At 44.4% G+C, this 279,869-nt stretch overlaps 2 protein-coding genes across 18 annotated transcripts in view; one reads left to right on the top strand and one right to left on the bottom strand.

The window, feature by feature from the left end:
- SPIN1 (spindlin 1) overlaps positions 1 to 7,147 on the top strand; it is a 103,108-nt gene extending 95,961 nt beyond the window's left edge. For all 17 annotated transcript variants that reach the window (XM_075599636.1, XM_075599644.1, XM_075599654.1 and 14 more), the window contains 2 exons: positions 194 to 427; positions 1,636 to 7,147. In XM_075599636.1, the coding sequence (XP_075455751.1) occupies positions 194 to 427; positions 1,636 to 1,835 (434 nt within the window). In that variant the 3' untranslated portion in view covers positions 1,836 to 7,147. The remainder of the gene's footprint in view (positions 1 to 193; positions 428 to 1,635) is intronic.
- A 114,405-nt stretch (positions 7,148 to 121,552) lies between these two features.
- LOC142469995 (kelch domain-containing protein 3-like) lies at positions 121,553 to 244,649 on the bottom strand. The gene is made up of 19 exons (XM_075576832.1): positions 244,513 to 244,649; positions 244,058 to 244,128; positions 236,251 to 236,323; positions 231,595 to 231,637; positions 226,590 to 226,668; positions 219,282 to 219,370; positions 207,064 to 207,210; positions 198,726 to 198,777; positions 194,647 to 194,747; positions 192,843 to 192,928; positions 176,354 to 176,435; positions 160,251 to 160,336; positions 151,985 to 152,072; positions 146,323 to 146,371; positions 140,876 to 140,960; positions 134,007 to 134,107; positions 127,860 to 127,944; positions 124,203 to 124,307; positions 121,553 to 122,255 (listed from the first exon to the last, which is right to left on the bottom strand). The coding sequence occupies exons 2-19, from the start codon at positions 244,117 to 244,119 to the stop codon at positions 122,151 to 122,153; spliced, it is 1,518 nt and encodes a 505-aa protein (XP_075432947.1). The 5' UTR covers positions 244,120 to 244,128; positions 244,513 to 244,649; the 3' UTR covers positions 121,553 to 122,150.
- Positions 244,650 to 279,869: the final 35,220 nt, after the last annotated feature.

Genomic DNA, 279,869 nt, shown 5'->3' with positions numbered 1-279,869 from the left:
TCACATGTCTTAGACAGGTCTGCAAGCCTGCCTTTATATATAGAGATATATTGTGTGTATATGTTGGGTTACAAATAAAATCTCCTACGACTTTTATGGTTCTTCCAGACCAAAAAGCATTGTATTGAGAACCGTGACAGTTTACAACGTAATGGGGCACAAATTTTATAATTGTAACTTCTTTTTTTTTCAGCTTCTTCTCGAATCAGCGATGCCCACCTGGCGGACACTATGATTGGTAAAGCAGTGGAACACATGTTTGAAACGGAGGACGGTTCCAAAGATGAGTGGCGAGGGATGGTTTTAGCACGAGCTCCCATCATGAACACGTGGTTTTATATAACCTATGAGAAGGACCCTGTCTTATACATGTACCAGCTTTTAGATGACTACAAAGAAGGGGATCTCCGTATCATGCCAGACTCGAGTAAGTAATTATATCTAATTCTAATATTGGATTAGATCAGGTGCTTAATGTAGGGAGTCCCAAACTGTTGCTTATCACATAGCACTCCAATTGTAATACTATTCTGAAATATCGGCATACAAACTGAGCTCTGTTCATTAAAATATTAGTATTCTAAAATGAATAAATGAAAAATGACTGGTATGCATCTAGAAGACAGGAGGACACTCAAAGGATTTGCTTAAAGGAAGCCCCATGCTGCCGCAAAGTAAACACCCCGTAAGTACATTTTAGAGGTATGCGCTACCACTGTAGTTTAGGGGTCCATAGTGGTTCAACTTCAGCCGTCCACAGTAGAGATGGGCGAACCAGACCAAATCCGTCTGCGTATTTGGGCACTAAAAAAATCTGTGTGCATCAATCCAAATCTGCCATCAGATACAATCCAAAATGGATTTTTAAGGATCCGCAAATGGATTAATCCGTGGAGAGAGAGATTCTCCCCCCCCCCCCCCCCCCCCCCCCAGTGATTAATCTGTGCAGGTTTTTAACAATCCGGCCACGGATTTCGGATTGCTCCTCTAAAATAAAATTTTTACAAATCTGAAACTTTGGATTTGCCGTTTTGAGACTGATCCGCGGACCAAAGGAACTGGCGGATTTAAATCTTCAAAATAGAATCACCGATCTCTAGTTCACTGATTGATTGAACTGGATTCTAGCAAATTTTTTGACAATAATTCTTACAGCATGCGGCAGGCTTGTTAGCAGTGGAAGCTTTTAAATGGAATTTGATAAGGGGCTGAATCCTTAGTCCACTCATACATTTACAAAATGTTTGTGTGCTAAAGCGTAATAGGCCATTTAGATTTGCTAATGGTAGAGTGTTATCACATATCGGAATAGCAATAAAGTGAAACTGCTGCCATATTTAATTGTTGTTTTAAAATTCAAGTCCCGTTTACTGCTTTTTAAACCGGAGCCTAAAAGCGTAAGCCCAAACAGTTTGCAAAGTCTAAATGTGACTTTAGTGAGATGAGCGGATCTAAATTAGATATAATTGGTGAAATATATTCTAACTATCCACAAACAGAAGGTAATTTACATTGAGTGAAAGATTATTTTTCGAGCGGTTTCAGATATTTAATATGACATTCCTAGTAAATCTATTAGATTTGTACCTTTGCTGCTTGCTTAAAGTATTTTCTGTGTTTTTGCTTTTTAAACAGATGATTCCCCTCCTGCAGAAAGGGAGCCAGGAGAAGTTGTAGACAGTCTGGTAGGGAAGCAAGTGGAATATGCCAAAGAAGATGGCTCAAAAAGGACTGGCATGGTTATTCATCAAGTGGAAGCCAAACCCTCTGTTTATTTCATAAAGTTTGATGACGATTTCCATATTTATGTCTACGATTTGGTGAAGACATCCTAAATGGGATCCTGGACATTTTGCCAAACTTATGGATCTATTAAATGTAAAAATTTGTAGACAAAAAGAGACTTCACTGCTTTCCGATTATATGAAAGCTTAAATGTCCCTGCGAACCCACAATCCCTTCCAGAAAAGAAAAAAAAATAATGTTTTGCTGTGAACAACCTACTCCAAGTTCTTTCTGTTCCACACAAAAGAAAACTAACCACTTTATTTGAATATGACATATTTTGCATAAATGGACCCTATCCTTAAGAAGAAAATCGGAATCTGAAAAGCAGGAGGTGAATCAAAGCAGATGGAAGAGACAAAGTGACCGGCTCGACTAACTTTGTACATTGTCTAAATGAAAAAAGAACTGTAAGAAATGTAATTGTTGTAGTTCCTCAGCACTCGCTCATTTCTCACTCATGCAAGTACGGTTTGGTACATCTATCTTCCCTAACATAGCTATCAGTTCATTATTTTAGTTTTGCGACATCCTTCTTGGAGGCGCCTAGTGATGGGCGAAGCCCTTAATGCTAAAAGGGACAGCAAGACATTGCACTGTGATGTTATTGCATTTGCCCCCCCCAGTACTGAAGGGTTTTCCAGCCTTGGAGTAATGTCAAGCACAATAAAATAGAACCTATAGAGTATGCTCATTGGTTTTATGTTGTTATTAATCTTAAATTATAAGACATGTCAACATCTGTGTCGCCGGAATGAAAAAAAAAAAATAATATTTTAATAATGCCGTTAAAGATTTATGGTATTTGCCTTTGCATATCCTGACCTAAAACCGGGCATATGATACCTTGGTCAAGAGATGACTATACACCCAATTAGGCTGTTTTGAAAGTATTTTTTTCCCAGTGTTCCGTCTTATAACATGTGGGGTGCTACAGTGAGCTGCCCAATTATGTAGGTTAAGTTGTTTCCCGCCCCCCCCATGTTACAACTACCTTACTCATAACTTCTGTTACTCTGGGTGCCTGTAATCAGCTGTCAATTGTAGCACTTTAACGCAAATTCATTTATCATACACCTACATTTTTAAACTCCAATATATATATATAAAAATGTATGTTAAACAAATAGGTGAGTGGTTGAGTGTGGCCAAATATTTGTGGTCATCCGGGGGTCTCCCATCTAGATTGTTTTGAAATCTTTTCTTCATCACCCATACTATGATTCTAGATCTAAATTATTTGCATAATAAAAGAAATTAAGAGGTCGCTGTCTAAACAAAGTGTGAAGAAAGGTCCATTCTATTTACTGTTTTTTTTATCATTTCCTTTAAAAACAAAATACTAATTTGGCTTAAAACACTGTCCTTTAAGTATATATTTTAAATCTTTTAAGACTATTATGGTATAAAAGTACACTCAAACTATGTGATCCATGTGGATTTGTTACATGCACGAAATTCTGCATACTCCTGTATTATCTGTTTAAAAGTTGTCCAGAATCTGTGATTAATTAACCCCCTTAGATTGCGGTTGTGAATTATGCCATAACACATCGGCAGACAATGTTTGGTGTTTCTATTTCACCGATTAAATTCAATCCTGTATACTTCACTAACCACTTTTCAAAGTGTCCAAGACCTGAGCAAATGGCCACTCGTGTTTCAAAAAAAACAAAAAAAAAACTTATGTAATATTGCGAAGGCAGAACAGTGCAAAAACTGCTGTACATACATAGACGATTTGCACGGTACATGAGAAATATTGATACCGAACCATTGCTTAAATATGACGATATACTAACTGCAGAGGTTTGAGAGGCTTAAGTGACCTCCATCATGGTGTTAATTCCGAAGACTTGGTGGCATAAGTCCCTTTGTTCCCTTTCTTTGCCAGATTTAATGTTTTAGCCTTAAGGCTTGTGCCTCGTTTTGCTGTTGAATGGTTTACTAGTGCTCACAACATAAATACATTATCTTTGCTGTTTGTCCATTGCTACTACTGCAGTATGTCCAGTTCATGGGCAACCAAAGTCGGGCTATTGTCCTTCAGTAAATAGCTTCTCAATGCAGTCTTTTACGCACTAAGTACTTGAGTCATAAATGTTTCTTGTGTTTTGAACAAAGTGAGCAGATTTGCAACAGTGTTTCCATCCTGCAGATCCAAGTGTTTTTTTTTTTTTTTTCTATTGACTCTTAAGAGTCCTGCATGTAAATCTCAAAGCAGAGCCTGGCTCCGTGAGCCCAAACCATAGTTTGTGACACACAAATGAATGTGTGTATCATGTATACACCCAATATGTGCATAACCTAATGCAACTGGGCTACAATATGCTAAGTGTTTTGGGTTATTTCGTTTTTTTTAATTCGTTTTCCTTGTAGCTGTTGTAAACACGCTACATATTTTAGTATCCACTTATGCATTAATATCAGTAACTTCTAGCAGTTAGATGGTATTATCTTTGTTTATTTGTATATCTTTTCTTTAATATTTTTGGTCTCATTTTGAATTTTGTTTACCAGTACATTTTATTTTATTTTTTTTTAACAACCTGAATGCACCTTTTTGGGTGTCTGGAGGCAGTCTTTTCTCCCCATCTCCTTTGGGCTTTTTTTAAGGCTCATGTTTCAGATCTGCATGCAGTGTTTGCGTTACCCTGGTAACTTACATGTTGGTTCCTGGTTCTAGGGGGTTCCACATTACTGTCCACAAATTTCACAGGGCTTGTGACAATGCAAGCTATGTCTCTGTGTATACAACTTTATTGGCCTTTCATTTACCTGCTGTAGAATTGTTGTATTCTGTGTGTGTGTGTGATGTCAGGCTGCCATGTAATACCTTTTGAATAAAGGAAAAACATAAAATGAAAAAAAAAATAACAAAACCTTTTAACGCAGACCATTTTTTTTTTTTGCATGCTTACGTAGTACAACGTTAAATGTAACAAAATAAAGTTGCATGTTACAATGTTTTTGTTTTTTTTATTTTTTATTTCCATTTATTTGCTTCCTTTGCATTCTGTAAATTTGCTTACAGTGATGTTTTGATGGCTGTATGTAGGGTTAAATGCACTGGTGAAGCAAATATGGTGCCAACGGACGGTAAAGTTCCACTTGTATGTATGTGACGGCATTTAAAGGAACCACACATTCTGAAGAAGAAATAAAACTCGAACTACGTAGCTGATTCTGATTTTATTTTTTTTCTGTTCGCTTTCTTATTAAATTATCAGTTCTGAGTGCCAAAACCTTCAATGATTGAGCTGTGAAATGTTTCTTTTTCCGAGCACTGAATTTCAGGGCAATCTTTTTGTTTTTTATATCATAGATGTTGGAAATTTGGATAATTTTGTTTTGTGAAAGTTACAGCACTCCCTCCACTTGGGTTCTTTTTTTGTTCTATGTCAGAGAAACAATAGTAGGCAACCAAATACTGTACTTGGTAAAAGTTGGAGGAAGAAAAAATTCCCCCATTTCCACCAAAGGGGGAAAAAAGGGTACAAGAAACAGCCCAATTACCATTACAGCCACTTTCTAGTTATCGTTAGGTGAAGGGCAGATTTATTATCTACAGCCAATTTTTATGCTGAGACTAATTTGTTAGGCAAGATCTCTGATCACTTGCAAAACAGTTGTCCGATTTACCAAAGTTGATATGGCCAAATACAGCACTGTTCATTCAATCATATCATTTGTGAAACGGCTTGGTTTCATCTTCCCCACCCCCCCCCCCCACTCTAGCCAGGAGACTGGTCCAATTGTTGCAGAACCCTGTGGTTCTCAAGACCACGCAATGGGTCATGTTTTAAGGATATCCCAAGCTTCAGCACAGCTGGCTCAGTTGAAGACTGAGGCACTGATTGAGCCACCTGTGCTGAAGCTGGGCTATCCTTAAAACTTGACCCGCTGCTGGGTTTTGAGGACTGGAGTTGAGCTCCCCTACTATAGTGGTTAGTAGGAATTTCCATATCCGAGGGGTCAGGATTAGCATGGGTGAATGCAGGGTCCCATGCATCCTGACAATCGGAAGATAAATATAAAATATCGAGGGTCCGGTTAGACAATTCAGTTTTGGAAAGTTTAACATACTGTGTTTAAGTAGAAAAATGAATGCTGTGCAGCAGATAGTGGACTGAAGAGAACAACATGCATATGAATGAACAAAATAAAAAGTATATTGCATCGTAAAGAACTGTGTAGGAGAAACTCAACGGTTTGGTTCCCAAGGAAATAATCGGCATAAAGATAGACTACCACCACCAATATAACAAAAAACAGACATGGAGGTACTACTCAACAACAAGAAGAAAAAAGGGCCCCCGAAGTCTGCCTCTGGGTTGGTCATAGTTTTGTGCATCTTTGGGAATGCGTATAAAATAGTTGCCACTGGATGTGGTTGTAAAGAAAGCACATTCTCTGTGCCTATTCATTTTTTCAACCATTTGTAAGACCCATGCCATGGTGATATAAATTGGGTCTGCCGCTGCCATTCTCCTATTATGTTGTGTATTATATTACATAGTATTATTTCCTGGGCTTCTGTGTCCTCTGCAACGGTTTTTGCTTCTTTTTTTTTTTTTTTTTTTAAAGCAGTTGAAAATGTAATTTGTGAGCACATTCACATGTCTGCAACTCTGCTTTTCACCATGATCGCCTGCAGTGCTTCCACTGCAGCAAGGGATTCTGGGAAATGATATACAAATGCTTTTTTTTTTTTTTTAAACTATATTAATAAAAAGAAAAGTTCAATATGATTTGGGAAAATGTGTACTTTTAACACTGCAAAATAGTTAAATAATAAAATTAAAATAAAGTACATCAGGGGTGTGGTCAACCTTAGTAATCCAATATTGCACCTTGAACCTCCCAGTTACCAGATAGTTAAAATTTAAAAAAAAAAAAACTTTCTTACTCCATTAACTTTATTATTATTACTTAAGTGATCTTCAATAAAATTCTTGCAGTCTAAACTGAGGTAACAAATAATTACCAAGTGGCAATAGATGCTTCTGTAGATGCTGCTTTGATTTAGGGGAGAAACGTTACAATTGTTTTAAGTAAAAGAACTATGAATTTACCAATTTGTGGTTCCTTTTCAATGCTGTACATTTTTTAGTATTTTGCATCATTAGTGCAATTTGGGTGGTTCTTGGTATGTGTATAGTTCAAAAAAGTTTGCGTACGCTACTACAAATTGGGTAAACAACTTCATCCTTGGAGCTTATTTTTCTTTTTTAAGCAATGTAAACAGTTCTCTGCATTTAGAAGTATAACCCTTTCAATCTGTTACTTAATTATGTAAGTAATTTTTATAATTATGATGTAACTATCCTTTAAAACATTTAAAATAAACCCTCTATGTGTATCTGGAGTCTGTAACGTTTTATTTTTCTCACAGTCAACTCTGACACAAACACCCCACCATTCAATGAAACTTCTATTTAGGTGTGGTCTTACAATATTAGACCTTCTGTATTAAACGTGAAAGATTACAGGAATGTTAAGCTCACAGGACCAAGCACCAGTGGGACTCAGGTGTTATCTTTCCTCAAAATTGGCGCTTAAATGGTAAATGTCATCATGCAAACTTAATTGAAGCCTAGAGATCATTGGCTCAAACCTCTGATAAATCAGGGGTCATAATGTGACGTTCGCAAAACTTGAACAGACGTTGCGTTACCAGAGTTCACATACTATCCTCAAAGCTAATTTATATGCGAAAACTACATCTGCAAGTTTTAGATAGAACTTGAATAATGTAATGTTAAGTTCTTGCATTACCATAACGGGCTTTAGTGGTTGTGATCTTATGATAATGCCTCATTTGTATCGCATTGCCACAGACGTCCATTCTAGTTAACGCTGTGATCTTTACAACAGGAAACATGGCTTAACGTTATGATGTTGTCCTTTGATGATATCATTACTGTTAATGTGACATATTTGCGTTGAGCATCTGGGCCCACGAGCGTTCTAATGCTACAGATCAATGAGACTGATTCCAAATTAGTGAGACCTTCTGAAAACCAGTCGGAGTTCACATGTTATTTTACATTACACTGAGGGTTGTTGAAATCATCTTTTTCAAGTCCAAGGCTCTCTAGCTTTCCTCCCATAATTGACATAAAAGGACACTTTTTCTGATTTCTACATGCCCTGGTTTTTGTCTTTTGGTACCAACTCTCAACCAGTATACAGGCATACTCCGCATTAACGTACGCAATGGGACCAGAGCATGTATGTAAAGTGAAAATGTACTTAAAGTGAAGCACTACCTTTTTCCCACTTATCGAAGCATGCACTGTACTGCAATCGTCATATACGTGCATAACTGATGTAAATAACACATGTGTAACAGACTCTATATTCTCCCCGCTTGCGCACAGCTTCGGTACAGGTAGGGAGCCGGTATTGCTGTTCAGGACGTGCTGACAGGCGCATGCGTGAGCTGCCGTTTGCCTATTGAGCGATATGTACTTACTCGTGAGTGTACTTAAAGGGAGTGTCCTTAAACCGGGGTATGCCTGTATACTGCAATTCTTACAAAGCTAAGGAAAAAATGCTCCAGCAATTCCACTGTTGCAATAAGGCCTGTTTGATGAAACATACAAAATATTTAAAATTGTTGCCATTTTAAAGAGCCCTCATAAGGAAAATAGAGATGCAGTATTTGCAGTCTTGTATACCCATTACCGATATTAAAAACAAATGTTATAATCTTATTCTTAAGATTTGTTGATTTATATAATTACAGCTTCTGAAGTATATTTTGGTCTCTTGCTGCATTAATAGGGAATAAAGACTCCTTCAGTTTGAGGTAAACTGAGATGTTTTCTTTTATAGCCAGGGTAAATTCTTTTGTGAAGTCCATTTCTTGCTTTACTCACCATGGAAAGAGAAATTCTTCAATTAAGTGACAACAGTGCAGATCAGTTCTAACTGAGAAGGGAAAAGCCAAGACATTGGGACTGTGCCGACCCCATCTGAGCAGGTTAGCAGTAGTCGTTATTGCTGATCAACTACAATGACGATTCTTACAAGCTAATTAAGCAGAACCATGTGTCTAGTCTGTCCAGAGGAATGGTCTTTGTAGAAGATAATATTTCCACCCGGTTGTAAAGCAGAGTGTCTCACTAGTGGTGATATATTGAGTGCAATATAGCGCTCGTGTGACAAAATAAATCAAATTAATACATGTGACAATTAAAAACCTGTGATACAAAAGTCCAAAAGATTGTCCTGGAGCTGCCCAAAGGTTGTTCTGGTCTCTCCCAACCAGAAGTGGATATATGGATGGAAAGAACCTCCTGTGGCGCTGAGGTAAGGATATGGATGTGGTCGTGGATAAAGTTATTTTCTTAGACAGTTACCTCAAGAAAAAAGACAAAACATACAAAGTAAACACTGCAATAGTGCATTACCCAGGGACAAAATAGATAAATATAATGGAGCAAATTTAATAAAACAATTAACACATAAAACAATTAAACAAAAAATATAATAATATGACAAACATAATGGATGCCATTGTAAAGTTTCTGTGCATCTGCACTATGAGGAATGAACTTGCTCCACCTTGATAAAATTGAAATCCTACTCACCAAAGGTGACTAGGACGTGCACATTTGTTTTAAGGTCTTTCTCGCCAGGTAAACCGCTCGCCGTGGGGTGAAATAAGCCAGACGCTGAGGGAAAATCGCCTTCAATACTCGGAGTCAGCTGCTGCCAGAGTCTGGTCGATCGGCTCCTCCGCTGACGTCACCTGTATCTCACTGCTACGGTGTCCCTGCGATGCCAAAAAACCTCCAGCGCGTTTCGAAACTCCTGTGGCTCCCGATCGTGATCACCGATCCCCAGCACAATGAAGCAGCCCAGCAGATCCCAGCCTCCTGCATCGGCAGCCCCACGGAAGCAGAAGCCACAGGAGTTTCGAAACGCGTTGGAGGTTTTTTGGCATCGCAGGGACACCGTAGCAGTGAGATATAGAAGGTGACGTCAGCGGAGGAGCCGATCGACCAGACTGGCAGCAGCTGACTCCGAGTATTGAAGGCGATTTTCCCTCAGCGTCCGAGTGTCTCACTAGGTTTGAATTGCGGTAAAGAACAATTCATAGGTTGCACACATTTTGTTCGATTCTTGCAGATTAGGGCAGAACAGATATGCCTTGAAAGTTTCTACGGAATTCAAAGCCTACATACCTGCGGATTTCTGCTAATTCCTCAAGTAGAGTAGTTAAGGAAGATATAGGGTGCAACTAATACCAATTCTACTTTCCTGGCTATATAGAACCTGATTTGCACAGCTGGTGATTTTAGCAGTAGATGCTTCTAGTCTTCAAAAATATCTCTCACCCTGTTTGTGTGTATACTCCAAGTGTGCTATACTGCCATCGAGGAAGAAAAAGGAAGCTGGAAAAGTTTTAATTTCCCTATGGATTTATAGCACACTTAGATTCTTTCCCTTAAGCCTTGACTGGAAAACAGAACATTCCCAGGAAATGTATAGCAATCTGCTTCTCACTGTATCTGTTGTCTCCTGGTTTCCTTCCCCTCCGCTATGATGAATTATACCATAGCCAACAACCTAATGTGTAGGCATTATGGCCTTTAAATGACTAAATATAGATTTAACAAATTGGCTGTGTTGAACACCAATTTTGTTTATTGACATTCACTAATGCCATATATAGTCAGTGGTAAGATGGTGAGAAGGGGATTTTTACCGTAGTGACACATTAGCAATATATTTAATGTGGCATGTGCAAATGAGCAATCGGCTCCAAATTACTTCTTCAGGTGCGATCCATAAAACACTGATATTGGTGATAACATGCTACCATCAAAAAATATTGCTCGTTTAATTCACCTATCCCAAGCTGCCTATCTTTAACTAAGTATATCATGGCCAACTATATACATAGCTAATGACTCGACCACCTAGAATAGATAAATATATAAAAATACATATTACATTGGGTTACACAATTAATATGGTCTACAAAGTGGCCATCGAATCATGGTCCACCCATGACTTTGCATGCCAATTGGACTACCAATTGGTTAATGGTTGCACACATGGATATTTTTTTTGTATATTATTTGTAGGGTGTTTGAGTTGTATGTTGACCCCTCTGGTGCCTGAAGATGCCTTTGCAATGCATTAGTACCCTCCGGTACCAATGGGGTTAAATATTTTTCTTCCATAGGGTTTTATAATAAATCGTATTACATAAACCTAAACTACAATTGCATTGTTAGCACTGATACATTTTGATTCATATGAATTATTGTTTGTGTATCACCAGCGCTGTTTAACTTGGTGAAAACAATGGTAATTCTAAAGAAAATCCAATCCCATTTCTTATCCACGATGCAACAATTGGGTATCAGTGGCCCACTCTGGTCAAACAAGTAAATAAAATAGTGACAATAAACTGAGCAAAATGTGACAAAAACAAACATATTACTGGTCTCCTGCAGCAGTTCTCATGTCCTTACAGCTTGGAATCGCTTGTTCTTGAGTGTAATGTAACCTCATGCATAAAGAAACACATGTAGAAAAGCAAATAGCATACTATCTTTTTACACCGGTATAATGTTACAGTTTACTAGCACGCTAATAACTATAATAATAGTTACTCACAACTAATGGATCCTCACCATGTAATAACCCAACACAGTGTTCACCACCCCCGGCAGGGTTCCCCCCAAAGTACTGAGGGTGCCTGGGCACCTAACCACCTTAGTGTCCACAGAGACAGAGTTTTAGCACTCCCCCTGTATAGAGCTATTGGTGCACGTGGGTACCTTCTTGGTCTCAGGGTAGATGGGAGGTGGTGGATCTGCAGGACCGTACTGTTATCCCACCACGCGCAGTCTACCGAATCCGTCCTCTCCTTACCGGAGGCGTCTGCCTCTTGAGGGAGCTCCAGCTGGAGTGTCTTCCTAAAAGTCTCTAGGTGGCTGGGGGCTGGTCCCAGAGCGCAGGCCGCAGCTCACCGCGTGGGCATCTGTTCACCTTGATACTACAACACTCACTATGCAACACCAATGCAGTGGCTATGGGGAAGCGTCCCTATCTGGGGCCTTCCCTACAGCAACCACAACCTGGCAGGAGCTGAGGGGCCTATCTGGGGCCTACGGGGGAGATCTGACCTAGTCCGGGAGCCACTGGCACCCGGAGACTACCTTCTCCCTTACTGTCCATGCTCCAATTGGTGCGCGGCTTTCTCGTGACAAACTGCTTCTTCTCTGCAAGCCCCTAAGGCTCCTGGAACATGTTATCACCTGCGGAGCCATGTGCATGATGGCCACCGCAACTTTAATACTGCGCGTTTGCAAGGACTCCAGTGCGCATGCGCGAGAATCCAAACATGGCGGCGCCCGCAACCCGGCGCCGCCGTAGAGCTCCAGAACTCCAGCTGCTCTGCAGCCTTTCCCCACCCACCACATAGGTCAAAGGGGACCCGGCTATATCTTGCCCCTGGTGGAGACTCCAACGTTTCCGCTAGGGAACAGCATGTTACACAGAGTTATATAATCAAAATGCAGTGCATACCATACAACTTAACTGATACAATACTTTAAACAATGTTAAACATCTCTGTGAGCATGGTTATAACAGAGGCTATCAGAAGAAGCAATGCAGGGATAAACTCAAAAGACACCAAAGTCAAAGACAAAGTCCCTTGTGGGATGAAACGCATCAGAGGTCATCTAGTATCGTGATATTTGTCCATTTTTTTCAATAAATAACCGTTTTTGTTAGAGCTGCGTGTTGGTCATATCTACTCACCTCAGTGCACCGCTCCTTTTGTTTGATATAACAGAGGCTAACCAGGTCTGAGACAGCTGCTGAGACTCATAGTGAGGTGCCCTAACGAATCATACCCCAGTCTCGTTGGTGGGCATCTCACTCTTTGACTCCTGTCAGTCTCTTCTCCAGTATCTTCAGTGGAGAGGATACCATCGGCTTACGGCCCTGGCCCTCTCATAAGGGGTTAATCAGTCTTTGAACAGTCTCTTAGAGGAACAAAGTCTTGGGTTAAGTGGACGGCTTGTTGAAGCCACTGGGGGGGGGTACTTGGGGCACTGGACCATTACCCGTTGTTTCTTCAGGTAGTTCCCACCAGTCTCCATTCGAGTTGGCGGAGGTTCCTTCCAAAGGGTCTTGACTTGGTTCGGCTATCGAATCAGGATTCTCTTCGGACCCTTCTGGCTCACTGGCCTTTGCTATTGACTCGGGTTCAGAGTCACTTTCCCACACTTGAGGAATTGGCTGCAAGTGATTGCAAGGCCGGACCTTTACCCTCCCATAATCATCTCGTATTCAGTAAACAGGGAAGCCCGGCACCTGGGACTGTACCTCGAAAGGAGCTTCTCGCCTGCGGTCCGCTAGCTTATGTTTGCCGTGGACTCCTAGATTTTGCAGGAGAACAGCATCTCTAGGCCGAAGTTCCCAATGGCAGACCTTGTGGTCGTACTTCCGCTTGTTGCTCTCATTCAGTTTGGCAGTGGCTTTCTCCACCAACTGATGTGAAGGTTTTCTTGGAGCTGCCTCACATACTTATAGTGGGTCATGTTGGATACCCCATCGGTAGATACCCGGAGACGGATGTCCACAGGCAGTCGCGCTTCTCGGCCGAACATCATGAAGTAGGGCATATACCCCATGGATTCATGTCTGGTGCAATTGTACGCATGCACTAGTGGTTCAGCGTGCTTGCTCCATTCAGCTTTCTGGGAGCCTTTTAGAGTGCGTTGCATGTCGAGTAGGGTTTGGGTGAACCTTTCCGGTAGGGCGTCTCCTTCCGGATGGTGTGGAGTAGTAGGAGACTTCTCGATGTTGACCAAGTTGAGAAGTTCTTTAATCAACTTGCTCTCGAAGTCTCTCCCTTGATCAGAGTGCATCCGATTGGGCAACCCATAATGGATAAAATACTTCTACCACCGCAATTTGGCTACTGTGAGAGCTTTCTGATCTTTATTAGGGAACGCTTGGGCGTTTTGATCGGTCACTACCAGGATGCTCTCGATGCCGCTTGAGTCTGCCTCGATACAGAGAAAGTCCATGCAGACTAGGTCCATGGGACCGGAGCTCTTTAAGTGGCCCATTGGGGCTACGCGTGTGGGCAGTGTCATCCACTGTATACACCACAGGCATTTTCTACAATGGCGTTCTACTGATTCCCACATTTTGGGCCAGAAGAACCAGTCTCTCACTAGGCCGAAGGTTTTGTCTACGCCCATATGTCCATGATTATCATGCAGAGATTGTAGAACTTGATATTGTAAGCATCGGGGTAGTACTAGTTTTCTCCTATCGGGATGGTTATGATAGGGGATGATCCTGTAGAGAAGTCCATGCGGAACTTGTCCCATTCCCTCATGATGACAGTGATTGTGTCAGTAGGAGCATGCTTCATCAAGGAAGGGTTGTTCTGTTGGATGGCCTGGTGTATAGCTCTAGCCACCGGATCTTGCATATGATACACCACCAATTTTTTCCATCTTATGATAGTATCTTGGGTGATGGACATGCCGTCAGGATGGCAGTAGGTGGCAGGGAGTGCCTTGGACTGACATCCTAGTGATTCGGCTTCTCTTAGTTTGGAGAATGCAATCTTGTCCTCCAATATTGCTGCAGTGGAGCACATTGCCTGAATCCCAGGTCCAAGGATTTCTTCCCACAGGCCATTGTCTGATGTGGCACTCAGTCCCGGTCTGTTGTTCTGGACAGAGCATCAGCTCCGATGTTCATGGGCCCTGGCTTGTACTTCAGTATGAACTGGTAATTTGATAGTACCGCCAGCCACCTGTGACCAATGGCATCCAGTTTAGCGGATGTCAGAATATAGGTCAACGGATTGTTGTCGGTCCGTACCTCGAAAGAGACTCCATACAAATAGTTGTGGAGTTTATCGACTACCGCCCACTTGAGTGCGAGGAACTCCAGTTTGTGAAATGGTTAATTTGGTTCACTCTGCGTCAAGCTTCGGCTCACATTCAACGTAGTTTCCATAAAACCAACTGTATTCATTGAATAAACGCTGACAGTTCTTCCCCTTCTTTCTGCCAGAGACTAGAATTTAGACCAGAGCTCGCTTTCATCCTTTGCTTAGCCGTAGATCCGCGTCACCAAATCAGCTATCCTCTGGGCTGTAGTGTCTGCATTCTGGTCTCAGTGCATTCTTACCATCTCAACAAAGTATCCGGCCGCTTCTCCTTCTCTTACCGTGCACCCCAAAACTGGAACAACCTACCGGAGACTCTCACATCCACCACCAGTTTAAGTTCTTTCAAAACTAAGGCTGTCTCACATTTTAATCTGGTCTGTAACTGTTACATAAGCCTATAATATACATCTTCTCTAACTGTGCATGCAATGTATTGTATATAATGTATACCCTGTTCATTTATGTAACTGTATTTGTAACCATGTATTATATGTCATATTAACTATGTCCAGGACATACTTCAAAACGAGATGTAACTCTCAATATATTACTTCCTGGTAAAACATTTTATAAATAAATAAATAAATAAATAATCGTAGGATCGGGGGGTTTATCTGCTGCTGTTTAACTTACGGTAATTTTGTACTTGAGACGACTTGCTCCTGTTCCCAGCCAACTGCTGTATGGCTTCTGAAAGCATCTGAACATCATCCAAATGGCAGGAACTGTGACTGCAGTGACCCAATCGGCGGCTGTGACCGGACACTACACAGGCTTTGCTCCTGCAAGGACTTCCTGGGGAAGGTGTACACATAACCATTGGAATTTCCTGCATGTCAGTGGTGAAACTAGTGAGCTCCACCTTCACGTGTAATTCTGGATAGATTATAGGGCACGCGCTATCTAGCGCTCCACAGAACCGTAAGGTGGGTGGACCTCCTTCCGTTAAGTCATACCCACCGCTGACTAACACTGCACACCATACCTTCTCTGGGTCTGTTCAGCGGGCTAAGACATTTGCGTGCTGTTGGCCCGGGTACTGCCCTAGTACTAAGCAGATATTGTAAGAGGAGGTGTCAATGGGGACTGGCCCAATGGCGAGCACCTGTTTGTGTGGTACGTAGCTTCTCAACGCCCATTCATAGACCTCCCGCTGGGATGTTAATGATATGGTCAGCGACATAATTGGGTTTCACTAATTTTGGGCACCCCAGGTCTGAATCTCGGCAGTGCCTCCAAATGTAGCCCCTTTCCCTGTGACTAAGGGAACTACGCGTACTGCCTTTACCTGTGGTTCACAGAAGGCCTAAGCCTCCCCCGCTGGGAGCCCGAGTGAGCTTTCGTTTGCCATAGTGCACCGCCTCCACCTGGAAGGGATCCTAGCTCTGCAGCATAACCCCCTCACAGGAACCAATACAAGAATAGTAATACACACCACACAGGTATAATGTAACAGTTTACTAGAGACACGACCCACATACTGCAGACCCTCCAGGACATTCAGTGGCAATCACATTATTATTTTGTAACGGCTGACGTTAATTCATTATACACCGTCATAAATCACGACCAAGGGTGTGCAGCCATTTTGGAAACACTAAATAATGACCCGTCTGTTTCTACAGAGTTAAATTCATTTATTATTTCAGGTATTAAATTTATTTTAACTCACAATTTTTTTAATTTTAATAAAGATTACTACAGTATTTACAGGTAATTCGTTATACACCGTCATAAATCACGACCAAGGGTGTGCAGCCATTTTGGAAACACTAAATAATGACCCGTCTGTTTCTACAGAGTTAAATTCATTTATTATTTCAGGTATTAAATTTATTTTAACACAATTTTTTTAATTTTAATAAAGATTATTATTTACAATTATGTGGCACCGCCATGGGTACCAAATTTGCTCCAAGTTATGCAAATTTATTTATGGGCAGCTGGGAAAAACATCATATCTTGTCCAGCTGTCCCTATGGAGCAAATTTGGTCCTGTGGCGGCGCTACATTGATGATATTATTTTTATTTGGTCCGGCACTCTATCACAGTTAGAAGACTTTAAAACATACATGAACAATAACATTTACAACCTTGGATTTACTTTTAATTCTAGCTCTTCCTCAATAGAGTATTTAGATTTAACTATTTCAGTTAAAAATAACTGCATAGAAACTAGCACATACTTTAAACCAGTACAAGCAAACAAATTTACATGCACGCAGTCACCATAACCCAACATGGGTTAAAAATATACCCAAAGGTCAATTTATTAGACTAAAAAGAAATAGTTCCAGTGTTGAAACATTTCATATTCAAGTCGAAGATCTAAAGAAAAAATTTCTAGAAAGGGAATATTCCTCTAAAGATCTAGACAACACAATAACGGAAGTTGCAGCAATGGAGAGATCGAGTCTCTTGAAATATAAAAATAAAACTACCAATAAATCTGCTAATTTAGCCTTTGTAACTCAATACAATCAAATGGCACCTAATATACGAAAAAAAAAATTAAAATATTGGCCAATTCTAAAAAAGGACAAAGAATTGGAGGGCATATTGCCAGAACATCCCCAGATTGTATTTACTAGAGCACCCAATATTGGACGAAAGTTAGCTCCAAGCTGTCCATCTTTGCAAGCGACTCCACGCAATGTGGTCACATATAAAGGATATTTTCCATGTACTGTAATAGGTGTACTGCGTGCAAATATAGTATTAAATCATCTTAGTATTAAATCATCTAATTTTACATCTAACAACACCTTAAAAAACTATTCCATTCTACAACACATCACTTGTAAAAGTTCTTTTGTAGTTTATTTGCTTGAATGTCCCTGTGGTCTGCAGTATGTGGGTATGACTACTAGATCTGTCCAAAGACGTTTATACGAACATGTATATAACATAAAAAGAGGGTTAACTACGCACAACGTATCGCATCATTTTCTTCAAGTGCACGGACAAAACGCTACAGGTTTAAAATGTATGGCAATCGAAACCATCACTCCAAATTGGAGAGGAGGAAACGCTGTGAGCCTACTGGGGAGGAGGGAATCCTATTGGATCTACGAACTTCGCACTCTATCCCCATTGGGCCTCAACGTTGACTTCGATTTAAAAGCCTTTTTGGTGAATTGATTTCCTGTGCGGTTTATCCAAGTTGTTCTTTGATTTTTTTAGTTTGCAGAATCCCTTTGAGGATACTAGGGCCCATTGTATAATTAATTAATTATATATACTCTATACGTAATACAGTTTATATGGATTTTATGAATATATATTTTTACCCTAGCTTGCTAATAACACTATGTTCACTCAATAGCTATGGTTGTTTTTCAACCATTAGCCTTATCTCTTCATCTTGATTGACACTAATTCTATGTCACATTTATAGGTCCCCATTAACCCAATATACATTGGAGCTTAGCTCCTATATTTAAGTGGACCATCACTATACACTATTATGCACACTTCCCTCACTTCATTATAAAATCACACATACACATAGTTTATTAAACATTACATCCAACCTTTATATGTTAGCACTTTCACTGTTCCACATATTGCTTAAAGTTCCTTTAAATATATATGATATCACCCCCTTATGGGATATAATTATAATTCACATTATGTGCTCTTTCACACACATATGTTTACACCACACATTACATTATCATCCCTCTTCTAATTTCTCCTTAGTTGTTTAGTAATAGGTTTATGTTTTAAGCTGAGATCGTTATAAAATAGCAAATTGTTTATTTATTTTTGATGTAATGTAGCACTGCGCATGTGCATGTATCACCAAAAGACCATTGACTTTCTTGAATATCCATTGCGCATGTGCAGGAATGTTACAGGTGAAATTGGACTAATTTGGACTCCTATTTAAAGGACGTTAATGGACATTATTGTAGAACCCCTGAGGAAGAAAGCAGCACGCTTTCGAAACGCGTATGGTGGCCTTTCAGGACTTCTACTGCGATACCAGGTCTGTCCTTACTCTCCCGAGCTGATCCGGAGGCGAATCAGCTGTTACACACTATAGATGAATCTGCTGCGGTGAAATCAATACCATCTGCACGGCTTCCATTGAGCGCCGATAGAGGTTACCCGCACACATGCCGGCTGGCGTGTGCAACTCTCCACCTGCAGATCTGTTCCGGTGCAGTGGCTGTGCGAGCAGCAGAGAGGGGATACTCTCAAAATTATCCACCGCCTGTTTTTATCTCCCGTCCGGTGAGTGGGCAGTCCACCTGGTGTTGCAGTGTGCCGGTCCTAACCATTTGTCTTTTCATTACTTCTATGTATTTTTTTATTTTTCATATGTCCATTGTTTTAGTATATATTTTATTAAATGCTTTTTAAATAATCTTTCACCTCGATCAAAGCTGTTAGTCACTAGTCTTGTATGGTGTGTGTAGTTTATGTTGTTTGTCCTTTTCATATACAGTATTACGCTATGTTTTGTGCTTTTGTTTTTATTTCTTTCAAGCACAACCCATCTGTCCGGAGCCTTATCCTGGCCCTGCATCTGGTGTGATATATCCTTTAACGTTTGGCGCCTAGTAATACGCACTTCTTTTCAGTTTACTAGCACGCTAATAACTATAACAATGGTACTCACAAAACAACGTTCCCCACAATGCAATATCCCAACACAGTGTTCACCATCCCCAGCAGGGTTCCACTCAAGGTACAGAGGGTGCCTGGGCACCTAACCACCTTAGTGTCCACAGACAAGGCCCACCCGACGATTATGTGTGTATGGAGTAGCGCTACCCCTGTATAGAGCTGATGTTGCAAGTGGGTACCTTCCTGGTCTCAGGCCAGACCAGGGTAGATGGGAGATGGTGGATCTGCAGGACCGCACTGTGATCCCACCACGCGCAGTATACCCAATCCGTCCTCTCTGTCACGATGTGCTCACCACAAACAAGCATGACCGCGTGGCCGAGGTGGGGATGGATATAAACACCACCCACAATCGCGTGGGCGTGGGGACGAGTGTAGGTTGGTCAGGGTAGCTGGGTCCGGGTTGGAGAGGTACGAATAGTTGATATACTTGCCGGGGTCTGCATTGGAGAGGTACGGATCGTTGTAGGTACTATTAGCCAACGTCCGGGTTGGAGAGAGAAGAGTAGTCATTTGTACGGTGCTGAGGTCAGGGTTGGAGAGGTTGTCATAGATAGCCGGGGTTAGGAATACAGAAGACCAGAGTCCAAAACAAGCCGGGTCAATAACAGAGCTGCGAACAAGAGTACAAGACTGTGAGGCTAGGAAGCAATGAACACAACGGAACATTGAATTATGCTCAGCCAATGTGCCAGTGGCACAGCTGAGCATATATAGGAGAGAGCATCCAATGAGAAGAAGGTGATGTGGAGGTGTGTCAGCAGTGGTGACCATCATTTGCCGCTGCATTGCACAGGACATGTGTGGGGAGGTGCCCAGCTGAATTAGTGATTGCTCGTCTCTTGCGCGTGTTGGTTGCACGCATTTGTTGCACCCCCTGACAGTGCTTCGTGGGCGGAGTCCAGAGGCGGGTCAGAGAGGGAAGCATAAAGCTTTGAGCGGGGTGCGGGGAATATGACTAGTAAGAAATAACGTGTAGCTTCTAATTCTATTTACCATAACCAAAAGACAGAATATTTTAAAGTGTATATTTTAGGGAACAGTGTGTTTTAAAACATATGCTTGTGCACAGTATAATGACCTGGGACTCTCAGACAGTGCCACTGTGTCTACTCATACAGTGGGGATCAAAAGCCAGAAAGGAAGTCTGAGGTATCAAAACCATTTGGACAGGAGGGAAGAAGTCAAGTACCCATGTCCTCAGATCAATGGACGCTCTTTGAATTTCCATTTGGCCCACCAGACGGGCCGGGGCCTGTCACCGTGGGTGGCATTGAGGGAATCAAGGACCACAAGTGCCAAATTGCACGTTCTCCTTGGTTCATTCAAATTTCCTGGTAACCCTATGCGTCCTACCAGCTTGTCTCTGATTAGCTACGGAGATTTTTCTCATGCTCCTGATAGGGGGCAGTAATCTATAATAAAAGTGAGGGGTATTATAATCCCATGTGGCCTGGAGATAGTTAAGTTCTCCAAGGTTCTCCAAAGTGTTCTCCAGAGTTTTCCAGATGTAAATCTCCAGCAAGAAAAGGGCTGCTTCAGCGAAAAGCTGCCTGGAATATTTTCTGTCCTGTTTTTGCAACTGTAATCAGGGATAGAATTGCCTGCAGCTAGGAGAGTCTAGGTTGTTACCCCAATTCCCAAGTAGGTGTGTATTTTTTATGTATTTTGTGTAACATTGTGTGTCTGCCTCTCCTGTGAATACATTTACAATTAATTTCATTAACTTGTTTTGCTCAATGCAGGATCCTGGTATAAAGGTGTAAATTGCCAGGTCTCATGTGACACTTTTGGCTTGTCAAGTCAATATATTTCTGACACTAATACGGTAGCTATATTTGCTACATGTGTGAGCAATAGGATGTGACAGTGATACTACCCATAAATTGGTTAAGCTCACACTGCTAGAGCTGCGGCCTAGAAAAGAAGAGGTTGTGGGTTCTAGTCCTGTTGGGTTTGACCATATTCTAGTCATTAGGTTGGTGTCTTAGGTTTGTTATGAACTCTATATAGTTGGTATGGAAATCCTTTTAGGAAGGGTGGGAGAGGACTCATGCTAAAAGCTATGCAAGTACATTTAAATATCTCCCAGTCAGGTATCTCAGATGTGCTCATTTTCAGCATAGGCATATCTCCCTAATTTATTTGGAGGTGCATATGTAATATGTTTAAATGTAATATGTTAAATGTTGCTAAATTTTTGTGTTGCATTCGTGACATTAATGGTACAAATTGTATCTAGACACACTTTCAAAATTTTACATTCATGTCCCTTTACTTGTCCTACTGAGTTTGTTTGTAAACTAGGATTTATATTTACTGATATTAAGTACCCCATTTAGTTACAAGTATAGAATTGTTAGCCGAGATCGTTCCTCAAAATAATTGATATATTGAATTTCCTTTTAAGGAAGCATTCTTGCACCCAAGAGGTTAATATAAGCACAACAGTTATATAAGCCAAATTGCTAACTAAATTGCCATTAATAGAGTCATTCTGGCAGAGTCAAATCCTTGTCAACCGGATGTGACGTTGCCCTTACCGGAAGTGACATGTCGGGACCCAGGGAGACACCTGTGCAGCCAGATACCAGCAAGGTAAACCGGAGAGGCATGGAGGAGACGCCTATTAGAGACGTTGGGGAACCTGAGGAGAAAGACCGGCACAGCTGGGGACCCAGCACCGGTACAAACAACTCACGACGGAGCGGTGGTGGTGAGATTATCATGAGCATTTTTCACAAATTGTGTTACACGCTTTTATACTATGCACACCATGTACAGTAAGTGCATTTCTTATCTGTTTTAACTTATAAAAATATTTTCATTCGATCTGCACTCTTTTTTTGTAGCCAAATAATTAAATCATGTTTGTTGAGGTGGGATTTAGGGGGCTATGCACTAAGCTGTGATAAGTCGTTTTAAGAGCGCAAAGAGCTCTTAGAACGTGAAGTTCCGCCGAGCGCGATTCACAGAGCCGCGCAAACAGGCACTTTGCGCTCTAAATGGTTAAAAGCTCACTCCATGGCATCTCCAACTATCAGGGGAACTTGCCTGCATGCAGTGTGATTGTGACAAATCTATTACAGAGTGCTTTTCCTGGTAATGTACAGGTTAATAAAAGCTTCAATCAGACTTAGAACTTTTGCAACTTATATTGACAGATTTATTATAAATCATTCTTCCTGGCAATGCACAGGTTATTAAGAATCTATATTAGTGTTAGGGACCCTTGAAACGTGGTCTGCTGTGCAGTTGGCTCAGGGGCTTACAACAATTTGGCCAAAATATTAAACTAAAAGACCATTTTATTTATAAGTTATTTATACATGTATATTTAGGCACTGTACCGTATATAAGTTTTTCTGGATGTGCACTGAGCTTTGTCTGTATTTTATGTTATGTCTCTGGTTTTAAATATTAACTTTGCGCTCTAAAACTGACTTTTTTCAAGAATTTTTCAAAGTCCAACTTTGCTCGTACGATCAGCTGTTTGTGCTGAATCCTGCCCTTCTGCGGGATTCACTAAGCAATGAAAACTTATCGTACGCGAAAGTTGCGCTGAATAAAGCTCACCAGCTAAAGGCAGGTGATAAAAAATGCTGGACTTTGAAAAATGTCTTTTGTTTACATTTTGGCAGGCGCAAAACCCATACAACAGGCCGGCGGGTGTCCCCAGCTGACCAGGCGGGGGTCCGCGCGGGAGTCCCCGCGGGCCTGCGGTACCAATGTTGTGCCTCCAAAAAAATAAACAATATTTCTAACTAAATACACCCCCCTCCCCCCGCCCCCCGCCCTCTAATACATACAATACAGTAATGGGCAAAATTACTATTATCCACATATGGATAATAATGCATTTGCCCATTTAAAATACATTCAAATCACAATAAATGCAGTAAATACATATTACACTTACCTTTTCCAGGCACCCACGATGAAGGCCGTCTTCATCCTCATCTTCATGCTGCCTATGTCCCCTCCTAAGCTGCAAAACATACAAAACAATCAAAATAGCCAATGTAATGTCCCCTAACCCATTAATCACCTTAGCGGTCATGAACCGCTATAGTCATTAAGGGGTTAACCCACCCTCACCCTCCACTTGGGAGGCCTATACACCCTCCCCCACTACCCACCCCGTGAGGCCTAATCACCCACTACCCACAAGGAGGCCTACCCAGCCTGGCTTGGGGACATTACCCACTTCCCCCACCCCCGTTAAACACAATAATCAGCACTATATTGAATAAGCACTACATAACCCACCCCCTGTGCCCCCCCATAAATACCTTATTTATTCTTTTACATACAGGGTTAATACCCGAGTCCCAGGTGGCACCAGCACAAGGTTTCAAACAGGGTCTGGAGGCCTACAGGTGGTCTCCGCCATGTGCTGTGGTCCACCAGGTGGTCTCCGTGGGTCACTGTGGGCCACAATGGGGTCTCTATGGGTAGGCCCGCGGGTGTCTGGGGGCCCCGGGTCAGACCCAAAGGTGTCTGAGGGGCCTCGGGTGGTTCCCACGGGGGTCTGGTGGCCCTTGGGTGGTCCTTACGGGTCCGCGGTACCCCTTAATCCCCTTAGCAGATGATAAACGCTATAGTAATTAAGGATTTAACCCACCCTGCACCGATACCAACCCTTCACCCATTCATTTGTACAGTGGGTATAATATTAATATATATATATATATATATATATATATATCACCAATATACAAATAAATGTTAAAGGATTACATAAACATGCATAAATAAAAACATGAAATCTTAATCTCAAAATCACCACATTGCATCTTACAATTAAACCAGCAGCACTTTTAAAAATAAATGATATATCCTCTTCCAACAAACCAGCAACTAGACAAATATATATCAAATGTCAAACAATTGCATTTGAGTGTGTACATGATGCAATTAATCTGTGCATCATGTAACACTATGCAAAATCAATTTCAAAATAAAATACACTATGAACAACAACATACAATGCCATCCACAAAATCCAATAGAAACTAAGCAAGTAAACATAAATACATTTACCATCAATCAATTAATCAATTTCCTAAATCAATTACAATACAATACAAATCAATTATACAATTCACTATTCAATTCCTAAATCCAAACCATGGAGAAAATAATTCTACTTCAAAGTAACCACCATCATACAAATCTAACTACCAAAAATAAGCCATTATTCAAAAGCAAGCCCCTGAAATATACTCCTGCAAAGAGCATTAAAAATGACATGTAACTAAATAAAAATTAAATTACACACACAACAACGTAGAAATCAAGCAGCTAAATACATTTGAAATACATGAAAAAAACATAAACATTAGCAAATCAATCATTTATTATTCCTGTATTTCTATCCATATATATACACATTACACACAGGGGCAATAAAAGAGCATAAAAAACAATGCATTTCCATAAAAAAAAAATCACATACAATACACCCATTCAGTGTCCCTGAATATATGTATATCCATAGGGACATAGATCAATTCAGGGGCATTAAATGAAAAAAATGCTCTGATTGGCTACCGTACCATGTGTCGGTGGCCATCTTTCTTTAGATGACGTAAACTTAAAGGCAAATGAAGCTCAGCCATTCTGATTGGCTGGTGTCATTGCCTTTAAATTACGTCATCAATTCCCCCCCTCCCCCCCAAATCACATGATTTTCACAGCCCAATCAGGGCCGTGGGAACCATTTGACGAAAATGTGATGTCATAGGCCTATAAAAGCCTATGTCGTCTCATTTTGAAGCCAGACGCCGAGGAGGGAAGACCTCCCCTCCTAAGAAGAGAAGAAGGGCGTGGTGTAAGAAGATGGAAGAAGACGGAAGAAAACGGAGAAGACCCCAAAGAAGAAAAGAAGACCCCAACACTGACGATAAGGATTACAAATAGAAGAAAGAAGACACAGACGTGGATTGTAATGGTTTTTTATTTTATGATTACCTTTGGATTTGGTCTGAGAACTTCCGGTTCCCCTGGATTTTGGTGAGTGGGCATCTAATGGTAAGTAAACAAAAGAAATGTTTATTATTTTAACTTTTACAGGTTTTTTTGATTTTTTATTCATATGTATTTTTTTTTCTTCCATTTAAAGCTGCAGTTCAGTCAATATCCTGCATGTGTATTTTTTTTTTAATAAATCAGTTTGTAGTAAGAAAAAATACTTTTAGCATTTTCTGTTTTTAAAAAAACAACTTTGAAAGACCAATTTTCTTGTATAATATTTTAACAACCATTTGCTAAGGCACTGCCCCTTCATGTCCTGTCACAAGCCCTGGCACACCCCTTAGCCCTGCCCTCCCTCTAGCACATGTCAGTGCAGGAGTGCTCATGAATATTCATGAGCTTCCACTGAGTGACAGAAGAAGAAAAACATATGCCATCTCTAAAGATCTTGCCAAATTTTGCCGATCAATACATGGAGAACGAATTGACCAGCAGCAATACAGTTCTTTAGGTAATTAGAGATTGCCCACATGAAACTATTAAAGTAAAAAAAAATTAATTAAAAAAAAAAAAAGACTGAACTGCAGCTTTAATGCCCCTTAATTGATCTATGCCCCTATGGATATACATACATTCAGGGACACTGAATGGGTGTATTGTATGTGATTTTGGGATGTAGACCTCTCCTCCTAAGAAGAGAAGAAGGACGTGGCAGGAGAAGACGGAAGAAGACGGAGAAGACACCAAAGAAGAAAAGAAGACCCCAAGACTGACGCAAAGGATTACAAATAGAAGAAAGAAGACACAGACGTGGATTGTAATGGTTTTTTATTTTATGGTTACCTTTGGATTGTTTCGAGAGCTTCCGGTTCCCCTGGATTTCGGTGAGTGGGCATCTAATGGTAAGAAAACAAAAGAAAAGTATATTATTGTAACTTTTACAGTTTTTTTTATTTTTTATTGATTTTTTTATGGAAATAAATTGTTTTTATGCTCTTTTATTGCCCCTGTATGTAATGTGTATATATATGGATAGACATACAGGGATAATAAATGATTGATTTGCTAATGTTAATGTTTTTTTCATGTATTTCAAATATATTTAGCTGCTTTATTTCTACATTGTTGTGTGTGTAATGTAATTTTTATTTAGTTACATGTCATTTTTAATGCTTTTTGCAGGAGTATATTTCAGGGTCTTGCTTTTGAATAATGGCTTATTTCTGGTAGTTAGATTTGTATGATGGTGGTTACTTTGAAGTAGAATTATTTTCTCAATGGTTTGGATTCTGGAATTGAATAGTGAATTGTATAATTGATTTGGATTGTATTGTAATTGATTTAGGAAATTGATCAATTGATTGATGGTAAATGTATTTATGTTTACTTGCTTAGTTTCTATTGGATTTTGTGGATGGCATTGTATGTTGTTGTTCATAGTGTATTTTATTTTGAAATTGATTTTGCATAGTGTTACATGATGCACAGATTAATTGCATCATGTACACACTCAATGGAATTGTGTGACATTTGATATACATATGTCTAGCTGCTGGTTTGTTGGGAGAGGAGATATCATTTATTTTTAAAAGTGCTGCTGGATTAATTTTAAGATGCAATAAGCTGCTGGTTTAATGTTATTATGTGATAATTATGAGATTCAGATTTGATGTTTTTATGTATACATGTTTATGTAATCCCTAACCATTTATTTGTATATTGGTGTTATATGTATATATATATATATATATATATATATATATATATATATATATATATATATGTGTGCAAATAAAACTGTATGCTCATGTATTTGCATATTTGCTTTCCTGTGGAGGGTTTTTGTCACTTTTTTTACTCACCATAACTTAACTCAGTATTATATATATATATATATATATATATATATATATATATATATAAAAATAAATATATATATATATATTTATATATATATATATATACACACATATATATATATATATATATATATATATATATGTATATATATATATATATATATATATATATATGAGATATTACCAGATGGAGGTCCAGTATCAAGGAGACAGCACACCAGGGGTATATTCAAAGTAGTATGTATTGTAGAGACATACAGGCACCTCAGCCAACGTTTCGGTCTGCAGAGAGAGACCTTCCTCAGGTCTCTCTCTGCAGACCGAAACGTTGGCTGAGGTGCCCGTATGTCTCTACAATACATACTACTTTGAATATACGGTGCAAGAAAAGGTAAGCGCAAACCCTATAATATATCAACAAATAAATCACAAAAAAATGATATCACCAAGAGGAGATTCTGCTGGTGTGAGGAATTTCACAATCCCTCAATAGACAACAGAAGGAGTACACAAAGCCCAAGAACTCTCGTGGGTAAATGGAAGTTCACAGGAATCAGATCAACATGTATTAAAAGAAAAGAGAAAAGATCATGGTACAATACAGTTTAATTAACAAAAAAATCCTTTGAGCAGTGAGCTCCAGTACACTCACATGCTCCACGATCATTAAAAGCAGTTTAACCAACTCAGGGTTAGGAGCGACGCCCGCAATACAGCAAACACAGCTCACACGAATCCTCTGGGTACGGACAGTCTCCTCTGCATCAAAACAGCATCTGACGTCACAAGACTTCCTCAGCTTTCCTCCAATGGTAAAGGGGGAGTAGCAGGATACAGAGTCAACGTCAGCGTTGAGATCTTTACAGCGGGAGAACAGCTGGTTCGCAGAAAGCGGCAAGAGGCTCCACAATGCTCCACACAGCTCACAGGTCACTGCGCAATTGAAATTAACCCTAATCGTTTTCCGTGTATTCGGACTTTACAGGGGTGCATGGATACAGACTCATCTCAAGACATTAAATAGTCCCCAAAAGGGGAGGGGAAAGGGCGGGTGCAACACATCATAGCACAAGCCGTGCCCACAATGCAGAGATGTACACATACAGATAGCAGCCAATGCTGACATTTTTTTAAAATTTATTTGTTGATATATTATAGGGTTTGCGCTTACCTTTTCTTGCACCATTTCTGTTTATCATTGTCAGCTGCACCCCTTATTATATATTTATATATGTTTATATCCTTAGCACTTCACTATATTGTGTATCGTTATTAATTATTCACATTGTTTATCTTATATATTTCGGTTACACAGTCACTAATTATTATACATTTAATATGGCTGATGCACCTTGTAATGTTTTTTCACAAAGGAATCTTAGACATCTTAATCTCCATCATATTTTTGATTGTGATGATATATCTGATGTAAATGATCACATGGATACTCCCCTTGAGGAGGATCTGTCCCCTTATTTCACTGAGTTAGAAAAACACTTATTTTCTGAAGCAAGGAAATTATGGGACATGATTAGTCTAGAGAAATATTTAAAATGCAAACGCATCCCACGAGGCTTGCGCATTTCTAAGCAGCCTACTTGTTATTTAACTGATCAAGTTTTTTTTAGATAAATGGAACACTATTATTGATACTTGTTCTTTCGAATTAATGGTACTCCTTGTTTCTACTCATAAAACATTTCTAGACACTGTGGATAAATCAATTAATGATCTTCAAACTAAATTAGAACCATTTGTAGATAGTAATAGTTTTAAAGATAAAGATGATAAGCTACAAAGTAGGATTGATAAATTGCACTCTACAGTTATCTCTGTTAAAGTTAAGAAATTTCAAAGAGATAAATTAGACTACGAAAATGGTATTGTTCGTAAATGGTCTAAACCTAAAAGTGTAATTATAGATCCTAAGGTTGTAGAAGTTGAAACTAAAAATATAGAAATTCGACCTACCACACCTAAAACACGCTATTATGAAAGATCAAAATCTCCCCGTTCATATAGGAAGAAATATGATAATAAAAATCATTATAGGGAGAGAGAATCAGAAAATAAGCGTGGTAAGCAGATTTATCCAAACAATGAGTACCATAAAAAAGATAATACTAAAGAGATAGTTTCCTCTTCCTCCACCTCTTTTTTGGAGAAAGGACAACAATCCAAAGGAGGGAGGAGGAGCTCCTGTTCCCATTGAGGAAGGCTCTGAAAGATTGGGAGCACAAGAATCGGTTCATAACCTTGGAGGATAAAAATCCTCAGACTCCTCAGGGAAAGAGAACCAGAGAAGAAAGTATAGGAGGGGAACCAGAGGAGGAAGACATATTAAAGAAAAAAGCAAAGTAGTAGATACATCAGGAATTTTTAACATTAGTAACACTATTTTAACTGAACCAGATCTACAAATACTCTCTAGAGGTTTAAAGTTTGCGCCATCTGCTAAACCAGATGCTTTTAAATTGTTCATTGACGCGAATAAATATTTGAGGAAGCTTACATTAAAAAGGCATTTTTTAAAAAGGCAATTTGATTTGCCTAAAATTGATGAAGTAATCGCACCTTCTGTTAAAGTTATAACACCTGATTTTTGTCAGACACACCTTAAAAACAAATCTACTTTCTTTCCACAATTTGATAAGGGTAATTTCATAGATACCTTCTACAAGATCATTATGAATGATTTTGAGGATTTAGCTAATCACTCTAAAAGTAAGAGTAATATTATACCAAAAGAAATTTTGGCTCTTAATAAGCTAGCTAATGATAAAGGTTTGGTGGTAAAAGCGGCGGATAAAGGAGGTGGTACAGTAGTCATGAGTAGGGACTACTATTTAGAGGAATCACTTAGAATTCTCGGTGATCAAAGTACATACACCATTTTACCCTCCGACCCCACCAAATCCTTTTTGGCCGATTTAGACATTCTATTAAATAAGGGTAAAAATATTGGGATTTTGAGCGATAGTGAATTTAATTTTTTGTATCACAGATTTCCTAAGATCCCTATTTTTTATTTTCTACCTAAAGTGCACAAAAATAAGGACAGACCTCCGGGTCATCCAATCATCTCTGGGATCAACTCCCTTACCTCTAATTTGTCTCAGTATATAGATGTTTTTCTTAAGGATTTTGTTAAAACATTACCTTCATTTTTGAGAGACTCTACTGAGGTAATTACCATTTTTGAAAATATAGAGTGGAAGGGGAGTTATATTTGGTGTACTGTTGATGTTACTTCGCTGTACTCCCTAATAGATCACTCTCAGGGATGTAGTGCCGTCAAAAGAATTTTAGAACAGTCCAATAAATTCATACAAGACCAAACTGATTTTATTATAGAAGGTATAGAGTTTATCTTAAATCATAATTATTTCTCTTTCGATAATACATTTTATTTACAAACCAGGGGTACTGCCATGGGGACCAGGTTCGCGCCAAGTTATGCTAATTTATTTATGGGTGTGTGGGAGGAGGATTTCATCTTCCACTCCAACCCATTTGGCGCGAACCTGGTGTCATGGAAACGATATATAGACAATATCGTTTTCATATGGGATGGCTCAAGTACGCTGATGGAAGATTTTATTACTTACCTGAATGAGAATAATATGAATCTTAAATTTACCCATCAATTCGACCGATCTAGCATTGCTTTTCTTGACCTTGGCCTTTATGTTGAGAATATGAAGGTCTTAAGTAAAACCCATTTTAAATCGGTCGATTGTAATACTTATATTAGTAGAAAGAGCTGTCACTATCCGAATTGGACTTCAAATGTCCCTTCAGGCCAGTTCACGCGAATACGCAAGAACTGTACTGATATTGGGGTGTTTGAGGAACAGTCTGCTATGTTGGAACAAAGATTTCTTGAGAAGGATTATATATCCATTGATTTAAATACTGTTATAAAAAAAGTGAGAGAAAGCGATAGAAGTCTACTTTTAAAACCTACTCCTTGAGAAGAGATGAAGTCCCATTTTATTCCCTTCATCACCCAATTTAATAATGAACATTTTAAAATTAAACAAAATTTAAACAAACACTGGCATATTTTAAAGGGCGATCAATTCCTTAAAGATTTTTTACCTGATAGGGCACAGGTTGTTTATACTAAGGCTCGTAATATTAAGGATAGAATCGCTCCCAGTATGCTCAGACCTCTGTTGGTGGGGGACACATGGCTAAGCCAAAAACCTAAGGGCTTTTTTAAGTGTTCAAGCTGTAAGGCTTGCAAATTTTGCCTGACTAAAACCAATAATTTTACCTCCCATGTGACCAAAGAAGTACATGTTGTTGACCACTTTATTAACTGTAAAAGTACATTCGTGGTTTACTTATTACAATGCCCATGCGGCCTGCAATATGTGGGCTGCACAACCAGACCTCTCCGGGTGAGAGTCCTGGCGCATATAAGGAACATTGTGAAAGGTTTGGAAAATCACAGTGTTCCTTTACATTTTAAAAAGTTCCATGGCTCAAACCCTGAGAGTCTGAGTTATTTAGGCATTGATTTGGTCACTCCACATTGGAGAGGAGGTAACCGTATACAGAAGATTTCCCAAAAAGAAACCTTCTGGATACATAAATTACGTACACTTAAGCCAAGGGGTCTTAACATCGATATTGATCTGGTTTCCTTTTTACATTGATGTTCATATGTGTGTTTCTATACTTGTTATGGGCACATAGATTGACATCCTTTTTATATCAACTTCTAATATACGTTATTTTTATACGTTTATACGTTTATTTTTATTGTATGACATTTTTATTATACTACTTGTGCTGATTTTCCTTTTTGTCTCCACTTAGGTCCTATCTGTATCCTTATTGTATTAATTGTCTATTTGCGTATACATATTTTTATTATAGTTTTATTATATAAATTCTATGTATATATTTTTTATTATATAAATTTTGTGTATTTGTACCATTAAGCATTATTTGTGTCCATTTAACATTGGCTGCTATCTGTATGTGAACCGTACATCTCTGCATTGTGGGCATGGCTTGTGCTATGATGTGTTGCACCCACCCTTTCCCCTCCCCTTTTGGGGACTATTTAATGTCTTGAGATGAGTCTGTATCCATGCGACCTGAAGAAGTCCGAATACCCGGATAAACGCGTAGGGTTAATTTCAATTGCGCAGTGACCTGTGAGCTGTGTGGAGCATTGTGGAGCCTCTTGCCGCTTTCTGCGAACCAGCTGTTCTCCCGCTGTAAAGATCTCAACGCTGACTCTGTATCCTGCTACTCCTCCCTTACCATTGGAGGAAAGCTGAGGAAGTGTTGTGACGTCAGATGCTGTTTTGATGCAGAGGAGACTGTCCCTACCCAGAGGATTCATGTGAGCTGTGTTTGCTGTATTGCGGGCCTCGCTCCTAACCCTGAGTTGGTTAAACTGCTTTTAATGATCGTGGAGCATGTGAGTGTACTGGAGCTCACTGCTCAAAGAATTTTTTTGTTAATTAAACTGTATTGTACCATGATCTTTTCTCTTTTCTTTTAATACATGTTGATTTGATTCCTGTGAACTTCCATTTACCCACGAGAGGAGTTCTTGGGCTTTGTGTTCTCCTTCTGTTGTCTATTGAGGGATTGTGAAATTCCTCACACCAGCAGCATCTCCTCTTGGTGATATCATTTTTTTGTGATTTATTTGTTGATATATTATAGGGTTTGCGCTTACCTTTTCTTGCACCGTATATTCAAAGTAGTATGTATTGTAGAGACATACAGGCACCTCAGCCAACGTTTCGGTCTGAAGAGAGAGACCTGAGGAAGGTCTCTCTCTGCAGACCGAAATGTTGGCTGAGGTGCCTGTATGTCTCTACAATACATACTACTTTGAATATACCCCTGGTGTGCTGTCTCCTTGTTACTGGACCTCCATCTGGTAATATCTCATTTATTTGATTTTTTTATGGGACTAGCATTTGGATACCTTGTGACATGTGAGTGCTGGTTGCTGCAATTATATATATACAGTCCTGAGGCTCAGCCTCTTCCCTTGAGGGGAGAAATGTCTCTGAACAGTCTCTTTTAGGCAAAAAGCACGGGCTCTGTACATCCAAAGGCTGGCCTGTTAGTGCCACCTTAGTAGGCATTGGCCTATGGGGCCCTTTACCCGTAGCTCCTCCGGGAGATGCCCCATCCGCAGGGTAGTCCCTTTGAGAGGGTCATTTTATAGGGTCTTCAAGCGTTTCAGAGTGGGTCTCGTTATGGACAGTCTCTTGACCCATCTCTGGTACGTCGGACTCACCCTTGAGCGGTGTGGCCAGTATCTCTGCGTCTTCATCTCCCACTTGTGGGATGGGAAGAAGATGATTTCGATGCCATACCTTTACCCGGCCTTCAGTGTCTTTGATGCGATAGACCGGGAGGCCAGGCATCTGAGACTCTATTTCATACACCCCATCTCTCCATCGGTCAGCTAACTTGTGTTTTCCCGGGACTCCCAGATTTCTAAGCAACACAGCGTCCCCAGGACGAAGTTCCCGATATTTGACCTTATGATCGTATCGTCTTTTATTGCCAGCGTTCAACTTAGCTGTAGCCTTCTCAGCTTGTTGATAGGCCTGCTGTAAACTGTCTTTAAGTCTTTGCACGTATTTGAAATGGGTAGCATTGTGTATCCCATCCGTCGAAACTCTAAGACGTACGTCCACTGGCCCAAACATGAGGAAGTATGGGGAGAATCCCGTTGACTCGTGCCTGGTGCAATTGTACGCATGCACCAGGGCCTCCTCGTGTCGACTCCATTCAGTTTTCTGAGCACTCTGTAGTGTTCTGAGCATGTCCAGTAAGGTTCGATTAAAGCGCTCGGGCAGTGCATCTCCTTCGGGGTGATACGGGGTCGTTCGTGACTTGGTGATGTTCAGCAGTTTGAGTAGTTCCCTGATCAAGGTGCTCTCAAAGTCCCGCCTTTGGTCGGAGTGAAGGCGGTTGGGGAGACCATAGTGCACAAAGTACTTCTCCCATAATATTTTTGCCACTGTGATGGCTTTCTGTTCTTTCGTGGGAAGGCCTGGGCATATCGGGTGTAGTGGTCCGTGATGACCAGCACGTTGCATATTCCCCGGCTATCAGGCTCAATGCACAGAAAGTCCATACACACAAGGTCCATGGGGCCAGAACTTTTTAGATGGCCCATGGGGGCTGCTCGGGTAGGCAGGGTCTTGCACTGTATACACCTAGTACAGAGGTGACAGTGACGCTCAATGGCCTCTCGCATCTTGGGCCAGAAAAAGTGATCTCTGACCAACCCAAAGGTCTTGTCTATACCAAGATGTCCATGATCATCATGTAGGGACTTCAACACCAGGTATTGTAAGTTCTTAGGGAGGACTAGTTGTTGCCTATCCGGGTGGTTGTGGTATTGCACCACCCGATAGAGTAAGCAATTGTCTATTTCGAATTTGTCCCATTCCCGCATGAGCAGGGCCACCAAGTCATTGGGCGTGCGTTTCAGAAGGGCTGGGTTCTTCTTTTCAACGGCTCGCCTGATGATACTAACGACAGGATCTCGTATTTGGTAGTCTACCAGATTCTTCCACCGTAACACCTTGTCATGCGTGATGTTCATCCCTTTTGGGTCGCAGTAGGCGGCTGGGACAGCCTGCGACCGGCATCCCAATGAATCGACCACTCTTAATTCTGAAAAGGCCACTTGGTCGTTGACTATGGCGGCCATGCTACACATAGCTCGCACTCCGGGTCCTGGGAGTTCCTCCCATTCCTCATCATCTGGAATAGCACTTAACCCGGGTCGTCTGGATAGAGCGTCAGCCCCTATATTCAAAGGTCCCGGCTTATACTTCATGGAGAACCTGTAGTTGCTTAGGGCGGCCAGCCAGCGGTGTCCAATTTGGCCGAGGTATTGACGTATGTGAGGGGATTGTTATCCGTCCTTACCTCGAAGGTAACACCGTACAGGTAATCGTGGAGCTTCTCGGTGATAGCCCACTTGAGAGCCAGGAACTCCAACTTGTGGACGGGGTATCTCTGTTCACTGGGCGTCAAGCTGTGGCTGATGTAGGCTACAGGCCGAAGACCCTCGGGGTGCCTCTGGTGCAGGACGGCACCCAGTCCATTGAGATTAGCATCCACATGCAGAACGTATGGCTGTTCGGGATCAGCATACGCAAGCACCGGCGCTTCGGTCAGACACTTCTTCAATTTCCGGAAGGCCTGCTCACACTCAGACGTCCATTTATCACCAAACGGTTGGCGTGCCGATACAGCCTTCCTTCCGGTCTCTGAGGGGTATATCTTCAACAGATTGTTCAGGGGTTTAGCTCTACTAGAGTACCCTTGCACGAAGTGACGGTTATACCCACAGAATCCCAGGAAGGATCGCAGCTCCGTGAGATTCTCGGGATGAGGCCAGTTCACTACTGCTTCTACCTTGGCGGGGTCGGTGGCGATCCCTTGGGCGGACACGATGTGTCCCACGTAGGTCACTGAGGTATAGCAAAACCGGCACTTGTCTAGGGACAATTTCAACCCTTCGTTCCCCAGACGGTCTATCACTGTAAGTAACCGCTCTTCATGCTCTTCTAGAGTTCTTCCGAAGACAATGATGTCATCCAGGTATACAAGACACTCCCGCGGGCTTATGTCCCCGATAGTCTTCTCCATCAGCCGTTGGAAGGTAGCAGGCACTCCACATATACCTTGGGGCATACGTGTAAATTGGTAGAATCCCAATGGACAGACGAAACCTGTTTTCTCCTGATCTTCCGCATTAATAGGTACCTGATAGTACCCGGATCGGAGGTCGAGCACGCTGAACCATTGACTTCCATTCAGCGCATTCAGTATCTCTTCAATGCGTGGAAGGTTGTACTGATCCGGTATTGTGCGATTGTTCAGAGTTCGATAGTCGACACACAGTCGTACGGATCCATTCTTTTTACGCACCACTACTATGGGTACGAGTAGGGCCCCCGAGACTCCGTCAAAATCCCGGCATCTTCCATATCGTGAATGACGTTCCTCACATCGTCCACATCCCGTGGGGCGATGCGACGAGAGCGTTCTCAGAACGGGGTGGCATCCCTCAGTCGAATGGTATGTTGGGCGCTGCGACTGCACCCCACATCCATCTCACTCGTGGAGAACACCTGTCGTCGTTGATTCAACTGGGTTGCCAGCCACTCCTTCCACTGGGTGGACAGCGTCGACTCACCGAAGTTGAAGTCCAGCTCGACTAACCGCTCGTCCACGGCCGCCGCCTTCACCTGAGGCGTGGTTACTACAGGACTGACCGGATATATGCAACCTAACTTCTGGTCGGCATCAAATTCCATCGGGAAGGGGGAGAGATTATGTACATACACATGGGTTCGTAGAGGGATCTTAGTCGCCCACTCCCTCACTTCGGGTAGTACCCTATACCCTCTCCGAACTTCTTCTTCAGGTGTAAAATCCAGAGAGAACAGCTGATCGCTCTCATCTCGCTCGGGATAACGACACCAGACGGCCATTCTTTGCACTCCCCCTGGTAATATGGTCGTCAGTCCGCTTTGGCGGTTCTAGAGATCCCCGTGACGCTCCAGGGCATATACCCGTTTGCACTCCTCTTGTAGGACCGGATCTAGGAGGGAGGTGGCTAGCGGCAATTCGTTAGTCTCTTTCAGATACGCTCGGACCACCGCTTGCACTATGTCGGTGTTGGTACCCAGGATGATCGGATACTTGTACTGATCCTGGGGCTCCGGACATACCAGCGCCGTTCAGTTGGGGTATTTCCATTTGAACCCTTACAATCCCATCGATGGGATAGTCTTCATTACTTAACCCCCGTACTTTCACATGATCGGCCGCTCCCAAGGGGCATGTGTTAATGGAGGTTTAAAGAATTTTAGATTCTTTGGAATCACCCACATCCCCATACACATCAGAGGGGGAGACCGTCTTAACAGATTAAATACAATGGAAATGCAATGGATTTTCCAACTACAAACCTTGCAACCATACGGTCTCAATATAGACTGGAAATTACAACATTTCTTACATGATTAATATGATTATTACTCAGATACAGGAGTTTACAAACATTCTTTATTATAGTTTACATGATTTTTCCTTTTTTCCTCCCTTTCCCTTCTCACTTTTCACCCCCCCCTCTCTCTCCTCCCCCCCCCGCCCTCTTCCCCCCCCCTTCCTCTCCCCCCCCCACTTTTATTCCCCATCCCTTCCCCTCCCGTCTCACTCTTTTTCCCCTTCTCTTTTTTCTTTAATTCTTCTTTTTTGTTCACACATTAACTTCTGACAGCCACACACAGAATACTAACTTACTGCTATATATCTTGCCAATCCCTATCACATATATCTACACATATTTTGAGAGACTTCTTTATTCTTTATTCTTTATAGCATATCAACTTTCAACAGACCATCTTTGTTTTTATTTTCCATTTTTATTTCTGGCCAGACAACCAGTTATTGATTTGTATACATGGATAATAGTTATCTTATTGTTAGATATACATGTTACATTTTGTGATCAGTGCATCCTTCAATTACTGCCTGGCATTGTTTTTAAACATCTTTTATTACTCCCAGCACTTGGGCATGATGTTGATTACTCGCCCCACCTGATGTATATCCTGTGCAGGTGATGTTTGTTAACACTGCCTATATATGTGTTTCTGATAGATCATTCTTTGACAAAGGCCCTAGTGGCTGAAACGCGTCAGATTATCTATCAGCTGTTTGTTGAATAAATTTTTGAATTCACCATACACGCTGTACTCTACTATTTTCGTGGTTGTGCTCCGCTTCATCTCCCGCGACTGCTGGAGGACTGCGCTTACCGCAGGTATAGCAATTGAGTTCTCTTCGTTCAGGAGGACCCCTGTACGGAGAAGATGATTCCCTTTCTGGTCTAGATTTGGGGACAGAGGCCTTGGTGGTGGCCTCATCGTCCTGAATCGGGGTTTTCTTGGTCTTTGCCGCAGCAGCCCGTGAAGGTTCACTTGTGGAGGGCTCCTTTGTCTTCTTGGAAGTGTGCAACTGGGCATAGGCTTCATGTTTTTTTATCTCATCTATTAGCTTTTCCCAGGAAGGGGGGTCACCCTGCATCATGGAGCACTTTATCATGATCACGATATGGTGGTCAGGTATCGCTCCTCTCAGAAATTGAGCACGACAGTATTCATCCACTTGGGCGGCCGTAATACTTTTCCTTTTTCGCATCTCCCATAAGACTGCTCGAATCCGTTGTAGGAAATCCGATAGCTCCTCTCCGTCTTTCTGGCAAAGATCGAGGTACCTCTTCATCAGTTGTCCTACATCTTCGGTTCGCCCGTAAGCCCGCACAAGAGTCTCTAGCATTTGATGTGCGGTGACGTCCGCATGCTGATCTATAGCCATCTGTATTGTGGTGGAGGCGGGAGGGCGCAGACATTCCATTATGCGTTGCCGCTTCACCAACTCGGAGCATGTCCACTCGTCTAGAACCTGAGAAGTATATTCTCTCCAAACTTCAAACGCTTCTTCTCCCGTCGGGGTCGACTTGTTTCCCGAAAAGATTTTTAGCTTGCGATACTGCTGTTGGGCCGACGCATTGGATTTTGCCGCCCCATCTCTATGATAGTTTGAGCTAGCAGTCGGATTTCATCCCCAAATGTAGAGGACGGTTGAGCAATACTTAGTGGGGGACTACAATCAGTGGGCGCAATCAGATCATCCCCGCCATAACTCTCAGGAGGGACAGGCGATGTATACATAGCAACCTCTTCTAAGTTTGTGCGAGAGCTGCCGGGTTCAGATTTTATGGACAGTTCAGGGTAAACCACCGTACAGCAGGAAACGGTTGAGCTTCCGAGCCACAAGCTGGAGGGTCCCTTACCTTCAGTTATGTCTTGCCCTATACTCACTAACACGGAGCAATACTCCTCGGTCTCCAAATGTCGCTCTAACACTTCTATTGTGGCCGCCTCTCGCAGATTTGGGTGTTGCCTCAAGGCCACTTGTATGAACGATGACGGAGTATCAACAGGAACGTGGCGCACCACAAGCGTGTGGTGCGGCGGTACTTGCAGCACTACTGCCCAGTCATGCGCTTCTGCGCGCGACGGGTACGGTAACGGTGGTGACATTTTGAAAACAAATTTTGGAACAGGGCACCCCAGGTCTGAGAATCTCAGCAGCGCCTCCAAATGTAACAGGTATTCCCCCACCCAATCGCAAATTATAGGGTGGGTGCGGGGAACATACAGTGTTACCTGCGTGTGGTGCTTTACCTGTTGGCTCACAGGAGGGCTGAGCTTCCACCACGGGGAACCTGGGGCAATATATTATACTAATGAGTAACCACTTACTCGGTGCAGCGCCTCCACCTGCGATGGCTCCCACCAGAGGGGGAGTGGTTCCTCGCAGGACAATCACAATAATCACATACTCTGTATGATAACCAATAATGTTTACTAACACGCAAGGCAATACATCACATCATTACCATACTAACAGGGGTCCCTCTCTAGAGGAGACACTTACTACTGCATCTCTCACAATGCTAACTTGCGCCACGGCGGACGCCAACACTTTATGCACCACGGCGGACGCTAACACTTTATGCGCCACGGCGGACACTAACACTTTATGCGCCACGGCGGACGCTAACACTTTCACTGAATGATCCCACCCAGTGTCCGATAACCCCACCCAATGTCTCGCCCCACCAAGTCTGATACAGGAGTGTGTGTGTTTGTGACTGCGCAGCCACTATGTCTGGTGATAGGCCTTGTTGGTGCACTTGATGGTATGGGTTACCTGCCGAGCACTCCAGTGCCCGGACCTGCAACGGCTTCGCAAAGGGTCAAGGCGAACTCCTGCACGATATCCGGATCCACCACAGGATGATCCATTAGGGGCGATCCCACCCTGATAATAGTCGAGCTCTCTCCCAGCAAGACAGGCAAAGTTCTTTGTTCCCTACTATCAAATAGCTAGTGGGGCAGAGTCCCTAACCTAGGGCCTGTCTCTACAACACTCCACTAGGGTGACTCAGGGCTATCTTGGGCCTAGGGGAATGCTGGCCTAGTGCAGGGAGTCACTGACTCCTGCACCCTACCTCCTTCCCCTAGCTGCTCCTGTCACCAACTCCCAACGTGCTGCAACCCGCGAAATGTATCTATTCCCTGCAGGCAGGGAGCTCCTGCAGCCCTATTGGCTCCCTGGCGTCATGGGGCCGCTCCAGAGGCTCATGGGACTTGAAGTCCCCTTACAGAGTCCTCCTCTCATTGGTGGCATTTCCCGCGCTTGTCTTGCGCATGCGCGATCTAACCAGGGCCTCCCGTCGCATCGGCAGTCGGCGCATGCGTGAAGAACTGTCATGGCGGCGCCCTAAACCGGGAACCTAGGGCTACATAGGTTTCACTGGATGTGCACTGAGCTCTGTCTGTGTTTCATGTTCTGTCTCTGGTTTTAAATAATTCCTACTCACAATGTAGTAGTATAGTTAGGGCATATCACAAACGTGGCAGTCTTTTCGCAGGAGTATCAGGAAGTTGGTACCTCAGTAAAAAGAGAATTGTGAGCAGGCACAGTATGTCCCTTTTTGATTAATATCCACTTTAACATGAGTAGGTTTACTGGCCATGTACTTCGTTAACCTAGGCTTTGCATTAAAAACTGCGTAAAACAACACACAAGTAAAATTAGGAACAATCTTTCAAACTATGCAATGTAGTATGTAACATGGCTGTCCAAACTGTGTAGAATTTCTTTAAAATGTCTAAAGAACTTTATTTTCTGAATATTTTTATAATTACCAATCATAACTAATCATAACTGCCGTACTATACCCCCCCTCAACAAACATGTATATGCTCTGACCATGTTTGTTGTGGTAAGATCCACATTTTCCTGCAATTGTTTTTGTAGCTGCTCTAACCTTCATTCTTTTTAATTACTGCTGTTCAAAAGTCAGACAGGACCGGTTCATTTAAGAAAACAACAGTCAGTTTCCAATCATAAGTTTGAACAGAGAAACCTGAATAATTAAAAAAAAAAAAAAAAAAAATATTATTTGTTAATTACTATTTATTTCTAATTTCTAATCTCTGCCTTTTGCACAATCTTTCTCTGTTTGCAACTCTATTTTCTACCATTCTCTATCTCTTGTCACTATTCTCATACCTTCCATCAACATTCTGTATAACCCATTTAACAGCTTTTAATTAAACTCTTTTTGTACTCAGAAGGAGGCTGGGAGTCTTTTTCCATTGCTAGCATGCTAGCACAAATGTGTGTTTCAACTTCATACTGTACTGTATCAATGTAATGCCATTAGCTGTTTAATACAGTCAAACATTATTTTTTGTTTCTACGAGCATCATGTCAGGACTCGCGTTCCCTCGCGCGTTCCCTCGCAGGTCCCGCAAGCCCGCACTTACCTCCGTTCTGTTCCGACACCTGCTGGCAACTCTCCGCGCTGTCACCCTCCCTCACGCGCCTCTCCCCGCACGTGCAGGGCGCTCCCCACGGGAGCATCAGTCCCCGCTGACGCGCTGCGCAGGCGCCGACCCCGCATTTAAAACCTCCTTATCTCCAACTTAATATTCTATTTCTATCAATAGGTCATTCATATATTGTAACAATGTATCTCCCATGCTCAGGGATTCAAAAGCTTGTGCTAAGGTCTGGTAACAATATATTAATGAGCGATGAAATTACTACAATGTAAATACGAGTCAGGGTGTTATTACATCTTAATATAATATTCTATACCCCACATAGGTATTTCACACACTGTGTTATATCCAGTAGGACGCAAGCACAATCTTTTCACAATTACCAAATGTCTAAATTTCCTTATAAAACATTACACTAATAAACATAAAATACAATGCTACATAGGTTTATTTTAACCCTTATTATTTTATCAATCCTAAATCATTAAATGTTATATAGTGACATGATATCTCAGTCCATGAAATGGAATGATTATTTTTTCACACTATGCTCTTTCTAAAAAAAACAAAAATCAAACAGAAAGCAATTAAGAGGATGTCCCTATTTCTTTTTTAGCGTGGAACACAGAAATTACAAGCAATCAGAAATTATACTCTTCTGAATTGTAGCCAAGCAATTCAACACGATCCTAAAAAATGATACCTTGTCATTGATACCAAAAATCTACACTAAACAATAGTGCAGTGTTTAGCTACACTCAGTGAGAAAACAAAAAACCTGTGTGATTCTTATGCCTGCTAAAAAAATAATGTAATAAGACTTTTCTTTTCTATTCTTATTCTTATAATTGTAACTAATCTGAATACTTTCATATTAATGCATTAATTGTTTTAAAACTGATTTAAAAACTAAACACATACAAGGGTCACGAACATTGGGGGGGGGGGGGGGGGTGCTTTTGGAGGTTTAACTTCATCTTTGGTATATTCAATGTCCTCCTTCCTTGTAAACACTATTTGATTCCAACTTCTCTGTCTATTAAATTTGTAATCCATTTTATCTCTAAATTATTTACTTTTGTTTTGTGGTTGTAATGCCTTTTTCCTATTTTTCCAAATTAGTAGACATTTTCCCATCTAATTCTCCCAACATTTTGCTTTCTTTGAACTCGGTCATTATGAACAATTGTAATTCATTTATCTCTTTGTTGATAATTTTAAGATCCTTTGCTCTCTCTAAGATAAGTAACCGCATCAGTTCATAAGAACAGTTATCTAAGATACAGTTCCATTGGTTAATATATCCTTCCTTGTCTAATCCGTATGTGGTTTCTTTAAGGATACTTGTTTATCCCACCACATACGTGTGTAGCCAGGTTCCCCCTCTGCTCCGCGACCCCCCGTTACCTCCGCTGCCAGGAGCGATGGTGGGTGCTGCCGAAGCCAAGCGGCAAACCCGCTGGCATTCCTGGAGGGTGGAGGCAGAGCAGGGAGCGCTCCGGTGCTCTGGAGGCCCCCGGCAGCTCCCGCGCAGGGCGCCGCCATCTTGCGCGAGTTCGCGCATGCGCAGTGATAGTGCGCGAACACACCACCAATGAGGGGATAGGCTCCTGCATGGGACTTCAAGTCCCATGAGCCTCGGGAGCACTCCACGTGATGCCTGGGAGCCAATAGGGCTGGAGGATTGCCCTGCAGAGAGAATGGATACATTTCGCTGGGTTTTGCAGACAGGCAGTCAGGACCAGGAAGAGCTAGGGGTAGGAGGTGAGTGCAGGGGTCTGTGACCCGCTGCATTAGGCCAGCAGCCCCCTAGGCCCCAGATAGGTCCTGAGCCACCTTATAGCTTGTGGTGCTGTAGGGACAGGCCCTAGGTTAGGGACCCTGCCCCATTAGCTGTTTGATAGTTAGAGACACAGCGGATGCTGCGCTTCCCGCCAAGAGGCTTGGGCTCAAGCCTACGCCATTAAGAGAGCAGGACTATCTTCAGGGTGGGATCACCCCTGACGGAGCACCACGCGGGAGATCGCCGGATCCTTTGTGAAGATCCTTTAAAGCCAGGTGCCGTCGCACTGGGCAGGTATCGTTATAAACTGCACCAACAGAGTACTAACACATAGTGGCAGCGCTGACCACGGGACAAGGGTTATACTGTGGACACGGTGTGGGGGTAAACGGTGGTGGGCACTGGGTACACACTCCTAAGTGGGAGTGAATGACATTTGGGACTTCGGTACAGAGTGGTACAGTTATTGATATTAAGGTTGATGTCATATGGTTAACGCACGTGTATTGTGTATGTTATATCCTTCATATAGTAAACGGTTATATTTATACTCCAGGGTTACTATATGCGGGTCCTGTGTGAGGTCCATTCTACATTCCTAGAACCCTACATAGGTGGAGGCGCTGTATGGAAGATTGTTACAGAGAAGCACCCCAGGTTCCCATTAGTGGAGGCTCAGGCCTCCTGTGAACCTACAGGTATACGCACCACACCTGGTAACAATAGGTTCCCCCTCACATACACTATATGCGATTGGGTGGGGGAATACCGGTTACATATGGAGGCGCTGCTGAGATCTCAGACCTGGGGTGCCCAACTCAGTTATTAATTATGTCACCACCGTTACCGTCACCGTCACGCTCAGAGGCGTATGACTGGGCCGTGGAGATGCAAGTGCTGCTGCTTCACCCGCTGCGGTGAGCCGGGTCCCTGCTGATACTCCGTCTTCGGCAATACAAATGGCCTTGAGGCAGCACCCAAATATCAGGGATGCCGCCAAAATAAAAGTGTTGGAACAACGTAAGGATGCAGATCAGGAGTGTTGCTCCGTGTTAGTGAGTATGGGGAAGACATAACCGAAGACAGGGGCCCGTCCAGTTTGTGGCTCGCGAGGCCGACAGGTTCCTGCTGTATTGTTGTCTACCCTGAACTGCCTATAAAATCAGAGCTGAGCAGCTCTCACACAAACTTACAAGAGGTTGCTATGCATACATCCCCCTCCCCCCCTGAAAGTTATTGTGGAGTCGACCGGGGTGCTCTTACTGACTACAGCCCACCTTTAAGTATTGCCAGCTCTTCCTCTAAACGTGGGGATGATATCCGAATGCTAGCTCAGGCTATCCTACAAATGGGGGCGTCCAAATCCGAATCCTCGCCTCCACAGCAGTATCGCAAGTTAAAGATCTTTTCCGGGGCCAAGCCGACCCAACTGGCGAAGAAGCGTTTGAAGTCTGGAGGGAATACACCTCTCAGGTTCTAGAAGAATGGACATGCCCTGAGTCGGTGAAACGTCAATGCATAATGGAATGTCTATGTCCTCCCTCGTCCACAACAATACAGATGTGTAAAGATCAGCATGCGGACATTACAGCTCATCAGATGATGGAGACTCTTGTGCGGGCCTACGGTCGAACAGAAGACATAGGACAATTGATGAAGAGATACTACAACCTTTGCCAAAAAGAGGGAGAGGATCTATCTGACTTCCTACAGAGGATTCAATCGGTCTTATGGGAACTGCGTAAGCATAAACGGATTACCGCCGCAGAAGTGGATGAGTATTGCCGCGCTCAATTCTTGAGTGGAGCCCTGCCCACTCATCCTATTGTACTCATGATGAGGCGTTCTCTGATGCGAGGTGATCCCCCTACATGGGAAGAGCTAATGGACGAAATAAAAGAACATGAGGTCTACGCTAGGTTACATACTTCAAAGAAGACTAAAGAGCCTCCAAAGAGTGACCCCCAGGGTGCCTCTGCGCCGAAGGTCAAGAAACCTCCAAGTCGGGAAGAGGAGGCCTCACCCAAGATCCCGGTCTCCAAATCCAGACCATCAGGGAAATCATCTTCCCCGTACATGGGCCGCCCTGAACCCAGCGAAGTCGTCTGCTTTGGATGCGGTCGAAGAGGCCACTTCCTCCGGGACTGTCCCGAGAAGGAAGATCCCAACGAAAAACCTCCAAGTAAGGGAAGTTACGCCAAGTCCATGATCTGCCGGGTACAGACCACAGAAGCCGAGACATCCGAGGCCACCCCTGCGCCTCCTGAAGCGCCTACTGACCTAAGTCCCGACGATGGGACTCCGCCCGGGGATGCTTACAGTCAGGTAGGCCCCTCTGCTATTGTGCATGTGGTAGTAGAAGGAGTCTATGCCTCTGCTCTACTGGACACCAGATCCCAAGTGACCATAATATACCGGCAATTCTATGACCAACACCTCAACCACTCAACACCTCAACACCTCAACCATGCGGTCGGCGGAACATATGAAGGTGAGGGGGTTAAGTAACGAGGATTACCCCATCGATGGGATAGTGAGAGTTCAACTGGATATAGTCCAACTGAACACCGGCAAGAAACATCCCATGCATGTGGAGGCAATGGTATGTCCGAAGCCCCAAGGACAGTGTCAGTACCCGATCATCTTGGGAATGAATACTGATATAGTGCGAGCTGTAATCAGAGCATACCTGAAAGAGACCAACGAATTACCTATGGCTAATCCACTCCTTGACCCTGTACTGTGGGAGGAGTGCAACCGAGTATATGCCTTAGAGCGTCACGCAGACCTCTACAATCGTCAACGAGGACTGACGACCATTTTACCAGGGGGAGTGCAACGTATGGCCGTCTGGTGCTGTTATCCCGATCGAGATGATACCGATCAGCTGTTCTCTCTGGAGAGTACCCCTGAGGAAGAGGTTCAGAGAGGGTTTAGGGTAATACCCGAAGTGAGAGAGTGGAAGACTAAAATTCCTCCATGAACCTACGTATATGTCCAGAACATCTCCCCATTCCCGGTGGGTCTTGATGCAGGACGAAGTTTGGGCTGCATATATCCGGTCAGCCCTGTGGAAACAGTGCCACAGCTGAACGCCGCTGCAAAGAGCGAGCAGTTAGTTGACCTGGATTTCAACATCGGAGACTCGACGCTGCCAACTGAGTGGAAGGGTCGACTGACAGCCAAGCTGAATGAACGAAGGACAGTGTTTTCCACAAGTGAGATGAATGTGGGTCGCAGCGCCCAACACACCATTAGGTTGAGTGACGCCACCCCGTTCCGTGAACGCTCTCGTCACCTCGCTGCCAGGGATGTGGATGATGTAAGGAACGTCCTGAAAGAAATGGAGACCGCTGGGATTTTGACAGAGTCTCGGAGTCCTTACACCTCACCCATAGTGGTGGTAAAGAAGAAGAACGGATCTGTAAGACTGTGTGTCGATTATCGAACCCTGAATCAATCATCGTACGGTACCCGACCAATACAACCTTCCTCGCATTGAAGAGATTCTGAATGCTCTAACCGAGAGCCAGTGGTTCAGTGTTCTCGACTTACGATCTGGGTACTACCAGGTACCTATGAGTGCAGAGGATCAGGAAAAGACAGCCTTCGTCTGCCCCCTGGGCTTTTACCAATTTACGCGTATGCCCCAAGGTATATGTGGAGCCCCTGCTACCTTCCAGCGACTGATGGAGAAAACAATCGGAGACATGAACCCTCGGGAGTGTCTAGTCTACCTGGACGACATCATTGTCTTCGGTAAGACCCTGGAGGAGCACGAAGAGAGACTGCTCAAGGTGATAGACCGTCTTGGAAAAGAAGGATTGAAGTTGTCACTCGACAAGTGTCGGTTCTGTCACACCTCGGTGACTTACGTGGGACACATCGTCTCTGCTCAAGGAATTGCTACAGATCCGACCAAAGTAGAAGCGGTAGTGAACTGGCCGTGTCCCGAGAATGTCACGGAACTGCGATCATTCCTGGGTTTCTGTGGGTATTAACGTCGCTTCGTGGAAGGGTACTCTAGTCGAGCCAAACCACTGAACAATCTTTTGAAGATATACCCTGAAGATACAGGAAGGAAGGCCACAGCGGCCTGTCAATCGTTTGGCGATAAGTGGACGTCCGAGTGTGAACAGGCCTTCCTGAACATGAAGAAAAGCCTTACCGAAGCACCAGTGCTTGCGTATGCTGATCCCGAACAACCATACGTTCTGCATGTGGATGCCAGTCTCAATGGACTGGGCGCTGTCTTACATCAGAAGCACCCTGAGGGTCCTCGGCCTGTAGCCTATGTCAGCCGCAGTCTGACCCCCCAGTGAACAAAAGTACCCTGTACACAAGTTAGAGTTCCTGGCTCTCAAATGGGCAATCACAGAAAAACTCCACGGTTACCTTTACGGTATCCCGTTTGAGGTACGGACGGATAACAATCCCCTCACGTACATCAATACCTCTGCCAAATTGGACGCAGCAGGGCACCGATGGCTGGCAACTCTATGTAACTACAGATTCTCTCTGAAGTATAAGCCAGGGCCTTTGAACATTGGAGCTGACGCTCTATCACGACGACCAGGACTAAGTGCTACTCCCGATGATGATGAATGGGAAGAGATCCCGGGACCAGGGATGCGAGCAATGTGTAGCATCGCAGCCGTCATCAATGAGCAAGCGGCCTTCTCAGAACTACGGGTTGCAGATTCCTTAGGATGCTAGTCGCAGGCTGTCCCAGCCGCCTACTGCGATCCAAAGGGAATGAACATAACCCACGATAAGGTCATACGATGGAAAGACCTAGTGGACTACCAAATGAGAGATCCACTAATCAGCATAATTCGGCAAGCTGTTCAAAGAAAGAATCCAGCCCTACTGAAACGTTTTCCCAGAGACCTGATCGCGTTGCTAATGCGTGAGGTGGACAAGTTTGAGATTGACAATTGCTTGCTCTATAGGGTAGTACAATATCACGTGTATTCAACTCAGTGTGGGTTTCCTGCTTGTCCGCGGTTCAGCTGTTGCAGTCCTCTTGGTTTTGGTCTTGATTTTTGGTCGGTTTCTCCTCCACACCGAGATCGAGCTCTGTTGCCCGTTCTTACTTCCGGGTATGCTCCATGTTGGGACTCAGTAGTCAGTCAGTAGTCGGCTACGGTGGCTCATGGTGGCTAACATAGGACACCTAGGACACCGTAGCCGACTACTGATTGATACCTTGAATAGATACAAAAAAAGAAAAACAGACAAGCACAGTCTGTATAAGAAAAATGTATTGGTACACAAATTTAGCCTCCTTTCCCTATGTCTACGGGAAGCAATGCAGGCGACTATGCATGCTTCTGTACCTGTTGCTCACAGGAGGCATAAGCCTCTGCCACTGGGAGCCTGGGGTGAGCTCTTTATCCTACAGTGCAGCGCCTCCACTATGAGGAATCCCAGACTTGGCAGGATAACCCATCACAGGAATTAACACAGTAATGAACACACACACACAAGGTATATAACGAGTATTTACTGCGCATTCATGACACGTTGTACTGCGCATGGGCGTGACCTAAGATGGCAGGCCCCATACTCCCGGTCCGGCACAGATCTCCAGCAGCTCCGATCCAGCCTGCAGCCTCCCCCCACACCGGAAGTAAGAAGGGGGCTCAGCAACACAATCATAACTTGGTTCCTTACAGCATTCCACAAATCTGTACATCCTACCTTCTCAGGTGCTCTGAGGGAATTTACGTAAGCTTTCAATAGATATTTTCCATCTATAGACATGGGTGTTAGGGAAATCCCTGTTAACTGAAATATATCCATCCACACCACCCCTTTCTTAACCTTTGTGCTCCCCTCCTTGTGAGTGCTTAACTTGCTCTGCAACAAACCTGGAGTGTCTCTCCTTGATTGCTTTGGTCTCGGTGACTACCGATAAGTTCCTTCCTTATAAGAAATCCATCCGATATATCATTGATATAGTCCATTAGATCTTTCTTACAAACTGATCTACTTCAGGAAAGTGTGTTAAATCAACATGTGCTTCCCCAGCATACTTCTGTATTCGAATGTGACCGTACACTTACATCAAGGTCTGGGGGGTAACTGTAATGAGTGATCACCACAAAGAGTATGAGCCCACAGTGGTCGAGGTGGGGAGTTGTAAACACTGACCTGAAGCTGAGAGACCATGTCCGGTGGGCAGGTTCATCGTTGTGTAGCCGGGTCAGGGTTTGGAGAGTTAAGATAGTAGATATTCTCGTCGTGATCGAGGGTAGGAGACTGGAGGATAGTTGAGGTCACTTAGCCAAGGTCGAGGTTAGTAGAAGGCAGAGTGGTAGACATCCAAGCCAATATCGAGGGTTGCAGAGGTCCAGGAAGTAGGGTAGGGGTCTGTGGTCAAGACAAGCTAAAGCAAGACAGGGTATGGCAGGCAGAAGCTTTTGGACAGCACTTCATCACTAGATTGAGACTACTATTCTCAGCCGATGTGGAGAAGGGATCGCTGAGCATACTGTATAAAGGCCGGGTAACCAATTGGATGAGAGGTACACAGCTGAAACAGATGATTGACTCTTGATTGTAAAGTCAATCCAAGACAAGGATCATAACTGAATACGATAATCACTATTGTACTACTTCATCGCACTAACCAGAATGCCCTTCCACTATCTCTGTATGTTCTTACTTATCAATTCGATTGTAAGCTCTTCGGAGCAGGGACTCCATTTACTTAATGTTACTTTTATGTTTGAAGCACTTCTTCCCATGATGTGTTATTTGTATTATATGTTATTTATATGAATGTCACATTTATTCCTGCTGTGAAGCGCCATGTACATTAATGGCGCCATATAAATAAAGTCATACATATAGCCTAACCCTCTGGCTATTATCTTTCCTTTGGCCCTAACAGTATAAGGTCCTGTTAGACACAGGCAATGTGGGAGATTATCTCTCTCATTGAGGCCTAGCTTGCTGTTGCTGCCTGGATACACTATTGCTGTATCCAGGGGCTGGCCTCACAACAACTAGAAAGTATCATTCCTGGGGAGGATACTGGCTTGGTCACATGCCTATGATGTGATGCCTTCCAGTATCGGACCTGCCCTGTTATGGGCAGGGTTACAAGCCCCTCCCCTGGGGTACATAAGCTCACACTCTCCCAGAGTCAGTAGGTTGCTTCTCTCCCCCCAGTGGAGTAGATGTGTTTACCCCTTATCCCATCAGGGGGTAAAGGGAGCTGAGGAGGGGCCTGCAGGGCCTCATGCCCGGTGGGTCTGCTCCTGGGAACATCTATGTTGTAACCAGAATGATGCAAATAAAGATCTGGTTGTATACATCTGTTGTGGCCTGTATCAATGGAACACTATCTGAGTTGCCAGTGTGGACCATCCTGGCTGCATCAGGATCCTCACCGGCTGGAGGCGCTGTGCTACCAGGAACATAAATGAGAGCCTGTCCTGACATCTCCCCATACATTGCTGAGTTCGTAGGACCTTCTGTTGTATCTCACAAGTATGCACCAGCACTAAAGTACACCGGTAGCTACATGATCTCATGCAATAACTGCCGAAAAGCCGTTTTTCGCCATTTTTACACAAAAAATGCCTTGGCGATTCAATAAGCCACTTTTCGGCACTCATCGCCACTTTTTGAAACACGCTCAATTCTAGTAGCCCCGAGCAGCTTTTCGCAGCTGATCGCCACTCTAGAATTGAGTTTTTCCCGTAAATCATCAAGGCACAAAAAGTTGGCAAGACGGTGTGGAGAAGTATCGGCAAGGGCGGCGGGACGGCACTTAGAAAATATTTTGGCCTTTTTCCTGCCTCGGATTGATGCCGGAGCTGATACCATGATTACCAGCACCGGAGCCCCCCGGCATGCATCCTAAACAGGAAAAATGCATTTACAGCCAACTTCATTACCTTAGCGGCTAACTGCTAAGGCAATGAAGGGGTTAACCACCTGTGCCAGGTTTATTGTGGGTAGCAGGGGAAGGTGAAGGGGGTATTTGGCCCTTGGTGGGGTTTAGGGCTTGCGGGGGGTTGCGGGTGGACTTAACCCCTTCATTACCGTAGCGGTTTATACCGCTACGGTAATGAAGGGGTTAACCCCTCCCGCTACCCACCCGCAAAGCCTAAACACCCACGGTTGGGGCTAATACCTTCTTCACCCACCCCCGCTACCCACAATAAAAACACTACAAACTACAGCCCCACTACCTACCTCCTAGGCCCTCAATAAACTTGACTCTATATATACAGTTAGGTCCGGAAATAATTGGATACTGACACAATTTTCATATTTTTGGCTCTGTACGCCACCACAATGGATTTGAAATGAAACAACCGAGATGCAATAGAAGTGCAGACTTTCAGCTTTAATTCAAGGGGTTGAACAAAAATATCGTATGAAACGTTTAGGAATTGCAACCATTTTCATACACAGTCCCCGTATTTCAGGGGCTCAAATGTAATTGGACAAATGAACACAATCATAAATACATTTTTCATTTTTTATACTTTGTTGAGAATCCTTCGCAGGCAATGACTGCTTGAAGTCTGGAACGCAAGGACATCACCAAACGCTGGGTTTCCTCCCTTGTGATGCTTTGCCAGACCTTTACTGCAGCTGTCTTCAGTTGTTGTTTGTTCGTGGGTCTTTCTGCCTTAAGTTTTGTCTTCAGCAAGTGAAATGCATGCTCGATTGGGTTGAGATCAGGTGATTGACTCGGCCGTTGCAGAATATTCCACTTCTTTAGTGAAGACAACCCGACTGATAAGCTCAAAGGTAACATACCTGAAGGCTAAGTGCCTTTGTGCAATTGCAGTAAGAGCTAAGGAGCATCACAGGGAGAGAGTAACAGAGAGTGTGCCGCTGTGCAACTGGAGCAACCCATATGATGTATGCAGCACGACCGGATCAGCTTGGAGTAACCAATATTCACGATAAAGCTATCCTAATTCAGTCCTTGGCTCTCACTCTCTCTGTCCTCGTGTCCTTCCGTACGCACACAGATGACGTCACTCCTCAGCGCGAGTTCGATCCGAGACATCAGAATAGGAAGAGAAGATCGATATCGCAGCCATCCAGACACAGGGACTCACCAGGGAAAAATTAAAATGGTATATTTATTGAAGTTACATTAAAAAAGAGAAGACACTCAGGATGGAAAAAAATAGAAGGACCTCCTCCTACGCGTTTCGGGCATGTACTGCCCTTTCTCAAGAAATTAAAATGGTATATCTCAAGAAAGGGCAGTACATGCCCGAAACGCGTAGGAGGAGGTCCTCCTATTTCTGTCCGTCCTGAGTGTCTTCTCTTTTTAATGTAACTTCAATAAATACACCATTTACATTTTTCCCTTGTGAGTCCCTGTGTCTGGATGGCTGCGATATCGATCTTCTCTTCCTATTCCACTTCTTTGCCTTAAAAAACTCCTGGGTTGCTTTCGCAGTATGTTTTGGGTCATCGTCCATCTGTAAAGTGAAGCGCCGTCCAATCAACTTCGCTGAATTTGGCTGAATCTGAGCAGACAATATATCCCTATACACTTCAGAATTCATCTGGCTGCTTCTGTCTTCTGTCACATCATCAATAAACATTAGTGACCCAGTGCCATTGGAAGCCATGCATGCCCATGCCAGCACACTGCCTCCCCCATGTTTTACAGATATGTGGTAAGCTTCGGATCATGAGCCGTTCCGAGCCTTCTCTTACTTTTTTCTTCCCATCATTCTGGTACAGGTTGATCTTAGTTTCATCTGTCCAAAGAATGCTGTTCCAAAACTGGGTTGGCTATTTTAGATATTGTCTAATCTGGCCTTTCTATTCTTGAGGTTTATGAATGGTTTGCACCTTGTGGTGAACCCTCTGTATTTGCTCTCGTGAAGTCTTCTCTTTATGGTAAACTTGGATAATGATATGCCTACCTCCTGGAGAGTGTTCTTCACTTGGCTGGATGTTGTAAAGGGGTTTTCCTTTAAAATGGAAAGGATCCTACAATCATCCACCACTGTTGTCTTCCGTGGACGTCCAGGCATTTTTGTGTTGCAGAGCTCACTAGTGCGTTCTTTTTTTCTCAGAATGTACCAAACTGTTGATTTGGCCACTCCTAATGTTCCTGCTATCTCTCTGATGGATTTTCTTTTTTTTTTGCAGCCTAAGGATGCCCTGTTTCACTTGCATTGAGAGCTCCTTTGACCGCAAGTTGTGGGTTCACAGCAACAGCTTCCAAATGTGAATGTCACACCTGGAATCAACGCCAGACCTTTTACCTGCTTAATTGATGCTGAAATAACGAAGAAATAGCCCAACCTGTCCATGAAACAACTTTTGAGTCAATTGTCCAATTACTTTTGGTCCCTTGAAAAAGAGGGGGCTACATATTAAAGAGATGTAATTCCTAAACCCTTCCTCCAATTTGGATGTGAATACCCTCAAATTAAAGCTGATAGACTGCACTTTAAGCCCATATTCATTATTTAATTGTAACTTGAATTTATTTTGGTGCACAGCCGAAATAACAAAACTTGTATGAGTGTCCAATTATTTCCGGACCTAACTGTATATATGTATTTTTGTGTTTTTAAATTATTTTTGAGGGGCACAGAATTGGTACTGCAGGCAAGCGGGGACACCTGCGGGACCACCCCATGGGCCACCGCCGGCCTATAGTATCATTGCTGTGCATCCAAAAAATTACATATATGTACTGTATGTTAGGGGGTAGAGGGTTTGTTGGGGGCACAGGGGGTTGGTGGTGTATTATTTATATATTATACACCACCAAACCCCCTGTGCCCCCAACAACCCCTCTACCCCCTAACATACAGTACATACAGTACATACAGTACATATATGTAATTTTTTGGATGCATGGCAATGATACTATAGGCCGGCGGTGGCCCACGGGGGGGTCCCGCAGGTGTCCCCGCTTGCCTGCAGTACCAATTCTGTGCCCCTCAAAAATAATTTTAAAACACAAAAATACTTATAAATAAATATACACCCCCCCCCCGCCCCCTAACACATACAGTATAGTAATGAGTAAAATTACTATTATCCACAAAGGGATAATAGTGTATTTGCCCATTTAAAATACATTAAGCAGAATAAATAAAATAAATACATATTACACTTACCCTTGCCCGGCTGCCAAGATGAAGGCCGTTCTGATCCTCATCCCATCCATGTCCCCCTCCGGTGCTGCAAAACATACACAAGAATAAAAAGATCCAATGTAATGTCCCCTAACCCTTTAATCACCTTAGTGGTTATTAACCACTATAGTAATTATGAGGTTAACCACCCTCCCCCACCACTCACCGGGAGGCCTAAACACCCTCCACCACTACCCACCCATGAGGCCTAACCACCCTCACCCACTACCCACCCGGGAGACCTAACCACCCTTTGAACAATACCCCCTTCCCCCACCCCCACTACGCACAAGAAAAACAATACACAGAACATCCCTGCAATAAACATTACCATATTTAATAAACAATACATAACCCAACTCCTGTGCCCCCATAAAACAGGATTTATTATGTGACATACATGCTTAATACCCCAGGCCGACGGGAGTCCTCAGTGGTCCCGATGGGTGTTCGCAGGACCCACAGTGCACCAGTACACCAGGGTCTGGAGGCCTCCAGGTGGTCCCTGCCAGGTGCCGTGGGCCTCCAGGTGGTCCCTGCAGGTCACCGTGGGTCCCAAATTGGGATCCATGAGTGGGCCCACGGGTGTCTAGGGGTCCCCGGGTCAGCCCCACAGGTGCCTGAGGCCCTTGGGTGGTTCCCACGGGGGTCCCTCGTGTGTGGAGGGTCCGCAGGTGGTACCCGTGGCCGTCCGGGGGTACTCAGGTGGTCTCCAGAGGTCCCCGCAGACCAAAGGTACCAACCCTGTATGTCAAAAAAATAAACATGGTCCTATATTAAAATAAATCAAACCCCCCCCCCCGCACCACCAAACACACATACAGTACAGTAATGGGCAAAATAACTATTATCCAGATATGGATAATAGCTTATTTGTCCATTATTAAACACATTAACTAGCATATAAGTAAACAAATAAGTAAACAAATACAGTTCTACTTACCACAGCAATATGAAGCCTCTCCGCCAGCAAGGTCTCTCTGTACTTCGTTGCCAGGAAAATACATTGCAAATACATTCTGATATTACTTCACCCCTTAATCACCTTATCGGTTAATAACCGCAAAGGTAATTAAGGGGTTAAGCCACCCATTTTAATGACAACAGGGTTGAATAAAAATGAAGGGGCTGCCCCAAAACAACAGCTTTTTGCATATGAAGATCAACCCCAACTGACTCCATACGGAAAGGGATACGACCAAGATTAAAGAGGAAGAGGTCATAGCATAGGAGGCCAACAAGGCAGGGGTAGATCTCCAGTCATGCCGGCAAACCCTCCACCTGTTACTATTGTAACCAGCTTGGGCATATAAAAAGGGAATGTAGACAAAAGAACAAGGAGGCAATCCAAAATAAAACGCCTCCTGAACACCTGGAAAGAGAAATGAAAATGGGGTTTGCACACAACAGAATTAAGGTCTATACACCCCCCTCTCCTTTGATTCATAAGTCCATATGGCAAAGCCCGACAAGCATAGGTACTATAGTGGAAAGTTATGATACATATGGATCTGATTTTGGAGACATACAAGAGGGAGGAACAGGCAATGATTCAGCTCCCGATTTTCATGAAGATCAACCCGGTTTTCCATGCCTATTTATTAAGCCTTTTTCGGGGGAATTCTTTCATGGGTGCTCTTTTCCTCCTCCTGACCATGTACAGATTGACGGTGGAAGAATACATTGTGGAGACGATCCTGGACTCCAGATTGCACAGAGGAAGACTGCAGTACCTGGTGCATTGGATGGGCTATGATCCCAAAGAGAGGTCCTGGGAACCACAAGAAAATATTCACGCTCCATGCCTTGTGACAGTATTTCACAGAGAATATCCAGCAAAACCAAGAGGAAGATAATCCAGAGGGTGTCTCCTGAGAGGGGGGAATAATGTCACGAAGTCCCTGGCATGGTTTGAATTCAGGTTTCTCTCCTTTCCGGTCTGGATTGCTGTTGTGCTGCTGTTTTATTGTTGTTATGTTGCTGTTCTCTGCAGTGAACTCTCTGAGGATTCTGAATGCCTGATCAGCTGCACCTGTCCTCAACCAGCAACCAGCCCCTAAATAAATTTCCTTTTCCTCTTCCTCTAAGGCTGTCAATTTGGTTCAGCCAGTAGACCAGCTCGCTGCTATACTGTTCCTTTTTATTGTTACCAGACCTGCCTCTCTCCCTTCCTGATCTCTGTTTGCTGTTGGCCACCGTTCCTGCTTCCCGCTTGCCTCAACCTTCATTTGTGACCCCGACTCTGAACCGTTGCCGATTACCATGACCATCGCTTGTGATTCCAACTTTAATCCATGGCTGTGTGCCTTTGTCTTTAGCCTGTCAATGGACCCTCACTTACCCACCTGCTATCCTCTCCCAGCCACTGGACTCGAGTAGCTGAAGCTATCATGACAGGTGCGATAAAGGTGATGCACAGTAAATACCATGGGCCCACGCTCCATGCTACCTTTAAAAAGATAGTGAATCAGTGTCTGGTCTTGGCACAGGTAAATTCAAGACCCAAAGGTCAGAAACCCTTGTTTAAAAAAAAGTGTTTAAAACCAGAGACAGAACATAAAACACAGACAGAGCTCAGTGCACATCCAGTGAAACTCATACACGGTACAGTGCCTAAATATATATGTATAAATATCTATTAAATAAAATGGTCTTTTAGTTTAACATTTTGGCCAAATTGTTGTAAGCCCCTGAGCCACTGCACGGCAGACCACATTCTTCAGGGGTCCCTAACACTAATATAAATTCTTAATAACCTGTGCAATACCAGGAAGAATGATTTATAATAAATTTGTCAATATTAGTTGCAAAGTTCTAAGTCTGATTGAAGCTTTTATTAACCTGTACATTACCAGGAAAAGCACTCTGTATTAGATTTGTCACAATCATACTGCAAGCAAGCAAGTTCCCCTGAGAGTGGGAGATGCTATGGAGTGAGCTTTTAACCATTTAAATGTGGGAGGGGGTAAGCTTCAATTAGGTAGGAGGTTGCCACCCTCCAATCAGCTAAGATTAGCTGAACAAGAATTGCAAAACATACTGGACACCTAACAAGCTTCTATTGAACCCCCAAAATAACCACAACATATATATAAGCATATGAGTGTCACAGAGGAGTGCTACTGAGCATGGCAATATATATTTAAAACCAGAGACCGAACATAAAACTCAAACAGAGCTCAGTGCACATCCAGTGAAACTCATACACGGTACAGTGCCTAAATATATATGTATAAATATCTATTAAATAAAATGGTCTTTTAGTTTAACATGTTGGCCAAATTATTGTAAGCCCCGGAGCCACTGCACGGCAGACCACATTCTTCAGGGGTCCCTAACACTAATATAAATTCTTAATAACCTGTGCAATACCAGGAAGAATGATTTATAATAAATCTGTCAATATTAGTTGCAAAGTTCTAAGTCTGATTGAAGCTTTTATTAACCTGTACATTACCAGGAAAAGCCTACTTGCAGTATGATTGTGACAAATCTAACACAGAGTGCTTTTCCTGGTAATGTACAGGTTAATAAAAGCTTCAATCAGACTTAGAACTTTGCAACTAATATTCTATATATCTAACTATATATATATATACTATATATATCTATATACATCTATCTATATACTATATATCTAACTATATAAATATATATCTAACTATATTCTGTTCTGTGTTTTATGATTGTGACAAATCTAATACAGAGTGCTTTTCCTGGTAATGTACAGGTTAATAAAAGCTTCAATCAGACTTAGAACTTTGCAACTAATATTGACAGATTTATTATAAATCATTCTTCCTGGTATTGCACAGGTTACTAAGAATTTATATTAGTGTTAGGGACCCCTGAAGAATGTGGTCTGCCGTGCAGTGGCTCAGGGGCTTAAAACAATTTGGCCAAAATGTTAAACTAAAAGACCATTTTATTTAATAGATATTTATACATATATATTTAGGCACTATACCGTGTATGAGTTTCACTTGATGTGCACTGAGCTCTGTCTGTGTTTTATGTTCTGTCTCTGGTTTTAAATATATATTGCCATGCTCAGTAGCACTCCTCTGTGACACTCATATGCTTATATATATGTTGTGGTTATTTTGGGGGTTCAATAGGAGCTTGTTAGGTGTCCAGTATGTTTTAAAAAAAGTGGCAATTTTGAGCGGACCATGGGAATCAATCCAGATTGATTTTATAGCCCCCTACCCAAATGTAAGGGAGGTTATGCCTATGGACTAATCGTAGTGGACGTGTTCACGAAATTGCCTCTGGGGATTACCCAAATTGATTGAAAGTGATAATGAATAACATTTCATAGACTAGTTTATGAAGCTATGTGTAGACTTTTAGGGATTCAGCAGAGATTCCACATTTTTTTGTCATCCACAGTCTGCAGGTATTGTAGAAAGGATGAGTCACCCATTAAAACACTGAATTAGGAAAGTGCTACTAGCTCACGGGAAGGGGTGGCCTACATATATACATACAGGTGCACCAACGAGTATTCTAAAACTTGCCTTGGAAAATCTGGGGCTATCACCAGGTACATGCTGCAAACATTTCAGTGACATTTCTGCAGAGAGTAATGGCCCATCGGACTAACACAGCAGGGGTCCCTGGTCAGTTTGAATGGGACTGCCAGGGACCCTTGCTGTTAATCTGACTACTTTATCTGAATACTTTATCCTATATTTGTACTTACAGTATATTGATCCAGAGTAAGGTAAACAAAAAACCCAAGTGAAATATCATCTAATGATCACAAGTGGGCAAAAGTGTTTTTAGTCATGTGTGGCTAATAGGGCTTTTGCCCATTTGTGTGTGTGGTGATGGGGGTAGAGGAGGTGCGTGATGGGTTACTTGCCCTGGAGTCTGTGGTTAGGCCTCCACTTCTAACCTGTATGAAGCTTTTCCTCTGCCAGATAAAGATCGGAACTGCTACGAAATCTGTCCCCAGATACCTTAATCGAAAGTACTGTATAGAAAGGATCTACATTTTCAGTGTTAATATACATTATATATGCAAATGAGTCTTGAGAAATGTTCCTGTGTGAACTGAAATATTTACATATTAACCAAAGCTGATCAAGTCCTGCAAAGTGCCATTTTCTTCTCTCTCTCTCTCTCTCTCTCTCTCTCTCTCTCTCTCTCTCTCTCTCTCTCTCTCTCTCTCTCTCTCTCTCTCTCTCTCTCTCTCTCTCTCTCTCTCTCTCTCTCTCTCTCTCTCTCTCTCTCTCTCTCTCTCTCACTCTCACTCTCTCACTCACTCACTCACTCACTCTCTCTCTCACTCTCTCTCTCACTCTCTCCATCTCACATATACAAATATATCTATTTCTGTGCGTGTGTAGCCTTGATGAGGAGATGTTAGGTTACTGGTAAGACTAGGTATTAGATAGCCTCCCAGGGGCACTGGGGTGCGCCCACTAGCCAGACCAGCTTTACTTTTCTCTGTGAGTTGGGCAGGGTGGTTCTCAGGCTTGTGCCTTCGCCCGCATAGAGGCGTGCGGAGGCTGGGAAGTGACTCCCGTGAAGCGGGTGCTTTCCCTGACCATGGTGGGCGGGCCGTGGAGGTCGTGCCTGGGGATGTGGCTAGTGGTGTCACGGAGCTGGTTCGCTCTCATTGGGCGAACCGCTCACGTGACCGTCCTGTCGCGCCAAGAAATCATTTTCAACTGATTTCTTGCGCAACGCGTGCTCCCTCCCGCTTCCGCATGCCACATGGATGCAATCACTGCCTTAAGGCAGTCTGATTGCTCCGCATGTGGACGTGTACGCACGGTCTGTGGCACCATGGCCCCAGCCTAAGAAAGATGGAATGCAAAACAAAATCCACGTTTTATAAAAATATGTTTACTGAACAAAAGTCAAAACAACTTCACACTTCTTTTGCGAATTCAAGTGCCTTTTTTTAAATGGTACAAGTATTTTCTCATAGTACAGAACTAATTAAAAAAAAAAAAATAACACATTAGGATATTGCTTGAACTGCTGCTTTAATCCCTTGCTGGACACATATACTGTATAAATATTTAGACTTAATATTTCTAGTAGAAATAGCATTTAAAAAAGGAAATGTTTTTATTGACTTTTTGTTCCTTGTTTTCTGTGGTTGCATTACAATGATACTACTCTCCATATTGGAAAGTTAAAACAGGTAAATATCCACGTCAGCAGCCTATTTTTGACAATTGTGGCTAGATTTATAAATACTTATTATAACTTTACAAATACAATTTAAAAAACCTTAAGATTACATTTTTAAAATATAAATCAATAAATCATATTTTCAAAATAAAATAATATTGAACATAACAATGTATGCATGTTTAATATAAAATTTATGAATACTATACGAAGTCATGAATATTATTAAGTAAATGTGATAGATAACTAATGAGAAAACACACAGAAATATAACAATTTGTTACTCACTAATATGAAATCCTTTTATCTATTCATTTCCTTGTGCTGCTGAAGAAGGAGAAGTCTGAACAAATTGTCAAAATGAATTAGACTTTGCAAACCCAGAGAAAGTAATTTGAAATGTTGTAGCAAACTAAAATCAGCGAACAAATGGCATATTACAGTACAAATGTTTCAGTTGTTATGCGGTTCATATTTAGTATAACTAAGGCTTGGTTCTTTAAAATCACATTATATTCTTACAGTAGGAGTAGTATAAACAAGCCATTGTCCTTGTCTTCTTCTCTGGTGACCAAGTGACCTGTAGGTAATATATGGGTTGCATGATTTTGAGAAATGTTACAAAATTCCAAGGTTTTTTCAAATCATATATTAATCAAAATATATTACTACTGTATAATATTTTTTATTTACATGGCTTCATTCAATGCCCAAGTTTAGAATACAGATAGTCACTTGGCTGGTGTTTTGCCTGTAACATTTTTCACTGTGGTTTTGCCTAGATATGTTGATTATGTTTCTGGTTTTGGTTTATGGCAGGAATATGAGAATTCAATCATAACAACAATTCTAAAACATAAACTGGAGCAGTTTCTCTATTTCTCCATATATATTGAATTATATCATATGTGTTAAACTGTTAAATAATAAATGCACACTAAAGAAAAAGTTACTAGTGTAGTTGTATTTATTATTTATGAAGACTATAAATATTAATAACAAAAAACAACAACATTGTACTTAATTAAAATATATATTATATACACAAATAAAAAATAAATAAACATTCCCCTTTCCTTTCTGGCTAGCTCAGTCAACTCCATCCTTTCTTCCTTCCTCCAGAAGGGAAGAGTGGGCCCTAGATGGAGGAAAATGCCATGAGAACGTTTGTTCCCACTGTATATCCCCCAAGCCAGAATGGAAAGATGGTTTTGTTGTAGTTCAAAGAGTACAAATCATGGGAGTGCACGGAGGCTAAGATGTTGTATAAAAGGTTTTAGGAATCAGCAACACCAAATAGTAATAGGAAGAATGAATATGCAGTGGTGCATGGAAACCTAAGGGACCTCTAAAGCCCTCAAAATTAACACTTTGAGAAATAATGGCACCCCGCACTCAAAGTAGACAAAAATACTATATAAGATCCAGAAAATTAGAAAAATATGATTTTACTCATAGTATTATATCCAAATACAGCTGAACCCCGTTATAGCGTGACCCGTTATAACGCGAACTCGGTTATAAAGCGGTTTTCACGTGGCTCCCGTTAAAAAAAATTAAAAAAAATAAATTTTCATTTTTTTGCACACGACACACACTGCACACACTGCACTCACTGCACACACTGCACACACTGCACACACTGCACACACTGCACACACTGCACACACTGCACACACTGCACACACTGCACTCACTGTACACACTGTACACACTGCACTCACTACACACACTCTCACAGCACACACTCTCACAGCACACTGCACACTGCACATACTCCCAGCACTCACTGCACACACTCTCACTGCACACTGTACACTGCACACACTCCACACACTCTCACTGCACACACTCTCACTGCACACTGCTCACAGCACACTGCTCACAGCACAATGCACACACTCCCAGCACTCACTGCACACTGTACACTGCACACACTCTACACTGCACACACTGCACACACCCTCACAGCACACTGCTCACAGCACACTGCACACACTCCCAGCACACACTCCCAGCACTCACTGCACACACTCTCACTGCACACACTCTCACTGCACACACTCAATGCACCACTGCACACACTCTCGCTGCACACACTCTCGCTGCACACACTCTCACTGCACACACTCCCAGCACTCACTCCCAGCACTCACTCTCACTGCACACTGCACACATTCTCACTGGAGACACTCTCACTGCACACTGCACACACTCTTACTGCACACTGCACACACCACACACCACACACCACACTGCACACACTCCCAGCACTCACTGCACACTGCACACACTCTCACTGCACACACTCTCACTGCACACACTCTCACTGCACACACTGCACACTGCACACACTCCCAGCACACTGCTCACAGCACACACTCTCACTGCACACTGCTGACAGCACACACACTCACTGCACACACTCTCACTGCACACACTGCACACTGCACACACTCCCAGCACACTGGTCACAGCACACACTCTCACTGCACACTGCTCACAGCACACTGCTCACAGCACACAGCACTCACAGCACACACAGCACACTCTCACAGCACACTCTCACAGCACACATCTCTCACAGCACACATCACACTCACAGCACACAGCACTCACAGCACACTCTCACAGCACACTCTCACAGCACTCAGCTCTCACAGCACACAGCACTCACAGCACACAGCACTCACAGCACACAGCACTCACAGCACACTCACAGAACACAGCACTCACAGCACACTCTCACAGCACACAGCACTCACAGCATACTCTCACAGCACACAGCTCTCACAACACACAGCACTCACAGCACACTCTCACAGCACTCACAACACACTCTCACAGCACTCACAACACATTACACCACACCTCCCACTCCCCCTCCCTACCTTTGGTGTCGGCTGCTGAGATCGGAGCGGAGCTGGCATCAGGAGGAGGGGGGGGGGTGTCGGGAGGAGGGGGGGAGTCGGGAGGGGGGTTGTCGGGAGGAGGGGGGTGAGTGAGGAGCAGGCTGGGACTCAGAGGGCCATGTGGGCTATGCCGCGGGCCGGTAGGTGTGGGGTCTGGGGGGGGAGGAAATGGATGCCGGTGGTGGGAGGTAAGGAGCAGGTTGCGGCTGTACTCACCATTGCTAGGGGACGTGTAGGGATTCCGGCCACCTCTTCCTTCCTTCCCTCCTCACTCCCTCCCTCCCGATCAGGCACACGGCGGCCATTTTTTTAAAAAATTAGCGCGACCCCGGTTCTAGCGCGGTCGGATCGGGTGGCCCCTTACGACCGCGCTATAATGGGGTTTAGCTGTATATATGAGAAATGACCACTGTATGAAGATGTGTTATACAAGTGAAAACATCAATACAGATAAATAAGGAGTATTTATCCACAGCTCTCAAGATGTCTGGCACACAAAAACACAAAAGCGGGTAATGTAAGGTGATAAAGTATCCAAGGAAAAGAAAAAAAATCTCTCAACAAAAAAATGGAAGTATTTGCAGAAAAAGATAGAAGGGGGCAACGTTTTGGGATAAGACCCAATCTTTTGGCCCTTTCTCACCGAGGCTCAGATGCTGTCCCATTAATTTGTCAAATGAATATTTGCATAGAAAAATACTATCAAGTGGGTCAAAAGTTGTATCCAAAATTTGTACAAAAATATCACTTTGTGCTTATCAGTAAAGCCAGGTCCCCGCTGGCTACTGCAGCACTGCCTGTGCAGCGCCACGTCTGATACATTGATTGACGTCATGTTTGTTCATCAACATCTAATTACAATATTTAATTACTATCAGATGTGTTTAGGTGCTTGTTCTGTTTGTATCTGTTTTATTATTGTGTATTTTTGACATTTATGTTTTTGTATTTGTGTGAACATTGACGACTACCATGCCCATATTATATGGGTCTGATGTACTACTCTGCCACTCAATGGATACAGGGTGGGTATAGTGGGTCCGGGGTGGGTGGTTAGGCATCCCGGGTGGGTGGTGGGCAGGGTGGGTTAATTACTATAGCATTTATTAACTGTAGAGGAGGGCTGCAGTGTGTTTTTTGTGGGTGGGGGGGGGTGCAAAGTGGTTTGTGTGTGTGTCTGCAGTGTGTGCGTTTACAGGGGGCTACAGCGGGTGTAGAGGGGGGCTGCTGCTGTGTGTTTTGTGGATGTAAAGGGGACAGCAGTCTGTGTGTGTCTGCAGTCTGTTTTGTGGTTGTAGAGGAGGGCTGCAGTGTGTGTGTGTGTGTGTGTGTGTGTGTCTGTGTCAGTATGTGTAGAGGGTGAAGGAGGGCTGCAGTGTGTGTTTGTGTGTGTGTGTCTGCAGTTTTGTGGGTTTACATGGGGTTGCAGTATGTGTTTGTGGGTGTAGAGGGGGGGCTGCTGTGTGTTTTGTGTGTGTGTGTGTTTTGTGAGTGTAGAGGGTAGAAGAGGGCTGCAGTGTGTTTTGTGGGTGTAGAGGAGGGGGGCTTCAGAGTGTGCAGGGGGGACGGCAGAGTGTGTTTGTGTATATAGAGGGGGCTGTGTGTATGCACAATATCCTTTTAATAAACTTGCCATAAAAGCATGAGAATGTAGACAATGCTGATAAAAAACAATATGAGTACAAAAGTGGATCTTTTTTTTCTGAAAAAAAAAAAAAGCCTACATTTAGCCTAGAATAGTAATACTCCCCTCAGAATAGAACATTACTGGCCAATAATGCCCTTGCTGGGTTAAAGTCGCCTCAGGCCTTCAACTGTTCCAGCCAGGGCATTATTGGCCAGTAATGCCATGTTCTTTGGGGATTATTACTTACATATAATTTATTGAGTTCATAGCTTCGGATATATTTCAGCATTCTATGGAACTCAGGATACCGCTCATTATGTCATCAACAACCAGGGGACTCCTATCATCGGTTAAGATTAACTGCCTGGTTAATAGCTGCTATTCTGTGATCAATTTGTACTGCACGCAGTCCTGAGTATACTATCAGCTTTGCCACAGTTGAGAGTCTGGCACATTTCTGTGCTGTACAAATGTATCACAGAACACATCCAGGCATTCAGCCAACATCCCAGTTAGGAATGCGAGGGAGTCCAGCTATATCTCGCACTTTCTCACAACAATTATTCTAACTATTATTTTATATCAGTATCCTGTTCACAGCAAAATGACTACATTTTAGCATATCTGTAAGAGTCAAAAGTTAACTCATCATGCACTTAGGCAGAAACACAACAAACAACATTCTTATTACATTCCACCTGTTGTTTATTCTATGGTCTAGGCCCAACTAAAACAGTTACAAAACAAAAACTTTGACTAAATATTTGCAAGCATGAAACACCGAGGAAAGAAACAGACTTAATTTCTATTACAATCCACCTGTTGTCTATGAGGGCTAATTCAGCCTATCTCTATAGGGTCTGGTCTGGTTACAGTGGGTTAGTCCTAATCTATCATGATTAGGATTTGCAGGCTTCTACAGTCATCTCCCCAACTAAACAAATCACCTCGCATTATCTTCTTTCCGCAATTTCTGTATCATTAAGCATAAAGCCCTTTTGCTGGGTATATTGATCAATGGAAGGCATCTAGTGTCATTGATCACAGTAACATTAGTCCACAATGTTGCAGTCTTAGTAAGTCCATGAAGTCTGTGTAGGGAGATGGTGGAGCACTGCAAAGAATTAGGGCTGGAGGCAGATCCGTGAAAAGTAAAAATGCTTTATTCCAGATGCATGGTAGCAACAGCTACATTAAAAAGGGTCCTCTAATGCGTTTCGCGCTATGACAGCGCTTTATCAAAGACTCTATTTAATCAACTCTTTGATAAAGCGCTGTCATAGCGCGAAACGCGTTAGAGGACCCTTTTTAATATAGCTGTTGCTACCATGCATCTGGAATAAAGCATTTTTACTTTTCACGGATCTGCCTCCAGCCCTAATTCTTTGCAGTGCTCCACCATCTCCCTACACAGACTTCATCTACAAAACGGAACGGATGCACGCAGTTATGGAGCAGAAGGGGTTAATAAGTGAGTGACTTACTATTTTTTATAGCTACTGTGACTATAGGGTATATGCAGGGCTCCAGCCTATGATACAGGATATGATTATCCACATAGTGATTGCACTGGGAGTTTCTTTATATAAGGGCTTCCTTGTGGTTTCACTTTTAAAGTGGTTAGGTTTACTCTGTCCATGTTAGGCTTCATATGGTGAGCCATATACTCTGTCACACATTCATACACTTATACAATTAATATACCCCGGACTCCTAGGCATTATGGCCAACATTGCATAATCTTGGATTTAGAAGCACCATCAGGAGATTCACTTCTCATTTTTTGCTGTTAGTAAGTCCATGGAACAGCTAAGAACAGGTATCCATTTCCAAATGGCTCCAAAGATCCAGCAATCTGTTTGGTTCTGGCTGCTGGCATGTTGTCACAAAAGTGCTAGTCAACCACATAGCTGCTCCTGGAACCACCATTTGTAACAAAAGAAGGAAGCATTAAGCATTAAACTGTACGAGGGTTAATACACAGGCCTATTTCAGGTTTGAAAAGGAAAGGGGACTGAGGGAAGGAAGGAACACTTTTGCTACTGTCTAAATAAAGTTGGGATGCTGGGACTGGTAATATGTGGTCAAGAGAACCCTATGAAAGAACATAGGAGTGGAAAAAAAGGCCCCTAGTTTAATACTCCCAACTGGTGTAATGATGAGATAATTTTAAATAAAACTTTATTAGTATAGTAATAGTAAAATATTGGTGGACTAATCAACAAAAAAATCCCTAATTGAATCACTATCCTAAGTAGTCTCTCTCAAAACCATATCTAATTGATATAACGGTCTATAATGTGTGTTGTTCACAGTAGAACAAGGAAATGTTCTCCTAGAATACTGTTAGGACTAGGTAATAGTAAAGTACTGTTTTATCAAAAAGCGAACATCACCACTGAGTAGGTGAGCAGTCTATCCTGAGTCCTGATGTAAATCAGGTACTGCTACTCCTTATTAGCAAAAAGCGATGTTCACCACAAATTGAGAGTTTGGTATAAGTGATTAAAAACTATATATATATATATATATATATATATATATATATATATATATATATATTGTGACAAACGGCTTACTCCGGGGCTCCGCCGTCTGTCCGGGACTGTTAGAACACGGTCTTTTAGGGTAGGTTAAATGATGAGACGTCACGTACTGTTCCTTTAAACAGGCTATGCCTGGTTTATTCAGTCCCAGGCACTGAGGACTGCCACAGTTTAAACAGAAAACAAAGCCAAACAAAAAGCTGCTCGTCTGAGCGATAACTTAAACTTAGATGTCCCTGACTCAGAGTTGGAAGTGGCTTGTCCACTTCCACCAACAAAATAAGTACCTTTGCAGCCTTTAGACAAACTAACAGAATGAATGAAGCGATTTGGGAAAGAGGCTTTCTCACCCCTCTGCAGTTCAGCAGCCTTCCAGGCTCTTGGGCGGGGCCCAGAGGAAACAGGAAACAGGTCTTATATACCTGAACTCTAATCAGCATGACAGGTGACAGAAAACAGGCAGCAGACAAACTGTGGAATGGAGTGCCTGTACCACGAGGCTGCCCTGTTCAGCTTAGACAGGACAGAAACTGTTCAGTATCCTGGGAGCCCTGTAAATGGAGTTTATTACCAACCCCTGGTTTCTGTCACATATCCTCCCCCCCCAGCTCAGACCTCGAGGGGTGAGCGACCATGGATATTAGGGAGTGCATCCTTGACAACCCGTCGGCATTGCCATGTTTGTGCCCCGACCTGTGTTCCACAGAAAATTTAAAGGGCTGTAGGCTTAGGAACCACCTGGTCACCCTAGCGTTCTTCTCCCTATTTTGACACATCCAGGTAAGGGGTGCATGATCTGTGACCAATCGGAACTTTCTCCCCAACAGATAATACTTGAGTGTCTCTACAGCCCACTTTATTGCGAGACACTCTTTCTCGACTATGGAGTAATTTTTCTCCTGGGGATTTAGTTTCCTACTTAAATAAAGGATGGGGTGCTCCTCCCCTTGAGACTCCTGGGAGAGTACCGCCCCCAGCCCTACCTCAGATGCGTCGGTTTGGACTACGAACTCTTTGGAGAAGTCAGGTGTGACCAACACTGGTTGGGCACAGAGAGCTTCTTTCAGGCTTCTAAAGGCCTGTTCGGCTTCGGGGGACCACTTTACCATTAGCGGTCCTCTTGCTTTTGTGAGGTCAGTTAGTGGGGTTGCCTTAGTTGCAAAATTGGGAATAAACCTCCTATAGTAGCCAATTAACCCCAAAAAGGTCCTTACTTGTTTTTTTGTGACTGGCCTTGGCCAATTTTGTATCGCCTCTACTTTGAGTGTTTGTGGTTTGAGTAACCCTCTACCAATAGAATACCCCAGATACTTGGCCTCCTCCAGACCAATAGTGCATTTAGCGGGGTTAGCAGTTAGTCCAGCAGACCGAACTGCGTCGAGCACAGCTTGGACCTTTGGACGGTGGGACTGCCAATCTTCACTATGGATTACCACATCATCCAGGTAGGCGGCAGCGTACCGAACATGTGGTTTTAAAATTTTATCCATCATTCATTGGAATGTGGCGGGAGCTCCATGTAAGCCAAAAGGCAGCACCTTATATTGAAAGAGGCCGTCTGGGGTTGAGAAGGCTGTTTTTTCTTTTGCCCTTTCTGTGAGGGGAACCTGCCAGTACCCTTTTGTTAGGTCTAGGGTTGTGAGATATCGGGCTTTGCCCAGTCTCTCTACAAGTTCATCCACCCTGGGCATAGGATAAGTATCAAATTTTGACACCGCGTTTAGTTTCCGGTAGTCATTACAAAACCTTGTTGTACCGTCTGGCTTTGGGACTAAAACTATAGGGCTGTTCCACCCACTTTGGGATTCCTCAATTACGCCTAGTTTTAGCATTTTTTTAACCTCTAAACTTATAGCCTCTCTCTTGGCCTCTGGGATTCGGTACGGTTTAAGGTTAACTCGGACCCCCGGTTCAGAGACTATGTCATGTTTAATTACGTTAGTTTTACCTGGCTGTGTAGAGAAGATTTCTTTGTTCCTTCTCACTAAACTCTGGACCTCTCGTTTCTGATGCACGGACAGTGTTTCAGCTATGCTAACCTCTGGGTCAGTTTCTTGATTCTCTGACGGACCTGGGGGTACTAGGGTTAACAAGACCTCTCTATCTTTCCAGGGCTTGAGTAGGTTTATATGGTAAATTTGCTCAAGTTTCCTCCTACCTGTCTGCCTTACCCTATAATTTACTTCTCCCACTCTTTCCAAGACCTCATATGGCCCATGCCATTTAGCAAGGAATTTACTCTCCACGGTGGGAACCAGAACTAGTACCCTATCACCTGGAAAAAAAATTCTGACCCTAGCACCCTTATTATACGTATTCCTTTGTGCTTCTTGAGCTTTCTCCATGTGTTCCCTCACTATGGGTAGGACTGCAGCAATGCGGTCCTGCATTTGGGCAACATGCTCTATTACACTTCTGTAAGGGGTAACCTCGTGTTCCCAAGTTTCTTTGGCTATATCCAGTAAGCCCCTTGGATGTCGGCCATACAATAGTTCAAACGGGGAGAAGCCTGTGGATGACTGGGGAACTTCCCTAATGGCAAATAACAGGTATGGTAACAAACAGTCCCAGTTTTTCCCATCCTTATCGACCGCCCGGCGTAACATGCTCTTTAAGGTTTTATTGAACCTTTCCACTAAACCATCTGTTTGTGGATGATAGACTGAGGTTCTGAGATGCTTGATTTTTAGGAGTTTACATAGCTCTTTTGTTACTTGGGACATAAATGGTGTTCCCTGGTCAGATAAGATCTCTTTAGGAATTCCGACCCGGGAAAACAGAAGTACTAACTCTTTTGCTATGTTTTTAGCAGAGGTGCTACGTAGGGGAACTGCCTCCGGATATCGGGTAGCATAGTCTAATATTACCAATATATGCTGATGTCCCCTAGCAGACTTTATTAGGGGTCCTACTAGATCCATAGCAATCCGGTCAAATGGTACCTCTATTATGGGAAGGGGTACCAATGGGCTGCGGTATGCTTTGAACGGGGCGGTGATCTGACATTCTGGGCATGAGGAACAATAGTTTGTAATTTCTGCCAGAACCCCAGGCCAATAAAAGCTTCGGAGAACCTTTTCTTTTGTCTTTTCCACCCCTAGGTGTCCCCCCAATGGATTACTATGTGCGAGGTGTAATACTACGTTACGGAATGTCCGTGGTACCAACAATTGTTTAGTTGTAACTGATTTTCTTTTATCAACCCGATATACTAGGTCGTTCTCTACCTCGAAGTAGGGGTAAGCAAGTGACCTATCTGGTTGGCCATGAGTACTATTCTGGTCCCGTATATTTCCCCTTGCTACCGCTAATGTGGGGTCCTCCCACTGGGCCTTCTTAAAACTCCCAGGACTGACCTCTAGGTCAGCGAGGGTCTTATCCTGTACTGGGGTGGTAAGTGCCTGATCAACATCTTGATTTGGGGTATTCCCTACCAAAGTAGTGATGGGGAAGGGAATTTCACAGCACTCCTCCTTTTCCCCTTTCTTATTTGGGCCCTCGTCAACCTCCATTTCTGAAAAAGGGAAAGGATTTGTTTCTTCTAACACTTCGTTATGGTCTGCTATTGAACTCTGGGCGCTATTCTGAGCTGGGGACCACATTTTTAGAAAATGGGGAAAGTCGGTCTCTATTAACACATCATGTGCCAGTTTGGGTACAACACCCACCTTGAAATCTAAAGAACCAAATTCTGTTTCAAAAAAAACATCAACAGTGGAATATTCATGATTATCCCCATGTATACAACAAATTGCCACTCTTTGTGAACTGTTTACCTGTTTCTTCTTAATGGGCAATAGGTATTCGGACACTAGTGTGACCATACTCCCAGAGTCAAGAAGTGCCCGAACCCTCTTACCATTAACCTTTACAAATGCCCACAGATGGTTATTCAAGGGGTCCTCTGGGCTAGGGCCCATACATTGGGACAACAGCGAATAAGGTTCCACGCTGTTGCATTGCATGGGCTCATCATTTAGTGGGCAGATTTTTGCTGTGTGGCCCCTCTCATGACAATTTACACATTTAGGTACATAGTCTGTGTCCCACTTAGAGCCTTTTCCCGGCTCCCCATGTTGGCTATTGCCCTTAGTGTGCGAACCACTGTTGCTGGTGCTGCGTGAAGGTGGTCGCCGCTCTTCAGCTCCCCTTAACCCCGGTACCCTTTTACCGTCTCTGGAAGAGTCCTGGAACCTCGGGTAGTGGGGTTGCTCCACGACTGTGGGTTGCGGGTGCTCTCCTGCTGCATTGTACCTTTCTACGAGGGCCACAAGCTCATCCGCATTGTGGGGGTCACTCCGACTGACCCAATGGCGTAAGGCAGAGGGAAGTTTCCTCAAGAACTGGTCCATGACCAACCGTTCCACGATGTGGCTTGCTGAGTTGATCTCGGGTTGTAGCCACTTCCGGGCGAGGTGGATGAGGTCATACATCTGGCTTCGGGTGGCTTTATCCATCGTGAAGGACCATGCGTGAAACCTTTGGGCGCGAACAGCCGTGGTTACGCCGAGGCGGGCGAGGATCTCGAACTTCAATTTTGCATAGACGTTAGCTTCGGCTGGCTCTAGATCAAAGTAAGCCTTCTGGGGTTCGCCGCTTAGGAAGGGTGCGATTAGACCAGCCCACTCAGCTTCTGGCCATCCCTCTCTCTGTGCCGTGCGTTCAAACGTGAGAAGATAGGCTTCCACATCATCCGAGGGTCCCATCTTCTGAAGGTAGTGGCTTGCCCTGGTCATTTTCGGAACTGGGGCTTCCGCTGCCAGTGGAAGGTTACTGATAGTCTCCCTCAGGATCTCGAGTTCCTGCTGTAAGCCCTGAGCGAACCGCTGTTGCTCCTCTTTCAGCAAGCGGTTTGTCTCTTGCTGGTTTGCATTCGCCTGTTGCAGGGCTTCATTCGCGTCTCTCTGGACAGCGACATTGCGTACCAGCGCACTCACCACGTCTTCCATCTTGTTTGGAGAGAGAGAGAAAAAAAAAACTTTTTTTTTTTTTTTTTCTTTAAAGTTCTTTAACCCCCAGACCTTTTAGTGTTTTGCCCGCATTCTCCACCATATGTGACAAACGGCTTACTCCGGGGCTCCGCCGTCTGTCCGGGACTGTTAGAACACGGTCTTTTAGGGTAGGTTAAATGATGAGACGTCACGTACTGTTCCTTTAAACAGGCTATGCCTGGTTTATTCAGTCCCAGGCACTGAGGACTGCCACAGTTTAAACAGAAAACAAAGCCAAACAAAAAGCTGCTCGTCTGAGCGATAACTTAAACTTAGATGTCCCTGACTCAGAGTTGGAAGTGGCTTGTCCACTTCCACCAACAAAATAAGTACCTTTGCAGTCTTTAGACAAACTAACAGAATGAATGAAGCGATTTGGGAAAGAGGCTTTCTCACCCCTCTGCAGTTCAGCAGCCTTCCAGGCTCTTGGGCGGGGCCCAGGGGAAACAGGAAACAGGTCTTATATACCTGAACTCTAATCAGCATGACAGGTGACAGAAAACAGGCAGCAGACAAACTGTGGAATGGAGTGCCTGTACCACGAGGCTGCCCTGTTCAGCTTAGACAGGACAGAAACTGTTCAGTATCCTGGGAGCCCTGTATATGGAGTTTATTACCAACCCCTGGTTTCTGTCACAATATATATATATATATATATATACACAAATACAACTGTATGCCCATCTGCATGTCTTAGGCAGGTCTGCAACCCCGCCTTTCCCCATTATCACCCAGCATACAGCACTTCCACTGCAGCAAGGGATTCTGGGAAATGACATGCAAATGAGCACACAGTGTCACTTTTTGCCTCAAAACCATTTTTAACATGGTTCCCTATAGGCTTAAGCTTGCTGCATGGTTATATATATATATATATATATATATATATATATATATATATATATATATATATATAATAGGTATGGCTTTGTGGAATACAATGCCTGGTGAATTACCTATTAGTGACCCCTGGTGGAGCAGGTTGTAATTATTAATGCTCTAGTTACCTCGAGTGTCAAATGGGGTGACTCTTGAATGGTCACCCTGTATATATGTATATGTATATGAGTGTATGCTATTGTTTAGCTTAGTTCTCACTGCTGTGGGGTGATTGGGGAGTGTATCATTAGTACAGAGGGTACTGCTTTACCGGTAGCATATATAAATGCTATGCAATACAAGATAGACCAATTCGTCAATACATGCAAGCTGATATGTTGCTGTAGCTGTAACAAATGTAGATAATGAAGTGTTACAGCTATAAGGCCATCTGCTAGTAACCCACTAGCGTCAGCTAACTTAATAAGGTAAATATGTAGCTTTTACCCTAATAAATACAAAGTGTTCAACATCCATTGATGTGTACATGTTTCCTTCGGTGATAACCAACAGCAAATCTGTGCTTAAGAAACACCGATTGATTTGTGGGTTCTAAAGTTTTTACATAAGTGGATCAGATGGTATAGATGTACGCAGCATAGCTGCTGGTTAATGCTACTGTGTTGTACCTCACATGTATCATGTGGACTCACATATACCCCAATCTTAGCCTGACAGTGGCTCTCATAATAGTTCCACATTGTTTAGTAGTTCCCCAGCCTCCGTGTAGAAAGATTATTATACACAGCTCTACTAGAATGTAGAATAGGCTAATCGTTACTAGTATAGTCTTTCCCCACTCGCTATGTTGCGGGGGGAACACACGGAGAACTTAGTGATTCACCATCAGCATAACTAAATACACTCGTAAGCACTCAGTGACGTCCGGGGTCACATGGTATAGCGTAACGGTGTAGCATACCGACGGCCATTTCGCGCCTTGATGACGCGTTCTCAAGGTGGCAACGCCCCTCGTGAAGAGAGGGGTTTATATACCCTGGCGTTGCTATAGCAACGTCCCGATCACCGCGGCTACTCACCGTGATGTTTTAAAGCAGAGAGCCGCAGCTATCATTCATGTTGTATAGCTTATTACAAAATTGGCTGGTTATGTTTGTGTTGATGTCTCCTGCCCAAATGCATATGTTTAATGCATGTTAGGTATGGTTACAATGTTGGGGATGAGTATGTATGCCAAAATTAGGGTTAGATGTTATAAATAGCTGCCATTCAAGAACAGCAAAGGTAGGCTCCTGCAAATAATATGCATGGTAAGCATGAGAGAGGATGTAATAGTTTGGAAAACTCTCTGAGTTACATGTGAAAGACCTGTTATCTCTGATTATGATAGTACAGTACCTGTTATTATGACTTGTTAGTAGTAATCACTGTATAGAATTGTGATTGAGCTGCTAAAATCATTCTTGTCTACCTAACTATGATTAACATTTACCATTAAATGTTATTCTTAATGTTACAGTTCATCCGAGGAAAACATAAATGGTGTATTCCTGGTCCAGGTCAAGCCTATGTGGATGGTAAGTGAGTCATAGGCTTTCGTAGCAGACATGCACTCCTTGTTGTTGAGGCCGATATGTGGACTTAAATGAAAGGGAAAAGACAAAGCCTTCATTAATGCCTTGAGGGGATAGGGTACCCAATAAGTAAATCCATTTGGATTCTCTCCTCAAAAGGTTATTGTTCCAGTCCCCCCTTCTGATGCTTTCTGGGATATGATCTATTCCCTTGAACTTAAGTCCTGAGAGATCACCATTATGGTGTATATTTACATGTTTGGCAAATGGGGTATCACGATTGTTTTTGATATCCCCTTTGTGCTCCAGGACTCTCCTCATTTGGCGGAAGGTTTTGCCTATATATTTTTTATTACAAATACAAGCAATTTGGTAAATCACCCCCATTGTTCTACAGTTTGTGAAATTTTGCATCGTCCAGGATTGTGTGTCATTCCAATTGCCAAACTTATTGGTAACATGCATGTACTGACATGCCCTACAACCTTGGCATTTGAAATTACCATTCTGTCTTTTTTCTAACCATGTAGATCGCTCCTCACGCTTATAATGAATGTGCACTAAAAGATCTTATAGATTGGCTGCTCCTCTACTGATTATAGATGGATTTGCCTGTAGGACTTGGCATAAATCGCGGTCCTCCAGTAGAACATGCCAATGTCGCCTTAGCACAGTATGGATCGGCCACCATTGATTGTTAAAGGTGCCTATAGGTTGAATGAACTTATCCATTTGTGGAGTTCTCTTCCCAGTTAGAAGGGATGTGCGTGTGGTATATTTTGCACGATGCTACGCCCTCTTAATACAGTTTGAGCTGTAACCCCTTTCTTTAAATCTCTCTCTCATCAGTTTTGCCTGTTTCTCAAAACTACAGCAACATATCAGCTTGCATGTATTGACGAATTGGTCTATCTTGAATTGCATAGCATTTATAAATGCTACAGATAAAGCAGTACCCTCTGTACTAATGTTTGAGGATTAGGGGGTCACGGCGGCCGCAGCGTGACCCCCCTTACCTTCTGCTGCTCCCGCTGCCGTGGGACATCCCCGTCACCGGCTCCATCCACCCCGTTGTCCTGCGGCGTCCCCGCCGCCTCCGGCGGGCCGCCTCTGTTCATCAGGTGCTCTCCTTTCGCGCGGCTGCTGTTAGTTCCGGGCGCACGCTTGAACAGATCATTTATTTACTGCACTAGCAGTGAAACCACGCCCCCAACTAACGCGCAGGCTATTACTCCACACCACAAAAACAGGAGAAGCAGTGCACAGAGGCAAGGAAATGAACCAAATGCAGCTCTAACAAAAACGGCCATTTATTGAAAAAAACGAACAAAAATCACATAGCTAGGTAAGCTCTGATGCGTTTCATCCCGTCAGAGCTTACCTAGCTATGTGATTTTTGTTAGTTTTTTTCAATAAATGGCCGTTTTTATTAGAGCTGCGTTTGGTTCATTTCCTTGCCTCTGTGCACCGCTTCTCCTGTTTTTGTGCTGCTTACTCCAGCTGCTGGCACGTAGATTCTACATACAGAAACAGACACTTACCCCAGTGAATCATCTCCTCTGCAGCGGGACACACTGGATACAGCGTGACAGCAGGTATTTCGTGGGTGGAGTGGGCTGAGGGTGTCTTAGCATCAGCCAGGCTGTTCTTATTTAGGATGGTCGGCGATTCTTACTGTCACCCGTGATCACCCCTCCCCCTAACCTGCTTTATTTGTCCGCTGGGTTTATCATATGCTTACTCATTAAGTACCTGCTCTGTATATCATCAGGCTTTATGGATTACCTATGCTCTCTAGCCTTGAGCACTGGTATTAGGATTATTATCCTGCATTTTTCTTCTATTACTCCACACCAAACCTGCTCACCTGCCTGCCAATCAAGGGAACCTATCCAGAACAGTTCCACGTGCTCCTCCAGGTCTGCTTTCGCTCCCTATTGGTCAGCCGCACTATATATTGCCTGTCTTGCAACTTCCACATTGCTTGACATAGTCTCTACTTGTGGATGTCTATTCTGGCTCTCTCTTGTCTTCGCTTATTCAGGCTACGACCCGGCTTGGCGGAATACACTCTCTGGCTCTCGACCCCGACTTCCACTTGACCTCGCTGCCTCTCACGTCCCTCGATCTCAGCTCGCATCTCGACCTTCCGGATCTCACCACTCTCTGACCTTGGCAATGGCAACGACTACGTCTCTTCTCTACCCGGTACCGGCAAGTATTGCTACAGCTGTAACCACCTGGCCTGGCAACACTAAAACACCACACTCCGGACACGCTCCTTCTGCTGCGGGTGCGTGCACATATACGTCCCACCTCAGTACAAGGGATGGGTCTGGTCTGCGGGCAGCACCGGCGTAACATTATGTGCTCCTATTTTTGTGTTTTAAACCCTATATTTCTCCCTGACTTACTGGGGCAGGTCGCGCAAGCTGATGTTGGGCACCGTTTCAATGCAAGCGTGTGTGGGTGTGATTCTGGGAGCGGGTGTGCATGTGGCAGTGGGCGAGGGTAGGTGGTCTGGGAGGATGCTTTCCTCCTGTCTTAGTCGCCTTATCTGTGTTGTCATCTCCTGGCGTTGTCTTGACGGGGTTGTCATGTCATCCTCGTCAATGGCATACATGTACACATATTCTTCAGACGGAGGGAGTGCGCTTGGTGATGGAAGGGTGAAGGTCACATCCATGCCACCCTCCTGCTCCTGTGTCCGACATACAGGGGCAGGAACTCCAAGCAAACTATGTATCCCCGCTATGTCAGTCTCTATCTTCTCCATACGCTTCTCCATCTTCTCCATCCGCCTATCCATATTTAGCATGGCCTCTAAAAGAAGATCTATCTTTACCACCATAGAGTTCTCAGGGATATCGACACTTAACCCATTCAGCATGCGGGCGATGAGCTGGATCTTGTGCTAGGAGTGCTGTGGACATCTTAGTGGATGGGTGCTGGAGCGGATGAGATAGGGGTTCCCTGGCGAGCAGCATCGTCTATGGGTGCAGGAGATGACCTGGGGGTTCCCTGGAGAGCAGCGTCATCGATGGGTGCAGGAGAAGGTGACTTGGGGGTTCCCTGGAGAGCAGCGTCGTCGATGGGTGGCTTCCATTGGTTTGGCGTTCTTTCTACATCAACAAATTTCTTCTTGACATAATAAGGCCCAGGCTTCTTCGCCTTTGGAGTCGTCAGAAGGTTTTCTTTATTAGCCTTGGCCTTTCACTTTGACTTTGGCTTGGAAAAGGCTTCCGTCTTTCGCTTTTTCGGCACGGCAGGCACGGCAGAAGAGAGTGGGTTCCTGCGTCCGTAGAATCGTGGTTGATCCATGTAACCAGATTGCACAATGCAGTATCTGGGCAATGGCAAGTTCAGATACAGATCAGCGAGTGGTAGGCTATGCAATTTGAGTCACCTTTTATACACTGTGTCCCTATTGTGATTGAGGTGCAGGTGTTAAAAGTGGGCGTACTGTAATGTGTACTAAAAGTTTTTTCGCGTGCATGGCCAGGAGGTGCAGGTGTTAAAAGTGGGCATACTATAATGAGACTCATTAAAGTATAAATACACCATCCATTTTGTTGATTCTCTGCACATTGAATACACATTGAATATATATTCTTGTGCTTGTATTTCTTTCTAAACGCAGCGATGCCGGTTAAAAAGATTTCTAAGGATCTCAGCAAGAGAATACAGGATATGTACAAGAGAGGACACCGCATTTCAGAGATTCAACGCTAATTAAGTACTTCTGGCCTCGTTGTACCAGCAGCCACCATGAGCTATCATGCCCACGGTAAGAACAAAAATGTCAAGCGGACACCAACAGTTACTACCGCGTAAGTAAAGTATTTTCAATATGTTTTCTTTACCGTGCAGTAGTGTAATAGCACTTTTACTGGTTAAATGGCTTATTGTTTTTAACAGAACCTTTTTCCTAGCAATTATTTGAGATTAAAAAAATTGTACTGTATGTTGCACCTCTTTCCTCAAGTATCATAATTACATTCTTACATTCTTATAATCAATCAATTTAAAGACACCCATTCTATTTCAAAGTGAGTTGCACCTCTTTCCTTAATTATCACTCACTTCATTATTACTCATTAGGTCTCACTCACTCACAACCCCCAATGCATTACACAGTATACTGTTTGCTGTAAACAGTATGACACACACACACATAAAGTACCAGTAATATTATATTATAATGTTACAGTATATAATGTATATATACAGTATATTATAATTTATATCGCTGTATATTTATATAACTATATTATATATATATGTCTATTATAATTTATTTTGCTGTATATTTATATAACTATATTATATATACAAATGTAAATACAACTGTATATATATATATAATCAAAAAATAAATAGATGATACCGTTCTGTGGCTAACGAAATGCTTTTATTTGTGCGAGCTTTCGAGATACACTGATCTCTTCTTCCGGCGATGTTACAGTGTATCTCGAAAGCTCGCACAAATAAAAGCATTTCGTTAGCCACAGAACGGTATCATCTATTTATTTATTGATTATTGAAGCTCGGCTAACACGGTACTGATACCTCTATATGTATATATATATGTTATGTTATAATTTATATAGCTGTATATTTATATAACTATATTATACAGTATATATCTCTATTATAATTTATATCACTGTATATTTATATAACTATATTATACAGTAGTAAACAAGGACAGATGGCACTCACATAAAGATAAAAGATAGGTAACAGAGTTCCTTACCAAGCAGACCAGGAGATCCAGGACCACGCAGCAAGAAAAGAGACAGCACTCATGGTAAAGTCCAAAATGATGTATTTAAAAGGCACAATCAACCAACGTTTCGGTCCTAACAACAGAACCTTTCTCAAGGGAGTGCTCATAACCAATGTGACCAAAACCACCAATATATACCCACACCCAAACTATCCACCATGTGTGATAGGCTGAAAGCCTACCCCACCCATCCAGCATAGCTGTCTGCAATTATGTCTGGATGGGAGGATGATGTCATAATTGCGCCCTGACTCCCACTGCCGTCGACAGACCAGGAGCATTTCCTGTAGTCATGGAAACCTCCCAAGTAAACAAAAAATGTGGGAGTCAGGGCGCAATTATGACATCATCCTCCCAGCGCTAGAGAAAAATCACAATATAACCGCATCTGAGAGCAGCATCAAGAAGATGAGACGCAGAATGGGATGGAAATATGGACGTGTGAGGTTAATACTGGACAGTACAGTAGGTAAAAGTGTGGTTTAAGTAACTGTACAGTACCTATAAAATTATTCCCTGTCATTACAGAGCGTACCCTATGATACGGGACATCAACAAGATCAAAAGAGTGGATCAAGCACGGGCATGGATCGAAAGTGGCGAGACTTTTCAAGATTGCATCTTTACTGACGAGTCAACTGTATTGCTTGAGAGATTTGCCACATTTGCATTCCACAAAAAAGGACGCATATCTATGAAGCCGCATCCAAAAAACCCAGTGAAGCTGCATATGTGGGATGCCATCTCTAGGCGTGGACCAGGATGCATCATCATCTTTGGCAGTAAAATAATGCACAAAGTCACATGCTGTAGCCTTATGCACTGTACTGTACTAGTGTGCACTATTTTGAGCACTTTTCTTTTCTTGTTACAGGAATCATGAATAAAGTATTTTTTCAAGAGAAAATAGTGCCCGAGATTGTGAAATACATCACACGTGAGTGCCCAGATGGTCAGCGGTTCTTTCAGGAAAATGATCCCAAACACACCGCGTCTTCTGCGCATATTCTTGTCTGCGGTATCAACTGGGTAATGACGCCAGCGAAGTAAGTACGGTAACCGTTTCTCATTTTTTTTACCCTGTTTACTGTGTCTCTCTTTAACTAATTCTCCTTCTTTTCCCCCTCCAATGACAGATCGCCAGACTTCAATCCTATGAAAATGGTATGGCATCAGCAGAAAGATGAACAAAGGAACATAGGGCACAATGGATTTAGCATACCCAAACTCATTTATTGAGCCAACACAACGTTTCGACCATGATGGTTTTTATCAAATGACAATGGCATAAACATAATCCCTTCTAAAAACATATAAATAGTGCCCCAACATAGTCTACATGATCAAATGTCCTTGTGGACTATGTTATATTGGTAAGAGCAATCGTATGCTCAAAACTAGATTTATTGAACATAAGAGTAAAATCAGTAATCGTGCAGAGGATACCGCTCTTATTAGACATTGCTCTGAATTTAGTCACCCAATATCATCATTAAAACTAATGGGCATTGAACATATTAAAAAAGCTAGGGCAGGTCTAGAAAAGGATGTTTTATTATTACAGCGTGAATCCTTCTGGATTCACACATTAGACACTGTATTTCCTAATGGACTGAACGACTTTTTGTCATTAGGTTGTTTTATTGAGGAAAGATAAAATCACTTCTTCCATAGGTTGCTGCCACTGCTTGCTGTATTAGCTAAAAGGATATAAACTGTCACGTCAGTATACCTCTGGGGCTATGTATTTCTAAAAATTGACAAAGACCAACCTTTTTTTAAATCTTTTAAATCTTTTTTATTATCACTCACTTTTCACAGTAAGATTATATATTAGCAGCTAGTTCATATAGTGGTGTGCTGACTTATCCCCCCTTTTTTTGCAAACATCGTGGACTTCTGATTACGACGATATCCCCCCCATTGATTGACAGAAGAAGATGACGCACTGATGGACCTCTACAGATTAAAACCGAAGATCAGCCCCTATACTTGCAGGACCGCAGGTTGAATGACTAACGCATATGCAATGACTGACATGCAGTCTGCGCTTTAAGCATTCCAAATTGAGAAGGGATGAAGAAGATCGAACAGATATTCACAGCGCATGTGCGGACTTGAAACGCACGAGGACCCGGATGCGTTCCAACTACTTAGGACCCGGATTGATGACGTCACCAAGATGGATGCCGAACAACACGGAAGTGGGGAGGATTTGAACACCACGGTGCTCAGAGGAAGACTAACATCTGTTGGGGATCACCTACTCAAGGATACAGACTGGACATTGGTTGAAGGGACTGATTCAGCACATGGATACCATCACCACTAATTGAACAGGTTGCATTGTGGGGGTTTGGGGCACTATTTATATGTTGTTAGAAGGGATTATGTTTATGCCATTGTCACTTGATAAAGACCATCATGGTCGAAACGTTGTGTTGGCTCAATAAATGAGTTTGGATATGCTAAATCCGTTGTGCCCTATGTTCCTTTGTTCATCTATCCAGGACTGATTGCAGGCTTTCGTTCTAACACTGGAGCACCGGTAACTGTATCGATTTTTTCTATTTTGAGGTGTGCAGCATTTCTCTCAATTATCAGCAGAAGGATGACATACTGAGTTTTTGGAACCATGTACTCACCGTCGAAAGATGTAATAAATATATAGATCATATTGTGACTGTGTTGCCCATTGTGATAGACTGTAATGGGCATGCATCAGGAAGGTATTAAGGTACAGTACAGTACTGTAGTATGGTAAGTACAGGTACACCAAGTATGATACAGGTAAGTATGGCACAGATTGTTTTACAGCATACTGTATGCACTTAACTGCACTAATTTTTTCTTTTCTTTTCAGAGAGAGCTGCACTACAAATCTTGTTACAAAGTACTGTACAGTAGTTATACAGTAGTTATAATTTAGTATAGAGTTCCAGTATACAGTAGTTTGACAGTAGTAACTGCATAGTCCAATATGGAGTAGTGATACTGTACACAATGCCATTATATGCACTTTACTGCAATCATTTTTTCTTTTCTTTTCAGAGAGAGTTGCACTAAAAAAGGACGGGCGGAGGATGGGGGGGGTATCATGTGTAAAATTAGTGAACTGTGTGTATAGTGTATCAACAGTCATAATTTACACAAAACCCACCCTCTCTCAATGAACTACAGTACAGAATGCAAAGCGGCCATGACAAAGAAGATAAAGACTGAAATTTTGTTTTACTGTTTTTGTTATTATAAATTTGTATTATTCATGATTATTTGTATTTTTCATTCTTCCATGATTATCCATTTTCATGATGTCAATGTCAGGTAGCTGCTGAAGTGATGACAGGTGCTACCGTTACAAAGAAAATAAAGATAGAATTTGTATTAGAAAGATAAAATTTGTATTATTCATGATTATTTGTATTTTTCATCCTGATAAAATAAAATAAAAATTTCTTTAAATTCACGATCATCATTGAAACACCCCCACACCCCCCAAAGAAAAAGAAAGAATGGCAAAAAATGGTAATTTATCAAAAACATGATTCAGATTATGTCTCTTTCTTTTTCTTTGAACTTTAATTAAATTCACTTTGAATGTGTGGTGGGGATTCTTCAAGAAGGGGTTGGGTTTGTGTGTGAAGTGTTTAGGGGTGAGCTACACTAGTTGCCAAGAAGGGTTTATCAGATTAACATATTAAATTTGGGAATGTGTGGATAACATTTCTATTCACGTTGTAAGGCTTTGTGTGTGAAGTGGTGGGGGTGGGGGGGTGGGAGGGGTTGAAGGTGCTAGTTACAACGGCCCTTAAACTTGAAATGCTCTTGGTACCAGTACAGTATGTGCGTGGATAAGTAATTTGAGAAGGGATTATCACACATGCGTATGCGTTACCATAAACAAAGCCTCAAAAATTTTAATGAATGGCTTCGGGGTTGGGGGGTGGATGGAGGAGTCATTCTCGCCAATACAAATAAATACAAATGAATGGTTTGGGAGAGTTCTCGATAAGAAGTAGAAATATGCATTTCAACAAGGTTCCAAAGAGATATACACGCATTCGCAGAAATGTGAGAACACGCTCAGGAAGATTAAACTATTAAACTGAGCCACAAAGCCAACATGAATGGTGTGGGAGAGGTGTAGATAAGAAGTAGAAATACTTTAGCCTTGTGTGTGTGGGGGGGAGGGGGAGAGCGCTGTATGCTGGATTATCAGTTCAAAAATATTTTCAACAGGTCATCATAATGTTTTGAACCCCAAACCCCCAAATAAAAATCACAGTATGCCACCCACCTCATAAAGTACGTACATGACTAGTGTAGAATGAAAAAGCTACAGTAGTGATTGATTCTCAGAATATCAAGAATTGTTATGCAGGCACATGTCGAGAAACGAAAAAAATTTCAACAGGTCATCATAATGTTTAATGTGCAGAAATGTGATACTGTAACACGCCTATGCGTTGCAGCAAGGTTCCAATGAGACGTACACGCATGAGCATAAAATAAAAACAGTATGAAAAGAAGAGCAAGCCAAGCAAAAGTATTGATTAATAAATAATACATATAGAAATGTGATGACGCATACAGTATCCGCATGAGCAGGATAATCTGGGATAAAAATATTTTATATTCGGAAGAAGACGCGACGTTATATTTTTATAATACTGTACTTCTTTTCCCTTTAGTATCCTGTATACAGTACAGTACTATATGTGTCCTCATATTTTTAATGTGTTTTGCTAAGTAGCCTCATACTACTGTATACTGTACATACTACTGTATACAGTATGAATAGTACATAGAAATGTACGGCTGTAGGTTGAATTGCTATTAGACTTTGAAGACAACAGCTCGTGATCGCCCACTTGAGTTTCTAGACGGTATTACAGACAATGCTAAAAAAACGATCGCAAACATAAAGAAAACAGATTGGGAAAAAAAAGTAATTTTCTAAACGGTTGGAAAACAGAGCGCGTCTGGCCGCGGTTATCAGAGCGGCTCGGCTTCGGCTGCTTTAGAATAAAGGCTGGCGCAGCTGTATCATAGATCTCGATGCCCATTTTGCATCAATCAAGGACAGAAAAGATAGAGTACCTGTTGCAAGGTACATGCAACCAAACACGCGGGTTCTCTTGATAAGGTTCCTTTATTGAGCCTTAAAAACATACAGCACACAAAACAAAATAGCTTCTCTTCAGCATACAAAAACAAAATAGCTTCTCTTCAGAAGACAAAAACAAAATAGCTTGTCTTCAGCATAGAAAACAAGGCAGCTTCTCTTCAGCATGCAGGACACAGACAGTTCATCACACATGTACTTTGAAAAACAGACCTTATAGCAGTAATCTCTTCAGTATTTCAGTCCTGTCTCCTGACCAGCTAGCTTGCATGTGTGTACAGCCTGGGGGTTTTAAAACACCTTGATTATGCAGCTGGGTTCAGACTAATTAAGCAGCCCTTCTCAACTGAAACTTAACCTTGTCACTGCTGCACTGCAAGCCTAAACATAGGTTTGCCAAGTACTGTATATGGCTTGTGACGTTCATTCACAGTACCGAACATCAATTGTGTAAATGTTGATGAGATTATCATCTTTCATATTTAATTTTCACTTTTCAACTTGTGGAGCACATTACTAAAATGAACTGCATTCTATGCACAGTACTATGGTTGCAAAAAATACAATAATGTGGGGCAGGGGAGAGGGGAAAGGTGAAATATCCTTTTGGGTTGCACACCTAATTAATCCCTAAACACACCGGTGTCGAACGGAATACTTATACTGATAGTTCCCACGGGTATTGTTCATACTACAGTAAAGACACAGCCTATTGCTAGAAATCACAGAATGTTAGTACTGTAGTTGGAATGGTAAAGAATAAACACCTCTATGTATAGGGTGTTTGATGGATCATCCAGGTAGGTTTAAAATAAACTTTAATACATCATATATGAATAAATACACTCAAATAGTTAAAAAACGTAAAAAAAAGAGGGTAGGATGGAATATGCGGCTAGCTCACTCTCTACTGTTGGTATGAAGTCTCTTGTGTTCCAAATTGCACTTAGTACATAACAGCCGGACTAATGTCCTTGGCTAATTTAATAGTAATGTAGATACAAATATATACATTGCTACAGGGAATATATAAGCCCTTAAGGTAGGTTTGTGAACTAAAAAACCTGCCACAAGCTAGAGATTTCTGGACTAAAATATATGGCCAAATAATGAATGGTCTCTAATTCTATGGTTCAAGAACTGATAGCAGGGCCACGATAGATTTCCTGGGGCCCAGGACTAGAGTTACTACCGTGGACCCCACACCACCCCATGTCGGCGGTCTTTCGAGTCCCCCCCCCATTTCACAAGTCACGAGCCCCATTCCCTATTTCCCCCCATTTCCCCATGTATTTCCTTCCCTCCGTCTCACTCTTACCCCCTCTCTACCTCACTCACACTCTACCTTACACCCTTTATCCTCTCACTCTTGCCCCCTCCATCAATTACCCCACTCTCACTTAATCCTGCTTCCCCAATTCCCCCTGATCGCAATCATTCCTTCCCCCCCTTTTCCCTGGCCACACACACAATCCCAGTTTCAATAATTACATACAAAAAACACTCCACCACAAAATACATACAAAAAACCACCCCACAAATACATACAAAAACCCTACCACCCAAAAACATACAACCCCCAAATATATACAACTCCTCAAATACATAAAAACACCACTAAATACAACCCCCCCAAATACATAAAAAAACATACCACCAAGTACAACCCACCCCATCCTCATATACAAACCCCCCCAAATACATAAAAAAAAATGCATACATACAAATGTCCACTCCCCCCAAAATACATACAACCTCCCAAATACATAAAAAAACCCACCCAAATTCATACACAAAAAGACCTACAGACTTACCTACCTTGGGAATGGCCTCAGGCCTCTGGGGGGCCCAACTTCTTTCCCCGGCTGCTGGTCCTCTTGTTGGTGCCGGGTCCTGGCTCTCCCCAGCTGCAGGCCTCTCTCACTGGCACTAACGGTCCCACGCCGAGCCTCTGATGCTGGTGAGTGCTGAGCCTCTCATGCCGGTTCGCTGGAAGCTGGGCCCGGCGCGTTTTGATGTAAGAGAGACCTGGCACGTATTGACAACAGAGGCTCAGCGTGGGACAGTGTTAGTGTTGGTGTCAGTGAGGGAGGCCCACAAATGGGGAGAGATGGGGCCAAGCGACAATTAGAAGACCACCAGCCAGGCAAAAAAGTTTGGCCAGCCAGAAGTCAGGCCCTACTGCTTTGGCTGCCGGTCCCCCGCAGCCATCGGACCTAGGACATGTCCCGCTCTCCCCCCTGTCAGCAGCCCTGACTGAGAGTCTCCACCACCGCTGCAAGGATATTATCTAAATTGGTCCTTGTGTTAACCCTTTAATTGAGGATCCTTTTTCCAAAAGTTGTGGGAAGGAAAAGGCAACTGGGAAAGGAGAGCTTTGCACCAAAAGGGTAACAGCTGAAAGCCAAGAACATCACCATGGCGATCATAAGTGCCCCAAGATGTCAGTATCTCAGGATTTGGTCATTGGGTGTCTGGTGTTCGAAAGCATAGCGCCGGCATCTGGCTTGGATATCCCAATAGAAATCAATGCAACCATCATCGTCCAGGATGGAGCATCACTCAGCGCACACCCTTACAAGGCCTCTGGGGAATCAGACATTAGGGACATACCAATGTTGCCATGATGAGGACATAAAATAACTTTGCTAGTAAATATGAGAGCTGAGAGAAAAGCAACACAAAACCAAATTTTTAGCCGATTTGTGATACTGTAGAAGATGCTGTGCGTGAGGCTCTGGCATGCACTGGTACCACCACTGCTGAACTATTTGTACAGCATCACTGTGCCTTCCCCTACAGTTTGAGGAGGAGGACTTAGTATACCAATGGTGCAACCACATACAGGTACATGGTAGCTGAATAGATGTATTAGCACATATATCGGTAGTCAGTGAGCGGTACAAAACATGGACCCATCATGTTATCTTTGACACCTCTAGGGGAAATAGAGCACTTCTGTTGAATCTGTAAAAAGAATAATTTTTCACGCACAGGCTCGATACGGACTAACACAGCAGAATTCTGTAATCAGTAGGCTGGAGAGCCAGATTTTGAGAAACTGTGCAATGTTTCCTTTATTGATCGTTATTACAGTAAAGGGGCTTCGGATGAGGAAATATTAATGAAGGCAGTAATACAGCAAACTTTATTGCTGGTGCATGCTTGAAGCAAGGTGGGTTTCAAGAAAATCATTGGGTAACAAATTAGAAACACACAAACCCCCCCACTCATACAAAAATACATTTTATTACACCAAAATGACTATGAAATGAAAAACAGTATTCAGAACAAAATATTAAATCAGCATGGGTTGGGTTTAAGCAAATGATTGATGGACAAGAGCACACAGATTTGAATCAAAAAACATAATTTATTGTGCCATAGACTACAACGTTTCAGCCTGCTGGCCTTTCTCAAGTGGCGTCAGTCTCAGTAGTATCAAATTGTATTCTTCATAATTCCAGATATGCCAGCGCTGTCCTCTGAAGCTTCCGCCGTTGCCATGGTTCCCTTGCTTCCACCATCTGTTTCTCCAGTCCTCGCGGTGCACAGTAAAAGTATCCCTACTTATTGATGTTGTTTTTGGTGTGCAGCAAATACCCATCATTTTTGCATTGGGTTTAATCAAAACATCAATTCTGTATACCAACTTATGAAGGAAAAAAAAAATCAACCAGCAAATAAAACATAAAAAAGGGTCAGGCATATACTGTAGTACAGTTAAATCCAACTTAAAATATCACTTATTACTAATTACAGTATTACTGTGCTTCCTGCCTTTTTGTAACTCTTTTTGATTGACACACCAAGGCCAACACACAGCCTGTTACATAGTAGTGTCCATGAATGGAAAGCTTTTGGTGGACTTGCTTTCATAATGTTGACTAATGAGCATTAATGATGCTGCTTTGCTGAACAAACTGTTCCTTGTAGCTACAAGTTATCTGTTTATTGAAATCTTTGAATACAAAACTAATTGCTGTTCACCAGCCAGACACTGTGTATTGATCTCAAAAGCCTTAATCATCATGATTGTTTGAAAGCACAAAAGATAATGTGTTTTCTGTGAATAAAAAAAAAATATATATATATATTGTACACTATTTACAAAGTAAAAAAAAAAGTGTATACACACGCACGCACGCACACACACAAACACACAAATACACAATATTGTAGAAATAGAGTGGATGGAGCATTGTAGAATTCAAATTTAGTCTCTTCCTTTGCTTTAGCTGTGCACTATTGGTAGAAATAAATTACTGTAGGTATAAATCTGTTTTATAAAATCCCTATACTGTGAGTTTTTATTACACAATATAATGTCTTGTAACTGCTTTTCTTTAAAATATGGAACAGAGAGACATTTGACGGGTGAACAGGAACCCACCAGTTCAGATGTTTCCCCTTGAAATAGGGACATTTTCCTGTCTATTCTCATGATGTCTCTTTTTGTCTAGCTTACAGGAATAAACTATTACTTTATGTCGGAAATAACTGAATAACTGTCAGAAACCACAAGGTAACGCCCAGTGTTGTATGACATTGAGAATTTATGCATGTACTGTACGCCTTCTTCTTCTTCTGGGTATAAAATAGACTGTTAAGGATAAGTTTTTTTAGTACATTTGTGTTAATCAAACAGAAATGTCTGACTGAATGTAAATGTTACTCTTGCTCCAGCTGGATCAATAAAAAAAAAGCCCCGACAGATTGCTTTTTCTAAACTCAGGGTGGACCTAATTTCTTCAACAATTTTTGGTGCCGAGACGCAGATGGCTAAAGCTTCGTGGGGATCCCTGGAGTGTCAGCACGTCTCTTTGCCCAAACCCCAGGCACCTTATGAGTACGGTAAGAGACCTTTAAAAAAAATCACTATATCTGTGGGTTACCAGGTAAGAGCATGTGTAGATACACTGGGCCCTATATTTGCCTACGCCATCAAATTTTTTTTTTTTTATAACTCAGATTTGATTGAAAATGTAACATCATACAACACGGTATACATTGGTTTGCATATAGATCGACATAGTTATTCCCTTATACAGACATGTAACAAAAAAATAAAAAAAATAAAATAACAAAAAGAGGGAATGAGCGGGATGGGGGGGGGGATTTGGGGATCGGGTCTGTCCTCTTCTAGATCTTCTTTCTCATCGTCTTCTGCGCTTACATTTTTCTTTGGCGCCTTTCTAGGCAGTTCCTCCTGCATGGCCTGTAGTTCTGCTACCCAGATCTACATTCCTCATCTAGGGTTCAATCTATGTCCCAGCTCCTATGGGTCAGTGGAGAACGCGTTTCTGACATTATCATAGTAATATTGAAGTAACATCTACTCCTGGGATGTCTGTTTATGCTAGGCACAATATCCAGACTTTTAGAAATTTAGTGCCAGTATCATTAACCAAACTCGTTAACTTTTCCATCTGGCATACATACCAAATTCTGTTCCTAATTGAAGCAATAGTTGGGATTACGTTCTGTTTCTATGGTGCTGCGATCTCACACCTTGTAGCTGTTCCAAATGTGCCACTAATTTGTGTTGGATTCTGGAAAGCCCTTCAACCAGCCTGTTCAGGAGGACACACCAGGGGTCCAGTGGAATTGTAAGGCCCAAGATCCTCTGTATCCAATCTCTGATTTGCTCCCAAATGGGCAGTACCCGAGGGCAAGACCACAGCATTTGTAAGAGATCAGCTTCCCCTCCACATTGTTTTGGACACAATGGGGAGTAGCCTGGTATAAATGATGATAATTTCGTCGGAGTAAGGTACCATCTCATTGAACTTTATACGCGTTCTCCCTTAACGTCGTAAAGATTGAGCTTGCCCAGTCCTCCTCTTCTAATGTTTCATCTAGGTTCTTTTCCCATTGTGCTAAATAGCTTTATTTCCTAGCGTAAGCCGCCCCCGAACAGACTACCTCTCCATATAGCCTAGATATAAGTCCCTTAGTCTCTGTTTTTAATTTACAGAGTTTTTCAAAGTTTGTTAATTGGGGACGGGGCAATTTTTTTTATGAAATGCTCTAATCTGCAGGTATCTAAAGAATTCAGTATGTGGGATGTCTTTTTCAGACTTAATTTGTTTTCACACTGTTTCTACCCTCCAGATCTCTGAGTCACACAAGACCCTTCTGTTTCCAATTTTGAAAATCCCTGCTGTTCATACCTGCAGCGAAGTGTAAATTACCAAATATTGGGGTCATTAGTGTAGATTTTGCTGTCAGAGCGCACCAAAATGTATTGGCCTCCCAGATTGTAAGTGAGTTCGTCAGTGAGGGCAACAGCTCTTTGACGGATTTATACATCCTTTTTGGGGTCCAAATTAGTTTGTGCAATTCCAATGGGGCACATACCTCTTTCTCCAATGACAGACATCTTTTAAAGCTCGGATCAGTGTGCAATTGTTTAATTTTACATAATTGGGTGCCTTATAATAGGATAAAAGCAAGGTACCGCTAGCTCCCCGCTAATGTTGGCCTTTTTAAAAAAATTCCCTTAATCCTTGGCCTTCTATTTCCCCATATGAATTTGGTTATTAGCGACTGAAGAGAGACTAGATCTTTAGTTCTTAATTGGATTGGGAGAGTCTGAAATAGATATAGAATGAGCGGAAGGAGGTTCATTTTGATACAATATACTCTACCCATCCATGAGATTCTATATGTAGATCATCTTCTAATATCCTCTCTCAGCATTTGTATTACTTTGGGAAAAGTAGCCCGGTAGAGGGATTTAAAATCTTTTTAATCAGGTTGCCAATTGAAATTAAAGTTGATGGTTACCAGTTTCACCATTTCTTTTGGTAGGTTGATGTTTAAAGCTTCTGATTTAGTTTGGTTAATTTTGAATCCTGGTAACCTATTAAATTTGTCTATCAGATTGAATAAATTGGGCAGAGAGGTTAGGTGTCTGGATATTGTGAGAAATATATTGTCAGCATATAAGACTACTTTATGCGATTGTTCTCCTAGTTGGATACCTGCGATATCTGGATTGGACCGAATGTGTGCCGCTAGAGGTTCCATATTCAGGGCAAATAGTAAAGGAGACAAAGGACATCCTTGTTTAGTACCACTCTTGATTGAAAATAAGTCTGATGGGAAGCCCTGATGGATGACTTTTGCAGCTGGGTTCCCATAATAGCTGTTAATATTCTACCCCTGAAACCAAACGCTCCGAGTGTGGTTCTCAGATAAGGCCAGTCTATCCTGTCGAAAGCCTTTTCGGCATCTAGGCTTAGCGCCATCATCCGGACCTTTTTGGAGTTGGCTATTTCAATTAGATCTATAATCCGTCTAGTTTTGTCGGCAACATGTCTATCCTGAATAAATCCCACCTGATCCGGGGGAATCAGCCTAGGCAGAATGTGACTCAATTTGTTGGGCAGCATTTTTGAAAAATGTTTAATGTCCGAATTGATTAAAGAGATTGGCCTATAACTCTTACAAATTGTTGGGTCTTTGCCCTGTTTATAAATCAATAAAATGGATGCTTGGGGTATCTGACTCGGGAATGAAGCTTCTGCTAACACTGCATTGAACATACGGAGCATATTGTAACGCGTAGCTCACCACAAATGAAGGGCGAACACGGTGCTGAGGCAGGGAATTGAGATACGCTGGCCCACAGCCACGCGGGTGCGCCTAAAGTGTAGAGTAGTCGTTCAGGCCAGGTCAGGATTATAGATATTAGAGTAGTTGAGGTACTTTAGAGAAAGGGAGGGGGATTCCCTGCTCAGCTAAGAATAATTACTAACTAGAGAGGTGCTATCAGGGACAAAGACGTATGTATATATCAGAAAAAGAGGAATCCCTAAATGATGCACTCTACTCTACTAATCAAAACAATAAATCTTTATTCAAAATATGTAAACACACTAAATAATTAAAACCTAAAGTGGTGCTCTATGAGATACCAAAAGTAGAGGCTTCTCTGATGTCCAAATGGCATAGGTATATTAACCCTAATATGCCCAGTATGCTGGGTGAATCTTGCAAAAAAATGCAAAGTGTAAAATTACAACCAAGCGTTCACACAGTGTATATAGTGTTGCTGAGATAAAAACCCCTATGGGGCTAGTCTAGAGACAAATAGAGGGCGATTCTGCTCAGTATAGCAGTTGATTCTCAGTCATACTATGTGGTATCATATATTAAAGATGTATCCCCACACATAAAACTCACTAAACTAGTGAGCAGTGACAAAGGATGTAGTTAGTGACACCCTTACACACACTGATAGACTGTAACTGGTTTCAATATCGGTGATCTCCCAATTCTAAACAGCAGTGTTACTCATATATCAGTAAATACCCTCATATAGTATGTCATAGAGGATCTACTTACAAAACCATATTGCTAGCAGTATGTGCAGAACCGCGTTCATTGGCGGTCATTAACAGTCTCAGCAGGCCATGTGTAACTATCATAGCCCTCTCTCTAGCTAGTGGGAGCCACGTGTGTTGCCCACATCTTAGTTATCTCATGCTCAAACACTTGTGCTACGGAGGTCAAAGACCAAACACCTATGTGTCGGTCGCGCAACAGACGTCACTCTGACGCCATCCCAAGACTTCAGCCAAGGTCAGGACAGGAGCCAGGAGAAAGGTCAACAAGCCGGATCAGGAGTAGAGAGAGTCGGAGTCCAAGGTACAAGTAGGGTTCAGGCAACGAGAGGTTAACAGCAACAAGATCAGACAAGGCAAGGTTCAGGAACTAGAAGTGGCAAGGCACGGCGTCACAACGACTGCTCAGCAAAGGTAAGCTGTAAGTGAAGGGTATATAAAGGAGGAGGCTCCAATAGCAAGCAGGGGAGTAACCAGGAAGTGAAACCTCATAGGCTGCTGGTGCACGCAGGTGTGCCCGATGATGCAGCCTGATCAGGTAGGAGGTTGCTTGCAGCCCGCGCGTGTCACAGACTTCAGAGGGCAGGGTTTATAGAGAGTGTTACTCCCACACCAGTTCTGCGAGATGTCAGAGCAGGGACAGAGCTTAGAGTGTGCGTCACTGCCACACTGGTTCTGTTGATCAATAGAGCGTCGGCGGAGTTTACCGCCTGTGTCAGCGGGAAGGCTAGATGAGCGCCCGCGTCATACACCCAGACGAGGGGTGGGATCAAGATCCACAGATACCAAAGCAGACTGCGCAAGGTCCACGCGCATGTCACAGGACCAACAGGATGCGCATCTTGAGTGTATGTCCCTGGAGGGCCACTAAGGTGAGGAGATGGTCCTTGAATGCCGGGATGGTGAATCCTCACAGTACCCCCCCTCTAGGAGCGACCTCCGGGCAACTCCACGTAGGCTTATCTGGAAATTTCGTATGAAAAATGCTCACCAATCTGGGTGCGTGAACCCGGTGGCTGGGAATCCAGGTCCTCTCCTCCGGACCGAAACCTTTCCAATGCACTAGATAGTGCAGTGATCCTCTGGAGATTTTGGAATCCAGAATGGGCTGGACCTCATTTTCAGGTTGACGTTAGATAATAAGTGGAGAGGTAAAAGGAACAGGAACAGAAAAATTATTCGAAACCACGGGTTTGAGAAGAGATACGTGAAACACAGAAAGAATCTTCATAGCGGGTGGGAGAGCGAGACGGAATGCAACCAGATTGATATTCTCAGAAATCGTGCAGGGTCCAAGAAATCTAGGTGCAAATTTCATAGAAGGAACCTTGAGTCTGATATTTTTAGAAGAAAGCCAGACCTAGTCACTAGGTTTGAGATGACGATCTGCCTGAGTCTTCTGTTGACCGCTTGCCTGATGTTGACTTGGATCTTCTTCCAAAGTTCCTGAAGCTCCCTGATCCTCTCATCTGCCGCTGAGACCCCTGAGGATGGTAACACCATAAGAAGAGTAGATGGGTTAAATCCATAATTGACATAGAAGGGAGATTCCAAAATAGAACCACTGCGTGTGTTGTTATGAGTGAACTCTGCCCAGTGTAGGAGTTCAGCCCAATCATCTTGTGAATCAGACATAAAACATTGTAAGTATTGTTCAAGCGACTGGTTGGTCCTCTCCGTTTGACCATTGGTCTGTGGATGGTATCCAGAAGAAAAATGGAGGGCTATACCAAGCTAAAGACAAAAGGATCGCCAAAACCGAGAAATAAACTGAGAGCCTCTGTCTGAGACAATTACTATAGGTACTCCATGTAAGCGAAAAATCTCCTTAATGAAAACTTCAGCTAACCTTGGGGAATTCGGAAGACCCTTGAGGGGTATAAAGTGAACCTGTTTCGAGAATCGTCCACTACCACAAGAATTGTGTCCATACCCTTGGAGATAGGTAACTCGACTATGAAATCCATGGATAAGGGTGTCCATGGCCGGTCAGGAACAGGGAGAGGCTGAAGAAGACCAGAGGGAGAGGTTCTGGGCGTTTTAGCCCTGGCACATTTGGGGCACGCAGCTATGACATTTTTAACGTCCTTTTGCATCTCTGGCCACCATAAAGTCCGAGAAATAAGATCCAGTGTTCTCTTGATATCAGGGAGACCTGCAGATTTGGAAGAATGGCTCCACTCTAGGACCTTTTTACGATGAGGGACAGAAGTGAAGAGATGGTCCTGAGGAGGCGAGATACCAGGAGGAATATGACTTTGTTGATGAACAATGTCCTTAAGAGCTCCAAATGATGAAGCTGAGAGAATACACTTGGAGGGAAGTATAGGTTTCTGCTGATCCTCGGAATTATCGTCCAAAGAAAATTGGCAGGATAATGCGTCAGCTTTGATATTTTTATATCCAGGAAGGTAGGAAATTATGAAATTGAATCTTAAGAAGATTAGTGACCATCTGGCTTGACGGGCTCCGAGGCGACAAGCTCCTTCGATGTAAAGTAAGTTCTTATGATCCGTAAGGATAGTTATGGGATCGTCGGTACCTTCCAGAAGGTGTCTCCATTCATCGAGTGCCAGTTTAATTGCCAAAAGTTCATGGTTCCCAATATCATAGTTGCATTCAGCCAGAGAATTTTGTTTTGAAAAGAAGGCACAAGGGTGCAACCTGGACAAATGATTCTTTCTTTGAGAGAGAACAGCACCTACCCCAACATCAGAAGCATCAACTTCTAAAATAAACGAAAGTTGGGGGTCCGGGTGAATGAGAACCGGAGCGGATACAAAGGCTTTTTTGAGAAGATCACAAGATTGAAGGGCCGCTGAAGACCAGGAAGCTGGGTCTGCTCCTTTCTTGGTTAATTCAGTCAAAGGAGCCACTAGAGAAGAAATTTTTTGAATGAATCGATGATAATAATGAGAAAATCCAAGAAAGCGCTGGACAGCCTTGAGTGTAGTAGGTTGAGGCCAATCCAGAACTGCTCTGACCTTGGCGGGATCCATGGTGAGACCGGTGTCAGATATAATATATCCCAAAAAACTGATAGATGTCTGATGGAAATGACATTTTTCGAGTTTGGCAAAAAGTCTATTTTCGCGTAACCTGAGAAGTACCTGGTTAACGTGAGAGACATGTTCCTTAATGGATTTAGAAAAAATAAGGATATCGTCGAGATAAATGATTGTAAATTGAGTTTTTAGAGACCTTCTCAACTCCTTTGTAAAGTCCTGAAACAAGGCTGGAGCATTGCATAGACCAAAAGGCATGACCAAGTACTCATAATGTCCGTCCCTGGTGTTGAACGCAGTCTTCCATTCATCACCCTGGAGGATTCTGACAAGATTGTAGACACCACGTAAATCTAATTTAGAGAAGATGTTAGCTCCTTCTAATCGATCAAATAATTCGGAAATGAGAGGCAGAGGGTAACGATTTTGTACAGTGATTTTGTTCAGAGCTCGGTTGTCTATGCAGGGGCGTAACGATCCATCTTTTTCTTCACAAAGAAGGATCCAGCACCTGCAGGAGAGGCAGACTTACGTATGAAACCCTTCTGCAAATTCTCTGCAATATATTCTTTCATTGCCTTGGTCTCAGGCAAGGACAATGGGTAAGAAGTTCCTCTGGGTGGGGTAGTGCCAGGAAGCAGGTCGATAGGACAGTCGAACAGGTGATGAGGTGGTAGGAACTCGGATTTCACCTTATCAAAAACGTCCAGAAATTCGGCGTACTCCTCTAGTAATAGCACTTTCTCCTTCTCTTCGGTCATGGTGTTCCCCCGATACTACTTGCTTCTAGAATGCAGTTCTTGTTGCAATGGGAACTCCATCGAATAGGTTCCTTGCCAAGCCAATCCACCTGAGGATTACGGATCTGTAAACAGGGTAGACCGAGGATCACTGCGATAGATGGGGTATGAATCACATTGAATTGGATTTTCTCCACATGTTAATCCTCCACTCTAGGCTGAAGTACCTCCGTTTCCAAAGAGATAAATGCCGGCTGAAGAGGTCTTCCATCTATGGCTTCTAGGGCAATGGGCTTCTCTCTGCGCTTCATGGGTACCAGGTGGGGTTCTGCGAATTCCTGGTCTATAAAGTTTCCTGCAGAGCCAGAGTCAAGAAAAGCGAGAGTAGAGACTTGGAAGCCTTCCCAAAGATAGTGATAGGGAGTAGGATGAGAGAAGGTTGATCAGTAAAAATAGGGGAAAGAGAAAGCGTTCCCACTGAGACTCCCCCAGGTCTCAGGGGAACTTTGCGTTTCCTGACTTTTGGGGACAAATATATGCAAAATGTACAGTGTTGCCGCAGTACAGACATAAACCAGCATTCTTACGTCATAGCTTCTCAGACTTGGACAGACTTGTACCCCCCAACTGCATAGGTTCAGAAGTATCCGGAAATGGGTCTCCAGTTTGGCTCACCTGACTTGGGTTGATCCGGGATGGAGAATTGTGATGGTGAGCCTTTTCCGATCTCCTTTCTTGGACACGATGATCCACTTTAATGCAGACAGCGATAAGTTCCTCCAAGTCCGAGGGGCGATCGTATGTTGCTAGTTCATCCTTCATGGTCTCTGATAATCCGTGCCAGAAGGCCACAGATAGGGCTACATTGTTCCAGTCAGTTTCAGCAGCAATAGTCCTAAATTCAAAAGCATATCTGGCCACAGTGCGATTACGTTGAGACACATGGAAAAGGGCAGATGAAGCAGATACCTTACGGCCGGGTGTATCAAACACCGTCCGGAACTCCTTGGTGAAGGCAGCAATATCCTGGGAAAGGTCGGGTCTTCGCTCCCAGATGGGACAAGCCCCAAGCCCAGGCAAGGGCATCATCTGTAAGAAGAGACATGATATACGCCACCTTGGAGCGAGGAGAATTGAAGCGTGAAGGATTCATTTCGAATTGTATAAAGCAAAGATTTAGGCACCCCCGGCATTCGTGGGGATCACCTCCATAGCGATTGGGGGTTGGTAGCCGGGGTTCTTGAGAAACGTGAGGAGAGGACATGGTGGCGGAGTCAGGAATTGCAGGAGCAAAAAGAGAGCGAGGTTCCTGAAGAGCGTGAGTGAAAGTTTTAAAGTTCTCCCTCAGGGAACACACGTTTTGGTCACAAGCCATGATTTTCTCCTCAATACTAGCAAGGTAGCTTGCGTGTATGCTCAGGACTCTTCCTACCTCAGCGGGGTCGAAGTTTTTGTGGCTAAGCATACTGTAACGCGTAGCTCACCACAAACGAAGCGCGACTGTGGTGCTGAGGCAGGTAATTGAGACACGCAAACTCACAGCCACGCGGGCACGCCTAGAGTGTAGAGTAGTCATTCAGGCCAGGTCAGGATTATAGATATTAGAGTAGTTGAGGTACTTGCCAGGTTCAGGAGTGGAGAGTTGCAGATCGTCAGTGTGCGTAGCCAGGTTCAGGATTGGGGAGTATCGGATGGTCGGGGAATGTAGCCAGGTGCAGGATAGGAGATGGTCGGATCATAGGTGTACTTCAGCCAAGGTCAGGACAGGAGCCAGGAGAAAGGTCAACAAGCCGGAGTAGAGAGAGTCGGAGTCCAAGGTACAAGCAGGGTTCAGGCAATTAGAGGTTAACAGCAACAAGATCAGGCAAGGTTCAGGAACTAGAAGTGGCAAGGCACGGCGTCACAATGACTATGCTCAGCAAAGGTAAGCTGTAAGTGAAGGGTATATAAAGGAGGAGGCTCCAATAGCAAGCAGGGGAGTAACTAGGAAGTGAAACCTCATAGGCTGCTGGTGCATGCAGGTGGGCCCAATGGTGCAGCCTGATCAGGTAGGAGGTTGCTTGCAGCCTGCGCGTGTCACAGACTTCAGAGGGCAGGGTTTATAGAGAGTGTTACTACCACACAGGTTCTGCGAGACGTCAGAGCGGGGGCGGAGCCTAGAGCGTGCGTCACTGCCACGCTGGTTCTGTTGATCAACAGAGCGGGTGCAGAGTTTACCGCGCGCGTCAGCGGGAAGGCTGGATGAGCGTCCGCGTCGTACACCCAGGCGAAAGGCGGGATCAGGATCCGCAGATGCCAGAGCAGACTGCGCAAGGTCTGCGCGCGCATGTCACAGGGCCAACAGGATGTGCATCTTGAGTGTCTGTCACTGGAGGGCCAGCAAGGTGAGGAGATGGTCCTTGAACACCGTGACGGCGAATCCTCACACATATGGGGGGCTAGTTTTTTAGCAATTTTTTTGTAATATAAATTTGAGAAACCTTCAGGGCCCGGGGCTTTAGAAGGCTTTAAATGTTTATTAAATTGCGTCAGTTTCTCCAGTGAGAAGTCTGTCTGCAACACCTCTCCCTCCTCTCTGCTCAATTTAGGTAAATTTGAGGCTGCCAAAAATTCCTCTAGTATCCGGCTCGTTTTGTTATTGTGGCTGACCTTTTCACCATTGTGCAACTCTTCATAATATTTTCTAAAATCCTCCACAATTAATTTTGGGTTAGATGTCAGTGTGCCTGATTTAAATTTGATAGCATGAATACCATAATTAGATGGTTTATTCCGTAATTTATTTGCTAGTAAAGTATCTGGGCTTGTTCGCTTTCTCATAAAACTTCCTCTTTGACCAACTCAACGATTTTTCAGCCTGGGAGGTAAGTAGCAAATTCAGCTTTATTCTGATATCCTTTAGCTCTTTTAGTGTAGCTGGTTGTCTTATGTACGTTTGACAATTCCGCCAAATTTTGTTGCAATTTTAAAATTTGATACTCCTTTTTACGCCCTGCCTTGATACTGATAATTGAACCACGAAGGGTTGCCTTGTGAGCCTCCCACAAAATGATCTTTGAGTTAACACCATCTTTATTTATCCTTAAAAAGTTGTCCAGCTCGTCACTGATCAGCCGGCTGATGTCTGGGATTTTTATAATTGCCTCGTTGAGTTTCCAGTTCGCTCCACGTCTGTCCAGGCTAAAATAAGAACACTGAATTTCAATCAGTGCATTGTCTGACCATGAAATATCATGAATCTTAGCATACACTACCTACGGGACCATTCTATTAGATACAAAGAAGTAGTCAATCCGACTATAACTGTCGTGGGGGTGTGAAAAAAGGTGTATCCCTTTTTTCCCGGGTGTCACTCTCTCCATATGTCGATTAAGTGTCTTTCCTTCAACTTCTTGGATAGTGCAGCTGACCTCTCCTTTCAGAAATGTCTTGCCTTGGAAGATCTATCAATATCAGGATCTAAGATCCTATTAAAGTAACCACCCAGGATCACTTGTCCCTTGGCTGCAGCGCCCAATGTTTTAAAGAAGATTAAGAAAAATGCCGGGTCCTGCTCACAGTGGGCATTGCCATTTACGATTGTCAGTAGCTGTCCCTGGATTGAACCCATTAGGATTATTTACCTACATTCTCTGTCTTTTTTAACCTGTTCTGTGATAAAAGGACATCTATTATGAAAGAGAAGTGCTACTCCTCTTTTTTTGACTTTGGAAGATGAGAGAAAGAAATTCCTGAAATGCTTATCCAAATATTTAGGGTAACTGGACTCACTAAAGTGTGTCTCCTGAATTAGGACTATATCCGCTTTCATTCTGTTATATTCGGCCATTACTATTTTTCTCTTGCTTTGACTATTAAGTTTTTTCACATTGTGTGAAACTAAATTTAGAGCCATTTAGGTAGATCTAGATCATCTCTTACTTCTATACCTCTCTTACCTGGGCCACGCGGGAGATCGCGCCTCTGCCTCTGCGTTGTTCTAATCTTCCGCAGATCTTCTAAATTGTGCAGTATACTGGTCGAAAGGATGGACGGGACTCGGGATGGGATGGGGGAACAAACAACAAAGCATATACAAAAGTACAAAGCCATCTTCAAAGTACAAACAATGAAACAAGAGCCACCTCTGGCCAAAACTGGCCTCGGCTCATCTGCCCTAGGGCATATCCTTTCTACCTGACCTCCCTCGGCGAAGGTCCAGTCGCCTGAGTTTCCATAACTTTCAGGTGCCCTAGGGACTTTAATGGGCGCAAGGGCTACTCCCCCGCCCCTTTGTATCCGGAACATGCGGACTGCAGGGCAGTTTCGCCCCATGTCCTTATCCAGCGCAATCTGATAATGTTCACAAAAAATCCTATAAAACAAACGACCCAACACCAATGTATTCAACGTCTTCCCCTTTATTTTATTTTTTAATAAATATTTTTTATTGTGTTTTTTTTCCTTATTGTGTTTTATTGTAGCCACTTTTGTCGGTCAAACTGCCAGCCTCCCTAGCACCTATCCTCTAAACCCCTGGGTGCAAACATGTAGCCCAACATCCCTTTCACCCACAACTAATTCTATTGCTACCTTACTGTTTAAATCCCCTCAAATTGCTCTGACCTTTTGTAATCTCCTTGCTACATCTAATAGGGGCACTGTTAGGTGTGTAATATAGTGCGAGTGTGCACTACCATGCATGAGCGCGTCAATTAGAATTGGCTGTGTCCAGGCCTGGCATTCTATACTTCAGCCGTGCGCGCGCACGGCAGTGAGAAGTGGCCCGGCAGATCACAGCAAATATATGAAAATGTATATTTTCGCGCTTCTGCCATGCCACGTGACGCTGCCAAGCCAGTCACAGCGTGGCTATCGCTGTGCCGTCTATAGCCACGCCCCCTAGCCACACACGCCACTGCTTACAACATATAAACAAAGTGCGCACGCCACGTGCATGTGCAATGCCGGTCGCGCGCCCGCACGCGTAACAGTGCCTACTGAATAACAAGCCTTATGTCTTCTCCCTGCTACCATATGTGCCTCCCCGTTCCTCATTCCTCTGTTGACATGCATAGAGCCTAAAAGTTTCCACCAGTACCCCTAATTCCCCAGCAGGTGGTATTGTTGGCTCAGTTTTTACTATGTCACTTACAGATTCCACTGCACTTGGGTACCTCCTGGTTCTTTCCCTCGCTCTCTGTTCCAACCTCCATTTTGTTTTGTGCATCATGTGACTACTTTAAAGATTGAGAGGTTATCTATTCTGACTTACTTGGTAACTTTTAACCACAACTAATAACTTGGGTGTGACTTCCTCTCATTTCTGCAATCTTTGCACAGCTGCACTATCTCCTTTTTCCCCACCCTCTAAAACCCTCTTTTTGGGCTTCTGCATAGTATGTAGTAAAACCTATATGAATATATGTGTGTATGTAGTAAGGCAAAAGCAAACACTACCTCCCCCCCCATCCCCCACCTTTTTGGTGTTCGATGTGCTAAAGGCTCTTTTTTTTATATACTGTTGATCCTTATCGATGTAGCCAGGTCCCCGTTTCTTACCTCCGCTGCACACTAGGGAGTTGCGTGGGCGGCTGTGTCGCCGGGGGCACCTGGTGATTGTAGATGCATGGCGCCGCCATGTTGGGCTCGGTTTGCGCATGCGCTGTGGCTTGAGAGTTGCGGCGGTCCCTTCAGACAGCTTTGCATGTGCAGTGGAAAGCGTGCGAAGCGGGACTAATCAGGAGGAGGCTCTCAGCTGGGACTACGATTCTCATGAGCCTTAGCAGCAGGCACCTGACGCCAGGGACCAATAGGGCTTTAGGATTCCTCTGGGCTGACAGGATGTAGTCACTAACATGGAACACACTAGTCAGTGGGTGCTGGGATAGCAAAGGGAGAGGAGGTGTGTGTGCAGGAGTCAGTGACCCACTGCATTAGGCCAGAGCCCCCCCATAGGCCCCAGTGCAGGCACTGAGACACCACTAGTTTGTGGCTGCTGCAGGGAACAGCCCTTAGATAGGGACCTTGCCTGTTTAGTGCATAGTATCAATCAGGGACAGTACTGCACTGAGGATCCTGTTGCTTGTAGTTTGAGATCAGATTACGCTACAGACTCAGAGCACGTTGGAGACATCCCCTGCGGTGGAAACTAATCGTGACAGACTGCGCTGGATCAGCGGATCTTTTTTGAAGTGTCAGCGACCAGGTGCTGGAGCGCCCGGCAGGTATTTCCATAAGTACAGCAACATACTGGTACCTTACAGGCGCTGATCCTGCCTTCGAGTTGGGTTCCTTTGGGGACACTCAGGGGTTAAGTGACCAAGGGACTGGTCCGTTACGTTGGACACGGTGTGGGACATACACGGTGGTGGGATAACTGTTCTACAGTGAAGTGTGGCAAGAGCCACTGGTATATATTGGTACAACACCAAGGGCCCCCTCGATGTGCAATAGCTGTGGGAGATGTGCCCGCCATTATATCACTGATCACAGTGCGTGACCAAGTAAGAACCTCCCCGGGCCTGGCCACCGCTCAGATCATAGACCACGCCTATGATGGTGACTACCGTTGGCGTAAAATCCTCTTGGCCACTGCACATGAAATATGCCCAGAAACTGTACCCCCAGTAATAAACTTACCCGAGCCATCCGGTGCCAGTTGTTCCCTGGTCTACTCAAAAATACCCGGTCCACCGATCAAGTCTACACCCCAACCGGCAAGCACCGAACCATACTCTGAGCTACCCTCCATCTCGTTCCATACGCCTAAGAGAGGGAGAGGGCTAGCCCCGACGTGACCCGCCGCCACCGAACTAGCGGCATCCTTCCTACCATCCGCTGTTAGACTCCCTCAGGTGAATAGTCTGGGTCAAAATACCCCCAGGCCTGAATCAGGCAGTGTTACGGTTGTGCTCGCCACAAACCAGGACCAGACCACAGGGCTGAGGTGGGGTTATATAATCACCGACATGAGACCACGTAGTCGGTTACAGATTGCGCAGTTCATAGTCGTACGTAGCAGGGTAAGGTTTGGAGAAGGCAGCATCGTCGTTATTCAAGCAGGAGTTCGGCAACGGGTAGACAGGAGCTACCCGCTTCAAGCATAGGAGCGTAAGTGCGGGAGTGACCTCTGCGCGAGGAGCGGCTTCGGCCTATGATGCCGGTGTCTGCAGGAGGAGACAGCAAGCTAGCCGAGGAACACCGCAGGGCAGCGCTGGGGAAAACCAGCACTTCAGCACAGGAGTCCAAAACAGGCCTCTGCGTGGAGAGTAGCAGCAGACCTCAGGAAATAAAAGGTACCTCTGCTAGGAGAAAATGCAGCAGGTACCAGGAACCAGTGCTGGCAAACAAACGCTTCAGCACAGGAGTCCGGAACAGGCCTCTGCGTGGAGAGTAGCAGCAGACCTCAGGAAACGAAAAGTACCTCTGCTAGAGGAGAATGCAGCAGGTACCAGGAATCAGCACTGGCAAACCAACGCTTCAGCACAGGAGTCTGGAACAGGCCTCTGCATGGAGAGTAGCAGCAGGTACCAGGGAGATACAAAAAAACAGAGTATAAGTGCGCTACTACAATTTAAACACTCTTACACACCACCCCAGTGAAAGTGATGTGATCAAGGTGATAATGTAATTAAAATACTTAGTGAAAATCACGAGAGCGTCTGCAGCTGTAGAGCGGTGGTGGCTCAGGCCCCCCCGAGCTAATACAGAAAAAACACAAAAAAACAGCGCACAACGCTCATAGTGTATCAAAAATATATAATGTGAGGCACAATAAACGGTAAGTAAACTGCGTACATCAAGGATGAATTAATGAGGCATTTCAAGGGACAAATTACCCAAGCACCAACCAGCCGAATCACCTCTACTTAGATGTCATTTGGTATATCATGGGGTCTCCGCATGAGGGGTTCAACATCTGCCACAGGGCGTTCCAGCCTGATCGATCTGTGGCTCAGTCACCAGTGGCGCTGAATGGGTAAATGGTGGGTAGGTCCAGGTAAGCAATAACCCTCTTAGTCCTTCATAAAGGAGGATAGTAGCACAAAGTCAGTTCCACTGCTATAGATCCGGGCTGTACTGTATGCTGCCGCTACTCTGTCCACCTCGGATGACGTCACTCGGTCGCGCGGTCCAACACCAAGATATCACAGTAATAGCTACTTCAGAGGGGTACTGTACAGATATAATAGAATCAGCTCACTTGTCTTAGAAGTCTTCCAACGCGTTTCAAAACGCAAGCGTTTCTTCATCAGGGAATATGCCCGAGTTATTGCTTACCTGGCACCTACCCAACATTTACCCATTCTGCGCCACTTGTGACTGAGCCACAGATCGATCGGGCTGGAACGCCCTGTGGCAGATGTGGAACCCCTCATGCGGAGACCCCATGATATACCAGATGACACCTAAGTAGAGGTGATTCGGCTGGTTGGTGTTGGGTAATATGTCCCTTGAAATGCCTCATTAATTCATGCTTGATGTACGTATTTTACTTACCGTTTATTGTGCCTCACATTATATATTTTTAATACACTATGAGCATTGTGCGCTGTTTTTTATGTTTTTTCTGTACCAGGAACTAGTGCTGGCAAACCAACGCTTTGTCACACACCTTTTGTCAGATCATTTTATTAAACATCACCAAGGCAACACCACAGGATTGACCTTTACGGTCTTAGAAAAAGTACTACTTCATTGGAGAGGAGGCGACCGTGATGTTCAATTAACTAAAAGGGAAACCTACTGGATCTTCACATTGAAAACTCTAGTTTCTAGAGGACTCAATGTGGATATTGAACTAGGAGTGTTCCTGTAATGTTGATTGTGAATATAATATAATATTTTATTAATCCTGTTTTTCTTTCTTCTTTTTACATATGTTTGAGTATAACCACAATCGTCGTGATTTTATTAGAGCTAAACTTGATACATAGGTTAGATAGTTTTTTAGTCTTTTATATATTTATATTTTCTATATTTAAATTTTAATTTTTATATTTCATATTATGCCATATATAGATTTCCCTGTATTATTCTTGTGTTTTATTTTATCCTGCATTGTATAAATGATAACAAGACAGATGAAGTCAATTACACTGTACCAACCCACTCTGTTAAATATATGTGACACCACTTTAATTGAATGTATGTGATACCACTTTAATTGAACAATTAGGCCTTAATTAGAGGGAGGGCATTAGGGTATATAGTAGTAGAGTAAGCAGCTATTAGTCACTCCTGATGAAGTCGCAAGAGAGAGCGACGAAACGCGTAGAGTGTTCCAGTCAAACAGCCAAGAGAAGGGGAACACGAGAAATCCACTGAAACCATCTGAACCGGCAGTCCCCGGCGCACCGGAAGTGACGTAGCGGGAGCCTGGGAGGCTCTCGGCGTGCCGGAAGTGAAGGGATGAAAGCTCCGGTGTGGATCCAAGTGTCCCCAGAGAGAGCGGAGGTGACCGAGTACCCCAAGGAATCGCGAGTCCCAGGGATATCCGTCAACCGCTACCTATGAGTGCCCACATCGACCGTATGAAGTGTAAGCCTTGAATCATGTTTTGATATTATAATTATTTTACCTCTACACTATATGGTCTCTCTCTTTTTTCTCCTTTGGATGTTGTGATTGGTGGCTGCTGTTCACACACAGGGCGCATCCACCCCTTAAGTTGGATGACTGTCTAATTTGATTACTTAAAATGTGAGTAGTCATTTTGGATGAATTTTCACCTTTTTCACTGTTTAAACATTTTTGCACTATGATATGTTTTTCTATTTTATGACTTCGAGACGAACTCCCCTGACGCTTTGAAAAATAAACCAACGCTTCAGCACAGGAGTCCGGAACAGGCCTCTGCATGGAGAGTAGCAGCAGTCCTCTAGGAACACGGGAACACAGGCCTCTATGTGGAGAGTAGCAGCAGACCTCAGGATACTCAGGTCTAAAACTAGAGAGGTTAATGCACAAACAAGATAAGCCAGGAGGCTTGTGGCAGAACACAGTAACGTCCATAGAAGGATTATGCTCGGCACTGAATCAGTGCCAAAGCCCAGCATATAAAGGGCAGTGAGCAAATCACAGGAGGGAGGTGTGTGAGAATTCCTGCAATGACGGAGCACCGGCTAGGGCAGCAGAGATAGCTAGCACAGGTGCTTATAGATTGCCAGAGAGAGTAATTAGAAACTGCACAGTACTGCAAGGCTATAACCAAAAGCAGAACCGGATTCCTTACAGGCAGCCACAACAATAGTAGTGCTATGCCCCAAGAAGTAACGGTACCCCTGCTAGTGGAGGCCCTAAATCATTAGGTGACTAGATAGCGTGCCGAGAGGGGAGCGGATGACGGATCCTTACAGTACCCCCCCTCAGGAGCGACCTCCGGGCAACTCCAGGAGGGCTTGTCAGGGTATCTCAGATGGAAGAGACGGAGTAGTCTGGGTGCATGGAGATGATGATGAGGAATCCAGGACCTTTCTTCGGGTCCGAAACCTTTCCATAGCACCAAGTATTGGATTGATCCTCTGGAGGACCTGGAATACAGGATGGATTGTACTTCATATTCCTGTTGGCCTTGTACGAGGCAAGGAGGAGGAGGTGAGGAAGAGTTGAAAGAATGATAATTCAGGGTAAACGGCTTCAATTGGGAGTCGTGAAACACAGAAGGTATTCTCATAGACGGCGGAAGATGTTGTCAGTACACAACCGTGTTGACTTTCTCTGAAATAATGAATGGTCCAAAATATCTGGGTGCCAGGTTCAGCATAGGAACTTTGAGTCTGATGTTTTTAGATGACAATCTAAACCTCATCTCCCGGTTTAAACTCTTGGATCTTTCTTCGGTGATGATCCGCCTGAGCCTTTTGCCTGGTAGTTGCTGTCTTGAGGTTGTCCATGGACGATCAGGAATGGGAAGTGATTGAAGGAGTCCTGGTTGTTTATTCCGGTGAGTCTTATTCCGAGCACGTCAGGCATGCAGCAACAAATTCCTTGATGTCCTTTTGCATGCCGGGCAAACAAAAGGTCCGCTCTATGAGGTCTGTGGTCCTTCTAGTACCTGGATGTCCAGAAGATTTACAAGAGTGACCTCATTCCAGAACCTTCTTCCGATGAGGTTGTGGGGTAAACAATCGACCATCAGGTACTACGAGATCCTCAGGAATATGAGATTGCTTTTGTACAATGTCTTTAATAGCATCAAAAGTAATGGCAGAAAGAATGTATTTGGAAGGATGAATAGGTTTCTGCTGGTCTTAGGTTTTGTTGTCTACCAGGAAAGGGCATCGGCTTTGGTATTTTTAGAACACGGAAGAAAATAAATAATGAAATTGAATTGTGGGAACAAAAGTGACCACCTGGCTTGATGAGATCCTAAGCGACGAGCGCCCTTGATATAAAGCAAATTCTTGTGGTCAGTGAGAATAGTGATGGGGTTCTCCGTACCTTCCAACAAATGTCTCCACTCTTCCAGAGCTAATTTGATTGCTAGAAGTTCCCGGTTACCAATGTCATAATTATGTTCGGCAGAAGAAAATGTTTTTGAACAAAAAAACACACGGATGTAGTTTGGCTTGAGGGTTTTTCTTCTGAGAAAGAATAGCACCAGCTCCGATGTCCGACGCATCTACCTCCAAGGTGAATGGTATCTATGGGTCCGGATGGATAAGAATGAGTGCAGAAACAAAGGCAGTCATCAGGTGTTCAAAAGCTTGAACAGCTGCTCTTGACCATGAGGCAGGATCCGCACCTTTCTTGGTTAAAGCAGTGATGGGTGCTACTGCACAGGAAACATTTTTAATAAACCTGTGGTAATAGTTCGCAAAGCCCAGGAAGCGCTGTATGGCTTTGAGGGTAATAGGACAAGGCCACTTTAAGAACTGCCTTTACCTTAGCTGGATCCATTGTGACAACCGTGTTAGAAATGATATATCCCAGGAAAGCTGTGGATGTTTGGTGAAAGTTACACTTTTCCAGCTTGGTGAACAAAAGGTTTCCCGTAGGCGTAGAAGTACCTGTTTAACATGGCTGACATGTTCCTGAGAAGATTTGGAAAAGATCAAAATGTCGTCCAGATAGATGATCACAAATTGATTGAGCAGATCTCTGAAAATTTTGTTAACAAAATCTTGAAATACAGCAAGAGCATTACAGAGACCGAAGTGAATGACGATGTATTTATAGTGGCCATCGCGGGAATTGAACGTTATTTTCCATTCATCGCCCTGGAGAATAATTACCAAATTATAGCCCCACAAAGATCCAAATCAGTAAAGATGTTGGCTCTTTGGAGGCGATCGAAGAGTTCAGGAATCAATGGTAAGGGATAGCGTTTTTTAATGGTGATTTTGTTAAGTCCTCTGTAGTCAATACATGGTCATAGAGATCCGTCCTTTTTCTTCACAAAGAAAAATCCAGCACCGCCTGAAGATGAAGATTTTCGAATGAAACCCCTCTGTACGTTTTCATGGATATACTCCTTCATAGCCTTAGTCTCGGGAAGAGAAAGTGGGTAAGAAGTTCCCCTGGGAGGTACTGAGCCAGGAAGCAAATCAAAACGACAGTCAAAAGGACGATGTGTGGGTAAGACCTCAAATCTGGCCTTATCAAACACATCGCGAAATTCAGCGTAGAGCTCGGGTAACTTTACCTTCTCTTCCTTGGGAGCAGTGACCCCACAGATTCTCTTGAAGGAGACCGCACAGTACCTAGAGCAGACAGGACTCCACAGGACAGGTTCCTTGCCAAACCAATCGATGTGTGGATTGTGATGTTGCAGCCATGGAAGACCAAGAATCACGTTGTTACGCTGTGCTCACCACGGACAAGGAGGGACCCCGAAACTGAGGTGAGATGGGTAACATAGTACTGCATCCACAGCTACGGGGACACGCCTGGAAAGTGGAAAATAGGCGTCTGGAACCGTCTGGGATTATAAGATAAAGTAAGATACTCACCAGACGAGAAGGGAGGTTCCAGAAGATAGGTGGTACCGAGAGCCTGGGGTCCAGAGCCAGGAGGTAGGTCAGAATCCGCAAACCGAGGTGAAGGGGTCGGGGAGTCCAGGAGGTCAGGATACAAACCAAGGGTAGAAGACCAGAGCGGATCCACAGCCAGGCCGGTTCGGTACGCAAGGGATCACTAAGGAGACAAAGAGACAGGATCTGAGGCAGGCACGACCGTGGTTAACACAGGTCATACAAAGCTATGCTCAGCCAAAGAATGAATGGCTGAGCAAGGTATAAGTAGGAGGAAGGACCAATAGGGAGAGGGGGAGTAACGAGGGAGAGGCCCCAGGAAAGATTGGGATTGGTAGGGAGAAACTTACCACAGCTGTGCTAGATGTGCAGCTTGTGAGCGGTGCACGCGCATCAGGCATGTGCGCTGTACAGGAGAGGTGCACGCGGCCTCAGCTGGGGGCGGGAACTCCCCCTGAGGGAGGACGTAAAGGTCCTCGGCCGTGCGCGCGCATGCGTGAGATCAGTAGCCGCCGCGGGAAGCGGAGGAGAAGGGAGATCCCACCCGCGGCGGCGAGAAGGCAGAGCTGGAGCGGGGGTGAGTAAAGTCGCGGGGGGAACCCCTTTAGAGAGAGGTGTTCCCCCGGACCTTACACACGTCTACCGAAGGAGTGTGGATAGCATACAACTGGATCTCTTCAGAATGATCCTTACCAGTAAGAAGGCGAAAAGGAATGGTTTGTAAGGAGATAAATGCTGGTTGAAGAGGTCGACCATCAATGGCCTCCAATCCCACTGGGCACTTCTTGCGAACAAGGGGAATATTATTCCTTTCAGTGAAACCTTGATCGACAAAATTCCTTCCCGACCCCTTGTCCACAAAAGCCAGTGCAGAAACGTGGAATCCCTCGCCGGTGAGCGCAACAGGAAGGAAGATCCTGTAAGTGGTCTCGCTGTGATAGGGGATAAAGAAAGTGTTCCCAATGTGATCCCCCTGGATGTCGTTGAGAGCTGGAGTTTTGCCGACTTGTGGGGACACTGGAGTACCAGATGACCGGGATTGCCGCAGTACAAGCAGAGTCTGGCGTTGCGCCAGTGTTGTTTCTCCATGGCAGACAATTTGTTACCACCTAATTGCATGGGTTCAGGATAGTCGGGGTGTAAAGTTTCAGGAATGCTGATCTGGAGAGGAGAGGCTCTCAGAGTGGACGAACGATAACGGGATCTTTCGGACCTCCGCTCCTACAAGCGTTTATCCATGCGGATGCAGATAGCGATAAACTCCTCATGGCCAGTAGGGAGTTCTTGTGCCGCGAGTTCAGCTTTCAATGTCTCGGAGAGGACTTGCCAAAAGGTTGCTGATAACGCCTCGTTATTCCATCCAGTCTCCGCAGTGATGGTACGGAACTCCAGAACATATCTGTTGACAGGACTGTCTCCCTGGGAAATGTGGAAAACAGAAAAAGCAGCAGTGACCTTGCGACCAGGTGTGTCAGATTCTGTGGATTTCCCAGATGTAGGAAGCCCAGGCCAGTGCGTCATTGGTGAGTAGGGAAATTATATACGCCACCTTAGATCTTTGAGAAGGAAAACGAAAAGGCATAATTTCAAACTGAATAAAGCACTGATTCAATAACCCTCGTCATTCAAGGGGGTCACCAGCGTAACGATTGGGTGTCGGAAGTCGAGGTTCAGATGTCAGGTTCATAGGCATAGTGGCAGGAGTGGGAGGGATGGAAGCAGGAGGAGGAGCTTGCGATTGAACCGAAAGAGACTGGAGATTCTCCTGTAATAGGTCCATGCATCGGTCGTTTTGCTCAAAATATCTCTCAACCCTCGAGAACATGCTGGCGTGCGTGCTCAAGACTCGCCCCACCTCAGCGGGGTCCATGTTTGTGGGGCTGAGCATACTGTAACGATGCGCTCACCACAAACAAGGTGTGACTGCGAGGCCGAGGTGGGGATTTCATAAACGCCAACCCACAGCCGCGAGGGAGCGTCTGGAGTATAGAGAGGTTGAGGTAGCCGTGTCGGGGTAGGAGAGGTCAGGATGGTCAGTGATACTTGCCGAGGTCTGGATTGGAGAGGTACGGATCATTGCAGATACTTTTGCCAAGGTTGGGATTGGAGAGGTACGGATCATCGTGGGTAAGCCGGGGTCAGGAGCGGAGAGGTATGGATCGTCGTTGGTAAACCGGGTCAGGAGCGGAGAAGTGCAGAATCCAAAAAGTAAATAAGGTCAGGCAATGCAGGACAAGACAGGCAAGGCTCAGACAGGTGCAGAACTGCCGTGAACACAGCATACATAAACAAGGTTATGCTCAGCCGATGTGCCAGAGAGCAGGCTGAGCATATATAGGGAGAACAATCCAATGGGGGAATCATACTCCCTACTAAGCTTAGCTGTGGTTGGCTGCTGGAAAACACACGTGAATCCTATAGGTCAGCGGAACGAGATTGACTTGGCATGCGTGCGCGGGTGATGCGCATAGCGGGTGGCACTGTGCGACAGCGACATCACCGTGCGAGCAAAGCCTGGAGGTGGGGCCAGTGGAGATGGCATTAGAAGCCGAGTGAGATCCATGCGTGCCCCTAGGAGGTACTCTGGCAATGGTTGATCAGTGAGATGTGCTGCAGGAGGCAGCAGATGCAGGGCACCTGATCGTGGGTGTAGGTGAGTAGAGAGCGTGCCGAGAGGGGCGCGGATGACGGATCCTTACACCACCATACTCCCTGTGCAATATAGGTCATAAGGTCCTACTGTTCATGCCTGCATGGAACTCCTGTCTGGCAGGGGAGTGGTTACTCTGGCATAATGCCCTGATCAAGAAGATTCATATTGAATTCCTGTCCTGATATTATTGTCTTATACTGATGCTTGTGTAACACCCTTTCCCCCCTTGCAGGAGATCTCCATGTTATGTGTAGTCTGGTGCTGTGTAGCTCACCTGATGTAAGCCAGGAAGCCTGAGTCTCTGCGGTGGTAGTGGGAATAGCTTCGGGACATATTGGTACATATCGGTACTTCCTCTGTGCAGCGCCTCCATCCTGTAGGGTAGCTGCCGGAGGCAGGTAGTATCTATCTGCAGGAACCCCCTTTTTTCAGTGATGACACAGAGAAGTGGAACTGTCCACCTTTTATTTGGCGGACCAGGACCCGATTTCATCTCTTGCAAGAGAGGTACTTACAGTATTACACGACCATCACATAATATCTTCCCTCGCATCTTGCATCACTGTTATACCCTAACTAGGCCACCCAAGGGCTTAAGGCCCTTGAGGCTAGTCACCACCCCCTTGCCCCCTGATGGGTAAGGCAGAACCAGCCTCACTTACTGGAGAGCAGGATACATCCTGGAATCGTCTCCTCTAAATTTGAGTTAGGAGCCTCTTATATACCTGGGGAGGGGTTACTAACCCTGCCCCAAACTGGGCAGGTGTTAGAGGAAGTCCCGGTATCACACCATACTACGTGTGACACCTTAACACTCCCAGCCCCAGGCATGACGCTCCAAACTGCCATCCAGCCTTCACCTGGCTATGGCAACAATATTGCTAGTGTGCCAACGGACTCACATCCTGGCCATGTGAAAGGAATCAACCCTGACACTGCCTGCACTTACCAGGACTTACATGCCAGGGCCGGGAAACAAGTAGCTAGGGGCACAATGCTAAACTTGTACTATATAGAGATACTTTGTTCACTGACCCAGTGTATTGATTCAAGGAATGTTGTATGCCAATAAACACCAACAAGTTATAAAGTTCCTGGCACCATTTTTCTATTTTTACCTGCACCTACATCCACTCTTAACAGCCTTGGCCTGACCCCACTTGAAAGAAGACCCTGACATAAGAGGTAAACCAATTGAGCTAACATTCTGTGAGCAGGTATCAACCCTGTCAGAGAAAGAGAGACTATTAATCATGTTCACCCCATCTCTATACAGCCGGGTAGAATAGGGGTGTTGCATTTATACTGTATAACAAAATACATGGGCTACATAACAAACATCATATTTTATATCATATTTACATATTTGAAAGTGGCCACATTCATATAAGCTTGAACATAAAACGCATAAACGCATAAATAATTACCATGCTGGTATATCATGTGGGCAGACTGACTTATAACTTCTTTGTGTGTATAGTGTTTTGTTTTTGTTGGAAACTTGTGAATTTTATTGGCACAAAAAGGGAGAAAATTATAGCAAAACATACATTAATTGTATCCCATTAAAAATGTTTCAATATACTTAATCCCTATCTATTCATATTGCTTGATATAGCCACTTCACAGATTGTTCACAGATGCAATCAGGATTAAAGTGCTTTGATACAGTTTCCCATATTTAATGTACTGTAGGCCAGGATTGAAAAAGCTGTGCAGCCTTTGTTACCATGTCAATGAAGCTCTAAGCTCCATTCAAATGATGGCTTTGAAGCAAATAGGCCAGAGTGAAAAAAGGTGAAACGCACAGTTAATGATCAATTAACTTTCCAGGTAGTGAATATGACTTATTGTTACAAAGACGTACTATGCAGAGCTTTACATAGGAATCCAGGGTTATACTTAACTGTGCTCTGTATGTGTTTTAATATAAGAATCGGTCTACATCAACATTAGCTACTGTAAGTAGATAGGTGGGACTGGTATATTTGTGAGACATTTTTAAACCATTTGTTTAAACATAAATACAGTCAGGGCCGCCAACAGCGGGGGACAGAGAGTACTGGCGTCCTGGGCCCCGTGACTCAGGGGGCCCGGCCACCTGGGCCCCCTGCGCAGCAGTGCCTTTTGATAAATCCCGTCGCCAGGTCACCACGGGGTGACAGAATTAAGCGCGCTCGCGATGCGCCAGTAAGCACGCGCGTCTCGGCAAAAAAAAAAAGGATTTTTTTTGGCCTGCGCAAGCTCTATCTGAGCTTGCAAAGTGAGGCCCGCCCTTTCCTGCATGGAGCAAGTCAGGTGAGTACTGCTCCATGCCTCTCTTGCCTCCCCCTTGCCCCCCTGCTCCGATTCGCCCCCTCATTCCGATTCCCCCTGTTCCGATTCCCTCCCCCTGTTCCGGTCCCCCCCCCTGTACCGATTCCCCTCCCGTTCCGATTCCCCCCGTTTCGATTTCCCCCCGTTCCGATTCAACCCCCGTTCCGATTCACCCTTCCGTTCTGATTTTCCCCCGTTCTGATTCCCCCTGCTCTGATTCACCCCCCGTATGTGAGTGCCTGAGTGTGTGTCTGAGTGTGTGTGTGTGTGTGTGTCTGAGTGTGTCTATGGGTGTGTGGGTGTCTGAGTCTCTATGTCTCTGTGTGTCTGTGGATGTGTGGGTGTCTGAGTGTGTGTGTGTGTGTGTGTGTCTGAGTGTGGGTGTGTGGGTGTCTGAATGTGTGTGTGTCTGAGAGAGAGTGTCAGAGAGAGAGTGTCTGAGAGAGAGAGTGTCTGAGAGAGAGATTGCCTGAGAGATAGAGTGTCTGAGAGAGAGAGAGAGAGAGAGTCAGAGAGAGAGTCAGAGAGAGAGAGAGAGAGAGAGAGAGCGAGAGAGAGAGAGAGTCAGATAGAGAGAGAGAGTCAGATAGAGAGAGAGTCAGATAGAGAGTCAGAGAGAGAGAGAGTCAGAGAGTCAGACAGAGAGTCAGAGAGAGATAGAGTCAGATAGAGTCAAAGTCTGAGAGAGTCAGTGTCAGAGAGCATCAGATAGAGTCAGAGAGAGTCAGAGTCAGTCACAGAGAGTCAGAGAGAGTCAGAGAGAGTCAGAGTCAGAGAGAGTCAGAGTTAGAGAGAGTCAGAGTGTCAGAGACAGAGAGAGTCAGAGTAGAGAGAGTCAGAGAAGAGAGAGTCAGAGTAGAGAGAGTCAGAGGGAGAGAGTCAGAGGGAGAGAGTCTGATAGAGAGAGGGAGAGAGTCTGAGAGAGAGAGGGAGAGAGTCTGAGAGAGAGAGTCTGAGGGCGAGAGTCTGAGAGAGAGAGAGAGGGAGTCTGAGAGGGAGGGAGAGAGTCTGAGAGAGAGAGAGAGGGATAGAGTCTGAATGAGAGAGAGGGAGAGAGTCTGAATGAGAGAGAGGGAGAGAGTCAGAGAGAGAGAGAGTCTGAGAGAGAGAGAGAGAGAGAGAGAGAGAGAGAAAGCGTCTGAGAGAGAGAGAGGGAGAGAGTCAGAGGGAAAGTCTGAGAGTGTCTGAGAGGGAGGGAGTGTGTGTGTGTCTGTGAATGAATACAGACACCAACCCACAGTCAGTCATAGTCACCCACCCACTCGTCAGTCTGCGGACGTGCGCTGATGACGTCATCCTGGTGGTGCGATGGACAGCTCCGGTGAGTATAAAGAAGCAGCCTTTTCATTACCTTGTACACCTTGATAAAGTGCTGTTGCATAAAACGCGTAGGTGTGTTCATGTAGTCCGTTTTTTATTGTTTTTCTAGCATGCAATAAATTTGATCATTCATCTTAGTTTGGAGTTGCCTGGCTGTTTTTTCCTTCCTGGGAAATTGAAACATTTTTTGTCATAATCTACTCATTTAGAATCAGTGGGTTATCATATCGAGCTTTTTGGAGATTAGGGTTTATCTGAGGATTGTTATTATTTATACAATGCAATATGTTAAGATATATTTTTTCTTATTTTCTATCAAGGTGTTCTCCAATTTTACTTTATATAGGGATATTCCTCAATGGTGATACACAATATATAATTGTCGAACTCTATTAATTTCATTTTTTTTAGACCTTAACAGCATAATTGGATAGTTCAATATATGATTTAATATATACATATATAACTAACATCCATCCCTATATCTCAGTTGAAACTTGATAGATTTTCTATTTATTATTAACTTGTCATATTTATTTGAACCTCAGTCTTAATCTTTATTGATTTTGTTATATGTATATATGTTTTTTGGAAAACTTATCATTAGTTCTATTATTGATTCCACACATATATTTGCCAAATTACCTCAGAATGGGGCATGGATGTGAAGGCTCTTTTTGTTTGTATGTCTTTTTTAAGTATACAACAATTACTTAATATCTTTTACGGAGCCAGTTACACATATATCCATTTTGACATAATGTCTTACAAACAACATTAGCATTGCCTGCTGCCACCCTGTGGATTTTACATGCCTTAGAGTACTATCCAGTGAGGAATGGGTCTCCTATCTATTATCAACCTTGATCCGAATGGTTCGTTGTTTTTATTGTTGTTATTTATGCTTATATATTTTCTATCTCTTATGTTTAGTTTTTTTGTTGTTGAATGTTTAGTTATTATGTGTATTACTTTCACTCGCCCTCTGCGCTGTTGTTCTCGATCCTCCGCAGGCAACAAGGTGTTGACATTTTGCGGACAGCCGACTGGAGGATGTGTTCCACCAATGGGGTTTTTCCGTTTAGATTTTCGTGCCAATTCACTGCCGGCACCCAGTGTTGGGGGCGGGGGATCTTTTATAACAGTAGGAGTTTGACGGGACGTGAACATACTCTTTGATAAAAGGCTTCTTGCCCGAAACGCGTCAGATTGTTTTATCTGCGTGTCACCACGTATACCATGGATTAAAGTTATTTTTAACCTCACTCTTGCTGGTGTCTAGCCCCCATTTCTTGCAGCTGTGCTCTGTTTTTGGTCCCCATGGACAATTTTCTCTATCCCCCACCTACCTCTACTCATCCCCCTTTGTCTTTCTCTCTCACTGTGAATCCTGGCTCTTTCTTTCTCTCCTCTGACTCCCCTGTTCTCCTTGGGGACTTCAACTGCCATATTGATGACCCATCTCCCTTGGGCCTCCTGCTTTCTCTTTCTATCCTCTTCTTTTGGCCTTCAACAGTGGACTGAAGCCAGAACCCACAAAAATGGCCACTACCAAGACCTGGTTTTCACTAAAAACTTTTCTTTCTCTGATTTCCCCATTTCCCCCCTTCCTCTCTCTGACCATCATATCATCTAATTTTCTCTCTCTCGCTTCTCTCCATCTCCACCTACCCCTCGGTTCTGCAGAGACCTGCGCTCTATTAACATAGCAGCTTTTGATTCCACGTTACGCTCCTCCCTCTCCTCTCTCAGCTCTGCTCCAGACCCTGACAACCTGGTCAGGAACTACAACTTTTCCCTATCCTCCTCTCTTGATCTACATGCCCCTCTTTCTCTCTGCCGTTCTCGCCCTTCTAACAGCAGACCCTGGCTAAATTGCCACACGTGCATGCTGCGTTCCTGCACTCGTTCCTCTGTATGCCTCTGGAGGAAATCTCACACTCTCGCAGACTTCCTTCACTACCAATTTATGCTATCCTGCTTCAACTCTGCCCTCTCTCAGGCTAAACAAACTTTGAAAGAAATACTTTTCTTCACTAATCAACATGCACAAGTCTAACCAACGCCGACTCTTCTCTGTCTTTGACTCCCTACTCAAACCATCCCCGGCTGCCTGTTCTTCTTCCTCCATCTAACCTCAGGACTTTGCTGACTATTTCAAGGAAAAGGTGGAATCCATACATTAGGACATCCCCTCTGTATCCTCTCATCCTACACCTTTTCCTAACTCTCCTCCTGCCTTCCTTGATTCTTTTTCTGATGTTTCATTGCTGACCTCCTCTTCTCCCTCTACCACCTGCCCTCTTGACCCCATTCCTTTCCATTTCCAAAAAACTCTTGCTTATAATATAATCCCTACTCTCACACACATTTTTAACTCCTCCCTCTACTCTGGTACCTTTCCCTCCTCTTTCAAACATGCAAGTCATACCATTACTCAAAACAGCAAGCTTGACCTTTCTAACTATCGTCCTTTCTCTCTCCTGCCTTTTGCCTCTAAACTCCTTGTATTCTCTCACTTGCTCCATTTTCTCAACACCTATTCTCTCCTAGACCGTCTACAATCGGGCCTCCGTACTGCTCACTTCACTGAAACAGCTCTCACTGAAATAACTAATGACCTCTATGCTGCTAAAGACAGAGGTCATTATACTTTGCTCATATTACACGACCTCTCTGCAGCATTTGATACTGTGGACCACCCTCTTCGCCTTCACATTCTCCATACTCCTGGCATTCGTAACAAAGCTCTTTCCTGGATCTCCTCTTACCTCTCCCATCATACTTTCAGTGTCTCTTTTACTAACACCTCCTCGTCTATCGATCTCTCCGTGGGGGTACCCCAGGGCTCTGTCCTGAAACCTCTCCTCTTTTCTCTTCATACACTCTCTAGGTGATCTAATCTCTTGGGTTCAAATATCACCTCTATGCTGATGACACACATTTACTTTTCAACCCCTGACCTTACACCTGCTGTACAGACCAACATTTCTGAATGTCTTTCTGCTATATCATCCTGGATGGCACTCCACTGACTTAAACTCAACATGTCAAAAACAGAGCTCCTCCTATTTCATCCCAAACCTAGCCCTACTAGCATTACTGAAGTACTGTCATACACCCAGTAGCACAAGCATGCTGCATAGGGGTCACACTCTACAGCTCTCTCACATTCTCCTCACATTCAAAAGGGTATCTAAAACCTGTCGCTTTTTCCACCACAATATTACAAAGATACTCCCTTTGCTCTATTGCTCGACTGCTAAAACTCTGACAAACGCCCTCTCCTGGCTCCCTATCAAATACCCAATCACCGACTCAATTCTCCTCCTCACTTTTAAAGCTTTACACTCTTCTGCCCCTCCTTACATCTCAGCCCTAATTTCTCGCTGTGCACCATCCCCTCTTGCGTTACATCAAAGGATGTCTTCTCTCTACCCCATTTGTATTTAAAGCCCACTCCCACCTTTGTAAGGAATCGTGCAACATGTCCTCTGCGCCGTGTTCCCTCCTTACCTGTTGTCTCGTAGTCCTCTACTCTGGCAGAAGCGTGTGTGCGCACCCCCGCTCTGCTTACAGCTCTTCTAGAGTGCCACAGAGCTTAGCTCTGCCCCCTCGGATGTGCTGCGCTTCTATCGCGTGCGGCGTGCACACGTGACGTCGTGCACCGCTCCCCAGCTGCGTGGCACGTACTTGTCTCCTGCAGCCAATCCTTGCCTCCGCGGAGGCCGTGCCTCATTCCGCCCCTCTTGTGACTGGTTCCTGTGTGCATTAAATATCCAGCAATTCCTGTCTTACGTTGCTGAGCATAACTCGTTGTAGCCTTGTGCTTCCACGTCTGTTGTGCCTTGCTCCCTGTCTCGTGCTTCTCTCTACAGTTAACCCTTCGTGTACCGACCCGGCTTGTACTTGGAAACTCCTGTGGATACTGACCCCTGCTTACCCTCGACTCTGCTAATTTCTCTAACCCTGAACACGGCTACACTGACTACTACTATTCTGACCTCTTCAACCCCAGACCACAGCTATATGGACTTTGACCATTCTAATCTCTCCAACCCAAGACCTCGGCAAGTATCTGGAGTAACCCACTCTCTCCAACCCATACCCGGCTACGTTGACAATCCACCTGCCAGGCACGCTTCCGCTGCCGAGGGTGCGTGGTTCTATACTTCCCCACCTCAGTACCGGGGTCCTGTCTTGCTCGTGGGCAGCGCAAGCGTTACAGCGTTAAACCTTTCTCACTGACTGTCCCTCACCTCGAGAATGCCCTTCCCCTCAATATCTGACTAGCACCTCTCTTTCCCCCTTTAAGACCCACCTTAAAACACCTGCTTAAAGAAGTATATGCTCCATGGCTGATAATTTACAGCTCATACATAAACCTTGGCCACTTGCAGACACACTTACCAAAACACCCTCTTACTGTTTTTCTACAATCTTTGTACCAACCAAATAGATTGTAAGCTCTTTGGAGCAGGGAATCCTTTTCCTAAATGTTACTTTTATGTCTGAAGCACTTATTCCCTTTATGTATTATTTGTATTTGTTATTTATAGGATAAGTCACGTGTATTACTGCTGTGAAGCGCTATGTACGTTCATGGCACTATATAAATAAAAAATATATCTTCACTTGAGAAAGACCACTTTTGTCGGTTGAAATGTTATGCTATTAGATAATAAATTCTTTGAAAATCCGCAGTGCCCTGTACCTTCAATTTTTACTATATAAATAAAGGTATATATACATACAAGTAATAAACATTAGTGTGCCGGTGATAATTCTTAGGGTTTTTTTCACTAAGCTCTGCTATACATTAACTCATCCGCATGGGTGTCAACGGCCATACAAGCAAATGGTAGTTCACACTCATTTGAGTACATAAACTTGTAACAGAGCTTAATGAATCTGAGGGTTAATAGTTAAACTCTTAGATGTCAATATGTTTTGTTTGTATTATATATTTAGCCATTGCTTCTTTCGAGGTCTAACTGTCATTTGTCATAGAAAACACAAAAACACAAATGGCACATGCCAATATTGTTTTGAAAAATATATTTTAATCAAATTAGACTCATTACACGATCACTGGTCTGAGTAGGAAAACACTTTATTTTTAAGGATCAGGATTAGTGATAGAGACAGTTACTTACAAATATAATAATATACTGTGTAACTTAAGTGAAATGTTAAATAAGTGATGTATTGAGATGGTCTTTGAATATTCAAAATATGTTACTATTGCAAGAACTCTTGCACATATTCTCACAATTACATACATTAGAGTAGTATTAATTCATGTCCTCTAGTCCATAGACTTTAGTCAAAATAACTGGTCACATGTATTATTCTTGCCATTAGCTCAATATTAGGCAGATAATATTTTGTGGCATGAATTAAACAGGTGTATGTTTATCACTTAAACACCAAATGATGATCCCACAAATTCAGCGTAGACAAATATAAGAAACGTATTAGGCATGTTTCTTATATGTGACAGGCAACTTCTATATACTACTCTGTTTGCTTCTAGCTCAGTCTTATTAAAATAGATAAAAAAAATGTGTATGGCTTATTCGATTTGACAATGCTCTAACTAAAAAATCATATGGCATAAAAAAGAATAAAAAAAAAAGAATAATGCCAGTTTTATTTGTGGGTAGATTACCCAAATAGTCACATCCCTTTAAACTGCTGCATGATAGAAATGAGCTGTTGATTGCGTTTTTCAATGATTTGCTGTTGTTCTTTTAGCTTTTCCTGTTCTAGGAGAATTTCTTCCTAAAAAAAAAAAAAAAAAAAAAAAAGGCAATTTAAATATTGCTGTTTTATAATATATTTAATAATGTTGCAAAAATAAACTCTGGTAAAGCTATGCTTGTATTACTGCCGGACTACCTGTGAATGACCTTTTTTTCAATCACTTGCAAGCCAAGAAAGAGGTCTGCTAGGCAAAGAATTTGAACAATTGCCACAGAGATAAGAAAATGAGAAGGCCTATGATTCCTACAAATTATGGCATTGCATGACTACTGTAGTGCAACATGTCATTGTAATACTGCATCTCATCTATAAACACTTTACTATCTGTGTTTAACGGTCTTCAAATATTTTCTGTTAGGTCTCAAATGCCAAAAATAAATATATCTTTGAAGAAGTGGCGTAGCACTGTATGTATTTGGATGCCGGCAGAGCTACTTACTGACCAATGGTTCAATGAGTGGAATCTACCCATGGTGCAATAAGACTACTAATTCTTTAGACTAGAAAATCAGAATGCTTAATTGGTGCACCCAAAGTGTGTAGTGAGTTGTACTATGTACTTATATACTATATTACTATGCTTATTGTTTTAGTGTACTGACATGCTTTACAATATTTCATTGTAAGTTCTGATGTTGGCTAGCTCAGATTAAGAGGTTGAGTGTTTAGAGTATAAGAACGGTAGGTGGGTAGCAGAGTTAAATACAAGCCGGGGGAAAAACCTGGAGTCCAATAGCTAAGGTTGAAGTGGAGAGCAGGAGAGAAAACGGAGCACTAAATCCAAACCTGGCAATGCCAGAAAAAAAGTTCAAGGATGCGTTCCCATAAATAAAAGCTTATTTTAATGGATCAGAGACCAAAAAAACCCACACCAACGCGTTTCAAACTATCACTAGTCCTTTATTTATGGGAACGCATCCTTGAACTTTTTTCTGGCATTGCCAGGTTTGGATTTAGTGCTCCGTTTTCTCTCCTGCTCTACATATTCCTCCACAGGCGGAGGCACAGTTAACCCGTGGGATCCTGGATACATCTGGACTTGCTGTTCATCGTGGATATTCATTCCCATGTGAGTCCTTTCCAATTACCCACATTTGTTCTGGATTTTAGCATTACTGTTTTTCATTTAATAGATGCCCAGTAACTGGTCGCCTGAGGGTGCTTTACTATAACTATATCCTTACTGCCTTGCTTGTGGGATTATACTGTGCCAGTACGCATCTCCTGGAACTATCTGATATATGCCTTTATTGGGTTAATTCCATCCTACAAGACTTTATCCACAATCAGTATTGCTGTTTTATTCTGAGCACCATACAACGTTTTTCTTTAAGGTAGAACTGGAGCAGGCAAGCAGCAGAGTTAGAAACAAGTTTGGGTCACGGTCAGAGTAACAGACAGGAGGCAAACAGGACCACATGGAAGGTTGGAAAAAACAGAACAGGTCAAGTTGCACTAGCAAAGCATGAAGGTTGTCTGTGTTTTTTATAGGCAGCAAGAGATGGCGTGTCTATGAACAGACCAATGGCTTTGCCTCTTCTATTACCCAATCGGAGACACTAAAGCAAAAGTGTGACGCTGAGACAAAAACAATCCCACGGGCTAAATAGGCAGAGACAAGGAGCTGCTGAGATACTGTAATGATTAGCACGACAGTGTAGGCTGCTGTCTGGGAAGATAACAATCCAGGTTCAACTCAAGCAACAACCTTACACTTTTACCTTACACTTTTACCTTATCTCTTGCGTTCTGATCAAGGATGTCTTCTCGCTACCCCCTTTGTATCTAAAGCCCTCTCCTGCCTTAAACCCTTTTCGAGATTGTGTGAATATATATACACAAACACAGTAGAGCAGGATTCATTAGATTGTCAATATTTATTTAGACTAGATAACACCAAATAAAGATTAATTATCTTCTTTTCTATGTTTCTATGGGTAGATTGTCTGAATACCATGTACTTACTCTAAGTTTACAAATGTTCTTTCTTTCCATGTCATTTTCCTCTGCCCTTGCTTTAAGCCAGGCTTCATTTTGGGCCTTGTGTTTTTCCAACATTTCTTGGAGTTCCTAAAAAATATATATAGTACACTCATGTTGAGAATATACATAAAACAACAATAATTGAATGCTCAGTTTCCCAGGCAGTACTCTTCCTTTTTTGAGAAAAAATAATTAAAAGCAGGGCTCTATTTCTGATGTTAATAGGATGGGAACCTGGGAGTCCCTGGAGCTGAACGGAAATATTTTTGCCTCTGGGGTCCCCCAATTCATGGGATACTTACTGGTGAATGTACAGCTGTAGCCATACTTATTGTACCCAGAGCCCCTGTCTGTAGAGGTCTATTCTTTAACATGGGACCCCCTACAGAGAGATTTTCCACTGCTGGAGGATTCTGCAGTTTTTCCTGGCAGCAGGTACAGAGATTTTGGCTACATCTATACCAACATTTCACTCCCCTCTAAGGCCTAGGACATAGTAAAATCAGCATCGCTGAGGCGGGCTGAGGCGCGCTGAACAGATGCACAAAGCCCCTGCATCTGTAATCAGCGCGGCTATAGTTTCTCCCTCCGCATGCGCGCTGATGCGTGCGGAGGCTGAGAAACTTTCCCGAGACAGGCAGTTTTGAAATTTGCCGCTCGGGGAAGTGGAGGAGAAGTCACGTGACCGCTCCAATCCAATGGGAGCGGGGGACTAGCCCCGCCTCCTGCTCCGCCTCCTGGCACGCCCCCGCTCCGCCCCGCCCCGCCCCCTGAGCGCACTCACTGCCTCACCTGCAAGGACAGGAAAAGCATAATTTTCAGCAGGCGAGGCAGAGCAGGAGCACGCCTCAGCGAGCTTCAAGGCCACTATGTCCCAGGCCTTAGGAAAATAAAAGGGCAGTTTAAATAATCTCTCATCACTCAAACCAATAGGAAGCCACAACTTCATCCACTGCAGTTTCCTATTGGAATTTAAATCCAGAAACTAACGGCGGTACTTTGACTTGAAAGAATCTTTTGAACCGGAAGGTCATCAAAGCTGTATATAACGCTCTTATATAACTCTGGAGACCCCATGGTCATACCCAGTATATAACAAATGGGGATTAGGTAGGGAGTTATAATTATGTACTGTATACTGTAGGATGACATTTTATCTTAGTGAAACCTTTTTAATGTGAGAATTTGTTATGGTTATGCGTGGGAGAAACCTAAGTTTTTATTTAGTCTGTTTAAAGTGTTGCAACAGTTAACCATAAACATAATCCAAGATATAAAAAATGGTGTGGTGCGAAGGGCTGGTATACAGACACAGTAATTCCATGAAAAAAGTTCCAGCATAAAAGACCCCCAGTTTGAATTTGTTTAAATTGAGAGTTAAGAAGCTGGTGACACACACTTACTTGGAAACTATAAGGATCCCTCAATATGGCCGCTGAGGCAGGACATCTGCATCTACCAATATGGCCACCAAGGCAGGAAGTTAGCCTCAATCTGGTTTAATTGCCTGCACCTGACAGCTCCCTTTATAAGGCTTCATTCCCCTCTCTTCCTTACCTGTGCACGGTTCAGCTTACCTTGTTCCCTGCTGGAAGCCGTGTGCTGCCTGTCTTGTTCTTGCCTATCGTTGACGACCTCGGAACTATGACCCTTACTACTCTGCCTTCTCCAGCCCTGACCCCGGAACAGTGACCATGTTTATCCTGCCTTCTCCTTCCCTGACCTCGGACCCAGACCTTACTGCTCTACTCTTCAGTAGTCGGAACCCAGGTATGGGTCGGTCTCTACTCTCCACTTCTGCCTAGTGGGTCTGTCTCTTGGACAGTACACAGCGACGTATGCAACCGTAACAGAAACCTCACAATACACAGATGTAAAGGTAATAAACAACTGTTAGTCCAGAAATGGCAATGTGTAAATGAAGTCCACCATACGTTCAGTAAATGACTTGATAAGGATATTACATCACCAAACGGACTCACATGAATAGTGTAGCATCGTGACACGGCTCCATATATCCAAGGGTCCTGAGTTTGCTGACGTTATGAAAATGGAGGCAGCAACAGAGGAAAAATATTCGTATTCCGTAAAAAAAATGCTTATTTATTGGTCAGAGACAAAATAAATGACCAATAAATAAGCAATTTTTACAGAATACACTGTTTTTAATTATTGTTCCAGTAGTAGTAGTGCTTTGTTTTCTTCTTCTGCTGCTTCTATAAACATAATGTACTTGTAATTTTTGCGAACAAGTTAAATCTGTAAAATACATGAACATTTTTTTCTCCTCTTTATTATTGTTAAATACATAGCCAGATCAGTCCTACTGTATAAAACTTGCAATTTTATACATTTGTTTTTAAAAAATGGTTTATGGTAATTGTTTTTTTTTTTTTTAGAGTTTAGGTCCCGTCTGATATGTCACGACACAACACAAAGTAGAGTAATGTGTGGTTTTAAAAATGTTAATGAGTAAAAACGTCACTATTTATTTAATACTAGGCAATGTAATGGCATTTATGCAGTGCTTTTTTTGTAAAAAAAAAGTGGTGCTGGTACTCAGGGCCTGAGACAGTTTTCCCACGGCCCATGACTAGCGTTTTCACTGCCCCCCCTCGCCTCCACCTCTCTCTCTCTCTCTCTCTCACCCCCCCACCTCTCACCCAATCCCCACCCACTCCCAGCATATCACCCATCTCCCACCTCTCTATATCAACCTCCCACCTCTCTTCTCTATCACCAACCCCCCCAGAGCTCTCTCTCACCCACTGTGCACCTCTCTCCCCACTAATCTCTCCCAGTCCCCCAACACTCTCCCTCCCTCCACACCACCTACCCAACCGCCCTCATCCTCACCTTTTACCCACCCCCACCACTCACCCACCCTGATCTCCTCCCCCACTCACGGTGCTCAACTACCCAAACTCTCTCTCCCTCCTTCTCATCCCCCATACCTTTCCCCCCAAAACTCAATAACCCTCCTCTCTAATAAACAGTAAGCCCCCTCTCCAATACTTATAACCCCCTCTCACCCAATGCTCACAACACTCCTCCCCCAATTTTAATACCCCCTCTCAAACACATAAGAACCATCCAATACACCTACCCCTCTCCCAATACACACACCCTCCCCAAAACACACACACACCCTGCCAACATACACACACCCACACCAACACCGCTCCTCACACAAACTCCCTTCCCCGACATTCACAATCCCACTCCCAACACACACACATATACTTGAGGGGGATGGGGGAATAGGGCTGTTTCGGTCTGTCTGAGCTACTGCACTGCTTAGCCATGCGAGGGGCGGGGAAACAGGTAGGAGCGGGAGGGATGTGGAGTGACAACCCATCCCCGAAGCAAGCAGAGAGCAGCAGCTGCATCAGCCGGTTTGGAACTTGGGGTGAAAAAAAATAGGTGTTAGTACTTTGTGCCGTGCCGGACCAGCACAAAAAAAAGCACTACATTTGTGATAACACATTTCTTAAATGATTTAATTTTTTTTAAATTAGTTGTCAGTATAATCATATCCACAACCCATGAAGTTTAATAAACACACAAAGGTTATGAGCACCATTTTCAAAACATGTTAATTATTTGGAATTATTTTCTACAATGGACATGAACACAAACCTGTTGCTGAATTTGGTGCTGCTTGTTGAAAGACTCTTTTTCTTGCTGGAAAGAAGTTTGAGCATTGGAAAACTTTGCTCTTTCACTGCATAGCAAAATAATGAAACCAGAAAATGTTTAGTCTATACAGAAAACAGTTACATTTAAATTAACGTTATAATAACACAGACCCAAATTACACAGACTTACCCCTAGCTACATGTAAGATACAGTGGTGATTTCAAAGGAGCACTCTCAGTATAAACACTGCAAACTGCATCGGGCACATATAGCAAGTTTATACACCCTTTGATCAACTTAATACTCTTATCTAAGACACTATCAGCTACATTCACAAAGTGCAAAAGGGTTTTTATGAACGTTTGACAAAGGCTAAACACAGGTTAAATTACATTTTCTGCCGGCTGTTTTCTGTAACCTAGGAGTTTTTGTATTTTTTTATGGATCATACAGAGTTAACAAAGCTAAGATACAAAGCAAATGACATAGATCTGATCTGGCCTTAGAAATGCTTATTCTTGGATTTTATGACCCCCCTCCCCCCTACTATAGCCTATATCCTATGATCAATATGAGGGACAAGGGCACTGGAATATATAGTATTAATATAATAATAACTATGTATATAGCGCTTTTATCCCAATGAGACGCAAAGCACTTCAGTTACAAAACGGAAATAAGTAGAAAACCTTAAATTGCATTGTATGTCTTTATTTATATAGCGCCATTAATGTACATAGCGCTTCACAGTAGTAATACACGTGGTAATCAAATAAATAACAGATAATATAAATAACAGATCATGGGAATAAGTGCTTTAGACATAAAAGTAACATTAAAGAAGAGGAGTCCCTGCTCCGAGGAGCTTACAGTCTAATTGTTATAAATGTTATAAAAGAGACCAAACACAAGGAAAGATACAATACAGCATGGGACGGTACTGTAGTTAGTAAATACCAGACAAGTTGTGGCTCATTAAATGCCTGGGTAAACAGGTAGGTCTTTAGCCTGTTTTTATAGATTTCCAGACAGGGGCCTCTCGACCTGTACGAGGCAGACTGTTCCAGAGTGAGGAAGCAGTGTGGCTAAAAGCTCAGGCCCCAAAGGAAGTCAAGGAGATTCTGGAAACTGTTAGGTATCTCTCATCGGCAATTCAAAGTGAGTGAATGGGAGTGTAGCGAACTAGAAGCTCTTTAGATAGCTGGGACCTTGGTAGCATAGTACGTTGAATGTCAGTAAGCCAATCTTGAAATAAATTTGCCAGTTTACAGGCAGTCAGTTCAGAGAACAGAGAACAAGTGTTATGAGGTTAAAAACCAGACTGCAGCATCAGGGATGAAAGGTTCATATGGGACCTGAAACGTTGTTTCTCCTCTACACTTGGCTGTTACAATAAATGAAGAATTGCATTGTGAACTTGTGAGTAGAGCTCTACTTTGTACCTCTATCCTAGAGGAGGCCTGCGTTTTGAGGAATTTGTTAACCTATGTTGTGATGGCTGCACAAGCAGGATTCTCCTTGGCTCCAACTGTTGTCCCATCACTTTTGAACTGTTCCATTTTAACATTGACCCATATAAGCTTATGCCGGACGTATTACACATATTTTCAGTACAGCCTTCGTTAAAGAAGTACATAGGCAGTAAAACCTACTCACAGAAAGCTGTTTCGACCTTTTGGGTCTCATCAGTGTGAGGCCGGTTATGAAATCAGAATTCAGCAGAGGTGTGTTTTGGGAACAGACACGTGAATTCTCATCTTTCATACTCCAGTGACCAATACCTGGGAAGAATCTGTTACATATAGGGATTTCCTTGGGCTGGCAGTAAACCCTGGTACAATCAGGTTGCCAGTAGTTGGTATGGAGTTTCCCCCCTTCCTTTTGGTATTGCACTTGAGTGACAGCAGGGGGTGGTACATCCTGTTGTAGCTGGAACAACAGGGTGCCCGCCTCCTGGCTGTACTTAAAGGCAGGAACGCCCTAAAGTTAGTACAGTTCCTTCCCGCTCTGAGGAAGGCAGGTCATACAACTGGGAGCCTGAGATTGGGGCCTTCCCATGTGTGCTTCCCTCCGGGGTAGAGTGAGTGCGGACCATACCTCTACCTCTGCTAGGGAGGTGGGGAAGACCTAGGAATGCTGTGGGTGCCCTTGGCCTGTAGTGGCGGTCCATGGACCATCATCCGGTGAATCCTGAGAGACTGTATTGGGCAGATCCTGCCATGTTACTGCAGATTATAGTAATAAAGCCATTCCTGTTTGCATTATACCTCCTGCCTGGTGTGTGACCATATTGGGGGGAAGAGGTAATAAGTTCTACCGTGGAAGATCACCTTAAGTTTCTGGAGTCTACAGCAGATGGAGGCGCTGCACTGCTAAAGAGATATCTGGGGTATGAACCCCAGAAGCCTGTTCCTGTTTCCCCACTATCATCGGTGGACAACTCAGCCCTCCTGTTGCCAGCAGGTATATGCACCACACAAAACAAAACACACCCTGTAATGGCCCCTATCTGTGATTGCGTGGGGGAAACACCGTTACACTAGCATTGTGTTTTACAGCTAGAAATGGAGACTGGCAGTGTCTGATATTTAAAGGCACCGCTCAGCAGGGATTAGTTCATTGGCCTGCTGCAGTGAGGAAGACTGAAAGCCATGACCTGAGTTGCTATCCTCCACATGACAAAAAAGTCATAGAATTCCACTTGACCTTATTTCACCTACAAAGTTCTCCTCCTTACCTTTAAGGCTCTCCCCTCAACTACTACTTTCTACATATCAGCTTTGATCTCTGGTCAGGCCCCTGCTGGTCTCCTGCGTTCTACCCATAAACATATCCTTTCCACCCCTTTCACTGCTACAGCACCTTCTCTCCCCACCTTTAAGACAAACCTTAAAATTCACCTCCTAAATGAAGCATTTCTATAGCCCAAATTATCTACTGTCCCACACCCAAAATCAAAACTACCAACCACTGTGGCCAAACCATGCCATCTAATACACCTATTCCCCACCTCCTGTCTCTGTAAGTATCCCAACACACCACTTAATTTGTAAGCTCCCCGGGCAAGGGATTTCCTTTCCTATTGTCTGATTTTGTTTCCACTTACTGTATTATTTTCTGTACTGTATTGTCTCTTTTGTAAAGTGCTGAGTACATTGTGGGTGCTATATAAATAAAGCTATACATATATTTTATGAACATGAGGAACAGGGCCTCCAACAAAAATTGTTGAGCCTAGGACAAATATAAGAACAAGCCTGCTCTTCCCCCACACTTGGGGGAAGAGAGGAAAGCAGGTATGAGCAGCGGGAGGGGGTATAAGGAGGCAATGGGCGTGGGTGGAGGATATAAGGAGGTAATGGATCTAGGGGGTTTGGATATAAGAAGTTAATAGGCCTGGGGTGGATATAATAAGTAAATAGGCCAGGGGGTTGGGGGGAAATAAGGAGGTCCTGGGGCCATGTAAGAGGATAATGGACTTGTGGAGGGGGTGTAAGTGGATAATGGTCCTGGGGAAGGGAAAAACAGATGGGTGGTGGCCAGCAAAGGGGATTGCCCTTCTTGCCTGTGCAGGTGTAGGCAATAAACTGTAGGCCCCTTGACTGAATGTACCCAGGACTGCAGTCCCAGCTCTCCTCCTCTGTCAGTGGCCCTGATGAGGAATGTCCTGGAATTTGATCACATTACTGGATGCATTTATGTCCACAGCTCAGGCATGCAAACCCTGCACTTCAGGTTCCAGGCAAAACTACTCACAAAAATACTCACATTTGAGGTTTGTACATATACATTTTGAAATAAAAAACATAACCCACATGAAATATTTTTACTTTGGCTACATGTGCAATATGTCTCTATGCAGTACAGTTTGTGAAACGCCATTATGAAAGTAAAGCTAGCCTGGTCACATTATTTTCTGCTCTGTGGCTGGAGTGGCCCGTGTAAACAGCTATCCCGTCTACAAATTTTACATTCATTTTTTTTCCAGAAACTCGAATCTGGGTTTTTTATTGTGCTTAACCATTTAGTCGCCTGTGCTTTCCTTCCATTTAGAACAATCAAAATGGCTGCCAAATCTCGCAGGTTCAACTGGCCATTAGGAAGCCACATAATTGGGGGTAAGCCACCGTGGCTTCCACTTGGAGGACTGATTACTGTAAATGCTCAGGAATTAACACTGGTAACTAAATGGATGCGTATTTCAGGAACCACCTGGGAGAACCCTCTGGTCAAACTATATTAAAATAATCTGTGCCATAAATGAACAAAATTTCTGCTTTAAGAGGAGGCTGGTCTTTTTTTTTTTTGTATGTATGATTGTGCTAATTGCATGTGGCAAAACAACCAATTAAACAAATACAAAATACAGGCATACCCCGGTTTAAGGACACTCACTTTAAGTACACTCGCGAGTAAGGACATAACGCTCAATAGGCAAACGGCAGCTCGCGCATGCGCCTGTCAGCACGTCCTGAACAGCAATACCGGCACCCTACCTGTACCGAAGCTGTGTGCAAGCAGGGAGACTATAGAGCCTGTTACACATGCATTATTTACATCAGTTATGCACGTATATGACGATTGCAGTACAGTACATGCATCGATAAGTGGGGAAAAGGTAGTGCTTCACTTTAAGTACATTTTCACTTTACATACATGCTCCGGTCCCATTGCGTACATTAATGCGGGGTATGCCTGTATGAGAAGATTGGTAGGGCCAGGATTAGGAGACATGTTGCCACAGAGTAGGAGTAGGAGTACTAGTGACTAATGAGAGGAAGAGAGAGTAGGATAGTTTCTTTTTTTATTGTTTAGGGTGATGGGGAGTGATGTGAGAAGTAGAAGTGATGTGAGGAGTTGATAGTTACAGAATGAGGGGCATGACAATAGACAATGGGAAGTTAAGGGTTTCTAGGAGCTAGGGCTAGAGGCAATGTGCAAATGAGAGTGGAGTAATGGTAGTCCAAAGCTGAGAGGTTGTTGAAGTCTATACAGGCATACCCCGCATTAACGTATGCAATGGGACCGGAGCATGTATGTAAAGTGAAAATTTACTTAACGTGATGCACTCCCTTTTTTCCACTTATCGATGCATGTACTGTACTGCAATCGTCATATACGTGCATAACTGATGTAAATAACGCATTTGTAACAGGCTCTATAGTCTCCCCGCTTGCGTATAGCTTCGGTGCAGGTAGGGAGTTCAACTTTGCTGTTCAGGACGTGCTGACAGGCGCATGCGTGAGCTGCCGTTTGACTATTGGGCGATATGTACTTACTCGCGAGTGTACTTAAAGTGAGTGTCCTTAAAGCGGGGTATGCCTGTACTTATCATGAGGCTTCCCTGTACCCAGCTGGCCTGTGCAGTTACAAACAGCATGCAGTGTGTGCCTTTTTGATGCTGCCTGAGGCTCGTTGCATTAGGCAGTGCCAGGGTTTGTTGAAAGTGGTTGCAGAGGGAGTTGGAGGATAAGGTAGTCGTGCGAGGAAGATGTGATGAGTGTGAGTGGAAGAGGAGACGTTTTGGGAGAGACTGAAGTACGTGAGAGGTAAATGGTGCAGGCTACAAATGTAGAACATGAGTGTAGAATAGTGAGCTCAAAAAAGCTGACCAGTAATATCCTCACACAGAAAGTTGCTGGAAGATCCAGACAGACTTAACTCCCCCTCTTGTCTAACTCCTTGATAACTTTCAGTCACTTATAAATGTTCCCTTTGAAATGAGCCCACTTGAAATGCAGTGCTAACCCTCTATCTGTGCTTTCACCATGTTATCTGCAGACATATACTCATAAATAGTCACATGACTCTCCCTGAATACCGCTTCTCTCACATTATTGCTACTTGAAAAGAAATATGTTTAATATAATATCACAAAAGGTATAACGCTTATCTCCATGTAACAATGACTTTCTTTCGCTGACAACATGTCCAGAAATGGAAAAACAAAAAACACACAAAATTCATTCTCAAGAAGGCTGTGATGTATGAACAATTATGCTGACATAATAGAAACCATGGATAACCAATCAACAATATGTACTGTAGTTAATTCCTAACCTATTAAGAACCAATACATTGTATGTATGTATGTATGTATAACTGCATGTTTGCATTTAAGACAAAATAAATAAAATTGATACTCACACGTCAAATTTTTCAAATTCCGAGTCTAGCAAGGCAAAAGCAGATGTTATTTTGTCCATTGCTTGGTTACGTACTAAAATAAAGTTGTGAGCTTTTATTTCCTGTGGGAACATTTTTTTTTTTTTGTGAGATCGACAACATTCAGTGAGGGGACATCACCACAACCCATGTTGACTTTGCCCCTAACTAAAGATACATTGTATGTTTGCACTATTTTTCTGACCAATATTAAAGACAATATACATCTAAACAATTAATGACTACACACACGCACGCACACGCACACGCACACGCACACGCACACGCACACACAGCTACAGATGGGATAAAATGTTGCAAAATTTCAAATTTGCAACAAAACTAAATTCTTGCAGAAGTTTGCAACAAGAAAAGAAAATCATGAACAATATTTACAATTTTTCTGATATGTCCTCAAAATAAAAAATTCTGCAAATCAAATTTCCACAATTTTGCCCATCTCTACTCGCAGTATTCACATCTCTACTACAGTAGCAGAGAATCTTCTACATCCCATCCATTCAAACCAATGTTTGATTCAGACTTTTCTTGCATGCCACTACCCCCGACCAAAACAACCACATATACAACATGCATATTTTATAATGGTTCTTTCCTTTGCTCATATTCTTAAAATGCGGTATAAACTTACAAGTACAGCATAGGGACTACCATGTTTTCTTTGTTACCTCTCCTGACCTACAGTAGGATAAGCAGGTTTCATCCATCAACTTCTGCTCACAAGATAAATACAGTAGATGCAGCCTACAGTATAGCAACATTTACATTACATGTTGACTTTTAGCACAAACCAGAAAAAATTTCACAGCACTAAAACTAGCTGTACAGCAAAAAAAAACAATATTCACAAAATAACCCAAGTTGTAACCCATTAAATTATTCTGCTCCAATAAAAGTAATCAATTCTCATTGGATTAAAAATGGTATGGTATTATACAATTACGCATAACACTTGATTAGGAAAATTCTTAAATGTGAAATAAAAATAAATTTCAGAAATGTATAATAACGAGCAGTTATCAGGTGAAAAAATAGGTTTGTGACAGCAACAGATCTCTTCTTTTGAGGGAAATCACACTTTAAGTAGGTTCAGATGCACAAATGAGAATTATGATAGCAGTAGTTACTCAAACACTCAATTTACTGGGTATCTGACCTTTGGGCAAGAATGGCATCAAACGTTGGTGTTGCTGAAATGTAGGCACATGCCAAAAAAAAGGGTTTAAACATATTATATTTTTTGTATCTAAACTTTTTTGCCCTTATATAGGTATTCTGGCTGATATGATTCAAAGAGATCTAGCCTTTTACACAATATTAATTTGAGAAGTGCAATGGATGCTGAAGCCAGTATAACCCAACTTCGAAAAGGCATTCATTTGCTTTATAATGCACAGCCCTTTTATGTTACCAAGGAAAAGACAAAATGTAAATTCCAATGTTTCCATTGACTGTAAACACTCAGCTAAAAATATATGCATCAATAAACCTAACTACGGACTTTTAAATGATACGTATGTAGCAACTGTTATTGTAACCATTAACGGGATGCTTTGTGTTAATTATGCCTGCTACTGATGCAGCCTCGAGTATCCGAACAGTTGCCTGGGAAAATCTGGGGCAATACCCCAGTAATGCTGCAACATTTCTGTGACATTTCTGCAGACAGACTAATGGACCATTGGATTAACAGCGGGGTCCCTGGCAGTCCCATTCAAACTGAATGAGACGGTCAGGGACCCCTGCTATGTTAATCCGATGGGCCATTAGTCTGTTTGCAGAAATGCCACGGAAATGTTGCAGCATTACTGGGAGATTGCACCAGATTTTCTAAGGCAAGTGTTCTGATACTCTTTGCTGCATCTGTACATGTGTGTGAGTGTAAAAGACATGTAAGCGCTACAAAAAACAATTATTAATAATATAAACAATAAGCGCAATAAGAATAATAATAATGACCATGATACTGAATATACAATCAATAAGGGGAGGTGCTAACCAGTGACTAAACTTTCCCTATCAATGCAACCAATTAGGTCATCGACACCACAAGAACCAAGAGGAATTGTACAGTGAAGATGACCTATGCACAAAAAAGAGAAGAAAGGGGGAGGGGGTGAGAGAACATAGTAGTATGTCTGGACTTGGCCTCTGTTAGACGGTAATTAATGCGCTCAATATTATGTGGAGAATAAACCCTTTTATCCAGAAGTGCTGGATCAGGAACAGTGTTAATGTGGATTCGGAGAGGAGATAACGGGTGCTTCAAAAGTTAACTGCTTAATATTAGATGGGGTGGAAATGAGGATTCTTTTTCCAGACTGCCATCTTGCTGCAGGGCCCCTGCTGTCTCTCCCCCTCCCTTCTCTATATTTTGTGCATGTATAGATGTACAGTATGTATGTATGCATGTATGCATACATATGTAGCCCTGTGTAAAATTGGGTTACATGCCTTTCTCATTCTGTGCAGTAATCCCTGTTAAGAGGGCAGGTTTGCCAGAAGTCATCATGGAAGTTTGCCCTCCACCCGTGATGTGTAGAATGAAGCAAAGGAAGTGACAGCATGCTCTGTGTCCAGTGACACAGAGGTGAGTCTTTCTGGAGCTATATAATACGCATCGTTTCCTAAAGTTAGTGTGTCTGCAGCAGTTCAAGTCTGCTCTGTCTGGAATCAAGTGTGTGGAGTTCAAGTGTCAGTAGTGACAGAGTGACAAGCTGACTCCACACTGTGTCCAGGGCTCTGGCACAGCTGGTGGCCCTCCCTTAGGGGAGATGTGGCAGAATATCCCTGTCTCTATTACAGCGTCAGGAGGGAACTTCCTTGAGATGTGCAGCTATATGATGTGCGGCTAAGTATCGGCCGCTATGATGGGCAGTCAGCCATGTATGATGCAAATAAAGATGCCCTTGATTCAAAGACCCTTCTTGCCTGAGACTGGAGTTATTCAGGAAGAAGATGCACCCAGGAGTTCTCTTCCAGAAACTCCTCCCTGCTATCGTGGGGATCTGGAAGGGATGGAGGCGCTGTACCAACTGTGAGTGGAACTCAGCACTACCTCACACGCCTGTCATGGTGAAATCCCCACTACCAACGAGCGGGAGACCCAGGAGTCCTGTGAGCCATCAGGTGCACCACACGACACTGACATGTAACTGCGGGCAGATTCTGCACATAGGGGCCCATATGAGATTGGGTAGTGCTCATACCATTACACATACACACACAATAATTTAACAGTTGGCACTCACAAACTCCAATGTATCCAGATGCTTGTCCCATACGCATAAAACAAATGTATAGCTACCAGATGCAAGTCCAGTGACATAGATAGCACACAAATGAATATATTCCAAAGATGTGTATTGGAAATACAGGGCACCGCAACCGACGTTTTGGTCCACATAGAGAGACCTTCCTCAGGGTTGTGCGGCAAACAACTGATTGTGACACATATATCCACACCATAGTGCATACCATCACCTGAGCAAACAATTAAAACTCACAAAAACCCGCGAAACCCGCCAGCTGCAGTCAATTGGTGTTGTAGGTGAAACACCCAAGCAGGTCCGTCGTCCAATCGCATGCTGTCCCGTATACTAGGTGCGCAAGCCACCAACTTGGGTCCAAGCCCGTTACTTTGTGCCTCTCCACAGTGAAGCGTTGTCGGGTAACCAGAGGTAGCATACGCTGGCGTCCTTAGCAACTTGCGCATGCGTGCAGTGCAAGAGCGTCACCCAGTAACCATAGTGAATGTCCATCGGCACCACAGCGTTTTGCGCAAGCGCACCGATACGGGAAAGATGAACTGGCAACATATAAGACCTGAGCAGTGGGACAAGGCACAGGGGACACCCCAAAACAGAGGGATGAGTGATGAAGGAAAAAAGGAGAGTGTGTGGGGAATGGGGTAGGCTAACCATAAATGAAGAATAAGCAGATAATGCTGGGGTAATCATATATGAAATAAATGTCAAATTACAAGAAGCAACCGAGTTTCAAGTCTTCATTAAGTCCCAGTGGTGACAGTTTTTAATTCAAATATATGCCTGGCTTCTTGTTGTAAAAAGGAGCTTGTTTGTTTCCTCCACGGGGTGGCAATTGTGTAATGGCAATGTAGGATCGGCATGCAATGCATTGTAGCCAAAGAGTGTCTGTGCTGAAACAGCGGTGGTTCATTGAAGAAACACCAATCCTGCTATCATTTGATAGAATATGCCAGGTTTTTTTTATGCTCCTCTTGATAAAACTGGAAGCCGTGGTAAATGTGCTGACAATGTTGAAACGATTTGTCACAGAATCTCCTGTAGATGGTGTTAAAAGTGTATCTCTATCTGTACGTCTCACTTTTTTAAGGTCATCTTCAATGTCCTTGGAACAATATCCTCTTTCATAAAAGCGTTTGGCCATATTTAGGAGAGCACCCTCCACTTCTTGTGAATCACTAGTTATTCTCTTAACACACAAGCTGTGAAAAAAAGAGTCCCCTCTTCAGTGGCATAGGATGATGGCTTGAAGCGTGTAACAAGTGTTCTTCTTGTTTGTTGGTTTGTGGAAGAGCCTGGTGGCCAATGCACCCTGTGATAGACTATGATATCGAAGAATGTGATCTCCTTTATGCTGAAATTAGTAGTGAAATGGATAGTTGATGGAATATTGTGGAGATGGTGAATAAATTCATGAGCAGATTCTGGTCCACTCCAAACGTTGAACAAGTCATCGATGTAGTGTATATATTTTTTGATGTAATGCACATTTGGGGCATCATGGAGAATATGGTCCTGATCGTAAACGTCCATGAACAGATTGGCATAGGAGGGTGCCATGTTGGAACCCGTTGCCGTCCCCATGAGCTGTAGGTATTGATTTCTTTCAAATCTGAAATAGTTTTTATTAAGTATAACCTCCATGAGCAGTAACAAATATTCTGGAGGTGGGCCAGTGTGTGCCGTGAAGACATCAAATTTAGCTCGAATGGCATCCATACACAATGTTGATGTATAGACTTGTAACGTCCAGAGTATACAATCTGATAAATCCATCTTGAGATTGTTTATCTGCAAAATGAAGTCTCTAGTGTCTGGCTTTCACATATGTCTTCATGCAGGTGACCATTGGCTGCAGGAAGAAATCCACACACTGCAATAACGGATGACACAATGAACCTCTTGCAGAGATAATCGGTCTTCCAGGTGGTGTAGTTATTGATTTGTGTATCTTCGGAAGCGTGTACGGTATAGGCATTATAGGATGTATTTGCGTAAGGAACTTGCCGGTTTCTTCAGTGATCCAATCATTAGTGATTCCCATGTTAATGATAGAGTCTATCTATTTGTTGAAGGAGATGGTTGGGTCCCCTGGTAGTCGTCTGTAGTGGCTAGGATTTGCCAGCTGTTCATCTATTTCATGTTTGTAATATGCATATTTCATAACCACAATTCCGGAGCCCTGATGATATCTTTGGTATTTTTCAATATTGAGGGCTTTTTGTTCCTCCCTAGTTAGATAATTGAAGCTAGTTTTGTCATCTTTAACTCTACTTCTCATCTCATTTTCAAGGAGATTCATAAATGTGGCAATATTGTGGTTTACTATCTGTGGATCAAAGGTACTTCTGGCTCTGAAAGTATCAGTACCCATATTAGTGGTTTGCTGGTCTTGTCTGCTGAAAAAGTCCTTAAGCCTCAAATGTCAATTGAACCTGTACAGTACATGTCAACCTCCCAATCAAAAGGGTTTTGTGTGCAAGTGGGTACAAATGTAAACCTTTGTGCAGCACACTTAGTTGTGCCGTCGTGAGCTTATGGTCGAAGATGTTATAGATCACCTTATCTCCTGGTGTCCTCTTGTTCCTCTTCCTTTCTCACTCTGGATAATGTCTACTTTCACCCACCTCTCCTGGTCCTTACCTGGTGCCGGTATCGGGGAGTGGTGGCTTTGTATGTCCTCCACTGGCCATTCCTAGAAAAGAATCTGCGGTCGTATTGTCCATTGTGTCGGTATCACTCGTGTTTCTCATACAACACCAATTCACTGCAGCTGGTGGGTTTTTGTGATTTTTAATTGTTTGTTCAGGTGATAGTATGCACTCTGGTGTGGGTATATACTGTAGTGCCGACAAGTATTCTAAAACAAATCTGGGGCAATCACCAACAAGACCCAGGTACGTGCTGGGTACATGCTGCAACATTTCAGTGACATTTCTGCAGACAGACTAATGGCCCATCGGATTAACACAGCAGGGGTCCCTGGCAGTCCCATTCAGTTTGAATGGGACTGCCAGGGACCCCCGCTGTTAATCCGATGGGCCATTAGTCTCTGCAGAAATGTCACTGAAATGTTGCAGCATGTACCTCGATCTTGTTGGTGATAGCCCCAGATTTTCTAAGGCAAGTTTTAGAATACTCGTCGGTGCACCTGTATAAGTGTGTCACGATCAGTTGTTTGCCGCACAACCCTGAGGAAGGTCCATCTATGTGGACCGAAACGTCGGTTGTGGTGCACTGTATTTTCAATACACATCTTTGGAATATACATTTGTGTGCTGTCTCTCTGTCACTGGACCTGCATCTGATAGAGAGATATATAGATATAGATATATAAAAGTCTACAGACAACTGGCTGAACATCCTTCTGGTTAGTGGCACTTTACTTTTTTCTGACTATATTACTGTATAAGGAACTATATCCAGATTCATAAATGATGCACTTTCTGTTCAGGGAGTTACAACTTGTATAGAGATGGGAGTAAATGTGGTTGCTCTAATTGTCTTTCTGAAAAAGGTAAATTGTGAAAAAAAAATATAACATAAAAATGAGTAATTTCTTACGGGACTGGGATGCGGAGAACTGGAACTTGGAGGTCGCGGTTCAGTTAACTCATACTTTACTTTTGGGATTTTTGTTGGAGTAAATCTACAGAAGAGGAAAAGGAAAAATGTAAAAGATTTTTTTATACATAAGTTTGCTATATAAATAGGCATTTCAATTAACCACAGTTCCTACATCTTACAAATATTATTGCAAAAAAAAAAAAGTGTTTTTAAAATTCATTGTTTTCCCTTGACACCGGCCCCATTAACGTGATAATATGATGCAAGTTGTAAGACTGGGATTATTGAGAACAATTAAAAAACACTGTGAAATATAAACTGTTTAACATTTGAAATAAAAAGCAGAACATTTTAGAAAAATAAACAGTTATATGCTTAAAATTATATTTATTTTTTTCCAATCATAATGCTCGTCATTACATCTAGTACCTACAATTTCATATGTATGTGTATGTATACTGTATGTTTATTTATATAGCTCCCACAGCATACTAAACGTTTTGCAAAAGAGAGAATACAATTCAGGGAACTATAGTATAATAAGTGCAACAAATAAAATTAAACAATTGGAAAGTAAATCCCTGCCCCAAAGACCTTACAAGCTAAGGGATAGGAGAGTTACAGAGACAGCAAGCGAGGGAGTGGTGTAGATGGCAGTGCTTGGCCACAATGGTTGGTAGGAGCGACTGTGGGTGTGGAAAGTAGCAATGAGTCTAGGCTATTGAAATGCTTATAGCCAGGTTCCCCCTCTGAGTTTGTGCCCCCTTGCTGTGTTACCTCCATTTGGTAAGGAGAGTTGCAGCCCATTGCGGGGGTGTGCGGATGCGCGTGCATGCGTGTCAGGAGCTCCGGGGGAGGGGGTGTGCAGCGGGAGGTTGCCGGTGTGCGCCAAGAGGGTGATCGCGTCGCCGGGGGCTCGGGTGACTGCAGAGGGAGCCACCATCTTGGGGAAGCTCGCGCATGTGCAGAGCAGCGGCCATTCTAGGTCGCGCATGAGCAGTGGAAAAGTGTGCGAATGCTAGCCAATCAGGGAAGGCTCTGGGAAAAGACTACAAGTCCCATGAGCCTTAGGAGTGTCCCACCTGATGCCAGGGAGCCAATTGGAGCTGGAGAAGGGCTGCAGGGAAGAATAAGGAAGTGTGTCACCGGGGGTAGCGTGGTAGAGTGTGACAGGGAGAGGTAGGGGACAGAGGGTCCATGTAGACGGCAAGTAAGCCTCTACACTAGGCCAGCATATACCACGCTATGGCCCAAGATAGGCCCTGAGTCAACTCTAGCTTGTGGCTGCTACAGGGACAAGCCCTAACATAGGAAACGGATCCCTGTAGTATCTAAATATATTAGGGACACAGCAGACGCTGAACTCCTTGAAGAGAGGTTTGGGATCAGGCCTCACTGAAGAGACTTCAGAGACATTGCCTTGGTGGGATCACCTTGATGACGTCGCAGTGGGAGAGAGGAACGGCGGATCCTTTGTGAAGCCTCATCATACCGGATGCTGTCGCGCCCGGCAGGTAAAGGTCAACAAGTGCACCAACATACCGGTCTATAACCAGGCACTGATCACACCTATAAGGGTGGGTTCTTTGGGGACACTGTGGGACTAGTGGCCAAGGGACTTAAGATACTGTGGAACTCTTGGGGACTCTGTGTGAGATACACATTTCTCTGGACTCAGTGTGGGACATGGTGGTGGGTAGCATTTCAGGGGAGTAAGCCCTGCGAGGTGTGTGGTATGTGTATATGTATCTTACTCATAAGGGAGAGTAATCCTTTGATCTATATCTATTGCACTACAGTAAAGGTTGCGTTCTTTTACACTGTGTGGGTGTTTATTATTGTGTCCTGTGAGGGCTGCATCTGCTCTGCTGGGATCCCTCACAGGGGGAGGCGCTGCACCAGAGTAACCCAGGCTCTCCATGGCAGAGGCTCAGGCTCCTGGAGCCAACAGGTATAAAAGCAGCAATAGGCAGTTTCCTGTGTTCTAGGGGAAACAGGGCTGCACTTAATTTAAGAGGGCTCTTTAAGGTTTGACAAAGGTGGGGGGAGAGGGGGCTTGGCATATACAGTACAAAGCGTGAGGGAGTCCCACTGTTAAGGGGGCAGTGAGCGAAAAAGGTATAAGGGAGAGAGCAGTAGAGGTGATAGGGGTGGTAAGTCGACAGTTCTGAGGAGAGTGCAGGAGATGAGCAGGGACATAACAAGAGATCAAAGCTGATATGTGGGGAGGAGCAGACAAGTGGAGAGCCTTGGAGGTAAGGAGAACTTTGTAGGTGATCTGAAACTTGGTGGGAAGCAAGGTAAGATATTTAAGGAGGAGATAACCAGGGACTGTTCTAGTAGAAAGTTACGAGGCAGGGATGCCTGCTAGCAGAAAATTACAATCAACATATCAGAGAGCAAGGGCATGTTATAACATACGATTGACAGAGGAAAAGGCGGATCTTGACAACAAGAAACACATTTTAGCCATGGCGTGAATTTGAATGGTGAAGGAAAGGGAGGACTCAAATGTTACACCTAGGCAACATGCTTTTGACGACAAGATATATGGTAGTACCATTACTATCATGGAAAAAAGAGCAAATTAGGTCAGGTTTAGGAGGAAATATGAGGAGCTTAGATTCACATATAATACATTTAAGGCGGCCGAATAGGAGAACACAATATGTTCTAGCAGTTTGGAGGCAACAGGCAGGAGGGTTACAGGGCAGTAGTTAGTAAGGAACATAGGGTAAAGGGTGTTTTTGAGAATAGGTGTGACAACCACATGCTTAGAGGAGGAAAAAATGTTAGAGGACAGCTTACAAACTTCCAACTCTAACAGGAGAAAAAGAGTCAGGAATGGAAAAAGGAGGTTTAGGTAGAAGGTGGATCGGAAGGGGGAAGGTACAGAAGGAATCTCAATGTAGATCGCCTACACCTTGTTAAAGAGGTTGGGAGAAGTGAAGGAAAGAAGGTAGTGGGAGGAGAAAATTGGAGGAGTCAAATACAGAGGAAAGATGGTGTGGTTTGGATTTGTAAGTGTTGATGAGTGAGGAGAAGTAGTGTTGTTTTGCATTAGAGAGCAGAGTTGAAAAAGTAAAAGGGAAATTCAAAGTGTAGAAAATCAGCACCGTGCTGATGCAAGATATCCTCCATAGGCGTTGCGAGAACAAAGTGCAAAGGAAGTGTGCTTGTGAATTTAGCCAAGGCTGCAGGTTATAGGGTCTGAGGGACGGGTGTGCCAAAGCCGAGAATGGGCAAATAGATCAAGTGGGTTGCAGAGGATAGAGTTGTAAGAGTTGATAACGCTCTCAGGTTCTGAGGAAGGAGAGAAGTTAGCATACAGGGTAAATGCCAGAGCAGAGAGGTCAATGGAGCGAAGGTCTCGAGAGTGGCGAGAATAGTTAGGAGAAAGGTGAGACACATTAGTGATGGTGAATGAAAGGAGGTGATTGTTATAGAGAGGAAGGGGAGAAAGAGAGATAGATCAGAAAGGGAACAGTTATCTCTTTCCCTATTAATTAGACCTTCTCACTTCACCTCTCTGTTTCACTCCTTCCTGCAATTTATTTTGCAGCCTTTCCCCCTCCATAAACATGGCCCTTCCTTTCTCCACTGTCATTTTCCATCAGGTGGGCAATAGAGCAGGTAGGAAAAGGCTTTGTATCACAAACAAAAAAATAATAAATACAAAACAAGATCATTTTATTATATATCGAGAGGAAAGGGGCAGCAAAAGACAGAGACAGAAAGAAACCTGGGGAAAGGGGCAGCAAATAGAGACAGAAAGAAAGCAGAGTAATGGGGCAATGAGAAACGGACAGTATACAGAAAGCAAGCAGAGTAAAAAGGGCAGAGAGACAAAGATCTTACTATAGAGGGGCAGAAAGAGAGAGTGTGAGAGACAGTAGTGACTCAGTCTCTATCATCTCTTCTCTATTACCAGTCAATTTCAGTTTGTGAGTTATATGCTTCCGTACAAAGGTTCAACTCTTACTGGGTTGATAAGCAAGGAGACCAAGAAACAGCAAGAAGAGGAGATAGATGGATGACAACGAAGAGGAAATGAAGAGCAGTGTGCACATGGGGTGGGAGGAAGTGCAGCAACGACTACAAGAACAGGAGGAGAGACAGCAGGGAGGGGAGAGGAGACAGGGATACAGCAAGGAGAGGAGACAGAAAGCGAGACGAAGACTTTTACAGCAACCTTTGCGTCTTTACGGACATTGAAAAGGAAGTACCATGATACCATGGGTATCTGTGGGAACGAGCCTATTGCAGGGGTTTCCTTTTTTGTTTTGTTATGTTCTATTTTTCCTGTGTTTTTGCTCTTTTCCAATAGCTTTGATATTATGTGGATAGGTATTAATTATCCTTGCTATATCTCATACAGTTTTTTGGACCTATCTTGTGTCAATTTTTATATGTGAGATTCATTTTTGGATCCTTTTCTACTGCATATTGGATTAACATTTGAATTTTTAGGGCATACTCTAGCTATTTTTCATCATGGACCTTTATCAGTTCCTGTATACTGAGACTTGCTGTGTTTGAGTAATGAGGCTTATTTGATTAATTGTCCATACAGTAATACAAACTACAGATTAGTTTTACAAAAATGAAACATGAACACCTAAAATAGCTTGGGATTTGTTTACATTTTGGAATTGTAATACCAGCTAATCATATCAATGATACTCCTTGAGAAAGAACATTAGCTGTTCGATACGCGTGGGAGGAGGTTCTTTTTGTCGTGTCCATGGATTGTATCCATTTTATGTAGCCTGAATAAAAGTTTTTTATCTTTACCCATTGGTGAGTCACTGTACCTTTAAGGAGCGGCAGACTTTCAGATCCTCTACCTTGCTACTCTGACTTCCGGATCAGAGAGACGCCACAGAGGGAGGGTGTCACCACGCTGGTGCACCTGAAGCCAGGAGGACGCAGGGATACAGTGCTTATCGTGAGTACATTGTTGCTCCACACTGGACATTTGCTAGGTTGTGTAGTTACCGCTTTATACTGTGGACACACTCCTGCTAACCTGTTGTATATCCTCCATTATTGTTCTATGTATTAACTCCACACGCTCCGCTTTATTTCCTTCATTATACTGCATTGGTTCTATGTTCAAAGCCCTTCCTGGAGCTACACAGTAGAATTTTCTGTTACCAGCAAATCATATTAAATACTAATTGCATATTATTGCACATACATTGTTATTTATTTAAAGGACACGTAAACCCAAGCACTGTAACATCTTCAGTTGTCTATTGTAACTAAGAATAAATGCACTCAAGTAAATGTGCAAGAAAACTCAGGTTTAGGTTATCAAGAGAAGATCTGAATATTTTGAGCAATGAGATTTATAAGATGTGATCAAAATGTAACAAATACACAAATCCTGTTTTCAACCACCTTATAATGATTCATATTAAAATTTAAAAAAAAATACATACCCATTTCCTATTCCTTGTATTCCGCATTCTGACAGAATTTCCTTCATGACTGCAGAGAGAAGTAAGAGTTAGATGGATGTTCACTTCACACTGTAGAGGGATCGCTTGACCAGATTGCCTATGCTCCATTAGCCTATTTAACATTATGTGCTGATAACCTTCTATAAAGGTTCTATCAGAAAACCAAAATGGCTGATGAACCAGGTCACTATGATGCTCCACCTAAGATGTCAACTTGAGTACGAGGTATGCCAGATACTGGACTCTCGTAACTCCAGAGGCTCGCTATAATATCTAATGGACTAGAAGGGGTATGGGCCCAAGGAGAGGAGTTGGGTGAAGACTCAGGATCTTCAAGCCTCAATCCTGGTCAATGTGTTCCACCATCTACATCCAGATAAACCAGGGTCTGGTCGCCCCAGAGCACAGCTGTGCTGCGTGAAGTCTCCTTTGCATCCTCTCACAAACACAGCAGAAGAGTGGAGCCATGCTGAGGTCTCATGACTTCCGGGTTGAATCATGTGACATCACAGGGGTGCCAGACAGCAGAGAGAAAAGCATGCCTGAGTCACATAGGAGTTGGAGGGAGGAAACAGTCAGGTAAAGGGTATGAGGCAGGCCTGAGCAGTTGTGAGATGTCCTGCGGACATCCTGTAACAAACTCCTGTTGCAATGACCTGTGCAGCATAGATCACTCTGGAGCTTCCCCTGACAGGCAGCCCTGTAGGGTGTGGATCAAAATAGCTTCAGAGGGAGATAGATGTGAGAACACCCTCTGGATCGACTGCAATTAGTCAGGTAAGACCCAAACTCCAGACCACAAAATAACAAACAACCTCAGCTTGGTAGGACAGAAAAAAAGACTACCTGTAGAGGAGAGGTGTGGCTATTTAGGACCTCTTACAGGTTTTTCTGTCCTATCCCAGCTAAAAGGTGGGACTTAACCCCTTTGGTGCCCACTGCCATGGATCAGCCCATAAAATTATATAGATGAAAATAAATTTTCAGCCATCAAGTCATCCTTTAAAAAATTGGTGACGTGTTAGGAGCTCAGTGTCCAATCACAGTATACACAGATCACAAGAATCAGAAATATCTGAAGGCTCAATAACAATAGAATCCATGTCAGGCCCACTGGGCTCTCTTCTTTAACATTTTAACTCTGCAGTCTCATATCTTCCTGGAAATTGTAATAGGAAATTTGACTCAGCCAATCAAGCACGGGTACAAGCACATCAACTTTTAGAACCTAAAAATCCGGCTGCTGATTCCAGCAACTGCCTCTGACCTGCATGCCAATGATTTTTTGCAGATCAGGAACAGGAGGGTTGGGTCAGATCTCAAAGACAGATTTTTATCCCTTCTGGAGATCTGTATCTTGAAGTTCTAAATATGCACGATGTTCAATGATGTAATGATGCTGAATGCAAGACAGGATACAAACCCGAAGGGCAGAGGTATGGAGTAGTACACCGACATTGGTCTGGGATCAGAGACTTGTGATGCAGGGGTAGTGAGGTCCGTTTTCGGTGTCAAGGCAGGCGATAGGCATGGGTAGTCAGGTCCAGTTCTGGGGTTGAGGCAGGTGGCAGGCAGGGGTAGTAAAGTCCAAGCAGAAGTATAAACACAGTCAGGCAATCACTGAGGCAAAGGCAGAGCTCAAGCAGGAACAGGTACTGAGTACTTTGCACGAGTAATGTCAGGGAGCAACTGCCTGCTATTTAAAGGCCAAATGCAGCTGCTGGCAATAGAGGGCCAGAGAGAGGCTGACTTCCTGCCAGGAAATTAGGGCAGGAATTGCCAGGAAGCAAGATGGCAACGGTAGCTTCAGTTAGGATGTGAGGTCACTTCCTGTCGGCAGCTATCTTAGGTATCCAGACAGATCCCTTATAAATTAACAGTCAGTGATACAGGAGTCAGGAAGACCTTAGACATGGAATCTCACACTTTTGGTGGCCCAAGTACAGAGTTGATATTTAAGTAATAATCCCAGAAGAACAGGGCATTATTGGCCAGTAATGCCCTGTTCTGAGGGGATTATTACTATTATAGGCTAAATGTAGGCTTATTTAATTTTTTTTTACATTTTTCATTAAAAAAAAGATAAATTTTTGTAGTCATTGATTTTTATCAGTGTATATACCTGTGTAGGAAAAAGAAGTAAAGTAGTGAGAGGGCTGTGGTGCGAGAGAGAGGGAGGTTTAGGGGGGAAGAGAGGTGAAGGAGGGGGGAGAGAGAGGATAAGGAGGGGGGAAGAGAGAAGTGGTGGGGGGAGAGAGGTGAGGGGTAAGACAGAGGTGAGGGGGGGAAGAGAGAGGTGAAGGAGAGGGGAAGAGTGAGGTGAAGCAGAGGGGAAGAGAGAAGCGGTGTGGGGGGGGGGGAGAGGTGAGAGGGGGAAGAGAGATGTGAGGGGGAGAACGAGAGGTGGGGGGGAGAGAGGTGAGGGGGGAAAGAGAGATGAGGGGGGAAAGAGAGGTGAGGGGGGAGAGAGAGGTGTGAGGGGGAGAGAGGTGAGGGGGGAGAGGTGAGGGGAGAAAAGAGAGAGGTTAGGGGAGAATTGGGGGGAATGGAGGGGGAGAGGTGGGTGGAGGGGAGAAGTGGGGGGACAGTGATATTAACTACAACTAAATAAAAAGAAATACAAATGACGTTACAGTAGCACAGGCAATAGATGTGGTGAGAAATATTACTACTTTCTTGCAAGCAACAAAGTTACCAGCTGGGACACGGCAGCTTCTGACAGCACTAGCAGCTATCAGAGAGGGAGAGAGGCTGCTTGTGCTGCCGTGTTCAGTGTTCTCAGTGAGGAGAGTAGCGAAGGTGCTGCAGTTAAGTTTTAAACTTGCCGGGTTTTTTTCTCAGCGCAAGCCCCTGCATCTCTGCTTTGATGTGAGTTGGCAAGTTGTCAAAAATTCCGGGCATTACTGAATGAATAATGCCCGGAATTCTGACCAATCAGAGAGCAGTGATTTCAGTAATGCCCGGAATTTTACTGCTTTAGCCTATAATTCTGATTATGGAATGTATTGTGTAACTTGATCAAGAAATGACACACCATACCAAATCTTGTGATCTTCTGCAGTCTTATCTATTCTGAAATGACCAATGGGATCAGTCTCCATAGATTTTGTTGCTGAACCTCTCATCTCACAGACATAATACCAAAATGTTACAGGTAGTTGTAAACTATTTGACTAAGATGACACATTTCCTTCCAGTTGTTTATAGTATCAGTTAAGCCACATGTAAGAAAATACAATAGACAGGTCTGAAGGTCATGAAGACAAACAAAGGCAAGAGGGACCCATATTTACAAAGGTCAGCAAAGTTTGGTTGTCTTCCCAACAACTTCATCAGGACCATCCTCTCCAAAATGAAGCCATATGTTTGTGGGACCATTTCCCATTGTAAGACTGTTCAGGTGAATATTATTCTCTCTTGGAGATTAAATCCTTATATTGCGATCTATAGATACTAATTGTGTTGTCAAATTTGCCTGTTAGCTTTTCACTAAGCTTTATTTGCATGTCTATCCCTAATAATATACATTTGTTTCAGATTTGAAATATTCATCATTAGCCATTATTTGTAACAGGTGTATTGAAGATTCAGTTTGTTCCAGTTTATTTAGATGAATAATATGTATGTTTCATTATATAGAAGTATTTACAGCGATGCATGTAAAATTTAAATTTCATTTTAAAACCATTTCCTTTTGGTCTAAAATATATGAGCTACTTGTATATCTGATAACGTGCTTAAAATGTAGCACTTTCTATTTAAGTCTCAGCCTATGTGATATGTTTATTTTTATTTAACTAATGTGTCGGCTTGATTACAGCCACACTCAGCTGTGTCTGATGTGTTTTTTTTTAATTATTCAGCACATTATAAGGTGCTCGCTTCCTGCTAGTCCCATACTCCTTGAGAAACACAAATAGTTGCGTGAAACGCGCGAGGGGACTACCCTGTCATTCTTCACCACTCACTTATGCTCTAAATAAAGTCTTTTTCAATTTGCCATGCCTGGGTACCCTGCTTTTTGAAATTTCCTATTTGAGGATTGCCCGGACAACGTTTGAGTTCCCTGAATTTCTTTCAACCTTGCTTGCTGATCTCTCGATCTCGGCGGCACCACAGGGGGAAGGAGGTATCTGTATTCCGCGGACGTGCAGTCTCTATATCCACCAAACAGCGGGACAATGAGGACAACAAGGATTCAAAACAGGAGGTAAGAAGGCTTTTCCTTACCTCCAATATCCTGCACTTAGCCCTTAGAAGCCATCACAGTCTGTTTATATTTGTCGGAGTTACACTGTGGTCAAGAGCAGATCGGTTGCCTTACGTCTATATCTCCAGAACACAAAATTGCTCCCGTTCAAACTCTGCTCATACCCTCCCCCCACCCCCCCCCCCCCAACCGGGCACATTGACTTCATAATTGTTTGGACGCATACCAGAGCGCACGATGGTGTTATTCTTTAGGTGAATAGCTCCACTGCCTCTACTATGTACTATGTTTTAAGAATCACAACCAGGTCTCTGTAGCAGTGTTTTCAAACTCTAGTCCTCAAAGACCCCCAAAAAGTCCAGGTTTTAAGGATATCCGTGCTTGTGCACAGGTGGTTCAGTCAAAACCATTGAGCCACTTGTGCTAATGTGAGGATATTCTTAAAACCTGGACTGATAGAGGTACTTGAGGACTGGAGTTGGGGACCACTGCTCTAGGGTCCACCTTTCGACTGTCAATGGTGGTGAACTCTCTGATATGCTCCCGTTTTTCCTATATAGGCTTCTTTACTAAAGATTCCATAACACCTGCTGCTCTGTCATTAACAGCAGGATCTCACCCTCATTGCAACAAACCTTTTGAGTGTTTGTGTGAGGAGAGTGTGCTTAGTCAAAAAACAAGCAGTGGGAACTTTATTCTGCTTCAGCAACATGATGCAATGGCAACTCTATACATATCAATCAACAAAGAACTGCAGACCAAATCGAAGCATAAGCAAGACAGACCACAAGAGGGCCGCTGAGAAGACTCTGTAACCACAGTGCGCATACACATACATGCTCATGGGTAATATAGCGAAAATTACTAATTTGCTTATAAAGAGAAAAGGGGCAGACTTCACTACACTAATAAACTAGATAACATTGAACCCTGTTGAAATAGGGTGCACGAGAATAATGGACTTGCCCTTAAAGTCCTACGGTAAGGTTTTGCAATGAGGTATTATTTATTTGCAATCATATTTAAAAATACAATTACTTTTTGCACAAAATGTACTTTATCTTCAATACTTTACAAGCGCTGGAAATTCATACTGTTTACGATTTACTAATTTGCATGCTTATTTAAATGTTAGCCGAAGAGGCATTTGCAGTGGGGTTTTTCATACCGGGTCAGCCAACTCTACATCCTTTATTATTAGGGTGAAGAAAGCTGTGACACTTTTCATAACTTTCCAGAGTTGATTCAAATAGTATCATTAGGGGCACATGCATTAAGTACTGCTACAGGATATTGCACCTGTTTCTGCGTTAACTCCGATTCAATTCAATGTGAACAGGTGTGATAACCTGTACTGGCATCTGATGCATGTGCCCCTTAATGAGACGTTTATCACAATATAAAACTGTTAAACTGAAGTATGAAACTCACTGGGTTTTCTGTCCGAAGGGTTTATGAGCCTCATCCCCACGACGTCATTGAAGTCTTCTTCTTCGTTCCTTCCTCCAAACACAAATAGCTTTTTGATTTCACAGAATATGAAAAATATAATAAAGATACAAATATGTATTAAAATACACACTTATCTATTGTTTTGGGACTTGCAGAGAGGATGAAGAAGGAGCAAAGGCTGTCCCTGGGAATCAAGGAAGCAGAGACATTACAAACAGGTATTCAGCAGCGATAGATGGGCAGAACTATAAAAGAATACACACGTTCCTAAACGCTTAAACACATATTTAAACATAGCTGTGCTCCAACAAATGTATCAGAAAGATTTAAAAAATGGGATTAGGATTTTGCAAAACAAACAAAATAATCTTTTTTTTTTTTATTGAAACGGTATGTCAGCCAATAACTATTACATCAGAAAAATAAAGAAAACAGTATAACAGGCCAGTGTAAACTATAGGTGGTATTGTGGTAACCTGATGCAGAGAGTCAAAAGAAGCAGCTTCCACCACTGAAATAGCTTTACTCACTAATACATTTTGCAATACATTTTGGATAATAACTTTTATCTCAATAAATTATCGGAGTTGGGTGCGGGCCTTTAATGTTTAATGGCCTTTAATCTGCAGTCAACATTTATAAAAGATCCCCAAATAGTATATAATGGGATAGCACTCAGATGTAGGAAAATAATGTCTATTTTCTGAGCTGGAAGTTTTGAGGTTATTGAGATTAGTAGACAATTTTTTAAACCAGTAACAGCAGAGCAGTCATGCCGAAGACATAAAATCCCAATTACCACTATTTTACAAATATATGTACAGTAAGCAGTGTATAAAAGGATGCAACCCAAACACAGTAATGTTTATGAACATGAATAGAATTGTATATATTTTAAGTTGTACCCTGTAGTTTTTAAAAAAAAATACAAAACTTAGGGACTGATTCAATATGTGTGGAAGTTGCCGATTGGGAATTTCTGCTGAAAACAACCCAATTGATATCAAGGGGGAACTTGAAATGGCCCAATCAGCCGCTTTGGCACATGTAGAGTCAGCCCCTTGGTCTGCTTTTATATATAGACAGGTTTCACACAATATGGGCCTTATTCAGAAAGCCTCGATAAGGCCCTTATTGAGCACTTATCGACCAAAATGGCTACTGGTATTCAGATAGCCTCGATAAGTGCTCGATAACGGCCTGTATCGACGCAAAATTTTATCTCGTCCGAAATTCGCTGACTGAGCAGCAATCAGGCCCTTATCGACCATTTTCGGTAGGGTTGATAAACTCCCGCTATTCAGAGACCCGCGAGTCGGATGTCGCGGCCCATCGCAGGCCATCGCAGGCCTAAAAAAACAATTTTCTCCTCAAATCCAATTCCCCACAAAATTGTTGGACAATTGGTGGGGAGATGGCCTCGATGAGCTGCGATGAGTCGGGACTTAGAAGAAATCAGGCCCCTTTCCTGCCTCGGATTGATGCCGGGGGTCTCCGGAGCTGATAGCTATTAATAGCAGCTCCGGACCCCCCCGGCATGCATCCGAGGCAGGAAACATGCATGTACAGCAACTTCATTACCTTAGCGGCTAACCGCTAAGGCAATGAAGAGGTTAAACACCCGTACCAGGCTTACTGTAATAAACATAGAGTACAATGCAATACTGTGGCTAGCGGGGGTGAGTGAAGGGGGAATTTGGCCCTTAGTGGCTGTTTAGGCATTGCGGGGGGGTTGCGGGGGGGAGTTAACCCCTTCATTACCTTAGCGGTCTAAACACCCATCCTTAGGGCTAATACCCCCTTCACTCACCCGTGAGGCCTAAGCACCCACCCCAGACTGACTATATCCACCCTGTACCCATTGAGTAGTACAGTATAGTGGTACATCATACCCATATAATAATAATATGGGCATGATAAGCCTCTATAGCACTCAATGGGCACCCTAATAAAAATACAGTAATACACAAGACACACAGTATTAAAACCTAACTTTACTCCCAAAAAACACACTTCACTAAATAAAATCAGTAGCCAGCTAATCCAATCAATAGAAGCAATTACAACATCAACAATGAATTAATTAAACCATTACCCAATCAAACCAATTAATCCCTAAAGCAACTCAAAATGAATAGTAACACTAACCAATGTAAACAATGAATTAATCCTACATTAATTAATGTAACCATTAAAAGACAAATAAATACATTAAAACTATCTCAGAAATATCCATAAAACACATTAGCTAACATAATATAACATTAAGTACAAGCGAACACCAATCGCAAACCTTTTCTTACATTAACCATAAACAAACAATCACATCCAAATCAATAACTGCAATAACAAGCGAGAAATGCCCCCCAAATATTGGCATAATAATGTATTAATCTGTACCATAAAGAGGTACCGATTAATATATTATCAGTCAATGTGCATGACACAGAAAATAAAAAATCACATCCAAAGAATAAACCTGTAAAAAGAGACATTTACAAACATTTAATATGTTACTTACCATTAGAAGCGGTGGCCCTCCGACTCCCGGGGTAACAGGAAGCTCACGTACATTGAAGGCCTCCAACAGCATCCGATGCCATCCGCCATCAGGATCCGGCTCAGGTACCCCAATCTTCTTTTTTCTTTCTTTACTCACCGTCTTCTATCTTCATCTGTAACCATTTCTTGTTCTTCTTTATCTTCTTTTTCATCTGTCAATCCATAAAACCCCATGTTAAATCCCAGCCGATGCTGTCTCGTCGGCTTCTTGGGCTCAAATGAGGCGTCACGGCCTTAAATATGGCTTGTGACGTCACATTTACCCTCACAATGGTTAACAGCCACCTGATTGGCTGTTAAAACCATGTGCAGACTTAATTTTTTTTTTTTGCCGTGACGTCACTTAAAGGGAATGATGCCAGCCAATCAGAATGGCTGTGCTTCCTTTACCTTTAACATGACGTCGGTAAATCCAAGATGGCCGCTGTGTCACAAGGTATTTCAGCCAATCAGCATGTGGAATTGGTTCCCAGCATCGGCTGGGATTTAACATGGGGTTTTATGGATTGACAGATGAAGAAAGAAGATAAAGAAGAACAAGAAATGGTTACAGATGAAGATAGAAGACGGTGAGTAAAGAAAGAAAAAAGAAGATTGGGGTACCTGAGCTGGATCCTGATGGCGGATGGCATCGGATGCTGTTGGAGGCCTTCAATGTACGTGAGCTTCCTGTTACCCCGGGAGTCAGAGGGCCACCGCTTCTAATGGCTTCTAACATATTCAATGTTTGTAAATGTCTCTTTTTACAGGTTTATTCTTTGGATGTGATTTTTTATTTTCTGTGTCATGCACATTGACTGATAATATATTAATCTGTACCTCTTTATGGTACAGATTAATACATTATTATGCCAATATTTGGGGGGCATTTCTCGCTTGTTATTGCAGTTATTGATTTGGATGTGATTGTTTGTTTATGGTTAATGTAAGAAAAGGTTTGCGATTGGTGTTCGCTTGTACTTAATGTTATATTATGTTAGCTAATGTGTTTTATGGATACTTCTGAGATAGTTTTAATGTATTTATTTGTCTTTTAATGTTTACATTAATTAATGTAGGATTAATTCATTGTTTACATTGGTTAGTGTTACTATTCATTTTGAGTTGCTTTAGGGATTAATTGGTTTGATTGGGTAATGGTTTAATTAATTCATTGTTGATGTTGTAATTGCTTCTATTGATTGGATTAGCTGGCTACTGATTTTATTTAGTGAAGTGTGTTTTTTGGGAGTATAGTTAGGTTTTATTACTGTGTGTCTTGTGTATTACTGTATTTTTATTAGGGTGCCCATTGAGTGCTATACAGGCTTATCATGCCCATATTATTATTATATGGGTATGATGTACCACTATACTACTCAATGTGTATAGGGTGGGTATAGTCAGTCTGGGGTGGGTGCTTAGGCCTCACGGGTCAGGGTGGGTAGGTGATTAAGGGTTTAGGGACCATTAGAATGTATTTTTTTTCAATATATGCTTTCTGGCAACGGAGGACAGAGGGACCTGCTGTTGTGGTAAGTATAACTGTATTTATTTATTTTATTTATGTATGCGACTGCAGTGTTTAATAATGGGCAAATAATATATTATCCATATCTGGATAATAGTTAATTTGCCCATTACTGTACTGTATGGATTTGGGCAGGGGGGGGGGGGCGTGTATTGATGTGTTTTTACATATTTATTTAAATATCCATTCCTTTAATAGTGTAGAGGTGCAGGGGGTCTCCGGAGCTGAACCACGTTGGTTTTATGTCCGGGGACCCCCTGCTTCCCAAGATACAGGCCCCTTTATGGGGTGCCGGTATCCCTCTGCATTGAAATGTCCCGCGTCACGTGACCGGGACATTTCCTTGCATAGGAGATACCGGCACCCCATAAAGAGGCCTGTATCTCGGGAAGCAGGGGTCCCCGGACATAAAACCAACATGGTTCAGCTCCGGAGACCCCCTGCACCTCTACACTATTAAAGGAATGTATATTTAAATAAATAAATTTTGGGCGACATTTCCGCTGGGAGAGGCGGCTCTCTCAGAGCAGCTCTCTCTGCAACAGAAATGAATCGCTGGTTTTTGCCTTTTCAGAGGTTCGATGTTCTCGCTGGCAGCAACTCGCCAGTTGTGGGCATTTTGCTATCACAGGTATTCGAGCCTTTCTGAATACCGTGATAGCAACGCCCAATAAACATTCATTTTAAATTCCCTGGCGAATTTTTTTATGAATGTTCTCTGAATAAGGCCCTATGTCACTGGTTCACTGCTCTCCTTGCTAAACATATTGAGGACTAGGAAAAAGTCAGTATTTAAATGTAACAAAGAAAAATGATACCGGGCGCTTCTAATAGTGAACTAATTAAAGTGATATAAATTACTAAAGTGATATATAAATGTGAACTTCAAAGAATATATAAATAAATATAGTGAATACAATATCCTTCACCAAAAAAGTGAATAATATAAACAGCAGCTCTACACTCCAGAATTCTTGCGATGTCTTCCAGGTGGGGGGAGTGCTCAGATCTCGAGATAATATGCAGGGAAAAAAGTTGAAGAAATAATAGTGCAGACCAATAAATGAATTAATGTATGTGCAAACAATAGTCTCTAAATACTGTAGGTATCACTCACAATAAATGGAATAGTAACAGACCTGTCAGAGATCCTTCTCTCTCTGACAAGAGCCCTTTGATAATGGAAGCCCTCTGATGCTGGTATTGCTAGAGCTGTATGTCAGGTGGGCTAAATGTAACCTGCCCTTCAAATCCAATTTAACTGGTACTGTATATCTAAACTTGCATTTACAATTAAATGGACGCACAACTAGTCTTAAGATATAGAAAGCCACAGCCAAAGGAAAAGTAGAATAAATCAATCTAATAACAGCATGTACGAATGCCACAATTTTAGCAGACTCTATATAGTTTATTAAAAAGATCATTTATTTTGCAACAAACATTGTTATAACCTACCTCCGGTGCGGGGATCGGCCCAGCTTTCAATAGAGCTCCGCGCAATCGGGAGTGTGGGGGCGGCAATGTTGTTAAGTGCGCATGCGCAGTGTCAGGAGTGCGGCTGCCATCATGGAATGGCTCTGCATATGCAACAGCGGAACTACATGTCCCAGAATTCTTAATTGGGAGGGAAATATCACTGGGGACTGTCCTAGCTAATGGGACTCTGGCAGGAGGAGGAACAGGATATCCTCCACGTTCTGAGAGCCCGCGAAGTGAGTCTAGCAGGAGCCGGAAGAGAGGACGAATGCGTCCAGGGTGCCAGCAGCCCTTGGACTAGGCCAGAACTTTGCCCCTAAGCCCCAGTCAGGCCCTGAGACACCCGAAGGGCAGTATTGCAGAGAAGGTCCAAGATAGGGACCATTCCTTTATTAGTATTGTTGCGCCAGTGGCGGACGGCCATGCAGCGATCTGCGACCAGGCTGCAGTATCCCAGAACACTTGGGTGAGACACTCCGGCTGGAGCTCACCCCACAAGGAGAATCGGGACCCTTAGGAGAGAGGTGAATTGTGTCAGAGGCTCCGCTGCGTGGGACCCACTTCAAAGCACCGTGCCAAGCAGCATCTGGGTACTGGATTACCCAGACAGGTACCCAACGTGCACCAACATCTGCAGGGGGTAGCACCACCTCACATTTGGGTGGGATTGCTGGGACGGACACCAGGGATTACTAGTGCCACAGCACCCTCAGTACTTTGGGTGAAGCACTAAGTGTTGGGGTCACTGCACTATACTGTGTTACATAGTAGTGTGTGTTATATGTGTAGTATTGTTACAGCAAAGACCAGTTACATATATTGTGTTGTGTTATTGCTTACTGTGGTTGTATTGGTTCCTGTGAGAGGTTACCCCGCCAATGCTGGGATCCCTCATAGGTGGAGGTGCTGTGCACAAGGAGATAGAGCTCACTCCAGGCTCCCATAAGTGGAGGCGTAGGCCTAAATGAGCATACAGGTACAGCAGCACGCATAGTTGACCGCATGTTTCCCTTGGCCATAGGGAAAGGGGGCTACATAAGTTTAACCAAACTGCTCTGGTGTGAATTTACCCGCATGCAGGTCATTTACTCAGAGCACTAATACAGTTTTTAAATGCTACATTGAGCTCTGGCAACTCCGGGCTGCTAAATACAGATGTATTTGCATGTTTTTCTTGCAACAACAACAAAAATATGGCCAGTGGGCTCCCTAAATAGAAAGATGCAAAGTATGTCATGCTCTTTCTTTCTATTCGGCTTCTGGAGTGCTTTGTTTTCTGGGGGGAAAATATAATCTCCCACAAACTGCAGTTCTGCGAGCTAAAGGTAGCGTGGTTCTGCTCTGGAGGTAAACTACTTCAGTTTTTTTTTTACAAAAATAATAAGGGGCAGCGTGAATTATTGTCCTTGTAACAGCCCATTGGACCCACTTTATAGCACTATATTTAAGACGTTGTAAATTGGGGAATTTCTGTTGTATGCTTTAATAATGTAAATCCTGCCGTTTTTATTTTTTGTTTATTTCTTTGTTTTTCTGCTGCTTTCTCTTTGATATGTAACCTGTTAAGCCTTAAATGTTATGGTCAATATATAATGTTATTATGCTATGTGCATTTTGGAGCTCTATCATGGAGAATGTTCTTTTGACGGCTTTACTAACAACGGTGGAGCACTTGCTTTTATTTATGGAGTTCATTATATGTAATCCCATGATAGATTTCCGCATATTCTCACATATTTTTACTTTCTGTTGGTACTGTGTACTAAATCACATTTATTGACTACTTCAACAGGCCTCCAAAGAGATGCGTTATGGCTGGGATTCACTAAACGCTGATGTGGGTATCTCACCCCAACCCAGTGTTTACTGCCATTGACTTGAATGGCAGGTAACACAGGATGGAGCTCTGATACCCATTATTGGAGCTTAGTGAATCTCAAGCCTACGTTGCTATCTAACCACCTTCTCCTCACATGCTCTTCCATATAACACTATGGCTGCAATTCACTAAGCTACGATGTGGGGCATCACACCACGATCTGGCCTTAACTGTCATTGGGGCCTATGCAGAGAGCAGCGAATTTGAAAAATGGCGAATTTATTAAAAAGTAGCTTTTTTGGAGAGTTTTATTCTCCATATGCAGAAAAGTGGGAATTCTGCTATGTTTAACATGGATGCGTCTGGCGAGTTTAAATTGGCGAGATGCGCGCTTCAGAAACTTGTAAAAACAAATGCGCGCCTTTTTTTTTCCCTTTGCAATGGCCGCGAGCGGCCGCTTCTTGCCAATTTTTTCTGGCGAGGGAAAAAGGAGACAATAGCGCCATTTTATTGGCGCGAACAGCCGCTAGATGCCGTTCGCGGCTCTCTGCATTAGGATATTTGTAAAACTGGCGAGATTGAGGTTTTCGCCAGCCGCGAGGCGAGTTTTACAAATAGAAAAGAAAAATTGGCGCGTTTTTCGGAAATCTCCATTTTCTGCTGTTTTCTGCGCGATTATCTCCAAAAAATGGCGAATTTCGAAAATTCGCTGCTCTCTGCATAGGCCCCATTGTCTTGTATGGCAGTTAACCCTGGATTGGGTTTGATACTCTGCATCAGAGCTTGCTGAATCTGGCCCTATGTGTCGAATACTTAAGTGTTGCAGGTCATGCAATGTTGAATGCAATTGTGACGGGTACAGTGTATAAACTTACATGGCTGTGTAGCACAAAAGCTGTATGGTTATATCTGCATGCTGGAGGGACCCCAAAATAAAGTGGCATCTTCCATTTCATCTTTGCTGTAAAATAAAAGTAGATGTTACTTTTCAATACAGAGGAACATTTTTGAAATAAGCTTTTATTCTGATGGGGGTATGGTCCTAATTCAAAGTCCAAACAGAGCATGGGGATATGGTGCTTGGATCAGGGGTTCATTCTCTCATAATAAGTTTCAAAAAAGCAATTAAAAATGACTACTGGAGTGTACAATTCGCAAGTTTCAAAACAGGTCTGCAACATGGTCTTTCCTAATTATCTCTTAGCATAGTGCTTCCATTGCAGCCAGGGATTCTGGGTACTTATATGCAAATGAGCACTCAGTGCATCACTCTTTACTTCTAGTCCATTTTTTTTAAACATGGATCCCTATAAGCTTATGCCTGCCGTATAACACAGGCTGTGATGAAAAAGCTGCGTAATATTTTTATTTGCTGTACACTGTACTGTGGAGGATTTCTGTCACTTTTTTTTTTACCCACCGTAACTTTTTTAATGTCTGGTTAAAACAGAAAAAGTTACTTTGATCAGCACTTACATCATACTCAAGAGAAACGTAGGGGATGTAAACCTTTGTATGAGTTCTGACATGTATGCATTGGGTGAAACACATTTAATTTACCATCTCCCTACCCCCAATGTAGGACAGAGAGTGTATCTTATCTTATTACAAAAGATGTTTTCACGTACACCGTTTTAGATGAGAGACAGAACCAGTAGAAAATTGGCTAGTGATTAGCATTTGTAACACAGAAACTGTCTGTCCATTTTGGGAGTATGATCTTTGATGAAACAGTATATAGCATAATACTATCAAAAGAAATATTGCTGCTTGAAAAAGGCACCTCCAGAGAACGGTATTCAACAATAAATAAAATAGAAAGCAATTGTTTGTTAATCCTGACAAAAGATCTCTTTATAGGGCCCTAAACATTGTTTTGTGTTTTCAGTGCACAATATATTGCAATTACTACTGCTTTAGTTTTTTTTAATGATTTTTACCGTAATTTTATGCCTAGCCCGTTAAATGTGTGCTTGTCACATTCTAGAATGACAAATAAAAGAACAGTTGGTCATGTGAAACAATGCATGCATGCATTTCTATTGTTTCCTTTTTGTTGAATAGAGTATTTTCTAATTAGACAAAGTATCAAATATGTTATATTTTAGTGAACACATTTTGTTTGTTTACTAAAAAAGCAAAAAGTGGTAAATTATGAATGAATAAGTCAATGTAATCAGAATTTCTACAGAAAAAAAGTCAAATTCTAATGAATAGTTCTAATGATTAACCATACTCCCTTAGCTGAATGTACCAAAATAGTATAAAATACAATAAAATTATGTCTTACATTGGGTTTTATGGTTTCTTTTTTTAAAGTAAATGACAAGAGGTCACACTTTCACCTATATTTCTTATCTCCCTTTCTCTAATTGGCTACTGCGCTCCTTCCTTTATCCCACTTAAATTAGTTTATGATGTTCACTAATTTCACCATGGTGACGCATAGAGGTTGCCTTAGCCCAGTGGTTTCCAACCTTTTTTGGTGAAGGAACCCTATGTGAAATTCTGAGGGACCCCAACCCTCCCTAATAGTGCATCTGGATAGGGCCACCATTGTCTCAAAGGAGGCAGACAAGAAACCACAATTTAAAGATCAGGAAAAATTTTCCCACATTCATAACTCAATTTAGTGGTTTAGCCCCAGTCATATCCCAAGTGTTCAGGAAACATTGGGGGATTCTCCTAAAAGATCCAATTTTAAAAACTTGTCTCCCCGATAGACCTCAAATAATATACAGACGAGCCAAGAATTTTAAATCCACTTTGTCCCCAAGTTGCCCTTTTGACAACCTTCGGGACCGCCATGTCACATGGCTTAATAACCGTAAGGGCTATTATATTTGCCTTAAATGCATTGGATGTAAATATAGCAAAAAGAGCAAACAGTTTACAGTAAATCTAATGTAACTGGTATCAGTTATGATATTGAAACATTTATCAACTGTAAAACCAACTTTTGCGTATATCTTTTACAATGTCCATGCGGATTACAGTATGTTGGCCAGACTGGGAGACCTCTTAAGCGATGATTCGCTGAGCATATATATAACATCAAGAGAGGTCTCGAGACAGATAGTGTCTCTAATCATTTTAAATTAAAACACAACCAAAATCCAGATGGCCTTATCTGCATGGGCATTGATAACCCCAAGGTTAATTGGTGTGGGGGTGACAGACTAAACATTGTGTCCAGATGTGAAAATGATTGGATTTACATGTTAAAAACCTTATCCCCCTTAGGGTTAAATATTGAGTTTGAACTAGCGTCCCTTTTAAAAGATCCTTAAATTTGTATTATGGATTTTATCAATTTCATTCCATCAAGTGTATGTAAATTCATTAATGTGTTTTAATGTATTTTTATGCTTAAATATGTTTTATTTTATTATTGTTATTGTTCACCCTGTTGTGTGTATTCACAGTCATGTGTTCACAGACATAATTGACCCCATTTGCAATCTGTAGTCAGATTGCTGATATCTGTCTGTCACACTGCCTGTCAGTCACTCCAACGTACCAGCCCCTTTGTGGGAGGTGTTTTTACTATAAAAATGATGCTCTGACTAAGCTCCACCATCCCCTGAGGAAGTGATGTTCCGTCACGAAACGCGTAGGGAAGAGGAGCTTAGTACTGTGTGGGCCTGTTCAGCCACTGTTGCCGCCCGACGCTGGAGGTGAGACGCCGGTCGCTGACGTCATCATCGGCGAGCCGTGGAAGTTCTCGTGCGCGCCAGCCGGTCGGTTTCACTGCATGTTGTGGACGGCATCCGTGAGTTGTTCAGCGACCACGTACACATTGTAGGTGTGGGTAGTTTTGCTGTTTTTTAAATTAAAGGTGTTGTTTCGTATTACACTAGGCTGTGTCCTTTTCCCTTTATCACTGGGTGTCGCTGTCATTGGTGTAATCTGTGAATTTTGAGGATCATCTGAAGGGAAATCATCCGGTCAGACCACGTGGGGACCGTGGAAGATTGAGGTGAAGACACGGCACAAGAACAGATTCTTTCCTCTGTCTGAGCAAGATTCATTTCTTGTGAGTATGGTCTATTATGTTCTAGTTATATGTCCCTGTTTTAGGTACTGCGCAATTGGTGTGTCCTCTGTTTATTTCTCAGGATTACCTCAGGATTGGAGATACCTCACAGGGACCCATTCATCTGTCCAGGACTTCTTTTGGTTATTCCAACAGTCCACTCCAGATTTCGCCCTATACCCAAGGACTATCTTTTGGACTATGATATCTTGGACATTATATCATATCAGCGCCGGAATACGCATATTTTGTGTTTGCTACTTTTTCCAACAGGTCCTGGGATCATCTGTTTTATGAAGTTCCCCTTGGCAGCTTTTTTGCTATTAGCACATGATCACATCACCATTAACTTATTAATTTAAGGTCAATTAAGGTTGTTTCTCACTATTTAGTTCTAATTAGCACATCACATTATTTGGTTTAGGTTAGCGCTTGATGAGAGATTATTTAGTTAGTTTGTTTGTGAGGTCAGATGCATTGTAAATTCTTCTGTATTTGGTACAATTTTCAAATGACCTGAAAATTGCAGGGAACCATTTAGGAATGTCTGGGGAACCTATGGGTTTCTAGGAACCCCTGTTGAAAAATACTGCTCTAGCATTTTAGTGTTGCATACCTTGTCAGTGATAGTCTAAACCAGGGGTGCTCAATGTGACGATGCTCCTCTCCGATCAGGAAGCAGACCCGAGGGCTGAGGTAGTGATGCCAATTAACCGGGAGAGGCCCAGGGACAGAGTCCTGTTAGAGTATCCATGGTCGGTAAGCAGGCAAAGGGTCAGGGTAGGCAGCAGTGGTGCAGAATCCAGGCAACAGGCAAAAGGTCAGGGCAGGCAGAAGGCAGCGAGGTCTGGGTCACGGTCTGGGGTCAGGAACAGGGAAGCCAAAGGGATAGGCAAGCCACAGCAACAGGCTAGCCTCTGGAATAGGGAATAATATAAAAGAGAGAAAAGTTGCGCCAAAAGTGGGTTATCCTACTGTTCAGTATGTAGCTTCAGTCTTTGTACAATGCAGCTCCGCAGCCTGAGTCTCTCAGAGGTGATTCACCAACCTCTATGTAGATACTGGTAGAAAAAAGGGGGTCCTCTGGCGCGTTGCTCTGCTTGTGGCTCCACGGCGTTTAAAGCATATAAAATAAGGGAGAGAAGAGAGGGGACCACAGTAAGGGACCAACACAGTGGTTATACACAGCTCTTCGTTTTAATAAAGGGGGGGGGGGGGGAGTAGGGGTGGTTAGAAGATCAGTGGAGGTTGAAAGATAATGCTGAATGAGAGGAGACACACTTACATCAAAATGTCTAATATCTTGAGTTGTTGTACAGTCATATAAAGAGAAGAGTACAACAACTCAAGATATTAGACATTTTGATGTAAGTGTGTCTCCTCTCATTCAGCATTATCTTTCAACCTCCACTGATCTTCTAACCACCCCTACTCCCCCCCCCCTTTATTCAAACGAGGAGTTGTGTATAACCACTGTGTTGGTCCCTTACTGTGGTCCCCTCTCTTCTCTCCCTTATTTTATATGCTTTAAACGCTGTGGAGCCACAAGCAGAGCAACGCGCCAGAGGACCCCCTTTTTTCTATCTGGAATAGGGAAGCCACGGGGAAGACTCAGGAACGGGGTTGACTCAGGAACGGGGAAGACTCAGGAACGGGGAAGACTCAGGAACGGGGAAGACTCAGGAACGGGGAAGACTCAGGAACGGGGAAGACTCAGGAACGGGGAAGACTCAGGAACGGGGAAGACTCAGTAACTATAGCCCAGGGTGGCCAAGAACACAATGAAAAGTATACAATGCTCGGGCAGGGTCTGGAAGTCACTGGCTGCTATTTAAGCCCTTGAACAGGTGCAGCTAATATAGCAGGTTGGACGTAATCAAAATGTCCACAGCAGCCAGGTAAGGGCGGGTTTAAGCCAAAGCCTGGATTGGAACCCTTACACTCAACTCCAGTGCTCAGGACCCCTCCCCCCAACAGGTCAGGTTTTTAGGATATTCCAGCTTCAGCAAAGGTTGCTCAATCAGAGGCTCAGTCAAAGACGAAGCCTCTGATTAAGCCATCTGTTCTGATGCAGGGACTGATTGAGCCACCTCTGCTGAAGCTGGGATATCCTGAAAACCTGACCTGTTGAGGGGCTTGAGGACTTGAGTTGAGCACCCCTTGTGTAAATGTCTGAATAAGAGGAATATTAGGCCTACTGGAGTATTCCAGGATTGAGATATTATACAGCCCTCACTGGATTCACTGTTCAAGTGGTTTCTTTCAAGAACAGAAGATTATTATGACAATGTCTGCCATTCTCTAAATCTTTTATTGTATTCAATTATTACATAATTTATTGTGTTACTTCATTGTAAAATGTAAAAGACCATCTAGTGCTTTGTTAACCCCATCATTGTAGTACAATGAGAGTTATTTAGTCATTTCAATGCACACCCGCTATTCACTACTGGGGTTTAAAGATTTGTAAAACAGATTGTAGTCATGTTTGTAGCAAATGTTTGTAAGCAACGCTACATAGATATTTTATATGTTCTTGCCCAGATTCTTTCATCAGGAAACAAATTCCTTTTGCACACAGCACTGAATTTACCCTTGTATTGACATATATTCTTTGATCAACATTGTTTTTATTTTATCATGTAAAGCACTAAGTACACTCTGTGTGTTATAAAAGGCTAGAGAAATACAATGCAAAACAATTCAGTATAGCTCTGCACAATATAGAGCTATATTTATACAATTAACAAGAAGGATAAAAAACAGACATGGCATATGTCCACATTTCAATATTTGCTATTAGATTATAATAAAATTTATTGTGGTGTAGCAAAATTTATACAATTAACAAGAAGGATAAAAAACAGACATGGCATATGTCCACATTTCAATATTTGCTATTAGATTATAATAAAAATTATTGTGGTGTAGCAAAGTTACATTTGTACTGTACATGTCTTAGTAGTAACAAAGGAGGGAGAGGGAATAGGTGGTAGATACCTTTTTATTGGACCAACAAGAAGTTGAAATGTTACAAGTTTTCAAACCTGTATATGTATGTATGATGTGTTTGTGAAGCATATATACAGTATGTATATGTGAGTGCATATATATGTGTACTCATGCACATTTGTACTTTTCCCTGATAACTATTTTATGTCTGGTGATCTATAAAGAATGTTATAGTGGTTTTTATATTGATAGATATTTTTTCACATTTACAGTCTTGTCTCACTCAACACCCCCTTCTCGTCTCCTATATATCTGTAACGTGTGCTCACCACAAACTGGACTAGACCACGAGGCTGAGGTGGGGATGTGTATAACAACTATGAGACCAGGTCCGGATTGCAGAGTCAGGGTTGTGTAGCTGGGTCAGGATAGGAGAGTACAGGTAGGTTGGGGTACTTGCTGTAGTCAGGGATTGGAGAGAGGAGTAGTCATAATCCGTAGCCGTGGTCGAGGAGAGAGCGGGAGTCCAAAAATAAGCCGAGGTCCAGGGATACAGAAGAGAGAAGTCCAGGTACGAGCAGGGGTCACAACGAAGGTCAGGCAAGGCACATCAACAGGCAACGATCAGTAAGCAGTAAACACGATAGGCAAACAATAGTTTATGCTCAGCAAGCAGCAGAGGGCTGAGTGAGCATAAAAGGGAACAGGAGCCAATAGGGAGGTAGCAGGGGTAGTGATGTCACATGTAGGCTGTGAGCTGATAGGAAGAAGGTGAATGGTTATCAGGTGAGAGACAACTGAGTTCGGTCCTGTCATTGCCTGCCACGCATCATACGCACGCAGGGGGGGGGGCGTGGTGTGAGGTGACTGTGACCGATGGACGGTCAGAATAGTGACGGGAATCTCTGTACCTTCAAGTAGATTTCTTCACTCTTCTAAAGCCATCTTAATGGCGAGAAGTTCGCGATTTCCCACATCGTAATTTTGTTTGGTGGTAGAGAATTTTTTTGAAAAGAAAGCGCAAGGATGCCGTCTGGCTTGAGGGTTCTTTTTCTTGGACAGTACTGCCACCGCTCCCACATCAGAGGCATCTACCTCGAGTGTGAAGGGCAGTCCTGGGTCTGGGTGGACAAGGATAGGTACTAAGACAAAGGCTTTCTTCAATTTTTCAAATGCCCTGGTAGCTTCAGGAGACCAGCACGCTGGATCGGCTCCTTTTCGGATTAGGGCCATAATCGGTGCAACCACAGAAGAGAAGTTTTGAATAAATCTCCGGTAATAGTTTGTGAATCTGAGAAACCTTTGTACGGTTTTGAGAGAGAAGGGACAAGGCCAGTCTATCACCGCTTTGACCTTGGCCAGGTGCATGGCGAGTCCCATGTCGGAAAGGATGTATCTCAAGAATGAAGTCGACGTCTGGTAATTGAAATTTGGCAAAAAGGTGATACTCTAGCAATCTTTGAAGGACCTCCTTCACGTGTCCCAGATGCTCATGTGTAGTTTTAGAAAAGATCAAGATGTCATCCAGATAAACAATTACGTGTTGATCAAGAAAATCCTTGAAGATATCATTCACGAAGTCCTGAAACGCTGCAGGTGCATTGCACAGGCCAAAGGGCATCACCACGTACTCATAGTGACCATCCCGAGTGTTAAAGGTTGTCTTACACTCGTCTCCTTGATGAATTCTTACAAATTTATACGCTCCTCGCAGATCCAACTTGGTAAAAATGGTAGCACCTTGTAGTCTGTCGAACAGCTCTGAAATTAATGGGAGTGGGTAACGATTCTTAATTGTTATCTTCTGAGCCCAAGGTAGTCCATGCAGAGCCTGAGTGAACCATCCTTTTTATTTTACGGGGAAAAAAACGGCACCTGCAGGTGACGAAGACTTCCGGATGAAGCCTGTGAAGATTGAGATAATGTGTGTGGCTATCATCACCTCCATTTTGGCCTAACCGTATGCTTGTATGTATGCCAATTTGTTTCATTCGTGTATGAACTGTGAATGTCTGATTCTGCAGAGTATCGCTTCTGGATGTAACCCCCCCTTGTATAATTCCTACAAGGCAGGCAAGAATTGAAATAGCATTCGTAAGCAATTTCTCCTGTCTTAAGATATTCCTGCTGACCATAGTGTAGTTGTTCTCTACAGTACACATACAGGGCTGAACACAGTAACTCCTTTATGTCACAAGGTTAAGAGGCCCACATTATGGTAAATTATCGATAAGAATATAGCTTATGTAGCATATTTAGGTATCAACAAATATATTTTTGCATGTCATCATATCATCATTTATCTCTAAGCCAGCCCCCTTAAGGGGTGTATTACTCATTTTGAAATGCATAAAAATGTGATACTAAGCAATATGTCTTCACAGGCCTGAGTTCTTTCTTTGAATTCTTGTCTCCCAATTGTGCCCTGGTACAGATAAACTCACCTGTTACTTTGAACCCTTGACTCATTGATTTTATTTCTACGCTTTGACAAGCCCCTCTGAATGTTTTCTTGAATATACTGCTTCATGGCCTTGGTTTAGGGGGGAGACAGCAGATGAGAGCATCCTTTTGGGGGAATGGCGCCAGGCAGTAAATCGATGGGACAGTCATAGGAACGATGAGGTGGAAGTTCCTCAGGTTGAACCTTATCAAAGACATCTCGGAATTCCTTGTAGATCTCTGGCAGTTGCTCTTTACCCTGTTACGGTAGTGAGACCCCTGCTAGACCTTTGGAAGAAATTAAACAATTCTCTTGACACAGGAGACAATTCTCTCTGTCCAATCAATTTTCGCCAGTAGATAAACGGGTACCACCCAACTGCATAGGTTCCTCAACGGCGGAAGGTGAAGAATCCACGACTCCTGCTGGACGGGGAAAGAATGAGTATGTACTACGTTGGCACCTTCCTCTCTCCATCCTTCTCTCTTGAAGTCGTTGATCCATGCGTATGCATAGGGCCATGAGATCCTCTAACCACGTTGGGCGTTCTTGAGAAGCCTACTCATCTTTGAGGCCCTCGGACAACCCTTGCCAGAATGCTGCCATCAAGGCCTCATCATTCCAGCCGGTCTCAGTGGCTATGGTACAAAATTCGACCACGTAGCAGTATGGTCTCCCTGTGAAATATTTAAGAGAGTTGAAGTTGCAGTTACTTTGTGCCATGAGGTATCAAAGACTCTCTGTAATTCTCCGGTGAACCGGTTAAGGTCGGAGGTCAGGTCAGGTCTTTGCTCCCAGATAGGTGAGGCCCATGCCAGGGCGTCGTCCGTCAATAGTGAGACGATGTATGCCACCTTAGAGCTTTGACAAGGAAAGTGAGATGGTAATAGTTCAAAGTGTATGGAACATTGATTTAGAAATCCCCGACAGCCCAAAGGATCACCTCCATAGCGTTTAGGGGTAGGTAACTGTGGCTCCGAAGCCGGGGTCAATGGGGTGTGAGCAGGAAGAGAAGCTGCTTGAGTAGCAGTGGAAGGAGAGAGGCCTCTAATCTGGTCACTAATAGTGTGTAGAGAGTGTTGGAGCAGATCCATTCGCTGATCATTTTGTACCAGACATCTCTCTACTTGTTTGAACATGCCATCTTGTTCATATATTCGTTGACCCACCTCAGCGGGGTCCATGTTTTTTGGGCTGAGCATATTGTAATGTGTGTTCACAACAAACTGGACTAGACCGCGAGGCTGAGGTGGGGATGTGTATAACCACTGACCTACAACCACGCGACCAGGTCCGGATTGAAGAATCAGGCTTGTGTAGCCGGGTCAGGATAGGAGAGTACAGGTAGGTTGTGGTACTTGCCGTAGTCAGGGATTGGAGAGAGAAATGTGGTCGTAATCCGTAGCCGTGGTCGAGGAGAGAGCGGGAGTCCAGAAGTAAACCGAGGTCCAGGAATACAGAAGAGAGAAGTCCAGGTATGAGCAGGGGTCATAACGAAAATTAGGCAAGGCACAGCAACAGGCAACGATCTGTAAGCAGTAAGCACAATACACAAACAATAGTTTATGCTCAACAACCAGCAGAGGGCTGAGTAAGCATAAAAGGGAACAGGAGCAAATAGGGAGGAAGCAGGGGTAGTGATGTCACATGTAGGCTATGAGCCAATAGGAGGAAGGTGAATGGTTATCAGGTGAGAGACAGTTGAGTCCGGTCCTGTCATTACCTGCCGCACGGCGTGCATGCGCAGGGGGAGCATGGCGTGAGGCGACTGCGTCGCTGACGAGGTTGTCTGCGTTGTTAACATCACGGGAGCGAGGACCCGAGATATCCCTCAGAGTGCGGCGTGTAGGCGCAGACGGGGGTCTGCGTTCATCCCTGGTGTTCGTGTGTGACACGTCCGGGGGGCGGGGTTTAGCCGCGATCCTGACAATATCTAGACTGCCTTTGCATTTCAAAAGAGAATAGCCTTCTACACATGTCTACTATTCATTATCACACCAGGCTACCTGTTTCTACCTCAACTTATTTCACACTTCCTGTCTACATTTATTGTAACCAGATATCCCTATTGCATATACTGTATATAATATTGTGTTTCTGTATTTTGGCCATACCCGATGAAGGACCCTGAGAGGTTCGAAGTCTTGTAACATTTTAACTACTTGTTGTCCAATATAAGGTATCATACCCCATACTCCCTCTCCCTCCTTTATACTACATGCAATAAAGGACCAACACGGCAACCCACCCTTCTTTGCTTACATGTCCTAATAGAAGAATGTACTAGTGTTATTGGCCACACACTTTTTTAGTCTCTTACAGAATATTATTTGTGTCAATCACTTCCATTTTATGAAAAGTTACATTTACTACATTCAGATCTAATTGTGGTGTTTTTTTGTTTTTTTTAACAAACGCAAAGAGTTTGAGCAGATCGCATAATGTCTCAATGACAATGTATCAAGATTCTTTGCTCTAGTTTTGCTTCATGTGTGAAGTATCAATAAAAGGCACATACTACAATGTGATGTGTCAAATATTGTGTAACTGTGCAGAACATATAGCTTTTAATTAAATTAAAAAAAATACCAAATCTAATTTCTGAAAGAGAAAATTTGTGCACTACCACAAAACACACACACACACACACACACACACACACACACACACACACACACACACACGCACGCACGCACACACACACACACACACACACACACACACACACACACACACACACTTAGGTCTGGAAATAATTGGACACTGACACAATTTTCATAATTTTGGCTCTGTACGCCACCACAGTGGATTTGAAATGAAACAACCGAGATACAATAGAAGTGCAGACTTTCAGCTTTAATTCAAGGGGTTGAACAAAAAAATCGTATGAAACGTTTAGGAATTGCAACCATTTTCATACAGAGTCCCCTTATTTCATGGGCTCAAATGTAATTGGACAAATTAACACAATCATAAATACATTTTTCATTTTTAATACTTTGTCGAGAATTCTTTGCAGGCATTGACTGCTTGAAATCTGGAACGCATGGACATCACCAAACGCTGTGTTTCCTCCTTTGTGATGCTTTGCCAGGCCTTTACTGCAGCTGCCTTCAGTTGTTGTTTGTTCATGGGTCTTTCTGCCTTAAGTTTTGTCTTCAGCAAGTGAAATGCATGCTCGATCGTGTTGAGTTCAGGTGATTGACTCGGCCATTGCAGAATATTGCACTTCTTTGCCTTAAAAAACTCCTGGGTTGCTTTCACAATATGTTTTGGGTCATTGTCCATCTGTAAAGTGAAGCGCCGTCCAATCAACTTCGCTGAATTTGGCTGAATCTGAGCAGACAATATATCCCTATACACTTCAGAATTCATCCGGCTGCTTCTGTCTTCTGTCACATCATCAATAAACACTAGTGACCCAGTGCCATTGTAAGCCACGCATGCCCATGCCATCACACTGCCTCCACTGTGTTTTACAGATGATGTGGTAAGCTTCGGATCATGAGCCGTTCCAAGCCTTCTCCATACTTTTTTCTTCCCATCATTCTGGTACAGGTTGATCTTAGTTTCATCTGTCCAAAGAATGCTGTTCCAGAACTGGGCTGGCTTTTTAAGATATTGTTTGGCAAAGTCTAATCTGGCCTTTCTATTCTTGAGGCTTATGAATAGTTTGAACCTTGTGGTGAACCCTCTGTATTTGCTCTCGTGAAGTCTTCTCTTTATGGTAAACTTGGATAATGATAAGCCTACCTCCTGGAGAGTGTTCTTCACTTGGCTGGATGTTGTGAAGGGGTTTTTCTTTAAAATAGAGAGGATCCTAAAATCATCCACCACTGTTGTCTTCTGTGGACGTCCAGGCCTTTTTGTGTTGCAGAGCCCACAGTGCGTTCTTTTTTTCTCCGAATGTACCAAACTGTTGATTTGGCCACTCCTAATGTTCCTGCTATCCCTCTGATGGATTTTCTTTTTTTTGCAGCCTAAGGATGCCCTGTTTCACTTGCATTGAGAGCTCCTTTTACCGCATGTTGTGGGTTCACAGCAACAGCTTCCAAATGTGAATGCCACACCTGTAATCAACTCCAGACCTTTTACCTGCTTAATTGATGCTGAAATAACGAAGGAATAGCCCACACCTGTCCATGAAACAGCTTTTGAGTCAATTGTCCAATTACTTTTGGTCCCTTGAAAAAGAGGGGGCTACATATTAAAGAGATGTAATTCCTAAACCCTTCCTCCAATTTGGATGTTAATACCCTCAAATTAAAGCTGATAGACTGCACTTTTAGCCCATATTCATTATTTAACTGTAACTTTAATTTATTTTGGTACTCAGTGTCCAATTATTTCCGGACCTAACTGTAAGTATATATATATATATATATATATATATATATATATATATATATATATATATATATATATATATATATATATATATATATATATATATATACTTTGCTGTGGAGGGTTTTTGTCACTTTTTTTACTCACCATAACTTAACTAAGTGTATATACATATATATATATAAAACTGAAACCCTGTGGGTTTGTGCGTTTTCTGATTGTTGGCGGCCGTCCACACCTCTCGCTGGCGCGCTCTCCCATTGGCTGAGGGGCGGGGTTTGTGGGCCGGGGTGACATCACCAACAGGGGCTCACAGGCAATCTTCCTCCTCCTCAGTTGGCGCTTCTCCTCCTCACTGATCGGACCTACAGGTAACCTCCCCCGGCACTACTCCTCCTCACCCCGCAGGCCCCATACTAGCCACACTCAGCAGGGACCACCGGGGGGAAGGGGGGTGGGGAGGAGGGAAAGGAGTGCCGGGAACCGGGGGAAGAAATGACCACCCGGGGTGGGGGGGGAAGGAGCGCCGGGGACAGGGGCAACGAGTGCCGGGGACAGGGGGGGGGCAAGGAGCGCCGGGGACGGGGGAATGAGCTCCAGGGACAGGGGGGGTAATGAGCACTGGGGACAGGGTGGGATGCAGGGGGGAAGTGATGTGTGAGGTCCGGGGAGGGGATAGTGCTTTGAGGAGCAGGGGAAAAAATAATGATGTATGGTGCAGGGGGGGAGAGTGATGTATGGTGCAGGGGGGAGAGTGATGTGAGGTGCAGGGGGGATAGTGATGTGAGGTGCAGGGGGGGATAGTTATGTGAGGTGCAGAGGGGGAGAGTGATGGGAGGTGCAGGGGGGAGAGAGTGATGTGAGTTGCAGGGGGGGAGAGTGATGTGAGCTGCAGGGGGCAAGAATGATGTGTGGAGCTGTGAACGGAGGTAACTAGGGGGGGGGGACATAGCTGTGTGTCACGAGGGAGACTCCTGTAGCAGGTAGGACTCTGGTGGCCAGAACAGCGGGAGCAGGCAAAGATTGCTGGGGTCACGGGCTGAGGTCAGTAGCAAGCAGCAAGTCAGATCGTCATGGGAAAGCAGGGGTCGGTAGCAGGCAGCAAGCGGGATCATCATGGGAAAGCAGGGGTCGGTGGCAGGCTCATCATGGGACACACGCAGAGGTTCGGCAACAGGAAGGCAGGAGCAGGACAGGTGAGCAGGAACCGGGCAGGGGAGCAGGGACAGGTCTGGGAACAGGGAGCAGGGACTGAGACCTGGGAGCAGGGAACCAACAGGGATAAGCCAGATAACCAGCATGGGCCTTTACTATGAACAGAACTCAAATACAGAACAGGACTGGTACAGGAACAAGCTGCGGCAGAAGTATGGGCATAGACATGGAGTCTGACACAAAACAAAGGCAAGGCCCAAACAGAAAGCAGGAACTATAAAGGACAGAAAACGGGAGCAACGAGAGGAGACAAATAGACAGACAAACCCCAGAGCAGACAGAAAGCAGCAGCACACCCGGTGGACAAGGAAAGGAACTATGGTTAGAACAAGACATTGAGAACGCGGCAGCAATCCCGGTGGCCAAGCATGGGTACGGAAGGCTAGAATATGACACTGTGACTGGCAGGGGCCCGCAGCTGTGAATGAGGGAGGGGGAACAGAGCTGTGAGCGGCGGGGGACCGCATCTGTGAATGACGGGGGAGGGGGGAACGGAGCTGTGAAGGGGGACAGAGGTGTGAAGGGGAGGTAACACAGCTGTGAAGGGAGGGGAATCGGAGATGTAAAGGGGGGGCACAGCTGTGAATAGGGGGGGGCTGAGCTTGGAACAGGGGGAGAATGGAGCTGTGAATGCGGGGAGGGGAGCGAGAAAATTAAATCCCGGGCAACGCAGGGTATCTCAGCTAATATATATATATATATATATATATATATGTTGCATTGATAAATTACCCCAAAAAGTATAGCTTCCAACTGAGCAGACATTTTTTTTGTATTAAAACATTTTCAATTGCAGTTTTAAGAAAGACAAACATAACAATTTTTACAGATAAAGTGATCTTGCAACTTAGTCCCATATACTTTCTCTCAACTGCTAAATTCCGTAAGTCTGGTGCTCTCTCTGCACCACTGGTTACTTCGTCAGTACCTGTGCTTTCTCTGCACCACTAGTTACTTCCTTAGTACCTGTGCTTTTTCTGCGCCACTAGTTACTTCCTTAGTACCTCTGCTTTCTCTGCACCACTAGTTACTTCCTTAGTATCTGTGCTTTTTCTGCAACACTAGTTACTTCCTTAGTACCTGAGCTTTCTCTGCACCACTAGTTACTTACTTAGTACCTGTGCTTTTTTTGCACCACTAGTTACTTCCTTAGTACCTGTGCTCTCTCTGCACCACTAGTTACTTCCATAGTACCTGTGCTTTCTCTGCACCACTAGTTACTTCCTTAGTATCTGTGCTTTTTCTGCACCACTAGTTACTTCCTTAGTACCTGAGCTTTCTCTGCACCACTAGTTACTTCCTTAGTACCTGCGCTTTCTCTGCACCACTAGTTACTTCCTTAGTACCTGTGCTCTCTCTGCACCACTAGTTACTTCCTTTGTACCTGTGCTTTTTCTGCACCACTAGTTCCTTAGTACCTAAGCTCTCTGCACCACTAGTTCCTTAGTACAGTACATGTGCTTTTTTCTTCACCACTAGTTAGCTCCTTAGTACATGTGTTTTTTGCTACACCACTAGTTACTTCCTCAGTACATGTGCTTTTTCTGCACCACTAGTTAGTTCCTTATTATATGTGGGGATTTTTCTGCATCAACGGTTAGTTCCTTAGTAAATGTGCTTTTTCTGCACCACTAGTTGGTTCCTTAGTACCTGTGCTTTTTCTGCATCACTGGTTAGTAACTTAGTAAATGTGCTTTTCTGCACCACTAGTTAGTTACTTAGTACCTGTGCTTTCTCTGCACCACTACAGTAGTTCCTTAGTACCTGTGCTTGTTATGTCACAGGTGGAACAATAAAACCCTGGCTTGTAATGGTGGCTAATGCATTATATATCTATTAAATCGTATCTCCAAATGCAATATATACGTTTTTTTTTTTTACAATTTCATGATTTGTATAATTATTAGCCTTTTCTTGCATGGGATACTTTGTGGTGTCCACAGTAATATTTCAGTACCTTATTTAGTTAGCATTTTATTGCTTACCAAGACTTAATTTCATGGCGTCATATCTTAAAATTTTGGATCCATGTTCAGACTCTTGAATTCCTCCAAAAAGGTATATATCCTGTCAAGGAGAAAATATTTTCAGACTCGTTAAATGTACTTAAACCGCTGTTTCAATTTAAAATGTTAAAATACCTTAAAATGTTTTATAACTTTCTCAAATCACTTGATAGATTTGTTGAAAATGGTTTAACACATACAATCTCTTTAAGCACTAACAAACAAAATAGTTCCTGAAGCAAAATCTCCAACATAAAATATAATGTTTTCAATAGCATTTTGAACTTATGACTACTTCTTCTCTCACTCATGTTTACCGAGAGTCTTTGCCAGACACTGAGGATTAGGGAGAAGGAGTGGCTCAGTGACTGAAGAAACTGACTCTGTAAATAATGACACTGAGTTTCAATCAGGGGAACCTGGTTCAATTGCCGGTGTCAGCGCCTTGTGACCTTGGACGAGTCAGTTAATCTCCCTGTGCCTCAGGCACCAAAAACAGATTGTAAGCTCATGTGGGCAGGGGACTGTGTGCGCTATATTAAATAAATTTATTATTATGCATGAGAGGGGGGGGGGGGACTTAGAGCCCCTTGTGCAGTTGCTCATCAGCACTTGTCAAGCTGCTTTTAATACACTGCCTTCAGTGTCCTGTGCGTCAGGTAGCGCTCCTAGCAACATCAAGGTATTTACTTTGTGAAAAAGTGGTGTGCTTAGGGTGTGTGAGGATCGGACACAGGCTCCAGTCCAGAGTTTGATTCAGACTTGCTGCAGGCTTCCCTCATCAACTGATGCTGTGTGCACTCTGCACTCTGCACAGCAAAAAATCAGCACTCTGCTTTCGCTTTCAGCCTCTTCTGACCAGCAGTTCAGTGATTGGCTTATTCACCCTTTTTATGCTCAGTCTTTGGCTGAGCGTAACAGTTTGTACCGTGTGACGTTGTGCTGGTCGCAAGTACTCTGTTATCCCTTGTCCTGCCTTGCCTTGCTGTGCTTTGTCTTTCCTTGTAGTTCACCTGGACCCTTGCTATGGATTTACCAACTACCCTCCTGTCTCCTACCCTCGATCTTGGCTTGGATATCTACTACGCTAACTTCTACTACCCTCGGCTACATGTCCCCTACTACTCTCATCTCTCTAATCCTGACCCGGCTATCCACGACTACGCATCTGCATTCCGGATGCACCTTCGTGGCTCCAGGTCGGTGTTTCTATATCCCCACCTCGGCCTCCTGGTTCAGTCCAGTTTGTGGTGAGCAACCGTTAGAGTATGCTTAGCTCCGCATACATGGACCCTGCGGAGGTGAGTTGAGTTTTGACCATGCACAACAATAACTTTAATCAATCCCAAGATTACCTAGAGCAGAACAACAAATGTATGGATCAATTGCAATCCAGTATAGACCAAGTACAGCGTACAGTATTCAACCCTGCTCCCCCAGTAGCGGCTGTACTGACTCCGAGTTCTACCCACACCTTTGCTAAACCATGACTACTTACGCCGAATCGCTATGGCGGGGATCCCCTCAGCTGTCGAGGGTTTCTAAACCAATGTTTTATTCAATTTGAGCGTACCCCTTCTCGTTTTGTGTCTCAGCGTTCTAAAGACACATACATCATGTCTCTGTTAACCGACAACGCCTTGGTGTGGGCATCTTCTATCTGGGAGCGAAGATCGGACCTCACCAGCGACATATCTCTTCACGCGGGAGTTTCAAAGGGTCTTCGACACCCCAGGACGTAAGGTAATGGCATCTTCTTCTCTCCTGCATATTTCTCAAGGCACTCTAACTGTGGCCAACTATGCAGTGGAATTCCGGACCCTCGGCGCAGAGACCGGATGGAGCGATGAAGTGCTGGTAGAGTCATTTAGGCATGGCCTTAAAGAGATTCACAAGGATGAAGTTGCACTGGAACGTCCTGCAGCCTTAGAAGATTTAATCACCTTATGTCCGGATGGATCTGTGCCTTCAGGAGAGAAGAGCCAAGAGGACTCAACGCCGAGGAGATATACGTTCTCTTTCCACTCTTTCAGCGGTTCCCATTACTGGCAATTCCTTGGATCCCGAGGAGGCAATGCAGCCCTGGGTGTAATAGCCTAGCGGTCTGCGAGAAGCAGCGCAGACGCAGCTCCGGTCTTTGTTTGTATTGCGGTATCGCCGGACATAAGGCTTTCCTTTGTCCCAATAAGTCGGGAAACGCCAAACACCAATGTGAGAAAAGGGAGAATCACACTTGGAACACTAAATACTTCTCCCTCTAGTCTACCTGCTAAGTTGATGCTGTTGTCAGGAATCGGCGTTCTCCACGCTCCCGACACAGAGCACTCCCTCCCCGCAGGGTGCCACTGGACACACAAAACAATCCTGCCTTACCTGCCTCCACGGCTCCCCGTCCCTGCCGCCATCGCGGGATCACTCCCCTCGGCGATTCCTCTGCTCAGCGCCGGTCGCGCCTACGCCCTCTTGCACGCACACCTGCACCATCCACTGGCTCGGTTCACGCGCGTACACGAGTTACGGAGCACGCTCAGTCTGCACACTCTTATTCCCGTCCCCCGGACCTCAGGCTCCGCCACCGCACACTGCACGGGCATACTCAGGTTACCAACAAGACTCACCTGGCCTGTTATGCCTGCACCAATCTGCAGTGTCTCCCTGTAGCTCTTCCTGTCCCGCCTCCGTTCCTAATTGGACCTTCCTGCTTTATCTAGCTCCTCTCTGCTCTCAGTCTTTGCTCGACATAGTCTCTGTATGGAAGTACTTCTGGATTCTCTCAGTGTTTTCACAGGTTCTGACGCAGCTCGTACGACTACCCCCTCTGGCTCTCAATCTCGGCACTCCTTGGACAACACACACTCTGGTAACCCCTTGAACACGGCTTGGACTACGACCTATCTCCACTCTCCACTCCCTGACTTCGGCAAGGCATCCTTCACTCTATCTCTACAACCGGTACCGGCAAGTATTGTCTACTTTACTACACCTGGCCTGGCAACGCTTCATACCACACTCCGGACACGCTCCCTTTGCTGCAGATGCGTGTATTACCACTTCCCCCTTCAGCTCAGGGGACGGGTCTGGTCTGCGGGCAGCACCGGCGTAACATTATGTCGAGCCCACAAGACGCAGACCAGACCAAACTTCAACAGTTTCTCTCCAATCTACTTCAGCAAAACCAGGCCATGGCGGATCAAATTGTGGCACTTACACGCCAGGTCGCAGTACTCTCAGACAGGGTACCGACCGCGACCCCGCCAGATGTAAGCCCCCACTCCGCAAGCGCAGTTAACAGCTCAGATGTAAGGATTCCTCCCCCCAAGCCTTATGCAGGTGAACCGCAAGATTGTAGGGGTTTCATAAACCAGTGTGAGGTGCAGTTTGAAATGGCCCCCCATCTCTACAATACTGATCGCAAGAAGGTAGCCTACATTTATAACCTCCTCACTGGCAGCGCCCTGGCTTGGGCTTCCCCGGTTTGGGAGCGACGTTCTGACCTTACCCAAGATTACCCGGCATTTAAAGCCAAATTTCAACGAGTATTCGATTCTCCCGCTCGTCGGGAGATGGCATCTGTTTCTCTCCTCCAGATCACTCAGGGACGGCGAATGGTGACACAGTATGCTGTGGAATTCCGGACTCTAGCAGCCGAGACTAACTGGGGACAAGAGGCCCTCGTCTCCGTATTCTGGCAAGGCCTGGCAGATCCCATCAAGGATGAACTCTCTCGCCAATCCAGGCCAGATCAATTGGAGGTCCTCATTGATTTGGCTGTCCGAGTGGATCAACGTATCCAGGTACGCCGCTCTGAGCATCAGCGCACTCGCTTCCATAACTTTCAAGTTCCGTTCTCCAGTACTCCCAGCAACACTCCTGCTCCCCCAAGTGCTACCATACCTCTTCGTCCTGCACTGGAGTTGCCAGAGCCAATGCAATTGGGGGTACAACGCATCCGCACACCGATACGGCAGTTCCGCCACGCCGGGGGATTGTGTTTCTACTGCGGATCCATGGAACATCTGGTTCGGGAGTGTCCACTGCGTCCGGGAAACGGGAACACCCAGTGAGTACAGAGGGGCTCTCTCTGGGTGTAATGTCTCCACGTCCCCTTTCTAAAAGTGAACTCCCTAAGAAACTTACATTTCCAGTCTCCCTTTCAGGCGATAAGTGCAAGACTTGTACCGCCGCTTTCATTGACTCAGGAGCTGGAGGAAACTTCGTGGATCTTGAATTCGCCAGGTTAAACCGCATAGCACTCGTGAAAAAGAAGGTTCCCATTGCACTCTTCGGTATCGATGGACGTCCTCTTACCCCGCCCACATCTCCTTAGAGACGGCTCCCTTGCTTCTGTCCTCACATCTGCACAAGGAGATCTTAGTTCTCGATGCCATTCACGCTCCTGGGATACCAATCACCCTTGGTCTTCCTTGGCTACAGCTTAACAATCCTCTCATTGACTGGACTTCCTCTGCTCCCATTTCCTGGAGGCCGAGGTCAGGCGAGACTCATCAACTGCTGGCCAATACCTCTGTTCCGGAAGTTATTCTACCTTCCGTTTACCATCAATTCCGGGACGTTTTCAATAAGGTACTTTGAGACCTCTTGCCGCCACACAGGACTTACGATTGTCCGATCGATCTAGTTCCTGGTTACTCCCTACCCAAGTGCAAGACCTACCCCTTGTCGTTACCAGAATCTCACGCTATGGATGAATATATCCAGGAGAATCTCAAGAAAGGCTTTATTCGTCACTCGAATTCCCCAGCAGGGGCTGGGTTTTTCTTTGTCAAGAAAAAGGACGGGTCGTGGAGGCCTTGCATCGACTACAGTGGTTTAAACCACATAACTATTAAAAATCGTTACCCCCTTCCCCTTATTACCGAATTGTTCGATAAATTACAGGGGGCCAAGATTTTTTCCAAGTTGGATCTACGTGGTGCCTATAACCTGGTGCGCATCAGGAAGGGGGATGAATGGAAGATGGCCTTCAACACGCATAGCGGACACTACGAGTATCTTGTAATGCCTTTCGGCTTATGTAATGCTCCCGCTGTCTTCCAGGATTTCATCAACGACGTCTTTCGTAAGGTACTCAATATTTTTGTTATTGTATACTTGGATGATATCCTGATTTTTTCCAAAGATCTCCAGGACCATATACGACACACCTCCTACGTCCTTTCCCGTCTCCGTGAACACCATTTGTACGCCAAACTGGAGAAGTGCACCTTTCATCAGACCTCTACTCCGTTCCTGGGGTACATCATTTCCGATGAGGGGTTTATGATGGACTCCGGTAAACTTCAAGCAGTCACTGAATGGCCAAGACCCAACTCTCTCAAGGCCATACAACGTTTTTTTAGGGTTCGCTAATTATTATCGTAAGTTTATACAGAGTTTTTCTACCATTGTGGCACCCCTTACTGCGCTCACCAAAAAAGGGGCTGATCCTTCTGCTTGGTCATCCGAGGCCATCTCCGCCTTCGAGACACTCAAGGAAGCCTTTATATCCCCACCTATTCTCCGTCATCCCAACATTGAACTTCCCTTTGTCCTGGAGGTCGACGCTTCTGATTGCGGCGCTGGTGCCGGTCTCTCTCAGAGACCCACACCACAAGATAAGTTACATCCCTGTGCATATTTTTCCAAGAAATTCTCGTCTGCCGAGAGGAACTATGACGTGGGTAACAGGGAACTTCTGGCCGTGAAGATGGCTCTTCAAGAGTGGAGACACCTGCTGGAGGGGTCGAAAGAGCCGTTTACTATTCTCATGGACCACAAGAACCTTCTTTACATAGAGAACGCTCGACGCCTTGGTCCGCGACAGGCTCGTTGGGCTCTTTTTTTTTTCTCGATTCGATTTTCACCTTTCCTATATCCCCGGGACCAAGAACGTAAAGGCAGACGCACTCTCCCGAATACATTCTTCTGAAGAGAGGCCAGAGGAATCTTTGGAGACTATCCTTCCGCTTGAGAGGATTCTCGCCACGTCTTCTTTCAAGAATCTTGACAAGATTTTGCACTCCCAGAGACGCATTCCTAAGGACTTGGTCGTTCCCGACAACAAACTCTTTGTACCTTCAAAATTAGTTCCAGAGGTCCTGTCTTGGGGTCACTCCTCTAAATCTGCAGGTCATCCAGGTTTTAAGAAAACTACTGATCTCATTCGTCGGAATTTCTGGTGGCCAAGGATGTCTCAAGATATTCTGGAGTTTACCCGCGCCTGTCCCACGTGCGCTCAAAGCAAGACTCTCCGTCAAAAGCCTCAGGGTTTTCTGTTACCCCTTCCAGTTCCCGACCGCCCCTGGTCCCACATTTCGATGGACTTCATCGTGGAGTTGCCCAGGTCCAGAGGAATGAACACTATCTTGGTGGTCGTGGACAGGTTCTCGAAGATGTCCCATTTCATTCCACTTAAAGGATTACCCACCTCCCCCGCCCTTGCTGATATCTTTACGGAGCAGATTTTCCAGATTCATGGGATCCCTTCGTCCATTGTTTCTGACAGAGGTTCTCAGTTCGTATCCAAATTTTGGAGAGCTTTCACGAAGAGATTGGGCATCTCTTCTTCTTTCTCTTCCGCCTATCATCCTCAGTCCAATGGACAAACGGAGAGAATCAATCAATCCCTGGAGAAGTACCTGAGATGTTTCATATCCGATTTCCAGGATGATTGGGCTCAACTCCTCCCTTGGGCAGAGTATGCCGTCAATTCTGCCAAGAACGAGTCCACCCGGGAGTCGCCCTTTATAAATTATGGGTTCCACCCTCCCTGTCTTCCCATCCCCAACATTCCTTCTGGAGTACCAGCCGTAGATGAACGCATTTCTTCCCTCCAAACCGCATGGTCCAGGATTCAGTCTACCCTTCTCAACTCCTCCTGCAGATCGAAACTACAGGCCGATCGTCGTCGTCGTTTGGCGCCCAGTTACAAACCAGGGGATTTGGTATGGCTCTCCTCTAAGAATATCCACCTCAAGGTACCATCTCCTAAACTGGCACCTAAGTTCCTTGGTCCCTTCCCTATTTGTGAACAAATCAATCCCGTGGCATACCGGCTCCAACTACCACCCAGTATGAAGATTCCCAATGTCTTTCATGTGTCCCTCTTAAAACCATTAATCTCCAGTCACTTCTTTCCAGATCAGACTCGTAAACCGGATCCCATTACTGTACAAAATAACGAGGAATACGAAGTTCACTCTCTTTTGGATTCTCGCATATCCAGGGGTCAGCTCCAGTTCTTGGTGCAGTGGAAGGGCTTTGGCCATGAAGAGAGATCCTGGGTACCTTCAAAGGACATTCATGCCCCGGCCCTTCTTAAGTCCTTCAGGAAAAAGTTTCCAGAGAGACCGTTCTTGGACCATACTGAGACCGTTCCTGAAGAGGGGGGTACTGTCAGGAATCGGCGTTCTCCTCGCTCCCCACACAGAGCACTCCCTCCCCGCAGGGTGCCCCTGGACACACAAAACAATCCTGCCTTACCGGCCTCCACGGCTCCCCGCCCCTGCCGCGGGATCACTCCCCTCGGCGATTCCTCTGCTCAGCGCCGGGGGCGCCCACGCCCTCCTGCACGCACACCTGCACCATCCACTGGCTCGGTTCACGCGCATACACGAGTTACAGAGCACGCTCAGTCTGCACACTCTTATTCCCGTCCCTCAGGCTCCGCCCCCGCACACTGCACGGGCATACTCAGGTTACCAACAAGACTCACCTGGCCTGTTATGCCTGCACCAATCTGCAGTGTTTCCTGTAGCTCTTCCTGTCCCGCCTCCGTTCCTAATTGGACCTTCCTGCTTTATCTAGCTCCTCTCTGCTCTCAGTCTTTGCTCGACATAGTCTCTGTATTGAAGTACTTCTGGATTCTCTCAGTGTTTTCACAGGTTCTGACGCAGCTAGTACGACTACCCCCTCTGGCTCTCGATCTCGACACTCCTTGGACAACGCATACTCTGGTAATCCCTTGAACACGGCTTGGACTACGACCTATATCCACTCTCCACTCCCTGACTTCGGTAAGGCATCCTTCACTCTATCTCTACAACTGGTACCGGCAAGTATTGTCTACCTTACTACACCTGGCCTGGCAACGCTTCATACCACACTCCGGACACGCTCCCTTTGCTGCGGGTGCGTGTATTACCACTTCCCCCTTCAGCTCACGGGACGGGTCTGGTCTGCGGGCAGCACCGGCGTAACAGCTGTCTAGCTATATTGACCAGGGAATCCTTCGCGGTCAAGACCTGGGCCTTTCTGGACTCTGGGTAAGGCGGTAATTTCATCGACCAAAGTTTCGTGGAGAAACATGACATTCCGTTGGAACAAAGAAAATCTCTGGTAGCTTTGGAAGTGATAGATGGCAGACCGTTACAACCAGCATTCATTTCCTTAGAGACACTTCCACTATAGTTGGAGACCGGTACGGGCCATACGGAAAAGATTCGACTGAATGTAATCCACTGCCCCAATATTTCTGTTATTCTGGGATTACCGTGGCTTCAAATTCATAACCCTTTCTTGGATTGGGCGGAGTCTCGGCTCGTCCAATGGTGTTCACGATGCCGAAGTAACTGTTATGTTCCTTCCCAAACACTGGATGCTACTTCAGTTCCGTCTGAGGAGAAAACCAACCTACCCTGTATCTACTCCTCCTTTCGCGATGTATTCAACAAAGTTCAGTCCAAGGAGCTGCCTCCACATTGTTCGTTCGACTTTGCCATTGATCCTTTGCCTGGGTTGGAACCTCCCAGAGGAAGTTCATATCCGCTGTCATCTCCAGAAAACCGCTCCATGAAGGAATACATTCAGGAAAACCTTAAGAGGGGATGCATCCGGAAGTCTTCTTCTCACGCTGGCACAGGGTTTTTCTTCGTTAAAAAGAAAAATGGAACGCTGTGTCCGTGCATTGACTACAGAGGACTCAACAAGATCATGGTAAAGAGTAAAGAATCGATATCCATTACCACTCATTTCTGAACTGTTTGACAGGTTGCAAGGAGCCTCTATTTTTACCAAATTGGATTTACGAGGGGCTTATAATTTTGTGAGAATTCATCAGGGTGATGAGTGAAAGACGGCTTTTAATACACGTGATGGACACTACAAGTATCTTGTTATGCCATTTGGACTTTGCAACGCTCCGGCAGTATTTCAGAACTTTGTGAACAAGATATTTAGGGATCTCCTCGACAAATACGTCATCGTATACCTGGATGATATACTGATCTTCTCTAAATCAGCACAAGAACATCCAGGCAATGTGATGCAAGTTCTAAGACGGTTGCGGGAGAATCATCAGTTCGCTAAATTAGAAAAATGCCAATTCCATCAATCCAGTACCTTGTTTCTGGGATATATCATCTCGGATACGGGATTAGCCATTGATCCAGCCAAAGTAAAAGCCGTTCTGGAGTAGCCACACCCCCTCAGCCTGAAATGTGTTCAGCTGCTTCTAGGCTTTGCAAATTTATCACCGCCGATTTATACAGAAATTTTTCATCCGTCCTGGCGCCTATCACCACATTAACCAAGAAAGGGGCGGATCCTTCTCAATGGTCTGCAGAGGCAGCAGATGCATTTGACAGACTAAAGACAGCCTTCCCTTCGGCTCCAGTTCTAGTGCACCGGTTCCCGCTTTACCCTTCATCCATGAGGTAGGCACATCAGATGTGGGGCCAGGAGCGGTACTCTCTCAGTGGAAAAACCCAAAGGCCAAATTGCATCCTTGAGCAATCTTCTCCAAAAAAATTCACCCCAGCCAAACGGAATTATGATGTGGGCAACTATGAACTCTTGGCCATAAAAAGGCTTTGCAGGATTGGAGACACTTGTTGGAGGGTACCGAAAACCCGGTGACTATCCTCATCGATCACAAAAACCTCTTATACATCGAGGGCGCTTGTCGATTGAGGTCAGGGAAGGCGAGGTGGTCATTCTTCTTCTCTCGTTTCAACTTTATTATTTCTTATCTACCATGGTCCAAGAATATAAAAGCGGATTCTCTTTCTCGCCAATTCCTGGTCGATGACACCGCAGAGGACTGCGAAGAAACCATTCTTCCTCCGGCGCACATCATCTCGGCCATTACCTTTGACTCTCTCTAGAGGACATTATTCGGGATCAATCTCTAATTCCAGAGGGCCTCAAGATCCTGGATGGACGTCTTTTGGTGTCGCCAGCTTTTCAACAAAAGGTCTTGGAGAGGGGTCATAGTTCCAAAAGCTCGGGTCATCCTGGCGAAAGGAGTCTTGATGGAGCGGCCATTAGTCGAACACTTCACGCGTCATGTACATCGGAATCCCGATTTGAAACCGTGGGATGAATTCCAGCCTTCCCGCACTAAGATGCGAGCACGGCGAGAGCAGAAAAATGAATTTTAGTGTTCTGGCTTTTAAAAACATGAAATTGACACAGTAGCACAGTACTGTACACATTACAATTCATCCATTTTATTGCAAACAAAGAGACAGAATCCATGAAATTAAAACAAAACATCCGCGATAAGCGCATGTGCCTGGAGCGATTAGCCGCGTTTCATGCTGCGTGGGGAACAGCAGAGAACACAAAATCGGCGCCGAGATGTGTTCACATAACGGCCGCTCCATCAGTACCATCGAATTACTGTAACGGAAATTCTGGTGGCCAGACATCTGGAAGGATACGAAGAACTTCGTGGCCTCTTGCCGTATCTGCGCCCTGACCAAAACACTCAGGAGTCGTCCTACGGGGCTATTACAACCTCTTCCGATTCCAGACCGGCCGTGGACTCACATTTCTATTGTCTTTTTGGTGGGGCTGCCCTTATCTAAGGGCATGACCACGATCTTGGTGCTCATGGATAGGTTCTCCAAACAAGCTCACTTCATTCCTCTGAAGAGATTACCTAATGCAGCTAAACTTTCAGAGGTATTATTTTAGAAAATATTCTGACTCCATGGAGCCCTTCAAGTAATAGTGTCAGATCGGGGCTCTCAATTCATTTCCAAGTTCTGGAGGGCCTTGTGCCAACAACTTGGAGTGTCCTTACACTTTTCGTCCGCTTATCACCCCCAGCCATTGGAAAAATAGAGCGGACTAATCAGTCCTTGGAACAATATATCCGTTGTTTCATCTTGGACACTCAAGATGATTAGGCAGACGTCTTAACTTGGCAGAATTCTCCCTTCATAATTTACGGAGTGACTCATCTCAAAAATTTCCATTCTTCGCTAATTATGGTTTTCATCCCTCAGCTCTTCCCTCATCAGGAGCTGCATCCGGAGTCCCAGCCATGGATAACCAGATCCAACAACTACAGGAGTTATGGGGGAAAATCCAGAACAACCTTCAGAAAGCGGTATCCACGTAAAAGAGGCAAGCAGACCGGCATCGTCGTGAGATACCAGCATACAATCCTGGTGACAAGGTATGGCTTTCTACCAAAAACATCAGGTTAAAAGCACCTACGGCTAAGCTATCTCCCAGATTTATTGGCCCATTTGTCATCATCGAGAGGGTCAATCTGATGGCATACCGGCTACACCTCACAGCCTCTATGAAGATCCCATCGGTATTTCATATGTCACAGGATGAGACAGAATCCCAGGTCTCCTGTTCCTACATCTCCTCCGGAATCTGTCCTGGTGGAGAAACAACAGGAGTTCATGGTTCAGATGATCCTTGACTCCAGGTTATCCTGAGGCACAATCCAATACCTGGTCCATTGGAAGGACTTTGGCCCCGAGGAACGTTCCTGGATCTCCAGGGATGGACTTCACGCCCCCGCCTGGTTCGGGCATCACCGGAGTCAGCCCTCGAAACCATCTCAGGTGCATCTGGAGGTAGCTCCTGAAGGGCGGGGGGAGAATACTGTGAGGATCGGACGCAGGATCCCGTCCAGAGTTTGATTCAGACTTGCTGCAGGCTTCCCTCATCAACTCCTGCTGTGTGCACTCTGAACAGCAATAAATCAGAACTCTGGTTTCACTTTCAGCCTCTGCTGACCAGCAGTTCAGCGATTGGCTTATTCACCCTTTTTCTATGCTCAGTCTTTGCTTCTGCAATTTGGCCGAGCATAACAGTTTGTACCGTGTGACGTTGTGCTGGTTGCAAGTACTCTGTTATCCCTTGTCCTGCCTTTGCCGTTCTGTGCTTTGTCTTTCCTTGCAGTTCACCTGGACCCTTGCTACGGATTTACCTACTACCCTCCTGTCTCCTACACTCAATCTCGGCTTGGATACCTGAAACGCAAACTTCTACTACCCTCAACTTCGGATACTCTTTGACAAAGGGATTGTCTCCCGAAACACATCAGAGTGTTCTTTTGTACCCCTCACTTACCATGGATTAAAGGTTTTTTAACAGTTTTGCAGGTGTTTAGCCCCCGTTTTCTTACACAGCTGTGCTCCATTTTGGATCCTCGGATCGTCTTCTTTGATACTTATTGGCGTGATGCACGCATCCGGATGAGCTGCTACTAATGTGAGTACTCCATTCTCCATATCATTTTGAGGAGTTTATGACCATCTCTACAGTGCCACTCCAGGGTGTTTGTCCCAGTGGTATCATAGATATGACCATGATCATTGATACATAGGTCTGTCTTTATCACAGGGACTGTTATACTTTCCACTCATATAGGTGATATATGCACCGGTCTCATGAGTCTCACTAAGCTTTAATCAGAGCTCAGTCCCACTTCAAGTGATATTCTATACCAGAATCTTCATGTACTATTGTCCATTTGCCTACTGAGCACCGATATTTGGGACTAGTTCCCTTCTACTCTGTACTCATCTCTCCAATCCTGACCCGGCTAGCCACGAATACGCATCTGCATTCCGGACACAACTTTGCGGCTCCAGGTCGGTGTTTCTATATCCCCACCTCGGCCTTGTGGCTCAGTCCAGTTTGTGGCGAGCACCCATTACAGGGTGTGTCTACAGTTTTGCCCTGCCACAGCAATTTAAAAAAAATGGGGTGTGTGCCGAGCACGTGCGTTAGTAGTGAAACTTGTGTTTTGTCACTCTCAAAAGTCTTTCATTCAATCAAAATCATAAAAATCAAAATACAAATTTAAGTGATAAAACGCAAAGATGTTAGATTTAGAACGTGCCTGCTTGGCACACACCATCCTTTTTTTTAATAATCATTACAGTTACTATATTATATTCATCTATATACATTTCATGTGTTACTGTATATGTTTACACACTGCTTTATTATAAATGGTAGATTTATAATTGTTTTGCTATTTGTACTTCTATAGTGTGTGTTTGTAAACAGGGGGGGAAAATTCTACCTATTGCTTTCTTACTATAGAAAGTATGCAGCCATTGCCCAGCAGTGCTCATGCTACAGACCTGGGAGTAAAACAAGAAGTCAGTGCTCATAGTATATTTATACACTATACGCTTTCTAAAGTTTATTTTACCAACATAAGTTACTCAATGTGAGAGTTTAAGCCAGTGAGTTTCAACCGGGGTTCCGCGAGCACCCCTCAGGGGTTCCACGCCCGTGAGGCGGGGGTTGGGAGGGGGGTGCTGGGACAACTCTTCCAGCTGTCCCAGACCCGGCAACACCCCCAACAGCAGTGAGCTGGCATCAGGAACAACAGCAGCTGCCCGATCACTGCTCTTTCCTCTCCCTGCTTCTGTCATCAACTTCCAGCTGACAGGAGGGAGAGGAAGCATCACACAGGCTCTCATCACAGGATCCCTTAAAGAGACAGTGTGTGTATGTGTGAGGGTGTGTGTCTCTGTGTGGGGTATAAACCAAGGTATTTAGGAGCTATGGGGGGTTATGCAAGTCAGTGATTTTCAATGTGTTTGTGCTGGATCGGCATCCAGAGCCTGGTCATGTTGCTAATGAAATGGAAGTGTTGAAGGGCCACCTCTGCGCATTCACAACCTACACTGGGCGTCTCTGTGCATGGCTGGCGGTGCTGGGTGGGACTTCGCATGCATCTGTGTCATGGACAGATACTGCGCGTGCCATGTCTGCACATGCGTTGAATGTTATGGCCGCGTGTGCGCATGCCTGGACATCCTTTCTTCTCTGCACATGCGTGATCATTAGCTGTCGCGTCTGCGCATGCGTAGCCAGAGACTGCAGCTAGGTATGGGAATTTATAACAGAAACACTCATTAAAGGGTAGAGCCCCTTCAAATTTCCTTGTGCTGCAGAGATTCACTCCAGGTATATGAAGTCCATTTAAATCAGCAACATGATAACAGACCATAAGGGGTTAATACATATGATGAACAGCAAATGAGTCTACTGACTCTCCCCTAGTATGGGAGCAGCCTGGCAACATACAGAGGGTTGACCCAGTAGGTTACGTAACCTGCTAGGGACCCCATAAATGTATAAATAGTGCACTAAAAGTGGCTGTTAACCCTGGGGTGCTTAAGAATAAGAAATAAACTTACTCAGTTCTTTCATTGGTCTGTTCCAGTTGGCATGCTCCAGGCTTGTGAGCAATAAAGTAGCAGGATATCCTCTCCATAGGAAAGTAATCAGCGGGCACTGCTTGGACAAAAAATGGCAAGAAGGCTGGACTGTGCAAAAAATATAAAAGCCTTTATTGGTTCCCGGCAAACATGGATAAAAAAGGGGAGAAGGAGTCCCCCCTCAGCGCTCTGACGCGTTTCGTCCGCACAGGGACTTGTGCGGACGAAACATGTCAGAGCGCTGAGGGGGGACTCCTTCTCCCATTTTTTATCCATGTTTGCCGGGAATCAATAAAGGCTTTTATATTTTTTGCACATTCCAGCCTTCTTGCCATTTTTTGTCCAAGCAGTGCCCGCTGATTACTTTCCTATGGAGAGGATATCCTGCTAGGTATGGGAATTTGACTACCATACTTACTGATTATGACTTGTGCGCATGCGCAGGCAGCGATGGACACTTGTGCAGGCCAATTCTACACATGCGTACTCACTTCCCTTTCAGTTTTTTTCCCTACGAGATATTTGTAGGTGCCAGTACCAGCTAAGAAGTTTTGCTTCAAAAATCACATTGTAAATTGTTGCATAATTAATTAAAGTTAACACCTGCAGACGCACTTACCAGAATTCCCTCCTACTGTCTCTGTACGTTCTTCCTACCTATCAATTAGATTGTAAGCTCCTTGGAGCAGGGACTCCACTGCTAATGTTATGTAACAAAGAAGCATGCCTAAGCATGTAGGTGTGAACACTGAAAGCACCAATAATAAATAGCCCCTTATATACTGCTCTTTACTTCTCCTTCTGGCACCTTTACTGTGTGCTTTAATTTTTGATGATGCACTTATATTATAACTTTTTGAATTCGCATGCCTGTTTTGTAAAATTCTGCATATATATGTGGTAATATACATGCAAACTACACAAACCTTCTCCCCTCCCCACTCTAGATACATGACCAAAGTGACATTTATTGCAATTATGCGAGTGTAAATTGTAAGGAATCAGGGGTCACGTCCGCCATGATGTGACCCCCCCTACCTTCCGTGGGGTCCGCTGCCACCGCTGCTTCTTCCCTTCGGCGGTATCCCCATCATGGTGTCGCTCGCCGCCTCCGGCACACACGCAGGCAGCCACCATCTTGCCGGGACGCACGCAACTCTCTCTTACAGAGCGCGCGTCTCCAACTATAATTTATTCACCCCACTCTGCCATTAGCCACGCCCCCCAGCATCCGCACTCACGCCCCCTGGCACAGCTGTGCCAGAAAATCAAATACAATGCCGTCCAACCACAGAGTGCTCCACGGCACACCTCTGCGCTGCCCCCTGCCTCTATTGGACCACATACCTTTATTATCCCAGCCCTTCCTTTGGCTCATTGCTCTGCATAATCTCCTCTCAAGCAGTTGTGGTTTCTGTGACGTGCTTTCGTTTGTACTCCTTTCAGGTTTTGACCCGGGCTTGGCTGATTACTCTCTCTGGCTCTCGACCCCGGCTTCCACCTCACTACGTTTACCTCTAAGACCCTCGGACTCGGCTTTAGCACTACGACCACCCGGACCTCTCCAATCCTCAACCCTAGGCTACGGAACCCACTATGGCATTCCTACTACCCCGGATCCGGCAAGTACTAATCTTTCTATATCTATACTTCCTGGTCGACTACGCTACCACCACACTCCAAAAACGCTCTCTCCGATGCGGGTGCGTGTCTCTATACATCCCACCTCAGTGCAGGGGAAGGGTCTGGTCTGTCGGCAGCACAAGCGTAACATGAATACAGTATGCCCTTCCCTCTACACTACCTATATCTCAAAATACTTCCCCTAGTACATGCTTTCCTTGCCTGCTTTACAGTTTTCAAAGATTCTCCCACGCCTCTACCTTTTCTGGCACTTTCTCTTGATTGGACTTTCATTAATTAGGACCTGAATCTTCATTAAACTTTATTAAATATGAACGCCGCACATATTTTGGATTATTGCTAAATATATACTGAACAATTATTTAATACAGCCCCGCAAATAATTTGTTGTTTACCTTATCATGGTGTGCTGTAAATGAATGATATTTTCGTCCACTTGGTTTTTCTCCTTTGACTTCACAATGTTGCCACATCAAAGTACCTAAAGTTAATCATAGCAAGAGAATATACTAGGTGCTATATGTGCTGCTTTACAACACTGCTATTTGAACAAAAGATCACTTTTAGTTTGGATTACAAAATGTGATTACAGTTTTATTTCATAATTGTTTGGCACAGGAAAAGTAGTAATGCTTTTAAATTGGAATGATTGTTTTGGAGACGTGCTTTGTGGAACAAGATAATCTCTTCATCAAGTCAATGGGGGTCATGTAGCAAAGTCTCCCAGCTGCAAAACTGGGGTATAAAAGCAGCACCAGATCAGAGATGCAACCAATCAATATAATCAGGATGGCATCTTTTTTACATTATGCACCCCATGCCAGAAAATATTTGATCTGTGCACCCCCAATGAATACATCATCTTACTGACTACTCGTTAGAGTATTGCTAACAAAACTGTTTGCCTGATCCTAGGCAGTACATAACACCCACGCTAAGATGCAGTATGGGATCTTACTAGTTGTGCAGTCCCACACAGGCTAAGGAATGCACAATTACTACCTGGTATCCGCCATTACATATTTATTGGAGACTCCTAACGGGCCCCCTTTTGAACAAACAATTGGTTTATGGACAATGGATCCATTGGTTTATATGGGATTTTTCTCTTCGCTAAATGGTGGTGCTAATTTTGGTGGACACTTTGTGTCTCTATTTTGCAACCGTAAGACTTTAGTGCATAACTCCCAATATGTTCAGTTCAACTGTATTTTGGAAGCTGTTTTTGGTGGAATTCATTAGGTGAATTCTGCGTAGTGAGCACTGTATATGGATTACCACCAATTTGACACTCCTAAAAGAGGGAAAAATACGGTCACTGATGAGTCATTATCAAGATTCCACTTCTAACAGAAGAGAGGCAGACCTCCTAAGACGAAAGTGAACTGACCCTAGCATTGTTTTGTTGTCAAAGTAATTACAGTATGACGCCATGTCAAAAGCCCAAATATATATATATTCCTGAGAAAGTCCCCAAGCATTTAGTGGGAAGAGGTTACCTATTTTATGAATTATAATTTTATTTATCATTTGATTCATATTGCGCCAACAGTGTAAGCAGCGCTTTACAAAATTACAATACAAGGTCAAGTACAAACAAAGGGGATAAGCACAACAGGTAAATTACAAAATAAGGCAAAGGGAGATATGTTCTGAATCCATGATTTAATAAGTGTTTGCTATTCTCAACCAGATAGTGTCTACCACCGGAGAAATAGTACAGTGAGATCTGTTCTGCTGCTGATTATAGAGTTTACAGTGTATGTTACTTAAGGAATAATGCACTGGCAGGAATACTGCTTGGAATCCTTATTTAGCTGCAAGAACATTTTTGCATTGCGCTAGTATTTCCCTACTTGTATCATACTTAAATTGTGTCTACTGTATATAGCACTAACAATGCATATCAAATATCTCTTGTTCCTTCTGGGTATCTGGTGTCATAATTGGCCAGGCTACTGTAACCTCCTTAATGTGGTTAAAGCAATGATGCCACTACTCAGTAAGGTACTGTAGGTTTCCAGCTTTCTAACAAACAAAGATTAAGGTAGTACAATTAATAACACTTCACACTTTGTACGAGCAATTCATACAATTTGTATGGATTGCACTGTTTTTGTCACTTGTTTTTGCAAAAAGAGACCATTAAGTATTATTGAATTTTTAAATTACAGTAACAAATGAAATGCTGAAAAATACCTGTGTCCAACATATACACATCGTTGTAGTAAATATATTCCCCAGAACAGCCTCCAAACATGTATATTTGTTCTCCAACTGTAGCAAATACATGTCCCGACCTGAAAATAACCAGGCATGGGATATTGTAAATAGATGGAAATGGAAACAGAAATTCAGGAGCTTATGTAAATCCCAGCACTAATAACAATGAAAGATAAACTGGTACACCGTGAATGTAAAACTAAAGGTGAAGGAACATGGCTTGATAGGAAACCTAACACAGATAATAACAGATATGCTTGATTTAATTTATGTACAGTACGTCTAAAATTTTAGGCGACTCACATATATTCTTTGGAAAAACATATCAAATACATGATTGTATTAAAGGTACTGTAGTAATTACACAAAGTTTATTTATTGACATGTCCGTGTAACCTAATTGATATGGATAAGACTATACTTCAAGTACGCCATAGAATAATGGAGCGTGGGAGACTTATTGACAAAGGGATCATGCAAGTAATCCGGATTTACTTACATTTATAGGTCTAGAATATATCTTCTCCTCCCTCCATCCCTCACCACCCCTCTGTAGAGGGGGGGGGAGAAAACGGAGATTATTACAGCGGGAATACTTTTAGATTTTTTAATTAAAGGCTAGCCATTGTTTTTTTTTTATATGTATGATTTTACCCATTTTTTTCTAGTATATGTAATTTTAAATCTGCAATTGTGGGTGGTGTCGCGATTGAGAAATGGGATATTTTTAAACCCTCCTTCTGGGAATGTAAGTTTAATTTTGAGCCTTGAAAAAGAGCTTTAGGGCACGAAACAGCTATTGGCGTTTTGTGTTTTTTGAGCCTCTTCTTGCTGGTGTCTCCCCATATACAGTATGTATCTTTTGTTATAACTTTGTGGATAAATAAAGCTTGCACTTTTTAATTTCTGGAATTCGTGAGTGCTCTGGCGCAACTTTCTTCTTGGGAAAAATGATGGAAAGACAGTTTGTACCAATACAAAGCTAGACCTTTTCGCATAAAGTAGGAATGTTTTATGGGGTTTTTATTTATTTATTTTTTGCATGGCTGTGTCACGACTATCTGTGAGTTGAGTCAGTATCTAATCATACCAGTTTCTGCAGAAATCAAAGCAAATGTAAAAATGGTACTTATGTTGTACAATTGTCTCAACCCTTTCTTAACAATCCACTAAAATGTCCTGTACAGTATACTAATACAAATGATAATTACACTATGTTTCATTTGGCATTTTTCTCAACACATCAATTACAAGCAAGTATGTCTGATCAGCTCAAGCTAACACTGGAACAGTGATTTTACTTGTGATTTGCAGAGCAATCATTGTTATGGGAATACACACTTTGCATAGGTAATAGGTGCTATATTGCGGACCATCAATTCATTAGGCAACATGCAACCAATCAATATAATTAGGATGGCATCGATTAGGCTCTCTGATTTCATTGAGACATTTGACACAAATGATCTATTATTCAGTATTGCAGATTTTATACGTAACAATAAATTGCATAAAACATACAGAACACCTACAAGCTCATATTGAACCCCCAAAATACTGACAACATATACACAGGTAAACCCCGTTATAACGCGGTCCTCGGGGTCCACCCCGAGACCACCGCGTTAATAACGGGGTCGCGCTAATTTAAAAAAAAAATGGCCGCCGCGTGCCTGTTCGGGAGGGAGTGAGGAGGGAAGGAAGGAAGAGGTGTCCGGAAGCCCTACATGCGGGCCACATGCCTCCTCCCTTTCCCTCCCAGCCCCTTCCCGCGAGAGGGAGGCCCGGGGAACAGAAGAAAAAAAAACTGCCGGAAGTCATCAGCTCCGGCGCGAGAGGGAGGCCCGGGGAACAGGTGATCAGTCGCCTCGACCCCTGCAGCACCAACCCCCCCAGCACCGTCACCACCCTCCCCCTCGCAGGACCGGGCCCCCTCGCCCCGCCGCATCGCAGGGCCCCGCCACCCCCCCCTCCACCCCCCAATGACGTCCCACGCCCCAGGCCGTACCGCCAACCTACCTGCCCCCCCGCGCTGCACCGGGCCATCCCACCAGCCCCCGCAGCATCGGGGGCCCCCGCAGCCATCACCCCCAGCGGCACGCAGCGCCCCCCCCCTGTAGCCACATGCCTCACCAATCATCCCCAAGGTAAGGCTGATTTATGTGTGTGTGTGTGTGTGTGTGGTGTGTGCGGTGTGAGCAATAAGCAGTGTGTCAGTGTGAGCAATGAGCAGTGTGTCAGTGTGAGCAATGAGCAGTGTGTGTGCAGTGTGCAGTGTGTGTGCAGTGTGTGTGCAATGTGAGCAATGTGCAGTGTGTCAGTGTGTGCAATGAGCAGTGTGTGTCAGTGTGAGCAGTGTGTGTGCAGTGTGCAGTGTGAGCAGTGTGAGCAATGAGCAGTGTGTCAGTGTGAGCAATGAGCAGTGTGTCAGTGTGTGCAGTGTGAGCAATGAGCAGTGTGTGTGCAGTGTGCAGTGTGGGTGCAGTGTGGGTGCAGTGTGGGTGCAGTGTGGGTGCAGTGTGTGTGCAGTGTGTGTGCAGTGTGTGTGCAATGTGAGCAATGTGCAGTGTGAGCAATGAGCAGTGTGTGTGCAGTGTGTGCAGTGTGAACAATGAGCAGTGTGTGTGCAGTGAGTGTGTGCAGTGTGCAAAAAAAAAACTAAATTATTATTATTTTTTTTAAATATTTTTTTTAAAATTATTTATTTATTTTTTTAAACGGGAGCCACGGGAAAACCGCGTTATAACCGAATCGCGGTATAGCGAGGCGCATTATAACGGGGTTTACCTGTATAAGCATATAAGTTTCACAGACGAGTGCTACTGAGCATGGCAATATATATATTTAAAACCAGAGACATAACATAAAACACAGACAAAGCTCAGTGCACATCCAGAAAAACTCATATACGGTCATAAACTGCTGTGCAGTTGGCTCCAGGGCTTACAACAATTTGGCCAAAATGTTAAACTAAAAGACCATTTAATTTAATAGTTATCTATACATGTATATTTAGGCACTGTACCGTATATGAGTTTTTCTGGATGTGCACTTTGTCTGTGTTTTATGTTATGTCTATGGTTTTAAATATATATATTGCCTATGCTCAGTAGCACTCCTCTGTGACCTTATATGCTTATATATATGTTGTGGTTATTTTGGGGGTTCAATATGAGCTTGTAGGTGTTCTGTATGTTTTATAATTCTTGTTCAGCTAGTCTTAGCTGATTGGAGGGTGGCAACCTCCTACCTAATTGAAGCTCACTCCCTCCCACATTTAAATGGTTAAAAGCTCACTCCATGGCATCTCCCACTCTCAGGGGAACTTGCCTGCTGGCAGTGTGATTGTGACAAATCTATTAAAGAGTGCTTTTCCTGGTAATGTACAGGTTAATAAAAGCTTCAATCAGACTTAGAACTTTTGCAACTTATATTGACAGATTTACTATAAATCATTCTTCCTGGCAATGCACAAGTTATTAAGAATCTATATTAGTGTAGGGACCCTTGAAACGTGGTCTGCCGTGCAGTTGGCTCAAGGGCTTACAACAATTTGGCCAAAATGTTAAACTAAAAGACCATTTTATTTATTTGTTATTTATACATGTATATTTAGGCACTGTACCGTATATGAGTTTTTCTGGATGTGCACTGAGCTTTGTCTGTGTTTTATGTTATGTCTCTGGTTTTAAATAAATTGCATAAGCCTGAACCTATTACATTCTCTAGTTGGTTTAGGAGCAGTTACTATATTTGCTTCTTTAAGTGCTAAGAGTATATCTAGTAGTTCTCATTAAGTCTTGATGCTCTATGCCAACTAAGAATATACAAAATACATTTATAGATAACATCCTATAAAATAATTGATTACTGAAAAGTTAAAAGTATGTTTAGAAGTAACACAAATCTTCGGTAGGCAAACAATATTTTATCTGAAGATTGAGCAGTTAATAAAAATTTTACATTTTATATATAATGTATGTTCCAAATCATTGCAGAGTTAAAAACCAATAAGATTACTACATTTCTATTTAGTCTAAAAATTGGTTACTTACCTAGCATCAGGTATTGAGCCAGAAGCCTTAACTGGCACCCAGATTTCAGATACTAAATCAAATCACAAAACATGTATAATGTATTGAATACAAAAATCAATGCCTAGTTCAAGCCAAATCATAACTTCATATTTTACTAAATTTCAAGCATAAAAAAGAATGTGAGTTACAATATATACAGGCATACCCTGCATTAACGTACGCAATGGGTCCACAGCATGTATGTAAAGTGAAAATGTACTTAAAGTGAAGCATTACCTTTTTCCCCTCTTATCGATGCATGTACTGTACTGCAATCGTCATATACGTGCATTACTTTTGTAAATAACGTATTTGTAACAGGCTCTATAGTCTCCCCGCTTGCGCACAGCTTTGGTACAGGTAGGGAGCTGGTATTGCTGTTCAGGACGTGCTGACAGGCGCATGCGCGAGCTGCCGGCGATATGTCCTTACTCGCGAGTGTACTTAAAGTGAGTGTCCATAAACCGGGTATGCCTGTATGTTTAACCATATAATTCATATATCAATAGCTTTCTTTGCCTCACTAATAAGGAATACCCCATGTATTCGATCATCATTAGTTAATAAGATATTCTATTTATTACTGCACAAAAACAAATACAAAAGTGCATCAATCAATAGGACGCATAAGTAAAATATACATGAAAAACAGTGATATATAGTAACACAACTATAAATAAATGTATCAAATACAACCCCTTTGGAAGTTTCTGAGGTGCTTCTCCAAGGGAAAGACCCTTCACAAGGTCTCACAGGAACACAGATACAAAGAGTGGAGTGTAACTCCCAGGAACCACATGTGGGGTGGAAAAAAACACGAACTGTGCAATTTTGGGTATTAAAGTGTGTATTCTGAGGTAGAAGGGTAATAGATGCACTCACCGGTTAGCTGGATAAAGCTGGCATGTATTGTACTTAAACTGGGCAATCAGCAGTTAGACTTTGGGAATATGACATCAAGCCACAGGATATAATGGATATCCTATACCTAATGGTGTTTAAAGGGTGTCCAGGATCATTTAAGGCTAGTGGGTGTATCAGAAAGCCTCTCTAGTGCATTTATAGAAAGAAACCTGTGAGTGCATCTATTACCCTTCTACCTCTTTATTACACAGAATTTCACGATTTGTGTTTTTTTCTACCCCGTATGTGGTTCCTAGGAGTTGCGCTCCAATCTTTGCATATATTACTGCACACCTAAAACATAGAAACAATTTTATTCTATCTTTGATGCACTCTATATGGGGGAGGGTTTTTGCCTTTTTTTAGCCATCATATCCTGATTGTGTATACAAGTTTCACAATGCAGAATCAGTGACCAAGCTCAAACCCATGAGTCTAAAATGAGGAAACAGTCTTTCAGGGGGTCCACTGATTCTGTATCTTTCTTGGTTTAGCTGTATATGCTGTTTAACAAAGCAGACAAAATGTCTGGGGAATCTATGCAATGAAATAGATAGGGAGACAAACGTCACACACCTAATGGGTGCTCACTCACATGTCACGGCTAAAGTAACGTGAATTTTTTTTTATTTTGATTAGTGGAAGTTTTCCTTCACGTTATTGTAAAATTTCTGCTACAGATCACATTGCTTGGGAATAAATGAAAACAGATTTAGGTGAAAAACTATTGCCAGGTTATCATGAAATTATGCAACTTTTGCCACAATTTCACAAAATATCAATATTGGAAGAGCCATGTGACCATTTGCTTCTGTGTTGGAATTTGCCATGACTATTGGCTTTTGACGCTTGCCGAATTTTTAACAAAATTTGCCTTTATGATAAAATATTGGAAAATTTCAACTGTATCGTTCATCTTTGAGAAAAAAAAAACAAAAAAAATTCACACATCTCTAGTGACTATTGAGAACCCTTGTCTGTTCATACAATATGACTAGAGATGGACAAATCTGCCCCAATCCGTTTCCCGGATTTTTGCTGATGTTACCCCCCAAAATCCATTTTGTAAAATCCTCAACCAAATTTGGGCAGTTTTCATCAAAATCCGCCATTGGATACAACCCTTGGATGGATTTGTAGAATCCAATAACAGTACGATTGGATTCTACAAATCCGTCCACGGGTTGTGGAATCTGCGGAGTGATAATAATAAAATATCTGCAAACCGCGATTCGCCCTTTTTGACATTGATCTGTTGAAATCCGCGGACCAAAGTAAACGGCCAATTCGCTTCGGATCTAAATTCGCCCCCCAGAATTGACCATCTATGTATGACATGCAGCTGCATAAACGCAAACATACCAAACATACAAATGTAACATATTGTATGTAAAGTTTATCAGATGTAAAAGATACAAGTAGCAAATGAGACCCAGAAAAATTCAGCATCAAGTCATGGATCCAAAAATAAACTTTTCTTTATCGTCAACGACAGTTGCATAATATCTCAACATAGGTTGCTGGGAGATAATAAAACCACATACAGTAGGACAAATAGCCCAACATGTTTCTCCCTCTGGGCTTTTCAAGGGCTCTGCAAAACACCATGAGTTCCTTTATATACCCCTAATTTACCCCATGTGATCGCATAAGCCAATCCCAGAATCGTGCCTAAAAACATTGCAATACAAAAAATCTTTATACAAATGGTCAAAAAATATAAAGGAAGTTGTTACAAATAACACTCTACTCATGAAACTTTGTAAATGTATTTCGCTTTTCAGACTACTTGGTTCCAAAGTATTTAAGACTATTGTCCAATAAGGTTACAGATGCAGCAACGAGTATCCAAACACTTGCCTTTGAAAATCTGGGGCAATCTCTGAGTAATGCTGCAACATTTCTGTGACATTTCTCCAAACAGACTAATGGCCCATCTGATGATCAGTTTGAATGGGACTGCCAGGGACCCCCGCTGTGTTAATCCGATGGGCCATTAGTCTGTCTGCAGAAATGTCATAGAAATGTTGCATCATTACTGGGGTATTGCCCCAGATTTTCAAAGGCAAGTGTTCTGATACTCGTGGCTGCATCAGTACCTCTGTAATAGTCTTTCTAATCTATTTCCCCCTTTAGGGCTTTTCTTCACTAGTTCAATTGCTATAAATTATAAAAAAGGTTTTATCCCTTTATGTTTATCCACTTAATGCGCTGCTGAAGCATGAAATAGGTTTTTTTACCAACTGCATGCATATTCTCAAATGCGTTGTTTAAAGCAGTGTATAGTATGTCCTATACATTTCATACCATACTTGCAATTAACTTCAATAACTTCATAAACTACATATTTTGACAATTACCAAAGGAATGAATAGATTTTTTTTGTCTTGGACACGAGATCTGATTAATACATTTGCACATTGTACAAGTACCACCTTTAAAACACCCCTCTATTTTTTGTGAAAGGAATGCCATACCCTGTGGCATTTTCACATCCTCCTCTATAAAGGAGTTTACACACATCTTACATTTTAACTTCTTCTGTAAATGCATGTATTCCTACTTACCCGGCTCTTAAGGAGTTTACATTAGTTGACTATATATTGTACATGGCTTTGCTCAGTCTCTCATACCTTGTCAGGGTGCTGGATCCATGCAGACTGGGCGTAGATATGCTGATGGAATAATGAAGGATGCTTTTTATAGTGCAAACAGGATCTTTAAGACATTCACATCAAGACATTCGTTACTACATACACTTTAACTACAGTATAATGCTTACTCTCTCATGCTAGGGAGCTGCTTAGACTTGTTGCTGTTATCTTAAGTGGCCATCTTCTGTATAGCGTCCATAACTCCTTATACAGTATCAAGTGGGCCCCATCTTAGGTTACCCTCTAATCATGAACTGTGGGATCACTTACCCGCATGGGCGTCCGCAAATTTTTTTTCGGGGGGGGGGCATAATTTTAACGGCCAGTGCCCGGCGTGAAAGTGGTGGTGAGTGCACCGTGGGGACGAGCCCGACCAGCATTAGGGGGGTTTCCCCCCCCCCCCCCGAGATTATTAAAATATTAAATATTAAAAAAACACTATTGCATGCAGTTGCACCACATTATTGCACTTCCAGGTCTCACTGCTGGGGTTCCTCTAAATACCATCTCCGATATCTTCCCCCCCTCTGCATCTCCCATCTCTCCCCCCCCTCTGCATCTCCCATCTCTCCCCCCCCCCTGCATCTCCCATCTCTCTCCCCCCCTGCATCTCCCATCTCACTCCCCCCCCTGCATCTCCCATCTCTCCCCCCCCCCTCTGCATCTCCCATCTCTCCCCCCCCCCCTCTGCATCTCCCATCTCTCCCCCCCCTGCATCTCCCATCTCTCCCCCCCCCTGCATCTCCCATCTCACTCCCCCCCTGCATCTCCCATCTCTCCCCCCCTCTGCATCTCCCATCTCTCCCCCCCTCTGCATCTCCCATCTCTCCCCCCCTCTGCATCTCCCATCTCTCCCCCCCTGCATCTCCCATCTCTCTCCCCCCCTGCATCTCCCATCTCTCCCCCCTCTGCATCTCCCATCTCTCCCCCCCCTCTGCATCTCCCATCTCTCTCCCCCTGCATATCCCATCTCTCTACCCCCCTGCATCTCCCATCTCTCCCCCCCTCTGCATCTCCCATTTCCCCCCCCCTCTGCATCTCCCACCTCTCCCCCCCTGCATCTCCCATCTCTCCCCCCCTCTGCATCTCCCATCTCTCCCCCCCCTGCATCTCCCATCTCTCTCCCCCCCTGCATCTCCCATCTCTCCCCCCCCCTCTGCATCTCCCATCTCTCCCCCCCCAGCAACTCCCATCTCTCTCCCCCCCTGCATCTCCCATCTCACTCCCCCCCCTGCATCTCCCATCTCTCCCCCCCCTCTGCATCTCCCATCTCTCCCCCCCCCTCTGCATCTCCCATCTCTCCCCCCCCTGCATCTCCCATCTCTCCCCCCCTGCATCTCCCATCTCACTCCCCCCCTTCATCTCCCATCTCTCCCCCCCTCTGCATCTCCCATCTCTCCCCCCCTCTGCATCTCCCATCTCTCCCCCCCTGCATCTCCCATATCTCTCCCCCCCTGCATCTCCCATCTCTCCCCCCTCTGCATCTCCCATCTCTCCCCCCCCTCTGCATCTCCCATCTCTCCCCCCCTGCATCTCCCATCTCTCCCCCCCCCTCTGCATCTCCCATCTCTCCCCCCCCCTGCATCTCCCATCTCTCTCCCCCCCTGCATCTCCCATCTCTCCCCCCCCTCTGCATCTCCCATCTCTCCCCCCCCAGCATCTCCCATCTCTCTCCCCCCTTGCATCTCCCATCTCACTCCCCCCCTGCATCTCCCATCTCTCCCCCCCCCTCTGCATCTCCCATCTCACTCCCCCCCCCTGCATCTCCCATCTCTCCCCCCTCTGCATCTCCCATCTCACGGTGAGAGTGATTAGGGGTGCCGGGGTGCAGGAGGGAGGGCCAGAGGGAGCGCCAGAGGGAGCGTCTGGGTGCCGGAAGGGGAGTTACAGCGCGGGATCGCGGGAGCGCGGGAGAGCGGGAGGGCACGTGGTGGCCCCCACCCCTGCCCCCCCCAACCTCCCCCCACCCCCAATCTCCCTCGCCCCCCCCAAGCTTCTTTGCCCCCCCAATCTCCCTCTCTCCCCCGCATCTCCATCTCTCCCTGGTCCCACGGGTCCCTACCGTATGCGGCCACGGGTTCAGACGGACGGTGAGGCTGGAATGAAACAGACGGTTCGATCGAGGTGCTGGCTGGTGTGCAAAAGCGCGGGAGAGCGTGGCGGCCCCCACCCCTGCGTGACTGCTGCTGTCTACTTTCGCTAAAGCCCCGCCTCCCATCCAATCCCGGGCCGCGGCCCAGCATATTTTATTAAATTAATGTGAGGATCCAGGGGGGGCAAGAGCCCCCACTTGCCCCCCCCTGTGGACGCCCATGCTTACCCGGTGCAAAGTACTTTGTGCATCTCTTAAGCTCTCGGTTTCGGAGACAAGGTGGAGCCTCTCAGCAGGGCCGCTCCGATTAGATCCCAGGGCTACTATGTTTATAACCCCAATAGGACATAGACTTCCTCTGTAGGAACGTGTAAGCTTCTGTACTTCCATGGCTACAGATGCTAACTGGATAGGACACTTTCCCTAACCTCAAAACAACAAACAGGGGCAGGACATCATCACCATACATTAACTATACACAGGAATTTATTAATATTACCAACTGTGAGGCTCCTCCAACTGTTACTCACAGGAACCTACATTCTAGAACCTTTGTTCTCACAATATATACCCTGATGGTGATGTCATTGGTAACCATGCATACAGTGGGAGTAATTTACTTCCTGTTACATCACTCTATACTTTGTTATGGTATGTGAGCCCACACAGTTAACCCCTTAAAGCCGTTAACTGACATAGTATTCCCAAGGGGGATGGGGTGTATATACACTTTTTAGCATTTGGAGATATGACTCAATAAAAGGTCACATCTCAGAATAAACCAATTTTCCCTAAATGTTTGTGTAACTTCGTTTAAGGCTTTATGAAAGTGTTGAATAAATGCCAGATTGATTTTTTTTCGTATTCTTCCCATTATTGACTACCAACAATGTTTCCCTATCCGTAACTGATGTGCCCTGCTGAGCTTTTTCCAATATATTTAATAGCAATAACCTCTGTAGGAATCTGTTATAAAACTTCACTGTGCAACAAACAAAAAAAAATCACTATTTTCAGAGTAATTGTGTCTTAATCTTAAATACTACCGTGTAGGGATATTATTCACAACATGTTTAGGGTGGAAAGTCTTAGCACTCAAAATGGCGTTTGCTGTAATTTGTTTTTCTATATAGAGTTGCCTATTTTTGTACCCAACAAGAGACAGGGGGTGCCCAATGCCGCATCCAATTGACAAAACACATAGAGTAAAATACTTCAATAATAATAAAATACTTGGTTATTTAGTTAACCCTTTGGCCAAAGGCGTCATAAGCCTGCATACCAACGTCAAGGTATAACCAAGATAATGCCGGTCCTACACTACACTGTGAACCCTTCCCCTTACCTCTGTGAGAGGGGAACCATAATGGGTCTTGTTCCTGCAGCAAGTGAAATGACCTTCCAACTCAAAGGGTGAAGGGGGAGGAGTGAGCTCTGGGAGGAGGTGCCACAGCCTCCAAAAGAGACATAGGTTAACACAGATTCCCAGCAAGCTCAAACTCCCACACCCACCACAAAGTGTCACTTTGTGGTGGGTGTGGGAGTTTGAGCTTGCTGGGAATCTGTGTTAACCTATTTTTGTACCCATATAGAAAAATATCCAAAAAGTCCATGCTGTGTGAAGCGCAAGCTCTACTTGTTGTTACTGATTCATAAACAAAGTTAGCTCATTAGCTGAACCGCTCCAAATCACAATAATATCATTGATAAAGCGCCTCCACACAAAGATCCGATCCCGAAAAGGATTGACCTCTGAGAAAATACATTGATCTTCCAAACAATAAGTTGGCGTAAGATGGTGAAAAAGTACTCCCCATCCATCGTTCTTCCCATTGCTTATAAATAATATCTTGAATCAAAAAGAAAATAATTGTGTTAGCATAATTTCAAGGGCATGTGTAATAAAACTCTGTTGTGTGCATGCCAAATACGTATCATTTTGCAAAAAGCATTACAAGTGCTGTAATTTATTTACAGCAATTAAACTAGTGAAGATAGGCCCCAGAGGGGGAGATAGATTACAAAGACTATTATAGAGGTAAACTTATTGGACAACAGTCTTTAATACATTGGAACCAAGATGTCTGATTAGGGAAATATATTTACAAAGTTTTTTTTTTCTGAGTGGAGTGTTATTTGTAACAACCTCCTTTAAAGAGTGTTTAGATTTCTTGACAATTTGCACATTTGTATAATTTTTTTTTGTATTGCAATGTTTTTTAGGCACGATTCCAGGTTTGGCGGGTGCCTATCACATGGGGTACATTTGGGGCATATAAGGACGTAAAGGGGCATTGTTGTTTTTCGGAGCCCTTGAAAAAGATTTGAACGAGGAACATGTTGGTCTCTTTCTCCTATCTGTTTTATTATTTCCCAGCATTTTATGTTGAGGGATTATGCAACTGTGGTTTGAGATAACAAAGAAAGAAGTTTATTTTTGGATCCCTGACTTGGTGCTGAGTTTTTCTGGTTCCCTGCTGCTATGAGTTAACTACGATTAGCTCTGAACACTCTCGCATATTTCAAGGAATTTCCTGGAGCCCCCTTCACCCAGTGTCTTTTGCTAGAAGCATACTCCATATGTTACACAGTTAATACAAAGGTATTGTCTTTTTGTTGTTGACTACAGACAGTGTATGTTATGAAAGCACAGTGACACCTACAGTACCTGTGTTGAACATGAACAGATCACCTACGGCTTTTCCATGATGAATTCCTCCAAAAACAAATATATTTTCACCTACAACTGCAACACTGTGACTCACGGTTTGAGGTGCAGTTCCATTTGTTTTTAATTTTTCCCACATTAAGGTACCTACAACGTACATTAAAAAAAATTAACATGGACATAAACGTAACTTTATTCTATCCTAAGAAATACATTTTCTTTTCACATTATTTGTGTTAAGGTACAATATAGTATTATATTGTTACAGGCGACTATTATTGTTACTAGGCTCCAATACAAATATGATTGGCATCTTCAACTATTGTGATGACAGGCATTCTAGAAATATTGTAAATTTGTGCCATTATCCACCCCCCATTATCATGAACCAAAAGCAATAATATATTTAGCATTAGATCCACAAAGCTCAGTTAAAATAGGACTCATAGTGTGACGTTACCTAAAACCCAGAGTTCACATGGCATCCTCAAAGCTAATTATAGGCAAAACAATGCCCGAACTACAATTCATTTGCATAGGCCCAATGTCACATTTTTGTAGCATAACATTGGGTTATCGTCCAATAACGTAACTTTATTTCAACCTTGGCATTCCTCCTATCAAGACCCTGAAATAGGGCTTTTGCGTAAGTGAAGAGGAAAATAACACTATGTTATATACATTGTCAAAGGAGACTCGGACCTTTAACAAATTTATACCGGGATCATTCAATAGACAAACAAGGCAGTGAAACAAAATGGGGTTTATTTGGATAAAACCTCGGAAACAAAACAGAAACACAAAAGACAGAAATAGGCACACTTACTGGGGTCTGGGTATTGAGATCTAGCCTTTCCTAGGTTTAGGGCACCTGCTGCAAGGGCTTACACTGATCGGGACCTTGTCCCGAACCGAGATTCGGTAGAAAATCCTGACTGTGACATCGTCCTGATCGTCCTGGAACTGATTTTGGCAAGAAATCCTGACCAGGGACAGGTACAGTACTTTAGATTTGTAGATCTTGGCCGCAAAAAAGGGGACACGGTATCTGCGAGGCACACTTTCCTAGCTTCACAACAAAGCCGGTTGCTCTGCTATTTTGAACAGAGCAACTTTGAAAAGCCCGCCCTAGCTTCATCGGCTCAAGTCACTGGATGGTCTGGTTCTCTAACTCGGCCATCTCCTTACTTACACTCCGTTAAGCTATCCTTAGCATGGAGGTAGAGGGAGCAACCAATCAGAGCGTGGGAATTCCTCCTCGCCAGCCAATAGGAATAGGGGCTCGTCCTTTGGCTGACGTCAAAAGGAGGAGGCATGCCAAGTCGGCTCAAAAAGCCGGGTGAGCGGGAAATATGATATAGCCAATGGGAGAAGGGCCTATGAGCTGTATCTCCCCCAGCTAACACATTGCCACCCACTGGGCAGGCTTCAACAAGTCTGGCAGTTACAAAAGGTGTCCCCAAAGGGTGCCCTTTGTTCTCCGGACTTGGCAATTCACCCATTAACGGTCTTCTCACCTCTGGACATCCTCTCCTCTTTGAACTACGAACTCTATACAGACATGCCGGCGTCTATGCTTATGCCCTGGCTGACTGCATAGAGTCTTATAACAAATGTATACAGTAGCGACATCTTTAATTCGAGTGAATGCCGGCGGCATGCCGGGATCTACCCCAGCTGCCGCCAGTCAAAAACGCGCGCCGCCGCGTTTCCCCCACGCACCCCCCCTCCACATCGCGCGCAATTACCCCCCCAAAGACACCCCGAACCCGGCTTCTACTTTGCCCCTCTGCTTCCCCGCACCCCCGCTTACCTAGATTTGAACTCCAGGGGTGTCGGGGAAGCCTGGGGAAGCCGGGGAAGACGGGGAAGCCGGGCGCGCTTGTGACTGTGACGTCACAGTGCGCCGCCACGCGCCGCGGCTACCCGCTTCCCAGCCTCATACAGCCAGCGGCATTTGCTCGAATAAGAGCTGCCGCTGCTGTAAAACATTATAAAGTACACTTTAATAAAGTATGCACCTTGGGGAACCTTATACTTAGAAGGGAAATGGATTTGGGATATTTGGACTCGAGACTCTGGGGGACACTGGGTTGCCCCGGTGTAATTCACCCTGCGTACCGGCAAATCATGCCTGCTCGGAGAATTAAAGGATTACCGGTAACTTCGGCCTCCTAACTCCTGGAAACAAAGTAATTGTGTTTCTATCCAAATACCCCACCTAAAAAGCTTACACATATGAAGTTTCACAGTTCTAGGGCAAGGGAACATGAAAACCGAAAAAAGCAGGGGTCACTTTATTTTTCACATGTATAATCCCTGGTCCCTGGCTTATGATGCTATTTAGCTGCTAGGGACCCCACGGCTTTAGGCTTAACCAGAGGGCTTAACCTTTATTGTATAGCATGATTATCCCCTCCCATCACATACTTTATGCCTAGCTGTGCCGTTACAGCCATATACACACTGCAAAAGCCTTGATTCAGTGCAGGATGGGAATAATGGCAAGTTTAGCTATAAATTATGTAACAGTGTTTCCCCCCACCGTCTGGGAGATTCCCCCGTTACCAGGAGTGTACAGTAGTAGTGCTGAGTACCCGTTGGCTCACAGAAGCTCTGAGATTCCGCCGGTGTTGTTGGGGAAGACAGGACAGGCTTTAGGGGTGATAGCTGGTTCTTTCTTACTATTGGATAAGTGCCTCCATCTCTCACAGGCTCCAGGAGTGCTGGAGGCAATCCCTGCGGGAGAACTCTCTAATACTCCTCTTGATATATTGCAAACTCAGACAAGAGTATATTTTATAACAGGAACAGTCTTTATTGGCAACAGCACAGGATACACAGCATATTCTGCATACTCTGGGTTCCAGCCCTGTGATGGTCCCTGGACTCAACCCCCAGGCTTGGGCCCCAAAGGTTGGTCCTTGCTCTTCCTCTACTCCCTGATGGAACAGGAGGTATGGTCCTCACTCCCACTCCCCTAAGGGAGGGGATAGAAGGTGACAGAGCAGTGCACACCTCTTCCGTGGGACCAGTCTCTCTCGGGGGAGAGACACACTGGCTAAAGTGGAAGTGTAGCCCCTTAAGTACCCTGGGGAAGGGTCCAAGGTCTGAGCCGAGGATTTAGCAGAACACAGGCCTTATCCCGCCCCCCCTGCTACTCAAGGGAGCTGTTCACTGCTGTGGAAAACCCGGATTGGGCTTAACACTGCCTGCACTGTTCCAGGACTTACATGTTAGGCAGGGCAGGTTAGTAGCCAAAAACAGACATGACTTCACTTAAATAACGTAAAGTTAAGTTCCCACGTTAACCGTTACAGACTTCAGTGGATTGGCCATACTATGATAATACCTCATTTGCATTTCATTGTCACTAATGTAAAGATGTAACAAGCTTAACAGTCTTTGGTGCCACTGCCACATATGGTCACGTGACCACAGTGGCAGCGGCACTAATGGATTTAATGCTGCAGGGGGTCCCATTGAGAAGCATGAAACCTACGCAGCTCCATCATGGCAGACACTGTCCCCTGCGCCACAGACGTTTGCTTGTTTTGGCGTTTGTATTGTATTTGAATGTTTATTGGTTGTAGTGGTGGTGGCTGAAGGGGGGTAGTTGCCCCGGGGTGGATGGTTAGGCCTTTCGGGTGTGTAGTGGGAGGGGTTAACCACTTCATTACCTTCACCCATACCGGGGCCTGTAACTCGAGAAGCAGGGGGTCCCCGAGGCTGCAATTAATGCAGTTCAGCTCCGGATATCCCCTGCTTCAATACTGTGTTATTAATGTAATGGTGGTATTTATACATTCCAACACGCATGACGCTCCCAATAAGACTAAATATTACCGTGTAATACTAAAATTAAGAGAGATATTAATATCTGGCTCTTAGTATCTGTTAAACCTCAGGTGTCTGTACTCGTTATGTGCGAATCAGTCCCACGAATACACATATGTAACTCTTAGCATGTTCAGCCGAGGACATCTCATAATATTCTTATATTTAATACGGTCACTCATTCTGATATCTCCTTGCGTAACCGCACCCCTGGCCCCCATCAATACCTCCTTTGAAGCAGAGACCTCTGGGTAGTGGACATTTGTCACCTGGTGTTAGATTTCACACCCAATGCCCCAGAACTCCTTTCCTAGCTGTCTCCCAGCAATATATGTTAACATACACCAAACCCCCTCTGTACCTTTTCACACCCAAACTTCAATCAAGCCTTTTGAAGCCCAGATATTTCTCAAAAGACACACCACATTTGTATTTTCTTAAACTGTAGCTCATTAACCCCTTAAGCCCCGGTGTGTGTGTGGTGCAGACACTAGGATAACACAATACAGTTACACAGGGGAATAAGCATTTGGATATTGAAGCGAGGTAAAAACACATTACTGGACCTCAGTCCAGTTAACCCCTTGCTTCCCAGGTGAGGGTAGAGGGTGGCCAATTGGGGTGTAACCCCTTTAATCCCGGGCCAAATCCTCCCCATCATCACAGGCTCTTCCTGCATCTGCCTCTGCCCTATCACAGCCCTCGCTCTGCATACACCTCCACGTGGCTCATTGGACGCTCTTCCCTATTTATGCTCAGCTGCCCCTCTGGAAAATTAGCTGAGCGTAGATCCATGAATCATTGTGTTTCACCTCTACTTTGCCTTCGCAGTCTCGTCTTGCCCTGTCTCGCTGTATCTTGCTTCATGTACCGACCTGGCTTTATCCTTGGACTCCACACCTCTGGCTTACTGACTCCGGCTTTCCTCTGACCTTCCGCATCTCTCCAACCCTGACCTCGGCACTTGGACAACAACTATTATACTATCTCCAATCCCGACCTTGGCTAATAGTACCCTCTATGAACCCGGACCTCTCCTACTCTGACCTTGTCAAGTATTACGACAACTCTGACCTCTCCAACCCACTCTCCAGATGTGCCCCCATGGCTGTGGGTGGCGTTTCTACCAATTCCCACCTCAGTCCTGGGGTCCCGCCTTGTTTGTGGTGAGCACAGCATTACAAAGTCCAAATAATCAGCCTCTCCACTGTGTGACCTGCATTCCTCAATTGGGGAAAAGCACTCCCGAATTTCGGGCGGTACTGCCCTTAAATACAGCCAGGAGGAGGACATCAGGTCTGTTCCATGATTGGTCATGCCCAGGCCTGATGTCACCACCTCCCGCTGTCACTCAAGTGCAGCTCCTCAGAGGGGAAAACCCAATATCAACTACTAGCAGGGCCTGCTTGTACCAGGGCTTACTGCCAAGAGGGAAACAAACTAGTAGCCACAGATTGCATGGCTACACTGTCCCTCTGGTTGAATCCCAATGTCCACACTTGGGTCTAAACCTTCGGGTACCATCCTTGAAGGTAAACTTAAAATAACAGTATAACATTTCACATAATTAATATCACATTACTATGCATGATATAGTCAGTGAATACAAAGCATACATGCATGTTTTTGCTTGGATGTGTGGCCCTCCTCCCTATGGTTTAAAGCTCGCCCCGCCTCACTTTCCAATTAGCAGTTTTTATCATGATCCTGTGAATCACAGACTCAGTATGGTCTTTCTCCCTTCAGCAGAAAAGAGAGGTACATGAGAATTGTGCCAGGTATTGTTACGACCTGCAGATTGGGCATGCTGTGAAGTGGCTGCAGGCTTATAACCTTTTGGCCAAAGGGTTTAACTAAATTACCCTTTTTCATGAGCAGATAAGCACTGAGGTATTGCACTATATGTCGTGTCATTTTGTATGATGCTCTGGCCTATCTGTTTTTTTTTGTGTTTACAAAGCATACAGTTTTATTGGCATGTATCACCCAACGTGCCTGTATGAGCATACAAAATTCTCTCCCGACATGGAGAACTCTTTAATCAATAATAGTGCTCAGGATCCAGTTTCCTAACTAAGGCTCCTGAGTCATCAATTACAGTAATGGAAAAAACCTTTATTGGATGCCCTTCAGACACGTACTCCACCCGGTCCATGTACACTGACTTCCCGACCGTCCACACTTTAACCAAGAAAGCCACCCGTGCCTCCGCATTATGGAAGGTGTTCCTAACATGCTCCATGACATAGGTTCTAACGGCTTCTACTAGCCATCTCTCTCGGTTCTCCTCAATTTCTCTCATCAATGGCTCTGGAACATAGGGGTACTAGAACCCATGCGAGTTCCGGTACTTCTGGACAACATGTCTCTCGGCTCAGCTGATTTTAGTTAGGCGCCGGCCCTCAGCCTGACCTGGCTGAACCCAGAACAAAGGTTCTTTAACCGGGGAATTATAGTTATCTAGGGCTTCACCCGAAGGCTGTATTATACCCAGACTAATCTCTTGCTCCCGGCATCTCTTGATCTCTGCGGATTCCTCGGGTTAAACTTTCCATCAGCCCACCAATGGTCTACTACATCCCTGGTCTCTAGTAGGAACCCAGTATGATCCATAAATGGCACATACCCCCTAAATCTAGGATGCCACCACGGTAAGGACACGGTTGGTGTTACTACAGCGGATCCAGTGTTTCATGTGGTGCTTGGGAAACCTGAAACATCAGAATCCACAGACATAGCATAATGACTGAACCCACTATTTACGCTGCATACATATTCTTCAACACATTTATCATCTATTAACATCTCATTCCCATAAGTCCAGTCCTTCCAATCTGAAGAAGGAATAAGAGTCTTAGAGGCCCGCAGGCTCCTCTTTTTAGAGTACCGTTCTCGTGCGGTCCGATCAGAGGTACCAGAGATGGGAAGCCAGGATCTCCAACCTCCACAGCAGATGACACCCACGATGGAAAGATCGCGAGAGGACCGGAACAATCAGGATCCAGGACCAAAGACGTGATGGTGTGATGACATCATCCGGCATGGGAGGAGGAATCTGATGCGCGCGCATTCGGCTGAATGTGGAAGAGGACGACGAGGGAGATCCACGTGGGACAACCGGTCATGATTTTAAAGTAACTTCACCTGTGTTTGGGACTACTTATGTTGGACTTTTTACAGTTTTGGGTATTCTATTCACTTGAGAAAGTTGTGTTTGCTGATCAAAAAATTAATTTGGAAAATTCCGTAGTGCTTTGGAACATTTATTTTTTTTGCTTGAGACACCTAAAACATCAGAATCCAAAGACATAGCATAATGGCTGAATCCAATATTTACACTACATACTGTACATATTCTTCAACACATTTATCATCTATTAACATCTCATTCCCATAAGACTAGTCCTTCCAATCTGAAGAAAAAATAAGTCTTAGAGGCCCGCAGGCTCCTCTTTTTAGAGAATCGATCTCGTGTGGTCTGATCAGTTTCCCCAGGTGGAGCCCCACCCTGGGCTATCCTGGCAGGAGGGGTTCCCTTGCTAGAATTCCATTCGGAAGTCCCAGTAAAAGAAGGGCGGCAAGACACCTGGAGACCAGCTGTACTGGTCTAAGGTAAAGGGGCCTTGAAAGTATCCGAGTCCCTGTCAGTGTCTCGTAAGGCTACATTACCCAGACCCGACACCAATGTGATTCGGACCACGTGAGCTGTAGGGGCTGGCATGGGCCTATGGGCCCGCAAATACAAGGGGTTGGGACATCCGAATACACCGGAGGCCTATCTTCCTCTTTGGCCACTTCTGCTGCTTTTTGTTGAGCCCTGCGCTCATACATGGGGGCCTATGCAGAGAGCAGCGAATTTGAAAAATGGCGAATTTATTAAAAAGTAGCTTTTTTGGAGAGTTTTATTCTCCATATGCAGAAAAGTGCGAATTCTGCTATGTTTAACATGGATGCGTGTGGCGAGTTTAAATTGGCGAGATGCGCGCTTCAGAAACGTGTAAAAACAAATTCGTGGCTTTTTTTTTCCCTTTGCAATGGCCGCGAGCGGCAGCTTCTTGCCAATTTTTTCTGGCGAGGCAAAAAGGAGACAATCGCGCCATTTTATTGGCGCGAACAGCCGCTAGATGCCGTTCGCGCCTCTCTGCATTAGGATATTTTTAAAACTGGCGAGATTGAGGTTCTCGCCAGCCGCGAGGCGAGTTTTACAAATAGAAAAGAAAAATTGGCGCGTTTTCCGAAATCTCCATTTTCTGCTGTTTTCTGCGCGATTTTCTCCAAAAAATGGCGAATTTCGAAATAGCGCTGCTCTCTGCATAGGCCCCATGGACTGAATAAAGGCAGTTCTCTGTAAACTAGTGGGAGTTTTACTCACTGGAGCGGAAATTGGAGTCACCTCAACCGCCCCAGCAGTCGCTAGCAGCATGACATCATCTCTGGCTGGTCGCACGGGGTCCTGGCACATGTCCAGATCCCGCACCTGAAGGGCATCGCCACCCAGCCGTTGTATAGGGGTGCTGTCTTTGTCTTTATCAGCTTTTGCCACATGGACATCAGCACCGGAATGTACCTCCAGCGGTATGGGATAATCCCTGGATCGGCTTCCGGACACCTCCATGAAGGGTAAACTCACACAACTTTCAAGTCTCACGGTTGCGGTTATGGTCGCAGGACACCTACGTCTCTGAGCCATTAGAACTGTTCTGTTCCTCCACAGTGTCGGTCGGCATATTCGACAGCGGTCGAAACACCACAGAAGACTGTCTGCTACTGGTACAGGAGGAAGAGGGCAGGGACACCTCGCACGGGAAAGGCACCGGATTATATATGATTCACCAGCGGCAATTAGCAGAGCCGGTCCCAGCTCATGTGCCTCTGTGAACAACAGTGCCTCATCACCCCAGGCAGTCACCTTACCCGGGTGCTCGTGGGCTGGTTCCAGTTCATTGACCATCTCTGGTTCCTCTGTGGGGACCAGGTCTGGAACCGTCTCAGTCTGCTCTGTAATCATCGGGATACTCGAATCCCCTTGGGCCTCGTCAAGGACACACGGGCCCTCCATAGTTAAGGTAGATTTTGCTTTAACAGCAGTATTGACCGCCCAAGTATTGGGGTCAGTCGCATCCTTTTCTGCGAATTCCGTAGGCCGCAGCAGCGTGGGCTTCAGGAAACGTGCTCCGCAGTGGGGACATTGGGCTCCCCAGACCAGGTCGCCGCCTGAGAAGTCGCATTTGGGATATAGGCATTTGAGCTACCTCTTCCCTTCAACAATCCAGCTGATAGTGGACAAACTCCATCTCGTTTGACATAGTCATTCTTTTCTGTACACACATGCACAAGAGCAACAGGTAGCTCACTCCTTTCACTCGCCATGCTCCAACAAACTGAGGGTGTGGTTCGCTACATCCGAGACCTCCCTTGTTCTCAAGTCTTCAGGCATTGGCTGTCGGCGTGCCCCTCCCTCTGGTGGAGATTAGAGGAGGGGCACCCGATGACATGGACGGGGCGTGTGTCTGACTCCTGTCTGAGCCTGTCACATCGCTTGTGTGGGGGTACTGTCTTTGGCGCCAGACCCTTGCAGAACTTTGCAAAAAGTTCACGTGCAATCTGTTTGCAAGCAACACGTGCGCTCTCCAACCTTGGTGGGAGATGCCATTTTAGCTCATGTAACTCACGTGGCGCATTCCCGGACAAGGAAACCACCATTTTGTGCACAATTCCTTCACAGACCATGCAGTGACCACGATTCCGACAGGAATCCTTTCCTCGAGGGACCTCACATCACATAGATTAGCAGTCTACCAAGAGTAGGTTGAACCCCAGGCTAGCAAAGCTCCATCTCGATACGCTGCACACGATTACAGTCCATTGCAAGAACTCTGGGGTTCTATGATCTGGCTCCTGGCTAATGGTACTCTGGGCTTCTTCTAGTGGAGAGGTCTAGACACCTTGAACTCCAGGCACCCTTCCTGATACTCCCTATCCAGTACCCTTACACCACCCCTCCAGGCTGCCAGCATCACGGACCCTCTCCAGAGGTCCCTGAGACTCAGTTAACCAGAGCACCCCCTTTAGGCATCCCGACTACCCGCCTCAGGGCAACTTAGAACAGCAATACCCTTTGCGTCTCCAAACCATTCACCCGATAGGGCAGTCTAAGCTGTAGTTCCTTGTGGGGACTGTCCCCTTGATACTACACCTAGCCTCTCTCCTTCATAAGCACTTGCTCTGGAAGCGTACCTTGTTACTTCCAGCTTTGTTTTGCTGAAAGCCTGTCCTGTTACAGATCTCAGCAACGCCTCCAAATGTAATGGTGTTTCCTCCAACCGGTGGGAGATTTGGCCATTAACACAGTGTATGGTGCATATACCTGCTGGCAACAGGAGGGCTGAGTCGTCCACTGGTGGTAGTGGGAACACAGGAATAGGCTTCTGGGGTTCATACCCTACATGTCTCTTTAGCAGTGCAGCACCTCCATCTGCCGTAGGCTCCAGGAATTAAAGGTGATCTTCCATGGTAGAACTTATTACCTCTCCCCCCAGTAAGGTCATGCACCAGGCAGGAGTTATAGCAACAGGAACGGTTTATTTTCTCTTTTATACGGCACAGTAACAAGGCAGGCTTCTGCCTGATGCAATTTCTCTCGGCTACCCAGGAAGGATGGTCCCTGGACCATCACTACAGGTCAATGGCACCCGCAACCATCCTAGCTCTTCCCTGCCTTCCTTGCAGAGGCAGAGGTATGGTTCACACTAACTCTGCCCTGAAAGGAAGAAGACTGGAGAAGGGCCAATAATCAGCCTCTTCACTGTGTGACCTGCCTTCCTCAAGTGGGAAAAGGCACTTCTGAATTTGGGGCGGTACTGCCCTTAAGTACAGCCAGGAGGAGGGCATTAGGTCTGTCCCATGATTGGTCATGCCCAGGCCTGATGTCACCACCTCCCTCTGTCACTCAAGTGCAGGTCCTCGGAGGGGAAAACCTATATCAACTACTGGCCAGGCCAGCTTGTACCAGGGCTTACTGCCTGGAGGGAAGCAAACTAGTAGCCACAGATGGCATGGCTACATTAAAATAAAATAAAAGCCATGAGGTCGCCTGTTAGAGGCACGAAGAGAGAGTGACTGATTCAGTCTCACTCTTACTGCGTTACTCTTACAGACAGGTGCAGCCTGGTAGGATGAGTCCCATTCAGACGCAGGGACTCCCGCTGTTTTAATCCCGATGGGCCATTACGGCCTTCTATGCACTGTGCCGCGGACGGTCAACGCTTTGCACACTGTGCACCAGCACATGCTCTACGGCAGCTGGTAGATAGGAGATGCTACATCTGTAGTAAACACTATGCTCTTTATGGGACAAACCGTGGCTTAAGGTAACTGTATGTTATTTTCCTATGAAGGTACACCGTTAGTCTTACCCTATCGTTAAGTCACCACATTAAGTGACAGAGATTTGTAGAACTGTACCTTGGTAAATTATATCTTAGACTAGTTAGGCATTTAATTCATGGTCGTTACATCAGATTGTTTTGAATGGTTTTGGTTTATTTACAATACAGTAGCTCTTTATTTGTGTGATGTCACTTTGCCTTCAACAGGACTATTCTCCCCTTCCCTTGCTTGTATTTTTGTTGGAGAGTGACGTACATAATTTCATTTCAGTGATGTCATGATAGTAAAACCTACTATGTTGGGGAATTAATCACTATGGGAATTATCTAAGGAATGGCTGAATTATCGCAAATTTTACATGTTTAATTTGCTAGTTCTGTCCATTTCTGTATAAGATAAAGGTCCATATTTATTGAGCTGTACTTTGCCAAAAGACACTTGCGGCAGAAGTAAACTGCTTAGTAAAAATTGACCTGTGTGTCTTCTATGTACTAATCATACTGCAGTGCTAGGAGCGTTACCTTTGACTTGCAGTTTTGGTTAGGTGGACAAACTGCCCAGTATTAAAAATAAAATATTCTTATTAAACTTGGTTCCCAGTGTTGAAATACTCAGATCAACCCCAAGCATTGATCTGGCAACAACTGTTGTCAAAACAAATTTGCCAAGGATTCCAATGCCCTCTTAACCTGAACATCTACTCATGGGAAAAGCTGTCAGCATATGGCCCAGGATGAAACACAGAAAAGACCCTGATAGTATTTTCCAAATGATGTGCACAGAATGTCCATATCACTACCACATCACCATATCATTTAGCGTTTCAATTGAGAACAAAAAGTGAAACTATTAGCTGTGTTATACAAATGACAGGGTCATAAAAATTAAGCTGTTCTTTCATTTTAGCCAGTGCGATCTTTAAAATCGGTGCCAAGGGCTTTAAACATATTACTGTACCTTTAAATACATACTGTAACAATATTTCTTCTTACCTAGGTCAAAGGAATATATTCCTGGTAGACATTCATCTGTGGCTCGATTAGAGCGACCGCCAAATAAATATATCTTTCTTTTCACAACACTGTGAATGCATGAGATAAAACATTTTTGCAAGTCACTCATCAATTTTACATGTAACCTGCTTGTATCAACATGCGATCTTCACTTGGGAGCCAGGAACTGACAGAGGGCTCATCTCAACAGTTATTCCAAAACAGTTTTTGGGGTAAACCATCCACAAAATGGAGTAACTTTTTAAAATATATAACCTTCTATTTAGTTATTGTAGCAGTTAACATTAGTAAACATAAAATATTTCTTTAGAGTGTTAAAAGTATATGTTTTAAAAGTGATCAAAAGCCTAAAAGCAGATATGTGCTAAATAATACAATAGAAATCATTCTTGTAGATAATGTACTAAATATCTACCAGGTTAACTAAAAAAAAGGAATTTTTAAATTTAAGTATGTGACTCTTTTTTTCCCTTTCTTTTTGAGGTGTTGTAGAGACCCAGAAAGACAAAGCATCCATTACGGTTGTTCTTTAGTTTCCTAGTTTTAGTTAAAATCATGATCTGAGTATATGGTAGGGCATGCCCACTTCTGATACTTCAGCCATGAAAAAGCGTCCAACATTTTATTTGGCATTTAAAAATTTAATTAAAAGCAAATGTCTCCATATCTGCAGAACGAAAAAAGAAAGAAAGATACTGCAATAACCAACAACAAAAAAGTTAATTTTATGATCAAGACATTGCTGCTTTAAATGTCCCATGCTGTTGATAAACAGGGAATATTCACTGAGCTTCACATTTACTGTAGTCAGATTCATAAATATCCCAGCAAGTAATGGATTTCTCTACGTGATCAGTATCTTCCCGGTGCTTGCACTCGCTGCAAAATGTCACAGCAGACTCAGATAAACGTGTTCACACTCGGTTATCCAAGAAGATTTAGTAGCATAAAATGTACAGCGCAATATTAAATAGCTGATTGGTTAAATGGTGTTTCAACAGGCTACTTGTTAGATAACTCCTGTTTTCTACCACACCTGGAGAGACCCCCGAAGGCAAAGAGTAAGGAATAGTTTAGTGATAAGAACATGACCTCTAAAGCAGGAACCAGTTTTGAATCACAGGGTCCCTCTATCTCCTATGTACCTCAGGCACAAAAAAAAATGGATTTCAAGTTATTCAGGGCAGGAACTTGTTGGGTGGTTCTCATTAACCACAGGCAAACTTCTATTGGGAGATTCTGTGTGATAGTGTCCGATTGCCACTATAGCCTGGAGCTCCCGTGGCTCCTGGAGACCCCCCTCCCCTGGAGCAGCTCGAGCACGGATGCCGAACGACCCGACGGCTGCTTCCAAGGGTGGGGGCTGGAGCAGGGAGCAGCGCGGCTTCTCCTGCCTGCGGCCGGTTGCCGGGGACGCGATCGGGCCATTGCTAAGGCCGCGATCGCGTCTCTAAGGTCCCGGCGGCCGAACCAGCAGGGTGCCGCCATTGTAGTGAGGATTGCGCATGCGCAGGGACGCGTAGGCGCAGGGAGAGCCCCAGAGACAGGGATAGTTCGCGCGAGCATAGGGACAGCTCAGGGAGAAGAGAGAAAGCCGGGAAAGCTTGCGCACGCGCAGTGGAGGGTAAGGAAAGCCCGCGAACCCCTAGCCTACCAGGGAAGGCTCTGAGCTGGGACTACATATCCCATGAGCCTCTGTATGCCCCATGTGACACCCGGGAGCCAATAGGGCTTAGGGAGCTCCTGGGGAAAAGGATACATTTCGCGGGCCGAGAGCTGCGTAGTCAGTCAGGAAGAAGTCAGAGGAAGGAACAGACAAAGGAAGGAGGTAGGGTGCAGGAGAGAGGGACTCCCCTGTACTAGGCCAGCACCCCCTTGGTCCAAGATAGCTCAGCTCCCCAGTAAGGTGAGTGTTGCCAGGGGCAGCCCTCAGGTTAGGGACCCTGCCACTTACATTAGTGGGAGCTGGAAAAAGGGAAGTCTGCAGTTAAGAGAGTTGGAGTCAGGGAGCTGTAGGGAAGGAAGGGTGCGGGGAGCGAGTGCAGCTTCTGCCCCATATAGGTACCTACACCCCAGGTAGGCCCCAACTCCCCACTAGTTGGGTGGGTAACTGCTTAGGGAGGTCCTAGAGAGGGACGCGGCCCCTAGTTTGGAGTGCTGCCTTGTCAGAGTCACAGCGGGCAGTGCTGTAAGGTCTGACCGGCAGGCACCTTGTTGCGCAGCACGTTGGCTGCAGCCTCCAGTGAGCTACAGCTTGCTGCGGTAGGCGCTGGGACTAGTTAGACAGTAGTGAGGCTGAAGGGACTTGGGTAGTTAGGGGAGTGGGACAGGTCATTACCCCTACCGGCCATAGGAGTTCCCCAAGCCACTACAGGTTGCTGTACTACAGGGACAGGCCCTAGGTTAGGGTTCCTGTCACGTTAGTACCACTTAGATAGATAGGGACACAGCGGCTGCTGCTGTTCCTGTGGAAGCGGTTGGACCCACGTTGGGGTCCCCAGAGACGATTCCAGAGTGGGACCGCCCTAGCTGTCCGCACGTGCAAGGAGTTCGGTTGGAGGATCAGACGGATTCATCACACGTCTGACCCTTTGAGAAGATTGTTGCTGACCCGAGCACCGGAGTGCTCGGCAGGTATTATATCATCATATGTGCACCAACAGGCCTAGAGGTTCTTAGTGACTGCGCAGTCACACATTGACTATCTCTGTAGGAGTACGGGACATTGGGTGGGGTTCTTGGGACACTGGGTGGGATCACCTAGTGTTGGGGAATCGTCCTGCGAGACGTCACTGTTAGTGTCTCCTCGTGAGAGGGACACAGGTTATTATTATTTGTTAGTAAAGTCATCTTAATATATAAAATCGAATGGTTAGTGAGGTTAGTGCTATCTGCGGTGAATCTGATTGGTCCTCAGCCTCTGGCCAATCAGATTGCTGTGTGTGACGTCACCCAACTGCCACTCTCTTCCCCCTCGGCTCGCGCCACCACACACACACACACACACACACACACACACACACACATCTCTCCCCCTCCCCGCTCCAAATCACCCCTCCCCAGCGGCATCACCTCTCCCCCCTCCCCGCTCCAAATCACCTCTCCCCCCTCCCCGCTCCAAATCACCTCTCCCCCTCCCCAGCCGCATCACCTCTCCCCCTCCCCAGCGGCATCACCTCTCCCCCCTCCCCAGCGGCATCACCTCTCCCCCTCCCCGCTCCAAATCACCTCTCCCCCTCCCCAGCGGCATCACCTCTCCCCCTCCCCGCTCCAAATCACCTCACCCCCTCCCCAGCGGCGCTCCAACTCACCTCTCCCCCTCCCCAGCGGCATCACCTCTCCCCCTCCCCGCTCCAAATCACCTCTCCCCCTCCCCGCTCCAAATCACTTCTCCCCCTCCCCAGCGGCATCACCTCTCCCCCTCCCCAGCGGCATCACCTCTCCCCCTCCCCAGCGGCATTAGCTCTCCCCCTCCCCGCTCCAAATCACCTCTCCCCCCCTCCCCAGCGGCATCACCTCTCCCCGCTCCAAATCACCTCTCCCCCCTCCCCAGCGGCATCACCTCTCCCCCTCCCCGCTCCAAATCACCTCTCCCCCTCCCCAGCGGCATCACCTCTCCCCCTCCCCGCTCCAAATCACCTCTCCCCCCTCCCCAGCGGCATCACCTCTCCCTCCTCCCCGCTCCAAATCACCTCTCCCCCCTCCCCAGCGGCATCACCTCTCCCCCCTCCAAATCACCTCTCCCCCTCCCCAGCGGCATCACCTCTCCCCCTCCCCACTCCAAATCACCTCTCCCCCTCCCCAGCGGCATCACCTCTCCCCCTCCCCAGCGGCATCACCTCTCCCCCCTCCCCAGCGGCATCACCTCTCCCCCCTCCCCAGCGGCATCACCTCTCCCCCCTCCCCAGCGGCATCACCTCTCCCCCCTCCCCAGCGGCATCACCTCTCCCCCTCCCCAGCGGCATCACCTCTCCCCCCTCCCCGCTCCAAATCACCTCTCCCCCCTCCCCAGCGGCATCACCTCTCCCCCCTCCCCAGCGGCATCACCTATCCCCCTCCCCGCTCCAAATCACCTCTCCCCCCTCCCCACTCAAAATCACCTCTCCCCCCTCCCCACTCAAAATCACCTCTCCCCCCTCCCCGCTCCAAATCACCTCTCCCCCTCCCCAGCGGCATCACCTCTCCCCCCTCCCCAGCGGCGCTCAAACTCACCTCTCCCCCTCCCCGCTCCAAATCACCTCTCCCCCTCCCCACTCAAAATCACCTCTCCCCCCTCCCCGCTCCAAATCACCTCTCCCCCTCCCCAGCGGCATCACCTCTCCCCCCTCCCCAGCGGCGCTCAAACTCACCTCTCCCCCTCCCCAGCGGCGCTCAAACTCACCTCTCCCCCTCCCCAGCGGCATCACCTCTCCCCCCTCCCCGCTCCAAATCACCTCTCCCCCCTCCCCAGCGGCATCACCTCTCCCCCCTCCCCAGCGGCATCACCTCTCCCCGCTCCAAATCACCTCTCCCCCCCCCCCCCCACGGCAGGGGAACAGGCAGCTGCCACGCGGCGCGTAAGATGGCGGACCCCCTTCCTCCCTCGCGGCGCTGAGTCAGAAGATGGCGGCGGCCAGAAGTACAGGTAGGTGTCGCTCCCCCACCTCCGGCGCCAAACGGAAGTGAGAAAGGGCGCATCAACTGAGACGTGTGTGTGTGTGTGTGTGTGTGTGTGTGTGTGTCACTGTCACTGTCCACTGCCCCCCCCCTCCTGTCCACTGCCCCCCACCTCCTGTCCACTGCCCCCCCTCCTGTCCACTGCCCCCCCCTCCTGTCCACTGCCCCCCCCTTCCTGTCCACTGCCCCCCCCCCTCCTGTCCACTGCCCCCCCCTCCTGTCCACTGCCCCCCCTCCTGTCCACTGCCCCCCCTCCTGTCCACTGCCCCCCTCCTGTCCACTGCCCCCCCTCCTGTCCACTGCCCCCTTCCTGTCCACCGACCCCCCCCTCCTGTCCACCTCCCGTCCACCTCCCGTCCACCTCCCGTCCACCTCCCCCCTCCCCTCCTGTCCACCTCCCCCCCCCCTCTCCTGTCCACTGCCCCCCCTTCCTGTCCACTGCCCCCCTCCTGTCCACTGCCCCCTCCTGTCCACCGCCCCCCCCCTCCTGTCCACCTCCCCCCCCCTCCTGTCCACCTCCCTCCCCTCCTGTCCACCTCCCCCCCTCTCCTGTCCACTGTCCGTCCCTCCTGTCCACTGTCCGTCCCTCCTGTCCACTGTCCGTCCCCCCCTCCTGCCCCCCCCCCTCCTGTCCACTGTCCGTCCCTCCTGTCCACTGTCCCCCCCTCCTGTCCACTGTCCGTCCCCCCCTCCTGTCCACTGTCCGTCCCCACCCCCTCCTGTCCACTCTTCATCCCCCCCCTCCTGTCCACTGTTCGTCCCTCCCCTCTGGGGAACACGGAGAAAGAGGGAAAGAGAAGGGAGCGGGATATTTTACTCACGGCCAACGCCAGGTCTCTCTCCCCCTCGCCGCTACAACTCACCTCTCTCCCTCCCCGCCGCCGCTCCAACTGGAACAGATGGCGGTGCCCGGAAGGACCCCCTTCCTCCCTCGCGGCGCCCAGTGAGAAGATGGCGGCGCCCGGAAGTACAGGTAGGTGTCGCGTGTGTCGCTCCCCCACTTCCCCACCCCCCCACTATCCCCCCCCCACCTCCCAGAGCATGCTCTCTACGGCTCAACATCCCCCCCTCCCTTTGACGCTCCCCCCCCCTGCCTTTGACGCTCCCCCCCCTGCCTTTGACGCCCCCCCCCCCTGCCTCCGGGCAACGCCGGGTATACACACACCTCTCCTCCCCCCCATCACACTCACCTCCCTCCCTGCCGCTCATTCACCTCCCTGGCGCTGACCCACCTCCCCTCCCCGCTGCTGGCTCACCTCCCCTCCCCTGACTCCCCTCCCTGGTGCTCCCCTCCCCGGCGCTCCACTCACATCACCTCCCACACACTGACTGACACACACAACTTACTGACACACACGCTGACTGACGCACACACACACGCACACTAACTGACGCGCGCACACACACTGACTGACACACACACACTGACTGACACACACACTGACTGACACACACACACTGACTGACACACACACACACCGACTGACACACACACACCGACTGACACACACACATCAACTGACACACACACACCAACTGACACACACACACCGACTGATGCGCGCACACACACCCCCACACACACTGACTGCCGCGCACACACACACCCCCACACACACACACTGACTGCCGCACGTGTACACACACACTGACTGACTGCCGCATGCACGCACACACTGACTGACGCGCACACAAACCCTGACTGACGCACGCACGCACACACTGACTGAGACACACGCACACACTGACTGTGTGTGCGTCAGTCAGTCTGTGTGTGTTTGTGTTTCTGCCTCAGACTCACTGACGCGCGCGCAAACACACAGTGACTGACGCACACACGCTACATGAAGCTGTAAAGGAGGGAGGGAGGGGGGGGGACTGGATTGATGTGAATGGGGGACAAACAGAGAGAGGGGGGAGGAGAGAGAGAGGAACGGGAACATTACATCCCGGGCAACGCCGGGTCTCTCAGCTAGTTAGTTATATAATCACTGTGTGTGTGGTTTCTGAGTGGGTTCCTATGTAGGGTCATTCTACATTTCCATAGAATCCTACATAGGTGGAGGCGCTGAAAGAAGATACGTTCCAGAGGATTCACCCCAGGCTCTCACTAGCGGAGGCTCAGACCTCCTGTGAGCCTGCAGGTATACGCATCACACCGGTAACACCGCATGTTCTACTCACCCACACTATATATGCGATTGGGTGGGGTGGAATACCCGTTACACCACTATTGTACTTCAATGAATAAACCCCCTTATAATTCTACAGGATGTACAGAGCTGTATACACTATCAGTACTGTTTAAAGAAAATTATAAATATGATAAGCTAAGTGATTTAAAAAAATATATATGTTGCATGAGCCCTAGGCTAAATGTAAGCAACATATATCTAAAGCAATAGACTTTATAACTATTGAAACTGTTTTATGGTTGCAAAACATTATGAAATCATAAGGGGAAAAAGCACGTAAATCAACGTAGCAAAGTAATTAAATTGTTTGTTTTAATAATGGTTCTTTGTCACTTTAAAATGTAAATTATTCTGGACAAACAAAAATGCAATACCTCTTTTATTTCACTATTTCAGTAGAAGTATCTCAGTATGTAAATATAAATCCTTTCCTTACCAAATTTGATGTCCTTCTCTGGGACTCGGGATATGGCCACTTTGTGGGATCACTTCCCATGTCGAATCCCCTAGAGTAACTGTTGATTAACACATTTACAGTATATCAGTTGCATAAAAGCGATAAACATGAATCTGCAGGTAACCTATGTAAATTAATACCATTATTCACTTTGTTACCATATATTTCTGCAGCATAACGCCCCAGCAGAATCAAAGTGTAAATGCAAGTTATGAGCATATTAGATTGTCCTGACAAAAGTTTTATTGTATAAACTATTGTCACAGGAGACCAGGTTATTTACACCTTTTTACCAGAATCATTCATTGAGCAAAACAAGGTAGTGAAATAAATTGTAGTTTATTCAACTTGAATCCGCATACACACAATGGAACACAAAATACAGACGAAAAGACACACTTACTGGGGGTCTGGGGTCGAAAACTAGACTTTTCTAGGTGCTGGACACTCTATTGGGAGAGTTTTACTCTGACCGGGATTTAGCCCGGAATCTCCTGGAACGCAAATTGGCATGAAATTCCTGACGCCACCACTACGTTCTTGTCCACAGAACTTGGTCCCTCCTGACCATGAGTCAGCTTGAATCTCCTGGAACTCAAAATCTGAATGAAATTCCAGCCGCGACCGCAATGTTCGTTTCTTAGAACTTGGGCGCAAAAGTCGGAACTTCGTCTCTGGAGGGCAGGCTTTTCAGGCTTGAAATCGAAGCCGTTTGCTTTGCTATTTCACACAAAGCAACTTTGAAAAGCCAGCCCACGCTCTTTTGGCTCTGACTCAAGAGGGACACACAATCTGATTGGCTCATGGCTTCTCATAGCTTTCCCGGCTCTAGCTGAAACATAGAGGCAGAATTCAACAACCAATCAGCACGTGGGAACTTTCTCAAGCAGCCAATCAGTGCCAAGCCGGGTAGAAAAGCCAGATCAGCAGGAAATTTTAAATAGCCAAGGGAAATGCGCAAGCCTGCCACATCTCCCCCCAGCTACCCCAATGCCACCCGCTGGGCAGGCGCCCCTAGGTCTGGCAGAACATGTGGCATCCCGGAGGACTGCCATTGATCTCTGGACCTAGTACGCTGCCTTTCCCCATTAACAAAATGCCGTTCACACCTCTGGGCATCCTCTGGCTGCTTTGAACTCCGATGTCCAGCAGATATTCTGGCGCCTATGGGTTTGCCTGGGCTGCCTGTTTGGATATGGGTTCCGAATGTTGAAACATATTAAAATACACTTTAATAAACTCTGAGCCTCGGGGAACCCCTTTAGCTATGTGGGACTTTAGGTGAGGATTTTGGGGTTGAAAACTAGGAGACTGGGAGACACTGTATGGCTCCAGTGCAACTCACCACAGGTACCCGAAAATAGGGCGAGTACGATGGTGACAATTATAGGGCCATCGGTAACTTTGTCCCCAGACTTTCTGCAATCAAAATGACTTGCTTTTCACCCAAAAACCCCACCTAAGATTTAGACTCCCAAAGTTTGGAGTCTCTAGGGTATAGGGAACAGGAAAGGAAAAGACGTTGTCTCTTTATTTCTGTCTGCCTTATTTCCCCACACACTTTCCCTTTGACTCAGTTTGGACTCTGAGTCCCCCCAACCTTGTATATGGTTGGACACCCACAAACCATATACTGTTTGTGGGTCACCTTGGCACTAGCTGGGGTCCCCCCCGTTAACCCAGGGTTTCCCTCAGCTAAAGGAATGCATAGTGATCCCTTTGCCTCATTCTCCTTTCCGAGTTATGCTGAAGCAGGGCAGCCTAGTGGTGAGTCGCGGTTATGTTTTCAAGGGGAAGTATTGCTGGGACAATGTGCTTACATGTATCAAAGAATCAAGCATGACTCCTGGAGACATTTATTGGGGAACCGGTAACTCTGAAACCCAACCTCCTAGGCACATTCGGACAACAGCTCCTCTGCAAAAACGCCCTTGAAACTCATACACTAACAATCCCTGCTTGATGGCGTGCCCAGAAAGGAAAAAACCCCAAAAAAGGTTTTTTATTACACAAAGTACAATGCAATAATACAATGTTACTGGGCCCAAGAGCTAAGTCTCTGGAACCCTTATACACGGAGCAGGGGTAACCAAACGGGCTTGACCTTTATTATATAGCCTGGTTACCCCCTCCCATCACAACTATTGCTACTATTTCAGTATAACCCCTCTTCTTCCATAGGCACATCCAGTCACCATCAGTTTTTGTTGCAACTATGTACCTCCTTAGACTATTCTTAAAGCTTTTCCAGCTTTTAATTAACTAATTCGGTTTCACTCTAAAATATACGGCACTACTTACATTTTAATCACATAAAAATAATAATAATATAGGCAAGTATAATAATAATTATGTTAATAATACAATAGCATTACAATAATAGAATTGTCTGTAACTATTAAAACAGTTTTAAATAAAAGTATTACTGTATTAACCATAGTATTGTCGTTTTAAGAAATTTTCTTTTCCTCTAAAAATTCAAGCATTTGAATGAATGATTGATTATAGGACAATTGTTAAAAATATGTCTTACAAAAATAAGTAAATACAGTATGCTTAAACACTGCAATGAGTTTGAAGGTCCTTGTAGAACTTATAATGTAAAATCTTCCTAGATTCAGTTACATGTGAAGTATTTTAAGTAGAAGAGGTGTGGTTAATCTATTCTAACAACCAGAATTGACATACAGGTCTTACTATGGTTTAAGTTGCTTGAACTGCCATGTTTAGGTTGACACTGAGTGATTATTGACAACTGTAGGTCCTAGCTGAGAGTAGAGGCATATGGCGGTTCTGAGACATTTGGAGCAGCGTTTCCCAATAGGACACGATGCCCGGCGTGATAGGAGGTAGGAAGTGGTTGCGGGGGCGCACCTGTGCCTCCGTTCCTGGCGCTCCCTTCCCCTCGGTCCCCTTGGTGCGGGTGCAGGAGATGGGTGCGGGAGATAGGCGCGGGGGTGGGCAGTGGTGGCTGCGCGCTCGATGGTGGGCAGGGGGAGGCGGGGAGCCTCATGCTCGGATCGCAAGCCTTTCCTCTCTCCCCCGCACCCCCTGCCCCCCATCTCCAGTCACTCACATCCGTCGCTGCCTCTGTAATACAGTGTGTGTGTGTGTGTGTATCAGTGGCTGTGTGTGTGTATGTATAGGGGAGTGTGTGTGTGTGTGTGTGTAGGGGAGAGAGAGAGTGTGTGTGTGTGTGTGTGTGTGTGTGTGGTGGGTGTGGTGTGGGTGTGTGTGTGTGTGTAGGGGAGATAGGGTGTGTGTGTGGATCTGTGTGTATCAGTGTGTATCAGTGTGTGTGTGTATCTGTGTGTGTATCAGTGTGTGTGTGCATAGGGGAGTGTGTGTGTGTGTATCAGTGGCTGTGTGTGTGTATAGGGGAGAGAGAGAGAATGTGTGTTTGTGTGTGTATATATGGGGGAGTGTGTGTATCAGTGGCTGTGTGTGTGTATGTATCTTTGTGTGTGTGTGTGTGTGTGTGTGTGTGTGTGTGTATGTATATGTGTGTGCATGTATCTGTGTGTGTGTGCATGTATCTGTGTGTGTGTGCATGTATCTGTGTGTGTGTGCGTGTATATGTGTGTGTGTGTGTGTGTGTGCATGTGCATGTATCTGTGTGTGTGTGCGTGTATCTGTGTGTGTATGTATCTGTGTGTGTGTGTATGTATCTGTGTGTGTGTATGGGGGAGAGAGTTTGTGTATGTATCTTAGTGTTTTTGTGTGTATGTATGTATGTGTGTGTGTGTTTTTTCAGCCACAGCCACTGTGTGTATCAGTTGCTGTGTGTGTCTGTGCAGGCCAGCAGTGGCTGTGTGTGTTTGGTCTGTCTGTGTGAGTGTCTGTAGGTCAGTGACTGTGTGCGTCTGTGCAGGTCAGAGAGAGAATGGGGGGGGGGGGAGAGAGAGAGAATAGAGGGGATTGGGAGAATATATGAAATCTGTATGGACATTCATAACTGTTTTATTTTACCTATAGGCGATAAAATTTTTAGTGGGTCACGAAGGAGAAGTTCAAAAATAACCGGGTCACGGAAAAAAAAGTTTGGGAAACGCTGATTTGGAGAAAGGACAATGAGAGACAGATAGTTGCCATTGACAATTGATAATATGTTGAGGCAATCATTTCTAAAAAGAAGCTTGAGTTCCTTATATGTTCACAAGGACATATTGTGATATCAGTGGTATAACATACTGTATGTAAATACTATGTTAGGATATAACACTTAAAGTTATTATGGCTGACTGGGTGGGTTTATCTGGATAAATAGACAGCAGTTAGGCTGAGAGAACAGGAGACTCAGAGGGAGAGAAGGAGCAGAACATCTTAATATCACCATGATGTAGCAAGAGGGGAGACTTGTTAATATCTTGAGATAGGAGAGATGAGGATTTAACATCAAGATACCAACAGAAAACTACTATGTCCAACCATCCTTAAGATTACCATCATTTATTTGGAACGTCATGATCGCCATTCTTACTATTTTTGTAGGTAAGTCATTATTTTCAAAATAAACATTTTGTTTTTGTGTGCAAAGATTAGAATGCGGAGTTCTGTTATGCTGGTGTAATCTATAGAAAAGACGTAAAAAGACATTTAACAGTCGTCTTTTGTATATTTTGTATAGTCTTACATTAATTTGCTTTAGTATCTACGTAGGGTTTTTGTGATTTTTTAATATGCCTAGCTAGCTGTTGCTCCCTTGGCTGGGGTCACGACATGACATCCTGTGGTCTGTAGATTGTAGGGTTCCGTCTCCTACTTATGGGGGAATACGAAGAGTCAGATGATTGCATTTTACATCTCCATTTCCATTACATGGGGCACAAGTTTACAGCCCCTTAAATTTATTCACAACTATGTCTATTGGATCACCAAATTATAAAATATGGTAACATTATTTCCATACGCCCATAATGACAAAGCAGAAAATTATACCGTTTTATCCCTTTTACGCAAGGTTAAAAAAAAACTAAAAACTTACTTGTAAGCATGTAAAAATCATTGAAATATGTTGGCTCCACATCCTAGAAAGAGGGAAATTGAGGTTATACCAAGAATGGAATAAATATGCTTGATAAATGTTCCAAAATAATCTATTTCAAACCCAGCGCCAATTGAATTTGGGAAGTTACTTTATCCCCCTTTTACAACTTATGTTGTCATAAAATGGAAGGGCTTGTAATATACAGTACAGCAGCCATTCCACAGAGCACATAAAATGGTTTATCATGAATGTAATGGTGCACCCCGTTTCACCCCCAATAAAATAAACAACTCAAATTAGTAGCCCATCTTTTCCTTGAGTTACATTTTTTGGACATAGTACTATGAAGAAATTGAGTCCTCTTATGCTCCAGTCAGAGGAACAATAACATTTTATGTGGTGGAAAGATACTAGGAGGAAAGCAGATTATACAGAAGTACCAGATTTTACTTCCGGTCTAGTCTAGCTAACACAATGATTTGTGTTAATGCTATGGTGTTATTAAACAAGTTTGAAAATAGCACTATTGAAAAGAATGGCAACACGTGTGTTGATGCTTCATTTCCTGTGTTATTCCACATTATAGGCTAAAGCAGTAAAATTCTGGGCATTATTGAAAATCCTGCTCTCTGATTGGATAATGCCCGGAATTTTAACCAATCAGTAATGTCCGGAATTTAAGCAGCAGAATGTGTCGTTTTCAATGTGTTTATTTCCAGCCAATCAGCTTTCAGAACAGCTGAGACAGGGCAGGGGGATTCGTCTGATTGAAGTAACAGCTCTGAGACAAGGAAGGGGATTGGTCAGGACGTATCAGCCACAGGTTGACTCCTCCCCCTCCCGAGCTGACTGAGATTTTCAGAGCAGATTCAGTTGAATTGGGGGGGAGTCTGCAAAGCAAAGAAGTAAGTGGCTCTCTGCAGTTTGTTTGTGGCTGCAGTTTGTGTCAGTAGCAGTGTGTGTGTGCTGTGCTGTTATATATCTGTGTAGAGGTGCTGTGTGTGTGTGTGTGTGTGTGTGTGTGTGTGTGTGTATATAGAGCTCCGGTGTGTGTGTGTCAGTGTCAGCAGCAGTGTTTATGGGTGGAACATGTGTGTGTAGCAGGTGTGTGTGTGTGTGTGTGTGTAGAGGTGCTGTGTATAGAGGTGCAGTGTTGTGTGTGTGTGTATGTTGTGTGTGTAGAGGTGCTGTGTTTTGTATAGAGGTGCAGTGTTGTGTGTGTGTGTGTGTGTGTGCGTGGGGTGTGTGTAGAGGTGCTGTGTTGTGTGTAGAGGTGGGGGGGAGTGCAAAGTTTAGTAAGTGGCTGCATTTTTTATTGTGGCTGCAGTGTGTGTGTGTGTTGTGTTGTGCTGTTGTATGTGTAGCAGCAGTTTGTGTGTGTGTAGAGCTGATGTGTGTGTGTATAGAGCTCCAGTGTGTGTGTGTGTGTGTGTCAGTGTCAGCAGCAGTGTTTATGGGTGTAGCATGTGTGTGTAGCAGCAGAGTTTGTGTGTGTAGAGCTGCTTTGTTGTGTGTGTGTGTGTGTGTGTGTGTGTAGAGCTGTTGTGTTGTGTGTGTGTGTATAGCTGCTGTGTTTATGTGTAGAGCTGCTGTGTTGTGTGTGTGTGTGTAGAGCTGCTGTGTTGTGAGTGTAGAGGAGGTGCTGTGTTGTGTGTCTAGAGCTCGTGTGTGTGTGTAGAGGTGCTGTGTGTGTGTGTGTAGAGGTGCTGTGTGTGTGTAGAGGTGCTGTGTGTGTGTGTGTTGAGCTGGTGTGTGTGTGTGTGTGTGTGTGTGTGTGTGTGTGTGTGTGTGTGTGTGTGTGTGTGTACAGAGGGGCGGCAGTGTGTGATATAGATATCTGCAGTGTAAGAGTATATAGAGGTGGTTTCATGTATTTACCATTTTATTTTAATTAAAAAAATCTATTTAACTAAACAAAAATATCTATTATTTATGAAAAAAGTCTACATTTAGCCTATAATAGTAATAATCCCCTCAGAACAGGGCATTACTGGCCAATAATGCCCTGGCTGGGTTAAAATCCCTCGGCTTCGCCTCGGGCCTTCAACTCTTCCAGCCAGGGCATTATAGGCTAAACAGTAAAATTCAGGGCATTATTAAAATCCCTGCTCTCTGATTGGATAATGCCCGGAATTTTAACCAATCAGTAATGGCCCGGAATTTTTGACAGCTTGCCAAGTTTTTCAGCCAATCAGCTTTCAGGTTTCATTCACAAAGAGTGAAATTTGCACTTAGACAGGGGAGGTGATTGGACAGAACACACCAGCAAGGCACTGACTCCTCCCCCACCCTGTCTGCAGAGAGCTCCGCACAGGAGAGTGAGGGGAAAGGTTTGTGTGTCTGCCGAGTGTGTTTTGTGGGTGTAAAGGGGGTCAGCAGAGTGTTTTATTAGTGTGTGTGTCTTCTGTTGGTATGTGTTTGTGGGTGTAGAGGGGGCAGCAGAGTCTTGTTGGTGTGTTTCTGCTGTGTGTGTTTTGTTGGTGTAGAGGGGGAGCTGCAGTGTGTGTGTCTTCAGTGTGTGTTTTGTGATTGGAGGAGGGTGCAGAGTGTTTTGTTGGTGTGTGTCTGCAGTGTGTGGGTTTACAGGGGGCTGCAGTGTGTGTAGAGGGGGGCTGCTGGTGTGTGTTTTGTGGATGTAGAGGTGTCCGAGCCTGTTTTGTTGATTTGTGTGTATCTCTGCAGTGTGTGTTTTGTAGGTGTAGAGGGGTGGCTGCAGTGTGTGTTTTGTGGGTGCAGGAGGGGTGCAGTGTTGTGTGTGTGTGTGTGTCTGTCTGTGTCTGCGTCTGTGTCTGCTGTGTGTGGGTTTACATGGGGCCTGCAGTGGGTGTAGAAGGGGGCTGCTGGTGTGTGTTTTATGGATGTAGAGGGGGCAGCAGTCTGTTTTGTTGGTGTGTGTGTGTCTACAGTGTGTTTTGTGGGTGTAGAGGGGTTGGGAGCCTGTTGTGTTTTGTGAGTGTAGAGGGTGGAGGAGGTCTGCAGTGTGTTTTGTGGGTGTAGAGGAGGGGGGCTGCACAGTGTGTAGAGGGTACTGCAGAGTGTGTTTATGTATATAGGGGGGTTGCAGAGTGTGTGTGTGTGTGTGTGTGTGTGTGTGTGTGTGTGTGTGTGTGTGTGTGTGTGTGTGTGGCTGTGTATATGTACAATTTTTTTAATAAACTTGCAGTAAAAGCATAAGAATGTAGACAGTCATGCTGATAAAAATCAATGTGACTACAAAAATGTATATTTTTTATGAAAAAAATAAATAAAAATAAGTCTACATGTAGCCTATAATAGTAATAATCCCCTCAGAACAGGGCATTACTGGCCAATAATGCCCTGGCTGGGTTAAAGTCCCTCTGCTTCGCCTCGGGCCTTCAACTTATTGGCCAGTAATGCCCTGTTCTTCGGGGATTATTACTTAAATAACGGAGATAATAATGCCTGCTACATCTGTAGCATAAGACGTTATATGACTGTCATATTTAATAAGGAGCGTTTTTGTCTTAATAGCCACAGTGGTCATGTAGGCATACACAATGTGCACCTTCCTAGCCACAATAGTAATCAAGGGGGTAATTGCCCTCACACTGCCCTAACTATTTACCCCCTTGCAGGCTAGTAAGGTATTGCCAGGCAGTACATGCATAAACAGTGTTTACCTAGAGTACAACTCCCTCCTGGGAGTTCTATCCAGCCACTGCAGGGCACCTACCCCCATAGCCCACATCCATTGCTCCCACTCTGCTCCAACCTAGCTTGTAACATGACTACACTACACACTCGAGACACACTTATCGGTGTGCCATTCTTTATAAATCAATGCACTTACCAGGACCGCCATCACTGGGGGTTTGCCAGTACTACTGCTGGCCAGTCAGCCCCTCTTCTTCCGCCGGGCTTCCCCCCACTAACAGCTCTGGTTCACTCCTGTGGACTGTCCCAGGGCAAGGCTTGAGTCCCAGGCCACAGCAAGCTTGGGGTTAAACTTCTTTGAAGGATCTAGCTGCTGTACTACTGGTTTCTACTTTGCTCTACTCTATAAGCCCTTTAAACCGGGAGTAATCACTATGAAGATAAGTCAGGATAAAGTCTCCTGATGGACCACACATTGACTTTATTTTGCAATCTCTGTAATATGTGGACTTTTTATTATTTTGCCTATTATGCTGAAGTAAAGTTATTTTCATTTGATTAGTGCCTGGTGTCCATGCTCTGATTATGCTGCTGCAGGTCTATTTATCAAAGCTGACAGCTGCAAAACTGGGACAAAACTGATGATAGATTTAAGAAAGGTAACCACATACAACCCCCCAAAAATGGTTTTATTTTTTAACAGTGCAGTTGTTGGTGCACTCTTTTTTGCACCCCAGTTGCTCAAGTTTTCAGGTGGAAGACTGATCAATAGACTATAATCTCATTTTGTTAGGGGCTTGTAGGCTGTCTGACAACCTGTGGAAAGAATCCAATAGCAATAGAAAACTGCAGGTCTGATTTATATTGATGCACCCATTAGCACCCCCCCCCCCTGGTCCCCACTATACACCCATTAAGCAGAAGCTGAGGCACCTTAGCAGCTAGTCTCTGGTCTGATTTATAAATCAGTTTTGAAAAAATAAAAAAAGTGCTAAGGTCTACTGCTCCTTTAACAAACAAAATGTATACGTTACTTACCGGGATACTGCTGCTGGCACAACCTCCAAATATGAATGCAATATTGCCAGCAACTGTTAATGCATGTCCATACCTAAAATAATGGATGAAGAGAAATTCAAGCAGGGATTTGTGAGTTCAAGTGGTCATTTATACAGCTGCTTTATTTAAAGACAAGATACGCATCTCTAAAAATATATACTTTTCTAGAAGCATGATTCTTATTGGTAAGTGCTTGTTTTTGTCATAGAACATCCAAATATACTTGACAAAACGTTTTCCCGAAAATCTATTATAGTTCTTTTTACTGCAGAGACAAGAGAAATACAAGAAACTGGAGCTAATTCTTCTAATGAGCAAAATACAAGATATATGCATATTTATCTCTAACAAGTCCGTATGTGACACCCCAAGAGAACTGTCACGCAGAAGAGCAAACTCTTTGAGTAATAGTAACATCGAATCCAAATGTTTCCGCCTAAATATTCCCAGTTTGCCAGGCTGTAGGACACGGTATTGTAAAAATAATATTAATTTGGAAGTCGGAGGTACTGCATCAGCTCTTTAAATGCCCCCCCCCCCCCCCCCCGTGATGGCGGTCTTGCGAATCCCCCTTTTCACCCCTCTATTTCCCCCCATCTTCCCATGTATTTATCTCCCATTGTCACGGGAGACTCCTGTGGCGGGTAGGATCTCGGTGGCCGGAACAGCAGGAAGCGAAGTAGGGGTCACAAGCAGGGGTCCGAGGCAGGCGGCAGGTAGCGAAGTCAGGTAACAAGCAGGGGTCCGAGGCAGGCGGCAGGTAGCGAAGTCAGGTAAAAAGCAGAGGTCGGCAACGAGGAGACTGGAACAGGACAGGCGGGGCGGGACAGGGACTGAGAACAGGGAGCAGGGACTGAGACCGGGGAGCAGGAATAACCAGGGACAAGCCAGATTACTAGCAAGGACCTTTACTGTGAGCAGACTACAATACAGGTACAGGTACATAAACAGATCAGGATCAAAAACAGGCATGGGAGTCTGACTTGAAGCAAAGGCAAACACAACAGACAGGAAGCAAGCTATAAAGGACAGAGACAGGAGCAACAAGAAACAGACAGACAGAGGAACCCAGAGCCAACAGAAGGCAGCAGCACACCCAGTGGACAAGGAAGCTATGGCTAGGCAGGAGGTCTAGGCGATCCTGACATTACTCCCCCCTCTCAAGAGCGTTCTCCGGACGATCCTCCAGGCTCTTCCCGGAGGCCTTGATGAAAAGTGGACTCAAGGTGACCCACCTCTGGTGGTTTGTCAGCGGGCAGAGAGTACTCCACAGGTACATTGGGTGCTGCAAGGAACCTCGGAATGGGTGCGTTCAACCCAAAAGCAGGGGCAGAGACATCAGGAACGTGGGAAAAGACGGATGCAGCCTTTCTACATAAGTCAGTGGGGACACAGAGTTCACTCTTCGTGGTCTCTTTTTGTGACCAATATATCTCTTTATCCATAATCATTAGTGTTTCTCTTAATACTCTGATTTCGTCTTTGAGTTTCTGCTCCTTTAATCTCCAGTCAGCTCTATGCACCTCTCGGCTCAAGTCTTTCTCAGGCCACGGCGAGTGACGATATGACTCCAAGAGCAAAACTCGCAGGTCATTTAAATTTCTCTTTCTTGAGCACATCTTGGCTGATCATGACAAACTGTCCAGAGGAATCGTGGGATTTCCTAGAAAGAGCTTCTAGTTCCACTTCCAGCTTCTTATTGTCCTTCGCTAATGAATCTACCTTCTTGTCTCCTGACTTGCATTTGTTCTCTAGCGCATTTACTTGGGCCCGTAGTGTATCGACATGGGAAGACATGGACAATGCTTCTTTGTCTCGCTTGCTGAGTTTGAGTTGTAGCTCTTCCATTGTCTGTTTCACTTTTATCCTTTCTTCAGAAATATCATTTGTTCCCATCTCTGGTTTATGGACCTTGTCCTGCTGGTGGATCCCATTGGCTGAGCCTGAGTTTCCAGTGATCTGAGACTTCTCCGAGCTGCTTCTCATGGCTTCCAATAGTTTCTCCACTTGGTGACCCTGATCCAAAGCAATTCGGAGGGCGTCTTCAGTGCTAACCAAGCGATGCTGTAACCGTAGAACTTCTGACGCAGTGGAAGGGTCTATTAGGGAGTAGCGCCTCTGATCTGATACCGATCTCTCTTTATCCTCCTTTTTGACAAGCTGTGTCTTGAGCTCAACGATCTGTGCCTGCAGCGCTGCGAACTGCTGAGATGTGAATTCAGCTGCTAGCTTTAGCTCTTCCTCCAGCGAGGCTCTGGTCATGCTCAATGTGGCCTTCAGCTCCTCATGCTGTTCTTTGGGGACACACTGGGTACTCAAAAAATCTTGCAGCGTCTTTATTTTGTAGGCAGTCTGGAAACTTTCCTCCTGCAATACTCGCTGTCTCTCGTCAGCATTCACCCATCTCTCCTTGGTGTCCTGCAGATGTGTACGCAGTTCTCGCAGCTGACTCTGCAGCATATTCTCTGCCTGTGTGCGCCGCTCCAGGGAGACACGTTCCTCTTGCAGCTCTCTCTGCATTCTGTAGTGCTGTCTGCACATCCAACTTTTCCTGGGCCAACTGCTTCTTCTCCTCTCCTAATTCATGGAGCTTCTTCTCTCCTTCACTGACTTGGACATACTGTAGAGATTCTTGCACTCTTAGGTTACAGTTTCAAAACTGATATTTAACCCTTCGAAGATTTCTCTCATAGAACGTATCTCTGTTGTCAAGTAGCATCTCTCCTCCCGATCGACTTCCATCTCTTTCTTGAAGTAGCAAATATCCTCATGGGAGACTTTAAGCTCTGTATTAAGCCTGTCAATTTCCTTCATAGAGATTTCCAGGAATTCGTTACTTTTAGAAGCGTGGTGCCGATTCTCAGCAGCATCAGCATATGCCTTCTCCAGCTCACCTGACATGACATGCAGGTCACTTTCCAACTGGTGTTTTTCTTTTTCCTGGAGAACACACTTAGCAATTGCTGAGGATAGACCGCTCTGTAGTGCAGCCTTAGCTTCTTGCACTATATCTAAACGTCCATGAAGACAATCAATCTCTTTTCGTGCAGCTTGAAGCGTCTGAGTAGGAGCATCTTTCTTCTCTTCCACTATTCTTGGGATACGTCTGTGAGTTGCCTTAAGCTGCAGCATATCTCTTTCATCAAATGCAGACTCTGAGGTTAAATTTTCAGTCTTAATTTCCTCTGCAACTTCCACAGTAATGCCTCCCTTCTTTTTCTTCTTCTTTCTTGCTTTGAGAAGTTCTGAAGAATCAGTAGTACTGTGTTCACATTTACTGCTCAAGACTGTTTGAGTGGGAGCCATAATTAAACCACACTTCCCAAGAAACCAGTAAAGAGGAAATGTGTTTTTAAAACAGAAGCATTAGAATGAACAACAGGAATATTAGACACAGAGAGACACAAGATAGGAGAGCTGACCCTTTGAGACTTTAACATCAGTCACAGAGATATAAATGCAAGGAAAAAACATAGACAGAGAAACCTGCAGTTATATCTGAATCTTTAGGCATTAGACGTAGGGATATCATACAGACAGAAAAAACCTGCAGTTGAATCTGAAACTTTAGGCATTAGGCGTAGGGATATCATACAGACAGAGAAAACCTGCAGTTACATCTAAATCTTTATGCATCAGGCGTATGGATATCATATAGACAAAGAAAACCTGCAGTTGAATCTGAAACTTTTGATATCAGGCATAGAAATATCATAGACAGCAGGAAACTAATACAGAGAAAACTTGTAGTTAGATCTGAAACTTTTGACATAGGAATATCAGACAGAGAACCCTGCAGTCAAATCTGAAACCTTTGATATCAGGCGTAGGGATATCATATGTTGCAGAGAAACAAACTTTAGGGGAACTTGCAGGTAAACCTGAAACCTTAGAACCAATCATATGAAAAACTACAGATTGCAGGAAAAATCACAGTATGCAGTAACAAAATAATAGAAGCACTCTTGTCTTTTGAAATGAGAACCCTGTGAACAGCAGTGGTCCAACCAGTGATGCAGAGACAAGCCTATCCAGGAAATGAAAAGTCAGAGTCTAAAAGGTGGCAACAGGTACTGCAAGGGTTAACCCAGGCACTGCACAAAAATAAAAATCTCAACGAAAACTGCAATAGTCACTTGCAGCAACAGTTCTAGTCTCAGAAAAAATGTTTTTTTTGTTATGAACGCAATAATTCTTGCAGAAAACTTAGCAGCAACAAAAAAAAAAACCTTTCAAAATCCCAACTTGGATTTCCAAAAAAGAAACGAAAGTACTTATCTTCAACCATGCGGATGTGGTCTGTTGCAGCAGGCAGGAAAGGGTGCAGGCAGAAGAAGAATCTGTTCCAGCCAGATCCAGAAGTGGCCTTTGCTTTCTGTCACGGGAGACTCCTGTGGCGGGTAGGATCTCGGTGGCCGGAACAGCAGGAAGCGAAGTAGGGGTCACAAGCAGGGGTCCGAGGCAGGCGGCAGGTAGCGAAGTCAGGTAACAAGCAGGGGTCCGAGGCAGGCAGCAGGTAGCGAAGTCAGGTAACAAGCAGAGGTCGGCAATGAGGAGACTGGAACAGGACAGGCGGGGCAGGACAGGGACTGAGAACAGGGAGCAGGGACTGAGACCGGGGAGCAGGGACTGAGACCGGGGAGCAGGAATAACCAGGGACAAGCCAGATTACTAGCAAGGACCTTTACTGTGAGCAGACTACAATACAGGTACAGGTACATAAACAGATCAGGATCAAAAACAGGCATGGGAGTCTGACTTGAAGCAAAGGCAAACACAACAGACAGGAAGCAAGCTATAAAGGACAGAGACAGGAGCAACAAGAAGACAGACAGACAGAGGAACCCAGAGCCAACAGAAGGCAGCAGCACACTCAGTGGACAAGGAAGCTATGGCTAGGCAGGAGGTCTAGACGATCCTGACACCCATCCTTCTCCCTCTTACCCCCTCACCCTCTCTCCACCCCCTCTATCAATTACCCCACTCTCACTCAATCCCCCCTCCTCACACTCATTCCCTCCCTCTCAACCCACCTGGCCCCACACACACACACACACACAACCCCCCCCCCACAAAATACATACAACCCCCCACCCCAAAAATACATTTAAAAAACACCCCCCAAAATACATTTAAAAAAAAACAAATACATACAACCCCCCAAATACATACAACCCACTAATACACACAACCCCCCACCCCCCAAATAAACTCAACCCCCACCCCCCAAATACACACAACCCCCCACCCCCAAATACACACAACCCCCAGCCCCCTAAATACATACAACCCCCCATCCCCCAAATACATACACCCCACCCTCAAATACATACACCCCCACCCCCAAATACATACAACCCCCAAATACATACAACCCCAACCCCCAAATACATACAACCACCCCTGCCCACCAAATACATACAACACCCAAATACATACAAAAATCTCACCCCAAATACAACACCCTACCCACCAAATACACACAACCACCCCAAATACAAAAATAAACCAGCCCCAAATACATATACCCCCCCACATACATACAACCCCAAATACATACAAAATCCCCCTCCCGCAAATACATACCACAAAAAAAACACCCCCCAAATAAATACAAAAGTGCTTACCTTGGGGATAGTTTTGGGTCTCTGGCCGTCTGCTGGTCCTCTCGTTGCCGCCAGGCCCCAGCTCTCCCCCAGCTGCGAGCCTCCCTCACTGACACTGTCCCACGCTGAGCTTCTGATGGCGGCAAGTGCCGGGCCTCTCTCTCATGCCAGTGCGTGCAGGAAGCTGAGCCTAGCTTGCTCCCGGCGCACACCAATGTCAGAGAGAAGCCCGGCGCACACTGGCATCAGTGGCCCACAGATGGGGGAGAGCCGGGGCCTGGCGGCATCGAAGGGCTCAGCAGCCGGGCCCCCCACAGCCACTGGGTCAGCGACACTTGTAAACTTTAGGGGCTCTAGTATTAAGAGGGAGCTACAGGCCAATAAATGTGAACAATGTATATAAGTAGCTGTAATTGTTTGAGAGGGTCTCTGTATTTTACACAAATTAAGTACAGATTGCAAGAGTCTAGTCGCTCTCAGTATTGCATTTCAGTGGAAAATATTCATAAAACATGTTTTTTTTCTTACGATCCATATATAAATTAGTGAAACATTTATATAGGTGATCTTTAATCCAACATATATTGTCATGTTTACTCTGAGTGATATAATTACAATGCTATATGCCGACATGCTGCCATTTGATAATAACCAATGGTAAACATATGTCTAAAACATAATCAAATGTTTTGCTTTGCAAATATTGTTGATATTTTTTGTGTGTTTCTTTTCATGACTGATTTTTAGGTTTTCACATTGTTGCCATTGAAGAGCCATATCCCTCAATAATGCAAAATATTGGCAATGTCTATACATTTTTACAGTAGCCTTTTAATAACAAAAAATAAATCATTAGAAATTGAAAAAAAATCAACTTGAGTTACAAAGTTATAGTTCAATTTAGGAAATAATTACATAGATACATTAACCACTGTTGAGGCCATACAAACTGCATAACAAATTACTGTAAGTTGCTGACCTTTGTGGTAGCAAACTTAGTTAAATTACTGTGCTCAATAAATTCCTACTCTAATTGTTAATGGTCTGAAGCAAACGAATCACTTCCTGGGCATTGGACATTAATATAGCCACATGCTTTACAAGAAAGTAGAAAGAATAGTGGCAGCACACAAAAAGCAGATGAAATAGACCCGATAACATAGGAACCAACACAACGAAATGCCGGGGAGCACTCAGTAAGCTGACAAAAACATGCAAAACGCCTAATACATGACAAAATTCAAGGTTTACGTGTCAGTTTATTCATCAGCAAACCCAAACAAAGGGGTTCCCTGAAAACGTTCACATGCAGCCCTTAGATTCTGCTATGTATCAAATATTTTGCAAGTTTTTCCAGTTTTCTGTGTTCTCTTATGCGTTCTTTTCTTTTTTATATTGCCTCATGTGCTGTAGCTGCATAGGTTTCAGGCCAATTATTCCTCACACATATAGTAGTGTATGCAGAGGTTCTCAAACATTCCCTACTGTGGACCATTTCAGTACGTACTGTACAGGACCAACATACTAACTTAGGTATTGTTAGCAGAGTATTTTTGGACATGAATAGCATTTTAAAAAAATACCTGTATCTCAAAGTCCACCTTCAGCATTATTATCCTAGCTGTCATGGAAAAGACAGACTGTAGGACAGAGATAGCTGAAGTGATATTTTAATCTAGTATTTTAACTGGCCCACACTCCTAATAAGCCAAATACTTGGCATTTCTATAGCTACTGTATATACTATTTAAAAACATTTTCTTCTCAGAAAATGTGGATACAAAAATATGAATCAATGACAGTTTTTAAATGTTATGTCCCTAAAATGACTAACTACAGACAGTGGTCACAGTATCTTAAAGAAGCAGTGACACTGCGCTTTAAAAAAAAAAAAAAAAATCTAAATGCATTCAAACATTGTGCCATCAATTACTATTATTACGATCAGCAATAATAATAGCCGTAATTCTGTCAATTCACAACAGTGCCAAAGTAAAAAAGTTGAAACATAGTTGTTTTAGTGTTAGTCCATCAGAAGCAAGTCTGGGCTGCAACTGAAGCTGGAAATAACCAGCATTTGTAAAGTGATCACTGTTTGGTTTAAAGCTTTATTATTGCCCGCAGGTCTGAAAGCCCCAATGACGATAGGCAAGAAATACGCTGTAATAACATAAATATACCTAGATCTTGGTGGTTCTCCAAAAACCTCTTTTTGTACCCAGTGTCCACTTGCCAAAGCCATCTTTTGCCACTGAAACAAAGAATTAAATTACCTTGAAAAACATCTACCTGTATTACTGTTATTAAACTTCAAATGACACAAAACAAGGTTATTCCTGTGTCACACTTTTTTCTCTCTCCTTTTTTAAAAATAAATAACTGTATGTTGAATCCTGAACGGGCATATTCAGTTATTTCAGCACTTAAGCAACTACACAAAGAAACTGTGATGAATTCTTCCATTGAGCTTTAAGCTATTTAGAAGCGCTATGAATGCAAGTAATGTTGATGTGAATAAAAGGTATTATTCACACAATAATAAATTCAATTAAAAACTTGAGAATACACAAATAAGGTAATAACGTACAAGTTAGTTCTTTTATATCTGTTTTTTCTCACCCTTTGTGCCACTCACCTGACGGAAAAGATGACGCACTCAATTAAGCACCTTTAGCTTCTATGCTCTTTATTGAAAAAGCCACACAATTAAAATATGACCGGAGGAGTTATCAATATTAAAGACTGCGTCTTGGAGCTCTGAGCGAGGGTTTATTTTACTTGGCAGCGGTTGCTATGAAACAACGTACACAAAGGCACATAATAAAGTATGACATTTGCAAGGGATGTTTCCGGTTTAGAAGGGGAACATATGGTAGGTTAGACTGACATGTTACACTCTGTTTCAGTGAGGCCAGGAGATCAGATCACCTGCAGGTATTTTGTGTACTTTAGAAGCAAGCCATAACAGCAGCAAGGAAGCTCTCCAAACAGAATGTTAAAGGCTCTATGAATCAAGGTTAAAGGAAAGCATGCAGGTGTGTGAAGTATAAGTATCTTGTTAGTCAATTTTCCTGTATTTGTCGGAAATCATTAACCACAGAGTTTCACATTCAATCTAGGACATTTGGCTGCGACCAAGCCGCTGCCACACAAGTCGCCGCCGGTGCTGCGCCGCCACACGTCACGTCTGGGACAACTCGCCGGTGGGACACCTCGTCGTGTGCTCCAATGCCATCTCTAAATGGCAATGTTCCGTCGAACAAACTCCCCACCACCAGCTCTGACGCACTTCAGCGCCGCCTGCTCAGTCATGCCGTCTTTAAATGTCCCACGTGGAACCACTACAAGTCCTAGACTAACCTGATGTGCCATGTTTAAATGTCCCACGCGGGACATTTAAACATGGCTTGTCGGAGCGGGTGGTGCAAGTGGCACGGGTAGTGCGGGAGCGTTTAGAGCTTGTCGCAAAGAGCTTGTGGCGCCGTGTGGGACTTTTAAACATGGCTTGTAAAGGCGGATGGTGCATCGGAGTGCAAGAAGCTTGCCGGACAGAGCTTGTGGCGATATGAGAGCGTGAGTGGCTAGACATTGCCATTTAAAGATGGCGTCAGGGTGGCCGGCGAGGTGCCCTGCGCCCAAGTGCCCCACCGGTGAATTGTCCCGGTGGCTGAACAGCACCTGCGGCAGTTTGTCCGTGGTCAAGCCAAACATCCAATGCCGGTTTTACATCATTTAGTTTGCCAAATGTTCTATCTGCTGTAAAACCTCACACCATATTTGATCCTTGGCTTTCTTTTATAATTAGAATCACCTTATGTCTATCCCAAGCATTTTGTAATTTATTTACTGTATTAGCTTCTTTCACCTCTGTTGGTAAGCTATTCCGCAAGTACATCACCCCTTCCATGAAGAACTACTTGCTCACATTTCCCCTGGGTATGCCGCAACCTAAACAAATATGTACTGAATGTACTAAAATAAACACCGAAGAGCAGCAGAAGATTAATTCCATCAGTAAACAATTTACATAAACTCAGAAATCTGCCGCAACTCTGTAAACAAAATATAGTCAAGTAGCTAATAATGGAAACGTTGCATTATTTATGAAAAATAACACATTCTAACATTTTTAGTAAAAAAAACTAAAGTCACATACTGTTCACGTACTATCAATGCATGACATTATGTATTCTTCAGCCACCAATTTCTCTCTGTAGCTATATCGGGTTAAAAACAAACAAACAAACACATAGTTAAATATTGGTTAACACCCCCAGGCAGTTTAGTCCATCTGAGAGGACGCATGATTAAACCTGTGGACCACAGTCTTAGCTATCACTGTTGGTGAGAGTCTAGTGACCTTTAATGTAATTCAATAGCACAACAGAGACAAAAGGGGCTGATTCTACATCCTATTCAATTGGGCCTTTTTCGGCCGAAATTCCCCACTGAAGCCAATGGGGAATTTTCGACATAACGGTCTGCCTGATTGGCCCCTTCGGCACATATAGAAATAGCCCTAAAATGAAAACCACACAAAAGAAGCAATACTGGATTTTAAAAGTGCTGAGTCAACTGAGATGGGAGGGTAAATTGGGGTGCAAGAAAATTTGAAGAATTAAAAATATGCAGCTGTAAGGTGAACACAACTTACTACTATATCAGACAACTAAACAACTAGGGAAAGCCATCTCAACAATTTAGCAGGTGTGATAAAAGATAAAGAAAGAGGCTTTAACGAAAAGTGAAGAGAATAGGAGATTAATTATATCAGGTAAGGCAAAAGAATCAGGAAGTAAAAAACAAAAATGGAGAAAGCAACCAAGTCAATAGAATTTTTTTTTTACCTACTGTATATAAATTAAAGGATGGAACCAAATGAGGGAAAGTACAACGAGAGACAGTCATTTTCAGATAATTGCTTATTCTACTCATACAGCCTTGTAGGAAAGAAAAGCTCACGGAGGCCACAGGAGAAGAAATGGCAGGGAGAAGGAATAAATGATTCAAGGGAGCTTACAAATTACACCTCTTATTAACTTTTCAACTTGTCACTGTTGACAAAGATACAGTACATGTGGGTTAAAAGAATTGGAAAAGGGCACAAATAATATCAATGTCAAAATAAATGCAAGGAACCTGTTGATAACCACATACCTTTGATGATTTCTTCAGTACCTGGAAATTACAATGGAATGTCTGTAAATATGATGTATAACCTCTATTCATATAACGTAACCTTGTATTGTCACCATAACTCTGTGGGTAATGAAAAAGCGCAACTGATGAATTAAAACAGGTAACTTTTAATGTGCACTAGACATATACAAAATGCTACACGAAACTCTGACGCGTTTCGTCCTGTAAATAAGACTTTGTCAAAGAGTTTGTTTGGAGATAGGAGGATAGTAGAGGTCACGTAGCCAAGGTCGAGGACGGAAGATGGTAGAATAGTAGATGTGTCCATGGTCCAGGTTCAGATGAGACTGCAAGGCAGAACACACAGGGCAAAGCAAGACAGGTCAAAAAATAACAGAGTGCTTGCGACCAGCACAACGTCACAAGAAACAAAGTATTATGCTCAGCCAAATTGCAGAGGCAAAGACTGAGCATATAAAGGGTGAAACAACCAATAGGTGAACTGCTAGTCAGCAGAGAAAAACAGAGAACTGGTGCTTCAAGAGTTAAGTATGTCCTTATAATGTATTAAGAACTCCGCAATAGGATTCCGTGTAGATTATATACAATGCATCAGTACCTTGTGCTGCCAGTGGTCTAAGCACATTTATATGTGGTGTGTCCACAAACTGAATAATAAGGTATTAATGAGGAATCAAAGCTGAGGTAACTCAGTCAGTAAGTGTCCTTTGTCCTCTCCTTTCCACGAAATCCATGCTGCGGATCCAACGGCGTGCAAATTCTGCCCACGAGGTAGGTAAACAGGAAAAGGTAGAAAAAGGCAGAGTACTGCCAACAATAACAGGAGGAGGCTCAGATTTGAAAAAATAGAAAATGTTTATTTAAGGATCACAGCAGACCCCCTAGATAGGAATAACGCACCTATGCGTTTCGGGCCGTATGCCCTTTATCAAGGTCTAATTTTAATACAATGAAAAAGGCATTTAAATACAAATCTGCTTGCGCGCCAGTGGGTGACATCACGCGTCGCCGTCCAATAGGCTTGGTAACTAAAGCTCATATCCTTTCTAATTGGATGCAGTGGAACTTGAATAAAAGTAACTTTAATAGGTGACTGACATGAACAAGCCTGAGCATTGGATCGGCGAGAGCGTGATGTCCCCTGCCGATTCCCATAGAGAACAGTACACTTGGGTGCGCACTCACAAGTACGAGCAACTGAACCAATCAGCTTAACACACAATAAACTTGAATGTGAATATAACCACTAAATGCCAAAGATAAGTTAAAAACAGCAAAGTGAAACACAATATCAAAAAGGATATAAAATAGACAAGACACACAAAACCTTGTGATATTATGTACACAATTATAACATATCAAGGGGTCAATATATACCTTACTGTTAACATTCCTGCACACCAAGATATAATAATGTAAATCATTCATAAAACGAATCAGTATAATTGTGCAATGATCAAGACAGATCAGGAATATAAGTCAAGAGGAAATTACCCAAGATACATTTTTAAAAAAATATCAAATTATTAAGTCATAATGTGAACTATGTTCTCCTAAGTATATAAATTATCATAGAAATTATACATATAGATCACAAAAAGACTTTGCAGAATAGAGTGACTAATAATAATTCTTAATTTTACGTTTTAAATTAAATGAACTCAGTAGTTCAAGAAGACCTTATTCATCAAATATGGAAGCAGTTACAAATCCAAATTATCCTTAGATCTTCTACTAAATAAGGCTTCCGTAATCAACATTTTTCCTATCTTTTTTCTTCTTTCAAAATGGTTCACAAGAGGAACTTTTTCTAACAAAACTACCCTAGCAGATTCCTTCACGAATATCTCCAGAATTTCCAGATTTTTCTTTCACAGTATTAGATAAACATTAGTACTAGGGAACAGAGGGAGGGTCACAGGATCACAAGAAATGTCCCAGGTCCCAATCCGTGTTGAGACCCGACGGGACCTGGATTTTCAAAATGAAAATCCAGTAAGCGTCCCTCTGGTCCAGCCTCTTCGTATGGTTACCTCCCCTGATGTGTGGGGAAATAAATTAAATTCCACAGAATTTAAGATATCTATTATCTCCTCTGCTGCACTGTGAACAGTGCTTAGGAACCGGATGTATGGTATCTTTATGGTTAATGAGCCTTACTGTACATGCTCCATAACTGGTACTTTTAAGCATCTCGTCGTCCGGCCAACGTACTGTTTTCCAAAAGCCGCAGGTGAGAAGGTAGATAACAAATGTTGTGTTGCAATTTATAAAATTACAAATATGATACATTTCATTAGTTAGCATTGATTGAAAAGCCTTAGATGGTGCATTAGTTTGCAGAATTTACAGGAGCCACATCTATATGAGCCTCTGGTCAATTGGGTAGACCTAGGAATCTGAGAGGAGAATAAACTAGGTGAAAGGGAATTAGAGATAGTTTTCGCCCTCCTGAAAACCAGGTTTGGGCTGGGTTCAAAATCTCTTCCCAAACTGGGGTCAAGGCACAGGATTTCCCAATGTTTTTTCAAAATCGCCTTAAATTGGTTGGCCTGCAGGCTAAATTGGGTAATAAACAATGGGCCTTTGAAAGTGATGGTCGTTTTCGATTTCCTAACACGTAGATTTAATCTATTCAAATTGTTAAGCTCTCCCCAAGCAGTGTACAAATCATCCGATCTGTAACCCCTGGCTAGGAATCTATCATATAATTCTTTTGACTGTTTTTGGAAATCATCTTCGTTTGAGCAATTTCTTTTGGCTCTCATAAATGGCCCCTTTGGAATACTTTTAATAAGACACCTAGAGTGGCAGCTGTCTGCTCTCAAATACGTATTCCTGGAATTCTCCTTACGAAAAATATCAGAATATATATTAAGAGAAAGATCCACAAATAGTAATAGATCTAGATATCGTAGATGTTGATAATCAAAAGTGAGAGTGAAACTAATATTATAATCCTTGTTGTTTAATAAATCTATAAACAATAATAATGACGTGACATCACCCTCCAAAATAAAGATCAAATCATCAATAAAACGACGATAAAATATAATGTAAACTTTACACAGGTTCCTATCTCCAAACACGTGGAACAACTCTCACCAGCCCATGAACAAGTTAGCATAGAAGGGGGCAAAGCTTGTACCTATTGCCGTTCCACGTGTCTGGAGATAGTGAACACTGTCAAACAGAAAATAGTTGTGTGTTAGAAGAAAGTGCATAGAATCTAAAATAAAGTGGTTTGTGAAAGTGATAAATCAGAGAGTTACAGAAAATATCGTACAGCTGCCACCCCAAGGGGATGCTCGATGATTGTATATGGACATCCATATGAAATTCCATTTCCATTATATATTTTTAATTTGATTGATAAGGTCCCCACTATGCAAAATGTTGGAAGGGAGAGATCTAGCCAGCGGCTGCAAGAAATGATTGATGTACCGTGACAGACCACCTCCCAAAGATCCTATACTGGAAATTATTGGTCTCCCAGAGGGGAAACCAGCGTTTTGTGGATCTTTGGGAGATGGTGGAACATGGCCGTGGTGGGGAATGGGTTATAGAGAAAGTCCATCTCATTCTCGTTAAGGACTCCTAGGATTTTCCCTTCTTCTAGGTGTTCCCTAAGATCAGACATGAAGGAATGGGTTGGGTCAGATGGCAGTACAGCATAGGAGAGAGTATCCCCAAGTTGGTGTAAAGCCTCATTGTGGTAGTCACTCCTATGCTGTACTGCCACTGCCCCTCCCTTATCTGCATTTTTGAAGATCAGTTGGTTGTTACTTTTCAGCACTTTCAGCTCTTCTCTTTCACTTTTGCTTAAATTATTCTTTTGGAATTCGTTACCTACAGTATTGAATTGGTAACCTTTTGCTAAAAAGGAGATATCCCTTTCTACCATTTTCTCAAAGGTGGCAATAGCACTTCCTTTAACAAAGGTGGGATAGAAGTTAGATTTTATTTTGAAACCAGAACCACTATGGCCTAAAAAGGCCTGGGGGTCAATTTGTGAATTCTGATCATCAAGCAGTTCGTTCATGTCTTGAAGATAGCAGAGATCCTTAAACGAATAATTAGTAGTAGAGTTAATATCAACCTCTGATATAACAGCATTTGAATCACAAGGTGTATCAACATTAGTGACATTAAATGATGGTGCAAATGAATCAGCCCTTTTATAAAAAAAAATGCTGTTCAAAGTCAACTTTCGTATAAATTTGTCTAGATCCACAATTGTGTCAAATAGATTGAAGTTAGCATCTGGAGTGGACTTCAGTCCTTTACCTAGAAGGAGTAATTCATCTTATGTTAGATTGACAATAGATATATTAAGTAACCCTGTGGTATCACCTTGGAGTTATATTTCCTTTTGTTTGATGACCTCCTTTGGTTATCTCCCTCTACTCTGCATTGTCCTCTGTCATTTTTTGACATAGAGAAAAAAGATGGTCAGCAGAGGCTGAAAGGGAAACCGGAGTGTTGATTCATTGGTGTGCAGAGTGCACACAGCAGCAGTTGATGAGGAAAGCTTGCAGCAAGTCAGAATCAAACTCTGGAGAGGTGCTTTGCTTGCGCCCAATCCTCACAAATAGGCAGCATGGATTAATTGGATTATGACAATAAATCTATTTGATTCTTCCATCTGGATAACAAGGGTACAACACCAGGGTCGAGCAGTAGATGTAACCTAACAAGATGTAATTACAGCTTTTGGCATTGTACCCTACTGCAGACTGTGACGTAGGGGGTAACCCGGCTCTCAAATAAAGGTTAAGCCTGTTTTGGTTACCCCTGATCTGTGTATAAGGGTTCAAGAGAGTTAGCTCCTGGACCCATTAACACTGTACTGTTTCAATGCATCACCTGTTATAAAAGTAATTTTTGTGTTTTTACCTTTTCGGGCATGCCAGCAAGCAGGGAATGCTAGGGGATGAGTTTCAAGGGAGTAAGAGTGCGGGCGGGCTTTTCAAAGTTGCTCTTGCGCGAATAGCAGAGCAACTGGCTTTGATTTAAAGCAAGGAAAGCGTGCCTGCCAGAGACTAGGTCCCGTTTTTAGCGGCCAAATTCTCAAAATCAAACATAGCGGATGCAGCTGGGATTTATAGCCGATTTGAGTTCCATGTGATTTGGGATAACACGCGGTCAAGAAAATCCAAGTTCTCAGTAGAGAAGGGATTAGTGGCTTGTGAAACCTCATGCCGATTTTGGTACCAGGAGATTCCGGGCTAAGTCCCGGTCAGGGTAAAACTCTTATTTAGAGTTCCCAGCACCTAGGAAAGTCTAGTTTTTTACCCCAGTCCCAAAGTAAGTGTGTCTTTTTTGTCTGTATTTTGTGTTCCATTGTGTGTAAGCGAATTTGTGCGAATAAATTTCAATTGATTTAATTACCTTGTTTTGCTCAGTAAATGATCCCGGTGTAAATTGCCTGGTCTCCCGTGACACAGACTAAGTTAAACATGTTAAGAGTAAGCTACACAGTAGATATGTGGAGTAGTGCAAAGTTTTTGCAGTTACATTGATCCTGAAATAGTGTATTTTAAAAAAAATCTGAATGGACCACAAGGTACAGTATATCAGTCAGTACAGAGCTTTTAAAATCTCATGTTTCTTTTTTTGTATGTACTACGATCACACATCAAGGAAGCACACACCCAAGGGAGCATACCAGCACGGTGTACTTACCAAAAGAAGTGTTTGTGATAGAATAGAAACGGATGCACTGTAGTATGACAATTAGCAACAGAACATAAAACCAAAGTAGGTCCTTTAATTAGCATTATTATTATTTATTTAGTATGTGCAATACAATGATATCAAGATAGAATAACAATAAACCTTAATACTACAGAACATACTGTAAAAGACCGCACCACTAGCATCCCCTAAATCCTGTATGAAATGTTTGATTGAAGTAATTTTTTCACTCTCAGTTCAAAAGATACATTTTTATTTTTTTAATGAAAGGATAAAGGGTCATACTTTTCCATAAGACACCTTCCAGCGAGGCTTAGTAAATGCGTCCCAGTATGGCTCATATAAGATATCTCATGAAGGCGCAAGTCTTCGTAAATATGGCCCCCTAAGGAGAAAAAAAAATATTCCTTTGAAAGTAAGATTATTAATTACATAGTAAATAGAGTTCCCAGATATCCTTAAAAATGATAGATTTATCATTTAAAAAAAGAGTTGTTTCTATTATAAAGACAGGCCAAATCTCATTACTTCAAAATATCATTAAAGAGTGAGTTATTTAACACACGTCTGCTCGGCTCAGCGTCATGCCCTGCCTTTATTTATTTATTTTTATATCATATATTGTGTTGCTTTAATTGGCAGCTGCTAGTGGTACAAACCATTTTCGATTTTGGAATTTAACGGTTTTCAGTTTTGAGTGTTAAGCGGGTCCGTAGTACATTTTTTCAATATTACTTCCCTGGACATTCTGATCAAGAATCCTTCAGCCCTTTATATATCATTATCCCTATTTTCTCATACTGTATATTAGCCTACTGTAACACACACAAGCTGTTTTCAACACTATCTACCCAGGCATAATTCACAAGCAAAAAGATACAGTCTATCGGATAATATCTTCTTTGGCAAGGAGTTTAGTGTTGAAAAAAGTCTGACTTGAAAAAGGTGTTGTATGTAATGAATAAGAAGTCTACAGTATATATGTTCAGTTGCAGTCTTTGATTGGGAAATTAGAGATGTGTACAAGACAAAAGTGTGTATCATCCTGAGGTAATGAATACATAAAACACTGTATTGTTTGTTGGTCTTTGAAATTATTCTGTTTATTGTCTATTGCAATAAACTCTAAATTAATTGGCTATGCTGACCAGCTAAAACAAAGCTAATAGCACACAATGCATAGATGTTTTAGTCAACAGTATTTTGAATTGGTGACATGGGTAAAATACTTTTTTCTCTGGCAAAGAAAGCAAATTTACACTCCATTATTTATAATGTACCAGATTGGGACGGATGTGTCACTCCAAATACTCATTGCTGCTGAACTTCACATTGAATTACTTAAATAATACTTTACTTCTCTAATTCATATCTAGAAAAGTTCTGTATTGTAGAGTTTAATAGGACAAACATTACAAACTGTAGTATTATTATGAAAGGTTTAACCATAGCCTAACCTTGGATGTTTATTTATAAAATGTTTTACCAGGAAGTAATACATTGAGAGTTACAGTACGTCTCATTTTCAAGTACATGTACTGGGCACAGTTATAATGACAGATACATGGCTACAAATACATGGTTACATTAAGTGAACAGAGTTATACATTATATATAAAGACATTGCATGAACAGTTAAAGCTGCAGGTCAAGCTGCCGTTTATTTATTTTTAATTCAATATGTGCATCAATACAATCTACACACTGACAAGTGATTAGCTAAATTGCTGATCGATCCATTCTCCTGTAATCGATTGCTGAAATTCGGCTGGGGGTTCACTAAATGCATCTTGGGTAATCTTCTGCTGCACTGACAGAGAAAGTTCTGTGAGGAAGATCATGTAACCAGGCAGGCACTAGATTCAACTGGTTCACGTCTAAGGAGAGCAGGGATCAAAAGGGTGATGCTGTTTCAGAAAGGGGCGGGGATTTGACATTGTATATGGTTGCTAAAGGAACAAAATGTCTGTTACATTAGAATGCATTAAAAATGTCTTTAAAAAAATTTTTTTACATTTTTTAAATGCCACAAGTATTTTCTCATAGTACAGAACTGATTTATTAAAATAAACATACAAGTAGGATATTGCTTTAACGGCATCTTTATTAAAATTATATTTGTATTAAGATTTTCAAACATAGATGGGAAGGGGAGGGGTTCCGAAAAAAAAGGGAGGGGGGAACAACAATTTAGTATCAGAATTCTTACAATCGACAACAGTCACATTACATACAGTAGCATACACCATTTTAGACACATCCTACACTCATCACTCCCTGATCCTCTATCCAAGGGATCTTACCACTATCCAAAATCACTGGTATTCCAGGCTCTATCAAACTTCCTTCTAGTGTGATTCAAAAATGAGGTGAGAATCTCCTTTAATTGTACATCGTTAACCTTTCTAATACTCTCTCTTGTAGAGGGTGACAGTGCCTTTTTCCATGCTGCTGCTGCTACCGCACACCTAGCCACCGTTAGTATATGCAAAATTAATTTAGCTGTGTAATGATTCACATCTTCCATAGGCTTAGCCAAAATAATTAAAATTGGGTCTAGTGGAACCTTAATTCCTGACACATCTTCTATTAATTTGAAAACTGTCCTCCAGTATGTATGCATTACTGGACAAAACCACCATATATGTGCTAGATCCCCTATCTGTCCTCATCCCCTCCAGCATCTATCAGTAGCCTCCGAAAGTATTTGCTTGAACCTTTTGGGAGTGTAATACCAGTGTAACAAAATGTTATAAATATTCTCTTTTGTAACTGTGCATAGAGAGGATTTACCCACATTATCCCATATATCTTCCCAGTCCTCTCTTGTTATTTCAGTCTGGAAATCCAGAGCTCACTGGTCTATATATTTATGTGCCGGGGTGTCCTTTTGGGGGATTAAACCTTGATAAAAGCATGAAATCAGGCCTTTTTGATATTTTTCTGTTTTGCATAAATCTTTGAATCGTGTGTATTTAGGTAATTCCTCCTGATAGAAATCCCGGCACACAAAATGTCGGACCTGCATATATTTAAACACCTCTGTCCGAGGTAAACCATATTTTCTCATCAATTCCTCAAACTTACCCTTTTCTAATAAATCTCCCATCTCTAGAATCCCTCTATGCCTCCAGGTTTCAAAGCTCGGCCCTGGAAACTCGGCAAAAACCCTGGATTACCGAACAGGGGAGTATGGCTAGATGGAGTTGACATGAACTTGTATTTCTTTTTTGTAAACTGCAAAATTTTCAGAGTAAACCCGATTACCGCCGGCTTAAGCTGTCTCCCAAGCCAAGTCCTGGAGCTCGACCATAGCAAACTAGAAAGGCCAACTGGGTATTTAAGTTAGCTTTCCAGATCCACCCAAGCATAGGTCCCTCTTGGGGAGTGTCAGTAAACCATTCATTTCAAATGAGAGGCTGTATAGTATTTTAGACTATTTGGAACTGCTAAACCCCCTCCTTCTTTAGACTCCAGCATAATTGACCTGGCTATTCTCGGTTGTCTATGTTTCCAAATAAATTGCATAATTCAATTTTGGATTTCTTTTATATTTGTACGTGGGTGTTAAAATGACGAGCTGAAGGTATGCTGGATCCAATGACTGATTACCGTATTGGCTCAGGATCCTGAGATCATTAGTGGGTCAATAGACCATTGCTAAGACTCCACTGAATAGCAGTCCTTGTAGAGGATCTGTTTACCGGGAAGACGTTCAGGGAATTCTCTAACTTGTATACAAGATAAAGTGTGCTGTAAATCAATCAGCAGACGTACTGATAAACCAATTAGAGTTAAGGAAAAACGGTTTGATTTCCATTTCTGCTATGGTTCTTGGTATATGGTATATTTAGTATACCACAGTTTAATCAGTAAGTACAGTATAATATGATGGATCAGGGCTGATCTGAATCCTCCAAGTGTATATGTTAATTAAAGTATGGGGTTATCTACACCATCACAGTGGCTGATATGACCTCAGATAACCTTTCACTCAGGTAATATACAGCAGGGTATCCAGGCAGATATGTGTGATACTTGGATGTCTTGTCAGTATATAACTGCGTTATTGACACCGTGGTATATAGTGTGGATCGATTATGATTGATATGATCCCCAATAGGATAAACCTCTGAGTAGTTGTAAGAGTGTAAGACTGACTATGCAGCCACAACATCAGTTATTTTTTTAACCTTTGTGTTGCATAATAAAGATTATATTTTAAATACTACACTTACCACCAGAGGGTGAGCTTGAGTACTACACTTGGGTTACTTCTCTTCCATTATTACCTACATTATTGCCCAAGAGCACCGCTCACAATAACTACCGTGACAGTAGCAGGGGCTCTCTTATTGTACTCCATATTTGTATGTGGGACAGATATTGGTAATGTTTGGAAGTTATATAGAAGTCTGGGGAGGATATTCATCTTAACTGCGGTTATACGCCCAATCCAGGAGATATAGTGAGAACTCCAGACCTGTAGATCCTTTCTAATCTTAGAAAAGAGTTTGGGATAGTTATATTTATATAATCAGTTGTAGTAAGGTATATTCCCAAATACTTCAGATGGGTCTTTTTCCACCTATAGTCAAAATGTTGTTTAAGAACCTCGACCTCCTTTTCAGTTAACTGGAGAGAGATGAGGTGAATGAACACCACAAAAACGTGTGCTACAGAGTATAGGTTTTCTCATGGTATAAACATTCTCCACACTGCCTGTGTATAACCAGAATATATAAAGTCATAAACGGAGTAATTTTACAGTCCAATGACTAAACCCCTAGTATGGGTGATAGTGAAAAAAGGGATGACGGGGGGCGGTCTCTCGACCGGCACCAGACCCCTTCAATGACGTTAACCGCACATAAGACCAATCATCCTGGGGGTACTCCGTAATAGATAAATCCACTTACTGCATCTGCATCTGGTGGGTCCGGATCAGCGTGCTCCTCATTGCTCGTAATGCACACAGGGGAAGGCTTCTCGCTGGATGGAGAGAAGGGACAGCGGACACTGCTCGTAAAAAAGGAGAGAGAAGTCTGACTGCGCTGGGTTAACCCAGCTCTCCATCCAGCGAGAAGCCTTCTCCTTTTCAGTTAACATTAAATTTAGTGCTTCCGATTTCCCCCCATTAACTTTATACCCAGATAATTCCCCAAACCTCCAGAGAACGGATTATAAATTCGTAAGAGATGTCAATGGGTTAGATATAGTAAGGATAATATAATCCGCAAATAGTGATAATTTGTAACACTCATTTTTTATATTAATCCCTTGTATATTTGGGGAAGCTCTGATTGTAGCCGTAAGGGGTTCGATTGTAAGGCAAAAAGAAGAGAGAGGGGGCACCCCTGTCTAGTCCCATTCTTAATTGTTATCAGAGTCCTCTCCTGCCCTGAAATCTTCAGAGGGGCTGTTGGCGTCTGATAGAGGGCCCCGGACCCTTTGTAAAAAAAACCCAGAAAATCCAAATGCCTCCAACATCTTATCTAGAAAATCCCATTTTATCCTATCAAACAAAAGTGAAAAAATTAAGCGCAATAGAGTGCAACCAAAAAATTGAGAAATAAGTGCAATAGTGATAAGTGAATTAAGCATTCACACAGATATCAGTGGATGGATGTCATTGCAAACGCCTCCTCTCTCTCTTCTCCTTGTTTCGGCTACCTCAGGGGTTGTCACAATAACAAGGAACACAACGAAACAAGGAGAATGTGAAACGCGTAGGGTTTTTGACCCTCTGATGATCCCATAGCCAACTACGTGTGAGTGTGTTCATTGTTTATTCACTTTGTATTTTTATCGTTTATTCTTGTTCATGTTCATGTTTTAACTGTTACCAATAAAGACCTGTTTATATTGCTAATTCTGGTTTTGCACATATTTTGGTCTATGGGCAACGGGGAGAAGAGCCACTCACACACCACACCCATTGGGGATAGTTTGCTGAGACGTACCTACATCACCTAAACAGGCTGACATCACCCACTGAGGGAACGAACTCACATTAGGCCGTGTGAGTTTTCTGTTTATTGTCACTCCGCTATAGGAGTCTGCATTCACCAACTACAGTCAGCGTTGAGGGTGAAGTCTCACACAAGCCCGTGTGAGTCACTGAAACTAATTGTTTACGTTTCATTTACTGTATATCTAGTGGCAATCCACTATCACCCCACCCTTCACCTCCCCTCCCTTCCCCCCCCCTCATCCCCCATACACGTGGATGCATGCACTAATACTGTGTTTTATTCCATTTTATTCCATTTTTTATTCAACTCCACTCTGTTTCACCAACATCGTGAGGTCCATGAGTTTGCGCTGACCATCTTCATACTCCCATCCCCGGTGAGCCACCATACTGCAGCACACACAGACGCGGAAGTGCTAACGCCGACGCCAACAGCCATGAGGATCGGAGGATCCAGGCTACAGGCGTGGAGTTTTTCACCTAAAGAAAAGTCTTGGAAGATTCGGGTGATTCGGAGTGCTTTGAGTGTGCCCTTTCAGCACTCAATGCTTCAAAGGTGTCACGCTGTGCCCACCACAAACTAGACAAGACCCTCAGTACTGAGGTGGGAATAGAGAAAACACCACGACAGGCACAGGGATCCGGTCTGGAGTGTGCGTAGTTGAACTCGCCGGGTCAGGAGCAGGGAGAGTAGAGTTGTTGTAATACTTGTCAAGGTGAGGGTAGGAGAAGTCCGGAACGTTGGAGGTACTAGTCGCTGGGTTTGGTGCAGGAGAAGGTAGAATGGTCGAGGTCCGAGAGCCGAGTTCAGGTTTGGAGAGTTGCGGAGGGTCGAGGATAGACAAGGTCGGGGTTCCAGAGAAGTGGTGGTCCAAAGGCAAGCCAAGGTCGGTACACGGGAGATCAAACAAGACAAGGCAGGATATCTAGGAGACAAGAGTGGTAAGCACAGGAACAGGAAGCTTATGCTCAGCCGATGTGCCAGTGGTACTGCTGAGCCTAAATAGGTGAGACGATTCAATCCGAGCAGGAGGCGGAACCGGGGAGTGTCTGTGCGGAGCCTGTAATAGGCTAAGGTAAGGAAACCAGGTGAGGGTGCTGAGGGCAATCAGTGCCTGTTGCTACAGAGCTCGGGTGCGTGGCACGCACATCACGCGCGTGCGCCGTGCACAGGAAGTGTGCGCCGCGATCCGGAGGCGGGAACTCCCGCTGTGACCCTAGCCCGCGTGCGCCCGCGTGAGGATGCCGTCCGGAGCAAGGAGGAGCCGCGCGCATGCGTGGAGGAAGCGGGAGTGCGCGTGAGAGCGCGCGAGTCCTGAGCCCCATCAGCGGCCGTCAGAGCAGGTAGGGGAACTGTGCACCTGCGCGTGAAGGTGCGTGGCACCTGTCTCCTGACAAAAGGATTGGGAGAATGGGAGTGTATCTTTTCTCTCCCATCTGTTGCTTGTATGTCCATTAAAAATTATATTATGCTATGTCCTCTCCATACATTTTTTTCAAGAGAGGAGGTGTTTGCAAAGACATCCATCCACTGATATATGATATCTGTGTGAGTGCTTACTGGGGCTTCCAAACTTTGGATAAACAACAGAGGAACTCATCGGGGCCCCTTCAAGAACATGGCCCATCTTGGCTCTTTCCTCTCCGGGCTATCGGCCACTCAGCCGCTCGTTCTTCCTATGTGTTGTCGTCCCGAGATCTTCGCTGCCGGCCCAAACCATCCCTAGGGGCCAGATTTAGCGCTGACAGAAAAGATACAGATTCCTCAGGATAATGGAGCGAGATCTGTCTACCTTCATGGTTGACTATAAGACGGAACGCGAAAGCCAATCGATAGTGGATCCCCTTTTCCTGAAGTACCACTGTCACTGGTCGCAGTCCTATCTATTGTCAACCTGAACAGGACCTGGAAAACCTGAATAGTATCATTTCCAAAGTCAATCGAGCCTCTGTTTCTGCAACATTTTATAATCTTTTCTTTGATTGCATATTGATGCAGCCTCAGAACCACATCTCTACTTCTTTTGGGATCATCAGATCTCGGCCCCAGGGCTCTATGGGCTCTATCCATTAGAATGGATTCTTCCTGGTAAAACATTTTATAAATAAGAAGGGGGACATTTACATGTTGATTGATAATTTTAATGGGGACTCAGGAACATTGCCACTTTAACGTGACCGAACAGCCTTGGAATTTCCCAGTAACATAAGTTCGCCCATAAAAAAATAGATATACTGTACATATAGCCCGGAAATGGACCAAATATGTATTTGGTAAAACTCCTTTTCAACCTATTAGACTAATGAGACCAAACATGCTACTGTATGAGTAAGAAAGACTGACTTTATTTTTTTGTTTCAATCTTTTTTATTGTTTTCACAACACAGTAACATCACTTTAGACATTGATCTTCGCATCACAAGGTAGATGTTCAATGTAAGTGTAGCCCCCTGTAAACAGAACGGGCTACTTATCCTTCTACTACTGGAGTAAGCCCTGGTAAGGGCAGGCGCCAGTAGTGACCATGGGTTTACCCCTCACCAAGCCCCGCCTCTGTGGTGGAGGCAGGCCCCTGAGCTCTGTGCAGGCTAGACAGAGGGGAGGTCCTGCTGACATCATAGGGGGCGGGGCTGAGTCTATTTAGTGGTCTGTTTTGTGAGTGCAGTCGGTTGGAGAGTCAGTTCTGTGAGAGCGGTTGGAAAGTTCAGTCTGTTGGAGAGTTAGTTCTGCATGGAGTTGAGTCTTGTCTGTCAGGCCTGTGAGAGTTTGGATTCTCTGGAGAGCAGTGTGTCTGCTGCACCAGAGAAAGGAGAGATGACCCTGTGACAGCTGCGCGGGTAGCTGGTCAGTCTGGGAGCATCAGATGGAAGCTGAGGAGAGTGTGCGGTCTGAAGTGCTGTTGGACTGAGAGGAGATAAGGACAGACCTATATAGAGGTGGACCAATGCCCTCACCCTGCTCAGGGGGTGAGGGGAAGGAGATCTAGCCTCACCCACAGGGCCTACCCTGGTGGAGGTGGAGGCAGGGGTATTGAGGCCCCATCCAGACCATCCTGTCTGGAGACATTACTGGAGGGAAGGAGAGGAGGAATACCAGATACATGTGAAAGCCTAAGTGAAAAAAAACTAACAATAGTGCTCTAAACACACCCTAAATGTGACAATATACAATTCAACCACATATGTGTAAATAATAAAGCAGTGTGATAATAACAATCAAGTGATCTAAAGAAAAATTTAAGAAACTTAGAACCAAACTGCAACCCTTGATAAAGACTGTTCCACTCGTCTTGCACCAGGTGATCCTCCAACAAATCTGGTCGCGATCCCGGTGGAGCAGAGGATAGTGAGGAACTCAAAAGGATCGCGACCAGATGAGCACCCACTACCTATAATATCATACTGCCTACCTCGATCATATGAAGTGTAATCCTGCATTTTTTGAATCCCTTTTAACACTAAATACCATCTGCACTATATGGTCTCTTTTCTTCTTTTTTTCTCCTTGGAGGTTGGGGTCTGGTGGCTGCTGTATACACAGGGAACATCCACCCCTTAAGTTGGATGACTGCCTGAATTTGACTGCTCTATTGTGAGTAGTCATTTTTGAGCTTTGTTTGCACAAATTTATTCACAACAGTATTACACTATGTAGTGTTTCTTTATTTCATAACTACGAGACGAGCTCCCATGATTTGTTGGAGGATCACATGTGAAAGCCTGCTGCACAGGACTTGCTGCTGTATCTGAACTGTGGCTACTGTGTGCTGCTGCTGTGATAAGAGACAATAAAGTGACATTGCGGTTTTACATCAGACTGTGTGTGTGTTCTGGAGCAGTCACCCTGGGACCAGGGTTATTTCTCTATAAGGGTCCTACATTCTGGGAAGTTATAGAGGATGGAGGCACTGCACCGTTGCTAAGGAGAAGATGGAGGCATATACCCCAGAACCCTGGTCCTGTATCCCCAACATCACCGCGGGAGACTCAGGCCCTCCTGTTACCGGCAGGTATGCACCACCAACATACATGTAGCCAGCCCTCACTACACCTTAGATATGGCATCTGTGTCTGGGGGGGGGGGGGGGGGACATGGGTTACATAACATTTGTGGAATTTTTAACATAATAAAAAGTATAACAGTTCTAATACAGTACGTGTACAATAACAGCTTTGTGAACAAATCCTGTGGGGCGTGCTTATAATACCTATAAAGGTAGGGTAGAGTAAGAGAAGAGGTAAAGAAAGAAGGAAGAGGAGTACCTGAGAGGGGGGGGGGGAGGAAGGGGAAGTGACCTATTTACCCGTTACTTAAGGTTTTTAGAAGGGATTATCTAGATATCGTTCTGTAGGTTTGCCTATACTTCGGTCATCGATGTGTTGTCTTATTTCTTTCTCTGGGTCAGTAGGTATTTTAATCTAGGGACCAGGGTTCCCATATCTTATCGAACTTGTCAAGGGAATGGTTTAATTGGGCTGATAGCTTTTCCATTAGTTTAACATTGTTAACTCTTAGGATGACTGTACGTCTAGATGGGGGGTTTATGTCTTTTCACGCGGCTGCTATAGAGCAGCGAGCCGCTGTGAGTATAAATGATATTGTATTGTATTGTATGTCTTTATTTATATAGCGCCATTAATGTACATAGCGCTTCACAGTAGTAATACATGTGGTAATCAAATAAATAACAGATATTATAAATAACAGATCATGGGAATAAGTGCTTTAGACATTAAAGTAACATTAAGGAAGAGGAGTCCCTGCCGCGAGGAGCTTACAGTCTAATTGGTAGGTAGGGAGAACGTACAGAGACAGTAGGAGGGAGTTCTGGTAAGTGCGTCTGCAGGGGGCCAAGCTTTATGTATCATGTGTTCAGAATATCTACAGTGCTATTCATATGCTTCTTTAAGCAAGTGTGTCTTAAGGTGGGTCTTAAAGGTGGATAGAGAGGGTGCAAGTCGGGTATTGAGGGGAAGGGCATTCCAGAGGTGTGGGTCAGTCAGTGAGAAAGGTTTACGACGGGAGAGGGCTTTAGATACAGAGGGGGTAGAAAGAAGACATCCTTCAGCAGAACGCAAGAGTCGGGATGGTGCATAGCGAGAAATTTGGGCTGAGATGTAAGGAGGGGCAGAAGAGTGTAAAGCTTTAAAAGTGAGGAGAAGAATGGAGTGTGAGATGCGGGATTTGATCGGAAGCCAGGAGAGGGATTTCATGAGGGTAGGTGCTGAGACAGATCTAGGAAAGAGTAGAGTGATTCTGGCAGCAGCATTTAGGATAGATTGTAGGGGAGACAGATGAGAGGCAGGAAGGCCAGACAGCAGGAGGTTACAGTAATCAAGACGGGAGAATGAGGGCCTGAGTCAGAGTTTTAGCAGTCGAACAACAGAGGAAAGGGCGTATCTTTGTTATATTGCGGAGGAAAAAGCGACACTTTTAGAAATGTTTTGAATGTGAGGGGCGAATGTGAGGAGTTGAGTGTGACCCCTAGGCAGCGTGCTTGGGCTACTGGGTGAATGATCGTAGTTCCAACAGTAATGTGGAAGGAGGTAGTAGGGCCAGGTTTGGGAGGAAGAATGAGGAGCTCTGTTTTAGCCATGTTGAGTTTAAGGCGACGGAGGGCCATCCAGGATAATATAGCAGAGAGACATTCAGAAACTTTGGTTTGTACAGCAGGTGGAAGGTCGGGTGTTGAAAAGTATATTTGTGTGTCGTCAGCATAGAGGTGATATTTAAACCCAAAAGATGTTATTAGGTCACCTAGAGAGAGTGTGTACAGAGAAAAGAGAAGAAGTCTCAGGACAGAACCCTGGGGTACCCCACAGAGAGATCAATAGAGGAGGAGGAGGTGCTAGCAGAAGAGACACTGAAAGTATGATGGGAGAGGTAGGATGAGATCCAGGATAGAGCTTTGTTCCGAATACCAAGAGTATGGAGAATATGAAGGAGAAGAGGGTGGTCCATGGTGTCAAATGCTGCAGAGAGGTCGAGTAATATGAGCAGAGTGTATTGACCTCTGTCTTTGGCAGCATGGAGGTCGTCAGTTATTTTAGTGAGGGCTGTTTCCATGGAGTGAGCAGTGCGGAAGCCAGATTGTAGAGGGTCTAGGAGAGAATAGGTGTTGAGAAAATGGAGCAAGCGAGAGAATACAAGACGTTCAAGGAGTTTAGAGGCAAAAGGCAGGAGGGAGACAGGTCGATAGTTAGAAAGACAGGTAGGGTCAAGCTTGCTGTTTTTGAGTAATGGTATGACTGTTGCATGTTTGAAGGAGGATGGAAAGGTTCCAGAGCAGAGGGAGGAGTTAAAAATGTGTGTGAGCATAGGGATTATAGTAGGAGCAAGAGGTTTTAGGAGATGGGAGGGAATGGGGTCAAGAGGGCAAGTGGTAGAGGGAGAAGAGGCGATCAACAGCGACACATCCTCCTCTGAGACAGTGGAAAAAGAGTAAAGGAAGGCAGGAGGAGAGTTAGGAAGAGGTGTAGGATGGGAGGAAGAAACAGAGGGGATGTTCTGCCGTATGGATTCCACCTTTTCCTTAAAATAGTCAGCAAAGTCCTGAGCGGAGATGGAGGAAGGAGAGGCAGCCAAGGGTGGTTTGAGTAGAGTATCAAAGGCAGAGAACAGTCGGCGTGGGTTAGACTTGTGCATGTTGATTAGTGCAGAAAAGTAGGCTTGATTAGCTTGCGAGAGGGCAGAGTTGAAACAGGATAGCATAAATTTGTAGTGAAGGAAGTCTGTAAGAGTGTGAGACTTCCTCCAGAGGTGTTCAGAGGAACGAGTGGAGAAACGCAGCATGCGCGTGTGGGAATTTAGCCAGGGTCTAGGGTTAGAAGGGCGAGGGCGGCAGAGAGAAAGCGGGGCATGTAGATCAAGAGAGGAGGACAAGGCAGAGTTGTAGTTCCTGACCAGGTTGTCAGGGTCTGTAGCAGAGCTGAGAGAGGAGAGGGAGGAGCGTAAAGTGGACTCAAAGTCAGGCAAGTGAATAGAGCGCAGATTTCTGCAGAACCGGGGGGTAGATGGAGGTGGAGAAGGGGAGAAGGGAGATAGAGAGAATGAGATGAGGTGATGGTCAGAGAGAGGAAAAGGGGAAATGGAGAAATCGGAGAGAGAGAAGTTTTTAGTGAAAACCAGGTCTAACTAGTGGCCATCCTTGTGGGTGCTGGCTGCAGTCCACTGTTGAAGGCCAAAAGAAGAGGTTAGAGAAAGAAAGCGGGAAGCCCAAGGGGGAGAGGGGTCATAACTGTGGCAGTTGAAGTCCCCAAGGAGAAGAACAGGGGAGTCTGAGGAGAGAAAGAAAGAGAGCCAGGATTCAAAGTGAGAGAGAAAGGCAGAAGGGGGATGAGTAGAGGTAGGTGGGCGATAGATGGCCGCCACATGGACAGGGAGAGGAGAGAAGATCTGGACAGTGTGAGCCTCAAAGGAGGGAAAAGCAAGAGATGGAGGAATAGGAAGGGTTCGATAACGGCAGAGAGAGGAGAGCAGGAGCCCCACGCCTCCACCCCTGCCATCAGTGCGCGGAGTGTGGGAGAAGGAAAGGCCACCATAGGAGAGGGCAGCATCCAGAGCAGTGTCAGACTGAGTGAACCAGGTCTCAGTTATAGCAAATAGGAGCAGAGAGTGAGAGAGAAAAAAGTCATGTACAGAGAGGAACTTGTTAGAAAGGGAGCGAGCATTCCAAAGGGCACAGGAGAAAGGGAGAGAGGAGGGAGGGTGGCAGGGGATGGGTATGAGGTTGGAGGGGTTGACACCAGAAGGAGTAGAGGTTGCAATTGGCAGGCAAGGACGAGCGCATGTAGAAATAAGGCAGGGACCAGGATTGGGAGAGATATCCCCAGAAGCAAGGAGGAGAAGCATGGAAAGAAAGAGGATGTGTGAGGATGATTTGTAAGGGTGTTTTTCAGTGCAGGGGATATACACTGGCGACACACTTTATTCGAGCTCGGCTAGTCCCACGAATTCGGGTATACCCGGGTGTATTGAGGTTTGTGACTGTTTTCTGCCCGAGTGCATTGAGGTATTTTCCATGCAGGGATTGAAGCATTTTATTCCCGCTGGCTGCAATACTGCACAGTATATATATATATACTGCATTACAATTCATGAATTTATGCCATCTGGTAGACACGCGAAGCATTGCAGCCTATTAAATCCTAATCATTATCATTTAACAGATCAGCCGCCCGTCAGCCAGGCATGAACCCAGGCTGGGAAGGCAAACGCAACGGGGCTTGTCAGAGGTGAGGAGCGGCGCATTCCAGGTATCTGCCAGGTACATACTGGGTATTTGCTCGAATAAAGTGTGTCGGTGCAGTAGCTGTGTGGTGTCAGAGGACGCAGGTAAGAAAGGAGTTCATGTGAACTGAGAAGTAGGTGTAACGGTATTTCTGAACCGGCCTGACCCACCCAATCTCACATTGGCCCCTGTGGTCTAACCGGCCCCCATTACAGTGTGGTAGTGTCTGGTGGTGCACCTGTTGGCAACAGGACTCCTGAGTCTCCCGCATGATGGTGTGAGGGGAGGACCCGTCCAGACAGGCAGCTGAGGTAGTGTGCTGAGTCTCACCTAGTTCCAGTGCAGCGCCTCCACCTCATCAGGGTCCCTGCGTCCGCATGGGGATGGTCCTGTTGAGGAACTCCTTCGTGGTGCTCCTCTCTGTACATTCACTCCACACATGTACACGAGAGGGTTTGTGATTGAGAACATCTTTATTGTCTGAGTGGGCTAGCTGCCCCTCGCAGTAGATATCTAGCCACTCATGTTCAGTCTGTGCCTCCCTTTAAAAGGTGTAGTTCTCCTTTAAATAGGGGTTCCCTATCCCCGCAGGGATCTCTGCCCTGTGCCAGGTCCCTGGACACAGTCTCCTCTTCAGTTACTATAACATAACCATCTGCTAGAACTTGTACTTAACTCATGACTGAATAGAACTCTGGCAGAACTAACTTTTAGACACAGTGCTGTGCCTTATGTACACTCTGGAAGCTGACACACCTCTGACATCACTAACCATGGAGTCAGAGCATGTGACCACTCCCATCCATACACAGGGCACCCCACCAGGGTGTGAGGGCAAACCTCCATAAGTACTGCTGGCATGCCCACAACTTACCAGGCCTTACTGTCAGCAGGAGAGATGACTGTAGCCATTTTACATGACCGCTACATTCTCCCCCTGGTGAATCCCATCGTCCTCGCTGGGACCTAAATTTGTATACACTTTTCCAGGAAGCACTGAAATACAACACATAATTAGGTTAACTTCACATACAAATTTCCATAATATCATAACAAAATGTCTACAGTACATTCCGCCAAGCCCGCCCCGACCAGCAGCCACGAACCCGCGTAATGCATTAGTACCCCCTAATAATAGTGACTCGGGTCAGGTTTCTTAACCTCTCTACCGCCCATGTCCAGGACCGTGACGTGATAGTGCCTAGGCAGTCCCCTCTCGGGCCTATATGTCACCCTATGTTTGTAAATGTTCCTTCCTATGCCCCATATGCGTACTAAGTGCTCTATCCGCTCCTCGGCCTTCTTCCCTACCACGGCACTTCCTCTTCCGACTAAATACATTTCAATGGCCTCCCTAAGCCACCTCCCTCTGTTTTCCTCTATTCCTTTGCTCAGGTGTGAACTCTCCCGCAGCCCACCAGTAATCCACTACATCTTCTCGCCGGATGAGGAACCGAGTGCGGTCCATCCATGCGGAGTACCCTTCGAATAGTGGGGCCCACCAACGGTGCTCTCTGAATTTATGTGACCCCCCTGACTCCCTATCATCTTCCAGGGAAAATACCCCCGACGACCGTTCAGATCGGGGTACAGACCACCTATAAGATCCCGGGGCCTTTCTCACCGGTTCAGGAACTGCAGGGGGCAACCACCGGCCTACCGCGGCCACTCTCAACTCTCCCCCTCCCTAAGAATCGCCCTCCGTAGCGCCACTGCGCTGTCTTTCCCCAGTCCGTCTCTCCTCCCCCCCCAAAGGTATGTCCATAAGTTCCAGGCTAGGCGGGGATCCCGTGGAACAGGTGACAGGGGCAGGGGCTTTATCTAGGCCAGGGGATGGGGCATAAGGGCGAGTGATAGGACCCCACGGGGTTACGACCCGTTCCTGGCTGTCCGTAGACTGGTCCAATGAGGATATCTCACCCTCCTCAGTCCTTGGATCGCCCATCCAACTTCTGGGCCTTGGAGGTGATCGGGGACCTTCCCCCGATCGCCGAAGGGTCCTTGCGTCGTTCCCAGCGGTTCCGCTGTCGCCACCGGAAGTGATGTCCTCCCCGGAACCGGAAACGCCGCCATCTCGGGTCGGATCCCCATTCGGGATCTCTTCTTCGATGACGACATCCGGAAGCTCCGCCGTCGTCTTCACCGGAAGAGATGCCGTCTCTCCACGTGCGCCTCGGGCCTGGCACGGCCCTTCCTCCACTGCGCTGTCTGCCGGGACAAGGTAAGTGATGGGGCTGCTTCTCTTACCAGTCCGCAGGGGCGTTGGCGTCTCTCTCCCTTCGCCGCCCAGTCCTGGGACGGCGGGACTCCGTCTCTCGGCTCGCCGATCTGCGGGGGACGCCCTGTTTTCCAGACTGCCACTCACCCCACGGGGTGTCGTCCGTCCTGGGTCCCTCTTGGATCCCGATTTCGCCACCGCTAGTTCACGGAGGTCCTCATCTGAGTAATCTCCCTTCCCGGATCTCGGGGTCACCGAGCGTGGCGAAAGTCTTTTTTCTGCGCGGTCGGGGAGCGACCCGACCGCCTCGGTCGATACTGACCCAGCCGACTTGGTCGACTCCAGTCCCCTTTCTCCGGGACTCGCACGGTTTATCCACAGTGCGCCAGGGGACTCGGCGGAGCGCTTAACCGTGTCCCCCGGGGGGTCAGCAGGTTGGATAGGTATGAATGTGGGCATGGGCCACAAATATAATGTCCCGCAATGTGGGCAACGTGCCACCATATTGACAGTGCCTCCGGGCAGCCCGCATTGTAGGCAGAGCCCGACCACCGTCTCGGTGTTAGCCACCCTGACCACCAGTACCCCGCCGGGTACCGAGTAGGGCTGGGTGGAGACCATAGTTCCCACAGCGGGAGGGCAGGCCATTCTTTTAGTAGGGACCACTTTCAGTATGGGTCTCTCCAGGTCAGTGGTTCCTCGCAACTGACCGGTAGAAGCTTCTGGGCCAGACACTTCCTGCTTCGGCTCCTCCTTCCGCTGACATAGCTGGAACCCGCCCCCAGGGGTTGCAATTATGGGCGGATCCCACAGGGGAATATCATGCCCCTTAATTAAGGCCGCGCCTTTCTCAGTCCTGGTGGGCGCGGTCTGCGTTTTCGCGCCAATTTCCTCATCAGAGTAGGATTCTTGGGCCGCGGCTAGTTCCCGCCTTCTCCTAGCTGCTGCTTTTCGTGCAAAATATCCCTCCTTTTTGCACGTTACCTCCGCGGCCGGAACTACTTCATGTAGTGGCGCCGTCTGGATATCAGTCCCTGGGCCCAGTGGGTGCATTCCCACAGGCCATAATTGAAAGTCACTCCCCCTGGTGGAAATCAGGGGAGGGTCCCATAGACTAAGCGGTTGACTCAGCACAGGGGCCGAGTGAGTCACTGTCCATGAAGGCGCAGCCGTAGCTTTCGCGCCATGCCCCCCATCAGGGCGGGGCTCTGCTGTTCGCGCCATTCCCGGCCAGCTCTTTGCAAGTTCTGTATCAGCCATTTTCTCTGCGACTGGCCCATGCGGTTTCCCTAGCAAGCGGGAACCGCCATTTTGGTTGGCTTTTAAGCCCAAAAAGTCAGTTTGTTTGCTCTCCTCGCGGGGTTCTCCCCCAATTATCACAATGTCCTCACACTCTTCAAGGGTGGCCCCTCGGTGTCCCAGACAGGACAGAAACGGGGCAGCCACGGCCTTCGCTCCACTCCAGAGCAGATTGGTTAAAGATAACTCGGCGACAGTTTGCTCTTCAGTGGGGCGCACGCCACGGGTGCCTTCCCCATCAGCCTCTGGTCGCCATTTTGTGTTCTCCGCACCACGCGGATCCTCCATTCTCTCGTAACAGTTATCGTACATGGGGCTCCGCTCTGCGGGGCAGCCACCACACCAGTACAATAAAGATTGCTCAGATGCACCACCACATGTGTACCTGATCTAGGCTGGACTCATGTTGCACTACCTCAGGCTAGGCTCACTCTCTCAGTGTCTGCTGTAACTCCTTCCTCCCAGTCTGTGCTCCCTATGGTAAGTGTCTGGAATGGGCTAGAGTACTCTGGCTCTGCCATGCAGTACTTGGGGCGTCTACCTCTCTTGGTCAGCCTAGCGCAGACCCTCTCCAGGATTCCTGACCAAGTTAACAGGCTATCCCTTCTGGCGTCCTACCAACTAGCACTACCTCAAAGTGACTCGGTCAGCTATAGCCCGGCTCCAGACCCCTCACTCCTTTCAGGCCCCTAGGTCGTCCCTGCGAACTGACAATATCCCGTCAGCCCCCTGACCACCCCTAGGTCCGTCCCTACGCAGCACAGAGTGGCAGCAGACTCTCTCCCTGTTTCCCAGTGTGCCTAGCTAGAGCCTGTCCTGATGACAGAGCTGATCTCAGCAGCTCGCCTCCAAATGTAACGGTATTTCTGAACCGGCCTGACCCACCCAATCTCACATTGGCCCCTGTGGTCTAACCGGCCCCCATTACAGTGTGGTAGTGTCTGGTGGTGCACCTGTTGGCAACAGGACTCCTGAGTCTCCCGCATGATGGTGTGTGGGGAGGACCCGTCCAGACAGGCAGCTGAGGTAGTGTGCTGAGTCTCACCTAGTTCCAGTGCAGCGCCTCCACCTCATCAGGGTCCCTGCGTCCGCATGGGGATGGTCCTGTTGAGGAACTCCTTCGTGGTGCTCCTCTCTGTACATTCACTCCACACATGTACACGAGAGGGTTTGTGATTGAGAACATCTTTATTGTCTGAGTGGGCTAGCTGCCCCTCGCAGTAGATATCTAGCCACTCGTGTTCAGTCTGTGCCTCCCTTTAAAAGGTGTAGCTCTCCTTTAAATAGGGGTTCCCTATCCCCGCAGGGATCTCTGCCCTGTGCCAGGTCCCTGGACACAGTCTCCTCTTCAGTTACTATAACATAACCATCTGCTAGAACTTGTACTTAACTCATGACTGAATAGAACTCTGGCAGAACTAACTTTTAGACACAGTGCTGTGCCTTATGTACACTCTGGAAGCTGACACACCTCTGACATCACTAACCATGGAGTCAGAGCATGTGACCACTCCCATCCATACACAGGGCACCCCACCAGGGTGTGAGGGCAAACCTCCATAATTACTGCTGGCATGCCCACAACTTACCAGGCCTTACTGTCAGCAGGAGAGATGACTGTAGCCATTTTACATGACCGCTACATAGGGAAGGAAGGAGAGATGGAGATATATGAATAGAGTTTGAGACATAATGAGGCTGGTAAAAAGAAGTGCATAATTTGAGAAGTGAAGTCACAGCAAATATAAATGGTAACGGCAGAATCACAGCAGTAATAATGCAGTCTGGTATAGATGATATCCTCCTTTCCAGTGTAGTTCAAATGCAGGAATCAGGGCCTGTTGGGGTGTCCACTTCTTCCTCACTTCTTTTGAACTTCCTTTTAAACTTGAGTTGTTCAGTAGTCCTGCCACTTATAATGGGCCACTTTGAATATGGGCTGCAGGCAGCATAAGGTTGTTCTATCTGGGGTTATATAGGCCTAAAAAGTCACCTGACAGTGTGGTTCTGTCTGATTAATTTGCACATCTGAGGCACATTCAAATAGATGGTTTTCTACACAGGGTGTTCCCTGCCTAGGTGGCAACACTTAATTTGATTAGGGGTAGACAGAAAACAGCATTCAAATATGGTTTTTACCTAGCATTGTCACTTGCATATACTATATAATACACACAGCAAAAGCTTCAATGAGAGGGTTTAGAGATGGTTTTTACCTGAGGAGAGAAGAAGGATAAGACCCATTAGGGTAAGAGTTCCTTCCTTTTAAACTTGAGTTGTTCAGTAGTCTTGCCACTTATAATGGGCCACTTTGAATATGGGCTGCAGTTTGCTTACTGGAGTTTGTAATTCCTCTACTGGTTTTGCTAATAGGTATGTCAGCGGGTCTATAGGTATCCTCAGACCTGTGCTCTCGAATATCGAGCTTTGGATCATGGTCCAGAATTTCTGTATTCGTGGGCAATCCCACCAGATGTGAACCATGTCCTCTCTCATACCACATCCTCTCCAGCAGAGATCTGGTGTTCCTGTGAAGATCTGTTTCAGTCTACTTGGGGTTTGGTACCATTGAAATAAAATGTTATATATATTTTCTTTCGTGACTGTACAAATTGATGTTTTAGATGCAGATTCCCAGATACAGTATCCCTCCAGTCGTCATTATCTGTTTCTATATTTAGGTCCTCAGCCCATTTCAGCATATAATTGTGGGGCTGGGACGTTGCGTGAGATGCTATCCCTGTGTATATTTCTGAGATCAAACCACCTCTATAGAGGCCTTCCATACATAATTTTTCAAAGTTCGACAGGGTAGTAAATTTGGAATTCTTAGAGAACTTTTGGAGAAAGTGTCGGATCTGTAAATAACTAAAAATTGGGAGGTTCTGCCTGTGGGGTTTTTGTTTTAGCTCCTGATCTGAGAGGATCTCTCCTTCTTTGATAAGATCTTTTGTTGCTAGCATGAGCATACTTCTGAGTTGCTCCACATATTTAGGGGAACACACCGGTGGAAACCTAGGATTATGAGCAATTGGAACCAGGCTAGAAGGGTGGGTGGAAAGGGAGTATCTTTTTTTGCTTTTGGACCAAATGTCCCATGTGCATCTCATCGCCCCAAGCTTAAATCTTCCCGTGGGGCTCTCCCCCTCCCCGAAGCTCCAAAGTTCCGCCACTAGTGGGAGGGCCCACATAGGCAGACTCGAACCCCAGCCAGCCACAAGTTGCTGGATCACAGTTCCACATCACTGCTTGTTTTAGGTGGGCCGCACGACAATATTTGATATCAGGTACCCCCTTGCCCCCCCCCCCGATCTCAGTGCTAGCATTACCGATCTTGCAACCTGCGGTCTTTTATTCTTCCAAATAAATTGAAAGATTCTGTTTTGGATATTTTTGAGATCCCTAATCGGGACTTTTATTGGAAGGGTTTGGAAGAAGTACAACAGCCTAGGCAAGATATTCATTTTTACCGCCGTTATCCTTCCGATCCAAGATATTTGATAGTCGTTCCAGGACTGAAGATCTTTTTTAATTTTTTCAAATAGGGGTGGGTAGTTATATTGGTATAATAAATTGTATGTGTTTGTTATGTAAATTCCTAGGGTGGGGAGCATTAAATTTAGTGCTTCAGATTTTGTATCCTGAGGCCTGTCCAAATTGGTCTAGTTGGGATTGCAAATTTGGCAGAGATATCAATGGGTTGGCTAGAGATAGTATAATATCATCTGAAAATAGTGAGATCTTGCAGTTTGTTTTGCCTATCTGGATACCCTGGATATATATATCATCTCTGATTATTGCCGCCAGGGATTCGATCGATAGTGCGAAGAGAAGGGGGGACAATGGGCATCCCTGTCTAGTTCCATTTTTAATTTTGATGGGGTCCTCCTCTCCTCCTGGAAGCTTAACATAGGCAGTGGGCGTCCTGTAGAGGGCTCTAACGCCCTCCAGGAATGGGCCCGAGAAACCAAATTTTAGCAGTGTCTGATATAAAAATGCCCACTTTATTCTATCAAACGCTTTTTCAGCGTCTAAACTTAATAGAATCGCCTTTGATCCGGTCAAGTGCACATGGTCCACAATATCTATGACCTTACGGGTGTTGTCTGAGGCTTGTCTGCCCAAGACAAAGCCCACTTGGTGCGAATGTATAAGTTTAGGAAGAATTGGGGTTAATCTATTCGCAAAAAATTTGCTGAATATTTTCAAATCTGAGTTTAACAGTGATATAGGTCTATAACTACCACATTGAAGAGGATCTCTGCCCCCTTTATGGATAATCGCTAAGTTGGCCATTGAGATCGAGGACGGGATTTCCATACCCTCCAGGAAAGTGTTAAACATCTCGAGAATAAACGGGGACAGCACAACTCTGAACTTTTTGTAATACAGGTTGGAAAAGCCATCTGGGCCTGGTGTTTTATTAGTTTTAAGTTGGCTTATTACTTCTGCAAGTTCTTCCTGAGAGATTCTTTTGTTTAATATCTGCATATCTGTCTCTGAGAGGGGGAGAGGGGGGACGGGAGGGAGGAGGAGAGGGGGGAGAAGAAGGGGGGGGGGGACCTGTTTTCATTTATGTCGACATTCAACAGATGCATTTATAACTTTAGCCACGTCAGCAGTAAGAACTATATACAAACCGGTAGTTTACTTCAATTTTTACACACATTCCCACAACTTATATTTACACCACCCCCTCCCCCCAACTATCCCCCGCGAGGGGGTCTTCATAAAAGCTTCAATCCCCATCGGGTCCATGGGTAGATCCATGTTCCCCACTAGCGCAGGGAAGAGGCAAGGGGTATGAGGAGGGGGCTAATGTCGGGGACAAACTCCGGGGAAAAAACAGTTGGCCGCTGAAGTTCTTTTTCAGTAAATTGTGAACCATCTAACCATTTAACATATGTAAAATAGACCTGTCAGCTGGAAGTCAGGATGGGTGCCTTCGCCTCTGGTACTGGAATATCTCTCTCTCCGTGGTTCCTGAGGAGCCTCCACTCGGGCCCCTCCGATCCGACCGGAGTCTTGTGGGAAAGACTCTTCCGTCAACCCCCCTCGGAGGAGCCATATATCGCCCCGGGATCCCCCTGACCGCCACAGAGGATAAAATCGCTCCAGCGGGTACATTCTCAAAGCCCCCTCCACCTCCCAACCGGATCCCCCCCGTCGCTGCCTTCTTGTAAGTGCCAGCCAGGAGGCCGACACTCGCTGTGAATCACTCCCTAAGATCGGGGAAAAAAGCGGGGACACAACGGACGAGGGAGGGGGTAGGATAGAGGCGGAGGGGAGGAAGGGCAGAGGGGGGGGTCGGACAGGGGAGATACAGCAAGGACCAGGGCAGGCGGCTGATCGCGTGTCGAACCTGACAGGGGGGGAGGACCACAAGGGAGATCCGACCGTCTGGAATGGCATCCAGAGATCTGGTGGGAGGAGAGGTAGGAAGGGAAGAACACGGTGGGAGCGTGCGGAAGGGAGCGGCAGGTCAGGAGAAAACTGACCGGGAGCGGCACTCCCCCTCCAGCCGGAGGGGTATCGGTTAGTGGGACACTGAGGATGCTCTCGGGCGGCTCCCAATCCTGGGTAGCCCAGGGCCGTGGTGGGAGTATCTGGGCACTTGTTAAGGCTTCAGCAATCCAGGGGGAGCCGGAAGGAGACGAGGAGGGAGATACTCGAAGGTGGTGGTGTTCTTACTCTGGTTCTTGGGTGAGTCCTTCTGCCATTTCTTTTCTTTCTTTTCCTCTGGGGCCATTATATCTCTTTGGCTTTGGGAACTCTCTGGGAGGCGATCCTTTCTGATGCTCTGTGCGGGAGCGCTGGATGTCGGAAACTCGGCTCCTCTTCCACGTCTCCATGATTTTCCAGCCCTGGGAGTCCTAGTGATTTTAAGAAGGAGGGGGCATCTTCTGGTCTTGAAATAATTTAAATTTGCCGTTCTTCTGGACAATCAATTTAAACGGAAAGCCCCATCTGTAACGGATTTTTTGATCATTTAAGATCTTTATTAAGGGTTTCATGTCGCGTCTTCATTGTATGGTGGCTCTAGAGAGATCGTTGTAAACTTGAAGGGCTTCGTTTTGGAAGTTAATTTCCTCTCTCTCTCTGCACACGAACATTAGTTTTTCTATTATGGAGTATGAGTGCATTCTTATGATGACGTCTCTCCTCCTTCTAGGATCCTCCGAGGGGGACCTAGCGCTCTGTGAGCGCGATCCATCTCCAGGTCCCTGGCGTCTAGATCCGGAATCAGGGACAGGAACAGCTCTTCCAGGTAGGTTTTAAGGTTCTCCGTTTTTATTTCTTCTGGTATGTTGCGGATCCGGATATTTTGGGGGCGGTCCTTGTTTTCATGATCCTCGATGGTTTCCTTTAGGGAGTTTATTTCATAGCCCAGGCGGCATATCTCATCTTCCGCAGAAGTTTGTGAGAGAATCACCTCCTCTAGCTTGGTTTCAACAGTGTCTGTGCGCCCCGCCAATTCTTTTAATTCTGTTTTGACCCCATTTATGACCGTTTGTAGGTCTTCTTGAAAGTTATGTCTCATTTTGGTGAAGAATTGTTCTAGTTATTGCTCCAAATAGGCTTTTGTAACTTCTTATCTCTCCTGCTTCCTGTGGCCCCCCCTCAGCCCCGCGTATGTTCACAGCAGTCTCCTGTGAATTTTCTTCGGCGCCATCTTGGGAGTCCTGGGTTTCAGTTCCGCGGCCCGTCGGTCGTTGCATGCTCGCACAGAACTTTGCAATGTCCTGATTAACTGCTTTTTAGAGTTTATTTGCCATCTCTAGGCATTTACCTAGTCGGGTCCCCGAAAAGGTATTTGTTTTTTGGTGGTTTTATGCTCTTTTGAGTTGTTTTAAGGCAGGGAGTCTTGGGAGCTCTTCCCTCAAGCAACCATGCTGGCTGACGTCACCGGAAGTCTCAAGACTGACTTTCTTAGTGCGCATTGTACACACTACCTTGTCTTTAATCCTTTGAGTGCCACTTTTTAGAAAAATAAGCAGGGCCTTTGGGACTTAACCACGTAATGGGGTCCATAGAGTCCATAAGGCACCCACATGGCTATCATACATGCAGTCAGGCCTAATAAAAATGTATGACTTACTAAAGAAGTACTTATTTCTTTTTGCACAATTTTAAGTTGACTGACCCTACTACCAGAACATAATTCATGATGGAGTATACCACATATATGGGTATTTCTCAACAGTCACAGGTCTAACCCTTGATATCTTTAATCTGTGTTTAAAGGAGCAGTTTATCCCGCTGACACCTACCTGCTCCCCCCTCCTTTTTTTATTAGATAGGTGGGACGCAAGGGGTCTCAGGAGCTGAAACGTGCTAAAATTGTCTTTTGTGGAACCCATGGTTACCAAGATACTTCCCGGTGAAGGTTACTTACTGAAATTTAAATCCCTTGCGTCATGCAGGCCAATAAGAAGCTGCAAGGGATGATGTTGCGGCTTCCTGTTGGCCTGTGTAATGCAGGTTTAAACACTATTTTGTTTCCCCTTGATGGAAAGCTACCGGTGGTACCTTTCCTTGTAAGTATCTTGTGAACCAGGGGGTCCCTGGAGCTGAAATTAATGTGTTTCGGCTACAGAGACCCCCAGCTTCCCACTAACAAAAAAACCTCCCATCATCTACCCCTCTGTAGCAGAGGCAAAAGTATCTGTTATTCTTCTCCTCTCCCTCTACTATCTGCCAACTTGATCCCATTGCTGCTCATCACCTCTGTCCCTCTAGTTGCTTCTTTGAATTTATGCACTCAATCACATGTTTAGTTCTCCCCTCCCCCTTGGTATCTTTCCCTCCCTATTGTCAAGTATAACTTCCTTGACAACAATAATCCATCTAACTATTGCCCTGACTCTCTCTTGCCCTTTGCCTCTGAATTGTGGCTTGTATCTTCCTGCTTCCTTTCTTTCCTCAGCTCATATGCTCTCCTAGACCCACTCCAATCAAATTTCCACACTGCTCACTGTATTGAAACAGCCCTCACTACAAGTAGCAAACAACATTAGCATTGCTAAATCTGTAGGGCATTACTACCTTCTCATTCTACTCAACCGGTCCACAGCTTTTGATACTGTTGACTACGACTTCTCCATCACACTCTCCTCTCCCTTGGTATTGGGGACAAAGTTATCTTCTGGGTTTCATTCTTCTTCTCTTATTGTTCCTATAGTGAATCTCTAAAACTCTTCTTTTTCCTCTGCTCAGGCTTGTCTTCTCTCTACCCCCTGCCACATGTCACTATAGCTCTCTGATGCCTACAATAGTTCTACAAACACTAGCTGGAAATACAACCATGGGTCTATCGACAGGAGAGTGGTTGTATTTTTACCCTGCATTTTAATCTTTTTTCTTTATTCTGTGTGGGCTGTTGCGTGATCATAATAGTATCTTCTGCACCTTGTGACTGTGTTTCCCACTAGTGTTGTGGCTATACCTTATAACTTCCCACTGATAGCATCCACCCTACCAGGGTCTGCACAATTCCTGGCTGTCACGCTGAACTCACCACAAACAGGACTTAGACCACAGGGCTGAGGTGCGGATGTATAAAACCGCCGCCCTACAACCACAGAGCCGAGTCCGGAGTGCATAGTCGGAGTTGTGAAGCCGGGTCAGGGTATGAGAGTTCGGATATGTCGGGGTACTTGCTGTGGTCTGAGGTTGGAGAGGGAAGAATGGTTGATATCCGTAAGCCGTGGTCAAGGAGAGGAGAGAGCAGGAATCCAAAGACAAGCCGAAGTTCGGAGGTTGGAGAAGAGACGGGTCCGGGCACAAGCAAGGGTCAAGGCATAGGTTCAGACAAGGCACTGGAAACAGACAGACTTCAACCAGTGAGTACAGCACATACACCTTAGTTTATGCTCAGCAAAGTGTACAGGAAATAGGAAGGTATTTAAAGGGGAAAGCACCAATCAGGAGGGGCAGGCAGGATGACATCACTAGATAGCAGGAGACTGATGGGAGAAAAGCGGATTGGGCTAAGGTGAGAGACAGACGCTGATCCTCTTGTGATTGGTCGTCATGCGTCGCGCGTGTAGGTGGCGCCCGTGTTGGTGGCGAGCCGGGCGGAACGGGCACGTCACCCATGGACGTGGACAGTGTTCACGTGGCAGCGTTCCTCCGCATGCGTGGAGACTGGGCTGCGCGGTCACCGCTGCCGCCGTCTGACGCGTACGAGGGGTGGAGCCTAGCGGCGAACCTCACACTGGCTAAGGTTGGTTCTTACATTTTTTCATTTCAACTCTGTCTTCTCTGAGATTGCCATTCATTTGCTTACTGCTGTGTTTCGTCAGCTCCACCCTCTGGAATGTTAATGCCCTGGAGGGCAAAGGACTTTGAAACCACAGCTGCATTCAATCTGAACCCTTTAGTCTACATATGCGTCGCCCCAAAGGCGGACA

This window comes from Ascaphus truei, chromosome 1 (assembly GCF_040206685.1).
Source record: "Ascaphus truei isolate aAscTru1 chromosome 1, aAscTru1.hap1, whole genome shotgun sequence".
Classification (NCBI taxonomy): Eukaryota; Metazoa; Chordata; class Amphibia; order Anura; family Ascaphidae; genus Ascaphus; species Ascaphus truei.
The sequence above is the reverse complement of the archived record's forward strand: the minus strand, read 5'-3'. Positions and strand labels throughout refer to the sequence as shown.

What these genes read in the sequence shown, in the direction of transcription:
- LOC142469995 (XM_075576832.1), bottom strand. Translation starts at nt 244,119, where the DNA reads ATGGCTTTGGCAAGTGGACACTGGGTACAAAAAGAGGTTTTTGGAGAA. An exon ending in CGCCATGAAATTAAGTCTTG is followed by an intron (nt 160,337 to 176,353) that starts GTAAGCAATAAA and finishes TTTATTTTACAG; the next exon opens with CAAAGATGAAATGGAAGATG. An exon ending in GAATTTGAAAAATTTGACGT is followed by an intron (nt 127,945 to 134,006) that starts GTGAGTATCAAT and finishes TTTGCTATGCAG; the next exon opens with TGAAAGAGCAAAGTTTTCCA.